General features: G+C 34.4%; 5 protein-coding genes and 3 long non-coding RNA genes across 17 annotated transcripts; 1 reads left to right on the plus strand and 7 right to left on the minus strand.

Annotated features, from left to right (window-relative positions):
- Positions 1–4,865: 4,865 nt before the first annotated feature.
- Positions 4,866–24,862, minus strand: LOC102805270 (protrudin-like). 2 transcript variants are annotated; one of them, XM_085504486.1, is made up of 10 exons: positions 24,441–24,862; positions 22,922–22,992; positions 17,982–18,282; positions 16,868–17,075; positions 14,829–14,921; positions 13,523–13,696; positions 11,787–11,868; positions 10,808–10,889; positions 6,293–6,339; positions 5,620–5,758 (listed from the first exon to the last, which is right to left on the minus strand). In XM_085504486.1, the coding sequence occupies exons 1-9, from the start codon at positions 24,665–24,667 to the stop codon at positions 6,297–6,299; spliced, it is 1,281 nt and encodes a 426-aa protein (XP_085360612.1). In that variant the 5' UTR covers positions 24,668–24,862; the 3' UTR covers positions 5,620–5,758; positions 6,293–6,296. The 2 variants fall into 2 exon arrangements, with proteins under 2 accessions (XP_085360611.1, XP_085360612.1); XM_085504485.1 differs by lacking the exon at positions 6,293–6,339 and having other exon boundaries at positions 4,866–5,758.
- A 10,484-nt stretch (positions 24,863–35,346) lies between these two features.
- LOC146738012 (uncharacterized) lies at positions 35,347–36,737 on the minus strand. Its single transcript, XR_014930810.1, has 2 exons — positions 36,050–36,737; positions 35,347–35,753 (listed from the first exon to the last, which is right to left on the minus strand). It is a non-coding gene; the product is annotated as an uncharacterized LOC146738012 (long non-coding RNA).
- Positions 36,738–37,922: 1,185 nt separating this feature from the next.
- Positions 37,923–45,024, minus strand: LOC100376607 (uncharacterized). 2 transcript variants are annotated; one of them, XM_085504487.1, is made up of 6 exons: positions 44,961–45,024; positions 42,130–43,241; positions 40,383–41,460; positions 39,614–40,266; positions 39,244–39,461; positions 37,923–38,019 (listed from the first exon to the last, which is right to left on the minus strand). In XM_085504487.1, the coding sequence occupies exons 2-6, from the start codon at positions 43,219–43,221 to the stop codon at positions 37,950–37,952; spliced, it is 3,111 nt and encodes a 1,036-aa protein (XP_085360613.1). In that variant the 5' UTR covers positions 43,222–43,241; positions 44,961–45,024; the 3' UTR covers positions 37,923–37,949. The 2 variants fall into 2 exon arrangements, with proteins under 2 accessions (XP_085360613.1, XP_085360614.1); XM_085504488.1 differs by lacking the exon at positions 39,244–39,461.
- An 11,716-nt stretch (positions 45,025–56,740) lies between these two features.
- On the minus strand, positions 56,741–69,862 carry LOC102806499 (uncharacterized). Its single transcript, XM_085504671.1, has 8 exons — positions 69,799–69,862; positions 68,985–69,044; positions 67,276–68,387; positions 62,658–62,954; positions 61,950–62,550; positions 60,855–61,519; positions 58,226–58,443; positions 56,741–57,271 (listed from the first exon to the last, which is right to left on the minus strand). Exons 3-8 carry the CDS (start codon positions 68,365–68,367, stop codon positions 57,196–57,198), a joined length of 2,949 nt encoding a protein of 982 aa, XP_085360797.1. The 5' UTR covers positions 68,368–68,387; positions 68,985–69,044; positions 69,799–69,862; the 3' UTR covers positions 56,741–57,195.
- An 11,139-nt stretch (positions 69,863–81,001) lies between these two features.
- Positions 81,002–110,544, minus strand: LOC144360563 (uncharacterized). The gene is made up of 7 exons (XM_085504489.1): positions 110,464–110,544; positions 103,591–103,843; positions 97,861–97,964; positions 87,721–90,838; positions 86,647–87,311; positions 84,163–84,380; positions 81,002–82,894 (listed from the first exon to the last, which is right to left on the minus strand). The coding sequence occupies exons 2-7, from the start codon at positions 103,835–103,837 to the stop codon at positions 82,819–82,821; spliced, it is 4,428 nt and encodes a 1,475-aa protein (XP_085360615.1). The 5' UTR covers positions 103,838–103,843; positions 110,464–110,544; the 3' UTR covers positions 81,002–82,818.
- Positions 110,545–113,974: 3,430 nt separating this feature from the next.
- On the minus strand, positions 113,975–218,679 carry LOC102805379 (actin-binding LIM protein 1-like). Of its 8 annotated transcripts, XR_014930729.1 has the most exons (23): positions 183,589–183,799; positions 175,985–176,143; positions 157,168–157,351; positions 152,153–152,265; positions 151,303–151,429; positions 147,680–147,773; positions 141,746–141,833; positions 141,252–141,307; positions 138,832–138,903; positions 137,401–137,605; positions 136,134–136,148; positions 134,407–134,469; positions 133,458–133,874; positions 131,889–131,915; positions 130,923–131,005; positions 124,973–125,096; positions 123,924–124,072; positions 122,311–122,346; positions 120,968–120,994; positions 119,632–119,757; positions 118,822–118,893; positions 116,177–118,125; positions 113,975–116,149 (listed from the first exon to the last, which is right to left on the minus strand). XR_014930729.1 is itself a non-coding variant. In XM_085504494.1 (22 exons), exons 1-22 carry the CDS (start codon positions 218,439–218,441, stop codon positions 118,012–118,014), a joined length of 2,379 nt encoding a protein of 792 aa, XP_085360620.1. In that variant the 5' UTR covers positions 218,442–218,679; the 3' UTR covers positions 113,975–118,011. The 8 variants fall into 8 exon arrangements, 7 of the variants coding, with proteins under 7 accessions (XP_085360620.1, XP_085360616.1, XP_085360617.1 ...); XM_085504494.1 differs by lacking the exon at positions 183,589–183,799 and adding an exon at positions 218,414–218,679 and having other exon boundaries at positions 113,975–118,125; XM_085504490.1 differs by having other exon boundaries at positions 113,975–118,125.
- Positions 164,138–164,827, minus strand: LOC144344589 (uncharacterized). Its single transcript, XR_013419214.2, has 2 exons — positions 164,754–164,827; positions 164,138–164,346 (listed from the first exon to the last, which is right to left on the minus strand). It is a non-coding gene; the product is annotated as an uncharacterized LOC144344589 (long non-coding RNA).
- LOC144344588 (uncharacterized) lies at positions 184,074–188,546 on the plus strand. Its single transcript, XR_013419213.2, has 2 exons — positions 184,074–184,222; positions 188,342–188,546. It is a non-coding gene; the product is annotated as an uncharacterized LOC144344588 (long non-coding RNA).
- Positions 218,680–237,636: the final 18,957 nt, after the last annotated feature.

The following is a 237,636-nucleotide window of genomic DNA, read 5'->3' on the forward strand; positions in this document are numbered from 1 at the left end:
ATGCATACTAATAATCTAGGACTGCTGTCAGTGCCTGGACATATCTATATAGTGTTTGATGTACATGAGTACTAAGTTATGGATGATGGCTATTTGGGAGGGGAAACTCGTACAAGTTTTGAAAAAGTCAAAAGAAAGGAAGCATAAGTATGCTAAGTGTGTTGTAACTTGTTGGTGCAGCGCGTGTAAATAGTTATATGAAATGCTCTATGAGCATGTGACTTTTTCAAATATTTATACATACTGTGAATATTGCTGCGGACACCAACAGTTTCTCTTTTATGGGGCATTGATACATTTTATTTTTGTACAAAATCTTTTTTAAAAAAAAAATTGTCATTTTTGGAGTCTTTGCTAAATATATGAAAAAAAACACGAAAATATGTAGAATAAATTAAAACCATTACCCAATGCTCGCCCGTCCTCCCACATTTTTCCATTATCTACAGATATTATATTGTAATGGCAATATGTGATTATCTATGCCAAAAATTGTATATCCTTCACAGGGCCTGAACAGTTGTCCTAAATTGCATACAAATATCAAATACAAGCGTTTGTAAATTATTTGTTTTTCCAAAAAACAAGAAATTAATATTTTGGTCACAGGATTTATCTGTTTTATTACCAGATACTATAATGCAAGTTTCATTTTGGGTTGAATTTGGGGGGAGGTTACTTAAAAAAAGACACAACCATAGTCGTGTTTAGGTTCACCTTGTCTGGCCTCAATGTTTTGCATATGCCAATATACAAAGTGCCTGTAAAAGCACACCTAGCTATGTGCCCATATGCTAAGTATCTTCAGGAAGCACACCTAGCTATGTGCCCATCTGATAAGTATCTTCAGGAAGCACACCTAGCTATGTGCCCATCTGCTAAGTATCTTCAGCAAGCACTCCTAGCTATGTGCCCATCTGCTAAGTATCTTCAGGAAGCACACCTAGTTATGTGCCCATCTGCTAAGTATCTTCAGGAAGCACACCTAGCTATGTGCCCATCTGATAAGTATCTTCAGGAAGCACACCTAGCTATGTGCCCATCTGATAAGTATCTTCAGGAAGCACTCCTAGCTGTGTCACACATACAGCAGTGGTGCTATTGTGATTAGCACTTAAGTGTTTTCTTCCTATGGTGTCCGTAGCAGTAATCACAGACTGCAGTGAACATGTGCTCTATAGTATACCTCAACAGGAATGTGGCTCTCTGTACCCATGCATACATTAAGTTGTAGTTGTCCTGTGGGTCTATCATTTACAATAGATTACTCGCGCATTAATAATACTTAAAGCCATATTACGTTTACACTTTTAGAGATAATTGTAATTAAATGATTTCCAAAATCTCAAATGATTTGCATAGCTAACTGAAATGTTGTAGTAACAAAATCTGTCTTGTTGCAAATTTTTTCTGTATTTGGTTTAAGAAGTTGCATGAGCAAATGAAAAATTCTTACCATATTATGTAACATTAAAGTCCTTCCTAGCAACAGATAGCTTTGCAATGAATTCTAAACTATTAGTTCATACATACAAGATGCAACAAATCTCAAACCTGATAATTATATAAATGCATGTACCTCAATGGTGAATTCTGGGTAAAAATTCAACATTTCTGTGGTGGCCATTTCGAATAGATTAGTAAACTTAAGATTTTATTTAACAAATTAGTAGTAACAATCAGTGCATTAGAAAGTAAAAAAAAAATCCTACTACACTACACTGCCCTGATCTAAACATTTTCTAATGCTTAGATCAAATTTATTCATTTTTATAAGACTTTCAAATACATTGCATGGTAGCCAATTCTTAGTATCCCCACCAATACTTGCCAGTTGACGTAAAGTTTGAGTCTTCTGATTCGGCATACAACTTTGTGAAGAGGTATTCTCGAGGTAACATGTTCATTGCAGTAAAAATGACTTTTATTACAAGTACCAAGACTGTGTATATGGAATTTCCAAGAACTTTTATGTCAGTTGACAAACAAGGATTTTTTTAATATGAAACCTATAAAATATTTTTTGTGTCACCAGAGAGTGATATTTATTGAATACCGAGCGCTTCTGAACCCGCAATATTTGCTAGTTGTCATTTATGTATATGGTTGCTTAAAACCAATTAATTTTTCTGTACTTTACCCAAAGTAGAGATGGGATATATTCCAAAGGTGCTGTTTTTTTTCTATCAGTATTGCTTTTATAGTTCTCAAGTAGCAGCACTATTAGTTTTTCTTTTTTGTCTGGATTTACATGTTTAGAACAATGTGATGAATGAATATTTTATTCTAAAAATGTGCACAGCCCTTTACACTTGCCAATCACACTGGCTTCTAACAAGTGAATTGAGAATTTAGCACACTATGCTTAGAGCATTAATGGTTAGTTCAGTTACCAAGATGTGTAGTATGTATATTCACATAATTGAAGTCCAATACCAGCTATTAAATGCAAAGTAATGCAAAATATCTGAATGTTGTATCATAGAATTCAGCTCATTTCTACTACTTACCAGTATTGAAAGCATGTAAAAATGCACTTATACAAGTCTCTTTTTTTACTTGTATATTTTGTACTCGTAGTATAAATCATTTGTCAAGGTAAATCTTCCGCAACTTGTCTCGTCCTAGGCACATGAAATTATTACATGGCAAATAATTGTAAGAATACACATCAATGATAGATAAGATCAGAATTGGGCATTGATTCAGGATTGTTGACTTCATATACAAAGTATCTTCATTTCCGGGACAAGATTTACCAGGTTCAATATTTAGGGTTTTACTTCAGTTTGTATTTTGAACATGCTGGGTATGTGGGTGGTATAACCACATCAATTTTCTCATAGCATTGTCTATTCAAATCACTAGTTTCCCTTCCACTGCTATTATTTGTTAAAAGTTAATGCTCGGTATGACAACTGACTTCTTAGTTAGAAAAGCAATTTTTGTACAAATATTCATATGTATCTACCTCTGCCAGATATTGTGCAACTAAATTATTTTGAAATAGTTCATTGTATAGCTTGCCAATTTAACCTGCGAGGGGGATGCCTACCATCAGCTGTGTTACAATTATTAGTTTTTCTTTTTCTCAAGAATGCAGATGGTTTTCTGTGTTGTGGTATAAAGTGTGTGGCCTGTTGTATGTAGTGTCCATGAAATGAATGTGTATGATTTCAACTTGGAAAGCCACAGTGTCTTTAAATAGACCCATTCATTGTATTGTTACCTATCATACAATTTGTAAACTGTTTTGCAAGAGTGATGCAGTTGAAAGTCAAAACAATGATAATAAACTGTCTCCATCCAGATGTTGGATGTTGCACAGATGTCTCAACACTGCACCTTGTATTTGTACTATTTGTCTTGTTAATGCCATGGTTTATCAAAACTACAAGAACTAAGCATTTGGCCGAAGACCACTAATGCAATTCCCATAGGCGAATGCTAATGTTTCATCTGATGCCACTCGTTAGAATCTTGTTGCCTAAAGGTAATCAAATTTTTCCTGTGAGTAGTGATATCAGCTCAAAGACTGTTTTGGGGGAAATTGAAGTTCACACAACTAAAATTGTATTTTTTAAATTTAGTGAAATACACTAAATCTGTTTGCTGAATAAAAATGATAAAAATAAAGTACATGTATATTGAAGAATCAGTTACTAAGTCTTCAGGTTCCTTGAAAATAGAAAAGTTCATTCCACAAAACTAGGATAAAAATAAAATGCTTACTAGCCATTTGACACTTAAGATGACCTTGCTGTCTTTTTTCCATGACTATGTAACCCTGTCATTGTGAACGCTACCCTTCGAGTGACCAAAACTCCTATACAACTATTGCGAGTCTGACTCTATTTTGCCAAAATTATTCAGCAACAGCATGTCATACTACCCATTGTCTCTTTCACATAAGCTTCTCCATGATTAAATGTTGTGATTGTCAAGACTGCACTGGCGGATCACATTGCAACCCGAATAAGCAGTTCTCACTATGCTACCAAGGAGCCTCTTTAATGGCAAAAAACGAGATGTATTGTTCAAGGTTGAAGACGAGCGTGGTTAGGGAGGCACGTCTGGTAAACCAAATGCCATAACTTAGACACCAGTACGAGTTAATCATTTAAACTGTCTTGTGTCCAACTGGGGGAGGGATATCCATCCATTTGCAACATCAGCATGTACCAAAGAATGTTATGTTTAAGTTGGTTCTTGCACAAGTTACCACCGCATGCAAGCATGTTTCAGCTTCTGCAATCTTTCAGAGCCGATATGCAATATGTCAATTTTTATTCAGTACCCGCCATATTTCACAGAACCAGTTGAGTGGAGGATGTCAGTCACCGAATAATGATAAACCAAGTATTTTTAAATTATTACTTCTCCACCTCTAACAAAGAAATTTGGCAAAAACTTGGGTAATTCCTGGAGCATGTTGCAGTCTTAATAGACATGGGTGTGATCATTGAGATGGTTACACACTGTTCATAGCAGTGCTTGATATGAAGAATGCTTACACATCAAAATGCATCTGCACAAGAATTATATCACTTCAAAGTCCTACCCTTCAGCCTTTGTTTGGCACCATTGGTGTTCACAAAAGTCTGCATAACGATGACAATCCAACTTCATGCCTGGGGCATATTTGTGTACCCTTGCCATTTATCAAAACATTGAGTAACTAAATTATCACTAGCAGGCGGCATAATAGAAATCACACGATCAGGCGACAAGTGACGTCATCCCTGGGCACTAGTTGATGTACTCGTCTCCCTAGGGAACTAGTAATTTCCTGGCGCTACTATGGTAATTTAGCCGATAACACGTGATCCTGTTTTGAACAATTACAGTACAGTATAAACGAGTGATGTGTTATAATAGGATTTATTGTAGGTGTTATATACATACTGCTCATTTGCCTCATAGTAAACTGATAAAACTGATTACCATTCCACATCAAAAATGTCTGCAACCATACTACAGATGATAAAAATTATTTAACATATGGTGAATTCCGTAGAAGTTTCCCCCTGGTTTCTCCCAATCTTGATCACCCCTCCTCTCACTCCCCCATGTATGTTCTTGACAAGCCATGCATATAAAGGCTAATTCAAAGATTAATTTTCTTGTTTATTATCAGAATTTAGTACATGTACGAGTTAAAAAAAAATGATTTAAAATTATGTATATTTGAGTTTCCCAAGCTAAAAGTGTACCTTATGAAACATTTATGAAAACCAATCAAAGTATATTATGACTTGCCTTTGTTCCAAGTTCGAACAAAATGTGTCAGACACACACACACACACAGAAACCCAAAACATAAGTCTGTGTCAGACCTCGGCCGATAGGACTTATGAAGCATAAACTATAGTGGTAAGATTCAATTGCACTTTGTTAGATGCAGCTAATATTTTATTTTGTTTTATAAGTTTGTTCAATAAATTATAATTTAAATAAATACTAGTTCTTTGTTTAAAGGAACACTATATTTTCTGGTCATGCAAACTGAGTTAATGTTTTGCATTGTACTATTATACTATGTATATTTAAATATATTTAGAATATTAAGCACTTGTAAGTGATGTATTAGACATTCAAGTATTTATCAAGTATATTGGTGTTTTCATCCACTTGAGTCTTTGTATCCGTTGCTGTGGTTACCACATCATCAGGTTTGGAGAGAAGAGGAGGGAAGCTATCAAGATACGTAACAAAAGAGTCCCAGTAATCTGCCACAACATCACCAAGAGAGTCATCTCTGCAAAATAGTTGGCAGAAGCAAAGGGAAAAAGAAAGAAGCATGATTAGTATGATAAGAAGGAAAATCATCGATAATGTTGTTAAATGATTAAAGTTACATAAAGCTAATGAGTCAGCATAAAAACATGCCAGGATGGTTTTTTGTAAAACAGTCGCATGACAGTGCACCTCGACTTTGATTCATGTTATATATGATGGCAATCGAAAAACATTTGTATTAAATTACTTTAATATTCTGAAGCATACAGGTAGTGGCCTGGTACACTACTGGCATTATGATCCGGTAATAAGAAGTTGATACCTACATGCAAGTTGTCCACCGAGAAGAGATTACCAGGATCACCAGGAACAGCAGCTGAGAGCAAGTAAGTTAATAGCAGGAGCACATTGCAGCCAAAATCACCAACCACCGTGGGGCTACACAAGCAATTTACCACCCGGGACTTACGTTTAATAATGATGTTACTGTGTATTCAAAGCAACACAGTCAATATACCCATCACCATTAATTGGGAAGGGAGGTCTACATTACCGTATTAACATGATGACATTCTACGAGGTTTTCTAGGGTTTCTGTGTCTACATTAGGATAAAGCAGAGTTAGTTTTGATGGATTATTAGGGATTACTGAGGTATATCAATAAATATCAAGCATTCTTCTGGCAGATTTCCCCCGTACTATCACCCTTCATGGTTGAGGCAATTTTGTTCACTTTTGGAATCTAAACTCGTATATTGGCAGAGCACCCTCCCCTAACGATCAAAACAGGTAAATATTGAACTGCAACTGCTCACAAATGTTAGAAATGTGTTAGTAGCATTTATCATTAAGTACACAGCACATATATTGGTTATAAACATAGGAATATAAAAGCAATTGTGATTGTCTTCATTCTGTGTAAATGAGAATATACTGCAATACCACAAATGCAATTGTAAGTACAAATTTGTTGACATATTTTTTCTTGGGTTCTTCTATTTTTCATAAACTAATCATCTGGAAAATGCATTGGTTGAACTGAACACATTTGATAGCCATCGAGAGAAAATTACACACAAATCAATATACAATTGTGGCCAGTGACATAAAACAGTACATACATACATACATACATACACAAGACAGACAGCTAGCTAGCTAGCCATTTGTATGTCTGTCTTGCTGCACTGTACATGAACTTTGAACTTAGCAAACAGAGACACCAGTTTGAATTACAATCCCTGCATTGTATTTTGAAAGCCAAGGTCAACTTTTATCACAAAGTAAAACCTACAGAATTTTTTCTAATATTTTTTTCTAAAATTTTGATCAAGCCCTGTTAAGCACATTAGGAAATTTGACCCAAAATTATCAAAACAATTATAGAAAAAAACGGAAAAATTATGGTGACAAAAAGTTGAAGATTATTCCAATGTCTTAAGTAGCTAATTAGGTGTAAATACATATACAGTAATAACAAGTGACAACAATGTCAGACAATTTCATATATATATATCCATTTAAATATTATTTATTTCTCATTCTGTGATGACAATACTATTCATTAAATAAAAAAAACTGTACTCATAAAATCGTGTGATACATACAAATTATTTTGCCATTAGAATAAATTGCACACAGTACGGTTCATCACTCCTAAAAATTGCGGCTGTGTAATAATTATATAACTTGTAAAAAAACTTTATAATGTTCTTAATATTTACACATCATGATCAAGAAAAAATTAAATCATTATTATATTATAAATAAGAAATTTCAACATAGACAAGCAGTACATGAGCTAATGGGTATGAAACAGTCAACAGAACATGTGATGCATAGACTAAACTATTACATAGACAAGCAGTACATGAGCTAATGGGTATGGAACAGTCAACAGAACATGTGATGCATAGACTAAACTATTACATAGACAAGCAGTACATGAGCTAATGGGTATGGAACAGTCAACAGAACATGTGATGCATAGACTAAACTATTACATAGACAAGCAGTACATGAGCTAATGGGTATGGAACAGTCAAGAGAACATGTGATGCATAGACTAAACTATTACATAGACAAGCAGTACATGAGCTAATGGGTATGGAACAGTCAACAGAACATGTGATGCATAGACTAAACTATTACTAGTACAAATGTATTTTCTGAAGGTACATAGTTCCAATACAGCTATACATGTACTAAACTGGCTCTAATCTGGACGATATTTTTAAAACATTGGTGCAATTTTTAATGAAAAAAAAAATATTTGCTCCACTCATCCAGCGAAATCGTCCAATGATCTACACCATTATTAGTATGGGGAGATTAGGTAATAGTTAGGATGGATCACACCATATTAATTCTAATACAGCTACATGTATATGAGGTTACTTGTTTTGATGGACTAGACTATTTTCAGTATGGGGAGATTAGGTATCGGTTAGAATGGATTACACCATCTTAATTCTAATACAGCTACCAGTATACTAAGTTACTTGTCTTGATGGACTAGAACATTTTCAGTATGAGGAGATTAGGTAATAGTTACAATGGATTACACCATCTTAATTCTAATACAGGTACCGGTATACTAGGTTACTTGTCTTGATGGACTAGACCATTTTCAGTATGGGGAGATTAGGTAATTTTATTTATTTTATTTATTTATTTATTAACACACAACATCCCCCGGAGGGGATGAAAAGGGTTACAAATCAGATATTAGTAAAAGAAAAATAACCACATAAAAAGTAAGGGAACAAAAAGGAAAAAATGATAAAAATTTGTATACAAGGAATGTGTTACTGACTTAGTTTATGTAGGTGCTGCTGTCTTGTATTAAAACAGTTTTTTAAATATTGCGCTAAAGGAATAGACATTTTCTCGTCACTTAGTAATGATATGAATTTATTTTCATTACTAAATTTGTCAAAATTTGGTATACATTTATTAGCTACAATGTAAAGTTTTAATCTTATTTCGTTGTAATGAGGACAATTTGTGACAAAATGTTGTTCATCTTCAACATGGTCATTGTCGCACATATTGCAGACTCTGTCTTTAAAATCCAATCCTGTATGCCGGCCTGTTTCAATTTTCAGACAGTGGTTGCCAAGTCTAAATTTTGTTAAGGATTTGCGAAGTTCACTGTTTTTCATAATTGTTAAGTAGTTTTCTTGTTCTATTTTGGTTTTAAAAAGTTTGTAGGTTCTTAGTTTATTTTTAGAATTTGATTTTTTCCTATTGTCATTATTTATTTCATTTTTCCACTCAGTTGTAAACTCTTCTTTTAATTTCTCATCAATTGTTTTTAATTTTGATAATGAGATAATATTTGTTTCATTTAAAAGATAAGAATGGTTAATATTTTTTAATATCAGATCAAGTTTTTTAAACCATTTACTTTTAATAATTTTATTGACATAGTATGCTTCTTGAAGTAGAGTATTTGTGGAATTTGCAATACGATTGGCATATTTTATCATTTGTTTCTTAATAAAAGAGTCAAGAGGTAATTTTCCCAATTCACTATAATAGTGAGAATGGATTACACCCTCTTCATTCTAATACAACTATATTATGTTACCAGTACTTGTCTTGATGGACTAGACCATTTTCAGTATGGGGAGATTAGGTAATAGTTAGGATAATACATCTACGGAAAATAATTGAACTTGATGTACTAGACTATTATTACTATGTGGCTGCATTGAAGTAAGTTTAGATTTACTAATGGGCAGTTATGTCTACATAGACTGAACCATTACTAATATAGGCGTATCAGGTAAATTTTATGACATACAAATCAGAGGGAGGCAGAAAAAAGTACAACCTGTATTGATGGACATATCTACAGAAAAATAATGCATAAAGCTTCACATAGCACCAATAAGTGAGTAAAATTAACACATTCAAATATTCTACTCTGATTGGACGATGTGAGAAACTAACTGCTACAAAACAGTATTATAATGATGTTAATGTTAATCAAGAACACACACAATAGATATACCACATCTCCAAATAAATATCAAAACATAGTGTAAGTACAGAAGACATCTCTTGAAGGAATCTTTCCCAAATATTTCTGCATGACTTTCCTCCTATATTGTCAATGTGCATACTACTCTATAAGAATGAGTACTGTAAAATCTGTATTAGAAGCCGCGGCTTCTATTAAAATGGTACAATGCAACAGAGGGGATGCGGCTTCTATTAGAGCATGTACACATATGAGAAATGATGAATTTTTTATTCTAAATTATTCAAAAAGAATGGGTGTGACTTCTATTAGGGATGCGGCTTCTAATACAGATTTTACGGTATACCAAACTCAATAGCTCAAATAATCAATTCATATAACATGATAATCATATCATCAGAGGTCTATGTTGATTCTTCATTTAAGTACATATGTATTTGATTGCAACCAAGAAGATTAAATTAGTTTTCAAATTCAGAGATAGTACCATCTCTTAGGTGAATTGCAGCTGGCAAGAATGAGCATAAACTGATGATGACAAAACAATTTTTAAGATTCTAAACTGTTTTCTACCCGTTAAAATTATTACTAGATACTTTGTGTATGGAATGTTAGAGAATTCTGGTCTAAATTTATAAAGCAGGCAACAGTCAATGAGATATTCAGTTATATGAATGTGTTACCAATCAGAAATGCCCAAACAGTTTCAAAATATTTGCCAATTGCCAACTACTTGTCACATTCTCAAAACCAATGAGCCAGTAAGATATTGTACTATGTACTAGTCAATACCAATCAGAAATGCAGATGCAATATTATTTGCCAATTGAACTTGTTACGTTCTTTAAACCAATGAGCTAATCAGATATTGTGCTAAATGTCCATTACCATTAACAGATTCAGCACATATCTACCAATCAGACACCTGGTCACAACACCAATCATGATAGGAATTAAATACAGTTTTCTACCAACTATGAGCTCACAAAACCATAAACAAATGTACAACTACTCTTTTTATTTTGGCAATTATGTAGTTTGAAGAAATGTATACTGTGTAGGGAAAAGATTGCAGTCACCTCAGAGCACTGGCTTCTTCACCAACAAGTACTTGGTAACAGCTATTACAAACCAACTCTTTCTCAGTATGAGCAGCCGGCGCTGAAGAAAAAGTAGAAAGATATTTATGGTAATTCACTACCAAGACAATTAGATACACCAAAGTTTGTCAAACTAAAATGTGTAAGTAAGAGCATTTCTCACGGTGTTCATGACTGTGTTTTAATAAAAAAACTTGAGCAGCTTTTTTTAGTTTTTTTTTGTCAGAAACATAAAAAATGCCATTAACATAGACTTCATGTAGTATCTTTTATTGTTTACATCAGATGCTGAAGCGTGTGATGGAAAAACAAAATCCCATCACTGAACACGAATGTTTTGCACATTGCAAAACATTTTTCCTCATTAAAAAAAAAAAGGAAAAAGATGTATAATTTTATCACAAGAATACCGCAAAGTTTGCACTCAGGTGGTACTGGAATGCATTGACCTCAGCTACTTCACAGAATTGTCATAAACCTCATCATAATAATGCATATTTCCTAGATTGGGGAGAGGCCTTGGTATGTGTGTGTTTGTTTCAAAACAAAGTTCATAGATAAAACATCAATTGATTTTCACCTCCTTGCATCATTCTTGGCTTCATAAACAAATCAACTGGGTAGAGATAGATAGATAGATACTGCCATGTATGCATTGTCAATAGGTAATCTTTACTGCCTTGTGTATACTGTAAACACTTTTTGCTGCTGGGAATCATCACTATTTAAGGATTTTAAGGCATTCATGACAACAAATTTTTGTGACAGTCACTGACACTCCGTGTCATTGGAACCTAGAGTGGTTTTCACTGTTACAAAATATCATGATTTTCACTGTGAAATTTAAGAAAATTGTCTCTTACAAGATCAAACTAATTTACAGTACTTCCTGCTATTATCACGATAACCTCAGATTGGCTCATATTACCTCAGATTATTATAAATGAACAAAACTCACCTGTTGCTCCTAATGTAGACCTTGGTACTTTTCGATTACAACATTTGGAACAGAAATGATTGCCACAGTTACGACAGTATCTCTGTGAAATTAATGGACAAAGAAACAGACAATTTCAAAGATTTGAAACTTGTCACTGTACAAGCTTGAAGCATATGGCCATGGGATGACAGAAAAAAGGATGGACATCACCAAAGACATCTGCTTGTACTATAGCTGTAGCACTAAGTTATTACCCCCATCTCAATTTCCATCACAAGATTACAATGTCCACCATTTAAACAAAGTAACCAGGGTTTAAGGTAGCGAGACTATTATTTGTGTTGAAAATTATGATTTTCACATTTATTTATTAATTGATGAAATGCACTATAAACTTTCATGTGATAAAGTCAACATAACATAGAATGTCATGTAAGTTGGTTAAAATGTAGATTTTCTGAAAGGAAGCAAGGCAGCCTCAGTAGTGTTTTCCAAAATCAACAACACAGGTTTAATCTGTGTGCCTATAAGTTTCAAAGATAAACTCAAGACAAAGCAATGTTATGATGTGTTATCAGTAGCTATCTGACACACAATTAGTCTTTCCAAACATTTGAGTGGTTTTTCTCCGCCCCTATTTGTTTCACAGATTAGTCATTTGCATATGAATGTGTCAGACACAAGGTCACACAGCCACTGAAAAAAAATCATTGATTTGGTGTTTTCATCTGCCGAATTTATCCAATTATAGCTATCCCATTCCTTTATTTTTTTGGTTTCCAATAGCCTTACACATTTGGATGTCCCTACACATGGTAAAACAGACCTTGATGGGAAAACAAATTGATTGTGCGATAAACAAGCTTGAAAATCTTTGCTGTTCCTTCATGGACATTTTCTAAGAGTTTATGTTTTTCAAAATACAAGGTCTTTAACAAAAAATAATGTATACTTATTGTCGGCGGATTAACACCAAATTTTCACAGCTTTAAGGTGACAGTGAGAGGAACTTGAATGTGTCCAGACAAACTATTTCATCGATTATTTACCAACGAGTTGTGGTTTGAGTTGGGGGCAATGCGACTAAAACAGTAATTGAAATTCAACACACTATTTTTTAGAACGCGTTGCTTGAATAAAACTGACCAGACACATTCAATTTACCAGACTATTGAACAACTAGGAAAAGTGAAAAAAATACTTCTTATCGCCAGCATAAATGCGTAATTATTTTTTTTACCGAAAAAGTAATTTTTCACCTTTGGTTGAGTAACGCGTCGTAGAATGCAGATACGGGCATGCAAAATACACTTGTGAAAAGCTTGAAGTCTGGCGATTCTAAAAATATATACTTTCCTGGGTCTATTTGTAGTCATTTAGTCACAATTAGAGGATGAAAACAAGTATGCAAATAATAGTCCCGCTACCTTAAAAGAAGAAAGTTTATAATATGAACAAATAGAGGGTTTAAACGAATTAGAAATAGGGTACAGTTAAACACCACATATCGGTAAACAAATTGGAGTGTACCTTTCCTGTGAATATGGAAGAAATCAAAGACTCGGGGGGGGGGGGAACGAATAGCACCACCCAAAAATGTTTATTTTGTACCAATGTCTGAGTTTCCCGTCATTTTTCTGAGAATTTGACTGCGATAAAACAAAGAGTACAAAGCATGTTTATGATCACTGGAATTTAGAAATTATTCTCTGATGAGATATCTTTTATATATTATGCATGATAACACTACTTACTCGTCTTTTAAGTAATGTTGTAAATGTCACAGAACAAGAAGTACAACTTCCACTATTTAACTTTTTATGTCGCTGGCGTAATTCACGAAACTTGTCAACCATGCTCGTCTTTCCACTCATTTTTATGGATTCTGTTTCTTTAGCTTGTTCTACATCAGAACCATCTCCTTCCGGCTGCGGAAATAGAAACAAATATTAATAGAGAATACTGGTTGGACTGCAAATTTTTCAGATATTAACCAGCCATATCGAAGATGACATGGTAGGGTGACTATAACACTTCAGTGCAAACAATTTTGACTATTTCCTACTTATATTTATATAAATATTGTAAACCGCTTTCATTTTGAGAGAGACATATAATCATGAATTCTATGAACCTGGAAAAATTACAAAATTCACTGGGATCCTTAACACACTGACAAATAAACCAAAGCACAGTATGATCCCCATAATAAATGCTAGGAAGAACTTTTGTATGAAGTAAATTCAATATTCCTAGATGTTTACTGCACAACAATTTAAGCCTCAGCTAACTCTATTCACGTTGCTGTGTGATATACCATGTTTCAATACATTTGATTAAATTGTTGCTAAAAATACTTATACAAATTTGAACAAACTACTATTAATGACATTTTGTTTATGACATTTAACAAACTGCAGTTGATGCAAATTAGCTAATCAATATGCATAAACTCATAGCAAGCATATATTCATCTGAACAAACAAAATCCAGTACAAAGTTGCAATGCATTTGGACAAACAGCTTCAAAGAAACACATAGAACATATTGAGACAGGTTGATTGTTATGCACATTATCTAATTAAACTACACAGATTAATTCCAAACAATTATCAGTCATGTTACTATACAAACAGTATGCATATATAAGTTTTACTTATTTGAGCTTACCACTTTTCTAAGGTCTAAGACAAAACATGCTGAAGCTACTTACTAAATATATGCAAATTAGGTAATCAATAGGTGCAAATTAATTTTAAAATAGTAGTACCGATATGTACGTAACATTGGAATGTTGATGAAACAAGATTTGGCATGCACAGACATACAATGTACAGATGGAGAGTTGACTGACATCGGTATGACCTCCCAAAAATGAGTGTTGCCTCCAAATGTGCAAAAACAAGTAATCACAGTGAAAAGGTGTTTATGAATGTCAAATTTCACAGTTTATAATACATTCACTTTTGTATCTGCATTCACTCAATCATAGCATTGACGAACATGATCATATGCTGTGACGAAAATAAAGAAATGTTACCAGTAGAATTGTTTACTTACATCACTTGCAGCACCAGTTGATGTCATATCTGACACTAGTTTATCAGTATTTGAATCAATAGTCATTATCTCATTCACTTGTAACCGTGGCATCTATTATAAAACAAATAAAACTTGTTTTGTTATAAAGACCTATTCTTATTTTTTTTTTTTAAATGTATGCATAAATAATTAAACACTTAAAAATTGGTTCAGAATATAGACCAGTAAATATGTTTTTCTTATGTACATATCAATATGTACGGTAGATAACAAATATCTATGTTCTGTAAAACATGAAGGGAGGGTCTACTAAATAATAACACTATTATATTTTGTACTCCATTCCTGTGTCAAGCAATGTTGTCATAAGGAAGTCTGGGAATTTTCACACTGGAAAGATTACAGATTAAATGTCTATTTAAAGGATATGAATGACAAGAGACTGTATTTGGTAGCGGATTTTCTAGAAGGTAAGGTGATTATTTGCCCCAGTATGCTAATTTCCCATGAGATGTACTGTTATAACCTCAATATGATATATTTGCCACAAAACAGCTTTTTATATCACGTTGCAAAGTGCAAATAATCAATCCTATTTTCCTCTGATTGAGTTTGTAATGCAAGGGGTACTGAGTTGTGGGTTATGACAATCACTTCACACATTGCATCATTACAATTCTAAAGACGTAATACGCCACTTTGCAGTCTATTGTGATATAAAATGGCTAACAAATGAATTTGACATTGTAAACTGGCATTCTAATATATTTAAAAATTTTAAATTAATCCACAATAAAGTGTGCTTTTCTATATTTCATACTCAAATTCCGGGGTTTGATACACACTCCATAGAAATAATGCATAGGTGGGAAATGTACATGAAAAACAATTTTAGTACAGTACAACTAAGTTGTAAAACTTATGATACATTGTTGACAACATAAACCAATAAAAACTGCTATGCTTGTTGCTGTACATAGTAATTGTTGTAAAACAGACTTCAGGCCAGACATGTCAATGACAGCATCATGTGTTTGATTGATATGATAGGAAGCATAGAGCGCAGATCAGAAGACACATGTATTTTTTCTTAGGTTGATGTCAGCAGACACAAGCGATTAACACCGGAGTTTTGTATCAATTTGAGCTGCAAGATAAGATTGATACTACTCTGGCAGTAATATGTCAACCCAAAAGAAAATATTGTCGGATTATATATTACATGCATATTTCTACAGAATGACAGTGGAACTAATGCTCATATTGGATTCAGTTAGATACCTAAGTTTTATTCAATTTCAGGTGACAAACAATGCCAAATCTTGCTTCAGCCAATCAGATGACTATATTATATTAAGATGTCGCCTGCTGAATTGCCTTCACCGGGAAAAAATGATGTGTTAAGACTATGCATGTTATATTTCAAGTTGCATTTCAATTTAATCTCAAAAGAGGACAGATTAGGGATGATGTCAAAAGATCGATGTCGGAACCCCCCTACCCCCCACTGAAACTTAATTGATAAATATTTGTCATGGCGTCAGACTACATTCACCATTAAATACAAAATGATAATCGGACAGTAGTATTGCATAGCAGTTGGTTGTCGGGTGTAAACAGATTTTACAAATGCACCTCATTTGACGCACGGATTTACACTCGAAACAAACCATTTTTCTGTTGTTGTTTTTTCCTTTTTTGGTTATTTCTGTCCATGATTGGATAGAAAAAAAACGAACTACAAATACTCCAAGATTTTTTTGACTTCATTAAAAAATAAAATCGTTTTTGTAGGATGGAAACTTTTTGAGGTCAAAAGCCCCCACCCCCAAACTAAAGGAAATAAGTTTTTTATCCGACATCGATCTTTTGACGTCGTCCCTTATCTGCATAGCGTGTGAAATCAACATATGATGTTCAATGAATCTCAACCTCGCCAAACACATATATCAGAGCTAAGGCTCAATGAGACACCATCATTCATGGAAGTCAGATAAGATCATGTAGATATTAAACGACCAGTCTTTAAGAAAACAAATTATTATAAACATCTTTACCTCTACTTTTGAATTCATATCTCTTTTTTTGCACTGCTCTGACAACTTCCTTGTTTGGAATCTGTTACTGATTCTTTTAAGAAGTGATTTAAAAATATTGATGAACTGTCCATTTGCAAAGAACACTATGTTAACCGCTGCAGCCGCAGTCCAGAATGTGGGAAAAAGATACAGATTAAGTACAGCAAGCATGGTTCCAAGGTAAAATCTGATGAAAAATAAAAAATAAATTAATTTGTGAGATTTTATTGAAATTTTAAATAAATTAAGTTGTAAATTGTCATTATTTTAACCTTCCATCCTTCAAAATATTTAAGCACTAAGGCTGAGAAAAACAATATCTCTGTATCTCGTTTCCGCGCGCATCATTTTGAACTATGCGCCTCAAAAGTTTTTTTTCTTCTAAAGCATTCCAAAATGCTTTTGTACTCGCACTTGTCTTAAATTTCCCCCATTTTAGCTCAGTATTCGGAAAAAAAAAAAAATCGCCTCATCGCCTCATTTTAAAATTTCCATGAAACGAGAAACAGAGAATTTTTTATTTTTTTTTTCTGGCCTAACGAGCCCTGCAACCTCAACATATGGAATATTTGGTGTATTTGAGTTCTCAGCAAGGCATCTTTGACCTTATCACAAAAATCATCACACATGCACACGTATCGGAATAGTGGTTAAGTACGTGCAAGGTTTGAAGAGAATGGTTACATGTACAAATTATTTCAATATATTAGAAAACTAAGTCACTCTAGCTAGAATGTATTAGCTTTTTGGCATGATTTCTTTCCATTCTTGACTCCTGATGAGGGGACTGCGCAAAACAATGAGCAAGAGATAATTTCAATGCAAACTCATTATCCCAACGTCTATGTGAACATTACTACTGTAGAATACTTTATATTAGCTGGAACTGAAAAGGCTTTTTGAGTGCTTTGTTTGGAATTTATTTTCACCAGTTTAATGTGAAATATAGGAAAATAACTATATTCGCTGGAATTTATTTTCACTGAAGCATCTCTTCAGCGAAAATAAATATCCAAGCGAAATAAAAGTATTCTACAGTATTCAAGTTGAGGTCCTGTAATGAGTGAACAAATAAAGAAAACAACATACTCACAATAATGATAGATAAATATTACTCCAGAATAAAATCTTGTATACTGTTTGTAACTTATGGCAGGTATAAACTATTGCTGGTTGCAAATCTAATATGAACTCTCTATACTGAGACATGACTTCTTTAGATTGCCAGTCTTCCTGGTATTGCACATCTTGTGGAGTAGTCAGCAGTAAGTTAACTGCAGACGGGGATTTAAGAATTCGGTGGTTTCTTTTGCTCTTTTCTTTAGCCTTCTTGACCATAAACCCTAGACCAGCTAGGACTAAAAGTATGACCAGAATAGCCCAAAGTAGTTGTACTGTCAATGGAAATAATGTAGCATGATAAGTGCTACCGGTAATTGTGAATGGTGCATGGGTGTCATGTGATTTTGTCTATTGCAATGAATAAGTAATTGGTAAATTATTCTGTAATGCATTTCTTAATTTACCCTACTCAAAGCACTGACAATACAATTACAATAAAATACTTTAGCAGGGAAAGATGAAGATGACAACAGGTGCTTCTTACTACTCATAAATTGCCACTGAATATAGGGCTTTTGTTACGAATGATTGTTGGATATCCCTCCTCTTCTCCCCAAAACAACAAAACTAAAATGAATACTAATTACCCCGGAATTGAGTAACAGCTAAAGAAGCAGATTCGGCAAATTTTTATTTAAAACCCATCACTGATATTCCAAGTGCTAGGAAATAATTTCATGCAATTTAGTGGAGTAAGTGGAGCAACACATCATGATTGTTGGTTACTTTTGATACCTCTGCTTAATTATCATTAACAAATACGCACTTACCGGTATTTACCATAAAACATTGTAAGTACACTGGGTAAACAAAAACTTGGGTATTTGTTTGCACACAAGAAAAATCAAAGAAAGCTTAGAAAGAACTCCCGTGTGCTTAGAGTATTGGAGACACATTAAAAATTAATTCAAAATTACTTATACTTGAGATATTGGTGGAATAGCTGAAAACTAATTATGCAAATAAGGTAATTAATATGAACAGATTTAAGTGTAAAACTAATAAGGGATGCACAATGTACCAAGTTTCATTGAAATGTGATTAGAACCAAAATCAAAGAAAGCTTAGAAAGAACTCCCGTGTGCTGAGAGTATTGGAGACACATTAAAAATTAATTAAAAATTACTTGAACTTGAGATATTGATGGAAATGCAGAAAACTAATTATGCAAATAAGGTAACTAATATGAACACATTTAAGTGTAAAACTAATAAGGTCTGCGCAATGTAAAAGTAATAAGATCTGCGTAATGTAATATCTATGTACCACGTTTCATTGAAATGTGATTAGAACCAAAAAATTATTAATTATTGTGCTAATTAAGAGAATTAATATGAACAGATTTTAACCCAAAATTAATCAGGCTGTCTATTGCCCTAGAGCATTTATGTACCAAGTTTTATTCAAATGTGATGATCAATACTTGAGATATCAGTATTAATTAATTAATTAATTAATTATGTTAATTAGGTGATTAAGAAGCATAAATATTTACCAAAACTAATATGGTGTATAGTCCTACACATGTAGGTTCATTGAAATGTGATGAGCACTCTTTAAAAGTTTCATTAAAATTCAATGAGTGGTTCTTAGGACAAATTAACTAATTAAGCAAATTAGTAGTTAATATGCACAATAATTTATCCTAAAATTAATCAAGTCTCTGCATAGTCCTAGAAGATCTATGTCGCAAGTCTCATTGAAATGTGATGATTAGTACTTGAGATATCAGGTGAAGGGCTGAAAATTAACTAATTATGCTAATATGCACAAATATTTCTCCAAAAACTAATTAGGTCTCTGCACAGTCCTCAAGTAACTATGTACCATGTTTCATTGAAATGTGTTCATTACTACTTGAAATATCAATAGCTGAAAATTAATTAATTATGCAAATTAGGTAATTAATTAATATGTACTGATATTACCCTAAAAACTATCTGTGCAGTCTCATATGACATCTATGTACCAAGTTTTATTGAAATGTTATGATTAATACTTGAGATATCAGTGGAAAAGCCGAAAATTGATTAATCATTATGCAAATTAGGTAATTAATATAAACAGATTTTTACCCAAAACTAATGAAATCTGCGCATTAGATCAGAGCATCCATGTGCCAAGTTTCATCAAAATCCAATGAGTGGTTCTTCAAATATCAGTGGAACAGTCATGGAACAGCTTAAAATCAGTTAATTATCATGCAAATTAGGTATTTAATATTCATAGATTTTTACCAAAAACAAATCAAATCTGCGCATTAGTTCAGAGCATCCATGTGCCAAGTTTCATCAAAATCCAATGAGTGGTTCTTCATATATCAGTGGAACAGTCATGGAACAGCTAAAAATCAGCTAATTATCATGCAAATTGGGTAATTAATATTCATAGATTTTTACCAAAACCTAATCAACTCTGCACATTATCCCAGAGCATCTATGTACCAAGTTTCACCAAAATTTGATTAGTGGTTCTTGAGATAACGGTGGAACAAAAAAAGTGACATACATACATACATACATACAGACAGACAGACATACAGACAGGGTAACTGCAAAGACTCCCTTTTGTGCTTCGCACACGGGAGTCAAAAATATTATTTATTATGCTAATTAGAGAATTAATATGAACAGATTTTAACCCAAAATTAATCAGGCTGTCTATTGTCCTAGAGCATTTATATACCAAGTTTTACTCAAATGTGATGATCAATACTTGAGATATCAGTATTAATTAATGTTAATTAGGTGATTAAGAAGCATAAATATTTACCAAAAACTAATATGGTGTATAGTCTTAGGTTCATTGAAATGAGATGGGTACTCTTTAAAAGTTTCATTGAAATCCAATGAGTGGTTTTTAGACATCAGTGCAACAGCCATAGAATTAATTGACACAATTATTTATCCCAAAATTAATCAGGTCTCTGCATAGGTCCTAGAATATCTATGTCACAGGTCTCATTGAAATGTGATGATTAGTACTTGAGATATCAGGTGAAAAGCTGAAAATTAACTAATTATGCTAATAAGGTGATTATTATGCACAAATATTTACCTAAAAACTAATTAGGTCTCTGCACAGTCCTCAAGTAACTATGTTCCAAGTTTCATTGAAACGTGATCATTACTACTCGAAATATCAAAAGCTGAAAATTAATTAATTATGCAAATTAGGTAATTAATATGTACTGATATTACCCTAAAAACTATCAGGTCTCTGCAGTATCATATGACATTTATGAACCAAGTTTTATTGAAATGTTATGATTAGTACTTGAGATATCAGTGGAAAAGCCGAAAATTATTAATCATTATGTAAATTAGGTAATTAATAATATTAACAGATTTTTACCCAAAACTAATCAAATCTGCGCATTAGTTCAGAGCATCCATGTGCCAAGTTTCATTGAAATCCAATGAGTGGTTCTTCAAAAATCAGTGGAACAGTCATAGAACAGCTTAAAATCAGTTAATTATCATTCAAATTAGGTAATAAATATTCATAGATTTTTACCCAAAACTAATCAAATCTGCGTATTGGTTCAGAGCATCCATGTGCCAAGTTTCATCAAAATCCAATGAGTGGTTCTTCAAATATCAGTGGAACAGTCATGGAACAGCTTGAAATCAGTTAATTATCATTCAAATTAGGTAATAAATATTCATAGATTTTTACCCGAAACTAATGAAATCTGCGCACTAGTTCAGAGCATCAATGTGCCAAATTTCATCAAAATCCAATGAGTGGTTCTTCAGATATCAGTGGAACAGTCTTGGAACAGCTAAAAATCAGCTAATTATCATGCAAATTAGGTAATTAATATTCATAGATTTTCACCAAAACCTAATCAACTCTGCGTATTATCCCAGAGCATCTATGTACCAAGTTTCACCAAAATTTGATGAGTGGTTCTTGAGATAACGGTGGAACAAAAAAAGTGACATACATACATACAGACATACAGACAAGGTAACTGCAAAGACTCCCTTTTGTGCTTTGCACCCGGGAGTCAAAAACAGTTTACTTGTGCAAGACAATTTTTTTTCAATAAAATAAATACACCAATGTATGTAGCATGCCTTAGAAAGCTATTTTTGTGATTTTCAAAAAATAAAGTGAAAAGTGCCCAAAAAACTATACTGCTACCTTAAGAATAATTATAACCTTCATGTTGCCAAATGTGTTAAATACTCAAAATACATAAGCTGTCATTGATATATATTGTTAGTATGTGTTAAATATTGTTATGTCAGTCTAGGAAGTTAATTGTTCTAGAAACATGTTACCCGGTAATGGATATGTATGTATAGAGGATATTTCATGAGTGACAGTACAATATCAGATTTATTAAAAGGAATGAAAATTGCTACACAACTAAAATCTCTATGTCCGTCAACTTTCAGTCGAAAAATACAACCTACACATCAAACGTCACAATTTTTTGATCTCTTTATTTTTCTTTTGACACACTCTTAAATCTTGGATACTGATAAATAACAAATGGTTGTTCTGGCAACAGCTACCTAGAATCCATGTAACACTGCACTCACTAAAAAACTCTGCTAATGCCTAGGTGTGGTGATAGTGATGTGTAATTGCCACCAGCTCATGATACGATTGTTTGAAAATGCTGACAACGTAACACTGTCATTCTTCCAGAGATCAAATGATGTGGGAGAATTCTCAGTGTGCAGAAATTGAAGTAACCAATGAACAAAGAGTATTTTATGAGACTGCTTATGACATCCCATAGTGTGAGAAATTTGTTTAAATCAGATATTAATAATAGCAGCGTACCTAGGCACTAGTGTTGCATATAGTGAGTTTTCAGTTTCTGTATTCAACCCAGTTTTACTCACTGACGTGAAAAAGAAACAATAAACTGTCATACTCGTAATAAAAACTTACCTTTTGTTGTTGTGAAACATAATGTTACACTGATCATCCAGCAGCCCAAAGTCAATGTTGGAAACTCCCAACTATTATGAAAGATAAAAAAATTGACAATATACTGAACTAGATATCTGTGTATTACATGGCAACAAATGTCAATTGCTACAATTCTTACAGAGCTTCTCCCAGGGATAGTTATACTACCATAGTGATACTTATAATTAGTGATTTGGACAAAATTTTGATTCAGCAAAAACAAATAAACACCAGAAAAATTTTTGCTTTTTCAAGAGTGTGAATTAATAGAAAACAAAATGGCATCAGCAGGCTTAGACTGAGAAAAAATATATCTCTGTTTCTCGTTTCCGCGCGCATCATTTTGAATTATGTGCCTCAAACATTTTTTTCCTTCTAAAGCACTTGTCTCAAATTTCCCCCATTTCAGCTCAGTGTTCAAAAAAAAAAAAAAAAAACGCCTTGCCGCCTCATTTTAAAATTTCCATGAAGCGAGAAACAGATTTTTTTTTTCCTGGCCTTAGCGAGAATTTCACGCATGCATATACTTTTGTATAGTGCAAGTACGTTGTTGAATAATTTAAATTATGTAACTGAAAGTTTTATCGATCTGACATGCTAGTACTGAGTCAAGCATCCAATCAAAGACATAAATTCACACATCAGGTTACTCCTGACATATATGGTAGTGATAAACTTTCAACAACATGGTGTTGAAGTCATTCAAGCTGTCAGAGTGATGCCTTTTAATGCTATCTATGTTGACTGAGGAATTACTCTGATCTATATGCATTGTTTTAAAGCACTCCATTCTTGTAGTTAGTTATGTATATGTCATTCATGTTTTGTTGAAATCGTCATAGCGATCATCAGAGATATATTGGGATATCACAATTTGCAACATGTTTTTTTTTAACCTGACATACAAATTTAAATCATTCTTGAACACAGCGAATAGAATACATTTAATATTGTTATTACTATTAAATTGAATTGGGTGCGCAAATTAGTCCATGAAATAACAGTTTTTTTTGGTACCAATCTGTGTTGATGCCAGGTGTAGACATGAATACAGTTGATTGCACAAAAAACAATGTGAAAGAAAAATGTGCTAACATAAAACCATTTTTTCGGTTCTGTTTATAAACATTTATAAATTTGAAAACCGCTCCAATGACCATGGATGAGCACACGTGCATCGACCAGAATCAGATTTGATTTGCAACACATTGTTGAACACCGCACTGATTGATATAGTCAATCCAGTTGCCTCCATAGGATTTAACTGAAACGTTCGGTAATAATGTAACGTATGGTTTCTCTGAAAGCATTGTGCTTTAATGATATTGTTTAGTTTATAAATATTTATGTTTATTTTATACTGTTGCCAGTTTTGTTGTAAATAAGACGATGGTTCTAGGATGTAAAATTGGTTAAAACTGATCGTGCTGGAGTTTAAGTATACACACTTGGAAAATATTAAACATGGTGAAGTATTAATTATTTGTTATTGAAATACCTTATAACGTAGGAAATGGTTTTCAAAGTCTGCACCACCGGCTCTGATAGTATTTCTAGTCGTTTGACATTATTAATCACAATACCAACATCACACCTCTCGTTGGTCGTCCTCGAACTTTCCACCGCTTCCGAATTATCGTAATGAACAGAGTGACTGTCGGTCCACGTCGATGACTGTAATCCATTATCGCAGGGATTGGAAGTCACCGATGGTTCACCTGCCATTCTTCATTAATGTAGAATTCGAACTATCATAAGTGTCGGAGATACGTTCTGGTAACTACAATGCAGCTCAGACGATGATACGTGTATGTGTATTCAGAACTATGCCATCCGTTGTAAGACGAAATTAAAACAAAACATGACAGATCAGACAGACGATGAACATCAAAATCCCCAGACGGCCATTTTGAATGATGACTTGTGGGTAGGAAAAAGTTGACGACCTTATCTAAAGGTCAAATAAGTGTGACCTAGATTGTTATAATAGAACAACAACAAAGCAAGTGTATTCAAAACTTTACCTTCTGTCTATTGGCAAGCGATATAATGACTGGGACTAATGTTATTATTGATTCACATATTTCAGACAAAAAGCTACTTGTGAAAGGCTACGGAACTAAAATATTAACTAATAGTACAGAAGCTTCTCTACACCAAAATACAAATTACAAACTTCCATTTCATAGAACAGTTCAATGAGCCATGTTTTATACAGTTGAACGGATTCCGCGAATTTTGAATGAATTTAAAAAAATCTTTCTGTGCATAAATGAAAAAGTGTTGCCTAGGGTGAAATAAGAACATGTTACGAGCATTATCATCGACATGGGGTGGATGTGTGCATGTTGGCCTTATTGAGTTTGTTGAGGTGTTCCGCAGCTTGTTGAAAAATGAATCCAAAAAGAGCGATGTTGAGGATCTTTTTGGTTAAAAAATTGGTTTTTCGCCAAAAAAGACCCCAAAGTATTTGCTCGGTTGTTGAAATGTGGTTCAAAACAGCGGCGCATACCTGTACATTTCAACCGTTGGACTACTCGTACGAGAATAAGAGAACCTTTCCCAAAACCACATTGTTTGGTTGTAGTCAGGACTTCAATGCATACAGTACAAATATGGTAACACATATCAAAAAGTGGCCTCCTTTGCAACAAATATAAATGTTATAATACCAACCATAAATGTAATAACTTTACTTATAGTCACTTTTCATGTTAACATTATCTGATTTGGGTTAATTCTGATTTCCCCGTCATAACACCATAACCGATGATTATTTTACTGGCATTGGTATTTATCAAGCTGTTAATATTAATAATAATACCGATGAGTTCCACAGCAATCACAACTTTTTTCTATCAACAATTCTATGTATTTGATGTTGTAGAGGTTTGCATAATGTAGTTGATCTATAACAATGACAAACAATTTGCACTCTGCAAAACAATCTGCTAAATATGCTACAGAAATACAGCGTGTACAATGCACAGTAATGGAAGAGGAAATAAATAAGATTCATGATGAAAAATACACAAAGAAGTCTCAAGATAATAGGATACCTTGATTTTGTTGAATAAGCAAGTTCATTTACCCGATAACTGTCGTTTCAAAGGAGTTGTCAATAATGTCAAAGACAGTAAATGGTAAAACACATTATATAGTGGCCGATTGTGAAATAAAGGAAAATACTTTGAAAATGCAAATGAACACTGAGGCATCTGTATTTTTAAGCAATAACGTGTATAAAAAGGGTTGGTCAAAAATACTACTCTTAAGAAATCTACCTCTACATTACGCATATATACCGGCGTAGTTATCGGAACTGTTGATGTTGATATGGTAATTGTGTCTTATTTCAATATGTAAATTAATTGGGCTGAAATGTATCATGTTGAAATTACATCACCCCATGAACCGTTAGGACATCGATAAACTGAGGTATTTGAAAATGAATTGGACACTGTGAAGAATGTAACAGTGAAAATGCGTGTCAACCCACCAGCACAACCGAAATGGTACAAACCACGTCTTGTACCATATGCAATGGAATATGCGGTGACTACAAAGCAACTATAACTAGTGTAACAAAGCTTGATACTTACCCATTCCATGAATATATACGCGTTGTTAAGTGGAGGCAAGACAGAAGTAAGAATTTATATCAAGCAGATGGAATATCTAGGGTATCGTATGGATGCAGAATGATTGCATCCACCCAGAAGCAAAGTAGAAGCAATAATTCAAGTGCCACATCCACGGAATCTTACTGCGCTGGGATCGTATCTCGAACTTTTGAGTTACTATAGGCAAATCTTACCAAATCTGCCGAACGTATTAGCCACATGGGCTTACCAACTGACAGCAAATCCCTCTCGTGCTCGCATTATCATTAGACCTCTGCATGGGCTATTGGTTAAAACACAGAAATTGACATTGGGGGCAGGAACAGAATGAATCTTTTGAGATTTCGAAGAAATTGCTGAGCTCTTCGAAAATACTTATACACTATGATGCTAAGAAAGCCTTATTATTAGCATTTGATCCTTCGTCTTATATAATTGGAGCAGATGTATAGCACAGGATGCCTGGTGGATTATAGAATGCGATAATGTTTGCTTCTAGAACATTATCACCTGAAGAAAAGAACTACTCTTAAATAGAAAAAGATGGTTTGGACACTTTGAAATAACCTATAACCATAAACCACCACAGTGAAAGTAAAGATGTACCTGTGATGGTATTTTCGAGAATTCAAAGATGTTCACTCAAACTGTCTGCATATGATTACACATTCCCATACAAGCCAGATAAAAAATAGGGGCACGCCGACCCGATGGGCTGTTTATCTCTAAGAATAGAAACATCGATTGTTCTCATACTTAGCGATACAATTGGAACTGAACGTCCAGGATGGAGTGATATTATGGGGGAAGCAGATTGATTGTCCATCCTCAAAGTAGAAATCAAGTGTTGAACGTGTTACATGAGTCACATCCAGGTATGGTGCCCGTGAAAATATTTGCACACATGGATGACGAAATTGAAAGTACAGTACACAAATATAATTCTTGCAAAGTAATTGCAAAATTACGACCACCAACACTGATGCACCCCTGGGACTGACCTAGTAAACCGTGGGAAAGAATACATGTTGATTACACGGGTCCATTTCTTGATCACATGTTCTCACTAGTAACTGATGCATACCCAAAATGAACGCATGCTTATCCCATGCCACCTTTAACATCATAAGCTACATAGTTCTAGTATCTGAATGAGGATTGAGTCATTGTAATCAAGAACTTGACATCAGCTCCATATCATCCAGGTACGAATAGCCTGGCGGAACGATCCATAAAAACATTCAAAGTAGGAATGAAAAAGCAACAATCTATTTTTATCGTGGATGCTCACCCACATGTGTGTTTCCTCATTCATTAATATTACTTGTTGTTTATTCAGTTTTATTCTTTCGTATTCGTAATTAAGTGATGTTATTAGACTATATTTTAGATTCACAGTCAATTCGTCCCAATTCACTTTCGTCCCAACACATTCGCCCCACAAGTCGATTCGTCACAATTCACATTCGTCCCACGAGTCGATTCGTCCCAATTCACATTCGCCCCATTTCACATTCGTCCCAATTCACATTCGTCCATTTTTTAAATTTTTAGTCAGCATTACGATCTTGAACAGGGTCAATTTCTATGCCAACTGCTACTGACACGCTAACTAATAACTCCACGTTGCGTGAACGGTGTATTTATATTTATTAACTAATAACTTGTACGTTGAATGTCCGGTGTATTTGTATTTATTAACTAATAACTCTACGTTGCGTGAACGGTGTATTTGTATTTATTAACTAATAACTTTTACGTTGAATGTCCGGTGTATAACTCAGCGTTGTATGTAAGGTGTATTTGTATATAACGTCGGCAAAAACAAAATGGCGCAACGAACAATTACGCATGCCAGTGCATGACGTGTACGTGAACAGTTCGTTGTTTGGATGTGTTTGTGCTTATTTGGCGAGTTAGTAGTGGGCTAACCTTAAATCTGACGAATCGACTTGTGGGACGAATCGACTTTGGGACGAATCAACTTGTGGGACGAATCGACTTTGGGACGAATTAACTTGTGGGACGAATCGACTTGGGACGAATCAACTTGTGGGACGAATCGACTTGGGACGAATGTGATTTGGGACGAATCGACCGTCCCCCATATTTTACTGTATCTTTTCGTCCTTATTTTATACAATTCCAAGCTATATTAGCTGAGATACAACAATTGAAAGTTGTTACATGCCTGAAACTATACCGTAATGCATGTATCTCTTTTATAAAGAAGCACAGATTCGGTTTATACAATCCAATTAATAATAATCAATAGACAGCACGAACGCAATAGGAATCAGTTGCAAGGTCGATTTTAAGCTGATGTGCCAATATTGAAAACCAATCATTGTGTTTCCCTCCAATTTTAATCTATAGGTGTGAATCCTGCTCAACCCTATAAAAAGGGCATTCATTTGTTACATTGTACTTTCTTTGTTGTAACATTGCCATAATAAACAGTGTATTGTTTAAATGTACATTACGCTTCCTTTATTGTAACTCTACGATCCAATGCATGCAGTTTGAACCTGATCGAATGTGAGCGAATATCATCCACAATTTTAGCGCGATTTATGATAAATATCGTATAACTCCACATTCTACGATGGGAAAGTCACCTGCAGAGCTGCACTAACCTCGAAAGCCGTAATGACATACAGAACAATCCACCAGGGAACTACTTCTTACTGTTATAATTTTTAGTAGAATTACATGGATGCTGAAGATCGATTTTTGAAGGTGGATTCATTTAATGTTAACATTTAATAGTTGAACTTACAAAAAAAAATATTATGTACTGAGATCAGTTAAGTAGTTAGTGTTAATGCGCACTCTATGGCTACTATGATACAGGAGTCGCGTTTTGTTCACACAATGGCGACTAACAATAAAGTTTCATCCATTTTCTTTGGTGTATATAGCATGAGCACACAAACAGTGGTTTACCTTTATCAACCCCATGAGTTTTTGGAGGGCTGCAGTCTTTGACAGACAACATACTGCTGCTGCTGTTGACAGCTAGAATAATCCACTGAGAAAGGCAACACGTTTAGTTTGTTGGGGGTTTTGTCTGATTGACCCCAAAGAGAGAGAGGGAGATACTCACACGGATTTTCGGTGAGAGTGCCCTACAGCCAGTTACACAATATTAACTGGGATACATGGAATACAAAATACATGAATAACCCACAGCATTAGTGGTCGAATGCATGCTATCAACTCAAACTGCACATTATCATTGTCAAAACATACACAATGAATACAATGTCATATCAGAGAGATAAAATACTGAAATGCATAAATGAGGTGTATGCTACAGTATGAAGAATCATTTGCAAAGATTTTTTGTATTACATAATAGTTCAGGCAATTTAAACTTATACCACTCACCTCAGCAGGACCATTTCAAGCCTCACAAATTCAGATCTTAAAACTTGTTTAGTAATAAAGCAGTAGTGTAAAAAGTTAAATAATAACAAATGCGACTGTAACAGGTAACTACTGCATAAAAACACCGTCCCTCAAGGTGTTGAGGGACGGTGATAAAAAGAAATGAGTTGAAATACTTCTTATAATTGGCAATATGATACGAAAATACAACACAGTTCACAAGCAATTGACTAAATTTTATGTAAGCAATAATGCACAAAATATTAAACCAAGAAATTGTGAGTACAATTGTCTGCTCATTACATGAAATATTGGCGATCCGCTCCGCTAGGATTGCCCTTATAATCACTTTTGTCGTTTTGTGTGTGTGTGTGTCTGTGTGTGTACATTTCCAGTGTTCCAGTGTTCACGTATTATTTCTTCTGTGATTTTTTTGGCTTGGCCGATTTCGTTCAAACTTGGCAGGTAGGTCACACCTTAACCCTAGTTATAAGCAAAAATCTTGAAATTTTTTTTGGCCCACCGTTGCCATAGCAACAGCCAAAAAACTGATTTTTGGATAGCTTCGCGCCAAATGTATCTCCTCCTACAAATTTGGGATAAAATACTTCAAACATAGCTCATTCTACTCAGCTTGAGTGTGGGCACAAAGTTACCATTTGAATTTTTGATATCTGTTTTTATTACCGAGAAATTTGACCCCAAAGTTGGGGTAACTTTTCACCAGCAACGGCTCGGCTGGTTTTGTTCATACTTCACAGGTAGGTTGTGCCGTCACTAATTGGAAAAAAATCCTGGCCCACCACTGCCATTGAAACATCCAAAAACTGATTTTTGAATACTTTCGCCCCAAATGTATTACCTCCTACCAGTTTTGTACACAGTCAGCTGGCATCGGTGTCGCTGGGTGTATATGATAAAGGGAAGTTGTGCAACCAAATTTGCCGAGTTCGCAGTTTTTCGCCAATAAAAAAATAACTAAGGCAACAACTCCCGGTTTTTCAGTATTTTTGTAATAAAGACATTATTCTCTATCAATAATCCGCCCAAAACAGGAACATTTCTACTAATTCTTGTGTTTTTTAGACGTTTTTCGAAAAACCTGCTATTAGGCTGCAAAAGTAGAACATTCCGGAGGGGGCGAAAGGGAAGAGCCAAATTTAACGCGTAAAAATAGAACGCGTATTTTGACCTCTATGCGGTCGTTGCCAAAGAGCCCTGCGTCCATCGCCTGGCGATGCTCTTCTGTTTCACCAGTTGCGTTTTTTGACTAAAATTTGGGCAGTACTGTCAGTCACGAAAATTGATGAATAAATTAATACACATAAAATATGAATCACGGGCTAATTCAATGGTCACCGAACACTCCACTACTAAACAATCTGTGGCAAGATAGTAGCGTACTGTATATTTGACCCAGATTTGACAAGCGTGGTACAGTTTTTTGCGCGTGTCCGTAATAACGCGCACAAAGGATTGTGGGACAGAGTCCTTTATTTGCTGGCATTCTTGACTTTTGACTGCAGTTCTTTTTTTATATTTTAGAGTAAATGCTTCTGATATGCTCTTAGGTTGCTTAATATCCGTCTGAAATTCTGGACTGTGGTCATATTTTTCGATTAGGAGTCGTATATTTAAATTACTCACTGTGACTAGTGTTTTGCATTATGAAGTATATTGTTATGAAGGTCAACACACTGCAATTTAGGTAAATATTTACCATTTCGTTATTTCATTATTTCGCTTTCCAGCATTTCCGGGAAACGCTTCATTCTAAAAAATGCTATCGCAAAACGGTTGTAAATAATAAATGTAACAGCAGAATATGTCCTAGCACAGTCACTCTACTAGGAGAGAGTAACTGTGGTCCTAGTACTAAACTAAGTGACTTCTAAAGACTGAATGGTGTTTGCGAACTTCGTATTAGTTATAAACCGACGTCAGCTTCACGTTTATGTCACCATGGAAACAGCCAAAAAACATGTTGCTTGTTTTTGAGCGGAGCGGATCGCCAACCAGCCTACCGGCTTGTAATATTGTATATGAAAGTTGAAATCTGTTAAATGCAAACAGTCTGATTACAGTAGATAAAATCTTGCATAGAAAGATGAAATCTTTTTGTAAACAAATATGATGAAAAACGAATGAAGTACGCACGCATAGGGGCTTATAACATAGACACCCACACACTTCCCTGATAGAAGGTTTTTTCCAAACAACCATGAGTTAACTTTTATGCATCATAAATAACTGTGAAGTTGGTAAATAATTAACTACTGACTTTGGTAAATGAAATTGATTTGAATGTTACTCTGCAGTGGTTCTGGTTGAATACCTTAGTTGTGAAGGTTCATCATCTTGTACAGATCGGTTATTGGCAGTAGGTTCAGTCAAAACATTTGTTAATGATCTAGTTCAGTGGAAATTTCGGATTTTATTACATCCTTTAATAGCCGAGGAATACCTAGTCACAATGGATAAATCAGTTATATCAGTCTTGAAATCATTTCTGGCTAACGTCTCAGAGCCTCTCTCTCTCCGTTCCCTGAATCAGCAGTGAAGGCCTCAGCCATTTCTGATGTTCTACAGCCCACTTTTCCATCTGCTTGTCATTATCTTCACCAGTGATGACCCGAGTAGATGAGCCAAGGTCAAGGTGGTTCATTCACAAAGAAAAGTTAATGAATAACCTGTAGAAGCATGTGGAGTAATATTGCGAGCATTTGTAAGCTTAGGTAAGTACTCAGGCTATTTCTGTTTCTTAGATGGCAGTAATGTTCACATTAATGTTCAGTTTATCACTACCATATATGTCAGGAGTAATCTTTCACACTGACCATTGAGGTAGTACAGTACGATACTTTCTTATACCGAGAAGTTCTTTAATCATTTTGCTCTCAAAGTTACATAAGTTGATCGGAGTGAATACTTGAACCAATCACGAACAGAACAAGGGCACGGGCAATTTAGTGAACACATCCATCTTTTTCATCAGAACATTTTCAGCATCATTTCAGCTGGATTCCGGCACTGTAACATCCATGGCTAGTATTTCAAGTGGTCTGGACTCAACTAGGGAACCCATTGTAGGATGCAATAACAACCCTGCTTTGGCTATTGTACATCTCTGAATTTAGGCTTTACAGTAGGCAGCGACTTCAGTTAACAGACTCAGTCAATAACACCAACTTCTAACTTTTCTTTCAAATTATTGGGAGGGATCTATTGCTTGATTTTCTTTCTTGTATCATACATATTATAATACAGGACGCCATTCTCTTCATGGATCCATTTCCAATTGTGCTATCATGAATTTGTTTTCGCGTATCTGTTAACCGACTTAATTAGCTGATTATTAGCGAATTGCTGTGTTATGTCTGTCATCGTTTAGGTCTATTTGAAGTTTTGGACGGAACTTGGCTCAGTGATTTGGAACTAATTACCAGATAACCGCCGCTTTTTAGACTACTCATTCTGACAGTTGGTATCCATAGTTATTAATGTAGTGAACAATTAATCAAAAGATATGACGTATTCAGTGCTTAGTGTGATTGGCTTTATGATTGAAGGTTACGCCCTAGAGTCTTTTTACTGTTTTGTAATTGGTTATAGTTTTGAAAATGAATAAAGAGAGTTTGAGTTGGTCTTGGCGAATACTCCACGATAGACGAGTAGAGAGAGAGTGCAGTCCTGGAGAGTCGAGTCCAGTCCAGGGGCGAGCCTTGAGGCAGTCCAGTCTTGGGCGAGTCTTGGTTCAGCCTTGTGAGAGTCTTGGGGACTTTTCCCCAGGGCGCTGTGTCTTATAGAGTGCTCCAAAAGATCGACTAAGACGAGAGTTGAAACGTATTTCGTTGTGTGTGCCTTATTTGACTATAAAGTTAAAGTGACTTTCCCGATCCCGTACCTCAAGGGGACGAGATAGAGAGACGAGACGAGTTTCCCCCCTGGCAAGTGTGGAGACCCCGAGAGTGGAGAGATTTTCCCCCGTGATAGTGCACTGACTTAGTGTTCTTCATTAATTGACTATCAGCAACAATTCTAGTTTTATACTAGAGTAATTGTGCATATTGGCATAACCCAGGACAACTATTTGCTCCCCTGTTTCTGTGATAATACTTCCCCTAACCCAGGTGACAATAAAAGAACTTGTGTTAAACAAACAAAAGAATCCACACAGAACTAATCCCATGCTTTCTAATCTGGCGATGCAAGTTGGACTTCTTACTGGATATGTTATCAGATATGGTATTAGGTGTTCAATTTTGCAGCTTGTTTACTATAATTTGGTTTAAATATCCTGTAATATCCTGTAGGTCCGAAAAGACCTAGGAAACTGTGTAGTTCACACTCAGTTTGTGGTCCTTGCTAAATGTATGAAGTTTGAACTATGCCAGCATGGTAAGCAAATATCAATGTCACTGAAGTTAGCAATTGGTACATTGATATCCTGCTTTCATGGACAACTGACGCATAATAAGTGTGACTCTTGATTGCAACCCAGCAACATCTCCCTGGTGTCACTCTAGTAAGGTAGGTATACATGCCCTTTGGCAGCAGAATCGACAGAACCTTCAACAACATTGAGCGAGCGAGGTGGTAACAAAACAGGTTTTCTACCAGCAACACGTACACATCTAACCTCGGGAATAGTAGCAAACATTCTTGATTTATCGCTACAATTCAATAGCATGCAGAAGACAGACATCACTACCACTTAATAACTATGACAATTCATAATAAACAAATACATGCACAAAGTTTGGTGGTAGTAAATATATTATGTGTGTTTATCACGTAATTTATTATCGGCTCTGCTAGCAAAATAGTTATCTGAGCCTGCTTAACAAGTCTTACCTAATATATATCATTCTGTGACATATTGGAATGATCCATGTTATGAACCTGATGTTCGGTTTGTAAACAGCAAACAATTGGGCTATTTGTTCTTCAAAATTAAATTAGAGTCATAATAATTAAGGCTGCATTCCAATTGACAGGTGTACTGGCATAACCATGTCTAAAATAGAGGAATGTGTTGGCTTTCTGATTATAGAGAACCAACCATATGCTCAAAAATTTGACAAACAGTACCAAGATATGCGGCATTTGCTTTTTTGGATCATAACTATGTGGAAGAACACAAACCTCCCAAACAAGCAAACACACCCATAAGCACAAAGCGAGCTTAAACCATAAAAAGCAGTTTGCTTCTATCTGCTGAGAACATAACAACTTAACTTCATCCAACAAAATGTTCACAAAAATGATGTACTCCTCAAATATTAAAGAAATGAGGCAGCTGGTGTTTATATATGCCAAACATGGAGAATTGAAAATACCATCTGACATCCAAGGCACCCACATACAACGTAAGATTTAGATAGGAGTATGTCAATTATACCAAATATAATATAACTGATGATAGTACAAACAAAACAAGGTGTATACTAAAAAGTATGATATTTGACAGAAAATTATACGGCCTTGACTTGGCTGTCCCTAATCAGACAGACCCCACCCCCACCCCACAAAAATCACTCAACCTAACCCATATATCTTGTCTGCCAAGTTCATCGCTTTAATGTACTATATAACGATTTTAGGAGGTATAAAAGTGCATTCAAACAACCTTAACGATGTTAACACTGATGTAGAGAATCACAATACTCAACATTGTAGAAACTATATCTTATATAAGGTAAAAACTACTCACAGGGGAATCTTCATCTCATAACTCATTATCAGAGTTCAAAGGTTGCCATTTATCTTCCTTTCAAAACAACGAAGGTCTTACATCCCTGTATGTCAAGAATGGATTATGAATGTGACTGTGACTTAGCAACAGTGGCGGATCCAGCAAAATGTATTGGGGGGTCCAAGCTTCGCTTAAAATGTACGGAGTGTAAATCGCAGAGAAACTATGCGTAATCCAGATGATATAAATGATCGTTTGGGGGGGGGGGCATAGCCCCCCTGCCCCCCTCTGGATCCGCCACTGCTTAGCAAACACAAAAGTATAAGTCAGTTACTGGATTGTTCTGAGCTTCCTTCAATCAGTAGTGTGTAAATCGTCAATGTGTACATTTGTACTTACTGTATTGGTCAAAACAGCAAGCTTGCATGTGGCACTATACGATGGTTTATCAATAGTATTACCTCCTTTATCAGCCCATGAACATTTGGAAGGTTGCAGTATTTGACTAGCAGCATGCTGAAGGATAAACAATTCCCAGAGTGTGATATTTTTCTTATTCTATTCCCATGCAATAAATAAAGTACATGTATGTAATATAATAATATACAGATAAGATTAGAAGCTCTTTGGGTTGCATTTTCCCCAGTAATGATGGTATAAACAACAATTGTTGTAATGTGCTTTATTATAGCTGGAATTAATTTTCGCTGAAAAGATCTTTTGGGTGCTTTGTATGAAATTTATTTTCACTTATTTTTGATGAGTTGTAAAATATAGGAGAAAGAGTTACATTTTCTTCAGCGAAAATAATTTCCAAAAAAAATAAAGTATTTTACAGTAATTTACACACAAAAGTGTCTAGTCTATTAGCGTTTGGATAACCATATATAGTAAAATACAAAGATTCAAATGAAATCAAGTAAACTACATATTTATACAGTAATTGCAAAAGGTCTTTACAAATCATGATATAATAATTTATATCACATCACAAAAACTTGAAATTTATTAGAATTTACATCATACCAGTATATCAGTACCATAAATTTATTTTTGCGATTTGATAAGACTATGTTTTAATTGATGCAAGAGTAAAATGGAGCATGAAACATTGTCAGAAAACGAGTATTGATGTAGCGGTAACTTCAAAAAATTGAATTGACAAACTAAAATAATGAACAGTATGATATCTCGACAGTTTTGATAGAGAGTCACTTTTGAAAACATAGTGTCACTACTACCACCACGCACTCGTCACCTTGTATGAAAGGTCATCAATGCAATTGTAATATTTAAACATTTTGCACGAAAAATATTGGTGGACCATTTCTGACCAAAAATGGACAAGAACAATGAAGTTATCATAATTAAAAAAAAATTAATACTCATATTCCTCAAATAATAATAACTAATAACTTTATTACACTACTAAAAAATAATAATAATAATAATAATAATAATACTACATAATACTGTCGTTTGTTTGTATATCCATTATTTAATTTAGATTCCCAATGGGCAAGGTGGTAGTAGTGACACTATGTTTTCAAAAGTGACTCTCTATCAAAACTGTCGAGATATCATACTGTTCATTATTTTAGTTTGTCAATTCAATTTTTTGAAGTCACCGCTACATCAATACTCGTTTTCTGACAATGTTTCATGCTCCATTTTACTCTTGCATCAATTAAAACATAGTCTTATCAAATCGCAAAAATAAATTTATGGTACTGATATACTGGTATGATGTAAATTCTAATAAATTCTAATACTACATAATAATAATACTACATGTACTGTAATAATTGTGCCATTAATTTATGCTTGTTCAAAATTAAAGTGATTCGATTAGTTCAGTCTAAACAACAATCACTAAATGTAATACAACTTCACAAGCTCATAAGTTGGCTGACTGAAATAAATATGATGATTATCAAAAACCATTACAGCCACAAATAAAAATTAACATATGATTCATGTGATACTCAGCTTATCACCTGATATCACTTATTCTGAGAGTTGATTGATATTTGTGGTGACATTGTCTGACTATCAGTTTGTTGATAATACTAGACCATGATGTCACTCGTATTAACCAGCTTTATGGTTAAGTGATAAAAACCTTATACATTTGAAATATTCCATATTCAGGTACAGCCAGTGAAACATCTACCTATATGTAGCATCAAAGACAACTGATTCATTAGGTGCAAGTGTAAAACCAAGTATTAGTTACAAAGCTCTGATTAAAATATCCAGGTAAAATAAAATATTTGGTCAATCCAGCAAATTTGTTTGGTTATACAACTCCCTTTGCAGCTAATTCCTCCTTTACTTGCTTCAAATATGTGTCATCCGGGTATCCAAACCTGAAAGTGATACCAGTAATAACATATTAACTTTTAATTTTCATCTAATAATAATACATGACAAGTAATTGCGAAATATCTAGTTTAGCAAATATAAAAGTTTGAACATAACAGTCAGGAAATTAAGTCATGAACAGCATTCATTAAACAAAATGGCCATAGTCTGCCATTTTGAATCTGATATAAAAACAAAAGAACCTGTAATTTTCAATTTTTTTACCAAGTTTAAACAAAATCTGTACATGCACGACAGAGATCATATTTTGATGAATTTTTAACATTAACATGGCTGCAATTTGGTCATCTTGAATTTGATCAGCAAAGGAATACATGTGCATACATGTATATGTGACATGATTTACAAGATACACTACTATTACAGTTTGAACATGATCACTTCAGGCATGTCAAGTAAGGCTTAAGAACATCATTAATTAAAAAATTAGCCACTGTAGTCAGGCATTGTGAAACAGATCTAAAAAACAAATAATGTGCATTAAGATCAGATAATGAAAAGATTGAACAAAGTCCATTATACACAACATAGATGAATGATGAATTTTTAACATTAAAATGGCCACCATTTGGCCATCTTTAATCCGATTGCCCAAATAAATATTTCTGAATATGTGCAACATGATTATCTATGAAGTTTGAACATTATTAGTCAGGGAATGTCGGAACAAGCATTTATTAAATCTAAATGTCCACCAATGGCCATTTTGAATCTGAAAAATAAAATGATGTGCATCAATGTATAATATGTTCAATGTACATACATATGTACAAAAATTTGAATGAAAATCAAGCATACATGACTGAGACCAGCTTCGGAATGCTTGATTTTGGCACCATCCAGCCATGAAATGAATCATGAAACAAAAAGATGTGCAAATATGTGATATATTTGTGAAGTTTGAATGTAATCAATGTTTATATATTTGTAAACATTTTTCATGAAAATAATGTGTATTCAGAGTTGATATTTTAATTTGCATCCAACAGAGATTTATTTAAACATTTGCTGCATGATATAGGATGAAACAAATCATAAAAGAGGGTGAGTACCAATATTATGTTATTCACTCAGAATTACTAAAATGGTTTTCTGAAAAGTCTAAAACAAAGGTGTGTGTTGCCATGAAGTCACTGCATGGTCACATGCTAATGATAGTTCACTAAATACGATTTCTTAATAAAATTTCATATGAATTAAATTCTTACCCAGAGGGTCCTCCATATTTGCTGGTTTTATGATGAATGTCATTCCATACAACGGTATTGTTACATCGAGTTGTCACTGAAGTACCAATAATGAAAGTCAATTTACGTTCAAATGCCAACTTCAATAAACGCAACACTTCACGTCCTTCACGGTTGTCAGGGAGATAGGCAGTACGGCTTGTACCAGAATAGCTGCTCCCAGGACTTGGATCATTAGCCTAAGCAGTAATGTATAAAAAAAAATTCCCAAAAATTAAACTTCATCGTTTAATGAACTCAATAATGGTCTCAGACAACATAAATCTTTGTATTGTATATTTGCTACAATCATCACTTCAACTTTAAATTTGGAGAACGAAAACAATCTTACCTTCTGTCGTCCTGGTGGGAAATAGTAGTCAATTATAATGGTATCACATCCCTGATAGCCAGGAAGACTTGATCTCATCACATAATTATTCATCGTTCCTTTTGGCATGTTACCTGTGATAAGTCCAAATGGTTTCTTACATACAGGACAGGAAGGTCCTCTTGTTTTCTCAGCTTGATCAATACATTCCTTGCAGAACCGATGTTTACAGGGCAATGTCTTAGGATTGGTAAATGTATCAATACATATAGGACAGTTATTATCCTCATCACTTTTAGCTTCACTATACTCTACCTTGTTGACTGAAGAGCGTGGAATAGCACCATGTGGTGATGAACCTCCAGAGCTACGTGTAACATCAGCATATGATATGCTATGTGTGCTTTGTGATGCTGTATCTAAGTCAGTCTCCTTTCCTGGTAGTTTCACTACATGTCCAGAGCCTGGTGATGCTGATGGTCTCTTATGATATCGAATGTTGAACATGAGCAAACTTTTTTCGAATACATCTGTAAATGCTGTAACTGTATGTTGATCTACATCAATGAATCTGATATCACGAAGACAATCAGTAGCTCCTTGGTTCTTGATGAATTGAGTTACAGCATTATACATATTTACAGCACACACGTCTTTTGGGACTTTATATATACCTGCATTGTTGAAGAGAACAAACAATTACTTATAGATAAGAAATAAATAATTAATTGCATTAACCAAAAAGTAATCAACCAGATTAATTTCAATATAAATATGTAGCAATATGTACCTGTGCCAATAGCTGTAACAGCAACTGACTTTGCCTTTAAATCTGAGCTTGCCATAGTCAGAGTTTTGTGACAACAAGTGTACAACATATGCTCAACAGAGTAGGTGTTCCTATCCTTCCATTGGGGACCAACAACATGTATTACATATTGACAAGGTAGACGTCCTGCATTCGTGTAAACAACATCACCAACTTTAAGGGGTTTATATCTTCTACCAGTCATAATGTCATTACTTTCATTCTGAATTCCAATTCCACCAGCATTCACAATAGCACCTGCTACTCCCCCGCCATGGTTAAGTGTATTGTTAGCAGCATTCACTATAACATCAACATTTTGTTTTGTTATATCACCATGGCAAATGCTGACTTTGGTTCCATTACTGGCTTGGAAAGACAACACTGTTCCGGAGTAGATTTTATCTGTATGAGTCTTATGTCCAAACCTTTCATATTGGTCAACCTTTGCATGTCTTTTTTTGCCACCATGACGAGATGGTACGCCAATAAACTGGTAGAATGATTCTATTGCAAGTTTTACATCTTGGTCTTCTCCATACACTCTAATAGTATGGTTGTCAGCAGTCTCCTTTATTAGTACTTCAGGGTAGTCTTTTTGTGTTCTCTTTTTAGCTTTTGCTACCTCATGAGTGGAAATGCTCTTCTCTTTACTGATGTCAATGACTTTTGAGACAAGTTTTGTGTGAATCCCTTGAACGAATGACACAATGGAGTCATATGCTTTGTTTACATTTCCAGTTTTACCTTTCGCAGGTATTATAGATAAACTCTCACCACCATTCCATACAAATTCTACATTGTACTTTTTTCCATCAGCTTTTAATTTGTCCAAATGAACATGGTATACATATTCCATGACATCTGCTCCCACTCTAGCTTCATTCGCACCACTTGACCTTGACAGATTCGTGTCACCTAGAGTGTCATATGATGCTTCATCAAATACTGTAGGTTTACTTTGCTTTGTATCACATCTTTTCACTGAACTTGCACTTGACAGTCCAAACTCGCGTGTCTTCATAGTTGTGTTACCACTAACTTCACTAGTTGCTAGTGTCTAATAAATGAAGCAAAATATTTCAAGTTAAAAGTCACTAATTTTGAACAGCGAATTATTATGGCATTAAAATTTGCAATTTGGCTAATGTGCTTCGCCTCTACAAGCCGTCCATTATTGTTGTAAAACGACAGCTTGAAATCATGTGTAGTGCATGCAAGTCGAATCACAAACATCACAAACAATGCAGAACATAATTCTGTACACAAATATAGTTTAAGAAATATACAAATATATTATCATGAAACTCGGGACTCAAACTCGCAACTGGGCGAATGCTCCTCATCACAGAGATAACAATATTGACTGAGAGTGATATTACATTTTTTGAAGTGTGCAAACGAAATGAACACAGAATTGGGTGTCATTAATGCACAGCTATAATGAGTACGTTTGAAGCTCTTACTTGCCACTTTACTGTTTTCAAATTATTTAATATTCAGCATGCCTGAACAGCCTTTCCTTTTCATATTAACTGCCAATCATGTACGTATTTATGTTCGTTGGGATGTAAAGTTGGTAAATAATTTTTTGGAACAAATATTTCATAACTGACAGTGTGCTAAATAAAATTCGCTGCAACAACTGTGAAAGTATCAGATACCATGCGTGATATGTAAACGCTTTCTGTGTTTTGTGTTTGAAAGAAACAGTCATAACACAGCTTACCGTATCAGAATCGTATAGAGTTCCTAGAATGATGTCTTCCATATTGGGCTGGAAATGGAATGCACTGTCCTTGATTGTCTCGCACATAAGTCTCCCTTGAATAGAATGTACACGTAGGTTCAGTTCTTTCTTTTCGGACATCACATCAATAGCGCCACCATGTGTCAACAGATTAGACAGATAAAAATGCACACTCTCTGTAGTCACCAAGCTGAACTCCAAACTCTCGATGACAGCGTCGGCCTGTTTTCGTTTAGGATCATACATATCACTGACTGCACGCAGAAGCTCGGATTCTTCTTTTTTTATCATTGCCTGTAATTTTGTTGCAGTATCTTTTATTTGTTGCTCTGTTTTCGTTTTATTTTGTTTTAATTGTTCGACTACAATTTCCATCCTTTTCTTTTCCTTTTTCAGATCGACTGTTTTCTGAGCAAGGGATGTTACATGTTCCTTCATTGTTGGTAAGTTTTTCTCCATTGCTATATCCATTGATATTATTTCATGTGTTTTCGAGGAATGTTCTACTACTGTGCACCGGAGACAGACAGTTATTTGACACGTATCACAGAAAAATTCTAATTTGTCGTTCTCATGAATTTCACAAAACCTCGGTTTGATGACACTACCATGTTGTGCCTCCGCCTTCTTATTGTATTCTTCAATCGCAAGCAGTTGGTGGTTACGTAGTGCTCGAACGGTCGTGTGTATAGGTTTACAGTCATCACAGAAAAACTGAGCGCAGTCGTTACACCAAATAGTCGCAACATTCGTACAGTTTTCACATTGAGCATCGTTGCTAATATCAATAATGTCAGAAACTAAATTTAATAAGTCAGCTATAAAGCGATTCTCCCTAATACCTTCGACTCCTCTAGATGTTAAAGGCGTATCTTCTTTACACGTGGGGCATACAAGCTTTCCATTATTAGTGCCAACCCATTCATCAAGGCAGTGTTCACAGAATGTGTGAAAACAAGGGAGTATTTTGGGTGACTTGAATCGACTATAACATATGGGACATAACAACAGCTGCTCATCAATCTCACTCAAAAGTCTCTCAGGATTGTGTGCTGGTGCTGCAGTTGCCATAGTAATAAGTAAACAAGTTGCTGGAGAAAGAATTAAAATAAATATATTTGAATAAGCATGTACATGACTACAATTATTCTTCCACTATTCAAACATAACATTAAAGCGCGGTAGTCGTCGCGCTGCGCATGTGCGACATGTGTGTTGATTTTCCCACAATCCTGTGCGCTCTTTAAATGGAAATCACAAGGATGAGGTTTGATCAGGCACGACTTGCACTGATTACCGCCGGTGACTCCTTTGATACCTTACAATAACATGAAAATTATCTAAATGAAGCTTGGAAGCGTCTCAGTTCGTACTCGCTGATCTGTGCAACAGTCAAAGTCGCAATTTGTGTTTATATGAGACCCATATATCTCGCACTTGCGCAGCGCGACGACTACCGCGCTTTAAAACCTTCATTTGTGTTATTATTAAATTACATCACCGACAATTTTTAAGGTATGCCTACAAATTGCAATTTTTTGAAAATCGACAATATTAAGACATACATTTTTTCCTGTTTGTTGGACTTTTATTATTTAAAAAGAATTGAATTGATAGTTTGAAGTTAGTTCATAGAAGTAAATTGCTTTCTACTATTACAACGTATCAATCTATTTGGTCGGATTCCCTAATACAAACCCTGTCACTCTAAATTTTAATTCTGGATGCAATCAAATACAACATTCAGTTCTAATGCACATTGCATGCAAGGGGCATATCTATGAGAGGCATACCCTATATCCTATTGCCTTTTCGAACCATTTCCTTACGTTATTGTTACAATATCTACATGTTTAATCTTGTCTTGTAATAGCACAAAGCCAATTTTGACGTATGCAAATCAATGTTTAAGTTATACCACATATAGGTGAATCGTGAAATCAGTGCTCCCTACATCAGAACTACTTTTACTCCTACATAGATATAATGAAATAATTATACGACAGACCTGCTTGAAAGATAATAACTTCATGAAATGAGACTATGAGACCAAAATAGCTTCTGAAATATAATCATTACTGTCATAAATAAAATCACCACATATTGAATAGAAACAAAGTGCAGTTAAAAAGGTAAGAACGTGTATAAACTATTTATTTCATAACACCACTGTTCTAGCCATAAGAAAAAGGGGATTCCCCTTAGATTAACCCACTATGAGTTGGGTTTGCACGTGACAATTAAGATCAAAGTCCTACACACAATACAAGGGAGTGTGTGATACCCCTGCGCATGACAAGAACGATGTAATGAATTGGTATTAAATCGTGAATTTCTTATCTATTTTCAAAGCTATTAGTCGGTATTATATCTGATATATTAAGGCCCTCTTGATGTAATAATGATTTCTTTGTATGAATTTCATCAACATCACCTGTCTTTCGCACTTCGAATGTACAGCGCATGTACAAATTGAGATCAAAGTTCAAACCGAGTCATAGCATTGTTTGTCAAGACAAAACAACATACATATATCGAGTCTAACGCCATATTGAATGCAAGCAGGAAGTAAATATATTTGACCAAATTTGGATAATCTACCGCAAATCAGTCATTTAACAGTGTATAACAATTATATTCCGTGAATTGAAACACTTCTAAACATTAAAATTACACACTGTCAGAGTAAATGAAATACAGCCACTGTAAATGCGCTAGTCATCATACAGCGTCCATTCTAAATCGTACATATGTTGTATAAGTCGCTGTTTGTTTAAAATCGAACATGACGCTTAACGACGGGCACCTACCTTTAAGAATGAAATTTCATTACCAACAAGAACTGTTGCCACTGTGCCAGGTTTTGAACAATAGAACACCGTGTAAGTACGCATGCGTACTACGTGACTGAGTAATAAATCAGTGATCAATATTCGAGTTGCTACGAAAGGATTAGACTTTAACATTCTATAAGACGAAGGGTATTCGACCTTATTACGTCGACTATGAACGACCCCCTGGACGCTCGTTTGAATGCAAAATGAGCTTGGTCATCAACTTGTTTATCAAGTTCACAGGAATTACAGTAAAATAGATGATTTAAAGTACACGGCACAAACAACAGCAATATCATCGCCGCCTTCAAATTTATCCAAATATAATACATGTATCACTGATGCAATCGAAACTTGAAGATTGTAAATATTAAACAACTTCTTGAATGTAGCGTTACCAGTACGTATATATGTGTATGTATTATTTCGTTATGTGTTTAGATATTTGCACATACGCTGTGCATGCTGAGTGGGAAGCGTGGGTAAAAGTAAATGGCGACTGGCAAACAGAATAAAGATTTGACTATTAGAAAAAAAATGAAAAACGAATAATCTTGTTAGGAATCCTTACTCAAGTAGCAAACATGCAACAAAAGTTGAATACAGATCAAAACTATGAAAAAAACATATTTACACATATTTAGTCACCGTGGTTCAAATGTATGGTGGCATATACTGTTTTGTTGTTCCGTCACACATTTCTAGTTTTCATGCATGTACTTTTAACGACAGTCAATCTGCTTTCCACGTTTGTCTCATAATTTACCAATGTATATTCTATGTAATACTGTGATGAAAGATCCAATCGCCATATTCAATACATCCTACTTAAAAATACCTTACCAAACGTTTGTGCAAAGTGACAATAAAATCAGTTGATACCACCAAATAGTTACACTAGTATCACTAATGCAATCTGTCAAGTGAATATAGCTAATACTGAAATCACGTTTGCAGGTAGATGGAACGGAAGATGGACTAATGGAATGCAGCCAAAAGTTGCCATTTTAATTCGAATGGAGGTGTATGTTTCACTGCATAATTTTTTTTATTATGAAAAAATATTTTGCATTCTAATTCACCAGTGAACCTTATTGTATTGCGGTATTTTCAGAGTTATTGATGTTCCTATAACAAATATTAATCAACAAACCATGGCAAACAATGTATTCAACATAACCTAACAACCAGCTATTGTATATCAACAAATTCTATTACTTTATATCAATTGATATGTTAAACGAGGATTATCTGCAGATACGTGCTATGTGATATGAAGCACTAACTCTGTACTGAACTTTAACTATATTCTTTCTATTCTTCTAAATAGTTTTAGAAATGAATACCAAGTTCAATAGGACTCTATAAGGCTCTGATTGATATGAATAAGTGGTGGCTTCTGGAATTCTAAGTTGTCGTGAAAAGTGTTGCAGTCGGATAGATGTAAAGAGTTCACAATAACTGACTTGGTATTGGTGAGGATGATGTCCAATATATGACTTTTGGTGTGGGTTGGATGTTCTAACCACTACTTTAAATTGAAATTGTTAATGATGCCATTGACATTCGGAGTGGATGTGTCATATACATCATCAATATGCCATCTGAAATCTATTGTGCTGCAAAAATGACAAGCCTGTGAAGCAGATTTGTCAAGTGCGAAACTGAATTCACTAAAACACTGAGTGATTGTGAATACGTAGGGATGATATACTCGTAGATAGGGTAGCCTATGTTGCTTACAAATGCGTACTATTACGTAATGGTATCCAGGGTATGAGCTTCAAAGACGATTGGTAGATTACAGATGGTAATTACATTCTGATGGACTGCATTCAGGGTGTCAATCACCTGTGCCCTTTAACCAGGTTTCTAGAAGTAGAAGATCAATGTATTTTTCTTGGATTTAATCTCAACTATCTGATGATTTATTACTAGGTTTCTATGAGTGCAAGTATATCAATGCTTTGATCTTTGATGTCCTTCTAGTGTGTCATCACTACTTAATACACAGGCACTGCAGTCAACCACATACCCAATGAAAGAATGTGTGAATTCATTTTATACACAATAGTTAACTAATGCAAAACCGAAGTATATAACTATTTTACAGAAGCGCATACACATTGAGTGATCTCGAACTGAACGTACAATGATGCTTCATTGCAAATGAAATAAGTAAATAGAATGATTTATATATATTGGTGCAAGTTTGCCTCGTGTTCATCCGCTTAAAGTTGTCTCCAGTGACACATATTTGGGTTATGGATTGTTTTCAACTATAACCTAGATATTAAAAGTCTGTATGCGAGGGCAAAAAATAAATTTGTATTGCTCCCAGTTATTGTCACAGTATATTTGCATAAAATAATGCAGTGCCTGTGAGATGTTTATTGTACGAAATATCCCTATTTTGGTGTTCTGTGGCGAAAGTTATTTTTAACCATCTGCTCTGACGTGCATACAATTTCAAGATACATTTATTGTATATGAACGACCATCGCCCTTTAATTTATACCACAAACAAATTATAAAATTGAAACATTTAGTGATCGGCCGCATTGGTAGTAGACAGAAATGAGCATGTGGTAATTTACATAAACAAACATTATTTCAATAGTAGCATTGTCACACTGGAGTTCAGAAATGGTAAAGTTCTGCCACTGAACTGCCATTTAAACAGCTGCAGCTTTTATTCGAGTTTGAGTCAAGTTTTCTTTCATTGAAGTCACAATTGGGACAAGTTCTGTTGAACCGTTTTAACATTTTCATCCATTTCAAAGACTGACTACAGATGCAGTTAGCTGACGATGCTGTACGGGTAGGCTTTGGTAATACTGCCATTCAACTCGCCCACTGTCAACTGATGAAGGAAACTACAAGTACATAAACTGCTCCACAACTGGAAACGCGTCCATTATAGTATCGTGTATTATGCAGGAAATACAATTAACTGATCCTGATCTGAAAGAGAAAGTCTTGAATGATGTATATAACCAAGTTGGCCATCAAGGTGCTGGGAAAACTAGTACTGCGCAAGTTAGAAGTCAAGGTTATTGGCCAAGTATGTTAGCTGAAGTCGCTGCTTACTCTAAAGCCTGTCAGGGATGTACAATAACCAATAAGCGATTGCATCCAATGATGAGTTACCTTGTTGCTTCCAGACCACTTGAGATACTAACTTTGGATTTTACAGTTCTTGTATCCAGGTCAAACGGTACTGAAAATGTTCTTGTTATTAATAATATAATAATATACTTTATTTCGAGTAATAGCTCATATAAACATAACACATTTACAGAAAAATAAGAATAAATACCGTGAAAATGTACATAATAAATATATTAAAAAACATGACTCAGCCAAGTACTCAAAATCGTATTACATTTCATTACATCTGGGCTATAAATAGCTGTAATTATTGCATTCTTACTTTTTATAATTCTTAAAAAAAAGTTCGCCATTTCTTTTTTATGAAGAGCTTCAAAAGTAGTGACACGGTTTTGTACAAGGGTTTGAGTCATATGAAAGATGTGTACATTTACTCAAGCTATTCCCACAAAATACCCGTAGTGTAGTGTAAACGAAGGGGAAGATTTTGGCGTCGTTGTCGGCGTGATTTTTGACTTGTTTGCTTGATAACTTAATTTTTACAAGATCTTTTTAAAATTTATACTTAATATAAACAAGCATGCAACAACGACCAAGTTCAATATTGGGGCATTTTGCTTGCATAATTAATGAGAGACGGCTACTGATTTGTTTTCTTTTGTGGGTGCGATAACGATGTTATAAACAAAGGTATAAGGATAACCAAGTATAGTAGTTGTAATTATTGTTCACTGAGCATCATTTTCTGATGGGTTAACTTAGTACAACTATGTGTCATTTCATTTCATTGCGTTACTGAGTATGTTTTTTCATATTATTATAATCAGTGCCATCTAGAGTTCATTATTAGAAAATGCTTTAAATTTGTTTTTTTATACTTTTTCCATTTGATCTTTGTGAGAAGTCATTGTATAGTAATTAGATCTGGTTAAGGTTTATATTCAAACACAGTTGTCAACAACTGCTTGACAGTTTTATTGTGAGCTTGGTACTGTTGTCAGTACAAACACATTCGTTTAGTTTACTTAGTTCGTTAAACATTATCAGATAGTATTCTACTGTAAGCAGCTGTACTCGGTACTAGTCCCCATTGTTCAGTGAGTTACAAACTAAGTGCAATAAGTTTTTTAAAGTTGCTACTGTACATGTACAATAAGTTATATTCTAGAGTTCACATAAGATAATTATACTATAAGTTGCTATAAAGCATATCCAGTATTCTTCATTGCACACTAAGAGTTATAAACTAAGTGCAATAAGTTTTGTAAAGTTATTAGCGTACAATAAGTTATATTCTATTAAGGTAGATTGCAGGTTCGTGGGCACTTGGTAGTGAAATTTTTTTTGGCTTTTTATTATCCAAACAGTGTTGGCTAAATACTGTTAACATTTTGTAGAATTGTGAATAGTGGAACACACTCAAAAGACGATTTTAAAATATAGATAACAGGTGAAAACATTCTCTTTTTTGAATGCTTAGCAAGATTTAGCAAGGCTGTACACAAATAATAAAAAAAGAAACATGGTGAAAAAAGCAATGACGGGATCTCCATATTATGCACTATATTTATCTTTTACAAAACGATAATACATTTAAATTTGGAACTGTTACAGCCATTTTAATTTTAATACTGAGTGAATGGTTATACAAATTAGAAATTATCTCAGCTTCTTTTTAGTGCACATCCCAGAACTTTAAAAAAATAGCTCCTAGACGCTTTGACCTTTTGTTTTGAAATTTTCACAAAAGATTGGCAATGTGTTTATCTTCAATTAAACGCCGTCGGGGCATTGTTTTTGGTTGAATAGTGTTACAACAATCGTACAGACAACTAGCCTGGGTGTTAATTTAAGCATAAACTTGAAGTAGTGAAATTTGAGCTGCTACCCTGCAAAATTGACAACTGATAGACAGTTTTTATGACAACACTTTCTTCATAGTAAAATTATGTACCCGTAAACAAATTTTGACAGGAAACAGAAGCATGGTATAGAAGCTAATTTGTTTTATCACTTTTGACCAAATAAGCAAATTTTTGTGCAAATTTCAAACTACAGTGTCCATAAAAAAATACTTACAAAATTTTAAAATTCATATATTAAGCTTTCCGAAAGCTGTATAGTTTTGTGGACAAGAGAGGTCAGCTTGGTTTCCTAATTAACTAATTAAAATACCTGTCAGTTAACTGCATTTCTAACTTAAAATACAGATAAGCTTAGTAGTTTTTTGGATCGCAGTTTTCCCAGTAATGACGATAAAAACAAAAACTGTTGTAATGTGCTCACATTTACTGTAAAATACTTTATTTTAACTGGAAATAATTGCTGAAAAGACTTTTTGGGTGTTTTGTATTGAATTTATTTTCACTTATTTTTGATTAGTTGAATGTAGAAGATAAGGGAAAAATTATATTTGCTTCAGCGAAAACAATTTTCAAACAAAAAGTAAAATAATTACATAAAGAACTGACTTGGCCACTTCCTTCAATACCATTTTCCCTGTCGGTTTCTATCCTGGGACAACAAGCAGAGCAACGAAAACGCGATAAAACACACCTGTGAGCGTGGACAGACACAGAAAATAAATATCATTCGGGTTCAAGACGCATTATCAAATTTCGATATTTTTCTAGTTTTTCCTTAGTTGAAATATCACCATGACAATCCAAATGCAAACAATATTTCAATCTAGGAGCGAATATCTTAATAAATAAATAAATATTCGAGACGTCCTGTGCATTCCAAACCTTTTGAATAGGCAGCAAATCTGGGCTGATCTTCCAGACGTATTCTAAGATTTTTGTCACATTGTTGTCATTGCGTGCAATGGGCAAATTATTGCTACCCTGGTATTCTTTTTTCATTTGGAGGCTGTGCACCCTTGAAAGACTTTGTAACTTCTTGCAGACTTCCGTTTTTATTACTGTCTTTGTATGGCTAACAAAAGCGGGATTACCCTTCGACCAATACATGTTATTGTTTTAAATTTGTGCCAGACGATACTGACACTTGTAAACAAAGCAATAAGCATCACGGGCGAGTGACCAAGCGACATGGTCAAAGGCAAGCATCACGGCCGAGTGTCAAAGCGTCACAGTACTGTTTTTCTTCAGAGGCCCTGGGAGAACACTAATGTTACTCGCCTCTCCAGTTCTCGTAGGTAAGCCCAGTGCTGCAACAAATTGTACTGTTCGAGGTGAGGTCATCATTCCGATGATCTGCATCAGTTCTCTGAGGGATACAGAGTGAACTTGACTAGGCGTTTGGCTAGGTCGCTTAGTGCTAGGCAACATGCCTATGATGGCTGTACCAACACAATTGTTGTGTTGGCCGAGAATGTGACTTTGCTTGATTTACTAGGAAGTCCGACTGGTGTAGTAAATCCTGTGTTAGCCTTACTATTCAGCTAACAACCCCTTGTTTGGGTTGTGTAGCAACCAGTCGTCTAGATACGGACTGATCTGTACTGATGCCTGGAGCAGCAGTAGCACCACCTGTTTCTATACGCTGGTGAATGTGTATGGAGCCATACAAAACCTGAAAAGGGGCACTCTGAACTCGACTACTTGGCCCAAATGGGCGAATCTAGGGAGTTGCTGACTTGCTGGGAGTATCGGCATTTGCGGGTAAGCATCGCTCAAGTCTAGCGAGGCTAACCAGTAGAAACAGAGCACAGAGAGTAAAACAGTGCTCAGTGTTTCCAGGCAGCACATATTGATTTAGTCTGCTTAGGTCCAGTAGTCTTTGGAACCACCAACACTTGCGAGTAGAAGGCTGGACTTAATGTCGGGTCCTCTATCCTGCGACCTTTGAAAGCAAACTGTCTACCACCTGTCAGATTGCTTCAAATTTGTGGGGATTCCCTGGTAGTGACCCGAATAGGGGGGCTGTTGACAGGGGGGCTGGAGATTGCAGCGAGATCTTGTAATCATGTATCACCACCTGGGGTTGATTATGTGCTGCCTCAGTGCCGGAATACACTGGCGCAGTCTGTGCAACAGAGATATGTGGGTTCAGAGGTTCTACATAGGGGTGATTTTTCCTCCATTGAGGTGAGACCCTGCGAGGCCTGTAGAAGTTAATAGGTTCAGACTGTGCCTCCCGTCGAACATACACCAATCCCCCTCGTCGCAAGAGAAAGCATCAAACTTGCTTCCCATGCAGGCTGGGTGGGTGACCACCTAAGGAAGAGCGTGGCCACCACATGGTCCCTTCTTCCTGGATGGTGCGCCACCACTCTTGCACGTGCCCCCTGGCTACTTCTGTCCAGTGGGTGCCGACTTTGGTAGTTACGTCTTCTCAGCTTGGGGTCTTTTCCGCTTGCCCTTGGCAGAAGCCAAACTGGCTCGCGGTCTCACCTGTACCAACTGGTCGGTGGGATCCCAAAGCACTGAGACTGCTCCTTCCATCCTCAAAAGAAAGAGGGTGGGGGAGGTCCAGCCTGCGTAACTGAAGTGGTGGAGCACCCAGTGAAAACAGCCAAAACCGCATCCTACTGTACAGAGGCAGCCCCTGTCATGAGAGTCTAATGACACTGCAGGATATTCTGCGTAGCCATGTGGTGTCCAATGGCTGTGTCTACTGGTCTAAGAGGCTGGTGTATTCCGCATTGAGACTTCAGAGTACAGGAGGTGCAAAACAATGCAATGATCGGGTAGCACTTGGTCCAGCAGAAAGGGTTAAGCATAAAATTGCCCCATCCTAGGGAAGCGGTATCACTATTGAGAGTGACTGCTTCAGAATCGAGGGTGGGGGTCGAACATCAGGTTACTAGGATCGATGTTTCCCAACATCACCCCACAGTGGCTCACAGAGTCGTTACGAAGAACAGACTCTGAGGGTCCGCATGAGGTTGCACCTGATGAATCAGATATCCCTCTGATGGCCGGGCAAGTCCCCTCTGGGAGCGTCTGCGGGTCCTCAAAGGAGGAGTGATCTATAGTGGAGGCACCTGACTCAAGAAAAATATTCCCTTGTCACTGGGTCCTACAGACGATCCCTGCCTGGCAGAGCGCAGGGAGGGGGGGGGGTACAAACCATATGTTCCTGCCCTGCTTGGTCTCCTCCAAAATCGGAGGCCTGACCACCTAGCCCCCCTTTTGGCTACCTGTGAACTAGGTCTCAGCGAAGACCCGGTACCACCAGCGTGTGTCCACCTGCTTCCCAAACGATGGAAAGGCCAGGCTGGGATCGTGGGGATCCCAGGAGGAAGCATCTCTTGCACGTGAATATCGCTTGCTTGTGTGCTTCTTCCGGCTTGCCAAAACAAGGGGCAACTGCGGTGGAGACAACCTGCTCCCCCTGCATTTGGTCTATCCGACCTGCAAGAAACGCAATTTGTCCCAGAAGGTCCTCAACCAAAGCCTGAATCTCGTAGGCAAACACGGCGATGTGCGAGGACGAATCCACAGAGGGACCCATAGCCTCGTTGTTGCCGGTACGATCGGGCAAACTGCTGTAGACTAAAAGGAAGCCCTCCGATCAGCAGGGGGGCCTGAGAAATCTCAATCATCGCCACGGTACTTGAGGCACTGGTAGACAAGTCGGAGGACTGTCGGATTATGCTAGCACTCCACTCACTCACTCATGCTTACATTACTGCACGCCTGACTGCTGCGAACCCGAGCGACACGGTTAGTGTTGATAATTTGCATGCAGCCTTGCAATGCATCCCAGGCCTGGGTCTCGCACACAAATAGCATTTGCTATGTGGGTTCCAAGCTGATAATTCCTGGTGGCAACTACAGTACAACCGTCCCGATCTTTGGGGCGACAAAAAAGAAGGTGAGAAGCCTCTGGTGTGTCACCCTGTCTTCCTATTCATTTCTAAAAACACATTGGTAAAAATGAACAAGACATGCATGAGAGAAACGAATTAGAGTTAAAACCTGACACAAAGAGATCCAACAACGTGGCAAAATTTGTGTCACCCGAGTTGTTCTTTCTTGTAAGGAGTGCACACAAAAAGGCAACACAGGGGTAAAAATTAAAAACAGCGTCGGCTGCCATGCAGGTGACAGCTAATCTGACCAAAAACCCAGACAGGAAAAAATCGAAATGACTGAAACACACCATTTTTATCAAGATGGCCACACAGGGCAGAGAAAAAACAGAAGTGATAGGGAAGGCAATGTGGCGTCGCCTAATTACCTTGGTCACATGGGGCTTCCCCTGACCTAGATTTCCCTATCCGTCATTGGCTGAATCGCAGATAATTGCTTACAGCTCAAAATAGTCATTTTGACTGATGGGAGTCTATGGTGGGTAATTGAATGTAATTAATTCAGATATGTCATACATACAAACATGATTGCTTAGAGCTTGACTTAAGCAATCAAGATTTGTGTAATCCTCTGACCTGTTATGATGGGGCCCAGCTTGTGCATACCTGCACTATGCATGGAGAGGTATACTAGATAGGAAAAAATAAATATGTATTACCAGTAGCTGGGTGGTTCGTAACAATGCCATTGACTATCTCAAACACATAAAAGCATTTTTGCAGGGCCCATCAAGACAGTGTGGTGTATCTGGTTAAAAAAAATTGGTTAAACATAAAATTCACACCTGCACTCTACTGCTGCCATTGCATCAAATAACAAAATATTTCAAAATTGAGTTCAGCAATCATTGAAATATACTTTCTTGGAGTTCATTGAATGTGCAAGCACTGAAATGAATTGGGATTATTTTTCATTTTAAAATTTAGTCATTCAGCATTTTTAGATAATCATTGATCTGACCACACAATCTATGCATATGTCCCAGGTACTAGCTATACTAATAAAGTTTGGAGAAAAGCAGTCCAGATAGGTCCAGATGCAAATTGAAAATTATTACATGTATTTGCCGTGATATACTGTATATATACAAAAATTAAAACAATTTCCTCAAAGTATGTACAAGATAAATGTTTCAAGTAGAATCAACTTTACAAATCATTCTCCTAGTTTGAAGTAAATCGGTCAGCACATGCCCTAGATCTGTACATGTCAAAATACCTGATTTTAGTGAATTTTAGTGTATGTTTGTCATCTTTGAACCAATCACAGATTCGTTGCATGTACATATGTATCTGACTAGGTGTTGTTTAAGTGTGTGCAAGTATTGAAGAGAATCGGTCAAAGCATGTCTAAGATACTACTCCAGATGCACACACACACACACACACACACACACACACACACACACACACACACACACAAACTAACCCGTTAGTCCCTGTTTTCAGACTTCATCCGAACGGGGACTAAAAAGCTGTATAATTCATTCTCTGGTACACTGAGAAAAAAGATTTGATTCATTTTCAAGTAAAACCCTTTAATATGTAAGCACAACAATATATAAAGCATTGAGTCATGTTTATAATAATATGTGTGACCTTATCAGTCGTATCTTTCCTTGCAGACAAATTGTGGCTCGTGAAATATATGTCAGAAAAATCAACTTGTGAATATACAATGATCCTATAATAAATGTCTAACAAAACTTATGAGACAATCACTCGTTATGACTTTAAAATGAAAATGCACATCGATTAATATCTGAAACAACCCAAAATATTTACTGTAACTGCAAACAATACTTGAAGAATTAGGTGTAAAATCACCTAATAAGCAGGTGCTATAGATCATTGTTAGCTGGTGTTTTTAAATGTTTGCGAAGACTAATCAGATCATTAGAATTTGTATCACATAATATGAATATATTGTAATATATTACACAACCTTATCTGACAGAAGTACCATTATATGCAGTATACATCTCTGTATAGGTGTATATGAAATAGAACTATATATATATACATACAAGATATACATAATTATTGCTAGTTAACATTGTGAAAGCATGCCATTTGCAAAAAAATGTTGCAGCTAGTTTAGTAATATTGGTACTTGAATTTAATTAGATTGAGGTTGACCATACATTAGATAACTTTTCCTGTATATGTAAGGGCGGGCAGACGATAACATAAGGTGGGAATATGATCTATGAAAACATATTTACCGTATACATATGTTTAATAGTAGTCATCTAATTAGAATGTATAAAAAATATGGAAGTTACTCACAAAGACATTTGAAAAAAAAAACAATTTAAAGGAACTCAAAAGCAGATGTCATATATAGTGTGTAATTATGTACAGCAACACAAAAACAGAATTGTTGAAGTTATCCAACTTGTTAATTTGAACGGTCTGACTCTTATATTCACAATGTCAACACTATTGTTAATTATTTATTTATCATGAACTTCAAAAGGTTTTCCCAATAAACCCGATAAGATTAGTTAAATAGCTGGAAACAAAAGGTTGAAGGGTGCCCACTATTAATAACGTTTACGAAAAAGATGTGACCTTATGAAAAAGGCAAACAAAATAATTGAAAAAAGCACATTTAAAATTATAGAAATCCTCATTCAAAAGTAACAATTAAAATAAAGAAGTAAACAAAAAACAAGTTTCTAGCATGGAATTTGATCCTTCAATCTTTCATTTGCAAAGAAAAGGTCTCAAACACTATACTATGTTTCACTTTTAAAAAACACCAAAAATACAATTTTTGGAAGATTAACTACAAAATTCATACAGTCCAACTATACCTACAGATTAACCATATACACAAGTTTGATAGCGATTTGCTGAATATTATTGGAGTCGTCGCACCCTCAAGAATACACTGTAGTTTATGATGATGATGTAGCCTAATGCAAACATTTTGACACTACTATGACATTCCGTCCACTTATTCACAGGCAAGAAAACAAACTGACAATAAACCTACATGGTAAATATAATTAGGCAAATGTGTTTTTTGTAGAAAAAATGTCAAATATTAATCATGACCCAAAAAGCCAAATATTCACTAAATCTCCAAAATCAGAATATTGTCACAAAATGAATAAAATTGAAATAAACACTCCAGAAGGGAAAATATAACACAATCAGGCTTGTGTTTTGAGATCGTAATTGAAAATGTAAAAGGTCAGTTTAATCTTTACATCACATAATGTTAAGTTGAATACTGTTTATCTTATTTAAAAGTAACATGATGTTTAAAACAACAGCAAGATACATCAGCAAGATGGCACCCAGGCATTCTCATCGAAGTGTGACTCCTTTGGCTGTTAATTCTTCCTTTACTCTAGTAAGGTAGTGCATGTCTGGATAACCAAAGCTGTACATAAAACATAAACCAATACAGGTAATTAGTTAAAACATAATAGTTTTAAGTAAAATAATAATTTATTCAAAAATACTGTAGGCCTCCAGCTTCAAGGTATACTCATTGTAATTACATAACATTTTACAGAGGACAATGTAATTTTACAGTGACTGAAAAAAAAAGAACTGTCAAACAAAAATAATTGTATTGCGTTTTTTTTTTTGTGGCGAGAAAAATAAAATAAAAATTTTAGAAACTAAAATACAAATAACACCATACCGATTTGAAAACATTGGTTTTCGTATACGTCATTGCTAGCCAATTACTGCTACCAATATAGGTTTGTTGGCTGCTAATCCTATCTATTTGGCAATGAATTTCTGGGGGGGGGGTGGTGGTGGCAGGAACAACCCTAGGAGCTCATTTTCAGAGACCTTTTTGCACATTGAGCAAGGATTTAGAAGGATGCCTGCATAAATTCTGGTATTCTACCATCTGCCACTTAAAATCGTGCATCTCAGCTGAGCTGGCAACAAATATTTCAACCAGGAAGCATTTGTGTATCTCTGATGTACAGACCTTAGAAACTTTGACAAATCAGTGACACTGCAGATCAAATAAATAGTTATGGCCGAGTGTATAGAAAGTAAAGCCTATTCAATGGGTGATAAACACACAAACCGTTAATTCTCAAAAGTCTTGCTTGTGTCAATAATGTTGTGTTTGACATATCTGATTTGTCATGTGCAGGTTGTAGCCTGTACTCATTTGTATATCATCGGTATGTCACATGACTTGAGTTTGCTATTTATTCTAAAAAAATGTTAAACATTGTTCATTCACCATATGCATCGTTATCAATTATACTGTCTAATCATATTTGTTTTATTTCTACCAGTGCTGCCAATCACTTACAATCCACCCATTTGCCACAGGAAATTCCTGTACTAGTATAAAGGTGCTTACCGCTGTGGGCCACCATGTGTACTAGTTTTATGGTGAATGTCATTCCATACTACACAGTCCTTAATTCCAGTTGTGTGAGATGTGCCAACAGTGAAGGTTAGACGACGATCAAATGCAATCTTCAACAACTTTAGAACATCACGACCATCAGAGTTATCTGGTAAATATGCTGTGCGGGTTGTGCCAATAAAATATGTTCCTGGATTTGGATGTTCTTCCTGTAGTAACATAAACCAATTGATAATTACATTACAATTGCATTATAAATTCATAATAGAATTTGATTAGAATCTACCTAGTTATCTCTGACATTAGGCCAATTATATGTGGTTCAGATGAGCAAAATTAGTTAAAGAGCTTCTGAAATAAAATGGATATCCATAGCCCACAAAGTATCATGCATTTCCACATGTTTTTACCCTATAAATTGCACTTGCTAGTCAGACCAAAATTTAACTTCTTATAAATAAGATTTCCAAATTTGAAGATGATCAGATAATCAAAGAAAGCATAACAAGAACTGAGTGTGTAGGAGGTACACCAATTCAAAATAAAGTACATTTAAAATTGTTGAATGAAATTTACATTTTGCAACACTAGTTTTAAAATTCCCAATATTAATGTTTTGCCCATTCAGTGCATACTTGGGCTTTACCTCTTTCCCATGATGTGATTCCCATGCAAATTAGATAAATAATATTTACAGATTTCAACCTAAAAACTATTAGGCCTATGGATTATGTCAATGAATCATGAACCAAATTTTATTGAAATCTGTTTGTGAACTTGGCTAATTAATATGCAAATAAGGTGATCAATATGCACAGATTGCAACCAAAACCTAATCAAGTCTCTGAATTATCTCACAGCAGCTGTTGGATGGTACTTAAAAAACAAGTGAAAATGCTTAAAACTTGCTATTACAAGCCATGCATGGCACAGTCCCCATTAGTTATCAAATTTAAGATATATAGTTTTATTTATAGTAATATAGCTGGAATATAACCATGTCAGGAATATGATTTTTTAACATTAAAATGATTGACATTTGTGTCTGATCGTCAAACAAGTACTATTGAGAGATATTGCTCTGGAACAGCATTCAAAATCAGCCATTTTGAATACATGTATATATATAACATAATGTATAACGAATATATAAAATTTGAATATATAAACAGTCAAAGCATTTAAGAGATATGGCTCTAGAAGCCCAATCATTAAAACAAAATCGCCACCAGTCAGCCATTTTGAATCCAATCTGAAAAATAAAATGACGTGCACCAGGAACCCATAATGTCTAATGTATATACCAACTTTGAACAAATTCCATCCATGAATGCAAGAAATACTTGATATTTGAGGTTTTTTTTAGCACAAAAATGACCACCATTTGGCCATTTTGAATAGGATCGTCAAACCAATATATCTGTTTATCTATGACATGATGTATGATGAATATTTAAAATTTGAAGATAATCAGTCAAAACAAGTCAGAGATATGGGTCTAAAAGCCCATTCATTAAAACAAAATGGCCGCCAGACAGCCATTTTGAATCCGATCTGAAAAATAAATGATGTGCATCAGGAACCTGTAATGTCTAATATATGTACCAAGTTTGAACAAAATCCATCCATAAATGCCAGAAAAGCTTGATATTTGATGATTTTTTAGCACAAAAATGGCCACCATTTTGAATAGGGTCGTCAAACCAATATATCTGTCTATCTATGACATGATGTATAATGAATATTTAAAATTTGAACATAATCAGTGAAAGCAAGTCAAAGATATGGCACGAGAACCACATTCATGAAAACAAAATGACCGCCAGTCGGCCATTTTGAATCTTACATGAAAAACAAAATTATTTGCATCAAGGACCCATGATGTCTAATGTATATACCAAGTTTGAACAAAATCCATCTGTAAACAGCCGAGAAATGCTTGATTTTCAAGATTTTTTAACTCAAAAATGGCCGCCATTCGGCCATCTTGAATCAGATCGTAAAACAAAATGATGTGCATCAAGGTCCTATAATGTCCAACGTATATACAAGGTTTGAACAAAATCCATTTGTAAACAGCTGAAAAATGTTTGATTTTGATGAATTTTAGCACAAAAATGACCACCATTCAACCATCTTGAATCAGATCGTGAAACAAATTGACGTGCATATGTATAATATCATGGATGATGCATGTGTGAAGTTTGATTATGATTGCTCCAGGCATTTCTAAGATACAGGTCCGGATGCACGCACGCACGCACAGACGCACGGACACACAGAGGTCAAAACATAAGTCCCCGTTTTTGGACTCCGTCCGAACGGGGACTAAAAAAATGAAAAGGCTTAAAATTGGCTAATTATTACGCCAATTAAGTACTTAATATGTATGGACTTCAACCAAAAACTAAACAGGTCTGATTATTACTGATTATTACGCAAATTACCTAATTAACATAAAATATAACCAGGTCTTGTTTTTATTTATAGTAGCTGTGTACCAAGTTTCATTCAAATCCAGCTAGTGGCTCTTGAGAGATACTGGTGGAACAAGAGTTGACAGAAATACACATCTTCAATTTAAATGTAGGCTTGACAGAAAATATATTTTAATACTTACTCCTTGGTAACCAGATGGGATATCATATGTTATGACAATTGAACCAAATGCTTCATATCCTGGCAAATGTATTTTTGAGAATTTGTGCACCATACTGCCCTTCGGCATGTTACCAGTGATGAGACCATAAACATCTTTGCAGACTGGACATGTTTTTCCCTGGTGCTTCTCTGACTGTTTGATACATTTTTTGCAAAACCTGTGCTTGCATCGTAATGTTTTAGGATCATTCATATCATCTAGACAAATTGAACACTGTTTGTCATTATTGGAATTAGAGTCTTTCCTGTTAGTTTTGTCAACCACTGTAGCTGTACTGTCAACTCTGGCAGCTGTACCTGGGTGGGATTTGGGACGAGTTCCTGTTGCTGGACTTGATGACTGATGTATCACATTGTCCATTGTAACAGATGCATAGGACCTTACAGGAGTACCAGAATTAGCATGCATCTCATCTTCCACTTGATCAACTGAGCTTATTTTACCAAGAGTACCAGGTTGACCTCTGAACTTCTCAAAAGCCTTGGTGAATATGTCTACTGTCTTATCATCAATGTCAATAAAACGAATGTCACGTAGATGGCCTTGGAAATAGTGGCGAATAAAATCCTCAACAGCATAAGCCATTTGCTGTGCACATACATTTTTAGGAACTCCATAGATGCCTGTAACAAATAATTTACATAAGTTATGAATAAATATTACCATATCATAAATCAGATTCATGAAGTTGATGATCTTTGATGCCATACATATCTTATGTGTCTGAGAAATGGCTCAGGGTTGACAGACATGTGCATATATGTGTGTAGTTGCATACTATACTATACGATGTGTATATATGTCCAAGATTCAGTTTACGAATTACCAACTGCAACTGTAGTCACAGTGGGACCATGCTAATTTTATGCCAATTGGAGTTGTTCTTTTAGGGTAGTGAATGTAGTGTGATGAGGTGCACTTCTGCCTACAGTGGCAAGGCACTTGCAGTGATCATAAGTTTTAATCTTGTGTGTACTGTTGTAATGTACACGCATGTCTCTTTAACATTCTGTAGTTGCATTTAATTGAACGTTATTTATCAATAATACTTACCAGTTCCAATTGCTGGTATTGCAATTGAATGTAACTTCATGTCCTTATCAGCCATTGTTAGCAGGTTCATATAACAGTTGTACAGGTCCTTCCTGATCTGTCTTTCTCTTCCAGGATCCCACCTTGGCCCAACAACATGAAAGACAAACTGACAATCAAGTTTTCCAGCATGAGTATAGACAACTTCAGACATTACTAAATCTCTACCCTTATCCCGGATTATATCAAAACTTTCTTTTTGTATACTCTGACCTCCAGCTTTAACAATGGCATTTGCAACACCGCCAGCATGTTTTAATTGAGAGTTTGCTGCATTGCAAATAATGTCCACGGATTCTTTGGTTATATTATCATGACGTACACTAACTGTTATGCCATTCTTAGATGTAAACTGTAGACGTATATCAGTCAAGCTTTCTTTTGAACTTTGGCGTTGATATGCTCTACGTCCTGTTTCTGAATCTTTATGTCTTCTATGTCGACCAGAGGGAGGCAGCAATTCCAAATAGCTATAAAAGGTATCAACTGCTTCCTTGATCTTTGCCTGCTCTCCAAAGACTTTGTAGACAAATTTAGCATCAGTTTCTTTGATTAATACTTCCTTGTGTTTATTGTTAGTATCATTGCAAGAGTTGGGTGTATGTTTTTTCCAGTTAAATCAATATCCTTTGACTCTAATGTTGCATGAAGATCCTGCACTAAACTCACGAATGCAGAATCCAATGACTGCTCTGTACAATGGATATTACCAGGTGCAAGATTAATAAAAATACATGGTCCTCTTTTCCATTCAAATGTAACACCATGTCTGCTTTCTTTTTTCTTGAGATCCTCCCTGTAAACTTGATATAGATATGCAAGCATGTCTTCTCCAACAGTTGCCTCTCTTTTTATTGAAGAAAATGCTGTGTATGACATGCCACTTTCAGCAGATTTATACACTGTGTGTCTAACAGGAAATTGTAAATCATTTCTTTGAAGACTAAAGCTTTTATATATAGATTGCTGTAAAATACAATGAGATACAAGAATGTGTATTTTAATATTAATATCATATATCGATTAGTTATGTCTTGGTTAAACAGCAATGTACCTCTCATTGAAATTGTGAGATTGTTAGGTACTCATACAATCAAATCTTAGTAAAGCTCATTCAGCTATACTGAAGGTATTATAGTCAGTGAAAACAAACTACAAAATGTTGCTTACAAAATCAATGTTGAGAAAGCTAAACATGGCTAAACATTATGGCATGACCATTTTTACAAACAATGGCCAATGGCTGAATGAGCTTCACGTTGAAATTTATAATCACTCATTTGTTTACTATGTTCTACATGTATCGTTACATTTGCACGTATTTTAATAGTGAACAAACACAACTGTAACCATTCAAGCCATTTCCGCCTTATATGCGAACCTGAGAGAAAACATGTTCAACTTTGATACAATGTCAAATACAAGCGACCGTGTGGTTGGTAAAGCTCCGCAGAGGGCAGTTACATGGTATTTTACAAACTGTTGCAATAATCACATTATTTAGATATCTCCAAAATATGACATGGGATCTTGACTGAGGAACCTCCTGAGCCCCAATACAAAATCAAAGAAAGGTTGGAAAGAACTCCTGTGTGCTGAGAAAATTGGAGACAATTAAAATTAATTCAAAATTTGAGAAGCTTAGCAACTAATATTTGTCTGCTATTTGCGATGTACAACATGAAAATAATGTGATTTACTGATTTACATTATCAAAATTCATAATACATACAAAAAATACATTTGATTTTTCATCCATGTTTTTTAGTCTAATCAATTAATAAATTAATTAATCAGAGCACCTCTATGATGAATTCAATTTAAATCTGATTTTTAAGATTAATTATCAACATTAAACTAATCACGTCTGTGGACTACCTCAATGAACCAAATGAATCATTATACAAATTAAGCAATTATTATATTGTTTCAGGACGCACATGTACAAGGTTTCATTACATTGTGATGATCAATCCTAACTAAATTAGTGGAAAGCTGAAAAGTAAATTATTATGCAAATTAGAGATTTATATAAACCTAAAACTAATTAGATCATCACATTATGTTAGAATATATCTGTAGTTGAAAATTGGCTAATTGTGCAAATTAGGTATTAATATGCACTGGTTTTAACCCAAAACTAATCTGTGCATTGTCCTAGAACATCTATATACCAGGATTCATTGAAATGGGATAATTAGTACTTCCAATATCAGTGTAAAAGCTGAAAATTAACTAATTATGCACACATTTTTACTGAAAATTAATCAGGTCCATTGTTATAGAAAATCTATGTACCAAGTTTCATTAAAAATAAGCTGACAATTGATTAATATGTCACATATCTGTCTGTGCATTGTCCTATGTATCTATGCAATTGTCTTTTAAATGGGATGATTAGTACCTGAGATATCAGTGGAAAAGCCGAAAATTGATTAATCATTATGCAAATTAGGTTAATTATATGAATGTTTTTTTATACCCAAAACTAATTTAAATCTGTGCATCAGTCCAGAGCATCTATGTACCAAGTTTCATAAAAATCCAATGAATGGCTCTTTAGATATCAGTGGAACAGCTAAAATTAGCTAATCATCATGCAAATTAGGTAATTTATATGCAAGGATTTCAACCAAACCTGATCAAATCTGTGCATTAGCCCAGAGCATATATGTACTAAGTTTCGTCAAAATCCAATGAATGGCTCTTTAAATATCAGTGACACAGTCATGGAGCTAAAAAATAGCTAATTATCATGCCAATTAGGTAATTTATATGCATGGATTTCAACCAAAACCGAATCAAATCTGCACATTAGTCCAGAGCATCTATGCACGAAGTTTCATTAAAAACCAACATACGGTTCTTGATATATCAGTGGAACGGAAGGACACCAAATGAACAAACTTGAGAAAGTAGCAGTCCATGCGTCTACATTATGAATTTCAAAGCAATGTGACAGGCGGTTTCAAAGAAGAAGTAAAAAATTGCATGAAAATAGACACTTGCCCTGAGCAATAATATATTTTTCTTCGCTGAAAAAGAAATTGCCAAATCAATTACCTGGGTATAATTTTAAGTGCTAATGGCAAACATAAAGAGGGTTCCATTAACTTAAAAAAATAAAGGAATGAAAGCTCTTTGCATTGAAATGCAAAATCGGTAATGAGAACACACTAAAATACCCCTTCAACTATCTTTATTTGACAAACTGATAAGACCCATTATTATATATGGCAGTGATGTTTGGGGTGATGAAAACACAAAAAAGTCGGTAATTTTCATTTTGTCGGTTCATTCTTGGTCTCTCCAAATTCACACCAAGAATGGATGTTTATGGTGAGCTAGGAAGGTACCCCATTGACTGTTTTATCAAGAAACAATGACTTAAGTACTTCAACCGGGAAACAAACTCTGATAACACATTATTAAGAGAAGCCTACTTAGTAAATAAGAATGTATAAAGTAAATGGTTTACAAGTGTAAAAACCATCAAGATATTGATGTTACCATTGTAAACTCAAGTGAAATAATAAATAAGAAAAATTTAGACTTTATTCATAAACAGATAAACAAATCATTTGAGAACCAATTGATTGTAAACATGCGTAATGATAATAGAAAACAAACATTGGCTAAAACAAACTAAGAACATACATACTTTTTAAACTAGATTTAACAATTTTATATTACTTATTAATTAATGTGCAGAACAATGGTCTTAGAAGGTTAATTGCAAAATTCAGGACAGGAAACCATGACCTTAAAATTGAGAAAGGCAAACATAACAATGTGCCCCTGAATAAAAGAACATGTTATATGTGCAGCCAAAATATAATTGAGGATGAGCAACATTTTGTAATGAATTGTCCAGCTTACAGTCATCATAGGGACAAATTATTCTTGACTGCACAAAATAAAATTCCAAATTTTGATAAAAATAACAGTCAGAATAAACCATACTCTACCAGCCTAAGCTGTCTTTTAAAAAAAACAGCTATGAAACAAAACAGCATCAACTATCAGTGTATTAGGTTACAATTAATGATCATTCTATATTCTGTATTCACCATTGGTTGCGAATTGTCTTTATTGTTTATTCATATTTGTTTTTGATTTTTTCAGATTATAGTCTTTTAATTTCTTCTTGTAAGACCCTTTTTATTCTTTCCAAAGGATTTAATGCGTATAATAAATATTATTATTATGATGCCATAAAAATAATAAGTCTGAGTGAAATCCATGTCAACAACATTCATGTCAAATTGCAAAGCATTCTGACAAGCAGACAATCATTTTTAACAAAAGTGTTATAAAACTAGTTAATTTGGATGAAGTGTGACTCCCTTGGCTGTTAATTCTTCCTTTACTCTAGTAAGGTAGTGCATGTCTGGATAACCAAAGCTGTACATAAAACATAAACTAAGACAGGTAATTAGTTGAACTATAGTTTGGGTAAAATAAAAATAACACCATATGGATTTGAAAACATTGGTTTTCGTGTACGTCATTGCTAGCCAATATGGGTTTGTCAATCCTGGAAGATGTAACTGGCTGTGATATACTCTGCGAAAGTATAAATGATTAAATAAGGTTATAACAAAGTACAAGAAGTTGATTATCTTTTATTTAATAATAATGCAGTATTTATATATATATGCTTTATACTATTTTTCCGTTATATCATAAGTAAAAAGAAAATTGCCATATAATCACATGAAAATATTAAGCTCTATGTAATTATTAAACTTACACAACCTTGCTTGTTGACGGTGTGCTTAGAACTACATGTGAATGCAAAAGTTACGGGTACTTGGCATTCATTGCACGTCGTCACGGCATAGAGATGTGGTGTATAGATCTGAACGTGTCCCGCCAACAAGTTGTACTCCGATTCCAAGGTAGATATTAATTCAGCACTGTGGGCAATTTAAGTCATTGTGGAAACGTCCAAACTTTAATTGGGCAGTCTTCTCGATACACAACTTCAGGCAGGGCACATTTCGTGTCCAAGTCTTGTATTCAAAAATCGAAAAATGCCATGGAAATTTTCTTTAGGAACATCGTGTGGTAATTCTGGCAGTTTCATTATGTAATCATATTTAATATACACTATATAATATTTACTGCACTCTGGGTAATGCCGCCATTATTAAAATTACTGTTTTATTCTGTATTTTTGATATACATTACGGCCAGTTCTATATCAGTAAGTGACAATTTTGCACGTAAATGTAAATGCTTTCTGTGTTCTGTGTTTGAAAGAAACAGTCATAATACAACTTACCGTATCATCATCATACAGAGTTCCTAGAGTTATGTCTTCCATATTGGGCTGGAAATGGAATGCACTGTCCTTGTTTGTCTCGCACATAAGTCTCCCTTGAATGGAATGTACACGTAGGTTCAGTTCTTTCTTTTCGGACATCAAATCAATAGCGCCACCATGTGTCAACAGATTAGACAGATAAAAATGCACACTCTCTGTCGTCACCAAATTGAACTCCAAACTCTCGATGACAGCGTCGGCCTGTTTTCGTTTAGGATCATACATATCACTTACTGCACGCAGAAGCTCGGATTCTTCTTTTTTTATCATTGCCTGTAATTTTGTTGCAGTATCTTTTATTTGTTGCTCCGTTTTCGTTTTATTTTGTTTTAATTGTTCGACTACAATTTCCATCCTTTTCTTTTCTTTTTTCAGATCGACTGTTTTCTGAGCAAGGGATGTTACATGTTCCTTCATTGTTGGCAGGTATTTCTCCATTGCTATATCCATTGATATTATATCATGTGTTTTCGAGGGATGTTCTACTACTGTGCACCGGAGACAGACGGTTATTTGACACGTATCACAGAAAAATTCTAATTTGTCGTTCTCATGAATTTCACAAAACCGCGGTTTGATGACACTACCATGTCGTGGCTCCACCTTCTTATTGTATTCTTCAATTGCAAGCAGTTGGTGATTACGTAATGACCGAACAGTCGTGTGTATAGGTTTACAGTCATTACAGAAAAACTGAGCGCAGTCGTTACACCAAATAGTCGCGACTTTCGTGCAGTTTTCACATTTAGCCACAGTGCTATTATCACTAATGTTAGAAACTAAATTTAATAAGTCAGCTATAAAGCGATTCTCCCTAATACCTTTGACTCCTCTAGATGTTAAAGGCGTATCTTCTTTACACGTGGGGCATACAAGCTTTCCATTATTAGTGCCAACCCATTCATCAAGGCAGTGTTCACAGAATGTGTGAAAACAAGGGAGTATTTTGGGTGACTTGAATCGACTATAACATATGGGACATAACAACAGCTGCTCATCAATCTCATTCAAAAGTCTCTCAGGATTGTGTGCTGGTGCTGCAGTTGCCATAGTAATAAGTAAACAAGTTGCTGGAGCAAGAATTAACATAAATATATTTAAATAAGCATGTACATGACTGCAATTAATCTTCCACTATTCAAATATAACATTAAAAAAACTTCATTTGTGTTATTATTAAATTACATCACCGATGATATTTAAAGTATGCCCACAAATTTCAATTTTTGGAAAATCGACAATATTAAGATATATATATTTTTTAAAAAGAATTGAATTAATAGTTGGAAATTACCGGTAAATTGCTTTCTACTATTACAACGTATCAATCTATTTGGTCGGATTCTCTAATACAAACCCTGTCACTCTAAATTTTGATTCTGGATGCAATCAAATACAACATTCAGTTTTAATGCACATTGCATGCAAGGGGCATATCTATGAGATGCATACATCATATCCTATGGCCTTTTCGAACTATTTCCCTACGTTATTGTGACATTTTCTACATGTTTAATCTCGTGTTGTAATAGCACAAAGCCAATTTTGACGTATGCAAATCAATGTTTAAGTTATACCACATAGAGGTGAATCGTGAAATCAGTGCTCCCTACATCAGAACTACTTTTACTCCTACATAGATATAATGAAATAATTATACGACATACCTGCTTGAAAGATAATAACTTCATGGAATGAGACTATGAGACCAAAACAGCTTCTGAAATCTAATCATTAAACATAATTAAAATCACCACATATTGAATAGAAACAAAGTGCAGTTAAAAGGGTAAGAACGTGTATAAACTATTTATTTCATAACACCACTGTTCTAGCCATAAGAAAAAAGGGGATTCCCCTTAGATTAACCCACTGTGAGTTGGGTTTGCACGTGACAAAGTCCTACACACAATACAAGGGAGTTTTCAAAAGTGTGACACCCCCGCGCATGGCAAGAACGATGTAATGAATTGGCATTAAATCGTTACTTCCTTATCTATTTTCAAAGCTATTAGTCGGTATTATATCTGATATATTAAGGCCCTCTTGATGATGTAATAAAGATTTCTTTGTATGAATTTCATCAACAACACCTGTCTTTCGCACTTCGAATGTACAGCGCATGTACAAATTGAGACCAAAGTTCACACCGAGTCACAGCATTGTTTGTCTAGACAAAGCGACATACATATATCGAGTCTAACGCCATATTGAATGCAAGTAGGAAGTAAATATATTTGAACAAATTGGGATAATCTACAGAAAATCAGTCATTTAACAGTACGACAACAATTATATTCCGTGAATTGAAACACGTTAATTCACTTCTAAACATTAAAATTACACACTGTCAGTGTAAATGAAATACAACCACTGTAAATGGCGCTAGTCATCATACAGCGTCCATTCTAAATCGTACATATGTTGTATAAGTCGCTGTTTGTTTAAAATCGAACATGACGCTTAGCGACGGGCACCTACCTTTAAGAACGAAATTTCATTACCAACAAGAACTGTTGCCACTGTGCCAGGTTTCGAACAATAGAACACCGTATAAGTACGCATGCGTACTACGAATAGAATAGAATATTGCTTTATTACAACGTTAAAGAAAATTTGACAATTCTTTTTTGGTTTCTACACATGTAGAAGGTAAAAAAGTTAAAAACAAACAAAACAAAAAGTGTGACAAACAAACAAGAAAAAGTAAACTACTGTGGTAATATTATTTGCTCTCTTATCGTATACGCTGTTTTGATATATTTAATTAACCCCAGTAATTGTTGTCTAGTATGGGCATTCATAATACATATAAATTTGTCCTTGTTTTTGATACCATTGATGTTATCAATGTGACTGAGTAACAAATCAGTGATCAATGTTAGTGTTGCTACGAAAGGATTAGACTTTAACATTCTATAAGACGAAGGGTATTCGACATTATTACGTGGACTATGAACGACCCCCTGAACGCTCGTTTGAATGTAAAATGAGCTTGATCATCAACTTGTTTATCAAGTTCACAGGAATTACAGCAATATCATCGCCGCCTTCAAATTTATCCAAATATAATACATGTATCACTAATGCAATGCGAAACTTGAAGATTATGAAATTACAAGCCATGTTATACACACCCAATTTGCCGGTCATGGCATTCATATTTTGCGCTTCTGCAATTTATATATTAAACAAACATGCAGGCAAAGCATTCTTACTTAAGGTTATTGGAAAACAAATATTTATAAAAAAAAGAGAAAATAAAAAAAAATGCATCATCGTGAAAAGTAGAATGCAGATCAAAACCATGAAAAACATATTTACACAGTTGTCCTACCTCACCGTGGTTCAAATGTATGGTGGCATATATTGTTTTGTTGTCCCGTCACACATTTCTAGTTTTCATGCATGTAATTTTAACGACAGTCAATCCGATTTCCACGTTTGTCTCATAATTTACAAGTGTATATTCTATGTAATACTGTGATGAAAGATCCAATCGCCATATTCAATACAAACTACTTAAAAATACCTTACCAATCTTGTATGCAAAGTGACAATAAAATCAGTTGATACCACTTTCATTTGTGAATGTGCAAATAGTTACATTAGTTAAAACACATCTGTCAAGTGAATATAGCTAATACTTGTTTGAAATCATATTTGCAGGTAGATGGAACGGAAGATGGACTAATGGAATGCAGCCAAAAATTGCCATTGTAATTAGAATGGAGGTGTATGTTTGTTGTTGGTTATAGCTGCACCACAGTTTCACTGCATAATTTCTATTTTGTTTATTATCAAAAGATATTTTGCATTCTAATTCACCAGTGGACCTTATTGTATTGTGGTATTTCAGAGTGATTGATGGGTTTAACAGTATTTTGAAAGTTTCTATAACAAATATTAATCAACAAACCATGACAAACAATGTGTTCAACATAATCTAACAACCAGCTACTGTATATCAACAAATATATATATATATAGCATATATATATATATATAAATGTATATAGCACATTATTACTATTATTATTTACAGTATTGCCCGTAAACATAAACTTGTAGAAAATGTTATGACATTAGAAATAATGCATCAATGTATTGATATTAGAGAAGGGTCTATAGTTGCCATTGAACACATAAATTACATACTCTCATCGTAAGATATGTATTATTAAAAACCGGTTAAATTACCAAGTTCATACAGATATTGGTATTTAGAATGAAGGTTTATTTTGATTTTGCAGTAGCGGAATAGTGGCTCATTAACTCCTGGAACATAAGAATGTCAGTGATTCTTCCAAACAGGTAACTGACAGGTACTTGTTCAATTGAAAGCAACCATTTTCTAAATAGTTTCAGAAATGAATACCAAGTTCAATAGGACTCTATAAGGTTCTGATTGATATGGATAAGTGGTGGCTTCTGGAATTTGTCTAAGTTGTCGTGAACAGGGTTGTAGTCGGATAGATGTAAAGAGTTCACAACAACTAACTTGATATTGGTGAGGATGGTGTCCAATCTATGACTTTTGGTGTGGGTTGGATGTTCTAACCACTACTTTAGATTGCAATTCGTAATGATGCCATTGACATTCGGAGTGGATGTGTCATATACATCATCAATATGCCATCTGAAATCAATTGTGCTGCAGAAATGACAAGCCTGTGAAGCAGATTTGTCAAGGGTGAAACTGAATTCACTAAAACACTGAGTGATTGTGAATACGTAGGGATGATATACTCGTAGATATGGTAGCCTCTGTTGCTTACAAATGCGTACTATTACGTAATGGTATCCAGGGTATAAGCTTTAGAGACGATTGGTAGATTACATATGGTAATTACATTCTGATGGACTGCATTCAGGGTGTCGATCACCTGTGCCCTTTAACCAGGTTTCTATAAGTAGAAGATCAATGTATTTTTCTTGGATTTAATCTCAACTATCTGATGATTTATTACTAGGTTTCTAGGAGTGCAAGTATATCAATGCTTTGATCTTTGAAGTCCTTCTAGTGTGTCATCACTACTTAATACACAGGCACAGCAGTCAACCACATACCCAATGAAAGAATGTGTGAATTCATTTTATACATAATAGTTAACTAATGCAAAACTGAGGTATATAACTATTTTACAGAAGCGCATACACATTGAGTGATCTCGAACTGAACGTACAATGATGCTTCATTGCAAATGAAATAAGTAAATAGAATTATTTATATATATATATATTGGTGCAAGTTTGCCTCGTGTTTATCGTGATGTTCATCCGCTTAAAGTTGTCTCCAGTGACACATATTTGGGTTATGGATTGTTTTCAACTATAACCTAGATATTAAAAGTCTGTATGCGAGGGCAAAAAATAAATTTGTATTGCTCCCAGTTATTGTCACAGTATATTTGCATAAAATAATGCAGTGCATGTGAGATGTTTATTGTACGAAATATCCCTATTTTGGTGTTCTGTGGCGAAAGTTATTTTTAATCATCTGCTCTGACGTGCATACAATTTCAAAGATACATTTATTGTATATGAACGACCATCGCCCTTTAATTTATACCACAAACAAATTATAAAATTGAAACATTTAGTGATCGGCCGCATTGGTAGTAGACAGAAATGAACTTGTGGTAATTTACATAAACAAACATTATTTTAATAGTAGCATTGTCACACTGGAGTTCAGAAATGGTAAAGTTCTGCCACTGAACTGCCATTTAAACAGCTGCAGCTTTTATTCGAGTTTGAGTCAAGTTTTCTTTCATTGAAGTCACAATTGGGACAAGTTCTGTTGAACCGTTTTAACATTTTCATCCATTTCAAAGACTGACTACAGATGCAGTTAGCTGACGATGCTGTACGGGTAGGCTTTGGTAATACTGCCATTCAACTCGCCCACTGTCAACTGATGAAGGAAACTATAAGTACATAAACTGCTCCACAACTGGAAACGCGTCCATTATAGTATCGTGTATTATGCAGGAAATACAATTAACTGATCCTGATCTGAAAGAGAAAGTCTTGAATGATGTATATAACCAAGTTGGCCATCAAGGTGCTGGGAAAACTAGTACTGCGCAAGTTAGAAGTCAAGGTTATTGGCCAAGTATGTTAGCTGAAGTCGCTACTTACTCTAAAGCCTGTCAGGGATGTACAATAACCAATAAGCGATTGCATCCAATGATGAGTTACCTTGTTGCTTCCAGACCACTTGAGATACTAACTTTGGATTTTACAGTTCTTGTATCCAGGTCAAACGGTACTGAAAATGTTCTTGTTATTAATAATATAATAATATACTTTATTTCGAGTAATAGCTCATATAAACATAACACATTTACAGAAAATAAGAATAAATACCGTGAAAATGTACATAATAAATATATTATAAAACATGACTCAGCCAAGTACTCAAAATCGTATTACATTTCATTACATCTGGGCTATAAATAGCTGTAATTATTGCATTCTTACTTTTTATAATTCTTAAAAAAAAAGTTCGCCATTTCTTTTTTATGAAGAGCTTCAAAAGTAGTGACACGGTTTTGTACAATGGTTTGAGTCATATGAAAGATGTGTACATTTACTCAAGCTATTCCCACAAAATACCCGTAGTGTAGTGTAAACGAAGGGGAAGATTTTGGCGTCGTTGTCGGCGTGATTTTTGACTTGTTTGCTTGATAACTTAATTTTTACAAGATCTTTTTAAAATTTATACTTAATATAAACAAGCATGCAACAACGACCAAGTTCAATATTGGGGCATTTTGCTTGCATAATTAATGAGAGACGGCTACTGATTTGTTTTCTTTTGTGGGTGCAATAACGATGTTATAAACAAAGGTATAAGGATAACCAAGTATAGTAGTTGTAATTATTGTTCACTGAGCATCATTTTCTGATGGGTTAACTTAGTACAACTATGTGTCATTTCATTTCATTGCGTTACTGAGTATGTTTTTTTCATATTATTATAATCAGTGCCATCTAGAGTTCATTATTAGAAAATGCTTTAAATTTGTTTTTTTATACTTTTTCCATTTGATCTTTGTGAGAAGTCATTGTATAGTAATTAGATCTGGTTAAGGTTTATATTCAAACACAGTTGTCAACAACTGCTTGACAGTTTTATTGTGAGCTTGGTACTGTTGTCAGTACAAACACATTCGTTTAGTTTACTTAGTTCGTTAAACATTATCAGATAGTATTCTACTGTAAGCAGCTGTACTCGGTACTAGTCCCCATTGTTCAGTGAGTTACAAACTAAGTGCAATAAGTTTGTTAAAGTTGCTACTGTACATGTACAATAAGTTATATTCTAGAGTTCACATAAGATAATTATACTATAAGTTGCTATAAAGCATATCCAGTATTCTTCATTGCACACTAAGAGTTATAAACTAAGTGCAATAAGTTTTGTAAAGTTATTAGCGTACAATAAGTTATATTCTATTAAGGTAGATTGCAGGTTCGTGGGCACTTGGTAGTGAAATTTTTTTTGGCTTTTTATTATCCAAACAGTGTTGGCTAAATACTGTTAACATTTTGTAGAATTGTGAATAGTGGAACACACTCAAAAGACGATTTTAAAATATAGATAACAGGTGAAAACATTCTCTTTTTTGAATGCTTAGCAAGATTTAGCAAGGCTGTACACAAATAATAAAAAAAGAAACATGGTGAAAAAAGTAATGACGGGATCTCCATATTATGCACTATATTTATCTTTTACAAAACGATAATACATTTAAATTTGGAACTGTTACAGCCATTTTAATTTTAATACTGAGTGAATGGTTATACAAATTAGAAATTATCTCAGCTTCTTTTTAGTGCACATCCCAGAACTTTAAAAAAAATAGCTCCTAGACGCTTTGACCTTTTGTTTTGAAATTTTCACAAAAGATTGGCAATGTGTTTATCTTCAATTAAACGCCGTCGGGGCATTGTTTTTGGTTGAATAGTGTTACAACAATCGTACAGACAACTAGCCTGGGTGTTAATTTAAGCATAAACTTGAAGTAGTGAAATTTGAGCTGCTACCCTGCAAAATTGACAACTGATAGACAGTTTTTATGACAACACTTTCTTCATAGTAAAATTATGTACCCGTAAACAAATTTTGACAGGAAACAGAAGCATGGTATAGAAGCTAATTTGTTTTATCACTTTTGACCAAATAAGCAAATTTTTGTGCATATTTCAAACTACAGTGTCCATAAAAAAATACTTACAAAATTTTAAAATTCATATATTAAGCTTTCCGAAAGCTGTATAGTTTTGTGGACAAGAGAGGTCAGCTTGGTTTCCTAATTAACTAATTAAAATACCTGTCAGTTAACTGCATTTCTAACTTAAAATACAGATAAGCTTAGTAGTTTTTTGGATCGCAGTTTTCCCAGTAATGACGATAAAAAAAAACTGTTGTAATGTGCTCACATTTACTGTAAAATACTTTATTTTAACTGGAAATAATTGCTGAAAAGACTTTTTGGGTGTTTTGTATTGAATTTATTTTCACTTATTTTTGATTAGTTGAATGTAGAAGATAAGGGAAAAATTATATTTGCTTCAGCGAAAACAATTTTCAAACAAAAAGTAAAATAATTACATAAAGAACAGACTTGGCCACTTCCTTCAATACCATTTTCCCTGTCGGTTTCTATCCTGGGACAACAAGCAGAGCAACGAAAACGCGATAAAACACACCTGTGAGCGTGGACAGACACAGAAAATAAATCTCATTCGGGTTCAAGACGCATTATCAAATTTCGATATTTTTCTAGTTTTTCCTTAGTTGAAATATCACCATGACAATCCAAATGCAAACAATATTTCAATCTAGGAGCGAATATCTTAATAAATAAATAAATATTCGAGACGTCCTGTGCATTCCAAACCTCTTGAATAGGCAGCAAATCTGAGCTGATCTTCCAGACGTATTCTAAGATTTTTGTCACATTGTTGTCATTGCGTGCAATGGGCAAATTATTGCTACCCTGGTATTCTTTTTTCATTTGGAGGCTGTGCACCCTTGAAAGACTTTGTAACTTCTTGCAGACTTCCGTTTTTATCACTGTCTTTGTATGGCTAACAAAAGCGGGATTACCCTTCGACCAATACATGTTATTGTTTTAAATTTGTGCCAGACGATACTGACACTTGTAAACAAAGCAATAAGCATCACGGGCGAGTGACCAAGCGACATGGTCAAAGGCAAGCATCACGGCCGAGTGTCAAAGCGTCACAGTACTGTTTTTCTTCAGAGGCCCTGGGAGAACACTAATGTTACTCGCCTCTCCAGTTCTCGTAGGTAAGCCCAGTGCTGCAACAAATTGTACTGTTCGAGGTGAGGTCATCATTCCGATATTCTGCATCAGTTCTCTGAGGGATACAGAGTGAACTTGACTAGGCGTTTGGCTAGGTCGCTTAGTGCTAGGCAACATGCCTATGATGGCTGTACCAACACAATTGTTGTGTTGGCCGAGAATGTGACTTTGCTTGATTTACTAGGAAGTCCGACTGGTGTAGTAAATCCTGTGTTAGCCTTACTATTCAGCTAACAACCCCTTGTTTGGGTTGTGTAGCAACCAGTCGTCTAGATACGGACTGATCTGTACTGATGCCTGGAGCAGCAGTAGCACCACCTGTTTCTATACGCTGGTGAATGTGTATGGAGCCATACAAAACCTGAAAAGGGGCACTCTGAACTCGACTACTTGGCCCAAATGGGCGAATCTAGGGAGTTGCTGACTTGCTGGGTGTATCGGCATTTGCGGGTAAGCATCGCTCAAGTCTAGCGAGGCTAACCAGTAGAAACAGAGCACAGAGAGTAAAACAGTGCTCAGTGTTTCCAGGCAGCACATATTGATTTAGTCTGCTTAGGTCCAGTAGTCTTTGGAACCACCAACACTTGCGAGTAGAAGGCTGGACTTAATGTCGGGTCCTCTATCCTGCGACCTTTGAAAGCAAACTGTCTACCACCTGTCAGATTGCTTCAAATTTGTGGGGATCCCCTGGTAGTGACCCGAATAGGGGGGCTGTTGACAGGGGGGCTGGAGATTGCAGCGAGATCTTGTAATCATGTATCACCACCTGGGGTTGATTATGTGCTGCCTCAGTGCCGGAATACACTGGCGCAGTCTGTGCAACAGAGATATGTGGGTTCAGAGGTTCTACATAGGGGTGATTTTTCCTCCATTGAGGTGAGACCCTGCGAGGCCTGTAGAAGTTAATAGGTTCAGACTGTGCCTCCCGTCGAACATACACCAATCCCCCTCGTCGCAAGAGAAAGCATCAAACTTGCTTCCCATGCAGGCTGGGTGGGTGACCACCTAAGGAAGAGCGTGGCCACCACATGGTCCCTTCTTCCTGGATGGTGTGCCACCACTCTTGCACGTGCCCCCTGGCTACTTCTGTCCAGTGGGTGCCGACTTTGGTAGTTACGTCTTCTCAGCTTGGGGTCTTTTCCGCTTGCCCTTGGCAGAAGCCAAACTGGCTCGCGGTCTCACCTGTACCAACTGGTCGGTGGGATCCCAAAGCACTGAGACTGCTCCTTCCATCCTCAAAAGAAAGAGGGTGGGGGAGGTCCAGCCTGCGTAACTGAAGTGGTGGAGCACCCAGTGAAAACAGCCAAAACCGCATCCTACTGTACAGAGGCAGCCCCTGTCATGAGAGTCTAATGACACTGCAGGATATTCTGCGTAGCCATGTGGTGTCCAATGGCTGTGTCTACTGGTCTAAGAGGCTGGTGTATTCCGCATTGAGACTTCAGAGTACAGGAGGTGCAAAACAATGCAATGATCGGGTAGCACTTGGTCCAGCAGAAAGGGTTAAGCATAAAATTGCCCCATCCTAGGGAAGCGGTATCACTATTGAGAGTGACTGCTTCAGAATCGAGGGTGGGGGTCGAACATCAGGTTACTAGGATCGATGTTTCCCAACATCACCCCACAGTGGCTCACAGAGTCGTTACGAAGAACAGACTCTGAGGGGCCGCATGAGGTTGCACCTGATGAATCAGATATCCCTCTGATGGCCGGGCAAGTCCCCTCTGGGAGCGTCTGCGGGTCCTCAAAGGAGGAGTGATCTATAGTGGAGGCACCTGACTCAAGAAAAATATTCCCTTGTCACTGGGTCCTACAGACGATCCCTGCCTGGCAGAGCGCAGGGAGGGGGGGGTACAAACCATATGTTCCTGCCCTGCTTGGTCTCCTCCAAAATCGGAGGCCTGACCACCTAGCCCCCCTTTTGGCTACCTGTGAACTAGGTCTCAGCGAAGACCCGGTACCACCAGCGTGTGTCCACCTGCTTCCCAAACGATGGAAAGGCCAGGCTGGGATCGTGGGGATCCCAGGAGGAAGCATCTCTTGCACGTGAATATCGCTTGCTTGTGTGCTTCTTCCGGCTTGCCAAAACAAGGGGCAACTGCGGTGGAGACAACCTGCTCCCCCTGCATTTGGTCTATCCGACCTGCAAGAAACGCAATTTGTCCCAGAAGGTCCTCAACCAAAGCCTGAATCTCGTAGGCAAACACGGCGATGTGCGAGGACGAATCCACAGAGGGACCCATAGCCTCGTTGTTGCCGGTACGATCGGGCAAACTGCTGTAGACTAAAAGGAAGCCCTCCGATCAGCAGGGGGGCCTGAGAAATCTCAATCGTCGCCACGGTACTTGAGGCACTGGTAGACAAGTCGGAGGACTGTCGGATTATGCTAGCACTCCACTCACTCACTCATGCTTACATTACTGCACGCCTGACTGCTGCGAACCCGAGCGACACGGTTAGTGTTGAGAATTTGCATGCAGCCTTGCAATGCATCCCAGGCCTGGGTCTCGCACACAAATAGCATTTGCTATGTGGGTTCCAAGCTGATAATTCCTGGTGGCAACTACAGTACAACCGTCCCGATCTTTGGGGCGACAAAAACGAAGGTGAGAAGCCTCTGGTGTGTCACCCTGTCTTCCTATTCATTTCTAAAAACACATTGGTAAAAATGAACAAGACATGCATGAGAGAAACGAATTAGAGTTAAAACCTGACACAAAGAGATCCAACAACGTGGCAAAATTTGTGTCACCCGAGTTGTTCTTTCTTGTAAGGAGTGCACACAAAAAGGCAACACAGGGGTAAAAATTAAAAACAGCGTCGGCTGCCATGCAGGTGACAGCTAATCTGACCAAAAACCCAGACAGGAAAAAATCGAAATGACTGAAACACACCATTTTTATCAAGATGGCCACACAGGGCAGAGAAAAAACAGAAGTGATAGGGAAGGCAATGTGGCGTCGCCTAATTACCTTGGTCACATGGGGCTTCCCCTGACCTAGATTTCCCTATCCGTCATTGGCTGAATCGCAGATAATTGCTTACAGCTCAAAATAGTCATTTTGACTGATGGGAGTCTATGGTGGGTAATTGAATGTAGTTAATTCAGATATGTCATACATACAAACATGATTGCTTAGAGCTTGACTTAAGCAATCAAGATTTGTGTAATCCTCTGACCTGTTATGATGGGGCCCAGATTGTGCATACCTGCACTATGCATGGAGAGGTATACTAGATAGGAAAAAATAAATATGTATTACCAGTAGCTGGGTGGTTCGTAACAATGCCATTGACTATCTCAAACACATAAAAGCATTTTTGCAGGGCCCATCAAGACAGTGTGGTGTATCTGGTTAAAAAAATTGGTTAAACATAAAATTCACACCTGCACTCTACTGCTGCCATTGCATCAAATAACAAAATATTTCAAAATTGAGTTCAGCAATCATTGAAATATACTTTCTTGGAGTTCATTGAATGTGCAAGCACTGAAATGAATTGGGATTATTTTTCATTTTAAAATTTAGTCATTCAGCATTTTTAGATAATCATTGATCTGACCACACAATCTATGCATATGTCCCAGGTACTAGCTATACTAATAAAGTTTGGAGAAAAGCAGTCCAGATAGGTCCAGATGCAAATTGAAAATTATTACATGTATTTGCCGTGATATACTGTATATATACAAAAATTAAAACAAATTTCTCAAAGTATGTACAAGATAAATGTTTCAAGTAGAATCAACTTCACAAATCATTCTCCTAGTTTGAAGTAAATCGGTCAGCACATGCCCTAGATCTGTACATGTCAAAATACCTGATTTTAGTGAATTTTAGTGTATGTTTGTCATCTTTGAACCAATCACAGAATCGTTGCATGTACATATGTATCTGACTAGGTGTTGTTTAAGTATGTGCAAGTATTGAAGAGAATCGGTCAAAGCATGTCTAAGATACTACTCCAGATGTGCGCGCACACGCACGCACGCACGCGCACGCGCACACGCACGCACACACACACGCACGCACGCACGCACGCACGCACGCACGCACGCACGCACGCACGCACGCACGCACGCACGCACGCACGCACGCACGCACGCACGCACGCACGCACGCACGCGCGCGCGCGCGCACGCACGCACGCACGCACGCACGCACGCACGCACGCACGCACGCACGCACGCACGCACACACACACACACACACACACACACACACACACACACACACACACACACACACACACACTAACCCGTTAGTCCCTGTTTTCAGACTTCATCCGAACGGGGACTAAAAAGCTGTATAATTCATTCTCTGGTACACTGAGAACAAAGATTTAATTCATTTTCAAGTAAAACCCTTTAATATGTAAGCACAACAATATATAAAGCATTGAGTCATGTTTATAATAATATGTGTGACCCTATCAGTCGGATCTTTCCTTGCAGACAAATTGTGGCTCGTGAAATATATGTCAGAAAAATCAACTTATGAATATACAATGATCAACCACCTATAATAAATGTCTAACAAAACTTATGAGACAATCACTCGTTATGACTTTAAAATGAAAATGCACATCGATTAATATCTGAAACAACCCAAAATATTTACTGTAACTGCAAACAATACTTGAAGAATTAGGTGTAAAATCACCTAATAAGCAGGTGCTATAGATCATTGTTAGCTGGTGTTTTTAAATGTTTGCGAAGACTAATCAGATCATTAGAATTTGTATTACATAATATGAATATATTGTAATATATTACACAACCTTATCTGACAGAAGTACCATTATATGCAGTATACATCTCTATATAGGTGTATATGAAATAGAACTATATATATATATATACATACAAGATATACATAATTATTGCTAGTTAACATTGTGAAAGCATGCCATTTGCAAAAAATGTTGCAGCTAGTTTAGTAATATTGGTACTTGAATTTAATTAGATTGAGGTTGACCATACATTAGATAACTTTCCCTGTATATGTAAGGGCGGGCAGACGATAACATAGGGTGGGAATATGATCTATGAAAACATATTTACCGTATACATATGTTTAATAGTAGTCATCTAATTAGAATGTATAAAAAATATGGAAGTTACTCACAAAGACATTTGAAAAAAAAAACAATTTAAAGGAACTCAAAAGCAGATGTCATATATGGTGTGTAATTATGTACAGCAACACAAAAACAGAATTGTTGAAGTTATCCAACTAGTTAATTTGAACGGTCTGACTCTTATATTCACAATGTCAACACTATTGTTAATTATTTATTTATCATGAACTTCAAAAGGTTTTCCCAATAAACCTGATAAGATTAGTTAAATAGCTGGAAACAAAAGGTTGAAAAGTGCCCACTATTAATAACGTTTACGAAAAAGATGTGACCTTATGAAAAAGGCAAACAAAATAATTGAAAAAAAGCACATTTAAAATTATAGAAATCCTCATTCAAAAGTAACAATTAAAATAAAGAAGTAAACAAAAAACAAGTTTCTAGCATGGAATTTGATCCTTCAATCTTTCATTTGCAAAGAAAAGGTCTCAAACACTATACTATGTTTCACTTTTAAAAAACACCAAAAATACAATTTTTGGAAGATCAACTCCAAAATTCATACAGTCCAACTATACCTACAGATTAACCATATACATAAGTTTGATAGCGATTTGCTGAATATTATTAGAGTTGTTGCACCCTCAAGAATACACTGTAGTTTATGATGATGATGTAGCCTAATGCAAACATTTTGAAACTACTATGACATTCCGTCCACTTATTCACAGGCAAGAAAACAAACTGACAATAAACCTACATGGTAAATATAATTAGGCAAATGTGTTTTTCGTAGAAAAAAATGTCAAATATTAATCATGACCCAAAAAGCCAAATATTCACTAAATCTCCAAAATCAGAATATTGTCACAAAATGAATAAAATTGAAATAAACACTCCAGAAGGGAAAATATAACACAATCTGGCTTGTGTTTTGAGATCGTAATTGAAAATGTAAAAGGTCAGTTTAATCTTTACATCACATAATGTTAAGTTGAATACTGTTTATCTTATTTAAAAGTAACATGATGTTTAAAACAACAGCAAGATACATCAGCAAGATGGCACCCAGGCATTCTCATCGAAGTGTGACTCCTTTGGCTGTTAATTCTTCCTTTACTCTACTAAGGTACTGCATGTCTGGATAACCAAAGCTGTACATAAACATAAACCAAGACAGGTAATTAGTTAAAACATAATAGTTTTAACTAAAATACAAATAACACCATACCGATTTGAAACATTGGTTTTCGTATATGTCATTGCTAGCCAATTACTGCTACCAATATAGGTTTGTTGGCTGCAAGTCCTATCTGGGCTATGAATTTCTGGGAGGGGGGGGGCAGGAACAACCCTAGGAGCTTCTCTTCAGTGATCAGTCTGTCCTTTTTGCGCATTGAGCAAAGTTAGAAGGACAGCTGCATAAATTCAAAATTTAACTTGGTTGAAATTTCTTATAAATAAGATTTCCAAATCAGATAATCAAAGAAAGCATAAAAAGAACTTCATAGTTTTGAGTGTATAGAACGTACATCAATCCAAAATAAAGTACATTTAAAATTGTTAAATGAAATTTTTAAAATTCCCAATATTAATGTTTTGCCCATTCAGTACATACTTGGGCTTTACCTCTTTCCCATGATGTCATTCCCATGCAAATTAGATAAATAATATCCACAGATTCCAACCTAAAAATTATCTCAATGAATCATGAACCAAAGTAGAAACTAAAATACAAATAACATCATAACGATTTGAAAACATTGGTTTTTGTATATGTCATAGCTAGCCAATTACTGCCACCAATATGGGTTTGTTGGCTGCTAATCCTATCTATTTGGCAATGAATTTCTGGGAGGGGGGTGGTGGTGGCAGGAACAACCCTAGGAGCTCATTTTCAGAGACCTTTTTGCACATTGAGCAAGGATATAGAAGGATGCCTGCATAAATTCTGGTATTCTACCATCTGCCACTTAAAATCGTGCATCTCAGCTGAGCTGGCAACAAATATTTCAACCAGGAAGCATTTGTGTATCTCTGATGTACAGACCTTAGAAACTTTGACAAATCAGTGACACTGCAGATCAAATAAATAGTTATGGCCGAGTGTACAGAAAGTAAAGCCTATTCAGTGGGTGATAAACACACAAACCGTGAATTCTCAAAAGTCTTGCTTGTGTCAATAATGTTGTGTTTGACATACATTTTGTATCTGATTTGTCATGTGCAGGTTGTAGCCTGTACTCATTTGTATATCATCGGTAAGTCACATGAAAAATGTTAAACATTGTTCATTCACCATATGCATGGTTATCAATTATACAGTCTAATCATATTTGTTTTATTTCTACCAGTGCTGCCAATTACTTACAACCCACCCATTTGCCACAAGAAATTCCTGTACTAGTATAAAGGTGCTTACCGCTGTGGACCACCATGTGTACAAGTTTTATGGTGAATGTCATTCCATACTACACAGTCCTTAAATCCAGTTGTGTGAGATGTGCCAACAGTGAAGGTTAGACGACGATCAAATGCAATCTTCAACAACTTTAGAACATCACGACCATCAAAATTATCTGGTAAATATGCTGTGCGGGTTGTGCCACTAAAATATGTTCCTGGATTTGGATGTTCTTCCTGTAGTAACATAAACCAATTGATAATTACATTACAATTGCATTATAAATTCATAATAGAATTTGATTAGAATCTACCTAGTTATCTCTGACATTTGGCCAATTGTATGTGGTTCATATGAGCAAAATTAGTTAAAGAGCTTCTGAAATAAAATGGATATTCATAGCCCACAAAGTATCATGCATTTCCACATGTTTTTACCCTATAAATTGCACTTGCTAGTCAGACCAAAATTTAACTTGGTTGAAATTTCTTATAAATAAGATTTCCAAATTTGAAGATGATCAGATAATCAAAGAAAGCATAAAAAGAACTGAGTGTGTAGGAGGTACATCAATTCAAAATAAAGTACATTTAAAATTGTTGAATGAAATTTACATTTTGCAACACTAGTTTTATAATTCCCAATATTAATGTTTTGCCCATTCAGTGCATACTTGGACTTTACCTCTTTCCCATGATGTCATTCCCATGCAAATTAGATAAATAATATTTACAGATTTCAACCTAAAAACTATTAGGCCTATGGATTATGTCAATGAATCATGAACCAAATTTTATTGAAATCTGTTTGTGAACTTGGCTAATTAATATGCAAATAAGGTGATCAATATGCACAGATTGCAACCAAAACCTAATCAAGTCTGTGAATTATCTCACAGCAGCTGTTGTGTGGTACTTAAAAAACAAGTGAAAATGCTTAAAACTTGCTATTACAAGCCATGCATGGCACAGTCCCCGTTATCAAATTTAAGATATATAGTTTTATTTATAGTAATATAGCTGGAATTTTACCATGTCAGGAATATGATTTTTTAACATTAAAATGATTGACATTTGTGTCTGATCGTCAAACAAGTACTTGTCCATATTGAGAGATATTGCTCTGGAACAGCATTCAAAATCAGCCATTTTGAATACATGTATATATATAACATAATGTATAACGAATATATAAAATTTGAATATATAAACAGTCAAAGCATTTAAGAGATATGGCTCTAGAAGCCCAATCATTAAAACAAAATCGCCACCAGTCAGCCATTTTGAATCCAATCTGAAAAATAAAATGACGTGCACCAGGAACCCGTAATGTCTAATGTATATACCAACTTTGAACAAAATCCATCCATGAATGCCAAAAATACATGTACTTGATATTTGAGGATTTTTTTAGCACAAAAATGACCACCATTTGGCCATTTTGAATAGGATCGTCAAACCAATATATCTGTCAATCTATGACATGATGTATAATGAATATTTAAAATTTGAACATAATCAGTGAAAGCAAGTCAAAGATATGGCACGAGAACCACATTCATGAAAACAAAATGACCGCCAGTCGGCCATTTTGAATCTTACCTGAAAAACAAAATTATTTGCATCAAGGTCCCAAGATGTCTAATGTATATACCAAGTTTGAACAAAATCCATCTGTAAACAGCCGAGAAATGCTTGATTTTCAAGATTATTTAGCTCAAAAATGGCCGCCATTCGGCCATCTTGAATCAGATCGTAAAACAAAATGATGTGCATCAAGGTCCTATAATGTCCAACGTATATACAAGGTTTGAACAAAATCCATTTGTAAACAGCTGAAAAATGTTTGATTTTGATGAATTTTAGCACAAAAATGGCCGCCATTCGGCCATCTTGAATCAGATCGTAAAACAAAATGATGTGCATCAAGGTCCTATAATGTCCAACGTATATACAAGGTTTGAACAAAATCCATTTGTAAACAGCTGAAAAATGTTTGATTTTGATGAATTTTAGCACAAAAATGGCCGCCATTCGGCCATCTTGAATCAGATCATGAAACAAATTGACGTGCATATGTATAATATCATGGATGATGCATGTGTGAAGTTTGATTATGATTGCTCCAGGCATTTCTAAGATACAGGTCTGGACGCACGCACGCACAGACGCACACACTGCGTTCGAACGGGGACTAAAAAAGTGAAAAGGCTTAAAATTGGCTAATTATTACGCCAATTAAGTACTTAATATGTATGGACTTCAACCAAAATCTAAACAGGTCTGATTATGACTGAGTAACAAAAAAAGATGATTATTACGCAAATTACCTAATTAACATAAAATATAACCAGGTCTTGTTTTTATTTATAGCAGCTGTGTACCAAGTTTCATTCAAATCCAGCTAGTGGCTCTTGAGAGATAATGGTGGAACAAGAGTTGACAGAGATACACATCTTCAATTTAAATGTAGGCTTGACAGAAAATATATTTTAATACTTACTCCTTGGCAACCAGATGGGATATCATATGTTATGACAATTGAACCAAATGCTTCATATCCTGGCAAAGGTATTTTTGAGGATTTGTGCACCATACTGCCCTTTGGCATGTTACCAGTGATGAGACCATAAACATCTTTGCAGACTGGACATGTTTTTCCCTGGTGCTTCTCTGACTGTTTGATACATTTTTTGCAAAACCTGTGCTTGCATCGTAATGTTTTAGGATCATTCATATCATCTAGACAAATTGAACACTGTTTGTCATTATTGGAATTAGAGTCTTTCCTGTTAGTTTTGTCAACCATTGAAGCTGTACTGTCAACCCTGGCAGCTGTACCTGGGTGTGATTTGGGACGAGTTCCTGTTACTGGACTTGACGACTGATGTATCATATTGTCCATTGTAACAGATGCATAGGACCTTACAGGAGTACCAGAATTAGCATGCATCTTATCTTCCACTTGATCAACTGAGCTTATTTTACCAAGAGTACCAGGTTGACCTCTGAACTTCTCAAAAGCCTTGGTGAATATGTCTACTGTCTTAAAATCAATGTCAATAAAACGAATGTCACGTAGATGGCCTTGGAAACAGTAGCGAATAAAATCATCAACAGCATAAGCCATTTGCTGTGCACATACGGTTTTAGGAACTCCATAGATGCCTGTAACAAATAATTTACATCAGTTATGAATAAATATTACCATATCACAAATCAGATTCATGAAGCTAGGTGATAATCTTTGAAGCCATACATACCTTATGTGTCTGAGAAATGGCTCAGGGTCGACAGACATGTGTATACATGTGTGTAATTGCATACTATACTATACGATGTGCATATATTTCCAAGATTCAGTTTACAAATTACCAACTAGTCACAATTGGACCTTGCTAATTTTATGCCATTTGGAGTTGTTCTTTTAGGGTAGTGACTGTAGTGTGGCGAGGTGCACTTCTGCCTACAGTGGCAAGGCACTTGCAGTGATCATAAGTTTTAATCTTGTGTGTACTGTTGTAATGTACATTCTGTAATTGTATTTAATTGAACGTTATTTATCAATAATACTTACCAGTTCCAATTGCTGGTATTGCAATTGAATGTAACTTCATGTCCTTATCAGCCATTGTTAGCAGGTTCATACAACAGTTGTACAGGTCCTTCCTGATCTGTCTTTCTCTTTCAGGATCCCACCTTGGCCCAACAACATGAAAGACAAACTGACAATCAAGTTTTCCAGCATGAGTATAGACAACTTCAGACATTACTAAATCTCTACCCTTATCCCGGATTATATCAAAACTTTCTTTTTGTATACTCTGACCTCCAGCTTTAACAATGGCATTTGCAACACCGCCAGCATGTTTTAATTGAGAGTTTGCTGCATTGCAAATAATGTCCACGGATTCTTTGGTTATATTACCATGACGTACACTAACTGTTATGCCATTCTCAGATGTAAACTGTAGACGTATATCAGTCAAGCTTTCTTTTGAACTTTGGCGTTGATATGCTCTACGTCCTGTTTCTGAATCTTTATGTCTTCTATGTCGACCAGAGGGAGGCAGCAATTCCAAATAGCTATAAAAGGTATCAACTGCTTCCTTGATCTTTGCCTGCTCTCCAAAGACTTTGTAGACAAATTTAGCATCAGTTTCTTTGATTAATACATTCTTGTGTTTATTGTTAGTATCATTCATTGCTTGGCTTGCAAGAGATGGATGTATGTTTTTTCCAGTTAAATCAATATCCTTTGACTCTAATTTTGCATGAAGATCCTGCACTAAACTCACGAATGCATCATATGCAGAATCCAATGACTGCTCTGTACAATGGATATTACCAGGTGCAGGATAAATAAAAATACATGGTCCTCCTTTCCATTCAAATGTAACACCATGTCTGCTTTCTTTTTTCTTGAGATCCTCCTTGTAAACTTGATATAGATATGCAAGCATGTCTTCTCCAACAGTTGCCTCTCTTTTTATTGAAGGAAGTGTTGTGTGTGACATGTCACTTTCAGCAGATTTAGACACTGTGTGTCTACCAGGAAACTGTAAATCATTTCTCTGAAGACTAAAGCTTTTCTGTGAGACATCTATGGGATCTAATATTCCATTGAGAGATTTCTTAACCAAATTGAACATTTCACCATTTTCGCCATAAACTTGGAGTATGCCGTTGTGCTCTTCAAAACATACAACATCAGAAAACCTTTCCAACAAGTCCTTCATTTCCTCTTTAGTATTTGCTGCAACAGTAGACACATCAAATTCCCAATTCTGCCATGATGACTTTATTTTATGAAGGAGGTTGTGGGTTGCCTCGAATGCTTTTTCTGTATCTCCAGACTGGTTTTTGGCTTTGATACATACTCTGTGGCCATATTCTTTAGGATTCCACAATATATCAACTTTGTAGGAATCACAAATATCTCTAATTCTTTGTCTGTAGACAGTATGTACATAATAGAATAAATCATGGCTTTCTATAATTGCATAAACAAGTTGTGAATTGTTTATCTCATCAGCATGTGGCTGTACAGGCTTTTTTTCACCCTTACGGATATCATATGATTTCTTTCTTTCATCATCGTTTCCATTTTCAGCTTTTATGTTAGAAGTAACATGTGCTTTGGCCTGCAGGTCTTCAGACACCTTTATACTATTTGCAGTATTTCCTGACCCTTCATTCAGGTTGACTGTATCTTTAACAATCTCTTCACCTGTAACATCATTGCCAGTAAGAAATTCATTCATCCCTGATCTTTCTTTGTCATCAGGGGTAAGTTTCGTGCAAGAAATTGTTTCCTCAAATTTCTTAACAACTTTATCAAGCATCTCTGCATCCTCACTCAAAAACACATGTTTCCCTTGAAAAGGTTCACTGTGTACAACGTTGGTAAATTCTGCAATAAGAAGTTTAGCTTTTTTCACTTTATCAGCAATATCCTTGCCACTCTTCAATGAGACAACTTCCTGCCTCAAGTTTGACCGCACGCATATATAAAGTTCCGAAAGTGAATTTTTCGCTCTCTTTATGTTGTCACACTCGCATTGATGAATACATTCCAAACTAAAAGTACACTCTTCAGGTTTCCATATAATATTGACACCAAAATCCTTACCAATGCTGACAATTTTATCATGGTATACTTTATTGAGATAATCATGCATACCTGCATTGAGCACATCTTCTTTCTTTTCACTGACAGGAGATGATGTTAGCCTATTCTTTGATTCATTTAAGTCAGACTCAGGGTTTGGATCTTTACTTACATTATCAATGACCACTATACTGTCAATTGTAGCAACAGTCGATTTACGTTCTTCAAGCTTGTTCTGCGTTATTCCATCTTTTTCTTTTTGTCGACCACCTGGCATGTCTTTTTCTGAATGTTTCCCACCATCTACCATATCTTTTTCGCATGTAGAATCAGTGAGGTTGCATGAAGGGGTTACAATTCTTGTGTTTTCTTTTTCTTTTTCAGGGTACTTTGTTGTGTCTGAATCTTTTTTATTTGCTTGATCAGGTTTATATTCTGAAGATGAGGACTCATCATATTCACGGCTATTAGCAGTGGCGTCGACATCACTATTTCCCATTGCGGTACACTTCTTTTTTGTGCTGTCTTGGGATTTGGAATTTGGGATTTCGTCTTTGTGAGAAGTATTATTAATATAAATGGTTCTGCTCAAAATTCTTGATTCTGGTAGCTCAGAAATAGTTTCATCTGTGGCTGGTGGAGGACACTCATTTTCCACATCATCAGTGATTTTTTTATTTCCTTCATCAATTTCATTGGATGGGTCTTCAGCTTTGTTAATTATTTCAAAATCATCATCATCATTTGTATTACTACTGGCTAGATCAGATGCTTGCAGGTCACTACTTTTTGTGTTTTTAGTTTGGTCAAAGTTAGTTGCTAGGACAATTCTATTCACCCTCTTATCCGCTGTAATTTTATTAATTGGAGAATCAACTTTCGTTGACACATTTTCTTTTTTTTTAATATGGAGTAGTAATTCATTTACAGTAGATACTTGATTCAGACTACCCTTGACAAGAAAATCTCTGCTATCATTTACTGTTTTTATAGTCACTCCACTTTCACTGCAAACTCGTTCCAGGGACTCTTTTGGTAAATCCGATATATGGCCATGTGCTACAACTTCAAAATATATGGATTGCTGTAAAATACAATGAGATACAAGAATGTATATAATAATATTAATATCATATATCGATTGGTTAAACAGCAATGTACCTCTCATTGAAATTGTGAGATTGTTATGTGCTTATATAATCAAATCTTAGTAAGGCCCCATCAGCTATGCTGAAGGTATTAGAGTCAGTGATTGAAAATGCTGAAAACAAACTACAAAATGAGAAAACTAAACATTTATATGACATGACCATTTTTACAAACAATGACCAATGGCTGAATGAGCTTCAATTTGAAATTTATAATGACTCATTTGTTTACTATGTTCTACATTTATCGTTACATTTGCACGTATTTCAATGGCAAACAAAAACAACTGTAACCATTCAAGTCATTTTTGCCTTATATGCGAACCTGAGAGAAAACATGTTCAACCTTGATACCATACATGGCCCAGTCCTTGTTAGTTATCGAATTTAAGATATATAGTTTTGTTTATAGTAATATAGCTGGAATATAACCATGTCAGGAATATGATTATGATGATTGTTCAACATTTAAATGATTGACATTTGTATCTGATCGTCAAACAAGTACTTGTCCATATTGAGAGATATTGCTCTGGAACAGCATTAATTAAAACAAAATCAGCCATTTTGAATACATGTATAATGAATATTTGAAATTTGAACATAATCAGTCACAGCAAGTCAGAGATATGGCACTAGAACCACATTCATTAAAACAAAATGGCTGCCAGTCGGCCATTTTGAATCTTATCTGAAAAACTAAATGATGTGCATCAAGGTCTTATAATGTCCAACATATATACCGAGTTTGAACAAAATCTATCTATAAACAGCCAAGAAATGCTTGATTTTGATGATTTTTTAGCACAAAAATTGCCACGATTCGACCATTTTTACTAGAATCGTCAAACCAATATATCTGTATATCAATGACATGATGTATAATGAATATTTAAAATTTGAACATAATCAGTCACAGCAAGTCAGAGATATGGCACTAGAACCACATTTATTAAAACAAAATGGCTGCCAATAGGCCATTTTGAATCTTATCTGAAAACAAAATGATGTGCATATGTATAATATCATGTATGATGTATGTGTGAAGTTTGATTGTGATTGGTCCAGGCATTTCTAAGATACACGCACGCACGCACGCACGCACGCACGGAAGCACAGATGCACGCACGCACACACAGAGGTCAAAACATAAGTCCTCGTTTTCGGACTGCGTATAAATGGGGACTAATAAAAAGGACCTTGTGGTTGGTTGAGCTCCGCTGTAATTGACAAGTGCAGAGGGCAGTGGCAGTTACATGGTATTTTACAAACTGCTGCAATAATCACATTATTCAGATATCTCCAAAATATGACAATGAATCTTGACGAAGGGATAACCTCCTGAACCCCAATACACATGCAATCGACATGTGACATTGAGATAACCATGACAGATTAGTACCTGAGATATCAGTGGAAAAGCCGAAAATTGATTAATCATTATGCAAATTAGGTTAATTAAATGGATTTTTATACCCAAAACTAATTAAATCTGTGCATTAGTCCAGGGCATTTATGTGCCAAGTTTCATAAAAATCCAATGAATGGCTTTTTAGATATCAGTGGAACAGTCATGGAACAGCTGAAAATTAGCTAATCATCATGCAAATTAGCTAATTTATATGCATGGAATTCAACCAAAACCTAATCAAATCTGCGCATTAGCCCAAAGCATCTATGTACCAAGTTTCATTAAATACCAACATACGGAAGGTAACACACATACATGTACACAAACACACATACAGACAGGCTAACTGCAAAGACTCCTTCGTCAAAAAACCATAACTTCCATAAAATATGGAGATATCTTCCCGAAATGAACAAACTTGAGAAAGGAGCAGTCCATGTGTGTTTATTATGAATTTCAAAGCAATGTGGCAGGCGGTTTCAAAAAAGAAGTAAAAAAGAATGCATGAAAATAGACACTTGACCTGAGCAAAAATATATTTATTCTTCGCTGAAAAAGAAATTGCCATTGTTAAGCAAATCAATTACCTGGGTATAACTTTAAGTGCTAATGGCAAACATAAAGAGGGTATCAATAATTTAACAAATAAAGGGATGAAAGCTCTCTTTGCATTTAAATGCAAATTCAATAACACACTAAACATACCCCTTCAACTATCTTTATAGTCTTTATCTTTAACTGATAAGACCCATTATTGTATACGGCAGTGATTTTTGAGGTGATGAAAGCACAACAAAGTCGGTAATTGAGGATGTCCATCTTATATTTTGTTGGTCTCTCCAAATTCACACCAAAAATGTCTGTTTATGGTGAGCTAGGAAGGTACGCCATTGACTGTTTTATCGACTTCAACCGGGAAACAAACTCTGATATTAAACACATTATTAAGAGAAGCCTACTTAGTAAATAAGAAGGTAAAAGATTTACAAGTGTAGAAACCCTCAAGATATTGATGTTACCATTGTAAACTCAAGTGAAATAATAAATAAGAAAAATTTAGACTTTATTCACAAGCAGATAAACAAATCATTTGAGAACCAATGGATCTTAGACATGCATAATGATAATAGAAAACAAACCTTGGCTAAAAACAAACTAAGAACATACAGACTTTTTAAATAAGATTTAAAAATTGAAAAATACTTAATTAATGTGCAAAACCATGGTCTTAGAAGGTTAATTACAAAATTCAAAACAACCAACCATGACATTAAAATTGAGAAAGGCAGACATAACAATGTGTCGCTGGATAAAAGAACATGTGATATGTGCAGCCAAAATATAATTGAGGATGCTTATAGTCATCATAGGGACAAATTATTCTTGACTGCACAAAATAAAATGTTGATAAAGAAAACAGTCAGAATAAATTCATATTGATTATGGGAAACCATACTCTAGCACTTGCCTTAGCTGTCTTCTTAAAAAACAGCTATGAAACAAAACAGCAACAACTATCAGTGTATTAGGGTACAATTAGTGATCATTCTATATTCTGTATTCACCAATTGTCTTTATTGTTTATTATTCATATTTGTTTTTGATTTTTAGAATAGGTTTTTTTTAGATTATAGTTTTTAAATTTCTTTTTGTAAGACCCATTTTATCCTTTCCTAAGGATTTTATGCATCTCAGCGGTTAGCAATGCACATTTCAATTAAGAACTGAGGATATCATTAAAAAATGAACGATATGTATAGTATTAAAGCAATCAGACTTGTGGTTTTTAACTATAAGTCGAAAATATCACTTTTTACCAAAAATTGCAAAAATATTCACCAAAATTAGAGAAATGAAGATATTATCACGAAATGAACAAATCTGAGAAAGGTCCACATATAGTACCTATATATGTATTATCAAAGCAATCAGATTTGACGTTTTCAACAAGAAGTCAAAAATACAACTTTTTACCAAAAATGACAAAAAATATTCATCAAAATTAGAGAATTGAAGATATCATCACAAAACGAAAAAATCTGAGAGAGGTCCACATGTAGTACCTATATATGTAATATCAAAGCAATCGGACTTGCGGTTTTTAACTAGAAGTCGAAAATATCACTTTTTACCAGAAATGACAAAAATATTCATTAAAAATAGAGAATTTGAGATTTTGACATGAAATGATAAAAATCTGAGGATGAACCATCCAAGGTACTTGTATATCAAATTTGAAAACATTTTGACTTGCAGTTTCAAAGAAGAAGTTGAAATTGTAAAGTTGACGACAACAGACGACGACTAACAATCAGTAATATGAACAGCTCCGCTGTGTCGACTTTGTCGACAGCGGAGCTAATCAATATTATTATTATGGTGCCATAAAAATAATAAGTCTGAGTGAAATCCATGTCAACAACATTCATGTCAAATTGCAAGGCAACCTGACCAGCAGTTGTGGAAAAAATCATTTTTAAACATAAATGACAAAAATAGAGGTTTACATGTGATGTCATGAAATGAACAGATCTGACAGAGGACCATCCCAGGTAGGTGTGGTATGAATAGCAAGGCAATCCAGTTGAAAGTTTTGGAGAAGAAGACGTTTGAATGAAAAAAGTTGACGGAAGATGCACGACGAACAGACAACGACAGGTGTGGTCAATTAGCACAAGTTATATACGTGAATCCTACCAAGGCTATATAAGGCTAACTTGTATTATGTTGCTTGCTTCTTTTTACCATTCCAGTCTGTGTTTATCTTTCGTTGTGAAATACAATACATTGTTACTACACACAACCAAGTTTCACTATTTTGTTTAGTCTGACACAACACCTTCTGTCACCATCCCGATATCTCTAAGCCCTCTACTCCTTCCTCACAGAGTTACACTGCACATACTTACACGTATAGACACATACACGTACCAAGATGACACATCTTGACACAGTTGATGTGCAATAGTAAATAACATTGAAATGAAGTGCTGTGTATGGAATTGACATACCGGTATTAACCAGCTGTGTGTACAAATGGTTAATACTTCAATAAATGACACAAGACACAAGGTTTTGGCAAAAGTGGAAGGGGGAGCGAATTGCAGACGCAGACGTCGCAGCGAACAGCTCCATGATGCGACTCGCCTGTGAATTGCATCATGATGCTGAGCGCGTGGTACCTGGTTGCAACCTTCCACCAGCAGAGACTGTACAGGCGGGCGTCATGGCTGGTGTCCCCCTGGCGGGAGCCTGCAGATAGACTCACAACCCCAGGAGGATGGACAGCGTGGGTACCCGTGTAAAGTCTGCTTGGTCTGTGGTGGAAACCCCCTTACCTGTTTATTGCTAAGGTTGTTCATGAGCAGATAAACATGAGTTACACTTGAGTGAGATCGGTAGTGGTATAGAAAGTGGTTATATAGAGACCTTTGCATGAATGGGTGGGTGGGAGGTCTGCTGAGACGATGTGTACAGTGTATCGTACGGTGCGGCAAAACGAACTGATGCTTGAAGAGGATGCGAGCACAGATAAGCAAATGAACAGTCTGGCGTTAATTAATGTAAATCCGACTGAAGGACGAAATGTGAGCAAATATTGCATGAAGTACAATGTGGCATGGGAGGTGTCAAAATATGAAAGGGGGATGCCAGCTTGGTCAATGCATGTCATAATTGAGCATTAACACAGACTATAAATTATATTATAATCATACTGCAAAATTGAGGGAGTAACAATAACATTTGGTTCCATTTCAGCTACCTTGAATCTCTGAATCAGGGTTTTCCCTAAGATTTTGATAAGACAACCCAATCAAGAAAGTAAATGGCTCAACTTTTTTCGTTCATACACAGTATTTAGAAAAGTTGATGGCTAATGAGTCATTACGGACTACATTAGATGATTAATAAGCCTGCCGCACTCTTTTAATAAAACCCTGCTTAATATAGTTTGTATTGGTAACTAAATTAAATCAACCCTGACATGTAGAGATATGACATCATTTTGAATCAGATCTGTGAAACAAAAAGACGTGCATCAAGGTCCCATGAAGTTGATATGTTGCAATTTTGTGATTTAATTTTTGACATACATGTGTAAAAACCAAGTTTGTATGAACAAGTCATTGTTAATGACACAGTCCCCGTCCAAAATGTTGTGATCTGACATATAAATTTTATGCTGATGAAGTCATTGAGATTAGATTGAAACCATTAATAGGAGATGGATTTGTAAAAAATTATGATTTAGTGCTTTTACACGAGAATTGGACATTGGGCAGTCATATTGAATAAAATTACAAGAATAATGTTCATGTTGATGTATCTATTGGTATACTGTCTTTGTAAAAAATTTAAACAGAAATGTTCATTGAATTCATGGGAAAGTAGGCTAGGGTGTCATGAAAAACAAAATGGCCACCAGTCAGCCATATTTGTTTGAATCACGGAAAAAATATGACGTGCACCTATAACCCAATATGTATGATCACCATACCAACTTTGATCCAATTCGGCCTAGTTATCTCTGAGAAACAGCTCCGGACATGTAAAAAGGACGATTTAGCACTTTTACATGAAATTTGTCAGTCAGCCATATTAAATCGAATCACAAAAATAATGATGGTGTAGTTGTATCTCTTGGTATACTATCTTTGTACAAAATTTAAACAGAAACGTTCATGGCATTCAAGAGAAAGTAGCATGGGTACTCTGAAAAACAAGATGGCCGCCAGTCGGCCATATTTGTTTGAATCACGAAAAAAAAATGACGGGCACCTACAACCCAATATGTATGATTATCATACCAACTTTGATCCAAATCGGCCCAGTCATCTCCGAGAAACTGCTGCGGACACGTTTAGGTATCAGAAATAGCAAATTTTACATCCAAAATGGCCGCCAGTCAGCCATTTTTCTCCGATCATAAAGTAACTTGGCACGCATATGTAAGACATTATGTATTGTCTTCATGTAAAGTTTGAATGAAATCCGTCAATGGGTGTCCGTGATATAGCTCTGGACGTACGTACATACATACGGACGGAACGAACCCAACTTCGTTCGAATGGGGTCTAAAAAGATCCAAGCATGTCTGAAAATGCCTATATCACTATTGGTAAAAAACTGTGAAACATTTTCACGCAGTTTAAAATAGCAAAACTTAAAATTATTCTTTTGTGACAATTAAACCTGTAAACTACTCACCAATCAATCACTTGTTGGTGAGCATGAATGCAAGTTTTGATCTTGTCATGACTTTGATTCTTTGATGCATTCCAATCATCCCCTGAATTACCCTAAACCTTGTCTCTGTTTCTGTATGTGTTGATCTGTTACCATCAAAGTCACCATCTAAATGGTTATTAGCTGACCACTGATGTGAATCAAAGTTCCATGATATTCTAAATTTATCCAAAATGCCAGACAAATGCAACAGATATTAATTAGCATTTTTGACAGAAACACATATATCTTATGATTTTTAACTATAAAATATACATTTGAATTAAAAGTTACATATAGATAAACATCATTATCACTAACATTTTCTGCTGGTACTTCTTTAATGTCTTTAACAGGGGTCCAAGGTTTTACAGCCACACGTTTACCAAGCACTATATGGTTATATTGCTGTACTGATTTCACAACTGAAACAAAACAAATGTGTTACTGAGCCATTTCCATGCAAGTAAAAGTGTTGGCTGAAATGGGTGAATAAACTCATATATTCAATCCAGACAAAATAATAATTTTGTGACTCCAATATACCTACATGTAATTGAGTCCTTTCTTGCTGTTTTATTAAATATTTTAATGCAGTATAGTAGTTATACATTTGTTGTATACATATAGAAGTTGAACATCAGTCACATGACTTTATATGAAGGGACTATACACCTTTAAAGTGGGACAGAGAATTTTCATTAGAGTAGCGACAATACTTAATTTTGACAGCTAATAATAAGATTTATATATTCGAATCAAAAGATTCAGTTGTTGAGAGCGTAAGCAGAACACCACCTCGCACACTTGTTATTTATGAAATAAAAATCAGCTCCTAACTAAATGTCACACGCAACGTAATATTACCGTAATTGGTATAGTACAGGTGTGCTGGTTCAAATACCAAAATGGCAACAGTAACATAAAGACTTCCCTGGCGGCGATGATAACATGCGAACATGGAGCCAACAGATGATGTTTCAACTGGTACTGGTATTATTATACTCTGCAAACACTAATAAGTACAATAACGCGGTAAAACTCCACTACTCCAATAACTCAAACTCCAATACAATTCAACGAGATCTCCGATCTGAACTCAGTGCTGAACAACTCCCCTATATATACCCACACTGTCTATAAATAGACCATTACGGTACATCAGCATACATAATGAGTCTGGAACTTACTACAAATTTCTAGAATGTTCCATTACCTATTCAACCAGTTTCTAAAAATTCCACCCAGACACAGTACGGTTCTAGACATTCTCAGTCACACGGAAGTGGTAAACAAGTCGTATGCGACACTAAACTTTAAAAAATAATCTGAATAACAATACAATCTGTTAATTTATAAGCTTCATGATCTTTGAGATTCACCTTAGACTGATGAATTAAGTGAGGTGAAAACAGTTAATCAGTTTGTAAATTAAAACTGTATCGTTGGATATATTTTGTTTATAGCATTTGACATATGAATTAGTATGTGTCGTATGCCAAATGGAACAATTAAGCATTCATAAGATATCTTAGCAAACAGCCAAACATGTACATTGTCAGGGGATTTGTTTGATGAAAATATTATGTTTAAAACTTCAAATAAGTGCAAAAAACTTGAATATTGGCCGAACAAGTCATTATAAATGTAATTTGGCTGAGTTAAGGACATAAATTTATGTCTCGTCTTGATAATAACTTTGCACAAAATCTTTCAATTCATGTCTATGAAAAGACAACATAGCACCATAGCTGCCAGTTGAACTTTTTAAATCAAATCACAAAAAAAAAGACACCATAGACTATGTTATATCAAATTCGATCTAATTTGGTCTAAAATGTCACAAAGCCCACCGGTCAATCATGTTGAACCAACTCAAAGAACATCAGTTATACATCAGTAACTCATCATGCATGTTGTACATATAAATTTATAATCAAATCAGTCCAGGCCATTCTGAAAATATATATGACACATTCAAGACCAGTCAGCAAAATGAATTTGATAACACGTTTGCTTTTGTACTATATTTAAACAAGACATGAAATGTCACAGTCCCCGTTATTTGATTATAAAATACAGGTAGTACAAACAGGTGAATAAATATGTACTCTTTGTGGGTACAACTCATCATCAAGTGATTTCCCATAATCTAATTTTGTACTGACAACTAAAAACTTCCACTGACCCATGTTCAGAATCTCAGAGTACACAAGTGCAACAAAACTACACTGTATTTGTCATACATGTATACTTGCTCAAGAAACTGCATTCATAAATCTGAGTGAACCTTGATGTACATGACTTCTTTGTTAATCCGGTCTTAATATATTACCAGGACCTGGGTTTGTTTCAACATCACCACTGGGCATCAGATTCATTCTCATGTTGTCAAATACAATTTGTTAACACAGTAAGGTTTATTATTTAAAATGTATTCATTGTACATAGAACAACATCTGTTAATTTAAACAATTGTAAAAGCTATGTTTTCAGAGCAAGTACATGTAATAATTAAGAAAGCCAGTAGTGATAAAGGTTGGTCTACTCATAACCTTCAATGGAGAAGTAACAATAATTGTTCGAAGTCTTTTTAGTGCAGTGATATTATTGCATTTCAATCATTATTAATGGGTATAAACTACTGTAAACCATTTAATTTTGACTTCTAGATATATTCAGGATTTTATGAAATTTGTGTACAACATTTCAATAAAGTCCCTGACACTCCATGTTGTAGGAACCCAGAAAAAATTCAGTTCACAGCACCACTGTAAAAAAAAAAAAGTTTAAAATGAGTATTGTTCAAGATATACACATGTGGGTTCATAAGACATATGAACCAATCTGAGTGGTTCTAGAGATTAGTATCACAAGATTTTACTCTCCGTGATTCAATATCAGCCCTATGTATAACGCTGTGTTGATCAGGCGAACTAATTGACAATGGCCCTACAGGTATCGCTATGCAATCACAGTAGTTTTGTATTCTTCTTGCATTTCGACCATGGAAAAATATTTGTTTTTGAGAGTGGCCGAGTTATTAGAAGAAAAACAGAAACTATTTTTTTAGTATGAATTCTAGTAACTGAAATGCAGGATTGAAAAAGAACAAGACAATACGCAAGATTGATAAACCTTCAGCGAACACTCCTGAAATTTCAGATCATTGGTACCATGTTTTTGGATACATTCAATAACCTGATACATAAAACCACATTTTTTATTGCTCAATCACTTGACCCTGTATGGCACAAGATCGCAAGCTTCTGTCATAAAATTGGGTTATTTATTTGATGCAACGAAACATGCATTCACAGCAGACGGAAATTCGTTTGAGATGTTCCTGGATTTTTGTATTCAGTTTTTCATTTCAACCACCATCATCACTTAGTAAGCTGAGATCGCGCATTGGGATACTGACTGTGCATAAATGCGCAGTGTAGTGTCATCAGAAGACTGATTGTTTGAGAATATTTTGCACCATTACGCCATTTCAAATATTATATTAATTCACAGACAACAAAATAAAGATTTTCAATAACATACAAGTTTTCCCACAAATGATGATTGTATGGCAATTACATGCCTTTGCAGTTTTACTTTGGAAGAAGTTGGAAACAGATAACAGAAAGGGGCTACATGGCTACATCTTTTTTTTTTAATTTTAATCAAGCATGATTTTTAATTTTTTTTTTTACAAATGTCTATTTCAGAAACAAAAGCAATAAATGTGTAGGTAGGCATTTTAACAATTGCACAATTAATATCAGATGAAAACGTCATTACCGATATAAATCATTCTGTTCAAACAATTAAAAATAAGATCACATTTAATTTAGTCAGTTTTCATAATGAAATACATAATAACATGTATTTATATATTTGAATAAGGTTCAACGGCCTTTTCATTTAGTGCCAGTTTATACACCATAAAACCTCTGGTTTAGGTGTCACACTCAGAGAAGAGTGAAAGGCCTTTGGTTCATAGGCACCGCGAAATGTTGGAATTGAACCCCCCCCCCCAATCACATAATGTAATATGCATTATTTTTTTATAATTTTGTTGATAACGAAAAGTATAGTATAAAATAAATACAAACACGAATACATTGCTTAGTGGTTAGTACCGGTAGCAAATGATCACGGTAGCACAATCTGGTCATTCTGTGTTTCGCAAGTGAATAACTTACTTGTTTTCGAAGTATTGCAATTGTTGATTATAATTCAGTAATGATTATAATAACGCACAAAAATTTAATTCGTTGAATTTTTATGAATTTGAAGTAATATTCAACTTAGTTTCATCGTAAACTAATGATTTTGGTTGAATGTAAATGCTCGATAAGATTCAATATTCGCCATTTACACGTGGGCTCATTTAAATATGTTAATACAGTTCAGTGACCTTGTGGTGAACGCAACGCGGTACTGTAGAGATTCACCGATGTTGTAGCAAGATCTTTATGCTATTTTGACTGGGAAAACGTTGTAATTTTTTTTTAATCCAAAAATTAGTTGTTTAAAAAAAAACTGAGCATTCAAAGAATAATTAAACATTGTTCACAGAAATAACACAGCTCATTGTCGAAACGAAGCTTACATATTCAGGCTATTCACAATAAACATCATACTCTTGAATAGGTGTCGATGACTACAGTAAAATATAAATTAGACTCTTTTAGGCGTCAGGAGTGAATGAAATATCCAAAATATTAATAAGAAAACTGCCGAAAAAACGCCGGGCGATTTCATGGTCCATTGCAGAGTACTCGACCGACCATCCATACACGTGTTGTCACTATACATCCGCCATGTTGAATCGCAGGAGATCGACAAAATCTTCATTACAACAGTTTAATGCTCACAACATAAAAAATACAAATATAATCATAGGCAACCTACTATTATACAATGAATAAATTGATCGATACAGGGACACCTCCCCCCCCCCCCCTGTTGTGGATATTTCAGAAAACGCGACACAAGCAAAAGACCGGATATCGATTTAGTTGAAAGCTATGTCCCCATGTACAATAATTTGACAGTTTACGAACTAGTTTCGTAGATTGGAGACAATTGTTTGCTTTTTTGGCTTTTCACAAGAATATAAAGCTGGCAATCATCAAAATATTGACGTCCATACGTCACAGAATGTACACCAATCGTACCCCAATAAACATTCAATTTTGCTGAAACTGGAGAACTTACCTTTGCAAACACGTTTCTTATGCCGCCTTCTTGAAGTTCTTGAAATCAAATAAAGTTACTAGTTCTTCTAGTAACTAGTGAATGAGACCACTGAGCCGAACAGAATACATGTATAAACAGTACTATAATAAATTGCACGCAATGGAGAAATCACGTGCCGTAATAACAGCAGCGTTACTCACAGATCTAATCTACTGTAAAATATTTTATTTCAGCTGGAATTATCATTCGCTGAAAAGACTTTTTCTGGGTGTTTTGTATTGAATTTATTTTCATTGATTTTTGACAAGTTGACTGTAAAATATAAGAAAAGGGTATATTCGCTGGATTTTATTTTAACTGAAACATTCCTTCAGCGAAAATAGCAAAAAAATGTTGCAAGCAAAAATAAAGTATTTTACAGTAATTAATTTATTCTGAGCATGCGCAGACGTTCTGTCAATGTTGCCGGGAGAGGTAATTTTTGATGAAAATCGTGAAAAAGACCCACTTGGGATTTTCCGATCTGGAAAAAAAATTACGTGCATACTCAGCAGAGACTTGTTCATCAACCTACCAAGTTTCACTGATATCTGCTGTAGAATTTCTGAGAAAATGTTGGAGACGGAAAAATGGACATAACCTGAATTATAAAGTCCCCTTTTCAGGCTGCGACTGAACGGGGACTAAAAACATATCAATCAAAGTATGTATGAGAAATTACCTATGACAGACAAATACATTTAAGCCATTCAAACTCACAGCCTGAACCTGTGGCACTAAACTAAAATTTCAAATATTTTAAAACATGTACTGTACTATCCCATAATTCTTTACAGTAGTTAAATTTTCTCCACTTACCTTTCTTATCAAAGTAAGTAATTTTAGCTTTATAACTATGGTCACATATGGATATTATTTCTACCTCCTTTATATCTTCACCACCACGTGCTCTTGTCTGAAATTCAATCGTTAGTTTATCCACTAGGCTGTCTTTTATTTTTGTCAAATCAGAACCCTCCACCAGAACACTGCAGTAATCACTGTGTTCTGCTTCAGCATGACCAACATTTTCTTCACCAGAGTCAGTTGGCAATACACTGGCCATCTTTTCCTAAATAAGATGAAATAACTTTCAGTCTATTAAAACTTGAATAAATATAAATTTATTCATTAAGCATTATATATATACAACATTTAATCCAATGTCAAGTTTGATAAAATACACGTTCCTGCTCAAGATTTTGAGTGGGTGCAGCTACTACCATAGCTGAACTCAACATTTAACATCAAGGTCTGAAAGTCATAGGGAAAGAAAACCTGGCGATACAGTTGCAAAGGTGGATTTCCAACGTGTGAACTCCCGTCGCTGTTGCCTGTTTAATTCAATTCACCCAAGTGACAAACACTGCTGGATGCTGTATTGTTCTGTCATTTTCCACGACTGGACATTTGTTGGAGGTTGCCGGAGATGAGTAACCTACAATGCACACTGTCTTCTACTATTTTGATCGACATTATGAAATTTTAAATAAATAATGTAAAATAGAGACATGCATGTCATTTTTACTTTCTTCTTATTTTAAATTAATATTTTTTTCTTATTGATACCTAGATGATGCCATATATGCCTTAAGAAGTCTAAGCACAATTTAACTTTGAAATTTCTCATTCATATTTGGATGTTATATAATTCTTCAGCAACATTCCTTGAATTTCTGTCATTTGCAAAATTATATTGTAATTATGTCACCAATATACAGTTGTCATTTTGTAAGCAACTTTATTCAAATAACACCGATGGCAAGACAAGTGAAAAAAGACGAGGACTTCAGAATATTCTCAAGAAACATGAATAGTGAAAGGGCCCAAAAGATAAGTAAGAATGAACAACACCAGAAACAACATGACTCAAGAAACTGAATTTAGTGTATTCATGAGAAGCACAAGAAAAATCTTTCAAATGAAACATTGTAAAGACCAAACTAACACAGATGAATGAAGCAGAAACTGTGAGAAGGACAATAAAGTATTAGTATATTACTCAGAAAGAAACAAAGGGGAAAAACAGTAGAACACAAGCAGAAATCTACGACGAAGAACAATCTCAAAATCTTAGGACAATTGTTTAGTTTGTGTAACATAATGCATGCTTCATACAATGTATTGTCGAATTTATGAAAAAAATTTTATGTTGAATTATATTTTATGTGAAAGTTCATTTTGAACTGATGTTTGATAACATTATGTGGTCATTTATGATGATAAATTTAAACATTTCTCAGTAGAGGAAGTATTTGCAACACATGGTTTTTGTGGTATTTTAACATGATTCTAAGAGATTTTCAGAGTTGTCAATTAATGTGTTGCTTTTAGAATAGTTCTTATACTTTTCGAGTTGAAATATACTGATTTGAGAATCACTTTTGTAATGTTTTAAAATCATTCTGAAATAGAAATGGTGCGCACATGCACAGATTACCCCATAACTGCAAACATTTGATCATGAGCAACAGAATTATATGTAACTATTAAAGTAATGTTTTGTAATTATGACATGGATCTTTCCACCTGAGCTAGGGGACAGCTCAAAATTTGTTAGAAAAGACATATGTTACCATGATGACATCATGTACGCACATTTGGTTCACACGCAGTTGCATTATTATTTAGAATCAACAACTTGCATGTTTAAAGTAGACATTATAAACATATATTACAGAAATTTTATAAATAGATTGTTTACTAATTGTGTGCAGTAGTGGCAGTAGTCGCAAATCTTTGGGACATCCCTGGTAATCATGTGATTGTGCCAACGGCTGCAACCATTAATTGATTGCATGTTTACTTTGCCACGCCTTAGAGTTTTAATGGAGTTCTGTAAGATTGTGTAAGAGACAGAGAGAAGGAGCAGCTAGGTGTAACCTCAGCAAATAAATATGGACTTATCTGTCAAGTGAGTCAGAGTTTCCATACACTGTATGTTTCTTTCATAGCGCATGTATGAAAATTAGGCGATCGGAATAAGATTGAAATATGCGTTTGTACATTTATTTGCGCATTTTTATAAATAGATTCAAACTGATTATTTATTTAATTTAAAATCTAGTTAAAGTCTATACGAAGGGTCGCCAAGGGGTATTTTCGTAAGCTGTAGTCAATTTTTTTTATTTTCGTAAAAATGTAATTGAAATGAATAAAAAAACTTAAATTCGTAAGACATGGGCAAGGTGTAAAATGTAATCAGCTATTTTATTTGTCTGTATTTTGTACAAAGATATTATTTTTTGTTAGCATATAAAACATTTTCCAAATTAAATGTCGTAATTTCCAATTTTGATTCTTAAACTCAAATTATCAAAAATATTATAAAAACGTAAAATGTAATTAGGAATTTGCTTTATCTGTAAAGTGTAAAAACCCATATTTTTTACTGTAAATGAAACTTTCATTTTATTTCCTGTAAAAATGTAAAATGCTGTTTTAATTTCCTGTAACCTGTACCAGCTATCCCCGTTTGTCCCCCCCCCCCCCCAATCATACGGGTTTACCTAACAAATACTATGTGGCAATATGCAATATAAATGCTATCCCGGTATGCGGGAATATGTACTAAAAGTCTATCAATTTCTTTGGGGGAATGTGCATTTCTCAGTTGCATGCAAAAAAAAAAGCTCTTGTGTATAGCTCAGGGAGTTACCCGCTTTATATGCAGCAACAGTAAGCATCAGTTTATTACCAAACGCTTCAGCGTGGTATTAAGAGTTTGTTTTCAGGAGTGGTAGATACCAGTGTTCTCCCCAGACTTCATGTCAAGCATCACGGTCAATTTGCATAACAATACATCTAATTTGCATAATTATATTTGCATAATACTAGTAATCAGTTTTTCCCAAACAATTTGGTCAATCTAATAATACAATTAATTAATACAATTAAGACAAGATATTTTTATATTTGATAAATTTTATATCATTTTACTGCATTGTATTTTATGTTTTTGTATCAAGTCAAATAATGTTTGAAATAGAACAGCATAAAAAGGAAAACAAATTGAAAAAATTGTGTTATAGCTAGTCAGTGAATATAATGTTATCCATGGATGTAACTGGTTCATCATTGTGTACAAGTTTTAGTGCCCATGTCACTGTCAGTTCATATAACGTCGGGGGAAAACATCTTTTGGTTAAATTTATAAAGTCGGCGAGATATCGAAATATGTTGAAATAAATCAATAATTAGAAAAAAATTCTACAATGGCAGTTCGGCACTAATAGTCGGGGATTTTTCATTGCTATATACCTTGTGAGTAAATAACGCTACGATCACCGTAACATTGTCAGCTGTCGGCATTGCGTTGGACAGGTATTCACTGCTGCTATTGCGATCATCGGTATCTGACTTTTTGGTGTAAAATACACAAATTGTTTATTAAAACGGTTCATTGACTATTATCATAGGCAATACATCAAAATCGCCAACGAGATGTTGTTTTTAAACATCGCGGAAAAACATGCACTCTGCGCCGCCATCTTTGTTACCTCGATCAGAGCCCCCCTGTAACCCAGCATGCATCGGTCACAAGGTTGCAACGTGCATTATGTCGCCTTAGGGCGGCGTTCTTCGCTACTAAGGCATCCTATGAATGGGGTATTTCCAGAGGTCAGGGTTCGTTTTTTCTTAACCCGTCTTGTCTGCTGTTGAATTATTCACACTTTTCTTTCCAATGCGACTTAATTTCACTTGTTTTTTTTTTAATTTTGGGGTAATTAATGTCACCGGCGATTGAGTGATAAAAAATCGGAGTGCAGCAAATCGGGGTTGATCTTCCCGACGTACGCCGTGACTTGTTTTGTCACATTGTTGCCGTTGCGTGCAATGGGCAAATTATTGCTACTCTAGTATTTTTGTTTGGATTTGAAGGCTCTGCATCCTTGAAAGACTTCGCAACTTATTGCAGACTTCCGTTTTTATCACTGTCTTTGTATGGCTAACAAAAGCGGGATTACCTTTCGATCAATACATGTTATTGTTTTAAATTCGTGCAAGACGAGACTGACACTTGTAAACAAAGCAATAAGCATCACGGGCCAGTGACCAAGCGTCACGGACAAAGGGCAAGCATTACGGCCGAGTGTTCAAGCGTCACGGTACCGTGTCGCTTCAGAGGCCTGGGGAGAACACTGGATACCAAGGTCGAAAATGGTTGCACATATGGGGGTAATTCCTGGAATTGCAATAGAGAGGGTTCAGGCTGAAATACAATATATATAGTGTTTGCATGTTTCGTCTGATATTTCTGTGGTATTCTGCTGCTGTAAATAATTAACGATTTGTTCCGAAATTCAGTATGCTGTGTGCATTCCAGGGTTATTCGTTTTTTGCTGAAAACAACAGATGGCAGAGTCGAATAGTTTCACTCCCACTGGAAAATCTGCATTGTTGCTTGAATGAGAGCTAATTAAACACATTTTCCAGACCGGCGAAAGTGTATGCAACAGCCAATTTTAACAGCCTGTCACATGATTTTACTCTGAATGTCAACATGAAAAGTCGCTAGTCCATTTTACACAGGAGTAATTGGGAGTGGAATATGTGTGGGATAGTATCAACAGAGATGTGTATAGTGAAAAGTAATATCTATCCTTCTTTTGCATCGCTGAGCATTTCTGTTTTAGTATACTGGTTTGAAAATGTTGAACTTGCATGATTTGCGATGTGTTTTTTTTACTGAAACTCCCCAATTGATCGATTGCCAGGTTTGAAGGAGAACGGCACACCATGTGATTCGTTTGAATACAATGGTGAAGGCAAACATGCTGTGCTACTGCGGTATTCCACTGACAGGATGACTTGCATCGTCAGTGGCCGTCACTGCACGGTACAACTTTGCTTGTGATGTTGCTTGTTAGCCGTGGATTAAGTGAATCTTGATTACCGGTTAAAATGTTGCTCATTTGGCGTTGGTAATCTTTATTTGGAACTGGGTAACGTCGCAACGTCGCCAGCAGAAACCTCCTGATACTTTGATGTCGATGGTCACGCCTCAATGGTAAATGGCTAATTTTACTGCGGGTGGATCTTCCAAGAGTCCTTCAGGGTTTATAAAACTCAGTCAACATACATCAAGTTCCCTCAATCGTAGTATTCCATGTGATGTACACCTAATATGCCAAAAATGTTGCTAGACGATTTGAACTGGATAAAATTAGCAGACGAAAATTTGTTTACAAAATAAAAATAGTTCGGTTGCCAATGAAAACAAGCCAATAGGCTGGTTGGCGATCCGCTCCGCTCAAAAAACAGGCGACATGTTTCGACTGTTGCCATGGTAGGACATGAACGTGCAGCTAACGTTGGTTTATAACTAAAACGGGACACCGCTTACGAAGTTCGCAAAAAAACATTCAGTCTTTAGAAGTCACTTTATTTTATTGCTAGGACGTATTCTGCTGTTAAATTTATTATTTCCAATCGTTTTGCGATAGTATTTTCTAGATTGGAGACAGCATTTAAATTTCTTTCAAAGTTCAAAATTGCATTGAGATTACTTTGATACAATGTAACAATGTCGGCGCTGGTGATTTCTTACCAGTGTGCAACGTAGCCAAAATAAAATGCATGATCATTTGAACACTGCTATTACAAGACTGGTAGGGGGTAATAAATTTGGAGTGAAAGTTTTTGGCTGTTGCCATGGTAGCTGTGGGCCAGGACTGTTTTTCCAATTAGTGACGGTACGACCTGCCTGTCAAGTATGAACAAAATTAGCCAATCCAAAAAAAATCTCAGAAGAGTTAAAAGCCGTTGCTGGTGAAAAGTTACCCCAATGTTGGGGTCAATTTTCTCGGTAATGATGAAAATAAACATAAAAAACAGTAAATTGTTGCCCACACTCAAGCTGAGTAGAATGAGGTATGTCCGTGCTTTTTAATTAAAGAAATGTAAGGTGTGATACATTTGGCGTGAAGGTATTAAAAAAAAAAATCAGTTTTTTGACTGTTGCCATGGAAACAGTGGTCGGAATTTGTTTTCAGATTTTACACTGATTAAATAAACTACCTCATCTTTATGCCAACTTGAATTTATTCAATGTCTACATCAGTGACTTTAAAATCTATGCTCCAATCCCAGGAATTTCACTTGCTATTAATTGCATGGGAGTGCCAGTCTTTTATTTTCTATTGTAATGTCAATTTCTTGCGATTACTCAGAACATGAAGCTGTTATCACAGCCGTCTAGGTAAAACCTGGTGTAAGCACCGGTTAGGCAGTCTTGAACTATGCATGTGAAGCCAGTTGGGAGATATATCCAATCTTATTGATTTCTCATTGTTTGGTAACTATTTGCAGCAAATGCAACAAAAATCAATATAAAAATATTACCCACACAGCATTCTACAGGTTACTTGTACACATTAAGTATTCGATCGTGTTATCGGTATCTACCGACGGCACGGTCGATAAAAAAAAAACCCGCGGACCTCTAAGCAAAATGGCTCGATTCAGAGCCACCGGAGCTTCTATCACGGCGTACTGGGCAGTATTAAAATTATAATGGCAGCAAACAAGATTCCAAAAATGGCCAAATAACTGAAGTAAAAGCGTTCAGAACAGCACAAGCACAGGGGGACTGTGGCACAGTGTAGACGTTTTGAGCATCGTTGACGGTTGCATGATTCAGGCATTCTTCTTGGCAAAGAATCGCTATTCACAGCATTAAAAAGAGCTTACCTCTCAGAAATACGACATGCACCAAGATGTCTGTTATCAGGTCCACTAATGATCAGGATATTTTTTCAGCTTAGTTCGGGGAATTCCTGTGACGCAGTATTTTGGCTAACCAATCAGAAAACATAGCAATGGCGACGTCATGGTACAGACGAGGGGAATCCCCAGACACGTGCTACTGGCAACCCAATAAGAATCGGTATTCTTTTAAAGAGTATTGTGACGCAGATTTTCGGAGAATTGTTATAACAAGGCATTGCAAATGTAAATATTATAATTGCAAACATTGCTGCATTCATTAGTGATTGCTCTCGTATTTATTTTACTACACAGCCTGCAACCATTTACCCTCTTTTAGAGGGTCTATGCTGCAACACATTTTCATCAGTGTGCAGCCACAGTCCATCTAGAGGGACTGTGGTGCAGCCTAATAAGCGATACAGAGTATTTCCTTCTTAAAGGTATACATAGCTCTGTGTATATGTATGTATGTCTCCAATGTCTCCTTGGATTTTTTTACCTTTTAAAAATGTTTTGATACAAGTAGTTGTCTGAATACTAATCACAAATAAATACGTACTGCATCGTCATCCTGACAACATTTACCCAACATAGTTGAACTCTGGTGAGATTGCCCTTTGTTATTTTTTATATCTGTATTTCTTGTTATTGTGTTTCTTTTTTGTGTATGATTATTGACCATGGTTAATGTATTTTCGTTTCATTAATTTGAGTAAATAAAACATACTATACTATTCTATACTACTAGTATATACTATAATATAATTTCCTTTATCACAGTTTGTTTCAATATGAATATGCATTGTCATAATTAATTTTAAATACAAACAAGTTTTGGGGTTGAACCAACAGTGGGGAATCAGTCTACAGAATGTCCTTAAAAGATGTAAATATCTTACAAAAACATTGGTGCCTTATTTGTTTAATTATTTTAAGGGACATAATTTCCAGCTTTCTTCAAAATAATTCAGATATTTTAGTATAAAAACAAATGTCTCATTGAAAAAAAAAGTGCTGCATTTAGATGTGAATAGATTCATAAAACATGCAAGATAACAGAAAATTTTAGCTGGCTTTAGTCCAAGTATTTTGTACAGGCCTCAAAAATTAATGATTCACTGAGACAAATATGAACTGCCTCATTGTGTGACTACTGTATTATATGAAAAGTAAAAAAAAAAAAAACCTTTATGAATAGCTATCATGTTGCAAGCTCTGCTTTGTATGCAAATCAACTTACAGTAAATAGTTAGTTGGTGTCCAGTGGAGGGAGAAGTCAACAGTACTGTTGCCTCCCGAGAATCTACATCTTCAAACACTGCAATCTTTGAAGTGTGTTTTTAAACTAGTATTATAAAAACTCTATCATTCTGTTCTAATAGCTGAAACATATTCCTGTGAGTTTTTCATTTGTCGAATGAACTGTTTTTTTTTTTTTTTTATTGATATGCTTAACAAAACAAAGATACAATACACAAATACATTACAGGTTACTACACAAATACAGACTTATGCTTAATGAATGAATTCTCCCCATTTTTTATTGTGACTTCCCTGTCTGTTTTCTATAATTGCGACTTTCTTCTCTGTATGATAAATTAATTTGATATATGATCTAAAACCACCAATGTCTGGTTTTGTCCCAACAATTTTACATTTAAATATATAATAGCGTGTCAATAATAACATAGTATTATGTAATGGTCTAGCATTGTATACATCCCCCAAAATACATGTTACTGCCCTTAACGTCAAAGTATCACCTGTAATGAAAGAAAACCATTCATTGACTGATGTCCAAAATACAAATACATATCTACAGTCCCAAAATAAATGAAAATAGTCTTTATCAACTTCTCCACAAAAAGAACACAGGGGGGAATCAATTAAGCCCCACAAGCACAACAACCTGTTTGAAGGCAATATTTTCATATTAATTTTATATTGAAAATAGCGTAATTTGGCATCGGTAGTAATAGAAAAGGGAGCAAGATAAATATTTTTCCAAGGTAAAGGGGTGTTCAAAATGTCCAGCCAATATTGCTGTATAACTGAGGGGGTTAAATCAGGAAATTCCTCATGGCAATACCAAAGGTAAATATTTTTATTAACCTTAGTTCCTGACAGCCAGATATTGTTATGCATGTTTGGCATACAGACCATTAGTTTTGACATGTTAGATTCAACAATACTGCGCTTCCAAATAGATGGAATTGCTGATAATAACTGTCGATATTCAAATTGAGGATATACATTCCCGTAGTTTGATACCAATTCTTGAAACGTGTAAAAATTACAGTCTGCATTCAAAAGATCATTAATAAATATTATACCGTGTTGTATAAAACGTTTCCAAGCAACAGTCGTGTTGTCAATCCGAATATTAGAATTATTCCATATTAGTTCTTGAAGTATATTTTCTATGTTACTTGCACTCGTATAATTATACTGCAACCATGCTGAAATTATATCTTTTAAAAAACTTGATCGAAAAGGGTCGAACTTAAATAGGTCTAAACAGATTTTCTATTAGCTTCAGATCTTGATCAAAGTTAGGCACCCAGTTCATAGGAGTGCTTATATTGATTTTCTGACATCTTGTTTTCTGTAAAGATTTTATTGGTAGGTTTGCAAATGTGTATCAGACTGTGCAATCTCTCCATGAGTTGGTTTTGAAACCCAGTATGGGATTCCGAGATACATTACCAAGGATATTATTACAAGATAAATCATTTGCTTCATTGAACACATACAACAATGCATATTTCCACTGAGATCAGTGACTTTTGATGTGTATCACCAGTGATCAGTCAAGTAGAAACAGTCAAAATATTTTATCAGATTTTCTCAATTTTTGCATGATATTTTCATACAGGACATCTGTTGTTCAAACTCAGGGAAGACTTTATACTGATGAATAAGGTGACCAAGTTTGATAAAGTTTGGAATAGAATTAGTAAAGTTATTATGCACACAATAACAATTATTAACGACGACAACAACAACGACAACGCCGGACAAAATTTGTCCCTTAATATACCTTTCCCTTCCATCTTTGATGGTACGGGCAAGGTAAAAATGCTTAAAATTGTCTAATTATTATGCAAATGAGGTATATAATATGCACAGGATTTCAACCCAAACTAATCAGAACTGTGCATTATCCCAGAACATCCATGTACTAAGTTTCATTAAAATCTGGTAATTGGTTCTTGAGATATCAGTGGAACAGACACACAGACACACACACAGACAGCGACGCACCAACCACAAAGACTCCCATTGTGGTCGACCCCTACCCTTGGTGAGTGTGCCACAGACTCAATGGGAAGGCCAATTACACTGGTCGAGATTCATTTGCTAACGTATGCTTTGCACACGGGAGTCAAAAATGTTAAATGAAATGGGAATTTGAAACAACCATACTAGACCTATGTACAGGACAAATCAAGGAGTCATTTATTCACCAAATTTATCTAGACTGACAACACAATCCATGAAAGTCATTTTTATTCAGTTCTCTTTCACATGGTAAAATTTAACAGAAATAAACAAGTATATATAGACAACACAGTGTGCACTAATCACAATCCATTAAGCATATTTTTTATTAAAATATCCCAAACTCATCAGCAAAACTTAAATCAGGGCTAAATTTATTGGAATTCACTTTAACACCAAATCATGTTTTCGTGTAACAATATGCAAATCTTATGCATATGCAAAATATGGGGATCACAAAACTACACATCGAGGGACCAAATTATATTTGATTGTCATCTACAATTTAGTTTCAAATGCACTAAAAATTTAACAAACTCTGTCAAAACGCGAACAATTTTTCTTACCCAAATAAAATGTTGTTTATTAATTTAATCAGATATTTAAACCAAAACCAACTGTAACCAATTTAAAAATGTACACACAAATGTACAACTCAATCTAAAAAATTACAAATATCTTTCGTTTTAAAACATAATTATTATACCCTGCCAAATATATGCACCTTAATGTTAGAAATTCATTAAACTAGCAAATGTTCTTAAGTTTCATAAAATAAAGGGAAGAGTGAGAACCTACTCACTTGCAAAAGTGGCAGCCATGATACATCAAAGAACATTTTAGTTAAAATACATGTATATGTTTGATCCGATATGCTTAGTTTTACTTTTACTTTTTCCCACGCACATCTTTTTTCTGCGTCTTTATTTTTCACACATGCATGCAATGGTGGGAAATTACCACTATTGTCACCCAGATCTCAAAATAGTGAAAATTAAATAATTGTAAGCCAAATTCTGGAATAAATACTAGTAGAATCAACAGGTGGGTGATGTGAGTAAGTTTCATTCACAAAGGCGCACTCAAAGTATTTCACCGTCACATTATTACTTTTACTAACAATTTTAGTGTAAAACATTTCATACTTTTTCAGGATGATCAGAAAACAGTTTTGATTACAAGCATTTTAAACAGCACATTTGACGATGAATACTGATGGTACTGAAAGCTGCAGAAAATAACACAAAAAGATAAATGGCAGTTTAAAAGATGCAAACTTGAAACTTGAATTAATATTAATATTAGAAACTGAGTAAGTAACCATGGATACATATACAGTATCGATGTTCTTGCACAGAAAACAATTACAAGACTAGCACTAAATAAAAAAGTACCGGTATACAAGTATATTTCCAATTAATGTGTATATAAAGTTTTGATTTGTATAGCTCTTGTGGAAGTATTACATTGAAAGACAGCAAACACAAAGCTTTCCTTTAAAATTAAGGAATTGCCAACATTTCCCACAAACTAACAGTAAGACTAAATAAGAATAAATAAGAATATATCACATTAAAATATTAAATTAATCTAAAAATGAGAGTGGTGCAAGTTTTATACATCAAGTTTTTAGTATTTATTCTTTGGATGAAATATTGAATACATTAATAACACTGATGTGAGGAAAGTATCACGCACAGACAATTAGTTCACACATTTCAAGTCCAGAGGATTGATACAAAACCCTTTCGCTACAATTATCAACTTGTATCACCTTCCACAAAATAGTCCTGATTCAAAAACTGTCCATTTATATCATTTATATACTGTACAGGAATATCAAAATCTGCAGTAAATGCTTTTATTTCTTGAGACAAATTTCTGCGAATTTCAGGTGTTGGGAAGAAAACCGCAAAATTTGTTAGCAATGGACAATGATTGAGATCCTCAAGTCTGTAACTTTCTCAACATTTCATCTTCAAGAATACAGTTATAGTACATTGTCATTGATTCCAAATTAACACTGAATTAAGAGAAATACTAGCAACAAGTATTTTGACAGCAAGACAAAAAACATTTCATTATTTTTAGTTTCTATGTAAATTGTTAACCAAATCAGTCAGATCTTAGGTTGTATACAGATTTATTTGGTGACCAAAGATGATTTCAAATCACACAACTGACCTCTTTACTTCTTCGTTATAATAATATCTTGCTTTCTTTCCTACAATGTTAGAGTAAAAATATAACACCTACCCTCATCTAGGTATACCTCCATAAATATCATCTCAATATAATGTTTAAGGTATATATTACCAAATATGTCTCAAATATATACAAACCTCGTAAAACTAGCACTTTTAAATTATTATTTACACCACACCCCCTTTTTAGCATTTGCAGATCATACCACCTTTTCATACCAAACTCAAATTCTTTTAAAGTTTAAAATGAAAAATTACATCAATAACATTTTGATACATATGTTTTGACTGTTTCAAAATTACACACAATAAGATAAAAGTACATACAAAAATCACATAACTGATTATCATACTTCAAAATCAAAATCTTAAAAATCAAGCAATCATTAATTATTTAATTAAACTTTGTGCTACCAAGTTTTTGATTTCTTCAGATATTCAAACTTTTGCATATGACATACGATACAAGCATCAAATAGACAAAAAAATGAAAATAATTTGTTTGAATACTGTGGGGATTACTGTAAAACATGTCTTTTTCAAGAATTTAGCAAGGGAACTGATTCGCTAATTCAAGATGTCGCTAATGACTTTATTATCAATACAAAATGGCCGCCAAACAAAGAAATCAACGATGACAAAAGAGATTCGCTAAATCAACATTTCGCTATTACGTCATTTTACCACAATTCGCTAAAATTGCATGCCGCTTTTTCAACATGTTTTACAGTATTTTCGAATCACATTGTTACTTTTAACTTAACTTATACTTCTAATACTTAATCTTTTCAAAGAGGGAGGGTATGGTTATTAACATTCAGAAGAACATGAATAACCCATGATGACCATGATAATTATTATTACACATTAATCAACTTTTTGTTACAAATATTTGCAACTAAGAGTGGAATAAATACCAGCTTAGTATATTCAATTTGATTTGAGGTACCTCTAAATACAAACACTTAAACACAATCTGTTTACAGGTACAATGGATATGAGGTGATAAACATCACATGATGTCTGAACTTTGTATTATGTTGTTGATACAAAGACAATGGATAAAGTCAAACAGTTCTAACACCAATAAAATCTTGCACTAAAAAAAATATTTAAAATCTATTCATTAAAAATATTCTAAATAATAATAAATGTCAGCATAAACTGTTTTAGGAGTGGTTCAGAGGCTGGGGTGGGGTGGGGTAGGGGGTACAATTTCATGCCCTGGTATCCTAAGTCTGTGCCTTACTTGTACATATAAAATATATGACACCCCCCCCCTCCCTCCCAAGGTGCCTTCTCTCAAATTCTGTTTAATAATCACAAAGTAACAATATGACATGTTCAGCATGATATCAACAATTAACAGACTCGGTGATGAATATTAATAACTGAATCCTATATGGCCATTTTTCAACCAAGTAATTGGGGGAATGTCACCTTATGGTGATCAAATGTCAATCGAAACAAACAATACATTTTCAGTAATTTTTCTCTTCCCTTTACAAAGTACAACAGAATCCTTATTATTGTTTGTACTGAAGTGTTGAGACGTGGGTTTCAAAATTACAAAATACAAGTTTGTATAACTTCAGGTGGGAAAGGTGGATCGTTTATACCAAAATCAATAGGGAAAATACTCACATACAACATCAAAATATTGGGAAGGATGTACAGTATAATGTTTTTAGAGCACAGTTAATACTAATGTTATTGACTTACATGTGTATGCCAACAGCACTGCAATGTTTTCCTAGTCACAAGTCAACAATTTTTAAACTCCTGTTGATAATGAATGAGCTTTTTTCTGAATTTTCACCCATTTTTGTGAATGCACTTTTTTAAATTGTACATACGTTCATAACTATTAAAGTAGTCATTCATTCTCTGAATTGTGCATGTTAATAAAATAACGACAGTCCAACTCCTAAGAATTGTCACATCAAAGGAGTTAATAATGCAATTGTACGAGTTGCTGTTTTCTCATGTGTCTTTGGTAATATGGAAAAGATTCATATTTAATCTCTGTCTGTTGTATCATCACTTAAAACAGATTTACATCTCGTTTCAAGTGTTGTTGTCGCCATGGTGGAAGCTGATCAAATTCTACCGGACTCATGTGGAATGCAGATATGAAGTCTTCCCGCGACAGGTGGCGCTTTAGAGGGAAAACAATAAGAAAACAAAATAAATAATTAAATAAATAACTAACTGAAAACAAACATAATCTTTCCATTAATATTTATATTAAACTTTTCAGTAATAAATGTTTATTTGCTCAGGTCCAGCCCACTAATTAGATATTACCATTTTTTTTTTTATTTACTATTAAAATATTACTATTAACATATGTACATTGAAATATAAACACAAGAAAAGATATCAATGTGTGATGCATATAAATGTGTGTGACAGAGATCAGAATTAATATGTAGAGAGAAAAACGACTAAATTGACATATAGAAGACAGGGTGAAGATTGTCAAGAGATCGGTGCCGACGCTGAAAGAAACAGACAAAACATGAAAGTGAGAGAAGATAGATACCATGTAGTGAAATAACAGACATATGGAACAACAGACATGAAATGGAATCAAAGACACCATGTGGTTATTTTCATTAAACACCCCCCCCCCCCCCGCCCCGCCCAATGAATTTACAGCACCTACTGATTCAAGTGGGGTGTATATAGTACAGGACGATGTGTAGTCTTACTTTTAAAGTATATTATGTGGTTCCAAATCTATTTGTGAACTTTAATTTTAATTATCATTATTTTTGCACCAGATTGCTATCTATCGTTAAATTAGAGCACGATTGAATTTATAGATACTGATGGATAAAAAAGTAAATACCTCTAAGCGAGCTCTGTCAACATCTTTGGGTAGTCGGTAGTTAGTGGTGAACAAGGATTCAATCGGGTAAATCTACAAAGACAAGACATGATTTCACTTTATTGTTGATGAAATACTATAATATTGCATATTAAATGCTATGTTTTTTCAGTGATAAAGGAATGTATTTGTTTTATTAACCAACCATATATAATCCAATGTCAATTTTAAACTATGGTGTTTTCAAAAACTAAGGGAATAAAGCATTGATAAGCAAATGCTATAAAAAGTACTGGATGTGTGATTTGAATTAGTGACCACCCAGGAACTATAATCAACTGTAGGTCAGTATCACAAGACTGGTTACCAACCAGAGCATGAGACTAACTGATTCATGACCCGGATTCATGGCTCTGGTTCAGCATTTATTGAAACAAACATAGTGTGAGATATGGCTGGATACAGGCGGACACACGGATGGTCAATCCACAAGTCCCTGTTTTCAGACTTTTTCGGAATGGGTCCTAAATATCTTTTATGAAAATGGAAGCTGGGACCAAGCTGGTATTTTTTATAAATTAAAATCAACTTTCATTTTGTCTGGTTATTCCAGTTTTTAAGAATGTTGGATCGTTGTTTAAAAACAGCCAATATTTAATAACTGAAATGATTTCACACTATGAAACTATACTGTTCATTGTGTCTTTAAAAATTAACAATATTTTATTTCAATGATACTGCTTTGAAGCTAAGTTTTTAATTTCACAAAATTGTATGTTGAATTTTCACGCATGACACCATACACAACTTGTTGATAATGACAACACATACCACTCTATCAATGTCAGTCATGTCAGCCATAGAAAGGCCTTTTGCTGTCATATTCGGCATAGAAACACCTTTATTCATGTCACTTCGTAGGTATGATAGTCCTTTGTTATGTTGGTCCTTTTCTGCCTGTAAACGATGTTAGGATCACCAATGATATGTGGATTACAGGGTTAGAAAATTAGTAATTAACAAATACTATGATCAATTAAACACACATAGCAAACTTTCAAACGCTGATTGGCCAACAGAATACAGTAAAATCAGCCAATCACAAACAAGCTACATATTCCCAGCATGCTTCAGTTATGGAAAATGAACTACATAAGCTTGAAGTGTTGTGATGGCTGCAATATTAGTGCATAGCATGGACAATTATTATAGCTTGTAGACTGGTTCTACAGTTCACTGTCTATGCAATTCACCACACAGATAGGGATGCTTGAGAACCTTTAAGATTGTCAGAGAAACATTATAGAAATTCTGTTTAAAATAAAATCATAAAGTGATCACATTCCATTTGCGATATTTGGGGAAACAGTATGATTTCATTTTAGATTGAAAGACTGTTTTTTATTTCAAACAGAGGCTTAAATAATTTATTTTATGTTATGTACTAAAAATTTGTTCTATTAGGGGGGGGGGGTAATTTAACTTGATGGTATGTGCAAGTATCTACATTAAATTTGGCAGAAAAAAAAAATTGGCAGGGATATTTGTATAATCCCATACATGTACAATGTTTCTCTGACACAATGTTATTTTCACAATGTATATTAATAAGATATGATATGAACAATGACTAGATAGCATAGACACCCAAGCATGCTATTATCACACTAACCCACATTATATAGTGATTGCATGACCTCCGCTAACCTTACATGACAAGTTGGGCTAAATTAAGTAACACTTAAACTTTGAATCTTAGCTACTGAAAATTTACTAGTCAGACAACGATCAAACAAAAACAACTATAGAGTTCATTGGTGTATCACAAACTAGTTTATATTATTTTCTGAAACTGCAATCAAAAGTAAATTTTCAAATTGGAATCAAAGGATTAAACATCCTAACATATATAGTGTCATATATTTAGCAACAATAATTAATTATATTTTAACATTCCAAAATACAAGAGGCAATATTATTATACTAAATATACATTACAACACCCATGGTTATATATTGACATATAATTTGGGTGGCAGGGGAGGTACATCACAGATGCGTGCATTTAAATAACCCAGAGCAGTTTTGATTATATACAAACGATGCAATGACAATGTTTGGTTGTTTTTATATGATAATTTATGCATGACTAATTACGGCTACAAACCTTCGATGATTGCAATCTTTCTAGCAACTACATATGGATCCCCCAACACAACAGCAACAAAGAAAAGAAAGAAATATTAGCAACTTTTGAAATAATAACTAATAACTAATAACATAAATAATTTGTCATGATATGATTGCAATGTACAGCATCTAAAATGCCATGGACTAGCAAACATTAGAGAGCATCGTAAATACCATATTCTTTTATTTTTCTATTTATTATTGATTTTAATATTTTATTTACTCTGCCAGTATATATTTTGAGGAACATGCTTTGTCTCCTGTGAGAGCTAGTGTGGGGTATACAGACAGGATAGTTGGGGGTCGAGTGGGTAGAAGGTATAATACTAGGAGGTTCCGGGGGATGTATATAATCTTACACACAAAGGGATGGTCAATTACAAGGTCAAAGTGCAACAAGCATTAATGCTTTGAAGCTGCTATTCATAGCTGAAAAAATCCAGAATTGTGAAAATTTCATGATGTTGTACACTGAACCAATATGAGAATTTCGAAGGGGCAGGGTCACTAAATATTTTTGGAGTAAAAATATTTTTTAGGAACTACAGCCAGACTTGAAAGCTTTTTTTATCAAGAAAACATCTCCATATCTCATTTTTGCATGGTAACTAGGGTGACCTAAGTATTAAGTTTCATGACAGGATACTTCGTCTTGAATTATTTTTTTTAAAAAAGAAGTTTTAGAAATTGGTTAAAAAAGTAATAATGATTTATTATCGATTTTGATGGAAACATTCCTTAAATACCGGTAAGTAAATTTTGCATATTATTGGCAAATCTTTTCAAAAATATAGTTTCGTACCTCACAACAAAATTTTTTAAATTTATATCAATTTTCTCCAAAATTATGAGCAGGCTCCTACATTAATTGAAATATATTGAAACAAACAAAAATATCAATAATGATCTCACAACCTGCAATGTACATACGACCACCCCTCTGTGTGGATCAGTATCTACGGTACCAACTAAAAACATTTCATACAATGGGTAAGTACAATATACTACAATACATGCAATTCAATGTACAAGAACTGTTAATTTTTAGACCCAGTAAAGACATTAATATGATTTCTGGTCATATCAATGGAATTGTATTTTTGTGAGAAAAAATTTGAGAGAGCTAATTTGCAGGAACTGAAAACTGAAAAACCCTCTCAAGAGATGAGAGTATAAATAACAATATGTTGACCAGAAACAGAAAAATATTTTTGTGGGGTCAGTATTAGTTCTGTAAATGACGTTAGTGAATATAAAAGTTAATGAATGAAGGAAAACATTAGTGCGAGAAATAAAATGATTTGTTACAAAATATTATACCTCTACATCTGAAATCTTTGCAACTGTAAGTTCAGGCTGCATACCAGTGAAGATAAAGTAAAATACATTGTTAGTAAGAGTAGTTACATGGAGTCAACACCCGCAGTAACACATTTGAATACAACAAAATATTCATGTTGTGACTGCCAACACATCAAACCAATACCTGACCAATATTATTTTTTTTTAATAAATTTATGGAAATTATGAAATTAATACCAAGTGTACCCATTGAACTGTAATGTACTACTAGAGTGCATTGTTGTGATAAGTCTGTCCATGTCATTATTAAAATGTAACTGATATATATATATATAGCAATACCAGTACATAGGAAATCAACATCAACCATGGAAAAACATGGTTATTTTTAATATCTGACATTTCAATACAAACAAAACATCAACAATAATTTTCAGCTTAATTGTTTTTTTTTGTGTGTGTACAATATCCTATGGCACCATGACAGACAGTGGTTCAACCTGCACAGCATTGCACCTGAGTCAATTTAATAATACTCTGTGCAAACAAAAAAAGATTTAGTTGACTTGTTCCCTAGACATTCCACAGATAATGTATGCCCTAATAGACTGTGATGTATGTTAATTAGCCCTTTGTTAAAGAAATAATAGTGACAAAATGAATAGCAACACTGTCTGACCTTTTTGACCTAAATGACGTCAATCAGAATAAAGTTAACATGAGATCATCAACGAATTTAGCAATTTTTTATTTTTAAATTGACTATCATCATCAGTACATCTATTAATAATTTGTGTGCACATGCACAACTCTAACTGGAAGTTCAAGTTCATTCCGAAATAATTTTGGAATCTACCGCCAACCTGGTCTATATGACTATGACCAATCATTTTTGGTCTAGAGCCCTAGCTGAACTCCAAAATAACATTACCTATCACCTTTATGAGAACAGATTTAGCATTGCTATTTTGTGCTTCACTATTCCATCTCATGCCAGGTTTGTAGTAATTAAACTACATGTACTGTGTAGGGCTTAATCATTCACTGAGTTTTATTTTTGCTTATTTTAAAACCTAATGATTTTTTTCCTTTACAAACCAGTAAATTTAAAACCTAGTGAATATCCCTCAAACATCAAATCCCATGATATTTTTCCTACGATATTTCTTACGCCCTTTAAATTGTTTACGAATAACAATGGACAAACAACAATGGAGATCTATCTATTCACGACTTTTAGTTGGTCTAAAAATAAGCATGAAAGGAAAAGTAACCATGCTATAGTTAAACTGAAAATCAAACATGACATGTTTCTAAGAACTGCATCACAGCAGTATTTGCTGTCTGGGAGCCTATTTACAAATAAAGAAAACCAAAATGAACTCCATACAAATTAATTTGTGTGACAAAATAATTGTATGTTGCAACAGAATTCAACTTAAAAAACCAAGTAAGCTTAAAACTAGAGAGCGATGGTAGGCTGAAATAAAAATTACATAATACTAGTAATCCAATGGAAGTGATTTAATGAGAAAGCTTGTAATCCCTGGGAAAGTACTGTAGAATTGTGGGAAAATTATCTGGGTGTGTAACACCCAAATTAATTCATCCTACCAAGATTAACCATGTACCTTTGGAGGGCCGTTAAGATATGGTAATGAGCGTCCCCTGGCAATTCTTGCTTGTCTGAGTTCATGATCAGACATAGAATTCTTCCTGTTGTCATATGGTTCTGGAGATGTCCCTTTGTGATTGTAAGAATCGGAGTTGTATGCAGAATCTGAAAGACAATATTAATAATGACAACATATTTACATTGACTGTTTGTACGATTCTGCAAAAGTTGTTTGTTTATTTTGAAAAAAAGTTTTTGATGTACATTATCTGATAGACATATGATTTCAACATGCATGGTTACGACAACTATTAATTGCCATCATTATGTACTTGGCCATATTTTTCCATTGAGATATGCGTTGAATTATTATACCAGTATAGCCTGGTTACGAACTTGCTGTTTTTTTGTTGTGCTTCAGTCAGTCAGCAAGTACCGTGATTGAACACACTAATTTATCCTAACATAACTGAGTAATACCAACACATTCAACCTTGTTAGACTGACCAATTCACTGCGGAGTATATGATGCAAAGTTGAAACAACGCAACTTCTGGTTTAGTTCCTGACATGGACATGACTGATACACCTATCGTGTGGTAGTTTACAGTAGTCTAATGCAAAGAGAAGCCAACACTATATACCGCCCTCACCAGGTCAAGGTATAAATCAGTGTCAGGAATACATTGGGAAAATGGAAATCAAATCAGTCAATTATTTTAAAACAATTTGTTGATTATCATAGTTGATCTATTACCGTAGCAGCTTACCTAAGTGACAGAGGTGTGTGGTATCTATGGCCAAAAGTAATTATACTACTATAATATTATTCAAGCATAGAATAAATGCAAGTTTTGGCAAATCAGATTCATAGATGGGGAAAATCAAAAATTTATTGTTTATGGTTCATACACCTGCAGTGACATCTGAATTTACCATACATGCATGGTACTCCTAAATTATGCAGAAATGAAAGTGAATTAATCCAGACTATACTTTCTTTAGGTGAATTATTTACTGCATGCCTGTCATTAATTCATATAACACAATGATAAAAATGTTCACCTGGTTCGTCATGGTAACTCTTTGCTCTCTCCCTTGGATTATAGGTTCCATTCGGCTGGAGAATATAGGCATTATCATTGTCGTTAAAATCTGTGGATTTACTGTAGTAGTAGAAGGAATCGTTCTGGAAATAGGAAACAAAATGATAAGAAGAAAGCATTCAACAGCTTTCAACTACAAATGAAAAGGACAATTTCATTGAACTATTCAGCTATGACTTGTCCGTATACATGTACATTGTACAGCTGATCCTGGTCTTGAATTTCTGAATTTAGATGACATGCCATTTCACATCAAATAAATTGTACAGTTTTTATGCTTGTTATTCATGATATAGTGATATGATTTTTGGTTACAGTAATCTAGTGATCTGACAACAACTAGCACACTAGTGAAAATAAACTTTGGTTGAGCAAAAAACAAACAAAAGTATTTCAATTTCTCAACTCCAGAGCAAAGTTGTTACAGTTACTGTACATGAATCTTGTAAATGGGGCCGTGATTGACAGATTGATTTGCGCTTTTTCCAACAAAACGTTACTGGAAATTACACAACTAGCTAATAAGTTTTCTGTCATTTCTAAATGAATTATTACAGACAGTATAGAACACAGAGGCAGGCAACTGTGGCAAACATCACTTGGCAAGTCACAATCAATCTATTAATACGCATGCGTTCGAGTGGGCAACAAGTCCCAACAGTTTATATCACACTTTTTCCATCAGTCTATGTAACGTGTTTTCAAAGACATGTTGAATGTCAACAACAGATGAGTTGGTCTGCGTCCATATACTATTGTGTAGACTTGTTCTTATTTGACAATCATGAATAAATAATACACTGTCTTATTTTTTCGGATCAAGTTACAATAAAAACGTCCTGTCAACTACAAGCCATTTTATAACGTGTTTTCAAAAACACAATTTGCTTTAAAATCATAATGTGTTGCTTTAACATTTTTTGATGGAAATCTTTTTGAATTATGTACATGTGTGATGAAAGGACTTAGAACTAATTGAACGTAACCTCATATGTGCATGTTCAAATGAAATCTCAAGAAACGTTATATCAAAAGAAAATACCGCAGTTGCCTGCCTGTCAGTGTGTTCTCTATTTCTATGTTTCAAACTCAAAATTAATAATTCTACATTCTATTTTAATAAGACATTCATTATTCATTCATTGTTAGTGATTAGTTGCATTTCCAATTATTTTATTTACAGAGCCCTCTGGCGTCAACATGCACTTTTACTTACTTGCATGTGCTGATAAGGTCATGACCCCAAAACAGCAGTCACTGGCTGCCATGGCAACAAACCTATGGCTGGTCACTTGATATCTTCCCCACAGAGTTTAGTTTATTTATACAATTATTTTAATTTTAGTTTAACATCTCAATTGGACAAAATAAAACCTATTGGATATTGGCAAACTTTCTATTTCCTATTTTCCTTTTAATAATAATATACAAGGAATACAATGTAGAAAGCTATTAAGAATTGACAAAACGAGGGACTGAAAACTGAACATGTAGCCACACCACCATTACCGACTAATAGAATTAAGTATATCATTTGTATTTATCTTTTAGAACATCTGATTTTTGCAAAGTATTTGGGGGGGGGGGTAGGGTAATCCTTACTCTAGAACAGTGAATGTAGTGTGTTTTCTTGTGACCAGATAAAAATGAAATTATTTTGTATTCGCTAGCTAGATAGGAAAGTACAAATCTTATTTGTTGGCAATCTTCTTGAACTGTTTAACAGTTAAAGAAGATAGAGTTGTCAAGAAACAATATTACATTCATGGAAAAGGAATTGAGGAAGCCTGGTGACACGTACATGTCAGTAGTACCGTGGGAGTAAAACAAGCAGCCTCTCGGCTGAGATAGCTCCACTGTTAGCAATGCACATTTCAATTAAAGAACAGAAGATAACATTAGAAAATGAACAATATGCATAGTATCAATGCAATGGGACTTGCTGTTTTCAACAAGAATTTAAAAATATAATTTTTCACCATAAATGATTGTGATTTTTAACAAGAAGTTGAAAATATCACTTTACCAAAAATGACAAAAATATTCACCAAAATTAGAAAATTGAAGATATCATTACAAAATGAACAAATCTGAGAGTGGTCCACATGTAGTACCTATATATGTAACATCAAAGCAATTGGACTTGCGGTTTTTAACAAGAAGTTGAAAATATCATTTTTTACCAAAAATTACAAAAATATTCACCAAAATTAGAAAATTGAAGATATCATTACAAAATGAACAAATCTGAGAGTGGTCCACATGTAGTACCTATATATGTAACATCAAAGCAATTGGACTTGCGGTTTTTAACAAGAAGTCGAAAATATCACTTTTTACCAAAAATTACAAAAATATTCACCAAAATTAGAAAATTGAAGATATCATTACAAAATGAACAAATCTGAAAGAGGTCCACATTTAGTATCTATATATGTAATATCAAAGCAATTGGACTTGCGGTTTTTAACAAGAAGTCGAAAATATCAGTTTTTACCAAAAATGACAAAAATATTCCCCAAAATTAGAGAATTGAAGATATGATCATGAAATGAACAAATCTGAGAGAGGTCTACCCAAGGTACATATACATGAAGTATCAAAGCATTCAGGCTTGTAGTTTTCAAGAAGAAGTCGAAAAAGTAAAACATTGACACGGACGACGGACGCCAACAGACAATCACTCATATGATAAGCTCCGCTCGACAAAGTCGACAGCGGAGCTAAAAAGACAGGAGAAACTGAAGAAAGGAACACAATCTAAATATACAGAATTGACAAAAAAACACAGGATAATTTATTACTTTAAAGACAAAGGAATAAAGCAAATAATGGAAAATAAAGCAGACAGAAAGATATAATGATGAAAACTAAAGATAGTAATGTGATAATATCAACTGCACGCATGATGAGCCCTTTTGTTGCTATTTGTGGATTCAAAGCGGATGGAATATTATCTTCACCATCAGTTTGTATCCATCATATTGTAAGATTTCAACAGATGATTTGATCCAAATAAATGCAAATACTAGTAGCTTTATAATGTTTCAATGTCTTCATTTTCTATGAATAAAACTTTTTCGGATTATGAACTTCATAAAATCGCTTGCACAAGAAATCACCACTGTTACATGCAGTTGTATAACATATGTACAAAGATATGCACATCATGATGAACTCTCACATAAATGTTTAAAGGCTCATGTCTTGTGGTCCGGCCGCAAGATAATCCCAATATTATTAATAATGTGTATTTCTAATAATTAATAATTGATCCTAGATGACTAATATTGTTCCGTGTTTAATCTGGGAAATGACACGAGTCTTTAAAATCAGCAATTTGAATGCTAAAACAGACCAGAAAGTTATGTTATTCGCTTTATAATTAATTAAATATACTGTACTAATGAGAGCAATTATGTGAGAGCTCTAGATGTCACAGAAATCCGCCACCAAAATGATACACCACTTACATGCAGCAAGAGAAACAAAGATTTTAACATATCTATAATATATAATAATAGCATTCGATGACTCAGCTAAACTGTACAGAGGAAAGGTGCCACACAATATGGGGTGAAATCATACAGATGATAAAAAGGAACATTTATACTAATTATATTATTATTTAGATGTAACGACATCTCTATCTATTACAGAAACCCTGAATCATCAAGTATCAGAGAGTAGATTACTGGCAACACTACTCGAGCTACCTTCTGGAAACAGCAGTTATACAGCTGTTCAGAGGCAGCAGAAAAGCATAATTGATTGCGGGTTCTAGAGCACAAAGTAATTAAACGGTGAGTAAGACACTGCAATGGCGTCAGTTTATGTGTGGAAGTTGCGACCCTCTACAAAAATAACTGAACAAAAAAAGAAAATTTATATTTAGACTAACTTTAATAATCAAGCACTATCCAAAATGGCAGTTACTCCCATGGTGCAATTTTGTTATGTGCAAACATTCGTGTGTCTTTTTCCAAAAATTTTATTACTTTTATTCTCAAAAGTATGATAACCAAACCACGACTTTATTCACAACAGAGGAGAACAAGTTTTATTTGTCGCTATATCTCTTCTCAATGGCGGCAGCATGTATTTTTCTAATTTCATAGATAACAAGAATTGCTATACAAGGTGTCAACAACAGTTGATGCAGACAACAAATAATGCAACTCTTGGCATGTGAATGATAAGTACCTACACAAGAAATGCTATCCCCAGTTGTATTTAAAGTGGTTCATACATTTTATTTGAGTTCAAGAAATAATTTTTTATTTTTCACCATTAGGTGAAATTGCCTGAACATGGAGGCTAACACCATTGCAGCATAGAGAACAGTCCCTGTTTAAAATGCAAACTGTATTTGTGCCTAGTATTCTTATTGAAATGGCAGCTTAAATCAGCTTGAGAAAAAAAATCCAGCCTAAATCGGTTAGATAATAAAATATCAAAGTGTAATTACTAAAAGCTACATTTGTATTCCTGTCAATGGAAGTTATATGATATCTAACTGTGGAAGTTAATATCAAAAACACTTATTACCTTGATGATCATAACATCACTAGTATATTCTATTTATATACAGTAGGTGTGCACCTTGTACTTGTTAAATTTAAAAAAAAATTGTAAATTCAAGCAAAAATACAACAAATACATTGTATACCTCAAAAGTATTCTCTCAGGTTTTATGACATTAAATTTCTTTTAAATATTTCTAGCAAAATGATGCACCATAGAATAACAGTTTTTTGTTTTTTTTAAGCTGTCCTATTTTTGATATAAATGGTCTTCTAGATTATGGGGCATACTGTAAAACAATGAAACCTGTTGGATAAATCCAAGAACAATCCCAGTATTTGATAGCCTAGAATCTATGCAAATCAAACATTAAAACTGCCTAGGATCAATGGCTGATTTATCTCATTAGCCATGCAAATGTATTCAAATGCTATATAATAGACAGGCTTGATCAGAACCATGTGCTCCAGATGACGGCATTTTCAACTAACCAATCAATTTACAGATGCAGATGTTTATTGCCTACCAAGACATTGGACAATGCAGAAATTCTAGGTAATAGTTTAGTCAAAATCACTCTCTGTTTTCAGCAAATAGAGAAAAACTATATGTAAATTATGATTTTTTTTTTTATATTTATATATTAGGGATTAATTCGATTAAACTGAAGCAAAATTTAATTTATTAATTTTTGTGTTGTTATGCACTGACTGGTAAAATTTTTTACTCTAAGATAGCATGCATGTTTATACACGTAAAGGTACCTGTATAAACAATATAATACACAGAAAAATCTCATCTGACTTCTGGATATCAACAATACCGTATTTTGTACTTCCAGGAGAACAGACTTGTCAGTTTCACAAAAAATTGTGTACATTTCTCTATACTGCAAAACAAAACTAATAATACTCTACATACGACCAACTACTATCATTACATTTTTTTTCAAATAAAAGTATATTGACAAGAAACTATTCAGGTGTTTATTGACCAGTGGTCAATCACTGTAGTGAACGAATGGATTTGTTCACTTATTAATGGTATGAATGGACTTACACATACACAGAGTAGCCATATAGAAATAATTGTTGCAATTTCAACGCCAGTAAATTATATGAAATACATTGTCGGTTCAAAGAGCTTTGCTCTTCTCAAGGATAGGTCACCCGGTAACCCGGAAGTGATTCATATATTCGGCATGATTGCATCACCAATATTTAGTTGGTAATAATAATGTCATAAATTAAATTAAATTGCTTTTCCAATTCAAATAATGATTCAAAATGCCTGAATTAAACTTGTCGGCCCTGGTTACGAGCAGAGGCTGGTAACGTACGTGCAGCATACGAAGTCGTTTTATTAGAATCATTGTAGTCGCTCACCAGCATACTGTTGTCGCCTCTTACAGCAGTACGTCCACTTGCCGGCAACGTGGCAGCTCGTCGTGAGTGACTATACATTGGTGCTGCAGAAAGGAAAAACTAAATATAAGTGACAATAATAAGTATTTCACTCCACCGTGGGAGTAACAGCAATATAGAAGGCAAGGTGGAATTCATATTAATATTGTATATACAAGTAGCAAAATTATATACACAAAATAATAATATAGAAACATGTTTGACAACAAAAAATGTAATCACATTATTACGGGTTGTGTTAGTAACTCTTGGAAGAAAACATAGCATACTTATATTAATATCATATGACATTGTGATGAGATATTAGAACTCCCCAGCCAACCTACCCAACTTACCCCAATGAAAATAGATTAGCCTGAAATGTTACACAAATTGGTCCTTTCTTAACAAGAGTTGTTTAAAGAGTTGCACAGATTTTTTTTCTAAATTTAAATAAATAGTTCTTTCATATTACATAACAATGTCAGTACATGATTCCTTTGAACCCTTCAATACTCACAGTCAAATTTAAACATAGAGTTCAACCTTGGGCCTGGGTGAATAAAAAGGTTACATGCACAGTTCAAAAATGATCATGCAAGGGTTGACATGGTGACAATATGCAAAAAAAAAAAAGAACAGAGAAAGTATCATGGGGAAAATAAGTTGGTTGGCATGGTAATATGATTGAATGATGATACTGTTATTTATTATTAACATTTTATGGTAATATTGAACACATTTCCATTAAGTTTTAAGTTATGTTGTTAAAATAGGAATTAATATCAAAAAAACAACAACAAATACGATCAATTTTCTGAATCAGTAAACATGATTATACATTAGTAAGGAATATTATTATTTAATATATCATCAGAGATAGCACAAGATCCTTAACATATTTTGTTTTAATGTTGATGGTAATGCATTGTGCAATGGTGAACCCACCTGCCGACTTAGGCTCATATAGTGGGACTACTCGATGAATACAGGTGATGAGGGGAGAAAAAGAAAGAAAGAAATAATGTCAGACACAAATAAATATTATCCCATATAACAAATGATCCAATGTAGTAGAGTGTATATGATACCAACACCGACATGTAACAAACTTATAACTGTATTAATGGTAGTGACACAGGAAAATTTGTTTTCAGAAAGCTGAGGTATAAGGGGAATAACACATTTTAATGTCTTTATTTGCTTAAGAGCTCAAGTTCATGATTATACATGTACCGTGTTCAATAAATTGGGTTATATGTAATTACTTTGAAGATCTTTAATTTATGGAGATTGTCAATAACAAATCTGAGATACATGTATGATTAATTTGTTTTTTAATAAAATTTTCGACTCACGATAAATTTATACTTATCAGTTGTTAACAACATTTATCATAAATTGAGTGAATAATGACTCAAAATGAACACATCCCTATTCATCTAAATCACTGCTATGTTTTTAAGTGTAATAGAGAATGACCTGATTAAAAATTCAATATACGAGTATTTTTCTTGTGTCACTACCTTTAAAGGGGGTTGATGTATGGACATGTATTTGTTGTATTTATATCCAAAATTAACTTTCTGCCATTTTTAGTGTTCATTGAAAATTAAAAACCAAATTAAACCAGCTTATATAGAAGACATAATGAACACACATACAAATGTACATCAACCTTTTAATACAGTTAATATATAAACAAGACAGTCTATTTTATCACCTCATTTTGCAGTGCTTTAAACTGAGAAAAACTTTAATTAAACAGAGACATATATATTGCTTGCACATGCACTGTGATAGATAGATTAGAAACAGCTGCAACAATCTAGTTTAATTAACGGATGGTGGTCGTTGCGCAGCTAGTGTTCAAATTTTGTGCAAACAAACGATGCATTTTACACTTTTGTATACGTTGCTATGAGACCCATATCGAAATAGACGTGGCACGATGATCACTTCCCTTTAATCTGCTGTGATGTTTTGCACACAGTTCTGGTTAAATTACATTCTGATAGTACTAACACATCGCTAAACTCGGAAGTAACACACTACATGCCATAGAATTGCGAGCTGCTCAGCATCATAACGTATGGACTCAATTCTGAGTGGAGTGCTTAATGTGGCAAGTTCAAAAGCTGGCTGAAAGTTAAATGCCATGCTCTTAGCAGCCAACAAACAAGTGATGAAAAATATTATTAAGAACATTTTCTGCAAAGAAAGTGATGAACATGGATTACCGATATAATAATAAATACTTATATTTCATATAAACAATATTCCTACTACCACTACATATGCATTCTGTACAGCGCATGGGACTTGTAACCAGCATGACTCGTGGCTTGATGGCTATGATGTCTTATTAATTAGTACCGTAGAACATACTATTATTGTTGACATACACATCAAATAATGTTAGCAAAAATGGGCATTTTCAGATAACTACTTTTAATGCAAAAGTATAGTGTTTTCTAATTCTAGGATTAACAAGAGTTTTAGTCTGGGAAGGCTTACCTGCATACATTGACGTATCATATCTTGGTTTAGTAGGTGGTTCATGATTAGCTGATGGTGTACGAGATGCGTTCCTCGGATCCAAATGCTCCGATTTCACCTTCTCTTCCACCAGCTTCTCTTTAATAATCACTTTACCCAGGGGTGACTTGACCTTTTCAACCTCTTGGTCCACTTTGTGACGAAATTCTTCTTCTTCCTCATCTTTATCTTCCACATTTGACACCGACTTGGACCGGACACGTGCAAACATATTCAAAGCTGGTGGTGCTGGCCAGTCTTCTCGCTCAATTTTTGGGACTTGATTTGGTGCAGGTTTCGTAGCCCCTGGATAACGGCATTGTTTCACGATTTCATTGGACAGTTCTTTATCGATGTGACCTTTAGGTCGTCTCCGGAAGACATCACGGTAGGACACTAAGAAGAAGTGAAAAGCATTGTAAATCAAAAGTAGTTTTGAACTTCAACTCTTAAACTTGTTTATAATATGAGGTTATTACAAGGATACCTCAAATATTACAAGGATACCTCAAAGTATGCACGAAAACTCTGCTACACGTTGATACGATCACCATACTGCCTTAGCTTTGTGCATACTTTGTGGTATTCTCCTAATAACTCCATATTACTACTATTATACATGTAATAGCAAGGCAAGATGGAAGGTACAGCTACATGTATCTCCACAAACATACACCGTATTTGTTCTATTAGAAGCCCATGTCTAACAGAAACACATATAAATAAAAAAAAATTATAGTATTTACTGGATTATTAAAATATAAAATTTAGACCATTAAACACTTTTGTCATTTATATTCATTACTAACAGAGCAAATATGGTATAAAACTAATCCTGATTGGTGCAGAAACATCTACAATGGAAATCTAAGCCAATAAGAGCAAGTTTTACAAAACTACAGTGATTTAGTCTAAACTTATACACTACCTGGTTGGGATTTAGGTCTGCTTTTCTCTAATTTTGGTTGGTTCTTGTAGGAAAATTCTTGTCCTGTAGGACAGAAAAAGGGTTTAACAATAATGAAGCAAATTCCTGAAATATTTTGTAAGAGTACATTTAATGACAGGAACATTTACTGGAACGGAATAAACAAGTGAGTTTGTTAAACAATGACATGACGAGGAATGAAACGCATCATGCCTTGAGAAAGACAATGTGAGTTTAACAAAATGGTGAATGAAAACACCAAATCTTGTCATCCATTAGTGTGACACAATGTATATGTTAGTTATTTTATAGCAAAGATGCACATTTACAATGTAAGTAATATGCTTCCAACCATTTGTAAAACAGATTTAAGTAAATGGTATACAACAATAGAATGGAATAAGATAATGTTAATATGGTAATGTCTTTTATAAATATGCATCCTTTTCTCCCAAATTCAAGTGGTAATGAGTTTATAATGAAATATTAAAATATATGTATGCCTAGCAACTTTAACATCCTCAATTCAAATTTCTGCCAAATCAATTTGAAAACAAGCGACCTGACGATCGAAATAGCTCTGCTGTCTTCATTATCATGGAACAAGAATCAGTGAAGTGGCATTGTGGTTGACAGTTTCCGACTAGTTGTCGAAAATAGAATTTTTTACCAAAAATGACAAAAATATTCACTTAAATTCCCAATTTGCATTATTTGACACGAATTTAACAAATCTGACAGAGGATCACCTCAGGTATCATTGCTGGAAATATGAAAGCATTTGGACTTATGGTTTTAGACTAGTTGTCGAAAATAACATTTTTTACCAAAAATGACAAAAATATTCACTAAAAATCCAAATTTGCATATTTTGACACAAATTTAACAAATCTGACAGAGAACCACACCAGGTACCTTTGGCACAAATATTAATGTAATTGGTCAAGTACTTTTGAAGAAGAAATCGTTTAAAGGAAAACTTCACTTGGGACACGGGACATGGGACACGGCACGCTGGAGAGACCCCATACCAACAGCTCATCTGGGTCATCTGCGATAACAGCGGAGCTAAAAATTGAGAGGGTAAATAAGATACAGGCATTCAAATACGAGATGAAAATTGTAATACAATTAATAATGACTTTAGTTCATTTTTTTTTATCCTGAGTCAGAATTACAATCTTCAACATAAGTTAGAGACACTCCATCCAGCATCAATGGCAATATACTGTTAGAATGTACCAATATATACCACTCTACCTTGCTGCACGGAGTGAACAGCCAGTCTACAGTGACAATGATAGTGAGGCTTTATTGAGATCATTACAATCCTTCAACTGTGTGTTCATGAATACATATTTCTTTTTTCCCAAACTTTAAGATCAAATATTAAACCCACTGAAACAGGTTAGAAGTTTTTGAGTAAGTGAAATCACAAAGGTTGTTATAAACTATGACTACTACAACAACGAAACAGAAAAAAATTCCATCCCATTTCAACACAGGCAAGGCAAAAACACACATATTAAATAAAACAGTGATTGTGAATCAAAATTTGAACTGTATTTAGTTATGTTTAGGTATGAACTTAGGGGATTGACTGTGGTGGTGAAATGAGAAATGGACACATGCAGAATGCTAAACATACCAAAACAAGTTATTGTAAACTCAAGTGATTTGGTGAGAATTAATTAATGAAACAATCAATAATATGCATAAAATATTACCAGTAATGATGTAATCTGGCTTGCAGGAAACACAGATTATATCAGTTGGTTTCGTTGAGAAAGAGGGGTAATAAGAAAAAATAAGAAACAAAAAATGATATATTGTTAAAAAATGTTTGGTTTATTCTTGGGAATGAATTATGTAATGGACACTGTTGAATGTTGTTATGTTATTTAATGACAGAGAGAGAGAGAGAGAAAGCATTATTCCCACCCAGACATCTGAATTCATAAAAAAAAATAAAAAAAATAACTCTCAGGAGAGCAGAGAAGTTTTGTAGAGAAGTATTGTCATTTGGTGTGCATAGAATGCATTAGTTCTTTACCGGTTAAGAAATATATTTTAGAATATTTTTAAACTAGCAAGTATGTATAAACATTATTATTGTGGTAGTACACTTTTGATTGAACAAAATATATATCTTAGTACTTGTACACATCAGTTCATTTATTTACATCCCTGGGTATCCATGTGCCAGAGATGACACTCAGATTACCGGTACTGTATTTGCTATATTAGAAATAATTTTTTATATTTTGGTGGTACCTCGAGTAAAACAACTCTGCACTGAGAAATTTATGGTAGCAGAGACAATTTAGGCATGTGCTTTTGGTAGAGAAAATACAGTATATGTACTTTACCACATTTTAAGTTTATACGAAAAAATGAATAATCAGCCTTAAAAAAGAAAAACAACAATAAGAGTTTATGAATACTAGTTCAGTTGTTTTAGTTGATAGACTTGATCACTTTGTTAAATGTTAGTCCTACACAGGCCTACACCATCATGTGTAAAACAGGCTACATTTATATATACTTGCATGTGTCTCCCATACCATCTCTGCTGATTAATGCATGCACAACAAATATTAAAACAATCAATTATGTCATCCTGATAGGCATTTACAATGAAGTACAGAATAACATGAATGTTTCAAGTACGCGATGATTCTGGGGACATAACTCGTGTTATCAATACTGTGTTTATATTTTGTTATTTACCCAAAGTCTCATTTCGATTTTTACGCACGTCATAGGACTGAGGATAAATAATATGTGACTCTTAACACAACAAACAATGCAATATCCATGTTAAGCAATACCAATAATAGCACGTACTAGAAAGACCCTCAATTGGCACATGTGTCTGGCAAGTGTTCCTACAGCACCTTTATTGAAATGCATGATAAGCATTCCAACACTATTCTGTCCTTGGTTGTACATTACCCCGTACCTAATATCACACAGCAATCAGATGATTCTTACCTGGTCGGTGGTAGTTCTGCGCCTTGGGTTGAGGTGAAGTGGGGGATTTTGGGTACACGTACCCACCATTATAACTGGGTGTGAGATAACTCTGGGTGATATTGGGTGTTGATGGGCTTGATGACTTTGATGGTGGTGTTGCTGATGTTGACACAGACAGGTAACTGGGACTGGCACTGTTAGACAATCTTGGGGAAGACTGGTACTGTGGAGTATATATATCACATATCAACAGTTAAGCCTTTATTTTAATCTTGTTAGATTTATAGAATAATGTGTGTACCTTGCTAATGCACTTTAGAAGATGTCTCGTTGTAAATGCTGCTTTAATGATATTGCCAATGAAGAATTTGAAAGATTTTTTCAGTTCGCCCTCTGACTGAATTTGTATGGATCTCAAGTTAAAATGAATCTCTCAAGAAAAAATAAAGATAGTATGAAAAAGAAAAAAAATAGATAGATTCTGAATTCACAAACGTAAACTGTTGTGACATCTGCACAATTTTCTTTGTTTTTACACTTATTTTGTTTATAAAATGTGAATTTTGTGAATCAGCATTACTATAGATGCATCACTGCAAATCTCTATGCATCAATGTCTTATCATATCGGCATAGAGGGCATATGTACTGTCTGGTAGAAAATGTGACAGAAGTGTTTGTTCACACAATGATTAAATGTACCATAAAACCAACTTAAAGCCGACTTAAAGATCATTGGACTGAAATTATTTTTTAAGGCTAGTGTCTGAAGCCTAGACATAAAAGTATTTCCTATACAAGATTTTATGGATTATGGTACATCATTACACAAGCTCAAACTTGCAGTATTTTCCACACAAAATAACACACGATTAGTTGCACAATACAATGTATAATTTCTGCAAAATCCTGTGTGGAATTAACGGTTGGCAAATCATAATAGATGACATCTATCTATATTCTTTTAGTGAAAAACCAAATAATCCAGTAAATACTATTAATAAGCACTGTATGAGAGGAAGTGTCACATTTGTGCCAATGTTTCTATGGACGTACAAGAACAGTTTATTCTGAAATCAATAATTTAAAAGCCACACACTATTAAATAATAGTTACAACTCATAATATTTTACAATCTGAGTAAATTCCAAAGTAAGTATACTTGTTTTAATGCCATTTTTGTTTATTTATTTATTTTTTTGTTTTACTTGCTGTCATAAAGCTGTTGTTTTTTTATAATGAATCCCGGTTGCCAAGGTGACCAAGTTACAATATATGAAAAACAACAAGTAAAACCAAAACAATATTCACAAATAAACTAAAAAAACAATAATAAAGAAAATATAAAAGTAAAAACAAAAATTGAAGCCTATACATCCCTACATGGGATTTAATTACATTGAGCAAGTTAGTCATTACTGAAAACAGTTAAAAACATATCATAACCTACCTTTCGACTGTATTTAGTATAGTCAAAATTCTTAGCATTCTCTTTGATAGACGTGGGAGAAAATGTAAAATACTGTACACAAGGGAAGGAGAGAAAACTAGCGATTAGTAGGAGTTATTGACACATACATACAGCAATAAATAGGGAAACAAGTATTAGAACAAATATCTCAAGCATGGATCACGTTATCATCCAAATCGCAAGGCTTTGTTTGCCTGCTAGATTCAACATAACTTTGCCCAACAAAGTGAAGCAATGGCCAAATAAATGGACATTGGCTTGTGGATTTGTTATCAAGTATATTCAATAGTTTAGTGCTTTCTCAGAAACTTGAATTTGGATTATGTCACATATTATTGACTGGCTTATTACTGAATCATTGTTTTCTAAATTTCAACACGGGGGCGCTATACAATAGTATCACCGGTGACTATGAAAGACAATAAGTTGCGTCACAACATGGTATTATAAATACCTCTCACTGATTATTGTCAGCAGTATCACTGTGAAAAATAATAAAGTCAGTTGGTAAAACCACAAATTCTGAAATATTGGACCACTAAAAAGCTCTCCAAGCACTGAAGGTAATTGTTGTGTTTAATCACTAGATCAAATATAATTTTCATGGTTGCAATCACTCAAGGCGATTTGCATACACTTTAAGGAGCACCTTCTAATTACATTTCAAGATTTTGTTGGATAAGATTTTTCATGAACCGTCAAATCAAAATCCAAAGACCTTATGATGCTTACAGAGGTCAGGGAGTGGTACTTTAAAGATATTTGCAGCACTGCCAATGTGAAACAGAACACTACTTTAGAATAGCTACTCACATGCAGCTCATAGAAATCAAACATTTGAAGACAGCGCCCTCATTGTTGAATGAACATTTATTTTTACAGTCATCAGTCAGTTTAAAATACTATATTTTCGCTTGGAATTAATTTTCGCTAAAGAAATGATTTAGTGAAAATAAAATCCAGCGAATATACCTTTGTCCTATATTTTACATTCAACTTGTCAAAAATCAGTGAAAATAAATTCCATACAAAACACCCAAAAAGTCTTTTCAGCAAAAATTAATTCCAGCTAAAATAAAGTATTCACAGTAATCCTACCATCATGTTTGAACAAATGTTCTAATTCACTTCATTTTATTAACTACATATCAAAGATTTCAAACTTTGATCTAAATATTCTTTACACCATATTTTGAAAAAGACTATTCTGTACAAGATGACAAAATTGTGGCAGTGAAAGAGTTTAGGAGACGGGTGAAATTTTAGTTTAACTAGTTTCATCAAACAAAAACAAGTCATTGTGAATGACAGTTAATGTTGGAATTAGGGGAATGTTATTCTTGCCAAAAATAAAATAATATGCACCAAAAGCATAGTTAATAATTTAGAGTGAATAATTGGCTGGTCTAGTATCAACAGAAATTAGATGTATTAAAATGACTCTTCCAAAATCTTAATATATGGTCAGAAACTGGATATGCTATTCATGCATTTTTTGTTTAGTGCTTGTATCAAATTTGAAAAATGACAAATCCTGTCCAGGATACTTCACTTTTTCAAAAAAACAAGATGGATGCCAGTCGACCATCTTTGATCTGATTATGGAACAAACGGACATGAACATGTATTCCTATATGTAAGATGTATGTGCCAAATATGAATGAAAATGGACCATAAGCCTTGGAGATACATGTATGGTAGTATGTTCAAAAACCAAGATGGCCGCCAGTCAGCCAACTTTGATCTGATTGTAAAAGAAATTGTCATGGACATGCAATCTAAAATGTGCAATGTATGCAACAATTTGAACAAAAACTGCCAAAACATGCATAAGATACCACATTTTTAAAAAACATAATGGCTGCCAGTCGGCCATCTCTGAACCGATCGCAAAACAAATTGTCCACAGGGTTCTGAAATACGACTCCGGATGGATGGACAGAGATCGAATTATAAGTCACATTCGAACGGGGACTAATAAGAGTAATGCAGACATAGAAGGAATATAGATAAATTTTGTTTTCACTTTATCTTCATTTTTGAAATTCTTAAAACAGGAAGGAATAAATAGAGCAGGTGTTGACTACGGTATATGACAATTAACAAGTGAGTTATCGATCTAATAATATGTACGGTAGTTGGCAGGTACACAATGTATCATTCTGATTCAACTACTGGTAGTTGGCATTCTGAATTACACACAGTGTGATCAGTCTTGAACATGTGTATGTCTGTGTACCGTAATAGAAAAACACAAGGGTGGGAAAGTTATTTGTACATGGTCATGCAAATTATTAGTAATAATAAACAACAACATTACACTCTGTGGAAAGTTTGATGCAGGGAAATAAAACCAAACACATCAGCTAGTTGAAGATGAAATTATCTGTAAATCCTACCTTTGGATCTACTCCGTTAAATGACTTTGTGCAGTCTGGATGCCATATTTCCGATCCTAAAACAGCAAAATAAAATAATATATAAATGATGGAACATTAGAAGCTCCACATGTTGTGGTTGACAACATTGGTTTGAACTGAATTTCAGCTGTTTACACCTTGGTTAAAGTTGCATAGTTGTGGTCTCAGATATAGATTATGTTTTGTTTGTTTTGTCACCTCGATCCGTGATCTAACCTATATTCAACGTAATAGTTTACAATCTGCATAAAACCCAAAATTTACAAGAATAGACATATTGTAAACAATTGGTCACATGGCCATGTGTTCAATACTTTGAGGTCAATGACCACATAATCATGTCAATCTACCCTTCGATGGTATTGACAACTCTGCTTGTCAACTCAAATAAGCTGCAGCCAAGGATTAAATATATGAAAGAAATTTAAAGTACCTAATACACATTCAAGTAAAAGACAAAATTTTCTACCAACCTTGTAAAAACATTTCCTCTCCTTCTCTAAAGTTGTAGCCACATCTACCACACTTAGAACATGATGGGTGATAGTGTTTCTCTCCTGCCTGCATTAAAAAACATCAACATTACGATTTTATTGACTTCAATAATTTACGGGCTAGGAGCTTTATATTTTTTTCAGTCCAAGCAATATTCAAATTGTACATTTTAATACCAAATGAGTAACACATGCTAATATATGTCCACAAATCTGTGCAAAATTTGTTAATTTTTTGGGGTAATAAGTTGGACCCCTCCCCCATAGTAACAATTTCAACACCATTGATTTACCCACAACAACTTTGGTTCATCATTTTGCATTTGTTACATATGTTTCTATATTTTCTTTGTTAATTCTGAACATAACTCACTGCTCAGCACTAGCTCACACTCTGCTGTAACAATGTTAACACATACATGTATATTTATATTCATTTAATTATGATAACAATGGTAAACAATGCTATTATTTTATAATCAGGTGTGAATGACTGATTTAAACCAACCAGTCAAAACATAAAAAAAAAACTATGTTTATTTTATAAAAAATGGCAATACATTGTAGTCGACTTTAATAATGCATATACCGATACCAGTACTTTCATCAATACCGGTATATAACACAAATTTTTTCAGAACATCAATGGGTTAACTGAATTTTGTTTGAACAATGTTTGATAATTTATAGTTACTTTTTATTTTACATTGTTTTTGTGATCTTTACCAAACTAATGTGCTTTTAAGCTAGTCAGTGTGATGCCATATAAATATCTATATCCAGAGTATATGTTGTATATGTTAACTGGACATTCCCAGTAGAACAGGAACACAGCTGATGCATCTAATGAAATTCCTCTACATGTATTTATAGCAAAGATGACACTATCAACGATACCCTGCTGACAAGTTATTCACTTTTGATAGAACATACTACATTAGAAGCATTCAGAAAAAACATTCCAGTACAATACTAATAAACTTGACTGAACTTGTACAAGCATTGTGTCAATTGAATTACAAATCATATGCAAATGATATGCTAATTGAAAACAAAAAGTGCCCCAGAATCTGTATATTATTGATGATTAAGTTTAACCGTATAATATGAATATGAACAAGTACCCAAATCACAATCATTATTTATAAAAGCTTGTTGTAGATTTCACATCATTTTATACCATAATTTCCTCATCCCAATCTTGAAGCCACACAGGAGGTCGAAGGAACTCTTCGTCTTGTGGTAGGATCTGTCTGAGAATATGAATAAACATGATGGTGGTCCAACTATCACTAAATTCCAGTTGACTGTTCTGTTTGAGCGATATTTCACATAATATATCAGCTTGTGAGAAGCCACCATCTTAGAAACACTGCTGATCACGTATCAGATTTGAAAGTCTTTGGAACACATAGCCAAGATACATGTGCATTGATCGATTAAAGCTAGCTTCTGAATGCCGCTAAAATAAGTGCAGTTAAATCTTGAGAAGTTAGAAGTATGTACAAAATTTGCGCGAGAAAGATGTGAGCAAGATCAGTTGTTGTGAACAGTGACCCATACCAATACAAATTTGAAATATGCAGGATATTCTCTCGCTGTGAACTGTGACCTGACAACAGTACTAGGTACAACATCAACATCAAGGAATGCAGGATCTCTAAACGTGGGACAGTGACCAGGCAATATCCAACGTGAAATTCTTATGAAGATTACATAATGGCTTTAATGCATGTGGAGTTTCGGCAATGGATGAAGAGACGGGAATCCGCGTGGGACGGCCGTACGGAGGCGTTGCCATCTTGTGGCGCAAATCTCTTGGCAATAAAATTAAAATACGATATTTAAATGATAACAGACTTATTGGCGTGGAACTGCGTACTGAACATAGTCATATACTCATACTGTGTGCATATTTGCCCACTTGTTCAGATGATAATTTTGATGATTTTCTTAGCTATTTGGCTAAAATTTATTGTATTGTTCAGGATTGCAATGCTACGAATGCTATTATTCTAGTGATTTTAATGCAAATCTTGGATCGCTATTTGGGCGCGAACTTGAACATTTTTGCTCAGAAAATAATATATATGTTTCGGATATATGTTTCCTTGGTCGTTCCACTGTAAACTTTACATATTACAGCGAGGCTCATGGTAGTACTGGGTGGTTAGATCACTGCCTTAGTACACCCTCTGCTCACAACGCAATTAAGAAAATACGTATTATGAATGATTTTATGTCGTCGGATCACTTTCCTCTCAGCGTTGAGATAGAGTGTGCGGATCTGACACAATTTGAGCGCCAGCATCGATTTGGAAATTGTGCCGAAATGGTCTAATGTGACCCAACATCAAATAAGAAGGTACCAATCTAGGACTGCTCAGCTTCTGTGTACCATTAATACACCAAATAACGTACTGAGTTGTCGTGATCCTAATTGTAAAAATCAAGACCATATGATCGCTCTTAACAGTTATTATGCTGACATTGTTCAATCATTGCGGATAGCGGCTGAGGATACTATACCAACTGTCAAACCTAAACGACATCATGAAATTCCAGGATGGAATGAACAAGTTCGTGACTTTCATAACATTGCTAGGGATGCATTCATGGTATGGGTAAGTAATGGAAGACCTCGTACTGGACCAATATATGAATTGATGCGTAAAACGCGGGCAAAATTTAAGCTAATTATTCGAATGTGTAGACGAAACGATGAACAAGCAAGAGCTGATGCGTTAGCTTATAAGTTATCACAGGGGAAATCTCGAGACTTTTGGAATTCAGTTAATAATGACTAACAATGTTGGACCTCTACCATCTACTATAGAGGGTTGTGATGGGCAAACAAGCATTTGCAATATGTGGAAAAAAACATTATGAATCGCTTCTTCAGTCTGTAACAAATTGTCAAAACAAAAATCATGTGATATCTGCTGTGAATGTCGTGAATTACCACGAAGATATGATGGTCACCTGTAATGAAATCAAAGTAGCCATTAATAAATTGGAAAAGGGAAAATGTATTGGAAAAGACAGACTGTGCTCGGAACATATCATATTTGCGGATCAAATACTGTATGTTCTACTAGCCTTGTGCTTTACTGCATTCTTTGTTCATGGACACCTGCCAGACTATTTTATGGATACAATGATTGTCCCAATTGTTAAAGATAAGACTAAAGATATCACAAGAGTGAATAACTATAGACCTGTTGCTATAGTAACCGTTTTATCGAAATTATTTGAGTTGTGCATCTGAAATCGAATTGAAAAATTTATCGAGACTAGTGATTTTCAGTTTGGGTTTAAACGCAAGCATTCAACAGAAATGTGTATCTTCGTAGTGAAGGAAATTGTCGACTTCTATAAAAATCACAAATCGCCCGTTTTTGCTTGTTTTATGGACGCAACAAAAGCGTTTGACAGGGTAAACCATTGGAAGTTATTCAAAAAATTACTTGATAGGGGAATGCCTGTATTCATTGTGCGTTGTCTATTGCATTGGTATCGAGGTCAAACTTTTTGTATCCGATGGGCTTCAGAAATATCTGCGTCCTTTAGAGTGACCAATGGAGTTCGACAAGGAAGCATTCTTTCGCCGACGTTATTTTCAATTTATATTGATGATCTCAGTACTAGGCTGCAACAAGCGGGTGTTGGATGTCATTTAGCTGGTAAAATAATGAATCATCTTTTTTATGCTGATGATATTTTGTTAGTTTCACCTTCTGTCAAATCATTGAAAAAGCTCGTTGAGATCTGCGAGTGTTATGGTGAGGAGTTTGACATTCTTTTCCACACTACTAAGACAGAATGCATGTCATTTTTTCCAAAAACGTGGGGACAAACAAGGGTCCCAAGCGTGTACTTGTATGGTAAACCTCTGGTTTTCGTCTTAGTGAAAAAGTACCTGGGTTATATGATGTCATCAGATGGCAAGGATGAAGCTGATATGAAGCGACAATTGCGGTGTATTTATGCTAGGGCAAATTTTATTTTACGAAAATTTATAAAAAGTTCAGAGTACGTTAAGTGTTTGTTATTTAGAACGTATTTATACAGTATATATTGTTTGAATGTTTGGTGTGATTATCGTACACAAATTGTGAATACTGTGCGAGTGGCTTATAATAACGCTATAAGATTGGTCTTTAGCCTTAAACGGGCTAGCAGCGCCAGTGGTAATTGCGTGAGTAGAAATATTTTCAACTTTGAATCTCTTCAGCGCAAGGCATTATATAACTTCAGTCAGCGTCTACTTACGAGCGATAATGCTTTAATTCGTACTTGTGTCAACTCTGACAGTTTTTTCTTATCCAAATTTTGGACTAATCTTAGACGTTGTATTTATTAGTGTTCGTGTTTGTTATGTATTTAATATGGGACTTTTTTGGCCTGAAATAAAGGATTAATAATTAATAATAAAAGGATCTCTGTTTGATTATTTGAAAATCTTATGGAAGCAAGTTTTATTTGCAGGCTCCATTAAAAAGATTCCATACAGTTATCTTGCAGAAAAAACATTCCTTAAATTTTTTTTTGTATGCACTGAGGACAGGAACAGTACGAGAATGACATGTATCATCAGATACATGTAGGAGCCATTCTCCAGAACTCAATACTGTGTATTTGAAGTAGAAAGGGATGTTCTGCTGCAGAGTCGGCAGTTGGCTTGGTGTGTGTGTGTGTGTGTGGGGGGGGGGTCATAACTCCAACCTCCAAGATATGAGGTGAACACACTAATTCACTATACTTAAGGTTTCTTGCTGCAGATATGCAGCGGCCTGGATACAATATAATGTCAATTAAGACACACAAGACCTCAGCTGCAAAAAGTGAACCAGATCAATAATAAAACATCAAATACACAGAGTTTCTTGCTGCAAACAGTGACAACAATACAATATATACAATGTAGATATACAAATTCTCTTACTGTAGGACAGTGACCATGTAATAACCTCAATTTATGAGAAGCCATGATATACAGAAAAAAACAATAGTTCATTTTTAATGGCATAAACATCCACAGTATAAGATTAAATTCTCCAAGAATATTTATATTGTACTGAACAGATAGATAGATTACATATTCATTGAAAGAATTTTAATAAACTTTTACATCAACTTGTTATGTTATTATTAACGGCTTCCCCTGGACCAGGAAACACTTAAAAATTAAGAGAATAATTAAGTTTAAAGTACTTTCAGAGATATCAAATTGCTTCCATGATATTACTAAACCATGCAGTCAAATACAGTAGTAAACGAAGCATGTTTATATAAATTGTTTTTTTATCTGAATGAGTATTTAATTGTATTTAGTTATCATTGTTTTCTTTAATGATGTGATCCTAATGTGACAAACTTGATTATCATAAATGCAAAGTAATGCGGTAACAAATAAAGTCAAGATAGAATTTATGCTTTGACCTTTGATATTTATATGTAAGACAAGTAAAATATCTACTGTACATGCGAGTGGTGAAATGTCACGGATACCGTCATCAAACTTGTATGACATTATTAAGTTTCCCTTTGAAATGCCCCCACAAGTCGGTCACATTTGATATCTACAGAAGCTCAGTGCTCAGAAGGTTGTGTCCTTTCTGTTAACCAGTGTCAATATTAATTGATATCTTGGCTACATTTGATAAAGTGGTAACACAAATCACAATGTGACGCTTCAGTAAACAATGTCCCATAATTCCCTGTTGCAATCCCTGGGATTGGCAGCTTTCCCTTTAAACTTTGTAAAACATATTTTATGGTAAACATACAAAGTCAAAGTCAACTTTACATTATATTTTATATTATATTTACATGATTTTTATTATTGTTTAGGATTGATTAATGTACATCAATCTTGAAGAAAAAAATGTGGATACAAATGAATCAACTTACTTGCAAAACTTTGCCGGTAATGAATCCTTCACAGTTAGCACACTTAATCCCAAATAAATGTTGGTAATCTCTCTCACAATATGGTTGACCATCTCTGAAATGCGACAACAACATACATCGGTGAAATAACAGGATGTATCTTTCTACATTACGTAACATTATATGGTTACTATTTGTTCCAACAAAACATTGAAAATATTGAGTAGAGGAGGGAAGGGCTGGTGAGTGGAGGTGAGAAGGGCTGTTGAGTAGAGGTGGGAAGGGCTGTCGAGTAGAGGTGGAAAGGGTTGTCGGGTAGAGGTGGGAAGGGCTGTTGGGTAGAGGTGGGAAGGGCTGTCGAGTAGAGGTGGGAAGGGCTGTCGAGTAGAGGTGGTAAGGGCTGTTGAGTAGAGGTGGGAAGGGCTGTTGAGTAGAGGTGGGAAGGGCTGTCGAGTAGAGGTGGGAGCTGTTGGATAGAGGTGGGAAGGGCTGTTGAGTAGAGGTGGGAAAGGCTGTCGAGTAGAGGTGGGAAGGGCTGTCGAGTAGAGGTGGGAAGGGCTGTTGAGTAGAGGTAGGAAGGGCTGTCGAGTAGAGGTGGGAAGGGCTGTTGAGTAGAGGTGGGAAGGGCTGTTGAGTAGAGGTGGGAAGGGCTGTCGAGTAGAGGTGGGAAGGGCTGTTGGATAGAGGTGGAAGGGCTGTTGAGTAGAGGTGGGAAGGGCTGTCGAGTAGAGGTGGGAAGGGCTGTTGGATAGAGGTGGGAAGGGCTGTTGAGTAGAGGAGGGAAAGGCTGTTGAGTAGAGGTGGGAAGGGCTGTCGAGTAGAGGTGGGAAGGGCTGTTGAGTAGAGGTGAGCAGAGCTGTTGAATAGAGGTGGGAAGGGCTGTTGAGTAGAGGTGGGAAGGGCTGTTGAGTAGAGGTGGGAAGGGCTGTTGGGTAGAGGTGAAAAGGGCTGTTGTGTAGAGGTGGGAAGGGCTGTTGAGTGGAGGTGAGCAGAGCTGTTGAGTAGAGGTGGGAAGGGCTGTTGAGTAGAGGTGAGCAGAGCTGTTGAGTAGAGGTGGGAAGGGCTGTTGAGTAGAGGTGGGAAGGGCTGTTGAATAGAGGTGGGAAGGGCTGTTGAGTAGAGGTGGGAAGGGCTGTTGAGTAGAGGTGGGAAGGGCTGTCGAGTAGAGGTGGGAAGGGCTGTTGAGTAGAGGTGAGCAGAGCTGTTGAGTAGAGGTGGGAAGGGCTGTTGAGTAGAGGTGGGAAGGGCTGTTGAATAGAGGTGGGAAGGGCTGTTGAGTAGAGGTGGGAAGGGCTGTTGAGTAGAGGTGGGAGAGCTGTTGTGTATAGGTAGAATGTGTCGTTGAGTGGAGGTGGGAATGGCTGTTGAGTAGAGGTGGGAAGGACTGTTGAGTAGAGGTAGGAAGGGCTGTTGAGTAGAGGTGGGAAGAGCTGTTGAGTAGAGGTAGGAAGGACTGTTGAGTAGAGGTGGGAAGAGCTGTTGAGTAGAGGTAGGAAGGACTGTTGAGTAGAGGTAGGAAGGGCTGTTGAGTAGAGGTAGAAAAGGCTGTTGAGTAGAGGTAGGAAGGGCTGTTGAGTAGAGGTAGGAAGGGCTGTTGAGTAGAGGTGGGAAGGGCTGTTGAGTGGAGGTGGAAAGGGCTGTTGAGTAGAGATGGGAAGGGCTGTTGAGTAGAGGTGGGAAGGGCTGTTGAGTAGAGGTGGGAAGGGCTGTTGAGTAGAGGTGGGAAGAGCTGTTGAGTAGAGGTGGGAAGGGCTGTTGAATATAGGTGGGAAGGGCTGTTGAGTAGAGGTGGGAAGGGCTGTTGAGTAGAGGTGGGAAGGGCTGTTGGGTAGAGGTGGGAAGCGCTGTTGTGTAGAGGTAGGAAGCGCTGTTGAGTGGAGGTGGGAAAAACTGTTGATTATAGGTGGGAAGGGCTGTTGTGTAGAGGTAGAAAGTGTTGTTGAGTGGAGGTGGAAATGGCTGTTGAGTAGAAGTGGGAAGGACTGTTGAGTAGAGGTAGGAAGGGCTGTTGAGTAGAGGTAGGAAGGGCTGTTGAGTAGAGGTAGGAAGGGCTGTTGAGTAGAGGTAGGAAGGGCTGTTGAGTAGAGGTGGGAAGGACTGTTGAGTAGAGGTGGGAAGGACTGTTGAGTAGAGGTAGGAAGGGCTGTTGAGTAGAGGTGGGAAGGGCTGTTGAGTAGAGGTGGGAAGGGCTGTTGAGTAGAGGTAGGAAGGGCTGTTGAGTGGAGGTGGGAAGGACTGTTGAGTAGAGGTGGGAAGGGCTGTTGAGTAGAGGTGGGAAGGGCTGTTGAGTAGAGGTGGGAAGGGCTGTTGAGTAGAGGTGGGAAGGGCTGTTGAGTAGAGATAGGAAGGGCTGTTGAGTAGAGGTGGGAAGGGCTGTTGAGTAGAGGTGGGAAGGGCTGTTGAGTAGAGGTGGGAAGAGCTGTTGAGTAGAGGTAGGAAGGACTGTTGAGTAGAGGTAGGAAGGGCTGTTGAGTAGAGGTAGAAAAGGCTGTTGAGTAGAGGTAGGAAGGGCTGTTGAGTAGAGGTAGGAAGGGCTGTTGAGTAGAGGTGGGAAGGGCTGTTGAGTGGAGGTGGAAAGGGCTGTTGAGTAGAGATGGGAAGGGCTGTTGAGTAGAGGTGGGAAGGGCTGTTGAGTAGAGGTGGGAAGGGCTGTTGAGTAGAGGTGGGAAGGGCTGTTGAATATAGGTGGGAAGGGCTGTTGAGTAGAGGTGGGAAGGGCTGTTGAGTAGAGGTGGGAAGGGCTGTTGGGTAGAGGTGAGAAGCGCTGTTGTGTAGAGGTAGGAAGCGCTGTTGAGTGGAGGTGGGAAAAACTGTTGAGTATAGGTGGGAAGGGCTGTTGTATAGAGGTAGAAAGTGTTGTTGAGTGGAGGTGGAAATGGCTGTTGAGTAGAAGTGGGAAGGACTGTTGAGTAGAGGTAGGAAGGGCTGTTGAGTAGAGGTAGGAAGGGCTGTTGAGTAGAGGTAGGAAGGGCTGTTGAGTAGAGGTAGGAAGGGCTGTTGAGTAGAGGTGGGAAGGACTGTTGAGTAGAGGTAGGAAGTGCTGTTGAGTAGAGGTGGGAAGGGCTGTTGAGTAGAGGTGGGAAGGGCTGTTGAGTAGAGGTGGGAAGGGCTGTTGAGTAGAGGTGGGAAGGGCTGTTGAGTGGAGGTGGGAAGGACTGTTGAGTAGAGGTGGGAAGGGCTGTTGAGTAGAGGTGGGAAGAGCTGTTGAGTAGAGGTGGGAAGGGCTGTTGAGTAGAGGTGGGAAGGGCTGTTGAGTAGAGATAGGAAGGGCTGTTGAGTAGAGGTGGGAAGGGCTGTTGAGTAGAGGTGGGAAGGGCTGTTGAGTAGAGGTGGGAAGGGCTGTTGAGTAGAGGTGGGAAGGGCTGTTGAGTAGAGGTGGGAAGGGCTGTTGAGTAGAGGTGGGAAGGGCTGTTGAGTAGAGGTGGGAAGGGCTGTTGAGTGGAGGTGGGAAGGACTTAAACAATTATATTTTTAATATTTTTTAATCATTTAAAATAACAAAAACTGAAGGTAGTAAATAGCAAACAGATGGCTGGAATAATACGAATATGTTGTGTGGTTTGATATGTACAAGTTGGAATACACAGTGGTTGGGTTGTGGATAGGTTAAAGTGCTCATATGTCTTTTAAATATTTTATCTTACCTTCCCATGTATTCGCCAACTAAAACTTGCTTACATTTGGCACACTTGAAGCACCATATATGCCACTGTTTCTCTAAAGCCAATAGTTGCTGTCCAGTAGAAATCTCTTTGCTGCATCCAGCACAAGCTGTGAAGCCAAAAAGCAATGAAATCAACTGATTTGAGAATCAGAAATGTGTTTGGTTTATTCAGATTTTTCTACTTATTTTTCAGATGAAAGGTAAGATTAATGATCAGCACGGAAGGAAATTTGTTCCCCTCCAAAACTTTAGCATTTTATGAATGATGTATATTATTAATCAGGCCTAAATTTGTTGAAATGAGCATAGAGCTTTATTAGGGTCTTAGGACTATCAGGTACCATGTGAAATAACTGATGCTCTGAAACTGTGCAAACAGAGGGACATAATACATGTACAAATGTTTTGAGCATATCCAAACGTTGGTGATTAATTTGGCTTCCTGTTTGATTATGTGTTTGAATTTCCTTTGTTAAAGCGTTTGAATAGCGATCCAATCCATGTGGGGATTCACAAAAATGAACTTCTGATTCATATGATTGGAGCCTGCAATAATTCGCAACAATTCAGAATGCTGGCATTACAACATTTTATATTTTCAGTGCATACAATTTCATAATATTTCACATACTAGCCTAGTAAAACTCTATGAATGCTCTCAGAGTGCAACCGTCAAAAATTTAATATGTCTTAGGAACTGTACACTTTTTGCAGAAACTAGACAAGAGCTGTATACTTTACAGCACAGTAAAGTTAGTAGTAATTTTATCTCATCTGACACAAATATAAGGATTATTAACAGAAATAAGAAACTACTAGTATACGTGTACCTGGTGCTGCAGGTGTCGATGGGCTTACTGTTCTGTTATCGGGCTGATAGCAGTTTTCACACATCACTTTATGACCATTGAAAGTCACTCTGTCACCAGGTGGGAAAGGTTTCCTGCAAGATAACATGTGATAAGTTTATATAATCTATTTCACAATCCAAGTTTGAACTTGTATGATTCATGAATAATGTATGCATGCTTTTTGTGATCTCTGATTGGTCACATGAGCTATACTAATTCATGAATAAACATGAGGTGTCATGTGATTGGCCACATGAGCTATACTAATTCATGAATAAACATGAGGTGTCATGTGAGTGGTCACATGAGCTATACTAATTCATGAATAAACATGAGATGCCATGTGATTGGGCATATAATATTCACAAAACTATGAATAAACATGAGATGTTATGCTATTTGTCAACTGTGATAGTTTGTGGACAAACATGAGAAGTCTATGATTGGTTGCATGAGCTACACATTCCATGAATGAGCCCAAGGTGACATGTGATCAGTCACAGGATACAATACAGGGTCACACTCACAGAGTGCAAAAACATTAATTTAAATATTTTTGAGATTTTAACTTTTCCTGTAGTTTTTCTTTTGTAGTTTTAGATTTCTGTATGACTTTATTAACTGTAGTTTTGACTAAACAGAGCTACATGGAAACCAAGTGAACAATTAATGATTTTACAGTAGCTCATGAATATGCATGACAGTATGTATTGACTACTGGAACAAATATTACAAATATTGAACATTGGCATATATGATTTCTTTCAAACTGGATACGCACAGCTGTTAAAAATGAATGACAAAATAGTATCATTACTTTACATAATAATTATTGCAGCAAAGTTTGTGTATTTATATTATTTTATATATATATATATATATATATATATATATATATATATATATATATATATATATATATATATATATATATATATATATATAAATTGGTAATGATGGAAACAGCGGGCACAGAAAGAAAGAGATGTTCTCGACATAGTGATTCTGGTCACTTGATGTTAATCCATTTTCTGTAAAATGCAAAAAATTTGAAAACTTTTTCTATTTACTGATTTCAACTGACTCACACCAGTGAGCTTAAAAAAGCTTTGAAGACACAGTGTCATTTCTGCCATAGAGGGTGTACTTTTACTGAGTGATCAAAGCAAATAAAAAAGGGAGGACGCACTAATGGCCAGATCAGAAATACCAATTTGTTTGTTCATTTTTTGCTACGAACCAATTTTTTGCCATTCCTTTTTTTGACTGAATGTGATCATTGTAAATTTTCATGTGCTTTGGTGTAGGGTCATGGGGTAAAAGGTCATGGAGGTGGAAAGGTTAAGTTTTTGAAGTACATAATTTTAAGCTAAGACTACAAAACTATTTTATTTCTTACAAGACAGCACTATGCCATGAAAGTGAAGAAAAAGTATTGTTAGCATGAAGTTCATTTGTACATGTTGTAAGTGAAGTGAAAATATTAGCAGTCAGCAAGACAGAGATGATTGTAGTTCCATTTTCACTAGATTTGATGTGATAAAGATGGAATATACGCAATGTCAACCAAAAATATGACAAAGTAGAACTAGTAGTCTTAATTTTTATATTTGGTTTTGATCGTTATTGATTTGCTATCTGTGTTCTTGACACAAATAAAAAAATAAGAATAATACAAATATAAGTAAATGTTAGGTCAACTGAACTCTAGCACACACAAAGCTTGGGAAGATGGGAAAAACATGCTGCGTTTTTATTCACCAACCTACACTTGGAGCACCAGTGAATACAGTTAGTACACAGACATTTACTTCCATCAAATGCTACTTTATCACCCGACTTGAACACCTCCCTGTGGAATTAAAACACAATAGGTGGGCATGCTACATCAATTAACAAACAACTGAAATTATTAACAAAATAAATTTAAGATTTTAAGATAAAAATCATGCATTTAATATTAATATGCAATGTTTTAATATACACAAGATAAAAGCTGATGATAGCCAGAACGCCAACATCCTACGGGTTCTGGGTTGTGTATGTATTCAAACATGCAAAATAGTACAAGCAATTGACGCAATAAATAAACAGCTATTCCACATGCAACACAATTTAACAAAATATTTTTAAGTTTAGAATCAAATGGTTTTGCTAGTTAACGGACAAACTGATGTTTGATTATTAGACGACCTGTGTCATCTCACACTGTGTACCGATGGCATAATGCATCTGAACAAGTCGTGCAATTTTTGTGCGAAGTGAGTGTTATGCACAAACACAGGCTTCATAAGGCAGGGAGCTTTTAATTGGGTCTGAATTCATTCTTCCCCGCTTAGACAAATAAATTCACCCACTGTTAACAATCCTGAAAACAAGGTCAGCTCCATGGTCTACCTTAGCTATTCCAGTGATTCCATGTAATTCCTGACATTTGATGGGAAAGTTTATAACACATGAATTTCAGACACCTGCTGATAACTGACTGATATCAATAGAATTTTTTAACCAGTCAGAAAAAGGTTTTATGGTGTACTTTATACTAGCAGTACAGTGTGGGATGGATTGCTGCAATTAAAAGAACTGTTTAAATTAAAAAAGTGCTGCAAGAATGACTACTACATGCACTGACTGAGATGTTTTTTATAATGGTGTAATTTGTATGAATTTCTGATACATGTACTTTTCCTATTCATTTTTTTTTGAAAACATAACAAGTGTTTATTTTGTGAAAGGTAACAAAACTCGATCGACTATGAAATTTTCTTAGGGTTATGATATACCAGGTATAAGAACTTAAACCATATGATTTACTATTTGTACAAACAAATCAAATATCTTCACGCAAATACGAGTTTTAAATGATAAAATTTGTCATCTGACTGTAGACATCAAATTGTGAAGTTTATTGTAGATATAGTAAGACAGTCCTTAAGCGGGAGGGTCGTCACCTGCACACACACGGGAATTGAGTCCCGAGTGTCGATAACAACACACACTAAAAACGCAAAGGCTCATGGGTAGACACTTGTTTGTAAACAATGACACGTTATGGCCATCATATCAAATCTTGACACAAATGTTTTTTCTTATAAAAAAAACTAGTCATTGTCAATGATATGACTTTCCTTTGTAGCCAACTTCGAACAAAATTGGTCCAGGTTGAGAAATGATGCTGGACAGATGCAAGAACAGACAGAACCCAAAACCCAAAGTCTCTGTTTATGAGTTCAGATATGATACTTATATAATAAAAAAACAAAAGTATTCCATCATTGGTCTTTAGATGGCACACTACACAAACATGAATAAGAAACCATCTTTGTAATATTGGCATGTACACTCTTTTTTCATGAATACATGCATTGCACGATATTAAATTTTACTGATTAGCGAAGCCAGGTGGCTCAACCACTGGAATGCTGCTTTTGAAATACTAATTCAGTGCTATTAATAAATAGGCATGCATGCGTAATATTAAATCTTCAGTGCAAAGAATAACCCAGCATTCAGAATCACTCTGTCAAAACAATAGTTAATGAATGTAGTTCATAAGAAGTATATTAGATCCAGTCCAGACCTCGGTTTAACATGACATTATTAGTATATACTGTGAATGAGGAATGTTGTTAATTTCATTTAGGTCAAAGGTCAGCAATCACCATTACTGTATGCAGGGAATGAATGCAATGCACTGGTAAACAGTAAGGGATGAACCATTTAAAAAGCGGAGGGGAGGCAATAACATTTTTTTTATAAATTAAACACCATTTATTTTCCATCAACATGGCCCAATAATTATGCATGAAGTATTATTTTCCAATTACATGCGTAGATCATTTTTTTAATACCTCCCTCCAGCTTTAAAATGATTCTCCCCTTAAATTCAAAAATAATATTGACCACAGTATATTGAAAGAAGTGATACAATCTTCATAAATATGCTGAGTGAATTTTGTTAGCTACAAACATTTAATGTGGAGAATTTGACACAGTATCTCGTAATGGCTAAATACTGCCACAAATATATATGGGCATCGTTGTAGTTAGTAAAAACATTATAAATCATTCAATGGATTATTAATAACTATTGAGGTGAAAGCAAATCAAACATACTGTGGTCAATTAGAGAAAAAAGTTTCAAGAAATCTGCAACGCAACGATGAGTTTTATTAATATAAGTTAAAAGCAAAGCAAACAGCTGTCAGTACACAGTTGTAAGCTATGTAGAGAAATACATAAAAGTTAAAGATTTGATGTTCTACCCATGGGTTGTATTTATCTCCACACATTATATGTTTTAATTCTATCTTCCTGTTTTTTACCAAGGCCATTTCAGTGTCTTGGGCACGTTATGTTACCAAGCTTGTAACATATACCAGCGTTAAAGTCGTAATAATAACGACACACGTAATATATAGACTATTTATTACAAGTCAAGAGACACTCAAGTTATACATAAAAAAGTGATTGCACCAATTTTGCAAAATCTGCTTCAGAAAAAGTCATTTATCAGTTTTATCATAAAATTGGCTAAATTTCAATGCAGCAAATTGGATATTGTATTCTCTGCTAAACTAATCTGCATAAAGTTTATCAATGGAAATTAAAAGAATCCTATTGGCCCATATAAATAATACATAAATAATAATTTAAATAAAATTTTATTTATATCAACGGCCATCCAAAATTAATTAGTATGATGCTATAAATAAATACAAGTTTCAAATGTCGCATATCTTAAATTTTAATTTGCATATTTGAGCTTTAAAATACTGAGAAACTTAAAGATAGCAACTCATGGTTATCAAAGACACAACTGAGATTAGCCACAGAACACAGAAGTCCTTTTATATGAATATTTATTTTGACACGCACATAATTAATTTTTCCTCGGAGACAAAAACTCAATCGCCATATGTACATGTACTAAATTTATAACATGACATAACAGCGGTATTTTCAAAGTTATGTGAATGCTATTTTGCACTTACCCACACTGAGAACAGACGAAGCAGTGTTGATGATATGTATTTCCCAACGCGGTCACCACTTCTCCCTCTACATATTCTCCACATGCTTTGCATTTGGTACCAAACAATTCTTGGTAATCACCAGCACAATAATACTGGCCATCTTTCACAAAGAACCCGCCATGGGCAAGGGTTGCAGCACACACTGAAAAAACAAAAACAAAAAATATTGGAAAAATATTTCATAACAAGTTGTTTTTGAAAAATAATGGGAATGCCAAACATACATGTAGTGATGTTTCAAAGCCTGAAAAGAAAAATAATTAAATATTTAGATTATATAAATTATAGGTATGAACCAGGATGATGTTAATCGAAGACACAGCCAAGTTGAAATATCACGCTATCAGTCATTACGTAATTCATCACTGCCGACACATAGATAACACACGATTCCTCACTTTTTACGACACGTTCAACTGCACAAATCTTCTTGCAGTGTTATCCCTGCAGGTTTCAAACACAATGAACTTTTCCAATGTATGGATTCGGTACACATTACGTAGTCCCGCCCACGTACGCTGGAGAAATTCCTTGACACATTTTAATCTCCAAGTCTCTAGTATATACACCATAAGGCGTTTATCTGAGAATATGGTATGCCTATGTAATGTTATGGCCAGGATCCGTGAAAAGTATAAAGTTACGACAAGGTCAATCGAGGTTGCTGACTGAAATACAGTTGAAATGTTACATATGGATGACGTGAACGGCAGTGGCAAATCAACATCTTAATGAATACAAATATAGTTGGTGATATTAATTCATTTCAGTTTATTCATTTTCATGGGATTTGTTTATTCAAGGTTAAAAAAATACAAATTTTGTCTTTTATTAGAATTAAAAATTATAAGAATACTTTGTTAATAATGACAATGTCAGTTGATACAGTTAAATACAGTATGCCAATCATAAAATGAACACTTAGTTGCGACCGATATGATCTGGTACTGCTAGCTATATTTTCATGATTTCATTATTAATATACAACTTTTCCTGAGTTTAGTCATAATTTGGTGAAGCAAAAAGGCATTTTACAAGATTTGTGCCTATGCAATTATTGTGTTCATTGATATATTGAGCCAAGGTTGAAAAACTGAGATAATTTGGATAGAGAAATTTTTGAGGAACTGAGCCGTAGCTGAAAAAAACCATGTTGAAGAATTGAATGTTGAGAGAGAGGCAATGTTAAGAAAGCTAGTGTTGATAAACTGAGAGAATGAACAAATGTTGAGGAATTGAACAAATGTTGAGGAATGAGCCAATATTTAACAAGCCATGCATGGCACAGTCCCCGTTAGTTATCAAATTTAAGATATATAGTTTTGTTTATAGTAATATAGCTGGAATATAGCCAAGTCAGAAATATGATTTTTTAACATTAAAATGATTGACATTTGTATCTGATCGTCAAACAAGTACTTGTCCATATTGAGAGATATTGCTTTGGAACAGCATTCAAAATCAACCATTTTGAATACATGTATATATATATAACATGATTTATAACGAATATATAAAATTTGAACATAATCAGTCAAAGCATTTAAGAGACATGGCTCTAGAAGCCCAATCATTAAAACAAAATGGCCGCCAGTCAGCCATTTTGAATCCAATCTGACAAATAAAATGACGTGCATCAGGAACCAGTAATGTCTAATGTATGTACCAAGTTTGACTGAAATTCATCCATAAATGCCAGAAATGCTTGATATTTGATGATTTTTTAGCACAAAAATGACCACCATTCGGCCATTTTGAATATGATCGTCGAATCAATATATCTGTTTATCTATGACATGATGTATAATGAATATTTAAAATTTGAACATAATCAGTCAAAACAAGTCAGAGATATGGCACGAGAACCACATTCATTAAAACAAAATGGCCTCCAGCCGGCCATTTTGAATCTTATCGGAAAAACATTCGACCATCTTAAATCAGATCGTAAAACAACATGTTGTGCATCAAGGTCCTATAATGTTTTTGAAGTACATAATTTTAAGCTAAGACTACAAAACTATTTTATTTCTTACAAGACAGCACTATGCCATGAAAGTGAAGAAAAAGTATTGTTAGCATGAAGTTCATTTGTACATGTTGTAAGTGAAGTGAAAATATTAGCAGTCAGCAAGACAGAGATGATTGTAGTTCCATTTTCACTAGATTTGATGTGATAAAGATGGAATATACGCAATGTCATATTCTATAATGTCCAACGTATATACAAGGTTTGAACAAAATCCATCTATAAACAGCTGGGAAATGCTTGATTTTGATGATTTTTAGCACAAAAATGGCCGCCATTCGGCCATCTTAAATCAGATCGTGAAACAAATTGACCTGCATATGTATAATATCATGTGTGATGTATGTGTGAAGTTTGATTGTGATTGTGATTGGTCCAGGTATTTCTAAGATACAGGTCCGGATGCACGCACAGACGCACGCACGCACGGAGGTCAAAACATAAGTCCCCCTTTTCGGACTGCGTCCGAACGGGGACTAATTAAGCAATTGAGCCAAATTATGCTGATAGAATATTGAGAACGTCAAAGTTGAGAAATGTTAGCCAAAGATGAGAAAGCTTTTAATGTTGGGAAATTGATCCAATGCCGAGAAAGACAATTTTGATTAATTGAGCTAATGTTGTTGAAAATGTTGAGCTAATGTTGTGGAATCTAATGTTGTAGAATCTAATGTTGTGGAAGCTAATGTTGTGGAAGCTAATGTTGTGGAAACTAATGTTGTGGAATCTAATGTTGTGGAAGCTAATGTTGTGGAATCTAATGTTGTGGAAGCTAATGTTGTGGAAGCTAATGTGTGGAAGCTAATGTTGTGGAAGCTAATGTTGTGGAATCTAATGTTGTGGAAACTAATGTGTGGAAGCTAATGTGTGGAAGCTAATGTTGTGGAATCTAATGTTGTGGAAGCTAATGTTGTGGAATCTAATGTTGGGGAATCTAATGTGTGGAAGCTAATGTTGTGGAAGCTAATGTTGTGGAATCTAATGTTGTGGAAGCTAATGTTGTGGAATCTAATGTTGTGGAATCTAATGTTGTGGAATCTAATGTTGTGGAATCTAATGTTGTGGAAGCTAATGTTGTGGAAGCTAATGTTGTGGAAGCTAATGTTGTGGAAGCTAATGTGTGGAAGCTAATGTTGAAAAACTGACCACTAATGTTGAGGAATTGGGTCAAACACCAATGTCGAAAAATTGCATCAGTGTTGAGTAAGTCAATGGTGAAAAAAGTTTAGAAATCAAAAAGAAGAAACCATGCAAAGAAAAAGTTTAAAAAGTCAGTGTAATAAAAGACACTGGAGGAATGCAATAACAAACTTCAGTAGCAGTGTTTTGGACAAAAACAATGAAGCTATAAATATCGTTACAGTAGAAATATGTTTTGCATTTGTTTTGACTGAATAACATATTTTTGATATGATTGTGTTATTTACAAGTAAAATTGTACACTGAAGCGATAGTTGTAATGTTTTGGACTAGTATGTCATCAACCGAAGACAAGTAAACTAGACATCAAGTAAACAAAGTTTAGTAAACTTAGTAAATAATATATATTACATTAGAAAACAAAAAATATCATGATCTTCATCTTGATCTTCTCCAATTTTACAAGAAGTTGGTAATTAATACATTGCCTGTTGACGCTATTTTTTTTATCCATTTTGGCAATCAGCAGGAAAATAATGTTACTGTTAAGCCACAATGTCTATGTTACCACTAGCTTAAGCTATGACACCTCTGATACATTACAACATATCTCATTGCATCACATGGTTTATTACTTATAAAAATAGTTATTTGATACCTATATATAGTGCAATTCAGACCAAAACCAACTCATACCTCCCCACTTCCCCCTGTCTCACAGTTGTTTTTCTAACAGCTGGAAATAATGAAATACTGATTATTAAAAGTTGGCCGAGTGCCACAACATGTATGTGATGATGCAGAGCATTTCCAGACAGGCAATACGAAATATTTGTTAATCTATCAACGCAGTGGTGTGCGATTCACACCATTGCCGTGATCTGACATCCTAAGAATTGAATTTTTTTTGGAGGATATACAGACACGATAGCCAACTGAGAGAACATCCTACATCGAGGTTGGTATCCAACACACCGTGGAGATTATGACCTACATGTCAACTCACCCCCAGTGTTTATTTCCTCTAATGTTTCAGCATCTCTCCTACAGTATTCAAATAAATAAGCAAATTGCTCACTAGCACATAAAAGAACATTCAACTGTACAGAGCAAAAGATGATGGGTAAAAGGTACCGGTAAAGGTAAATTGAGAAATGAAATTTATATTTTTTGATTAGCTCACAAATTTGTAATTCTTTTTTAATATTTTTTTCAAAAATTTTGTACAGCTGATTAAAAATTATGTTCAATTGGTCAAAATAAAAAAAAATACAAAAAAAACATGCAAAATGCTGTTCCAAAATTTGGATAGAAAATATATGGCATTATGATTAAATGTTAAACATACAAAAACCTATAATGACTATTTAACTAACTATAACCTACTTTGTTTTGTTGTCCCAGGATGCAATGCATGAAACCATTTATATTTGATATACTATGAATTTAACATTTTTTTTTAGTTTCAGTGTATTGTGTCTCCATATACCAGAATGGTGCTACAGATGTAATGCACACCTGAACCGAACACCATGGACACTGAGGAAGTTCATGTATATACATAAGCACAACAGAAGCAACTGGAAGAGATGCCTAGATATCTATAATTGATACAGGATTCAGTTTTAACTAAATTTTTTCTATCACACTTTACAGGTTTTACAGTAAACAAGCGAAAAGTATGGGTTTGTAACAAATATAATAAATAAGCACTGCATAGATTTAATGGGACAGTGGCATTAGCATAAAACCACTAAGCTCCTATTTCTTCACAATGTAGATATTTCACTTATCACTTATACTTGTATTAACAATTGCCATCTCATGCCCCAAACAATTCAACACAACATACTAGAATACACCTTAAATCAATGCTATACGAACAATACAATTGTTTAATTTACGATAGACACGGAAGTCAGGTGATAATGATATAGTGAAGAATGCTGTGATTTGCCAAGTCATCGTTGTTAATCATTTACCAAGATGCCTGCAGTTGTGAAGTACTAGATACTACATGTATGATGTATAAAATTAAGTCTAAATAGACCAGATCATTGTCCGATATATGTTTAGACATCATAATTCAACATGTAGGTCACGCTGACCAACATACTACTGATGACCGACATCCAATGAAATGAGTACCTCGTATTACTATGAGGTTAATACGAGGATACCGCAAAGTATGTACAAAGACAGTACAGAGGAAGTATCGACCGATGTGCAGCACATATTTTCCTCCCAAGGATAAAATCATGGGAATGCCGAAATCCAAATACCGTAGTTTAGATTTAGCAAACTACTTTGTGTGCGGTTTTTAAGTGTTATTTATCTATATTCAATTTAAAAGAAAGAAACACAATGAGGCGTTTTAGAATAAGTAACCGTACATTATAAATAGAGAAAGAGCGACAACACCTCTAGAAATGAGATCATGTAAATATTGTACACAAGGAAAGATTGAAAATGAACAACATATTTTCATTGAATGTACAAAATATAGAAAATAGACAAAAATATCTTTCAAGCCATGAACTTCCAAATAGTGCAAAAAAAGAGCAGAAACTCATTTACCTAATGCTTAAACTGAAGACAATATTGTCAGCTAGATTGGAGAATATTTATACAACATATATTCTATTAAGAGAGGCTGCACTGACTCTTGACCATTTTTCATTTTGAACTATTTTATATTTTATTTTCAGTTACACTTTATTTCTGTACACTGATAGAAATGGTGTTTCTAAAGATGCAATAGACATTATTATCATCACATGGCTGGACCTGCTGACCAATCAGAATGCAGGAATTGCAGTGGATTATTAGCCGTAAATCATACAATTAGCATTCAACAATTAAATTACACAACAGTTTTTAGCACAACAGTGTCATATGGTCCAATTTATAACCACAACTGATCTATAATTTGTCCACCTTGGTGCCTGGCCATGTTGATGATCAGTAAGATACTGTTTGAATGAAGAATTATATGGACACAAACATGCTGCAAAATAAGTTACAATAGATGAAAATGTAGCAAATACCTCATTCTTCAGATAATGATCTCATTTAGTAGATTACCATATGCGTCAATCACTTGGCAGATTTGTTCATTCTATTCTATCACATAGAGTAAAAGTTGATACTTATAGTGATGTCATGGGAACAAACCGATAAAAGTTAGCGAAAACCAGCTCCATGAATAAGTGATGTCAGATGATAATTTTGTTATCACATGACCAATTCTAATTGTCAAAACAAAGAACTACGAATCATATACTACAGGTAGTTGCTGAATAATATCTTTCCTTGTCATAACTAACACAGTTAAAATCAATATCTCATGCATGTAATATTGGCTGTCAAATTTGAAACTATCACATTGTTGTGAAAAAAACGTCACCAAGACATTATTTGGCACTGCTTACATCAACAAACATGTACTACCATAGCACTTGGATATGTACAAGCACTGCATAGAATATTGCCCAAAGTATTTAAAGTCAATCAGCTGTATGTTTAATGGAACACCCTCTGAGAGCCATGAGGTACCAATCAAGTCCTATCACTGTGGCACACACTTCCCTTTATGAAGGAAGTTGAAGAGACTGTTCACAGACATATCATTTCAAACTTTAGAATTTCAATTTTCCTTGCTGTATGTTTAATATACATCATACTATACCTGTCTACAGAAACCAAACATCATAGTGTAAATAATGATGTAATGAACGCTGTGTATATTTCTATTCTAGATTTTCAAAATTAATTTTCATGATTACAGGACAGTTCAAGTACTATAATTGCACATACTCCTGAATATTACCGGTAGTAAAATTCGTCTACAGATATAACACCAACGCAACGCCAGTCAAACTTTGTTTCTTTTTTTCCAAATACATGTATTGTATTTACTCTTAGTATTATCGCTTACATGTGCTTTTCCATAAATGACGGGGGTTTGTCTATAAAAATAAGTTAATTTTTGGTTAACGTGCATTTATACTGGAGAAGTAATTCTAAGTGAGCAAATATGGTTGAGTATGTAGCACTAAAAGTGCTTACTGAATAATAGTGTTTAAGTTTATACTTTTTTTGTTGTTGAAAAAGGTAATTTACAAAAAAAATGATTGCCACCTTTCACAGAAATGTACGCCATGATTACTTGGAAAGAACTATACACAAATTTGAAATTACATTTAGAAATTTGCATGTGGTGGAAAAACAACTGGTGAAGTAAGAATCATTTTGTCTGTTTGGGTGCAAATATGTATCTCTAAATTACTTTCAATTTTGTACAAACATACTAAATGTTCAATGTTTTGGGCACCGTTGTGATAGCATGTGCGACAATGGAACATGTGATACTTACGTCTGTTGTAGACAAGACAGAATATTGTCATCTCTGGAAGCGAACTTTTAGTAATTTCAGTGCGGTGTCGGTTGAACAAAACAGAGAGGGAGAGAAACCTTGTTGAAGGTGCAGTATGCAGTGGTAACTGAAATGTACCTGGTCCTCTACAAGGACATTTCTACTCACACAAGGAAGAGTTATGTCATCATCAAAGGGGGGAAGGTCTTTATTGTTGTGGGCAGGGAGCATGAAAGTAATTAGCAGACATGGAATAATCCATTAGCTATCATCCCAAGGGGTGGACTACAAAATGTATGTAACAAAGAGACGCCAACAGTTTGGAACTCCTGCCCCTCACCTATTAGAACACCCCCATGAAAAAAAAAATGTGATCATCTTGCTCAAATATTGAAAACTGATGGAAGAGAATTAAATACTAGTAACAAAAAATGAAACTGATCTTATAAAATATTTTAGTTTTAGTACCAACCTGGAAAAAAGTAAGTAAGTTAAGTCAGCTACATACATTTATTGTAGAATTGAATCTCCTTGTTATGTCTAAACTAACAGACCACCCCAATAGCGACAGTGTAATTGTTCCAGTGTAAGCACATGCCCTTCAAATAGAACAAATACTGTACCCCAAAGGAAATGTAGTAATGAGGGACACCATAATATATAACCAGATAACAAAGATAGAAGGAACCATTTTACAGCGAGGGGTGGCTAGACATATTTGTGATGTACAAGTTAGCAAAGTTATTAGACCAAGACAAAAAACGTTCCTCGTAGGACGTACTGCAGTTTTCAATTATTATTATTATTATGAATAACTGTTATTGTGTTACAGTAGCCCAATAAATCTTGAACTGTGCAACAATTAAATGAATACACACTAATTAATATAATGGATGATATATACCGATACATATGTATCTAAATGAGGAAAGGAGGCACTTCGACTGACTCTTGTAAAATATGTTTATTAAGAACCTTTAAAAGTCAAAGAGAAAATGCACACATACATTATTATTACTATTATTAATTTTATTTACTAGTATACACTACATCTTTGTGCACTGAACATTGAAACGTGGTTGAAATTGAAAAGTATACGGTGAAAACATACATTAAACAAGCAGCCTATCGGCTGAGATAGCTCCGCTGTTAGCAATGCACATTTCAATTAAAGAACTGAAGACATCATTAGAAAATGAACAATATGAATAGTATCAAAGCAATCGGACTTACAGTTTTTAAAAAGAAGTCGAAAATATCACTTTTTACCAAAAATTACAAAAATATTCACCAAAATAAATTAATTAGAGAATTGAAGATATCACAAAATGGACAAATCTGAGAGAGGTCCACATGTAGTACCTATATATGTAATATCAAAGCAATCGGACTTGCAGTTTTTAACAAGAAGTCGAAAATATCACTTTTTACCAAAAATATTCATCAAAATTAGAGAACTGAAGATATCATCACAAAATGAGCAAATCTGAGAAAGGTCTACATGTAGTATCTATATATGTAATATCAAAGCAATTGAACTATTGGTTTTTAACAAGAAGTCGAAAATATCACTTTTTACCAAAAATTACAAAAATATTCACCAAAATTAGAGAATTGAAGATATCATCAGAAAATGAACAAATCTGAGAGAGAGGTCCACATGTAGTACCTATATATGTAATATCAAAGCAATCGGACTTGCGGTTTTTAACAAGAAGTCGAAAATATCACTTTTTACCAAAAATGACAAAAATATTCACCAAAATTAGAGAATTGAAGATATCATCACGAAATGAACAAATCTGAGAGAGGTTCACATGTAGTACCTATATATGTAGTGTCAAAGCAATTGCACTTGCGGTTCTTAACAAGAAGTCGAAAATATCACTTTTTACCAAAAATGACAAAAATATTCACCAAAATTAGAGAATTAAAGATATCATTACAAAATGAACAAATCTGAGGGAGGGCCACATGTAGTACCTATATATGTAATATCAAAGCAATTGCACTTGCGGGTTTTAACAAGAAGTCGAAAATATCACTTTTTACCAAAAATTACAAAAATATTCACCAAAATTAGAGAATTGAAGATATCAACATGAAATGAACAAAACTAAGAGAGGTCTACCCAAGGTACATATACACCAAGTATCAAAGCATTCAGGCTTGTAGTTTTCAAGAAGAAGTCGAAAAAGTAAAACATTGACACGGACGACGGACAATCACTCATATGATAAGCTCCGCTCGACAAAGTCGACAGCGGAGCTAAAAAATCAGTTCAAAATAGAAGTCGTCAGAGTGTCTTTGCGATAATAAACAAAGTCGACAGCGGAGCTAAAATGTCGGCCAGCCATACGATTTCTGAACGTTCTTTAGCTGACGAGAGAGACGAGAGAGGGACTGGCATGTACAGGATAACATCATGAAGAATCTAAAGATATTTGAATAATTTGAATTGTACATGCTGCCAATGCAGAGCCAATGTTTTAGAATTGATGTAATGAGATAAGTGTTTTTGAGCATGTGAGATGATGAGCTCCAGCGATCTGTATGGATTGAAATATGTTCAATTGATGTATTGGTATGCTGTACAAAAGTGAATTAAAGTAATCTAATCAAGATGTTAAAAATGCATGAATTAAATTTTCTGTCAGTGTATGATTGAGATAGGAGAGAACCGATTTTCTCTAATTCTGTTGAGAGCAAGAAATGCTGACTTACAAATTGCATTAATGTTGTTGACATGCTTCCATTGAAGTAGAAAAAAACGCTCAAATTTTCGACAGAAGTTACAGAAGAAATTTCAGAAGTGCCAAACCTCAGAGACTGTAGCTCACTTCATCCTTTCTGTGGTATGCCATGAATTTAATAACCTTGGTTTTATTATCATTTAGTACCAGCCTGTTGGACATTACTTATATCTACGAGTTTCATCCATGTACAATTCCAGCATGAAATATATCACGAAAATATTTGAATATAATGTTTTTGAGTAGTAAAATGTCAAAAGAGATGTTCCTAAACAGAGCAGTGTGGGACAACAAAAATAAGTTTAGAAGAGGAAGATTACATGGTATCAATTGTCACACACTAGGAACGATCAGACAGGTAGGACTGGAAATATTTTAACACATTTCCACAAATTCTAATTTTAACAGATTAAGTAGAACATCATAAACCAAGGTGTTATGCTCCAATGCCTTATATATATATATATATACACACATACATAAATTGGTAACTAAATAAATGAGATACCTGTTCAGTTTATTTTCATCAAGATTTTGTTTTTTTTCATGAGAGGCTTGATAATGAAACATTCAAAAACATGTGGCACACCAACTACACATAAGATGAGAATTAAAAAGTTGTGCAATAAACGGTGACAGTTTCACAATGAGGTCCTCAAGAAATCTGGTTGGTAATGAAGATCTCTTGATTAACTCCACAATTTAAATTCTCAGTAACTTGTGTAAATTTTGACAATGAATAATCTGACATTTCAGCATTAGTGAGCTTGTCCACCATGATATTGTCCTCCAACTTTAAAACTATTTTAGAAATGGAGAAAAACGTCTTAATAAATGTCTTATTTTAGCTCCAGTTTTCCCTGTGCCAATATAAGATCATTGACAACACTGAACAGTTGATATTACAGTACTATTATGTAGTTTATTAAGGCCAGTCACATGGTGAGAGAATAAACAATATAAATGTACAGCAGTTCAGTATGGGTGTGGTTACCATATATATTGAGTCATGCCTTAGGTATGTTGAAATAAACAACACAGCATGACACAAATTTGATGTGAAACAGTTCCACTTTACTGTAATACATGTAATTATATGTAAATTATCATAGTGTACATTGGATAAAAATAGATGTTTTATTTCTACTTGTATAGATATCCTTGCAATGGTAATATTATCAGAATGTTCAATCTGTTATGTCACAGAATCTATAATTATATGTAAATTATCATAGTGTGTGGTTTATGGAAATACATGTACTGGTAGATGTTGTACTTCTACATATAGATATCCTTGCAATGGTAATATTATCAGAATGTTCAGTCTGTTATGAAACAGAATCTATAATTATATGTAAATTATGATAGTGTGTGGTTTATGGAAATACATGTACTGGTAGATGTTGTATTTTTACATATAGATATCCTTGCAATGGTAATATTATCAGAATGTTCAATCTGTTATGTCACATAATCTATAATTATATGTAAATTATCACAGTAGATGGACATAGATGTTGTATTTCTACTTGTATAGATATCCTTGCAATGGTAATATTATCAGAATGTTCAGTCTGTTATGAAACAGAATCTATAATTATATGTAAATTATGATAGTGTGTGGTTTATGGAAATACATGTACTGGTAGATGTTGTATTTTTACATATAGATATCCTTGCAATGGTAATATTATCAGAATGTTCAATCTGTTATGTCACATAATCTATAATTATATGTAAATTATCACAGTGGATGAACATAGATGTTGTATTTCTACTTGTATAGATATCCTTGCAATGGTAATATTATCAGAATGTTCAATCTGTTATGTCACAGAATCTATAATTATATGTAAATTATCAAAGTGTACATTGGATGGACATAGATGTTGTATTTCTACTTGTATAGATATCTTTGCAATGGTAATATTATCAGAATGTTGAAACTGTTATGTCTCAGAATCTGGAATTGTATGTAAATTATCACAGTGGATGGTCATAGATGTTGTATTTCTACTTATAGATATTGTCAATCTTGCAATCCCTCCTCAGATTAAATATGACTACCGGTAAGGGCTATAAAAACTTCAAGAAAATCTTAAAGTAGAAATTTTAAGATTTCCTCTGTTGTTGAATTAGCATCAATATTTTAAAATTTGTAAAATGATTCTTACATTGAAACAATTAACAAATGCCAATGGTTGAAATAGATTACTGTACTGAAGCAGTATCCAGACCAGTGAGTGAACAGTGCCCTCTGGTGGCAATAAATACTTGTGTGTTATTAGGTGCTTTGGGGAATACATGTATGTATGACAGTTAAAATGATTAATTTTATATGAAATGTTATATGGAACTGAAATGGAATAATTTATTAATCAAGATTGAATTCACATTTTGTATTAACTGCCGAACACATCTCACTGATTTTAATTGGCAATCAGAGAAATGAGAAATGATAAAATCATTTGGTTTGCCAACAAATCCTGAAATATTGAAGCACTGAAGCTAACCTGCACTGAAAGTCAAAATTAAACAATAATTAAACATAATTTCCAATGTTGTAATCATTCAAGCCCACTTTAGTTAATTTTAGGAGAAACTTCCAAATTTAATTTCAGGATTTTGTTGGATAAGATTTCTCATGAACTGAATAAATTCAAAGCCCTTATGATGTTTACAGAAGTCAGTTAAAAGTTTTCTGCAGATTATACAAAATAGGAATATATCACTATTGCCATATCTTTCACAGAATTCCAATTACACAGAGAATGAGGTATTGAATAATCTGAAGATGAAATTATAGACAATGCACAGCTCAAAATTAATCAGTATTCTTGGGAAACTTGTAGTTGGATTTTAATAGTGGAGAGTCTATCAGAATTTTCTTAGAAGGCGATTAAAGACTAATTAGCTATCTGCTCTTGTCGTTAATGTCTCATTAGCATTAGCTGTCTACTTCACTCAATATTGTGTGTGAATGATTGCAATTTACTCGCCTAGTTTCTTTATGGGTTCATTGGATTGATTGGTACTTGCAGCCATGCATAACATGTCTAATATTGTATATGTGTATGGAGACCAATGTACATTAGAATGCATGCATATTCTGTGAATGGTAAGCTATGTGTTTAAAGCAGGGGAGTCGTCACATGCGCATGCGTCAGATAGCCATAGCGTGTTATTGTTTATAAACAAGCGTCTACACATTAACCTTTGCGTTTTTAGCACGTGTTGTCGTCGCTTGGGACTCAATTCCCGCACATGCGCAGGTAACGACCCTCCCGCTTTAACTTTAGCTTCAAAATATGCATCTGATGATATTCAACTGCAAAAAGACTATATGTATATCACGTACAGTAAGTCATGAAATTATAGATGTTGTTGTAGGCAATATTATAAAACATACAGCATGCCCTTTAAGCCGATATGCCACGCCACTCAGAGATACATTTTTTGTGATGCAAATACTCATGCTCATTTTTTGGTACACAAATGACATAACTGAAAATCATATATTGAAAAAATAAATTTGTAGTTTGTTAATATGCAATTTACATTTCATAAACAAAACAAAAGTGAACACACAAGAAATTTTATTGAGTATCAAATACTTTAGTTTGTGCCTACAGAAGGCACATACAATTTTTACTTTTTCTTGAATACATGTACCTCTCTCCTACAGTCGTCACCAAGGTAACCCAACTTGATTTTTTGAATTTCATTGTAACTCAAGAACCCTTACAAAATCAGTGCTGCTACAGGACACACTGAGCACATACCTATCAACTGTTTATGAAACAGTTTTTAACAAAAAAAGCAATAGAAATTCTAAAATTAGAATATTAAAATTAAATCAGATACTTTTAAATTTAATACTGTGACAAATTTAAACCCTATGTTATGCAAGACATGTACAATAGTATAAGATTATACTAGACTGAAGTCGGCTTTTAGGAAATACCTCACGGTAGAAGCTTCCTACAAAAGTAATGAGACTCACGACCTAATGATTTAAAAGCTTCTAAATTGAGTAAAATCACTTCAAGTGCTATAATCCACACACGACTCAATTGAAAACGGTTGCGGTTTCAGAATGCCAGAATGATGTACCTTTTCCTGCTAAAATAGCGGACAAATTGACCAGAAAATAACAAGCAAATGCCATCAGTCTGATTTATAGTGACTGTAAAATAACAATCATGAATACACGAATCTGACCAAATCTATTTTAACCCAGGTTTTTCAAAGGGATGTGATGCATGAAGCATGCCCTCTAGTGGTGAGACTGAGAGAAAATGATGAAATGTAATACTAAAATGCAAGAACTTGTTTCTATGGAAACAATGACTTTCTATATGATTAAACACTTCTTTGGCAAAAAGCATACAATGGTTTACAATTCAGAAATTAGTTTGAGTAACTCAAATTTTATCTTTGAAATATAAAACTCATAATCACAAAGAATAATTTAGCAAAGTTTAAGGAAATTTATGTCTTAAAAGCATGTTAGCCGTAATCATCCTTGATGGAAAAAAAGTCAAAAGTACAAAACAAATCACCAAAAATATGTAAATCTAAATTTTGCCCAAATAAAGTCACAACAGATTCAATGAAGAACCTTGTAAGAAAATTCTAAAAAATTGAAAATATTATTACAACATTCTGATAAAGAAATGGACAATAGTAAGCTCGACAAATACGCAGCTCAACTTAATGCAATACAGTCTCTGTTGGCGCCATTGACCAATCTGTACATTTCAGTGCTATCATATGCAAACCAATTAACAAACATTCCTGACCCGGTTATATCGGTTATAGCCTCAGGCTACAAGACTATACTGAAATTAAAACAAGGTTTTACTTGACTTGAGCATAAGAAATAGCTCCTTAATAAAGCGTTTAAACTGGTCCTAGTTAAGAGGAATACATAGTACATGCCAATTCTCAGACAGTCCTCATTTTCAAACATTCAAGATTATGAATCTATCAGTGTTTAGCTGCCAAACTTATAAATAATAAACTATTCTGAATAGACCATTTTCTGTTCACTGCGAGATCCCACATTATGTGTGAAATCGAACAAAAAAACAGGTCATAGTGGATTTGAAACATTGTGTCAAATTCGACAAACTGGAAAGTATATTTAGGCATATTTCCACACTTTAAGCCGAAGGGTCGTCACCTGCGCACGCACGGGAATTGAGTCCCAAGCAACGATAACAACACATGCTAAAAACACAATAAGGCTCATGGGTAGACGCTTGTTTGTAAACAATGCTTTAATAATGTGCTACACACATTGGTAATAATCAATTTTAATGAAGTAAGGGTATCTTAATTAATGCAATATTCCTGTCTGAAAGATCAGCATTTAAACATTAAAAACTAATTCAAATTCAAAATCAAATCTTTCAATTTATGCGACAGACTGATTGGTGATTGGTGAGATCTTGCATTGAACAGAAAATTACATATTCTTGTTTTAGATAACTATTATTACTATCGTTGTATTTGGGATAGAAATTAACATGTGTAACACATGCATTATTTGATGAAAACTCAGTCTAAGATTCAGACTAGCCTACCATTTTATCCTATATCACCGTATGTTCCTGTTACGCCAGCAATTGTTGTAGGAACATGAAATAACTGACACATGGTTTTAAGTGACAAGAACTAAATTTCATTTCAATATCTGATAATTATCACAAGTTGCCTGTGTTTGGTTACTGACACTATACCATCACAGCTCTAAAGAGCATATATATTCATGCCCTTTTAAAATTTTTGCAAATTATTTGATATACAATTGTGAAAAATGTCATTGGGTAGTGACTGTTAATACCAGTTATTAACATAATAAACAATGACATCATTTTTATAATTTGAATACCAGCATCAAGCAGACATGCTGCCCTTTGATAGGTCAGGGGTCATCACTATATGAACCAAATCAAAACAAACAGATTCATGAAAAGCATTATGTAGAAAATAGTAACTATAAAAAAATCAAAAAAAAATCTAATTATTTCATGGAGAAGCTGTATAACTGAGATCACTGTTTTCTGTTGGCAATCGACATATAAGAATATGAAGAGAAAATAATTACATTTTTTTTGTTTTTCAAAAATTTCTGTTTTGTTTTTTTAGAGAAAAACTGTAAAATGGACAACTTTGGTGCTAATTTTATAGGAATGAAAAAAAATTGTAATCATCCAAAATTGTTTTCACAAAATTTATTACAAACACATACTTACCAACATATAAACAACTATTTTATCTAAGGCAATCATGATGATCTTTCAATTTTACTTGTCTGCTCCTTACACAACATATGCTGTATGAGGGCGCTACAACAAACTATCTTGCATTATGCAACATTACATATGGCTGATAGAGGGCAGTATTCAGAGCAACCACACCTGTCTGTTTGTTTGTACACTGCTCTAATATGAACAACAAATGAATATTCTCTATCAAAAGGTCAATGAACTGTTACATTGACATGAACAGCTTTATATACTGGTATACATAAATATTCTTTCAACAACCGACTGTAGTGTCAAAACTGGTTGAGTCCTGTTTCTATAGAAGGGTCCAGATAAACAACACAATTACAGAAAAATAATTGTAAACATCATTTTACCAATAATTATGGAAATAGAAATTACTGATATTTATGGTGCTGATCAAAATGAAACAATGCAGTTTGTGGAAAATGTAAATATAAATTATAGTAAAACGATTTTGTGGAATTGAATTTAAACAAGAACAAAATTTTCTTTTTTTTTAAAGTTTGTGATAATGATCTCATGTTACGAACGATGAATAAGAAATAAGTATACTAGGTCATCACAAATAAAGTGAAAATATTATGTTTCATCACTTTTTTTTAAAGGAAATGTTATCATTGTTTCTTACATAGCAAAAATATATCTAAATATCACAACATATGGTAAATTATGTATATGGTAATTGTTCATGTCTAAAAGTATTAAAATTACAAAATATTCATTATATTTAGTGTTTTTTTTTAATTTTTAAATGTGTATTCATACTAAATAACCTAAATTTTATGTATACTATTTCTCAAAAAATAGAGAGTGAATTAAAAATGTCTACATACTGTTAAATATTACTAAAACAATTATTACACAAATTATTTTGAAATGAAATATTTTTATATGCTCTAAATTATGTGCACGTGTCTAAAAAACACTAGTAGCATTCTACCTTAAAATCCAAGAAGCAGATAAAAACATTGAAAACACCATGTGACACATCAACAATAAATCCACCGTTATTAATAAATGTTCAAGGTAAAGTCACAACAGGTTAATATAAATAATATACTATGCTATTTAAATAATAATCGCAACAGACAGCATGAAATCTGTCTTTAACAGCTAATCTCATCTGCATTTCATTCAGTCAAAACCCCATGTGGATAATACAATGTCTAGTAATACATAACATGCACAATAAATTATGCATTTAAATGTGAAATAAAGATGATAGTACATAGAGCAGAGAGATGTTTGTTTATTCAGGATATAGATACACCAAATGAAACATCATAGTGCGATCCCTTTCCCAATCTACACATATGTAAGCAATATTTATTTAAGACAAGCTACACCTATGTAAACTAATCATATTTCTCAGAAGATGAATATTAAGGTGGCTACAATTAAAATACATCATCATCATCATTTACTTTTACAATATCGTTGTGATATTCACAAAACCCAGATACAAAATTATGATCACTGAACCTTCTTTTCACTCAACTAAATGGATCAATAATCTGGGAATATGACGATTTTGAAGTCATTTACCATTTTTCTATGATCTCACCATATCTCAAATTTCAGATGGTGGAAAACATTTGTAGTTATAAGATGGGTACTTCATGGTTAGTCACTAATTAGTATGAAATTCTGATCAACACTATTTATTTTTCATAAACTGGGTAAAATAAAAATTTGGTGACAACATATAACATGTTTGAAACAAATAAATACCAGCCTGTGGGGTTCAAGATTATGTCATTTATTGCTTTTCATAATTATTGCCTTGGAAACCTTTGTTGAAATGTGATGTAGATACAACATTTTGTACATATTTATATATTTTTCAACAATTTTTTTTCGTATTTGAATTTTTGACTAAATTGACTTAATTTTTAATTGGCTACATACTTTGATCAAAACTGTTAAAAAAATATTGAAAAAAATATATAGGTTTATTCTATGAAGGATGACAAAAGTTAGGGTTCAAAGGGATATAATTTATAGTCACGTTTCACTATCATTCTTTTCATTCAAGCAATCATACATCTGTCACTGTTCACATGACTCATACCAATGCATAAAACCTGCAGGTATTTTCACAATTATCAAATTTCATAAAGTACATGTAATACTTAAACAGCCTGAAAATAAAAGCATGATGTGGATGTGCTTAGAATATTACCTTTGCATGTGAAGCACTTGACATGAAAGTGTTTGTCCTGTACTTTCAACACTTCTCCTGTGCATGGTTTCTTGCATCGTGTGCACCCAACTTTCTTGAGCTCTTTCTTGAGTTCCTTTTTCGATTTTTCACGCTCTTTCTCTTTTTTGACTTTACTTCCTGTAAATATAAGAAATCATTGTCATATATCATTTATAGTCTAATAGTAATCATGGTCTTCAGAAGGTTGAAGAGCAATGACCCCCCCCCCAAGTTTGTAAAGTATTCTCCGGAGTGGTGTTCTGACCGGGGTTCTAGATATTCAGGACAATGCTACAATGCACAATACAACACTGAAAAAAAATATGGCTGTTCTTTTTTGCATTTTGGGCCCATTTTTATTCATTATGATGAGCTAATTGACCAACAGCTCCTTCTGGTTCGAACTTAACATTCCAGATGGATTATGAAAGTCCAGATATCTTGCAGACTAAGTTATCCAAGTACTGGTAAACTACACACAAAATAGAACCTGGACAGATACGATTGTTATGCTCGGCTGATGAAATAATTATTCGTGTTGTTGTACATGAATTATACACTGGAACAAACTACTACAGACAAATCACGATTGCTTTAGCTTTAAGCATGTTGAGGTCATATTAACTCAAAGAACCGATTCACAACTCAAGACATTTTAATGAATATATAATCCAATTGTAACTGATATACTGACATACAGCGCACAGCAATTGACTTGTGTGTTCTTATAACGTGCATTTCATATCAATTTGCTCAACATTGAATCAAACAAATTAAACTCCATTTTACAGCAAGAGAATAATTGGTCTTACTCTTGGGAGTAAGTAAAGTGATCACTGATTGGCTTACAGGTTGGGGTGGGGCAGCCAATGAATGATTACATGTAGGTTGACAAGATTTCACTGTTTGAAGAATGCACATGTACATATATTTGCTACAAACATGCAAAAGCACTTAGTACTTCTACAGTACATATACAGACAATTTGAGATGACATAACATTGTACATGTAGTTATAAAGAAACTGTACATGTAGTTATAAAGAAACTGTACATGTAGTTTAGAAACTGTACATGTAGTTATAAAGAAACTGTACATGTAGTTTAGAAACTGTGAAACTATAAGAAATAGCTCACATGTAAAGACAAAGAATACAAGTACAATACAAGTGCACAATTTGTGTAAAAACAAAAGTAAAAACTAATAAGTAGTTTCAGGATATGTTTTTTTTCAGCTATCGATGTTCATATTCCCTGATTTGCTCTATTAGTAGCGCATGCATAAATGACAGCTGACCAAAAGAAGTAATATTTGAATAATCCAGGATACATTTGATGCAATTGATGGTTTACATTCGCTTCTATTGGAAATGCGTTTGTAATAAAGAAAATACAATAGCATTCCATTTTTGCAAATCAGAAAAAATCAAGAAATGTTGCAGCAGTGAACATTTCACTAGGGATCTTAAAAGTTGCTCTCCGAGTTCATTCACAAAGTTGGATTAGGGTTTGACAGCGACTTTTGTGAAACATCTGCAACAATCATGAACATTTGTAGCATTTTACAATAATGGTCAATAAACTGTGTTAATCTGGTAAAATTTATCCCCATTCTTCGTAACGTTATCTCCATTCGTCATTAGCCGTATAAGGCCCTAATTCAGGGTCAGATTGAGTCACAGGCCAGGTATTCACAAGTCGCAAGTATTATTTTAAATATGCCGGCAACAACGCAGACACCACAATGTTGCATTTCACTAGATCCCAGAGAAAAAAAATAACATGTGAAGAATTAATGTAGCAGTTATTCAATACCCGCAGTGCTCTGACCCATCACACTGATATGACAATAATACCACATCTCAAACCATTTTATTTTAAAAACAAGTGGCATTTCTGAGACATTAATGAGATTGAAAATACTTTAATTGGAGGTTTTTGATATGCGATATCATTAATACATGTACTACCCCAAGGGACATTGAAACATGCAACATTACAAAACTAGAATACTTTGCAAGTGACTAAGAATAATATATAAAAAACTTTTGTAGCATTATGTTACGTCTGGTTTTGTTTATCTTTGTACTCGTATTGGATTGGAGAGATATTGGATGGCTTACTCTCCACTGCATCTACATCAGGTTTGTCTGATGACGGCCGTCAGACTGGTTTAGTGTACGTCAATGAGACTAATTATAAACAGATTTTAGAATTCATATTTCTCAAAATCTACTTTATAACCCCGTTGAACGCGATTATTTTCCTCACTGAAATTCTGGCGAAACATTTTGCACATTGTTATGGTTTATGAAAATACGGGAAAAATTATGTGGAACGTGACAAACCTTTACGTTCAAAGAGATAATAGATTTAAAACAGTAAATTTGCTGACCCATAGGTTAATTAGTAGTGAACTGTAAAGATGGAATGTTAATGGACAAACCTATTTTTGGCACAAATTTGAGTATATTTCGATAGGTTCTCAGTAACTGTTGTCAGATTTAAAGGGAGTTTACCGGTACTTGATCTTGTATTCATAATTTGAGCGTCAGAGAAATGAGAAATGGTTGAATTTTTATATTTATCGGCCAGTGGTTAAAATGCCCGCCAATTATTGCAACACCCCAAGTTTGAGTTGCTATAAAGCATTTTACCAAAAAATTGATATTATATTTTAGAAAACTCATTTGACTGGTATCAATAATAAATTCATACATGCAACAATGTTACTGAGTTCTAAAGAAACAAACATTTTTGAGTGTAAATTTTTATATCGGTTCAGTGAAATGATGACATTAGTATTATATAACTATGTATTTCACAATCTACAAAATGATCAAAATATTACTTGTTGTATTTTTCAGGCCCTAAGTAATACCCTATCGTAATTCACAACAATTCACACCTTACCTAAGTCATAGATGAAACAATTACCGCTGCTACTCCACAACGATGTTGGCAACTCGCAATTACTAAGAACTTGATAGAATTGACTGAATCCAGTTGACTTCATCGTGAAATTATCAACTCATTTCACACAGAAATCAAACGCGTTATCAAGTGGTGTAAGTAGTAGACCGACAGCGATGATTATTATGCGATAAGGAAACACATAATCACAGTCGACTAATGGAAGGATGGATTTGTTTCAAAGTGCGTTCTAAATGACACTGCAGATATCATATAGTGCTAAGTTAATGTATGTCCTCGCTCTTCATAAATTCTTCGAAACTAATCGTAAAATCGTGAACAGGTATGTGCGCGATTCATTGAATACAAATTAAATCCAATTTCCATAATTACAAAACAATTCATTCATTGAATATCGATGCGTTTCAAAGTTGACAGAATTGAACCAAATCAATTATGGCATGGCTCACTAGACAGACTTTTCAATTGAATGAGTAATTTTTTAACATTCTAATAACTTACGTAAAATAAAAATGTATGGCTCTACAAATTCCTGACAAGATTCAGACACCTGAAGTGAGTAGTATTATGTAAAACACAATTCCTGGATGTCCATTTCAAAACAGAATATCATATGAATTTTATCCAGGATGAATTTATCTCTAAAATGGGAAGAAAGCACACATATTAACTGTGTATTTTTGACAACATTGAATAATCAGCCATATATTCAAACTAAACTCAGGTGAGAATTTACATAAAATTAGCATAACCAGATATACATGATAGGAAATCGTCATTTCCGGATTCAGCTGACATATGGGTTAAATAATTAAATTGAGCATGGTTCAAAGATGTTTCCATGCCGACCAATGCATTGATTTTATTATGATATCCAATATCTAATAGTTGCATCAACTTTTGTCAACTTTCACAAAATACACATTTAAAAAAAAAAAATGTTGATTAAGCCATGTAGGAAATGAGGAAACTATGAAATAATATAAAAGTAAATACAAATGTGCAGAAATAATGCTGTACTAAAGTTTTGGCGGGAAAAATTCTGTTGAAAGGGTAATAACTTGAATAGGATACAGTTTTTTCCATGACATCACTTCAAAGAAGTTACAAAATGAAATCCCCTTTGTGCACAGAGGCGGACATTTATTCGATTTCTGAAGTCATCATTTTTAAGTACTTTTGATAAAGGGTTTGAACTTTCACATTCTGGAATACTGTGTAGGAGGATTGTTTCATTTCTATCGGTTATTTTGATCTTCTGTTGTGTTTCTATTCCTATAACTCATTCCTGGTGACGACCAAGTACAATACATAAGTAAATTTGTGTTTGTATGTGTGTACATTTACAGGGATTTTTTTCTGAAAACAATACAGCTACGAAATTATTTAGTTTATCATTGTGGCATCTCTAATTTAAGCTGTTTTAATTTAGAGGTATCGCAAAGTATTTTAACAGGACATAAGCATATGCTAAATACACGTATCATGTAAATTCGATATTATAATTATTAATTGAACACATCAAGACTGTACCTAACACATTTTACACCATACATTATAGGTAGCATAGATCTTTGGTGCCTTATGTATCAAAAAACAGTAATCTATATTCTATATGCACAGATATCATAAGACAACAGCTGTTTATCATCAATTGACTCTTCCATTTATTGATATTATTGACCAATCTTAGATACTATGATCTAGGTTTGTCCATTGGGTTGTCATATACATGTATGCTATAATTACACACAGATGACAAATACTTGTTTTAGCTGTGATTAGAAACAAATTTATTGCAATATGAACATTTTAATGTTCTCGTTTAAATTTCAAAAATCTTTTTTCTATGGTAATTAATAATTTTGTCCAATTTGCTGTATTATTTATTAACCTTTTCAACACCAGTTCCCCCTTTTCACTACAAATTCACAAAATAATCTGTGCTCTCCTTCAAAAGACTGGGACAAAAATAACCAAATCTTTTGAGTAAAAACTGAAAATTGAATCAAATTTTGTTTGTTGGCTCCAAAATTAGGTTTCATTTCCAGAAATATTGGAGAATATAAGAAAAAAGTGCAGAAAATTCTGGGTGAGAAAGTCTGGTGGTAAAAAGGTTAATTAATCTAATGGAAGTTCATCTAAACCAATAATTACATTGGCTGTACACTAAATCATTGAAATATTACTTATATTGACCATCAACAAATCTCTGTAAATTAAAGTAATTCCACGGGCTACTAATAGAGATCAAATAGAACAGTCTGTGATTTTGTCACACATATGTGCTTCCTCTGAAATCTAGAATGATATACTACAACTAGGTTTTAATGTACATATTGTGAAATCTAGACTGATATGCTACAACTAGGTTTTAATGTACATATTGTAATAATTAAAATTCATATTTATCTAACTTATTGGTAAATTTAGACAAAACAGCACAATTTTGCTGCCAATATTACATCAAAGCCAGTGAATCTAAACTGAATACTGAAACTGAACACTCTCTATTTACTTTATTGGTGTGTGGTTCATCCCTGTATGTATTTTTGTCAGCAATTCTAGGGACTGGAAAAGAATTAAGCTTTAGAAAGATTGTGGGTTATAAGAATATATGAATTGAGTTAAGTTTATAGGTCTTATATACAAAGCAATATTCTTAACAAGAAACTGGAAAAGACATCCATGTTTGACAGTGCTTGTTTTAGAGGGTTTGGATTACAGAGAGTCACCTTAGTTTGCAGAGGTATTTTATAGAAAATTTTATGAGATTGTTTGGTTAAAACATGTTTCATTTTAAATATGTTCCACTGCAACCTTTTGAAATCCAGGCCTGGATGGCACTAATATATAGCTATGACATCATCTTCTCAATATTTGCCACCTATTGTTAACAACAAACATTTTGAAAATATTCATTCATACATCTTTAATATTCAATATATCAATATGTAATAACAAAAAATTATAATAAGTGTCAAAATAATATTAATAATCTGTAAAAAAAAAATATATATAATTTTTATTGCTACATATTTCCATGATTTGATGATTTCGTGAGCAGTTTACCATACATTGATATTTCAAAACTTTAACTATCTAACAGTAAACTAAAAATAGTAACTATTTTTATTTTATTGTCTATATACATGTATACCATGTCGACTTGTACCAATAATAGCATATTACATCATAAAAGTGATGAACTTTAATCGTTCTGTCGTCATAGAAAACAACATCATAAGTATATCATTACTATGTAATTTGAAATGTCTGATTAAAAGCAAGCAATGACACAGATACCAGTATATATGATATGAAATTTATGATTAAAATATGAATATATTAGGGCCAATTTTTAGACATAAAAATATTTTGAAGGTGACTGGATCAACCATTTGAAAGAAGGAAAAACAAAGAAATTATAGAAAAGTGTAATTTTTTGGAAGTCATTTAAATGGTCAACCATTACTGATAATATGCTGAAGAGGTGTACAAGTGAATGCAGGGTGTATTGTTTAATTTTATGTTGACAGGGATTGAACTCCACGGAGATATCAAAAACAATTGCCTTGATGACCAATAAGTTTTCTTCTTATTTGTTATTCCTATATGCCACAGTCCCTCTATATGCTAAGGACATGGTGGCTCACAACTCTGAAATTCAATTCTCAATGACAAGAGACATGTTCAAGTGAAAGCTATAACTCAAAAAAAAAAAAAAAAAAAAAAAAGTACATTCCATGATTATACAAGAATATACAAGTACATTGAACAAATTCAGTGTATGTGATTCTGACTGCAAAAAACATTGGCAAATATCAGAGAAAGAACTAGGAGTGAGCATCGACACACTACTTGGTTGCAACTTTATGCTCAGACCACAATACAAGTTTTATGATTATTTTATTCATAATTTTTACAGCCAATATTTTTGTTGTGTAACATTTAATATTTTGAATATTTTCAGCCACTTTCTCTAATTTTTGTTGTTTTTGGACTAAATGGACATTGTTTTCCACAAACTATGTGTTCTGATCAAAATTTCTAACAAGATGCCAAACAAATTCTGTGGATTCACTTTGTGAAACTTTGACTTTGCTATTAAAAATGTAAATATACCAGGATGTATTTAATAAATCATTATATATATATACAAATGTATATATGCAATGAAGTACTGAGCCAAGGCCATGTCTATCACAACAAACCATGGTATGACATCTACAAGTTGAAACAACATCATCGGTTGGCACCCCTCTGTATATCTCCTAAAATAAGAAGGCTAACATGGATTACACTGAAATATATGAGGGATAGACCATTTGAAAATTTGGGGTAACATGGATAATGTAACAAAAATCTTTTCAAACTAACATTCTAGAAAAAAAGTCACAATGAACTTAGATCAAGTTGTAAAATCAAAATATGATATGCTATTCCGGCTCATTATTTCCAAATGGTCCCCACTTTCCATCACTGGGCCCAAGCACATCGCCTCTTAATGGTGACTGATATCTACTAATATTGAAGCAATCAAAGTTAGAACTGAATAAAACAAACCCGATGAGTGGTGTATTACAAATACATCGACATAAAAGACCTGTAATTTTTTACTAATATTGCAATAAATCATTAGATACATACCGATTGTGTTTTCCCTGTCTAAATCTTCTATGATTAATACTTTCTTTTTTCTACCCATTGCAAGATGTTTTCCTTTTTCAACCCAGTTTTACCGATTTCACCACACCCAGTTAAAAAAGAGCGCAGAACTAAAATTCCAACTGCTATGCAATTCAGAATATCCTACTCACTAAGTGTCATAGGCACTGATGGATTGTAATCTAGCCATGAACTGATCATTCTGTTAATAGGGTGCATAGCCACATACATTGCAGAGCAATTTGAAAAAAAGTTACATTCTACTTTATTTTATGAAACTTTGTAACTGAATTTTTGGAGACGTGTTTAATCAAAAGCGATTTTAATTTCAATATCAAAACAGATACAAACAACTTTAAATGAATAAATTTCCATTCTATCTGTAATCTAGTAGATACCCCACCTGCTGATGAAATGGAATCACCAGACCAAAACAAAAATAGCATGATCTTCCATATTTACCAGCAGCGATGTCAATATGCAAAACACACGCAATGGACATAGCAGAAGATAATTTTAGTCTGAGGTACTGTTCAAACATTGTTTTGCTCAACAATTAACAGGTTTAAAATGGATGATTAGAATCTACTGCTGAAGATACCAGGCTGTATTTATAGTAAGTACATTGGAAATAGAAAAAATAAATATTGTATTGTTTTATTGGTTTTGTCAATTTCATGAAAGATAAAATTCCTGTAATAAGAATGCATGTGTGAATATGGAAATAAATTAATTAATATTTTCAGTTTTTAAATAAATTTTAATATTTGCTGCAATGTACATATTTCTTAATGACAATGGCCTTGATATTATAGTTATGTCAGTTTTGTTATGTCAGACATACATGTGTATGTTTCATTATAAATATCAAGAGATGAAATATGACAGCAATCCAGGGCATGTTTGACGTTGGTATAAATAACACACAAAGTATTTCACAGTGTCTAATTACTGTTAAAAACATTTATTTTCACTGACATTTAGATTCACTATTTTGATGTTTTGAGAAATTTAACTGGGTTTAATGTTCACAAACTTTGCAGGGAGTTACTCTACATGTTCACTTGGATGTAATTTAGCAAATTTTTATTATTAAAGGCCCAACTCATTTGCCCTGGACAAGTGTTTATTGGAGGTGTGGCTGTATAGACTGTATTTACAGAAACTCATAGTATACCGGTATTTACAGGCTGATAACACTAATACCCATATATAAAAGTATAAAGCTAATATGGGACGTGTGTGGCATTGACCATTTCTTTGAATTATATTTATTTCAACAATAGCGTTCATCTGAAATGCAGATCCATTTGCTACCCTTGTCTTGTTAATCTATGTTACCACGGCGAAACATGCATGTATGCCTAGGATGCTGTCATGCTATTGTCAACAATAAAAGAATATTCACTCTATGGCATACACATTTATAGAAGCCAAATATAGAATGACACTCCCATAAATGCTGCTGCTAATACGTTGCAATAGTAAAGATATTAAATTTGAGACAATGCATCATTGTGTGCAAAAACCTGCCACAGACACTTGTAACTCAAAATAAAACTGCTATATGCCGACTAGAGGTGTACATTTCATAATGTGCATGAGGCCGGTTAGACAAGGAAAGTCAGAACTTGTAATATCTAAAATAAATATTTTTGTTCACCTACTGTTAGCGTGACTGTGAAGGCTAGGTTTAGTAGTCACGTTTAACAAATTTAATTTTACCTTTTAGAGAAAACTGGCACATGGTCACATAGTTACAGCATGAATTTGCCATTCTCTTAAACAACTGTACATACAAATCCATGAAGAAGCCAGTAAATTAAATATTTCGTACTGCGTAACATAATTGTTTCATCATCAACCCTAGAGATCATGTGGTTCGAGTCTCATTCCTGTTCCATTTACCGTCATGGGCTGCGTTATTTCCGAAATACGCTTTTTATCACCACATACACGCCCTTGGAACATAACAGTTAACAATAATGAACATGATATTCACTTCATACTTTTTGTAGTGACTTTTTAAAATTGCAAATATGATTTTCATTGTTTACGTTGAATCCGCTACGTGATCATGAGAAAAGCATTAGGAACTGCATAAATGTTTGTGGAGATTGGGTGACGCACCCTATTTCAGTGGCACAACGTCACATGACATTGATTGACAGTAGTTAATTATTCAAACTTAGTAGTGCGTCCCTTTTTCTGGTTTGTTTTTTGACGTTTATCCGACAAAATCTCAACTCGTACACTATTTATTGTCATAAATACTACATACATGTATAATCACTACTGTGATATTCATAGTCACATACACCCTTTTCATAAGTTCGAGAAAATGCGTCTTTACCGGATCTTGGCTGGAGCTCTTTACTACAACGCGACTTGCAAGGAAATAATCTCTATTGTTTAGAAGTGTATTTATAGTATATTTAAGAAAAATAGCGAAATTAAAACTAGTAAATAAAAAATTCATTTACAGTACATAGGGTATACAAAGTCTGCATCATAATGTACATGTAGTTATATGTGTATTTCCCATGAGTTTTAAGAAATTCTTCGAAAAAAAAGAAAAACTCAATTTGAAAATGCAAATTAAAAGAATAGAAAAATAATAAATTTTATGGTAATCAAATAGTTTCAGGTTAAAATAATTATTAACTCTTTTAAAATAATGATCATTTTTTAAAGACAGTTCAAATAAAGAAACCTTTAATATATAGTGGTGACCAGAATCAGATCAACACCTACCAACCAAATACCAAAGTTTGCATGCCTTTTGAAAGAAAACTAGTCTATTATTCAAAGATCAGTAAGATAAGAGAGACTTTTGCAAAGAGACAAACATCTCATTAGTATTCTCTTGGTGTAGTATTAAGTCATCGCTTCGATATCAATACTAAATACATTCCATTGACAACAGCTGCACAAGTCAAATCATCAAACGTCACAAATATATATCTACAATTTTTTTAAATTCAGCTGAAATATATATTAACTGAGAGGTATGAATGCACAAAAAACAGAGAACCCCAAACTCTCAAATATTCAAGCCATAGAGAATAAGTGTTGGCACAGAGGTAAAACATGACCTTTAAAAATGATTTCATTCACTCAAGTTTGCGTGAAGCTACTTCTAGTTGCCATGATCACCACCTGTCATATTAATACAAAAATATTAATTTTATACACGCAAGGCACATTTGCTACCTCAATTTAAAAAGAAACTTATACTTCAAATAGAAATGAAATACAAGTAATATATCCTGAAACAGAGAGATAATTTAAAGCCACAGGGCAGAAATGAAATCCTGTTGAATGGTGGCGCCCTCTAGTGGTGAGATTAGATATCAAATTTGCTTTTGATTTATTTGTTTCATCTTTAAGTAAATCTTGGTTAACGTCAATTTCAGTATTTTTATAGAAATTCACCAGTTTGAATCCCACTGCATAGTTTAAATTGGATTAGTCGAAAATGATTTTACAATGTACAAAACTGTACATATAACAATGTTTTGTTGTATAAATGACACAAAGGTCAACCTAAAGACATTTAACGGTATCATCACTAAAAATATATAAATGTCACATGCCTGTGCTGATACAGGAGAAAATGATAAGAAAGCTTCATTTGTTATTTACTGTGATTTTATACATGTACTGTACTTTTCATTGAGACACCAATGGCACATAGTACATTGCCAGTATATTTATAGTGTTGAACCCCAAAGCTATTGTTTTTAATTTAAATTAAATAATTGAATTAAATTGAATAAATATATCAATCTTAATGACAAGAATACACAAGAGATCAGTTATATTTTACATTCTATTTTAGGTTGAAAACATACATTTGTAAAAAAATTATTTCAATATCTGTTTAAATTATGTGCATTTACAAAAAAAAAATCCTGTGGTGAGTACTTCGCCAGCTTATCTATTATACCTTCACACTGAATAAAGAAAACAAGCCTCATCAACATATTTTAATATGTCATTTATACATAAAGAAAATAGTATCCACATAGTCTCCATACTATACTATGTACTACATAGTAATATATTTCTTATAAAGGCGATAACTGAGTAACCATGCAACATTAAGAATTTGTGAATACATAGTATGTCTTATATATCATATAGATAGCCCACAGTGCAAAGCAGCAAATACATATTATTAGATTTTGTGGTTCTATGCAGAATTGTTTAACAATACTGTAAAAGCACAGACTAAATAATTGGTGACTGAGGCACTGGTTGTTTGGAAACAATCACTGCACTAAAGTTTTCAATAGAAAAGCAGCCTTTCTATCATACATACTGTTAGTGTGCAGTACTATAAAGCCACTGATTAAGAGACGGTTTGTAAACATGTAGTAGTGTGTGTGTGGTATTTATTGGTCTGTAACGCACCATGAAATCGACACAATACACTGTACAATAGATTGCATTTAACACAGCATGGCATGGCAACCAGTGATACAGTGAAACATCTTAATCAAGTTGGCTTTAATGAATAATGGTTGCTGTGGCAAGAATAATACACGTACGAGAACTCTCACCAACTAATAATATAATAAAACACTGAACCTACAATTATAACTGCTGTATTTGATTTTGAGAATATAATTTCAAATACAATCTTAAACTGAATTTTACAATGATATATCTAGAATTACTCTATATTCAAATTTGTAATATGCTTATATAATCCCAACTTATTTTCTCTTAGAATGACGTCAGCAGACATGAGTGATTACCACCAGTGTTATATCAATCTGAGCCTACTCTCGCAGTAATCATATTGTGGGATTATATAATTATCACATGCATATTTCCACAGTCCGATAAAGTGCAAAGGCGGAGTGTTGACAGAGGAACTATTGCTGAAATAACACTGAATACAAATAAATCATTACGTGCACTTTGCATCTTAATTTTGTTGACTCAGCAGTCTATTTCATGTGAATGCCTTATGCATAGTGTGTGGTGATTCTACTCAAATTCGCTAGAATTTCAACCAAGTTATTCAGGGGTACTGGATAATAATTCTGATTATACATGTCATGTACACACTTGCGTTTGCCCAAATGATCTATGGTTACCACAATGCATAGTTACTGGACTGTATATAAACCTGGGAGCACCAGACATTCTTCAGGCAGTGTGTACATATGTACAATGAAAACAAATTTGGTGATGTTATGGGTTTTTTAATCTGCCCTGTATAACATCACAGTGTGGTGACGCAAGTTATGCATCTGATAATGAACGCTATCAAAAGTGAACACTAATTATACTGTCTAGACAGTTTACTTGTCGGTTTATGCTAGGTACCGGTAATTACAAGATTTGATGATTTTGTAGCATTCATGGAGACAAAATATTGTGAAAATTGCTGACACACTGTGATGTATGACAACTGAAAACTTTTCACTGATACAAAATTTCATGAGTTTCACTGATGCACAAAATTTGCCTCTCATAAAATTGAAGCGGTTTATGTTTGTTTATACATTGTATGTTTCCTGTTTTATACTCAATAAGTTTAAATTTGCACAAGTTTCAGATCTGTAATTAAACCATGATTGCGTTATTTAAAACATTATTCAATAGTACATGTATGTGTAATAATTTGCTATGAACACTGTTAAAGGGTAGTGGTCACCACAATATGGGTCCCATACTACGCATAGCAACAAATATGCATGTGATTTAATGTGTTAATTATACAACATTTGAATGTAGCTGTCATAATTAAAACATGCAGATCTGATACTTGAATTCATTAATTTCCAATCAGATCTTGAGACCCTGGAAGAGACTGAATAAACATGATTTCAGAATCTATGAAGAAGACAGTCTCTGTGTCACTTGAGAGCACATCAATCAGGTAAAAAAAAAACTGCTTCCATTCCAGATATTAAAGAGAAGAGACATGGTATCTGAGATCTGTGGAAATTCAATAACAATTTCTTGTTTAAAGATCTTGATATGCAAACAAGCAGCCTATCGGCTAAGATAGCTCCGCTGTTAGCAATGCACATTTCAATTAAAGAACTGAAGACATCATTAGAAAATGAACAATATGTATAGTATCAAAGCAATCGGACTTACAGTTTTTAACAAGAAGTCGAAAATATCACTTTCTACCAAAAATGACAAAAATATTCACCAAAATTAGAGAATTGAAGATATCATCATGAAATGAACAAATCTGAGAAAGGTCTACATGTAGTATCTATATATGTAATATCAAAGCAATTGAACTATTGGTTTTTAACAAGAAGTCGAAAATATCACTTTTTACCAAAAATTACAAAAATATTCACCAAAATTAGAGAATTGAAGACATCATCACAAAATGAACAAATCTGAGAGAGGTCCACATGTAGTACCTATATATGTAATATCAAAGCAATCGGACTTGCGGTTTTTAACAAGAAGTCGAAAATATCACTTTTTACCAAAAATTACAAAAATATTCACCAAAATTAAAGAATTGAAGATATCATCACGAAATGAACAAATCTGAGAGAGGTCCACATGTAGTACCTATATATGTAGTATCAAAGCAATTGGACTTGCGGTTTTTAACAAGAAGTCGAAAATATCACTTTCTACCAAAAATGACAAAAATATTCACCAAAATTAGAGAATTAAAGATATCATTACAAAATGAACAAATCTGAGAGAGGTCCACATGTAGTACTTATATATGTAATATCAAAGCAATTGCACTTGCGGTTTTTAACAAGAAGTCGAAAATATCACTTTTTACCAAAAATGACAAAAATATTCACTAAAATTAGAGAATTGAAAATATCAACATGAAATGAACAAACCTAAGAGAGGTCTACCCAAGGTACATATACACCAAGTATCAAAGCATTCAGGCTTGTAGTTTTCAAGAAGAAGTCGAAAAAGTAAAACATTGACACGGACGACGACGGACAATCACTCATATGATAAGCTCCGCTCGACAAAGTCGACAGCGGAGCTAAAGATTGCAGCATGACCTTATTTATATAAATGTAAAAATCGGAGGGGATATTTATGGGATCGTTTTATTTCCATACTATATCAGATATGCATATAAACTATGGAGCCGAGTATTGGTTATACCTGATGTTACTCTGAGATGCTAATGTACTGAGCATAAATGACCTGAGGATCATGTGACAAATTTAACCAATATTGGTTATTCAGAATTTGAAAAATCAAAACAAATATTGACAAATTAATTTCCTGATTTCCTGTATAAACTATGATCACGATGGACTACATGTACAAAGCATTGAACATGTTTTATGACTAGGAAAACCGTTAAAAATCTAAAAAATTCTGCCCTCTATTCAGACTGCTGAGACGTGTATCGATATACTAGTAGTGGTTGTCATTATGTGTGCACCGAAAGGATAAGATTGACGTTGTTTGATTATAAAGAAAGTTTCTTTTTCTAATCGGATTAAAATTGTCTGCCGTAAAGAAATCTCCCCATTGCTATACAAAGAAAGAAAGTACTGAATGAACAAACTAAACTAATTTAATCTCATTATCTTTTAAAAGTACCCGAAATAACAAAATTTCAATTCAGAACTTTCTATTTACTAGTGGAATATAAATATCTTTTAACAACCATGGACAAAGTAAGCTGAATGACTGTAGCGAGGTATCTTTGTACTACGATACACAATCACTTCAAAGGTGTGGAAATAAACAATTTAAATAAAAGAAATTGATCAATAGATATCCAGGTCTTTTCAAGAGTGTTGTGTATCGTCTCTAAGGGAACTAGCATACAGTTACATGTACAGTGGGGATAGAATATAGCCTCTAATGATTCTGACTGCATTTTTCACTTGAGATAGCATGTGAACACCAGAAAAATTTAAATAATGTAACTTGTTGACTCAATTGAAGGCAAGTTTAATGTCTCAATTCATCTGTCTTGGCAAAATAGGAATTGTTTATTTCACTTCACATTGCAGCCATTGCAGGGTAAATAAATACTCGTACTTGATTGGCTGCATGAGGAAAATAGTTGACTGACAGACAATAGTTGTGTTCACACACAGCTCCTTGGCACAGACTAAGAAACTGCAAATTCAAGCTAGATCTGACCTGTTTTTAAGGTCTAGATTCTAAGCATGGACTAACGAACTGTGCATGAACGGTCTGCTGCTAAGTGCCAGCACGGTTACTAGTAAGTAGTTAGTAACCGTGGTGCCAGCTAGAATAATTAAAACATGGCAAAATACTATAGTTGTATTTATTGTTCATTTAAAACATTTACTATTATATTCATAATCATTCATTTTAGTATATCATTTAATTTTCGACATGACAAACAATTAACATCAATGTATCCAGAGATATTGTTAGTGATGAGTGGTATAAATGAACACTATACGTTCTAGGTGTTAATGTCATGTGGTATAATGGAACACTATACGTTCTAGGTGTTAATGTCATGTGGTATAATGGAACACTATACATTCTAGGTGTTAATGTCATGTGGTATAATGGAACACTATACATTCTAGACATTAGTCACATGTTGTATAATGGAACACTATACATTCTAGGTGTTAATGTCATGTGGTATAATGGAACACTATACGTTCTAGGTATTAATGTCATGTGGTATAATAGAACACTATACGTTCTAGGTGTTAATGTCATGTGGTATAATGGAACACTATACGTTCTAGGTGTTAATGTCATGTGGTATAATGGAACACTATACATTCTAGGTGTTAATGTCATGTAGTATAATGGAACACTATACGTTCTAGGTGTTAATGTCATGTGGTATAATAGAACACTATACGTTCTAGGTGTTAATGTCATGTGGTATAATGGAACACTATACATTCTAGGTGTTAATGTCATGTGGTATAATGGAACACTATACATTCTAGGTGTTAGTCACATGTGGTATAATGGAACACTATACGTTCTAGGTGTTAATGTCATGTGGTATAATGGAACACTATACATTCTAGACATTAGTCACATGTGGTATAATGGAACACTATACATTCTAGGTGTTAATGTCATGTGGTATAATGGAACACTATACGTTCTAGGTATTAATGTCATGTGGTATAATAGAACACTATACGTTCTAGGTGTTAATGTCATGTGGTATAATGGAACACTATACGTTCTAGGTGTTAATGTCATGTGGTATAATGGAACACTATACATTCTAGGTGTTAATGTCATGTAGTATAATGGAACACTATACGTTCTAGGTGTTAATGTCATGTGGTATAATAGAACACTATACATTCTAGGTGTTAATGTCATGTGGTATAATGGAACACTATACATTCTAGGTGTTAATGTCATGTGGTATAATGGAACACTATACATTCTAGGTGTTAGTCACATGTGGTATAATGTAACACTATACGTTCTAGGTGTTAATGTCATGTGGTATAATGGAACACTATACATTCTAGACATTAGTCACATGTGGTATAATGGAACACTACACATTCTAGGTGTTAATGTCATGTGGTATAATGGAACACTATACATTCTAGGTGTTAATGTCATGTGGTATAATGGAACACTATACATTCTAGGTGTTAATGTCATGTGGTATAATGGAACACTATACATTCTAGGCATTAGTCACATGTGGTATAATGGAACACTATACATTCTAGGTGTTAATGTCATGTGGTATAATGGAACACTATACGTTCTAGGTGTTAATGTCATGTGGTATAATGGAACACTATACATTCTAGGTGTTAATGTCATGTGGCATAATGGAACACTATACATTCTAGGTGTTAATGTCATGTGGTATAATGGAACACTATACGTTCTAGGTGTTAATGTCATATGGTATAATGGAACACTATACGTTCTAGGCGTTAGTGTCATGTGGTATAATGGAACACTATACATTCTAGGTGTTAATGTCATGTGGTATAATGGAACACTATACATTCTAGGTGTTAATGTCATGTGGTATAATGGAACACTATACTTTCTAGGTGTTAATGTCATGTGGTATAATGGAACACTACATTCTAGGTGTTAATGTCATGTGGTATAATGGAACACTATACATTCTAGGCGTTAGTCACATGTGGTATAATGGAACACTATACATTCTAGGCGTTAGCCACATGTGGTATAATGGAACACTATATACATTCAAGGTGTTAATATCATGTGGTATAAATGAACACTATACATTCTAGGTGTTAATGGCATGGTGTACAATGGAACACTACATTCTAAGTGTTAATCACATGAGGTATAGAACACAACACGGATTCTAATTCTAATATAACTATTACCGGTAACAGTAATACGCAATGTATACTGCCCTCTATCAATAAAATTTAACAAATGTTTAGCATAAAAATATAATAGCAATATGTACGATGTCTCGTGAGCAGCTGACTACCATAACATTAAAATTTAATCAATAATTATAAATCACAAAAGGAAGGTACACAGGAAGTAAGTGTTGACCTCATATTTAGGTCAAGAAAGAAACATGTATCAAGGATTTGTCACTTTCTTTCTGTAAATTATTGATGTGTATTCATAGGGTGGTGATCGTCGCACAGAGCGTTTTTGAATTTCATGTAAACAAATAATGTATCCGACACGTGTTGTATACAGGGTGTGGTGCAACGACAACCGCCTTTAAAATTATTTTGTAAGCTAATGTATTCTTTATGTTGGTAGTTTTGATCAACATCATCGGTGACACCAGCCAATGGAAGCCTCTGAAGTCATTTCAGCCTATAATATTAAAGTGACATCTATAGGCCTTAACAGGTTTTATTTAAACACCCTCAGAATGCTAAAGTCAACTTCCAAACAATAAAAACCCATACTTTTTATCATATTTTCCCCAAAATTATAATCAAGATCTGTCGTCAAAAGGGAAATCTGCAAAAGTAAATTATACAAAAATATATAAAAATATAAATTTGGTGCAAAAACAGTTAAAGTTGAAAAAGAATAATGTTTTAGATGATTTAGGAACAAATGGCCATTTTTTTCTATACAATACGAAAACAAAAATTATGTAGATTTAATTTTGTGAAAGGGAACCAACGTTAACCAACCAAAGGGTTGATGTGTTTATATCAGCTGAGGTAATTGTAAAAAAAAATCTCTAGGTTTGGCTCTACCTCATTAGTCACACTGGGGCAGTATAGTTCAATGATTGACATGCCATATATGATTGTTATCAAATGATGAACAGCCATCTTGGAATCCAGTTCAATCCAGTATTTAAAGTAGGGCCATTTAAATATCCATATTTTTTCACATGTACATTACAGCATGAAAACAGGTACTGAACGCTGGTATATATGTATCTTCCGCAGAAATATAAGTAGCATATAGAGTATAAACTCAATGATTTATTAACAAAGTTTTGTCTGTCCACACTACAAACATCAATGGGTTGATCCTCAATATTTGCAACTTTTTAATATGATGTACTTCTACATGTAAATTCTCCGATGGCGACGTATATAAATCAAAAATAGAATCTACTGTATGCTATATCAATAAACATACCACGTCTATATCTGAATGGTTTACCTGCAATGTTTGTTAACAAGCATATTCCAAGCGGTAAAATTTGTTTCACGGAATGCGATTCCACTAATATCAAACAGGAAATGCAAAGTTTCCATGCTTGAGTCAATAGCTTAGTCTGCTCTACAGTAGTTAAATTATAATATCTTTTTAATAGATATTGTTGTGTTATGTACTGTTCTCATTTATTGTCTACTTATTGTAAGAAACATATCAACCATGTCTGCATTGCCTGTAACAACATCTTTATAATTTTGCTTGGACTCAATTGTAATTTTAATATGAGGAAGTGTTTTAGAAATAACTATATTTAGTAGGTTTGAGTGTACCCGAAAGGAAGACAATGGTGAATTTTATATGAGAATTTCTAAAAGTAATAATAGATTGATTAAATTTGCCTCATCCCCTAGCATTCTTAAGCTACAGTAAGATTTTCGACCGCTGGATGGCTGTTTGAGTGTGTGTGTTATTTCTTTTTTTCTGCTTTGTCATCCTGTGTTTATTTATATTTATAAGCCTGTTCTTGAAAATTATTATTAAACTGTGACATATTTTGCCTTTTGTCAAAATGAGTCATAAAAGCAATTATTGGTGTATGTGCACTTCGATTAGAGATGCGCTTTTAATAGAACAAATACATTTACATGTTTTTTTTTATTTACACAATTTGTTAATTTCTCTTGACAGCAATAAATTTATTTTAATCATTACAAGATAACCCAGTAGTCAGTAATATTAAAGTTATTAGTGAAGATAAATGGTTCTATAATTAAAACTGTAACAATCAAATTCTGGTCTTATAAACTCTATTAACCATTGAACCAATGTATAGTCTAATTGTTTCCAGTGTACAGACAGAGATACATCAATATGATGCATTGAAATGAGTTTTTAAGACCATCTCATTATTTCCAGACTACTTCAGACAGACAATAAAAGCTTTGTCGGGATTGTTATTTCTTTAATATGTATACATCTCGAAGGCATGGTTAAAGCAAATTTATCCCAAAAATTACAAAAAAACAAAACATGACATTACTTTGTGCCAAAACTTATTTTGAAATATTTCAATAATATAGAATAGAATGACTGGCTACCAGCCATTGTGGAAATATTCATTTGTTTAAAAAATTTTGTGTGGAGAATATTTAAATAACAAAAGCGGTGGAGAAACTGTACATGTACTATTAGTAGTCTGAATAACAACAACAGATGGCACAAAATACCTAGCATATTTGTGGAATGCTTTATTTGTTTTATATGCACATTAAACAGGTATTTATGTACGACGTTGATTACACGTATACTGACGTATTATGTCACCCTGATTACAATGGACACATTAGTTCAACAGGTAATTCTTAAAAGCCGGATACTGTAGAATTAGTAGTTCATAATTTCTACTCAGTTTGATATGATATTTATTTTAAATTATTCATTGCAAAATGTTATATAAAATACTTGCATCTTAAAACAGAAAAAAATGGCCAGATTGTGGAAAAGTTGCACTATGAGTATATTATACTACACTGTAAACATATTATAGCACTCATTCAATTAAATTTCATAATAAAACGCTACCAATAATGATATTGACTTACTAATACCAATAATAATAATGTATTCACAATAATAATTCTGAGAATCTATTTCAATACATTAATGACCTGGATCAAACTTTATGTTTCTATAAATTTTCAAAAACTGTAACTATAGGTGTTACATATGTCACTAGAACACATTCATTCATTCATTCCCGATAAATTCTATGCTGACTTATAATTTGGATGATCAACAAAATGAGATCCTAGTTAACTTTTTCCCAGATAATATTTAATAATTATTCCTTTTTTCATATATTATATTTATTAAGTGCTGGTACATTTTTTTAAATTTGGAAATCATGAAAACCTGCATAATTTAAAAATTTTAAAAACGTTACCCACTAATAAATAATTAAAAATAAAATATATTAATTAAATAGCTATTTCAAAAACAAACAAATTTACTTTAATCAGAATGGGTGGTCAATTAAAACTGAAATAGTCTGTAATCTTATCTTGTCTAACCATACTTGGATAACATACAAGTTATCTTTGAGAACATGTCTGATGTCACTTAGTCTCCACTGAAAATCATGACTTTATTAAAATCAATATAAGTACTTATCTGATTAATACAGTTTATGCAATTAAGAGTTAAACCTTGTGAATATATATATTCCTTTGACCCAACAAAGATCACTATAACTTACAGTGTCAGTCTAGGTTCATTAAACTCACCGGTATCATGTTCAAAGCCAGGGATCAATTAAGGATATGAAGTCCATTAACTTGGATGACAAACTTGACTCCTTGCATCGTGTAGGTATTTACTCAACAGTTCAAGATATTTTTTGGAAATCTTTGGCTAGAGATTTTAAGTACTCACATGAGTAACACAGTATAGTAAATAATAATGAAAAATAACAAACTTGTTAATTAGGTCCTATTAATTAATAATAGTCTAAAAATAATCTATCTAGCAAGCATTTTAGCATGAGGAAAAAAAATTATGCGTGTATATGGACTGTATATTCAATAGTCATTTATTAATGGAAAGAGTAGTGTAAGAAAAATTAGTCTCCGTAATCATACAAAGAAAAAAAAGGAATCAATATTTTAACAGAACAAGATAAAGAATCCTCAGAGGTATGTGGTTTTCAATAAATACAATTATATAGGTGGGTCAAACATGACATTAAAATAGATGACAATTATAATTCCCTATTCTTTTCAAAGGATGCCACTGCGCAAAATAAACAAACTGGAAAAATATGCGAATACAGGTTATTATTGTTCCTCAAAAAAAAAAAAAAACTGGTACAGAAACAACAAGAGCAATATGATTCAAGGAATTTACACTTTGCAAGCAAAATAAACAACAATATCTCACAAACAACATAACAAATACATTGTAAGATAGACAGCTTCCACCTTTGAGGGCAATAGACACATTATCAACCATAGAACGAAGTTGCCTAGCTTCACAACATTAAGAACTGGTCATAGTGCAATCACTTAAAAAGAAATCAATATACACAATGCTGTATAATAGTAGATCACCCTATATCCCTGAAACTTGGAGTGTGGGTGTGACACTGGGCGTATAAAGTAAAAACACCAAATGCTCATTTCAATATAAATAACTAGACAGCACAGTTTACTTTAATTTCAAGAAAATTTTCTTGCAGTGGTTTGTGAAGGCAATGTGATCATGAATAAAATATTTGCTGCAGGTACAAACAAATTATTTATTTATTTCACATATCACTTTAATCTGGAACAGCCAGCTTTATCTGGAACAGCCAGCTTTATCTGGAACAGCCAGCTTTATCTGGAACAGCCAGCTTTATCTGGAACAGCTAGCTTTATCTGGAACAGCCAGCTTTATCTGGAACAGCCAGCTTTATCTGGAACAGCCAGCTTTATCTGGAACAGCCAGCTTTATCTGGAACAGTCAGCTTTATCTGGAACAGCCAGCTTTATCTGGAACAGCCAGCTTTATCTGGAACAGCCAGCTTTATCTGGAACAGCCAACTCAAACTCGCAACCTTTCTGATGCAAGACGAACACGCTGCTCAACAAATTGCACCACACCAACATCATTATTACATACTCTAATTGTCTCAACAAGCATCACTTAATTCCATAAGTTGTGATATTAGTAAGGAGACAATTTAATCATCATCCAAGCATATAAACATTGTACAATTATAGACCAGGTAATATCAAACACATATATGAACATACAGTTAATAAGTAGGTAAAAAAATTACAATACTGAATCAGCTGTACATTAGAGTACACTTCTATTAATCAATAACTGACTACTATACGTTACTTTCAGAAGAAACATCGTAGATTTTTTTTTGAATTTTTCGAGTCAATGATAATTGTATAATTTTAGTGATAGTTTCAGTAGGTTGATCAAGATAGGGGGTCACAGCGACTTTTGCTTTACAAATTCTCTCAAATTACATCATCATATTTGCTCCATAAATTTTAGTGATCTACGTGCTTACAGAGATGACAAGAGGTATTTCTATGATCTGAGATCAAGCATACAAAAAATGCAAGTTTTGGTTGACGTGACATGTACGGTATAAATTGTTTTCATTACAACAACTCCTGTCATGCATTGCTGTTCTGAATTCTGCTTCAGGAGTGTGCTAAACACAACTAAACTAGGAAGTTGTAATGTTTGATTTTCACTTGAATGCAGTGGTAACATGTGTAACATGGTCGTCCTATAAATTTGAAAGTGAAGAACCGATTCGCTATATGGGTAACATCTGAAGATTCTGGTGTGCATCTCAGATTAATCTAATGGGAAATTTGTAACATTGAATATTGATTTTATAGTCAGTGCATCTTCAATCGTTGAACAGAGAATTGTTTGTGTGATTTCAGTGGCTTGATGACACCCTAAGATGCTGAAAACTATCCCAATCAAATCTACAAAACCGCTTGATGATGTACGGCTATTGCCAAAGCTGATACCTTGCGAATTTAATACAGTACACATAATACTCAACATATAAAAAAACTAAGACAAAATTTTCCTGACAATACAACTCTATTCAAAGATGGATGCAGCTGAAATACTTTTGACGAAGAAATACCTGAAAAAGTTTTTTGACCAATTTTCACTTCAAAATTTACCCTCTCGGGTACCCCTCACTTTATTTGCTCTTTTTCATATATTTGATGGAACCTTTGTAGTGGTTTTTAACTGCATTATTTTTTAATTGTTTGTTGTTAGTATGTGGATTGTTTATTTGTTATAATCAATTGTAGTGAGCAATACTGTATTTGTTCTATGTGTAGAGCATGGCTTACATGACAAGTGTGTCATTGGTCAAAATAAGTCATATTTTAATAATTCACTATGTATTAAACACAATGTTTGGGTCATGTGCATTTCTATTCAAAGCGGTAAAGCATATTTGATTCTGTGTGCATGTAGGCAGAATGGCAGTATATTTTATTAATTAATGGAATATTTGAAGATTTAGTGTTCCATTGCTTTCGCACAGACTACAAGTGCAAGATTTTCTTTAAAATCAACAGCTTGGCAAAATATCTTTTTATGGGGGGGGGGGGGGGTAGAATCACAGGTAGCACATAATGATTTGTACCACTCAACACAAAAAAACTTAGCAATTGTGCATTGACAAAGGGATGGTGTTACTAGAGTGTTTTGTTCTCTCTATAACCCTCGTCTCAAGTGGCCTCTCTCAGTTGCTTTAAATAAATACCACACCGTGCAAATTCACTTGCACACCTTATTCCCAGGGGTGTGATAACACACTAAAACTGTAGGTGTACTTGAGCCACTGCTAAATCTTTTAATTTCATTATTTACGATTTCATTTAGTCATTCTTAGTAGCAATACTGAGGGATGCACCAACTTCTTGTGGGTTAGAATGAATGGTGCATCAAGTGAAAAAAATATAAAAAATAATTTTAGTATATTATATGCATCTTTATATTTATCCTTATTATCTTCTACAACCTGACAGCAAAGTTACTTAAAATACAATTGTATAAACAGTGAACAATGGTTTCCAATGAGTCCCATGTTATACTAGAATGACAGCTATATCCCATTGAATATCGCATGCCATTCTATCTCAAAATAGCTTGGGTCGTTCTAACCCAATTTTATAAAACTTAGCTTGAGCCTGTAGTCTAAATCAGACTCAGTCCTAATGTGGTTCAAAGTGAGCAACCACAACTGAGTCAATTATCTACATACAACCAACTAGTTTTTGATTTTATTCACAAAAAGTGTTGCCAGTGCAAGATGTTAATTTCATGCCTAACCACAGGGCAACAAATTACAATTCTCTCTCCTTCAACTATAAATGCTCAACTCATTTCATTTCACAAGTTGTTGAGACAAGTTGACTGTCAGCATTATTGATCCATTAAAACAGACTACTAAAGTCTCTCATAATAAAAGTTCAAGTCACAACACTCCATACATGGATTGAAGTTAAGTATTTTTCACATAGTTGTCATATATCGCATATACTCATCAAGCAATGAGATTGTTAACATTTCAGTACAGCTGTCAATCACACACTGCAGGGGTCATGTGACACAGTACAACTGTGGTCAGACTGTGGTTGGAAAACAACATGTGACATCAATTGATATGTTAGAATTCTCAAGTTAAGTTCCTTTGGAATTGAACATGCACCAAGATGTATATAGTTTCATACAGAATCAATGAGTTAGTGAAAGTTCCATTTCTATACCCATTCTTCAATATAAATAAAAAAGTAACTTGATATACTTTATACCACAATCAATAACAAAGAGTTGGTTTCTTACTATTCTACCAAGACCAGGTGTAACTGTTGTTTTAGAGGAGTTGTTCAGTCTGAAGACAGAGAAAAGCTTATGTTTATGTTTACTATACATGTGGCATAATTAATACTAGTTCAAAGGTCAATGATGCCAACAGCTTGGACACTGAGAGATTTAATGGTGACTTTTGCAATGTGCGCTTGAGTGTAACACCCACTTTTGCAATGTGCACCTGAGTGTAACGCCCGCCATCGCCACTCGCCATCAACATCCGCCATCGACATCGAAACAAACAGGTTAATTATACAGGGAAATGATAGATGGCATCAATCAATCACAGAATTAGGGGGTCAGAATAGATGAGCCGCAACAACAAAAAGGTAGCAAATTAGCAAAAATTGCAAACTAAGCGTACATGTACTAAACGTACATGTTTTTAGATTTGTTGAAACTACAATTTAATTTCAGTTTTATACTGTACAACTTCACATGACCATGCCATGACAATTTATCATTATTTGTCGCAATATTCATGAATGTGCAACCAGTAAATCTTATCACGATCAATAAATTTGTCTGAATATTATAAAAAAAAAATTCACCTAATTCAATGGACAGAAAAAACACTTTGTATCCTAGCAATGAATGCAGTTATTTTGGCAACCTTGTTTTCAGTGGATTGAAACCTGATATAAATTTATTGCTATATGCTACAAACCATAATAAGCACAGATCACGGTTACTAGTGCACAGATATAGGTTGAATAAAGGACAAGAGACAATAAAAATGTTTGGTTATGACACTGTAAAATAAACCAGAAATCACACATGTCATCTGTCATGATAAATAGTACTACTAAAGATTTCAAAATCCACATATGGAGCATTACGACTAAAATGTGCTATAGTTGATGATAGTTTTTATCTACCGGTAACCCTGAAAGTACAGCAAGTTAATTTGTGATACAACTCAACTAGTGAGAACACTAAATTTACTGTAAACTCTTGTATGCGCCTTGCGGGAATAACATTTTTTGAAAGACTCATTGAAATCTTGACTGTTAAAAATTACGCTAAATTAAAGTAGGTTACAGTACAGATGCATGATGGGATATGCACAAATTAACTGATGCATGATGGAGTATTTTTTGATACATGATGGGTACACTGAATTTACTGTTGCATGATGGGATATACTGAGTTTAAACTGATGCATGATGGGACATGTATATCTACAGCAATGAAAAGCTTGTAACGAGTGCCATACATGTACAAAGTGATTAGCTGACAGCAGAGAGGTAATTAAATTGTCCTGCCTGTTTGGCAGTTATAAACAACATAATCATAAACAACTAAGATTTATTTGATCGCACCATTCAATCACAAAGAAATAAGCTTGAAATCTGATTTGCATGAGAATGTACAGCTGACCATGCGTCACTGGTCACCACAGTCATACATGTCATGTACCAATGATAAAAGAATGAAATATGGCTTTTCTGAAGCGTGTCCATGTCAGCCACATGTATACAGCTTAACCTTCAAATTATGCACTTATTTATAATTACCAACAAGTGTGACCTGTGGTATGGCCAAGTAAAATGAAATGCACAAAATTTCAATGAACCATGTGCAAGTACAATTCGTCCAACTCTTCAGTTTGCATGGATAAAAACTCTGGAATTCAAGATGCGAATATTCCAAATAATCCCCTATTAATACAATCAGCACAAGGGAAATCCCTTCGCAGGGACAAGACATGTAAATACAATATTGAACTAGAGGGAATACAAACAGTTATTAAACAAACTAACTACATAGCCCTAAGATTACAAACTATCAAGTCTCCAGGGAGTTTTGAAAGTTCAATTCTCATGCAGAAGCTGAAAAGGAATGTCTCAGGCTGCTAAACACCAATAAACACAAATCAAGCTTATTATAATAATTTGATACCACAATCTTTGATGTACAATTTATTTGTATGTATTATTTATTAATAAATTTGTTGGTTTCTTCCAATACTTTTATTTGTAATGTGAAAGCGAGTGACGCGAGAATGACCAGCGCTCGCAAAGAGAGCTCTAAAGGTAATATGTATACCGGTACCAATGTATAAAGTGTAAATTGAAAGATAACTATACAACCGAAGAGTTTGAAAATGGTACACTTCTAGTCAATTGACGCCACCATTTTCTTTGCTGTTTCACAAATTATGCGAACAGGTTATGCATAATAAAACGTTTTGGCAATGGACTGAAAATAGTTTGGATAGTGTTTTGAGTTGTGTTTATCAGTGGCAAAACACAAATCAGGCGTGGCACCATCTTGAATCCCGCACACGAACCTCAGTTTTGATAGTTCACTCATTTCAACGTTCTATGGTTATGTCAGTTCTATTTTTAGTCAATCAATAAACTACTAGTCTGCGCTCGTTCGTCAGGCATTGCCTGCTACATATTACAATGTAATGTGATGCAACGAGATGTTACCTTAAATGTGATGCAATGTAGTAATTCTCAGGCATCTAATGAGGAATGCTTTCTTAAATTAATACAGTATACAGTATATCGCATGCCATCTTTGTGGGATATCTACTTTCACAGGGCCTAAACAGTTGGCTAACCCGAAATACAAACTGGAAAGAATGTTAATTAATATTACAAGTAAGGGTCTTCCTGGTTGGTTTAGAGTAAGGGTCTTGCTGGTTGGTTTAGAGTAAGGGTCTTGCTGGTTGGTTTAGAGTAAGGGTCTTCCTGGTTGGTTTAGAGTAAGGGTCTTGCTAGTTGGTTTAGAGTAAGGGTCTTCCTGGTTGGTTTAGAGTAAGGGTCTTCCTGGTTGGTTTAGAGTAAGGGTCTTCCTGGTTGGTTTAGAGTATGGGTCTTCCTGGTTGGTTTAGAGTAAGGGTCTTCCTGGTTGGTTTAGAGTAAGGGTCTTCCTGGTTGGTTTAGAGTAAGGGTCTTGCTGGTTGGTTTAGAGTAAGGGTCTTCCTGGTTGGTTTAGAGTAAGGGTCTTCCTGGTTGGTTTAGAGTAAGGGTCTTCCTGGTTGGTTTAGAGTATGGGTCTTCCTGGTTGGTTTTGAGTAAGGGTCTTCCTGGTTTGTTTTGTGTAATGGTCTTCCTTAAAAAATTATTGACATACAAAGAGTATTAAATTCTCATTAAAATCGCACATACAATCTGAGAATACAAAAAACGTCAGAAAATAAGCCTACATTAAAATATTGAAAGAAGATAATATAGAAAGACAGTATTTTGTAGAGTATTTTGATAGCCAAAAGGAATGGGAAAAAGCAGCGTCAGTAGGCAATATGATGAGCATCAGTATACAGAGTAGTACCGGTATATACAATTAACATGACATATCATTACCACTGATTTCGGATACAGCTCCGAACTGGTTTACTACTTAAAACAACAGATGAGAGAAACACAATGACTAGTAGACCAGACAATCAGATTACAATTTATGCAAATGAGGCAGAGGGCAACCACTGTATCATAATTTTATAATGATATTAGATCTCAAATTATCCATTTTTATATTAACATGAACAATTGAGTACTTTACCGCATGGATTCTCTTGTCTAAAGGATTTATAGATGGACTTTAAAAGAGAGATTGAAAAGACAACTCAATTGGAGAGAATTGGAAGTTTTCCCTTGCGCAAAATAGGTTTTATTTACGCTTGACGTGTCAAAAAACCAGAAAAGAGGTAGCATTATGTTGCTATATTACCACACTACTACAGCAATTATACAGTCCCTAAAGTACATCCTGGCTCCAAAATGTGTGATAAATCTGTCTTCATTAGGTACAGTATTATTAGTTCATAGATTTTGCCAAGATATAGTAAACATTTTTATGTCCGTTAAGGTTAAGCCAAAGTTTTAAATAGAGGATGGGTGGGTGCATGGTGGTGATGGTGTTTTACAACATTGTTTATTATTATTTCATCTATCATGCATGCAACACATGAACTTCCTAATTTAGCCCCCCCCCCCACCTCCACAAAAACTATAATTACTTATTTTCAGATTTATTTTCTGATTACGTAACACATTTATTTTTGGTCATATTTATTGTAATTATTTTTGGGTTGGTAGATTATCTGGCTAAAGTTAAGCTCAGCTGGTTGTTTAAATTGTTTGTAGTGATTTATGAATTTGATCATGTGCAGGTCATATATATAGTACACTCATAAAATACGGTTCTACTGATTGCGCATATATTATGAACAAATATTTGAACAAATGTACAACTATAATATAATTCATTCATTGATGGCTCCATTCCTAGATCGTGTAAAATTTATTCAAATCAATCAAATTTGTTATTTTTTCCCTGCATGGCTGAAATAGTGAGAGCAGCTGCGTTTATTCACCTGATACGACGAGACAGCATCACGCACAATAACATTACACTCGGATGTTAGAACACGCATAGAAGAAACGCCAGTCATGAAGAAAACATGCAGTAAGGAATGATAATACAAGGATTTGAACTGAATACACAGTGTGTGCTACCTGAATTCATATTACACTTTGTGAGTACACACATACGTACAATTTAAACATAATGAACTACCACAGGCAAACATACTGGGTAAACACCACCGTAGACTATTCGTATCAATGAAGTCACTGTTTGTGGATTGGAAAGCTGCCCAACCAATTGAAGTACCTCAGGATCAGGTGGTTATGCGCTCCATGTTAAGAAAGGTGAAAGTGCGATAATACCGAGACTAAAGACGCTGATGCCTAAATATAAGAGGGTAGTGACAAGCAGGAATGAAGCTAATATCAGGGTTGTTTGCAGGTCATCTAGAGGTCGATGACTACAAGAGTAGAAAGGATTCATACTTGCAGGATGTTTTGGGGAATGTGAAAATGCTGTGTGGCAATTAAATATACTAGAGGAGGTTTTAAATTGTCTTTTATTCAGACAAATTTATAAATTTATAATCTTTGTATTATAATATTAAATTATGCATCATTGGCAGCCGCCATCTTGGAGCAAACAATAGAAAGTTTAATTGCAGCTTACAAGTTAAACAATATTAAGAATTCGCTTTGTGTGATAGTAACTGTAATGACTGGATGTCACATGGTTGTCATAGTAACTGTAATGACTGGATGTCACATGGTTGTCATAGTAACTGTAATGACTGGATGTCACATGGTTGTCATGTTTAAAGCGCGGTGGTCGTCGCACAGCGCATGTTCTAATTTCATGTAAATAAACAATGTATTTTACACGCGTTGTATACGTTGCTATGAGTCCCATATCGAACAGAACGCGGCGTGACGACTGGCACCCTTTAATGTCCACCATACAGAAATTTACTGAACACATTATTTGACTATTTTTACAAACCAAGGATGTATACCTGAGAGTATATGGAAGTCAGATATGTTAATTTTTAAAAATATTAATTATTTAATTTGTTGTGCTAGAATAATATTAATTAGTGACATATCATTAATAGTAGCTATTAATAATAATCTTGTAATCTACCATTAAATGTGATATGATTGTGAAATCACTTCAGAAAATATTGACATGAATTTAGGAGTGTCTGACACACTATGGTGGTTGTCATGGCAGCCATAGATACCATACTGGAATGCATGGACATCACCTGCAGCGGACGTAATAAGATTAACAACTCATTTTGATTGTCATTTATAATTCTACCACAGAGAGAAATGACATCACTACATCCATGTATCAGTAACCATGGCAATGATGAAATGACCATTTGCCAACTTGCCAAACTCAAAGCATATCCCATTTCTGCTTTGGGAGTTTGTAAAAAATAAACATGTTTGTTTCGTAATAACGAAGCATGGTCATGCAAATAGCTATGTTTGAACCTTGGCTGGTTGTACCAACCAGGAACATCCGACTCTTTATAAAATACATGTCTCACACCATGTGTAGAAATGTAATCTACGTCATTAAAATAACTAGACCTAATTTACATATAGGAATGTTCAACAAATTATTAGAGACTGAAAAAAAAAATTGTATACACATCATCATCATCATCCAAGCACAGTATTTTCAAACTGAAGGTAAATGCCATTGATGTATGTTTAATTAACAACTTAACTAAACTTGATTAGGCAGTACTGCTTAATGTGGATGTCCACCATTTCCAAACCTTTTGCAACTTATATTGGTCACTCAGAATTCTGATGCTAATCCAGGTTTGTTTACCAATAAAGTTATTTACAAACAAATGTATTCGAGAAAACAGAACCAAAAGAAGTTTCACTTGTAACTGATGAATAAGTCATATTTATAATCATTTGATAATGCATTGTGGGGATGTAATTCAAATTTGACACTACTGAACATGTTACTGAACATATGTGCAATGCATTATGGGAATGAAATTCAAATTGTTCGTAACTGAGCATGTAACTGAGCATATGTACAATATTATTAGACTCATATCAATAACAATACTGTATTTGCACTTAATATGTAAATAAGGGGTGTCTATGATCAAAGTAAGATTCAATGATCTAGCTTACAATAAATGCAATTTAAGTTTATTTTCATTTTAATTGTAAATGCACTTCTAATAGAGAAAATATGGTATATGAACTGTCAGCCCATGTAACAGAAGATATGAATAATCCATGAAAAGCAATACATAAAAAAAGACAAGGAGGGAATTTACAATGTTTCCCCCACGACTCCCAGACTCTTGTCACTTAAAAACAATATGATGAACCCAATATAATAGTGTGTTAATTCTGGAAATATAAATCCCTCATTTTCACTGTATTGTATTGTATAATGATTGTCACATGGATTTTTGGTTTTACTTCTGTAAACTGGCATACTAATTCATTTCGAGGATAGAATTTACCCGCTGTGTAGTGCGCGTTCTAGATTTTGCTTTTGCTAACATGCACTCCATAGAACATAGGCTTAGATGGGTGAGACGTGGACAAAATTGACAACAATTGTAGTACATTTCAATGAACTAACGGTAATACTGGCCATACACTATTTCCACACATAAATGAAGCAAGAAAAAGTAAAAAATACAACATTGTTTTAGTTTATAATATGTTCATATTCAAAATATTATTCCAAAAAATATTAAAATTTGAATGTACGTAGTTTATTATTATTTTTTATGTAAAATGAGTGAAATTTTTTATAAATTTTTGCATCAGTTTATTCTCAAAACTGTCAATGTCATGGTGGATCTCATAGGTTTCAGTAATTTTTGTTGTTACAAGTCATGGTACTTTAATCGTTGTCTGTAAATACCAATGATAATTAGGTTGCTTGTTTGCAATGTTGCTTGATTTTTGTGTGAATTTTGTAATTTTGGTGTGAAACCCATAACATTATCACCTTCTTGGCACACAGACACACATGTGCTATAATTGCGTAACTTTAAAATGTCATAATCTTTTTCAACAATCACATAACATATTACTTGATGGAACAGCTGCAATAATTCATCACATGTCCACAAGTATTAACCAGCATTAAAATTGATATTTATAAATAAATATAACTCTAGAGGAAAAAATTGTCAGTTTTACATTGAATAAATTAATATCAAATCATCCTGGCTAATTATTAAACTTATAAACTTATAACTTATAAACTTAAATCCATACGAATCTATTTTGTAGGGGATACATTTGACTGTGGCATTGAAATTCACAATTAACACTGAACAGCACACTGAACTTCACACCCATGATGATTAATTCAAAAGTATGAGCAGTTCCATGCTTGTATTTTTAAGTAATTACACATTGCATTTTATAGAGGCATAAATGTCTCTGTATACAGTATCTATGAATTTTAGATGATGATTTAATACAAATTGACCAATCACAACGGCTTAGCAGATACATGATAGTAAATTAGCCAATGACTGAAAAAAACAAAACAGCAAAGGCTCATGGCCTTTATAGCTAATGATAGCAGCATGTTTTTGGATTTGAGTGAAGGTCTTCATGGGTGGAAGTTTTATAAATATTTCATGAATTCCAATAAAAGCTTTCCATGTCTTCATGAATATGGAGTGTGTTATATTTTCCATGTACAGACTAGACAGACGGGAAAAGCTGGTAACTTATCTTTACTAATTATCTGTCTTTTCCACTCAAGCTGAAAGCAATAGATTACGTTATCTGCAACAATATTGTGGTTCAATGTAATCAGGAAGTCTTGCACACATCCTAGTGAAAAACTGCACACATACAGCAAAATAATATTACCGGGATATATACGATTACACTAACATTAACGACTCACAATTAAAAAAAAAATAATATTTCTTGAGAATTCCTAATAGAAGATGTGTAGAGCAGCACAACACAGACCCAAGTAGAAAAAAATCAACAAGTATCGAATGTAGCTTGGAAACTAAATGTCAAACAAAATGCAATCAGTGTTTCCTTTTCATACACTTTAAGAATATTCAAATCAGAAATATTTATTGGTATTATTACTTGCTAACAATTATGTAAGGAAATAGGCATATCTCTGTTTGCTAAAAATATTCTACCAGAACAAAAATTATTTTTTTTATACACCGAAACTTGAAGTCACCTACAATTAATACGCCCATATACATGCATAATAAAGTTCAAAGGTCAAAGAGGGCAGTACTTGAAGTCTTGTGACTTGTTCTAACGTCAATAAATAGGATTTAAATCATGGATTCAAAACAAGCAGTCCATCGGCTGATATTATTATAGTACAACTGTAATGAATAATCTAAAAGCAATGTAATCCACAGTTTAGAAGTTAGATAAAAATAACATCACAAAATGAACAAGAAATTGAAAATGACACAGTCCTCGTTAAGTTCTCTTTGTGCTCGTCATATTAAAGCGGAGGGGTTGTCGCGAGCGTGTCCTTGAAACTTGAGTTCCAAGTGGCATATACAACAGATTGTTTATTTACATCAAAACACGTGTTTCGTGTCATAGTAATATGGCCAAAATAAAAACAGCAGTTATTCAGCCATCTTTGATCTGATTATGAAACACACTGATATGTATGATGTATGTGCCAAATACGAATGAAAATGGTACATAAATTGTGGAAATATAGTAGTAAGGCCAAAAAGTCAGATGGCTGTCAATCGGCCACCCTTGACCAGATTTTGAAACAAATTGTCATGGACATGCATCCTAGCATGTATAAAGTACATGTATGTGCCAAATTTGAATGAAAACTAACCGAGCACGTCCAAGATACCGCATAAAAAAACAAAAACAAGATGCCTGCCAGTCGACCATCTTTGATCCAATTGCGAAATAAATCGTCATGGAAATGTATCCTAACATGTATAATCTATGTACCAAGTTTGAATGACAATTGACAAAGCATGTCCAAAATACAACATTTTCAAAAAACAAGATGGCTGCAAGTCGGCCATTTTGAATCGAATCGCTAAACCACTGCATGTGCATATGTCCCACATAAGGTACTAGGCACATGCGAAGAATGAACGGAATCGGTCCACAGGATTCTGAAATATGACGTTGGATAGACCTACGCACGGACAGACGGACACACGGACGGACGGACAGACTCAGGAACTCACGGACGGTCTGGGACATGTATCCTAACATGTATGATCTATGTACTAAATTTGAATGAAAACTGACAAAGCATGTCCAAAATACGACATTTTCAAAAAACAAGATGGCTGCCAGTCGACCATCTTTGATCCAATTGTGAAATAAATCATCATAGACATGTATCCTAACATGTATAATCTATGTACCAAGTTTGAATGAAAACTGACAAAGCATGTCCAAAATACAACATTTTCAAAAAACAAGATGGCTGCCAGTCGGCCATTTTGAATCGAATCGCTAAACCACTGCATGTGCATATGTCCCACATAAAGTACTAGGCACATGCAAAGAATGAACGGAATCGGTCCAAGGGATTCTGAGATATGACTCCAGACGGACGCACAGACGGACGGAAACCGAATTATAAGTCCCCGTTTTCGGACTTCGTCCGAACGGGGACTAATAAATCTGAGAGAGATGCACCAAAGGTACCTTCATATGAAATATCAAAGCAGTCATGCCAACTGCTTTCAAGAAATTGTCGACCTAACATTTTCCCCCAAATAAAAAAAAAATACACACTAAAAATCTTGATAAAGGTCTACTGAAGAAAGTTATAAAATATCAAAGTAAAGTTTTTAAAAAAATAAATATTAACTAAAATATGAGAATTATAAATATTATCACCCAAATGAACAAATCTGATAGAGCTAAGAGGTCTACCCGATGTATCTTTATATAAAATATCAAAGGATATCTGTTTCAGAAATCATTAAAAATAGCATTAGAAAATGGAAGTTATCATAAAATAAACAAATCTGAGACAACTACCCAAGGCCTGTTAGTTTCAAAGACACACAGCTGATAATTTAAACAAGCAGCCTCTCGGCTGAGATAGCTCCACTGTTAGCAATGCACATTTCAATTAAAGAACTGAAGATATCATTAGAAAATGAACAATATGTATAGTATGTATAGCAATTGGACTTACTGTTTTCAACAAGAATTCAAAAATATCACTTTTTACCAAAAATGACATAAATATTCATCAAAATTAGATAATTGAAGATACATGTATCATCACAAAATGAATAAATCTGAGAAAGGTCCACATGTAGTACCTATATATGTAATATCAAAGCAATTGGACTTTTGGTTTTTAACAAGAAGTCGAAAATATCACTTTTTACCAAAAATGACAAAAATATTCACCAAAATTAGAGAATTTAAGATATCATCACGAAATGAACAAATCTGAGAAAGGTCAACATGTAGTATCTATATATGTAATATCAAAGCAATTGGACTTGCGGTATTTAACAAGAAGTCGAAAATATCACTTTTTACCAAAAATTACAAAAATATTCACCAGAATTTAATATCATCATGAAATTAACAAATCTAAGAGAGGTCTACCTCAGGTACATACACACCAAGTACCAAAGCATTCAGGCTTGTAGTTTTCAAGAAGAAGTCGAGAAAGTAAAACATTGACACGAACGACGACTGACGCCGAACAACGACGGACAATCACTCATATGATAAGCTTCGCTCGACAAAGTCGACAGCGAAGCTAAAGAAAAGGAATAAAAAATTACACTGATTGACAATGAGTCAGTATGGAACAGTTGTGATCTGTCAAGTTTGTCCACAGCCAAGCTAAAAAAAGACTTGTTATAGATCGGTTCCCTTCCTCTTACTCCCCTTCAGAGTATGAAATCAGCCATGACCAGCCATGACAAGCAACAAAGGCTCTCACCAATTACAGCCCAGCATTAATAGATCCAGTGATACTGTACAAAGCAAACTTTATAATTATGACTCAAATTAAGCAGAAATAAAAGCACTAAAGCCTGCACTTTTATATCTACACAATGCTAGTCAACTTTTGTCCATATTCATAAAATAAAAATGGATGAATGTTTCCATATTTTTTTTTAAAAAACTTGATCAAGACTATTGGTTAATTATGTTAATTTTGGCAGAAAAGTGTTTGTAGGAGACGGAAACTGAAAATATTTTCACGTGGTTAAGTGGCTATAAAGTTTGATACATTTCTCTTTATTGTACAGACCTATTGAACTTTTTTCAGTCCTGATTTTTAACGAGGTTATTTTTCAAAGATTTGCAACAGATACATACACGTATGTACTGGAAAATGACACTAGACAACAGACAGATGGATCAGTGCCAGGCAGATTAATGACTTGCGTAGAAGAGAAGTCAAATAACTGCAGAATACATAGTCAACATCCCACTTACAACGCTACTTGTTTATGCCGAGTAGTGTAACGTAATGCCTCCATTTTGAACAGCCTTATTTTTAGAAATGAACACAACTACTCAAGCACACCTGTTAACAAAAAAAATGCCACAGGTCTTATCAAACTGTCTCCATCTCTTCCACTCCCCTTTCTTTTCTCTGCACGTGGCTGGATGCCGTAGCCCTCAGGTCAGATGCCGTGTTAATGCACATCCACCAACGGTAAATTAGTGGTTATGATATACATTGTAACCGCCCAGTTGGTTGACACGCTAGCAAACATTCTGTCATTCCATGCGTTATATACTTCCACCCAAACACCAAACAAGATAAATAAAGCAGCATAACTGGAATCCAATAACTGTAAACCATTACAGTTTTGCAAGAGACACATTTCTGCAAATTGCACAATTTAAGTTTGTGAAAATCACAAAGATTTGTAGTGGTGTAAGTTTCTCACAACATGTCGTCACAACTGCAGTATAATTTAGCATTGACATCTAAATAGTTTACAGTATAGCAAGTATACGGAAAACCAGAAAATTAATGTCATAATTATTTTTTAACTGCAGTCTAAAGCGTGTTTACATTGTATGTTTTTTTTGTTTTGTCATAATAATTGCGCTTTTATTTAGATTTTTCCTGAAATATAATTTTTCTTTTTTTTTAATTCTGACAAATAAATAAGGAGGAGCTGCGATATTCTTAACTGACTTGTGCAGTGCTCTGAAACATGTAAGTAAAAAAAATTCTGAGCCCTAAAGGATTCACCATGCACTTTTGATTAAATTTGACCCTAGACAGCATGGATTCATATACTGTTAATGGAAGCACGTACGTGCTACACTCAGTATAAATGTTCATTTCACAAATAATATGAACAAGTATACCTTGCCTTGGCACTAAATATTTTCAAACACTTTCTTTCATTTGAAGGCTACAACCAATGAAGCAGAGATACGCTTAAAAAAAGCATATGTTTTGCTTCACACCTGGTATGTCCGATTACCAAATGACAACACCTGACAAACCTATTACATGTTGCAATTTTCTTTACAAAGCATAACAGATTGTGTTAGCCTATGATGATGGTTAGTGAGCTGGCATGCAGCATACTGAGAGAGAAGAATACCATTCATGTTATTAGTTAATGACAGCACTCCCTGAAAGGTTGAGTATACATTTACACTGAAATGTTGACAAGTGCAATGACCTCACCTACAATTCCACAGAATCCAAAAACCAATATAGGTTGTAGGTAAGACTGCAATGTACAGTTTAACAATGACAGTAAAAATTATGTTCTACGCTTGTAAATAATAAAGGAACATGAACACTATAGTGCTGTAACCTCACCGTAAATAATGGGAAAATTGAAAAAAATTATATCTGGTTATCGCTGCTTCAATAAATGAATCTCTACAGTGTATGTGCATTGTACCGGTAGTACTCCCATGGTGCATCTGACAGATATGAATGATCAGTTCACTGCTAAAGTAAGGCAAAGGAATGTTTACAAAACAACGCAACATTTTTTTTTTGTTTTTCAGAACAGGATGTTCAGCACGTAGAAAGTGAAATGCACCATGGGAGCTAGTATATTGGTGTAGAGCTTTGCTAAATAAAATATTTGCACAGCTTTAGATTTTTAGATATTTCTTCCATTTTATTTATCATCTGAATATTCCACAGTTGATACAGTAATAATAAAGATGCATAATATACGCACAAAACATACTGTAGGGGGGGGGGCATTTTATTTTGGCTGCAATTAATTTTCACTGGAAACAATATTTTGGATTGACGTGTAATTTCCAGTGATTCGCAATAAATTACAAACAAACGTCAGGAAAAGTGATAATGAGTATGTATACAAGTTTGACTGCATGTAATCATTTTTTAAAATTAATTAGACTAATTAGTGTAATTAGTGTAATTAGTAAAACAGTTCTATCATTATAAAATGAAATGTCGGCACCTCTAAAAATACAGATTTTATGACAATTGACCTAAACAATGATTATCAAGACATGTGACTTTTATAAATGCCAACAACATGAGCTAACCCAGGTAGGTTTATCAGATACGAGATACTATGATCATTGTAAATGCACTGATATATGGGGCTGGTTTGTTTGGTAAGGGATAGTGGTTTATCTTTAACATGGCCACATACCTAATTGCTGTATTACTGCTACCTGTATTTTAGACGTAGACTACCTAACATATTTGCGTTGTTATTTGTAAATGCCCTAAATACGAGTGTCGGCACCATTTGTTCGGGTATATTCAACAAAGACCATGAAAGCTAATACAGCCTGGCACACTGGTAATTCAATCCAGTTCTCCATTTTGTTTTTTGAGATCACCTTATTTTTGATGGTCAGCCCACTATGTAATATTGTATACTGATTTAATTTTACAAAAATTATCTCATAAATTTCAGCATTCAGTGAAATATTGTAGCCAAATTTTATTCTGACGAAAATCAGTAAACTACCAAATCGGAAAAATTACCAACCACGTAAATTAAACAGTAATTCCATTGTTGGTGTAGCAGTGATCCTGGGTTTGTTTCCAACATAAATATCACCGCATAAAACCAAGATATTTTATTGACTACCATTTGTGCAATTTAAAATGAAAGTGGCAAAGTGAAAGTGAAATAAAATAAATTGTAATGAAACGTAAAATATTTGCTCCATAATTGAATTGTTTGGTACAAAAATGGCATTATCGAAAAAAATCTGGTAACTATGGCAACTTCACTATCCTGTGCTAAAGCTAATAATAGATTTTCTTAATAGTTGTCATATATCACTATGTGTATACTAGGAGTTACTGCATTCAACTGATCTGTCGTTGTCAGCCAAAAATATATATATACATAATGGTTGTACAGATTTGACGTAAGAACTAGCGTATCATGTGAGAGAGAGTTCTTTTTTGTAAGTGTCACCAGGTCAAAATAAATCTAATAGCCAGAGGAAATTTCATTTTAAAATTGAAATGAACCATATCTTTTACAGTATAACCTGACTGTGTTGAAGTTAGGTCAAAGGTCAGCACATGTTCCATTTTAATGGTTGGAATTCTCAAATGGGAATATTGTTGATTTCAAGTCTACACTTAATCAGTTTACACCCACACACTACTTAGCACCATGTCATTTTGACCCTAACTCCTCATCCTGAAAATTGGGATATCTCATGTACATCATTGACTATTAAATGTGACTGTAACATAGTTCTCAGTCAATTTGATTTTTAAAACTATAAACAAAAAAATCTTAAAAGTTAAAAAAACAAAACATTTACTTGGCATTGAAATGTGACTGTAACCACAGATACTAGTGTCCATGCATACAAAAAAAGTTAAATTTGTTCCATATCCTTACTTGTGTCAATTTGTAAATAACTGAATGTATGACAAGTGGGTAGAGAATCACTTCAATTTGATGAATTTCAAACACATGAAACTTGATACCTTTAGTAAACAACATATTTGAACTAGAAGTTTTAATAAGATAAGGCCAACATCATTCAACCTTATGTTTGCAGGCTGTACAAGTGAGAATTAGTAGGCGGGGTAAATAATATTGTACCACTTCAAAAGCTGATTATGTTAATGCTGAGAGAAAAGTCCAGTTAAATTTATGATCTTTCCCTCATATGCTTCAGTAACACATGGAGTGTGATATATTGATTGTCAGTTCTCCATTTAGCATTACAAATCCTTGATAAATTTTAATTGATGTGTGAATTTATTTAAAAAATATTACACTACCAAGAATTAGCTCGCTAAATAAGATTTTTTGTGTTTGGATCTGAGCTAAATAAAACATGTTTTATTTGTGTTACACAAAAAAAAATCCAAATTAAATGGCATATTGTACAGACTGATGAGTAACCATGACAACAGTATAACCTTGGGCAAGGACTACTATAGTCACTGTCATATTAATTAGTAACAATGGACATTCACTATAAAAACAAATAATTAGGAAATGGTAGAACAACACATTAAATGCATTGTTCTATCACGTAGCTGTAATGCCATACAGTTAAAAGACAATAGGACAGATTTAGCTAATTAGGTTATAACGGTATGAGGAACTTTCGGGAACAAAAGATAAAACGCCATCATCGATAGCCTTTCAATAATACATTTCAATCAGTACGTGGCACATTGCAATTTGCGGGTAATACTTGAATTTTTTGAAAAACTGTTTATACTTGCTGATTACTTAAATAATGCGTAAGATGTACGGAGTTATTTTCGGTATTTTGAGGTCAAATTCCCGCCCAGATTTACCATCTGATCAGTGGATGACTTTCAAGATGAACGAGTCCACTGAACAATAGCGAGTCAAAACACAACGTCAAATTCCGCGAATATTCGACAACTTTGCCACAAAACGGTTCACATATTATCGCAGTCATGTGAAGTAGGACATGTGAACATTAAACGAGCCGTGAACTAGTAGCTTCCACATTTGAAATTATCTGACATAATAATATACTGCTAGTCACAGTCCCTATTACTGCGTGCTAGGTTACAGTAGACCGGAGCAGCTGCATGTCAAACCGCAGAGATAAAGCACTGTAAGGTTGGTACCGACTGGTCACCAATCAGATATTGCTATTTTTATTCAGTGCCCATATAAATAACGATTAATCTGAGCATCAGACTTTTTATGGCGGGAGTACAGCTACTAAATACGACGAAAGTAGTAATAAAGTCGCGAACAACATGATGTCAATTTCAAGTTGTTCGCGCGCCCATTCTCTTCTGTTGACAACAAAAGACAGCATCAAGGCACAACAACAAAACCAAAATAAAATGACCGGGCGGTAAATTCTATTACCGATTAGGCCATTGTAATGCAGCTAAATGGCCGAGTTACCCATTGACTTGATCAGTGGTGCAAGCGACCACAGGGAGTGGGAAGTGGTCCGATAAAAACACTCTGCTTATGGTGTCTGTTTTCGTCAACAGCTGGGAGAAGTGATGTTACTCTTACCTGAATGTCTACTCACGAAACGCTTCATTTTGATGACGAAGGTATGACACAATTGTTTCACGAAATCGTTTTCTGTCACCGTCTAACGTTAGAGTCCATTGGGCAGTAGCCCATAGCTTGCTTGCCGGTCGAAGTTCGCAATGAGAACAGTTAGTAATCACTAGGTATTGAGATCACTGTACATACGTACGTACAGCTACAACGTCGAACAACGTTGACCAAAATCGACACGCCTACATTTACTTTCTAATTTTGTCGTAGATGGCGCACATCTGGTCTGTGATCCGAAAGAAATCGTCTCATCCTGTCACGAGGGGCCTTGTTAAAACATGAACACACTACAGTAAAATACAAAACGCGTAATTAAGGGTGATATTTCAGTGGCATTCCATAAACCATGATCTAAGACTTAAATTCATGGCTTGATAGTTTATTCTTATACAGGAGAAGCAAACAAATTAATACTATTGAGAACTTGAATAAATATGTGCACAAGGTTTTATATAAATTAGTTTACCAGTTTTTGGGGCAATCAAAACTGTTGAATATGCAGTATATAATATGCAATTTTGATATTTAATGTTGACTGATCGCTAACGGCAAACATCAATTCATTTGTTCAAAGATTAATTTCGAAATTAGGAAAAACAGTGATGTGACAAGGTCGCGTGAGTTGCGCCCTCCGCGGTGCTCCAAACCCAACACAGGTCTGATGCCGTTCGGCCGGTGAAGGCGCCACTCACGCCTACATGTCAGGCTAATTTAGGGAAGGAGGCTGTAAATAAGTAATACGAAATATCTAAGGTTTCTTCTTGGCTTGATTTCTACAGCGTGGTTTTATTTTATGTTGTTCACAGATCACATATCTTCACAGATTTTAAATGAGCCAAACATTCAGTAAAAAATAGATTTTTACACTTTACAGTTATAGTAAATTCATAATTAAATTTTACATTTTTATGATATATTTGATAATTTGAGTTTAAGAATCAAAATTGGGAATTGCATACAAATAACGACATATAATATGGAAAATGCTCTATGCGCTTACAGATAATAAGATCTTTGTACAAATTACAGAAGAATAAAATAGCTGAATACCTTCACCTTGCCCATTTCTACGTTTTTTTTATTCACATTATCACGAAAATAAAAACAGTGTACGAAAATATCCCTTGCCGACCCCCATTTAATGCTCTAAATCGTCCACCATATAGGTCGAATGTTACAAATATGATTGATGGGAATTCAGATATTCCTTCCTGACAAGCTGGGGTCACACCAATTTGCAGTATTCATGATGTTACTCTTACCTGAATGTCTACTCACGAAACGCTTCATTTTGATGACGAAGGTATGACACAATTGTTTCACGAAATCGTTTTCTGTCACCGTCTAACGTTAGAGTCCATTGGGCAGTAGCCCATAGCTTGCTTGCCGGTCGAAGTTCGCAATGAGAACAGTTAGTAATCACTAGGTATTGAGATCACTGTACATACGTACGTACAGCTACAACGTCGAACAACGTTGACCAAAATCGACACGCCTACATTTACTTTCTAATTTTGTCGTAGATGGCGCACATCTGGTCTGTGATCCGAAAGAAATCGTCTCATCCTGTCACGAGGGGCCTTGTTAAAACATGAACACACTACAGTAAAATACAAAACGCGTAATTAAGGGTGATATTTCAGTGGCATTCCATAAACCATGATCTAAGACTTAAATTCATGGCTTGATAGTTTATTCTTATACAGGAGAAGCAAACAAATTAATACTATTGAGAACTTGAATAAATATGTGCACAAGGTTTTATATAAATTAGCTTACCAGTTTTTGGGGCAATCAAAACTGTTGAATATGCAGTATATAATATGCAATTTTGATATTTAATGTTGACTGATCGCTAACGGCAAACATCAATTCATTTGTTCAAAGATTAATTTCGAAATTAGGAAAAACAGTGATGTGACAAGGTCGCGTGAGTTGCGCCCTCCGCGGTGCTCCAAACCCAACACAGGTCTGATGCCGTTCGGCCGGTGAAGGCGCCACTCACGCCTACATGTCAGGCTAATTTAGGGAAGGAGGCTGTAAATAAGTAATACGAAATATCTAAGGTTTCTTCTTGGCTTGATTTCTACAGCGTGGTTTTATTTTATGTTGTTCACAGATCACATATCTTCACAGATTTTAAATGAGCCAAACATTCAGTAAAAAATAGATTTTTACACTTTACAGTTATAGTAAATTCATAATTAAATTTTACATTTTTATGATATATTTGATAATTTGAGTTTAAGAATCAAAATTGGGAATTGCATACAAATAACGACATATAATATGGAAAATGCTCTATGCGCTTACAGATAATAAGATCTTTGTACAAATTACAGAAGAATAAAATAGCTGAATACCTTCACCTTGCCCATTTCTACGTTTTTTTTATTCACATTATCACGAAAATAAAAACAGTGTACGAAAATATCCCTTGCCGACCCCCATTTAATGCTCTAAATCGTCCACCATATAGGTCGAATGTTACAAATATGATTGATGGGAATTCAGATATTCCTTCCTGACAAGCTGGGGTCACACCAATTTGCAGTATTCATGATTTCATTATTTATATTGTTGCCTAAATCCGGTACCTATCACAGGAAGACAGGAAAACATAGCACGCCACCAATATGTTGGTGGCGAAGTAATAAACTTTGTGATGTACTCTCTGACGTAGAGGGCGTTGTGTGTCGCAATGGCTTCGAACAGTAATTGTTAAAAAAAGAAAAAAAAGGGATTTAACGATTAAGAATCTGAAACTCAGACGGTTTTTCATCTTCTTTGGAATGTCTGAAATAAAAACAACTTCACACAAAAGAAGTAGTATTGGCTCATTTTATAACAAAATAATAAGTTACCAGCGTTTCACAGTGCACAATAAATATCTCTCCTCTTTATGTAATTACATCGTGTTGCCTGTGAAATGTGGGTATGGTTTTGAACGAGAGTGTAGACATAATTTTTTTTCATCTAGTGCCCCCACCGTCGATATCCAAGAATCCTAAATAGTAATGTTTTCATTACTATTATGCGTGAGGGCGCAGTAAATAAAACCGACTGCGTGCGCCATCGAAAGAGGCATACGTGTTTTGGGCAAGACAATGCGATTTGAAATCGAACAGATACGGCGTGAGCATACTGTTTAAATTAAAAACATATGTATTATATTATAACAAATCTGTAGTTTTTTATTAAAACATTAATGTTTTAGTATTTTGGGGAAAGTATGCAAGCAGTACTAACAACATTGAAAAAGAAATTGAACTATAGTCTGGAAATCGAACTGGAGAATCGTAAGTAAACATTATGGTATATATGCCATTGGCCTAACTGGACGACCATGACATTACATTATGTAGGGAATAGTTTTATGTGTTATGATGTCAATCCTTTATTATATTCAAATACTTAATTAGTTCGCAACATGTCACTAAAGCGGGAGGGTCATCACCTGCGCATGCGCGGGATTTGAGTCCCGAGCGACGATAACAACACACGCTAAAAATGCAAAGGCTCACTGGTAGTGTTTGTAAACAATAACACGCTATGGCCATCTGACGCATGCGCAGGTGACGATTCCCCGCTTTAACATCTAAAGACACCAGATTGCGGGGGGAAAAAATGTATGAACTCTCATATGACCTGTAACTACAAACTGGAAATCAAGACACGTGTCAAAGGACCTTGAACGGTGGCAGTGTTTCGAATCAAAGCATTTTTCACATGTAACTTAAACAATTATGAAAACTGATATTGAAAAATAATTCAGGTTTTTGCGAGATACCGTTCTTAAACGACGATAAACACTAATATATGTTACGTTTTCAAGTAACTGGTAACTTGTGTCGTGCGCCCGCTCATTCAACGATTGGATTATTCTATCGGGATTATGTGGACAGGTGATACAAAAGTTAAAGGTGAAATATGAGCTAAGAACTTAATTAGTTTAAAACAAATAAACAAACACTTCTTAATGTGATTGTTATTATTCTTTACTTAGCTATCTATTATGTCTTTTTTAAATATTATACACAAACGTACCTTATTAATGTTTATATTTAGTAATAAATATTCACTTGAATATGTGAGTTGTTTATTGTATTTTATTGTGTGTTGTGATGATAAACATATTTTCAATACATATTTCTGGTGGAAACATTTTCCAAAAGAAAGCACTTTCCAATGTGCTGTGATGGTGAACACTTCATTAAAACATGTCCCGGTTGAGACAATATTCCACTTATATTTACAGTGTAGTCACCAGCACATTCATTGTATCTGACTTAGGAATCTGTGCGCAACTGATAACCATCATGCATCTTTTAATAGCCTCACTCCCATTTTCATGAACCTGAGATATATTTAATTATATACAGAACTCTGGTGATAATTAAAGAGAAATAGTCCCTGGTAGAATAAAACACGAACAAATTTGCGTTTTGATGCGTATCTGTTATATTGAGTTAAGTGGGTTAATTGCTTGTAAGTTGAAGGTTATATTTAGACAAATGATTTTGTTATTAGATCAGTCTGACAGTGTGTTATGTGTACACGACAATTCTGCGGTGACCGATGGTGACAGTTAGATTCCAATACTCTATTTCTGTGTAGTTTGATTGCATGACCAGTATTATTGAAGATGTGCCCAACTATTTGGGAATTCTACCGCAGACATTTTTGTCTTACCACCAACAGCGCCCTTAGAAGCTTTTATATTGCGTTTTTTACATGCGTTTTATAGTTGCCGTGATAATCACGGGTTCATCTATGACTGTGATTGTGACTAGTCAATCGTTCATCAATACATGACATCTGAAACTGAAATTGCACTATAGATTACGGTCGGATGGCGGTTGGTGGTCTTCAACTGTCAATCGCCCGCCAACATTGTCGCCGGGAATATCGAATGCACCATCACTCCGACTGATGTTCATTGTCGGCCGCGAGCAATTTTACTGACGAATATTATTTATCTTTCATCAAATAATTCTTTATCATGAGTTACTATGGAACAAAAACAACAAAACGTTAAAACGTTCTTTTTTCATGTTTTCTTCCAAAATATATTTCGTTGACAACGTGTGTCTAGACCACTAATTATTACCGTTCAGCTTCAGTCTCTCTGCTCGGTAATTTTAGCATCGCTATGTGCTTATAAGTAGTTCAAAAGACTAACATGTAAACACACATAATAGTGATATTGCAGTCGGAAAAAAATAAATAATAATTATTGACATATTTATAATAAATATTATTCTCAATGAGAACAAGAACACGTAAAGACATAGAAGTAGCTATGTCTCCCGAACATTGCAGTATTTAAAGAGTATTACATATGAATTGGTTTGCTGGGAAGCGCAACTGTATGCATAGCAGCATGGAAGGTACTTTGCCAATGTACTGTAAATCCAAGGGTTTTAGACACATTTTTGTCCCCACTTCAAACTCACTTACGTGTTTATAATCTTCATAATTATGACAAGTGAATATGATAAAAACACTTCAATAGTCAGTATATTTATTGTAATATTTCGAGGATATTTTTGCATATAACACATATGTAAAGTGTCTCTACTAGATCACGTACTGAAAAGTGCTTATAATCACAACACTGTTAAAAGTGCTTTTACTATACATACATTTTGTAAAATGTTTCCACCAGAAATATGTATCACCAAACCTTTATTTTTTGACAATCTGACAAATTCAACTTTATACAGTATGTAATTCTCTGTCATGTAAATGCATGAATTTTCAAGCTAATTTTGAATAACTTCCGGTTCCAATTTTCCCTCTAAAAATCTAAAAGGCATTCGAAGCCACCCGTTATTTGGACACGCATATAGTATTGTTTATCTTTTATGAAATGTATCCCATAAATGAAGTAGCAACCTAATATATTAGTTTTCATATTTGTGTTATATTTATAAGATTTCTATTTAATAGTGAAATAGTTATGTATTATTAGAAAATTCGCCCATATCAATAAATAAATGAATCTATTGATTATATCACAGGGAATTTACGCCTGTCTAGCGCTGCGTCAAAAAGTTTACTAACTCGAGCATTGATGCCAAAACTGTGCATCTTTAGTTTCATTTGTTACTGAACTTATGATAGTTACATGGTATGCACAACCACAATATACATGAATATTAAATAAAGTTGTCGAAAATTTTAAAATCAATTTATCGCTACGTGCACAATATGTCTGATGACAATAGTGACGTGTATGGAAAATCGTTCTAATAAATATGGTGCATATAGTGGATAATAAACATTATAGTTATTATAGATGCGTACTGTAGACTGCATATAAAGTGTCCTGTCCATAAACACTTCATGAATCAGGCATTGTCGGCTGTTTAGGTTTAAGCATTGCATGTGTGTATGTTTGTTTTAAGTGCTTCAAAATAGAATAGTTTAAGCTACTCCTATGAACACAAATTTATCTTGCTTTTTGCAACATTTTATAGTCCAGTGTCTTGAGTTGAGACATCGTTGGTAATTTTGCTTTCTGAAGTGCTTCAAATTGAACATTTTTTCAAGAAAATGTTTAAATCACAATGTTAAAATGTTCTGCTGTGATTCGAATCACCACCATACTCAAGCTAATGTGGAGTATGAAACTCCATTAGACCACGAGGTACTTCGCCTCGTTCCTCGATTTTCAGTTGTATTTATAGGTTGGTAAAACCACATAAGAGTACACACAATTAATTCTTTCACAACCTTGTGCTTGGAATGGTACTGATATGTTGGTAACTGTTAAAGTACTTGCATTTAATGAAGTCGTGACTAATTTTTTTGGCATACATTTGGTTGAATTATTCCACAAATGTCCTTCCTATCAATAAACATATTCATGTCTCAGTAAAAGACTCATTCGATTTTATCAAAAAGTGTTTTAATTACTCCGACAAATACTTTTCCAAAACACAACTGACATAAAATAGAGATATTGTTTTTTAATGAAAAACATAGAATCGCTCCCACGATTTACATGGTATACTTCTTTTACCCAGGGGAGGGGAGGGGGTCCACGACAATGGCCTCGATGTGCGGATATTAAGCTATTGGTGGAGATTACTTTGTAATCTGAGTTCAATGTTTGTTCATACATGATAAGAGTAGACTGAAAAGAACTTATGCAATTGGTATAGATATTGGTGCTTAATCTTTAATATTGAACTTGGTCCCATATTAATATTATAAATGATAAATGTATTGCATCCATAGCAATATTATCCATCAACTATTTTGTAGGATCATATGTTACAGTATTTCAATGTATTAAAGTTATGTTTTGTTAGTGATTAATTTGACTTTTTACATTGTATTTGTTATTGGAGGGGGGTATTTGTTTGAATTGCCGTTTTCATTTTATTTTTGCTATATTACTATATTTCCATTTATCCATTTATATTTCCCTTTGCTTATTTTAATTTTCAATTCATATATTTCATTGCAATTTTTTGTGCACTTTTTTATTTTAACTGTCTTTTATCATGTTTTATTGCCTTCATTAGTACTAACACAGTTTTTATTATTTCTTTATTTAACATTTTATATTTCCATTTTTTGGTTTTGTTGTAAATCATTTGTTTACGTTTTACATCTATAGTATATATGCTTGAATCATGTTCCAACAAAGTCGAATTCGTTCTCATTTGTTTAATAAATCTATAACTATTTGCTAAAGCATCTTTGTTCACAAACTTAAATATAGGATAGACACAACTGCTGGTCAGTTGTCAGTTCTAAAAAGCATACAGACACTTTAGTGTTTTTTCCGCCTTCTAGTATCCTATACATAAAGTACGTGTTTATAATAAGGCATAATATACGCACAAAACATAAAGGTTGTTGACCATCATGTATTTTATAACATCGCGTGAAAACAACACGCGTACGTGCTGTCCCCATGGTAACACAAACTACCGCATGATTTAGAACATTTCTTCGCCAAGTGACAAGAGTACTTCATACACTAAGTGTACATGCCTGTAGGTTTACCATGTAACTGTCAACAGGAACTGACTAGTGTCAGATGAACAAAATTGTTAGTGTTTGCACGTGTATGTGCAATTTTGTTTATTTTTCAGACGTTTAACGGATCGAAACTGTATATTTTATTATTAACCCATGATAGAGATATAACACTCAGGCATACGTGTTTATAGTTTGTATCAGACTATATCTGTATGTTAGTGGGGGTACATATTCAATTGAGGAAATCTGTCAACATTTTTTTTATTAATCTATACATTTATTGGAAGAATTTTCCTTCCAATTCATGCCTGGTAGTATTATGATTTTTATCACATATGGAAAACACGTCATTGTGCCGAGAAAGTAATTTGATTTGCATATTATTCAATTACAATCTTCATTGTCACTCACTGACACAGCATGGTAAGAATACAATGGGCGATATTCTAAAAAGAAAAAGGAAGTGTTAACCCATAGATACTTGTTCTAATGTATATTTTTAATCTATTAGATATGTTTTAGTACTCATTTCGTTACATGTGATCATGAGGTCTTGCAAATCATATGTAGCCTAACAACGACCCCTGAATGGAGCAGGTCAGACAAGCTGATTGACGATCCGCATCGCTAAAAAGAAATAGGGTGTTGCCATAGTAATGATAGGACAGACTAAATAGCAAATAGTAACTTTAGGCATAGTCTCAGGAAAATACCATTGATACTGAAAACACAGAAAGTACTGAAACACGTGATAAACTCATGGTATTGGTCGAAGTCATGGTCAATACCTGTTCATCCCGAAAGAGAACAACGACGCAGTATACGAGGTAAAACTGAGCTAAAATCAAAATCAACTCCCAGTAATCAAAACGCTCTTGAAAGTATCATCCATCCTTGTCCGATATAATCTAAATGTCCCGGATGTTATAATACACAAACTGACACAAGAGGCAAGAAATACGCTGGGAAAGGTCAATATCAATATTTATCAAACGATCTTGAGACTACAAACAACATTGACTGTCTCATACTTGAGATGTCATACTTGAGGGATAATAACAGGCGTAATAACAGCATAGTATAAATCAATGGCAGTCGTCGCTTGTAGGTATGGAGGTTTTTGCTATTTCATTATATAGCACATGTATAGAACATGACAACGCTCTACATACTCACATAGTTAGAGCAACAGCATAACGGCGTAAGGTAAACACGTGTCTTTGATAGTTCTAACGTGTTTGTTTTCTATTTACATGTAATATAGTTTTCTTTCCCGGGACTGTTATCAAACACTCACAAATATGTTAAATTAGGTTATTCATCTGTAAACGTATGATATAAAATGTCCAATGATTATGACAATAGTAAAGTTACTAGTCCTGTACTTGCTGACTCACCAATAACATTTATAATGTTTGATAAACACTGAACAATTATATAAATTAAAACACGTATTTGTGAACATATGACACGTCTTACTATGTCTTACTTCATTGATTAATAAGATTAACTACATTTATTGATTGAATTTTGTTCCTGACACATATACACGTGTGATTGATTATTTATACAACAATCGAACGTAAGCAATTAAGAAATATATATAAACGATTCTCTACAGAGCCCCACTCTCAGTAAAATTTACAATACTGCGTTAGCATGCCTTATATTTAACTCAAAGTGATGATAACTAATACAGTAAATTGACAATGATCTATTCTAATTTTCTTGTACGATATAGTTATTGACATACATACCATTGCATTGAAATTAGTTATTTAAATCTGTATTCCCCAAAGAGAAAGTAGAACGCCTTCACATTTATTGGTTTATATTCTTAGTTCCTTGCCCCTGCTGAGCCAATTACTTTTTTGATATGCACGCCCTGGGCATGTCATGTAATGTTAGGGTACACAAATGATTGTGTTTCTGCCGAACGCATTATTATCTGTAACTGCAGGGAATTCACGCAAGAAAATACGTAATATTATAGTTTTAGTTCAAAATCACATCGACGCTTTGTGCGTACATCGCGGTAATTATTACAATGCTAGCTTTGTACGTGTAATTTCATCTATAACTTCAAAAGTTGAACTTCATATTGTCTGAAAGTTGAGGACATGGTAGCATGCATGTTCCAGTGCCAAACATGCATATAAAATAGTTGTCATGACAACAGAACTGTAAAGATTCATTTTTGTGTTTTTCTACCAAATGCTCAAATTTCCTTATATTGTATACAATTTATCAATGTCAGTAGGTTATATGGGTGATTTATAAATTGTCATTCTATTTTTAACAATTACAATAATGAATTTTCTTGTTTTTACGATTTTGGCAATATCTTCACTTTATGTGTATTTGTAATATTCTAATTTCTATTACTATAATTATATACATGTGTAATATGCACAATGAAAATTTGAAAAAATTTGCATCAGTATTTCTCACGTTATAGATTTTTCACGAAAGTGGATATGATGTCACACTTTGCTGGAGAATCAAGATGGCTGACTACTTAATACTGATCAAAAGTTGAATATCCAGAGAATGAAATGGGATATGGAAAAACTGTGAATTGCATTCTTCTACATTTGTAGAGGTCTTTCTTTAGGGAGCATTATGTTGTTTGGCTTGACTTCTCCTTTAATTACACCTGGCCAAATTATAATTTCCATCATTCATCATTCAACTGATACCTTAAGGTAGCGGGACTATTATTTGCATACTTGTTTTCATCTTCTAATTGGGACCAAACGACTACAAATAGACCCAGGAAAGTATATATTTTTGGAATCGCCAGACTTCAAGCTTTTCAAAAGTGTGTTTGTCATGCCCGTATCTGCATTCTACGGTGCGTTACTTAATCAAAAGTGAAAAATTACTTTTTTTGTAAAAAAAATAATTACGCATTTATGCTGGTGATAATAAGTTTTGTTTTCACTTTTCCTAGTTGTTCAATAGTCTGGTAAATTGAATGTGTCTGATCAGTTTTATTCAAGCAACGCGTTTTGAAAAATAGTGTCCTGAATTTTAATTTCTGTTTTAGTCGCATTGACCCCAACTCAAACCACAACACATTGGTAAATAATCCATGAAATAGTTTGTCTGGACACATTCAAGTTCCTCTCATTGTCACCTTAAAGCTGTGAAAATTTGGTGTTAATCCGACGACAATAAGTATACGTTATTTTTTGTTAAAGACCTTGTATTTTGAAAAACATAAACTCCTAGAAAACGTCGATGAAGTCACAGCAAAGATTTTCTACCTTGTTTATCTGCACAAGCGATTTGTTTTCCCATCAAGGTCTGTTTTAACATGTGTAGGGGCATCCAAATGTGTAAGGCTATTGTAAACCCCCAAAAATTAAAGGAATGGGATAGCTATAGTTCGATAAAACTGCAGATGAAAACACTAAAATCAATGATATTTTTCAGTGGCTGTGTGACCTTGTGTCTGACACATTCATATGCAAATGACTAATCTGTGAAATAAACAGGGACGGAGACAAACCACTCAAATGTTTGCAAACACTCATTGTGTGTCAGATAGCTACTGATAACACATCCTAACATTGCTTTGTCTTGAGTTAATCTTTGAAACTTATAGGCACACAAATTAAACCTGTGTTGTTGATTTTAGAAAACACTACTGAAGCTGCCTTGCTTCCCTTCAGAAAATCTACATTTTAACCAACTTACATGACATTCTAGGTTACGTTGACTTTGTCAGATGAAAGTTTATAGTGCATTTTATTAATTAATAAATAAATGTGAAAATCGGAATTTTCAACACAAATAATAGTCTCGCTACCTTAAGAAATTTAAGTGTCTATTTAGTATGTCCCACTTTCATTGAACTCCTTAATGTTACCCATGAAAAGCCAAAACTGTTTAAATATAAAAAAACCACATTCAGGTTGTAATGATCTCACCGAACCCTTTGCCAAATATTGTTAAAACCGTGCTATATGAGCAACAACTATATACCACATGTGGTTATGTAAATATAACATTATATATTATTAAAATACAATGACTTCACATCACTATGTTTACATAAATTTGATGCGGGCTTATTTTATAAAATCCACTGTTTGGAAAAATACTGGTAGCTATTGAATACATAATGTATACTTTTAGCACACACAGTCATGCTTTACAAACTTCGGCCTAAGCCCCGGGGTATGTTCAACGTTTTTTTTTTTCAAAGTTGTTTCATTTATATGTTCACCACGTTATCAAAGGCTAGAACACACAACGGCTTTCATACCCATATTGACATTTGCTTGCAAACGACACGGACATTCCAAAAATGTCACGTAATAAATAGATCACATAATACGTTCGTATTTTAGTCGTTATGCACGGTTTTGAAAAATACATATAGAGAAAAATACATAAATACAGATAGAAAACATTTTGTTTAAAAAAGTTAGTTATTACTTGCTGAAACAATAATATCTAAATATAAACTAAACGTTTATTATATCATACGTCCACGTTAATGGGTTGTGTTTAATGAAATGGTACAACAGGCCGATAATAAACCCACTAGGTTTTGTAGGTATTCATATACTGATAACCTCTGATAACGATATCGTTAGAGCAATAACATATACTCCTCATATTGTTATGCCTAAGAGGCCAGTTGCAACAACGTCATTGCATAATATTAAAATACATTTACCATTTGAATCAGCATTTTGTGTAAAACTAATGTGATTTGCCGTTTTCTTCTGAATATTTTGAAATGAAAAAAAAAATAATGCGATTATTTAAACAATAATGAACGATCCGCCAACCCATGATAGGCGAAAGCTCTGTGCTTGAGTGTTATTATTGTGTAGCGTTGTCAATACCAGTGGATATGGTGCCACTAAAAAGCGGAAAAGTTTGAGAAAAACTCCTCAGTGAACGTCACTAGCCCGTGAATCTGCATAATATAAAATGTCTTTCTGGAAATTGTTTTCAAAATCTCATATGACAAACTAAGAAATAAACTAGTTTTAATCAATCAAATATTATTGATATAGTAAATTGCGAGTGATTGATGTGACGTGTGGTTTGGTGTGGAGTGGAATGGAGTGGAGTGTAGTGGAGTGGAGTGGAGCGGAGCGATCGGCATACCGTGACTGTTACACCGTATCGTTGTCCGCCGCGACTTTGTACTACGCTACGCTAGTGCGTGTACGCATAGTCTCCCTTGGATCGTCGCTTCGGATCGACTGGGTGCGTACCCGGGGTACATGTACGTAGTCGTATCGTTATCCCATCCCATGAGTGTTTAGAAACCATCAAGGTAGATTTTAAAAAGCTTTTTACCCAAACTCTTCCAATCTTACTTCTACTTTCTCCCCGCTTAAATAATGACGTTCAATGTGTCAGTCTGACCCACTACTATATTTAATTTTAACGTCAGTGCCACCTTAAAGAACAGTGGTCGTTGTGATGACGTATGCATTGTTTGTTTACATGACATTTGAACGTACGATACACGCACTTAAATTAATGAAACAACATCCACTGTTTACATTAAAATCTGCTGGTAGATATTTTTCTCTGTCTGGTAAGGTAAGGTAAGGTAAGGTAAGGTGAGATGAACTTGAACCTATTCAATATTTTGTTTAATTAAATGAGAAAACAGGGTGATAATTAACCCACCAGGTTTCTGTGGATATTTCTATAACTTCAAACAAAGATAATATCATAGTAATAATATGAGGTCATTACCTCCGAAGTATGCACGAAGACAGTACAGCTGGAGTATCGGCTGACGCACAGCGGAGATCGATGCGCGGCGTACTGTCTGATTGGATACTTTGAGGTATTCTCGTAATAACCTTATTATTATACATCTTTTCCTTCCGAGGATACACCATGGGAATGTCGAAATCCAAAATGTTTAAAACAGAATCAGCGAACTTCTTTGTGTGGAGTCCGGCCAAACTCTGGTGGCAGCCTTGTTTGTTTTTATTACGCGCGTAATCATTCCATATTTGGAATTCGCATTTCCTAATAAGGTAGGATGAAAACACCCCGTAACATACCGCAAAATTACGGCACCCTGTAACTTATGGCGTTACGGTGACTCAAATTATTTTGCGTAATAGGTAACTGTTCGCATATAAGTTGAACAACCGCGGGGGTAATATTAGCTTGATATATATATATGTATATATATTATACTATATCCCGTATTTTTCCAATTTGTGCTATAATTATATTTGAAGGTACTATCATCAACTCGCTTCAGCATTATCGCCCACTTCAAAACGACACGGCTAAACAATTATTTGTTTGGGGGGACAAGGTTAGAAATGATACACACATTAATATTTCTGTTACTTCACTTTGCATAACGTTTGTTCTTCACCGGAGGCCATATACGCTCCGCTTTTCTTCTTCCAGGGAAGATTGTACTATATTTTTCATGTGCATGTTTTTAATGCAGGTTATGGTTATTAAAAAGTTTATTTGATTACTAGTAAATTAGTTTCCCAGGCTAGCCCAGCCAAGTAGAATTAATGCATCGATTCTTAAAATTCGTCTGGTCAGCCAATTTCAATATATACAATTTTGTGTCATAGTTTTAAGAATGCCACAATTAGTGAGATGGACCATTACTAATGAATGTACTTCAAACATTTCTCGTTCGTTCCTTTGATATATTGCTAGAAACGATAAACGTTAAAATTGCATCAATTTGCATGTACACTACATGAATCGCTCGTCTCAGTACAATTGGACATCCTTTTACCATCAAGGTAATTCCAAATACATCATACTTCTGCATGAAAACATTCAACAACATTGTGTCATTCCTCGGATGACGTCATTGAACAATTAAATGATAAATAGCTATTCACATGGCTTAGGGCATTTATTAGACAATATAAGTTACGAACTGGAATGAAAATAATCCAAGAGACAAACCTAAATGTGTTATATATTTTTTCTAATAAGCAGTGTTCCTGATTACACCATATATCACAAGAATCCGAGCGTAATTGATGCTTATCCTATCGAAATGGCAAACACGGATCTAAAGATACAAAGCAGTCGTAATAATTGAAAAGCACGTGTCAACTATATGGAAGGGATGTATTTTGAAATTATCGACAAGTTTTGTCGCCGAGTAAGTATAGCCGTATTTGCGTTAACGGCATTATTATTAAAGGGATTATTTCTGATTCAAATGTTCTTTGATCATATCCGTTTTCATTTCAGCCGGCATAGATCACAGTGTGCACTCATTTCCATCCAATCGATGTCCTTCCTCGCACTCATTGGGAAAAGCCAAATTTAGATTTCAATTAAGATGTTATTGAATCGTTTCATACTCTCTATATATGCAATTTCAATTTGCCACGTTTTAATATGAAAAAAATATTACATATCACCCACTATCGAATCGTTATCGTATGCTATATGATAGTCTATTCTCCTGTTTTGCATTTTAATATAAAACTGGAATATGATATAACATATTTTTGGTTACACGCAAAACAGTAGTTGTTTTAATCAGTGTGCATGAAAGTGTTTTGGCATAGACACACGTCATTATTTTTTTAGGTCGGATTAAAAGGGCCGACGAGTGGCCATTTTGTTTTAACAAATGCTCTTCCAGGATCATAATTCTGACATGTTATGACTGATCGCATCAAACATATACATATAAACTCATTTCATGATCGAATTGAAGGTAGTCGAATGATAACATCAACAGTTTTGCCATTTCGTAACCACATCGTGTATATTTTAATGCAATTTGGTACGTACATTAAACAGGTTGGATCCTTGCTGCAAATCATTTTCCACCATTATATTGATGTAATCTAAAATTATGCTAACCACACCAACTTCAATTGAATATTTAAATATGTCTTTGCTTTCTTCTGCAATTGCATGACATCATAATCAACTTTTGTGGGGTGTCTGGTGTTTAGCTTCTAAAAAATCACTTTGAACAAATACCGACGGGACTGTGCCATTTCCAATGACTTGTCTTTTGTAAATATGACATTATACTAATAATATTTGTATTTTTGAAATAATTTTGGCAAAAAAATGCATTTCAGTAACCTTTAAACATTTTATAGCGGGGAACATGCAATAATTTATTTAGGTAATACTTCATATCGATATAAAATATATATTTCAGTGACCAGTCACGGCCGTAGATCAAACTGTAGCCAAGTAAAATCAAGAGTAACATAATTACTAAATAATTATAGAAATATAACATATATATATGACAAATAGACCTTTAAGGTATTTCTTGAATCCTTGGTATTCCGTTCGATTACGTCACAGTTTTATTCAAATTTGGTTCATGAGACACACAGTGGTATACTGACATTTTCACCATACTACACATTTTTAAACATTTCGAGGTATATCAAATTTAACAATTCCTTCTTACCAAGTCGCAGCGTGTTACATCTCTGATAACTAATTACAGCGCGACAACTGATAATTTAAACAAGGATGAAAAATATGGTAATTTGTTGACTCACACGGATAAACATGTCACATGACATTCTTATAGCGTTTTCATAAACTGAAATATAAATCTGCTGGGGAACAGTAGAATTAGAATATTCTGCACATTCAGCAAAACCTTTGCCAAGATAAAAAAAGACAAAACTTATATTTCTTGTTCTTATTCCAATTTCTTGACAAAAATCACAAATCACAATTAGAGTATTTGTCATCAAATATGAGCGAGAATTGATTAAAACAGCTGACCCGGGGTTGAATAAAATATCCGGCAAGGCGGACAAATAAATACATGTTGAGCGAAAACACGTCATATTGAGGCCACATTCATAGACTGGATGAAATAGTTTTACAATAAATAAGTCTAAAGGGTAGAGATAAACTTGACACTGGAAGTTTTACATATGGCTCACTCATTTACATATTTTATAAGGATATAATTTTCCGATGTAACTTACTAGCTAGACAAATCATTACACAATTCACTGGCTAGACAAATCATTAATAGCGAAAATAGCGGAATTCCGTGCAGAGTAGGCAGACCACTATTATTGATATTGTTGATCGGAATTGACGGATGCTCACAAAACACATGTCAGCGTACAAATACATATATAATGTTCGCACGAAATTCTGTAGACATAATCGATTTTGAATCGTGCTGTATTAACTATTCTATACTTTTTTATTGTTTACAAAATACAAACCCCCATCATATATGGTATTGAACAGTCTTTTCGTATTGATTAATATAATAATCCAATGTGTTACAATAAAACTCAATATTAACACGAGACAAACAATTAACATCAACATTTTATATACACAATGATGAACGAGATGTCCTTATTGATTGAATTCTCATTTCAATAACACACACAGAACGTGTAACTGCTAGAGTATAGGTAATGGTGTAATCGATGCAATACGACGTATCCTTTGGCTAGTCTCACCGGAGCCAAGCCGCTAACAAGTTCTGATGAATTCAACAAAGTTTTTGTGGTTATGACAACATGCATATATCCGCTTTATTCATGTGATGTCAACCATCTTTTATTTCACCTAAATCAATACAGTGGTCTATTTTTTAACATATGTGCGAATGTTAACTGATAACAAGCTATTGGGTTGCCGGTGTCGAAATTTATTTGGTTCAACCAGAGTTTTTAATTAATGACCCCTACCAAACGTAACGCTGTCGTCTTAGAGAGGGTTATTACTAGTCTTGTATCATATTATACATTTAGGGTGTATTATCATGCAATGACATACCTTTCATTAAAATTATTGTAACGAACTTAATTTATACAAGATAGTGAATTTTAAAAGAGATACGCCATTTCACCTATAATGCAAACACATTTCATTTATTGACGTCACAGCCAACGCAACATTGTCTGCATCATAGATCAGGGGATACGTTGTAGTTGTCACCATCTGTCATTTTACAAAAATGATTCGAAGCTTGGAGATCCTAAAACTATTTTCTGAGTCGCGGCAAATATCGAATTGGATGATTAACATATTATGCTTAAATATTGGGGTGAAGTAAAACATGCATGTTTTACTTATCAAACATTATGAGGGACGTGGAGGGGAAGAAATTGAGAGGAGGGGAGGAGGAGGAGTAGTCGCATTTTAATTCAACTCAGACTATCAATGTCGTAGGTGAGTTTTCAGGATTCAGAGGTTTACGTAAGTTATATTATTACCATGGGTGATGAGAGGTTTATATATTGCACTATATTAGCATTAATAATAAATTAGCCTTTGAACGAAACAAAATATATTACGTAAGGATAGCATTGCTGATGTTCACAGTTAAACGTGATTTTTTCTTGCTCACAGATAAGCTCACAGAACACACTTCTGGGATGTTTGTCATCTCTGTTTTTATTAACTTATAATAATTGTAATAGTTTTACTATTTGTTCCGCTAATATGTTATGTTGATTAATGGTTTTCACAATTACTGTTTTCTAGCGGCAGGGAATATATATATATATATATATATATATATATATATATATATAATATTATTGTTGATTGTATGTAAAATGTAATTATATGTTGCTTGGATTTATACTGAGCGCTCCCGAAGGTGCTCATTATTATGCATTCTGAAGGCATGGTGTACTGATTGGCAGAATACCGCAGACGACATTGTTAGCCGCTAGTTAAGTTCACCATACGTGAACCGAATGTTTGTTGAACCCTAAAACACGATGTATACTAAACCAAACTAGGTAATCTGTGTTGTCACTTTGAAAACATTTCGATAGTTATAAAATGGTTATACCTTCCTTTTAATAATGACGTCATATTATACTAGTATATTTTAAATTGTGTGTTGCATAAATTGGTTTTGCCCAAGACAGATTTTAAACAAAATTTAATGGTCGATCCCTCACATTTTATAATGTTACGATAGTCTCTAACACATAACACTAAATATGAACTTTTCGTATTTATTTATTCATTCATGATTTATTTTCCCAATTCACCCGACTAAGACATTTCATATTAAGAAAAAAACACCTTACATCAAGTATTAATCGTAATTATACGAGTGGCTTGATGATATGCCAATCTAATAGCAGTATTCTATTACGTGGAACGAACACGTAGCAAATACTAATATTGCTAAAAGGTGTTTTAAACACCTGATTTCG

Source organism: Saccoglossus kowalevskii, chromosome 10 (assembly GCF_978046115.1).
Source record: "Saccoglossus kowalevskii chromosome 10, keSacKowa6.1, whole genome shotgun sequence".
Lineage (NCBI taxonomy): Eukaryota > Metazoa > Hemichordata > Enteropneusta > Harrimaniidae > Saccoglossus > Saccoglossus kowalevskii.

Bases quoted from the DNA above. Each gene is read 5' to 3' on its own strand.
- LOC102805270 (XM_085504485.1), bottom strand. From the start codon at position 24,667: ATGGCAGGTGAACCATCGGTGACTTCCAATCCCTGCGATAATGGATTA. The intron at 22,993-24,440 runs GTATTTCAATAA...CTTTCATAATAG, and splicing joins ACCATTTCCTACGTTATAAG to TTGGGAGTTTCCAACATTGA. The intron at 13,697-14,828 runs GTAAGTAAACAA...CTATTTCCGCAG, and splicing joins CAACTGGTGCTGCAAGTGAT to CCGGAAGGAGATGGTTCTGA.
- LOC100376607 (XM_085504487.1), bottom strand. From the start codon at position 43,221: ATGGCAACTGCAGCACCAGCACACAATCCTGAGAGACTTTTGAGTGAG. The intron at 41,461-42,129 runs GTAAGCTGTGTT...TTCATTTATTAG, and splicing joins CTCTATACGATTCTGATACG to ACACTAGCAACTAGTGAAGT. The intron at 39,462-39,613 runs GTAAGATTGTTT...ATTACTGCTTAG, and splicing joins TCCCACCAGGACGACAGAAG to GCTAATGATCCAAGTCCTGG.
- LOC102806499 (XM_085504671.1), bottom strand. From the start codon at position 68,367: ATGGCAACTGCAGCACCAGCACACAATCCTGAGAGACTTTTGAATGAG. The intron at 62,551-62,657 runs GTGAGTTTAGTG...AATAAACACAAG, and splicing joins AGTCATTGGATTCTGCATTC to GAAGTATTAATCAAAGAAAC. The intron at 57,272-58,225 runs GTAAGCACCTTT...TTTTATGTACAG, and splicing joins ACACATGGTGGCCCACAGCG to CTTTGGTTATCCAGACATGC.
- LOC144360563 (XM_085504489.1), bottom strand. From the start codon at position 103,837: ATGGCCAGTGTATTGCCAACTGACTCTGGTGAAGAAAATGTTGGTCAT. The intron at 87,312-87,720 runs GTAAGTATTATT...TATTTGTTACAG, and splicing joins AATACCAGCAATTGGAACTG to GCATCTATGGAGTTCCTAAA. The intron at 84,381-86,646 runs GTAAGTATTAAA...ATGTTACTACAG, and splicing joins TCCCATCTGGTTGCCAAGGA to GAAGAACATCCAAATCCAGG.
- LOC102805379 (XM_085504490.1), bottom strand. From the start codon at position 183,646: ATGGGTAGAAAAAAGAAAGTATTAATCATAGAAGATTTAGACAGGGAA. The intron at 138,904-141,251 runs GTAGGATTTACA...CCTTGTGTACAG, and splicing joins TTAACGGAGTAGATCCAAAG to TATTTTACATTTTCTCCCAC. The intron at 119,758-120,967 runs GTTTGTAGCCGT...CATCGTTTACAG, and splicing joins AAAGATTGCAATCATCGAAG to GCAGAAAAGGACCAACATAA.